Genomic DNA, 288,358 nt, shown 5'->3' with positions numbered 1-288,358 from the left:
ATTGCAGCACATTTAGAAAATCACATCTCAATCAAGCAGAGTCAGCATGGCTTCATGAAAGGGTAATCATGTCGGACTAATTATTAATAGAGCTTCTCAGGGAAGTCTCAAACAGACTGGATGGATGGAAAATTATATATTTATGTATATATGGACTGCCAGAAGGCATTGGACAAAGTACCTCACAAAAGATTAAGTCAAAAGGTAAGAGCCCACGGTGATGGAAGCAGTTTACTGGCAGGGAAAGAGAATTGGCTAATGGGCAGAAACAGCAAATGGGGGATAAGGAGTTCTTTTTCAATTTGGCAGCCTGTCACCAGTGGAGTTCCATTGGGATCAGTGCTGCGTCTGCAACTGCTTACAATATATATTAATGGCTTTGAAGAAGAAAGTGAATGTACTGTAGCCAAATTTACAGACAACACAAAAATAGGTGGAAAGGCAAGTTGCGAGAAGGGAACAAACAGTTTAGGGAGAGATATAGGTTAAGAAAATGGGCCAAAAGTAGGCAAATGGAGTATAATATGTGACAATGCAAAGTCATTCATTTTGAAAGTGAGAACAAATGAACAGAAAATTATTTAAATGAAAAAAACTACAGAAATGCAAAGGGACTTGGAGTACTAGTGCATGAAACACAAAATATTAGCACACAGGTGCAGCAGGTAATCTGGTCGGCTATTAGAAAGTTTTTAGATTAGATTCCCTACAGTGTGGAAACAGGCCCTTCAGCCCAACTAGTCCACACGGACCCTCCGAACAGTAACCCACCCAAACCCATTCCCCCTAACTAATGCACCTAACACTATGGGCAATTTTAGCATGACTAATTCACCTAACCTGCACATCTTTGGATTGTGGGAGGAAACCGGAACACCCGAAGGAAATCCACGTAGACACGGGGAGAATTTACAAACTCCACACAGACAGTCACCCGAGACTGGAATTGAACCCGGGTCCCTGGCGCTGTGAGGCAGCAGTGCTAACCACTGAGCCACTATGCTACCCCTTTTATTTCATGGGGGTTGGAGTATAAAAATAGAGAAGTCTTACTGTTACTGTCCAAGGTTTTGGTGAGATCACATCTAGAGCATTTTGAGCAGTTTTGGTCTCCTTATTTAGAAGATATCCTTTGATTGGAGATAGTTCAGAGAAGGATGACTAGGATGATCCCGAGGATGGAGGGATTGTCTTATAAGCAAAGGCTAAACAGATTGGTGCTCTACTGATTGGTGTTTAGAAGAATGAGAAATGATCTCATTGAAACATCTGGATTCCTACAGGGCTCACAGGGTAAATGTGGAGTGGATGTTTCCCCTCATGAAAGAGTCTAAGACAAGAGGACATTATCTCAGAAAAAAAAGGTGCCAATTTAAAATTAAGATGTGGAATTTCTTCTTTCAGAGGGTTGTGAGTCTTTGGAACTCTGTCTCAGAGATTTGTGGAGACAGAGTCCTTGTGCATATATAAGGCTGAGATAGATAGATTCTTGATCAGTCAGGAAATCAAAGGTTATGGGAAAAATGTATGACAAATATTGAATCAGGTATGATCCTATTGAATGATGGAGCAGGCTTGAGCAACCAAGCATGAGGAACCTCATTCCTGATGAAGGGCTTTTGCCTGAAACACCGATTCTCCTGCTTCCCTGACGCTGCCTGACCTGCTGTGCTTTTCCAGCACCACACTCTCAACTCTAATCTCCAGCATCTGTACTCCACACTTTTACCTTGAGGAATGAAATACCCTACTCCTGTTATTATTTTTATTGTCTTATCTTTTTCAGACAAATGGTAAACTGTCCTACATTGCAAGAGGATTTGAATTTTGAAGTGGGGATGTCTTACTGCATCCATTGGGCCTTGGTGTGACCAGACCTGGTGTATTACATGCAGTTTTGGTTCCCCTGCCTAAAAATGTCTAATTTTGCCACAGAGGAAGTGCACCAGAGTTTCACAAACCTGATACCAGGGGTGCATGACTGTCCATTAGAGGAGATAGCTTTGACTGGGCCTGAGTTTATTATATTAGATTAGATTCCCTACATTATGGAAACAGGTCCTTCAGCCCAACAAGTCCACACTGACCCTCCAAAGAGTAACCCACACCAACCCTATATTTACCCCTGCCTAATGCACCAAACAATTTAGTATGGCCAATTCACCTGATGTGCACATCTTTTGGATTGTGGGGGGAAACCCACACAGACACAGGGAGAATATGCAAACTCCACACAGACAGCTGTCCGAGGCTGGAATCGAACCCGGGTCCCTGATGCTGTGAAGCAGCAGTAGCTAACCACTGAGCCACCATGCCACCCTAAATGATGAGAGAGAGGATTTGATTGAAACATACAAAATCCTAACATAGCTGAACAGCTTAGATACAGGAAGGATGTGTCCCATGGTTGGATTGACTCAAACCAAGGGACACAGTCTAAGGGTACGGTGTAGACTATTTAAGATTTAGATAAGGAAAAATCTCTTCACACAAAGGATAATGAACCGATGTAATTCACAGACTACATAAGGTTGTGGAAACCGAGACATTTAATATATTGAAGAAAGATAGGCAGTTGCTGTGGGTATGTTTGCCAAGCTGGGAAGTTAGTTTGCAGATGTTTTGTCCCCTTTCTAGGTGACATCCTCAGTGCTGTGGAGCCTCCTGTGAAGTGCTGCTATACTGTATCAGTTGGAATTTACTTGGTTTCATTTCCACTGCTTCCCATTGTTTGTTGCAGTGGCTGGTATATTGTGTCTAGGTCAATGTGTTTACCAATGAGAGCCATGTTTCTAGAAATTCTCTGGCTGTTCTCTGTTGGCTTGCTCTGTTATTGCTGTGTTATCTCAGTCAAATTTGTGGCACTTGTGTATAGCTACTAGGGACAGTTGGTCATGGCGTTTAGTGGCTAGTTGATGTTCATGAATGCGGATTGCTAGTTGTCTGCCTGTTTGTCCTAAACATCTCAGAACAGACAGCCAGAATTCTCCAACCACTCAGATTCATGACAGCCCATAAACAGGCAGCCATGCTCAGACAACAACTCACCAGAACCAAAGACCTAATACCCATCATATGCAGGGCAAATATGGTTTACAAGATTCCGTGCCATGAAACACTATATAGGACAAGTAGGCAGACAACTGGTGATCAGCACAACAGGTTAGGCAGCATCCGAAGAGCAGGAAAATCGATCTTTCAGGCAAAAGCCCTTCATCAGGAATAGGGCTTTTGCCCAAAACATCGATTTTCCTGCTCCACGGATGCTGCCTGACCTGCTGTGCCTTTCCAGCACCACTCTGATCTAAACTCTGGTTTCCAGCATCTGCAGTCCTCACTTTTGCCGAACTAGTGATCCGCATTCATGAACACCAACTAGCCAATAAATGTCATGACCAGCTGTCCCTAGTAGCCACACACACAGATAACAAGGACCACAAATTCGACTGAACCAACACAACAACAATAGGACAAGCCAAACAGAGGACAGCCAGAGAATTTCTAGAACAATGCACTCATCCACGAACTCTATCAATAAACACATTGACCTACACCCAACATACTGACCACTGCAACAAGCAACCAGAACCGGCATCTGAAAGCAGGAGGAATGGAACCAAATAAATTCCAACCAACACAGTACACCAGCACTTCACAGGAGACTCCACAGCACTGAGGATGTCACTTAGAAAGGGGATGAAATGTGAAACGTCTGCAAATCAACCTTCCAGTTTGGCAAACAAACCCATAACTGCAACTGGCACCCGAGCTACAAATCTTTAAACAAAGCTTGATCAAGAACAATGTAAATAAACCTTCAGATTTTAAAGGCATCAACGGGGATGGGGAGAAAATTGCCATATGCAATTGAGATGGAGGATCAGCCATGATCATAGAATAAATAGTACAGCAGACTTCATGGGTCAAATGGTCTACTCCTGCTTTCTATGTTTCTATGACTGCATTATGGGGAAATAAGATTTTATAGGACAAGGGAACCTCATTGGGGTTGGTGCAAAAACTGAGTTAACATCATGTTACCATATCGCTTATTTTCTTTTTTCACCAAGAATTTCATTTTGATTGATGTCCTATCCACAGTGGCAGAAACACTGCTTTCTTGATGGCACTTTCCAAGCCCACAGCATCCACCAAGGGCAGCAGAAGTATGGGAATATCACCATCTGCAAGTTCCCCTACAAGCCACACACCATCCTGACTTGGAAGAACATTACTGTTGCAACATCAAAATCCTGGCACTCACTTTGTAACAACATTGTGGGTGCACCCACACCACATGGACTGCAGCAATTCATGAAAGGGCTCACTACCACTTTCTCAGAGTAATTAGAGTCATAGAGTTATAGAGATGTACAGCATGGAAACAGACGTTTTGGTCCAACCTGTTCATGCCGACCAGATATCCCAACTCAAACTAGTCCCACCTGCCAGCACCTGGCCCATATCCCTCTAAACCCTTCCTATTCATATACCCATCCAAATGCCTCTTAAATGTTGCAATTGTATCAGCCTCCACCACATCCTCTGGCAGCTCATTCCATACACATACCACCCTCTGCATGAAAATGTTGCCCCTTAGGTCTCTTTTATATCTTTCCCCTCTCACCCTAAACCTATGCCCTCTAGTTCTGAACTCCCGGACCCCAGGGAAAAGTCTTTGTCTATCTATCCTATCCATGCCCCTCATAATTTTGTAAACCTCTATAAAGTCACCCCTCAGCCTCTGACGCTCCAGGAAAAACAGCCCCAGCCTGTTCAGCCTCTCCCTATGGCTCAAATCCTCCAACCCTGGCAACATCCTTGTAAATCTTTTCTGAACCCTTTCAAGTTTCACAACATCTTTCCGATAGGAAGGAGACCAGAATTGCACGCAATATTCCAACAGTGGCCTAACCAATGTCCTGTACAGCCGCAACATGACCTCCCAACTCCTGTAATCAATTCTCTGACCAATAAACAAAAGCATACCAAATGCCTCTTCACTATCCTATCTACCTGCGATTCCACTTTCAAGGAGCTATGAATCTGTACTCCAAGGTCTCTTTGTTCAGCAACACTCCCTAGGACATTACCATTAAGAGTATAAGTCCTGCTAAGATTTGCTTTCCCAAAATGCAGCACCTCGCATTTATCTAATTAAACTCCATCTGCCACTTCTCAGCCCTTGGCCCATCTGGTCCAGATCCTGTTGTAATCTGAAATAACCCTCTTCACTGTCCACTACACCTCCAATTTTGGTGTCATGTGCAAACTTACTAACTGTACCTCTTATGCTCGCATCCAAATCATTTATGTAAATATCAAAAAGTAGAGGACCCAGCACCAATCCTTGTGGCACTCCACTGGTCACAGGCCTCCAGCCTGAAAAACAACCCTCCACCACCACCCTCTGTCTTCTACCTGTGCAATAAATGCTGGACTAGCCAATGATGCTCATTAAAAGTAAATATAATTCTTCTCCCTCCTGCTCCTCTTTATTCACTAATCATAATGATATGAATGGTAACAGTCATTATAACACCACATTAAATTCTCCAGACAGAATGTTGGGGGAGACAAAAGGATTGACAGTCAGACAGTGCCATAAGGCAACTTGCAGAAATCTCTCTTCATTGCGCACTGAGAATGTTCACAGAATTTGTGAACATTCATGACTGTGAACTTGAGCCACTCCCCTGGAGGGTTAACTGATATCAGGTGATACTCTGATAGAATTTATTTTTATTTATTCGCAGGATGTGAGCTTTACTGGCTAGGCTGGGATTTATTGCCCATCCTGTCAATTTCATTCGCTAAAGGAAGCAACTGGATTTTTCCTGATAATTGACAAGGATCATTAGATTTTTAATTCCAGATTTTTATTCAATTCAAATCCAACATCCTACAATGGCAGGACTCGAACCCAGGTCCCCAGAATATTACCTGGGTCTTCAGATTAATCTAGCGATAATACCACTAAGGTATTGCCTCCCCAAAATGATGGAAACAATGGGACAGCAGCTTTGAGCTTCATTATCCTGAAATATATAAACTGGGAGTGTCACCAGCGAGTTTGACCAGAACTCAGTGCATTGTTTAGAACAGTTGTATCTGGCTGAAGCTCCAATTCTATCCTCTGAAACAGAGTTACCTTGCTTTGCACCCGAACAAACTTGGTTTGACAAAATTTTGAATTTACTCAGTGATCCTATGTATACAGAACACAAGATTAAAAATGCAAAAGCCTCAGGCAAAATTTGATTGGTTTCTCCACAGACTAAAGCAAACGGAATCATTTCCCTTGAAAGTAATGAGTAAGTTTTCCATTAACCCTATTTGAAAAAAGCTCATCGACAGTCCGGTTATGAATGGAAGTGCATGTTGCAGGAATAAGTGTGTGTTGACTACCAGATACTTTACAGACTATGCAGAATACAGATGGTTTCAGTCTTGTTGAGACCGTGAGAATGTCATGCATAAAATATAAACAATTTGAGTTGAATAATTTAATGTTAGATTGAGATTCTGCAGGTTTTATCCAAATGCATTTAGCAAGCAGGGAACACTCCTTCTCTGTCACATGTACAATCTCAAGCATCTACACAAAACGTTATTGTGCTTGAATTCTTTTTCTTGGGTCTTATACATTTCATATCTTAGAAAGTCCTTCACTGTGAACTTTGCTCCTTCAAAAAAATGCCATTTCAAAAGTAGCAAGTGTCTTCTATGCTTCACAATAAGATGACCAATCAATTTGTTGAGTTCACTGCAATTGTCAATGCAGTTTCTCATAATGACATTTAGAATGTGTTAAATATAAATAGTCTCTAAGCTAAATGAAGTGTGTTCTGACAAGTTCTGACACTTCATGACCTGTTAAGCCCATGAAATAATCTTAAACCAGATGAGCCTAAACTTCAAAATTGAGACTGTCAGTCTTATTAAAGTAAACAGGAAACAAAACTTTGTAAATGTTTTCATGCAAGTGGTTTGATGAACCCCTGCTTACCCTTCAACCTTGTTGTATATTCAGAGATGCCATGTCTTTTCAAATAATGTGGAGGAAAGAGCAGACTCAGTGTGTACGTGCATCAAGCAGTAGTTTTCATATTTATATAATGACTGTTCAGTTCATAATGTCAAAAGGCATCTATATTCATTCCATCATGAGTGTTGCTTTCGCACTAAAACTGTATTGACTCCCTAGAGTTGGAGAAAATAATGACTGAAAATGAGAAACAAGTCAAACAATGGAAAAGCAGGAATGCATATAAAATCAAAGAACTGTACAGCACAGAAAGACATCATTCAGACCATTGCATTTGCATGAGCTTTTTGAAAGAACAATCCATTTATAGTTCTATTTATCTGCCCTTTCCCATACCATTTTTTGTATTTTTCAAATATTTATGTCACATTTAAAAGCCATTATGCTTTTCACTTTAACCATTGCTACTGGTAGGGAATCTCATGACCTTACAACTCCCCATGAAAATCATCTTCCAACTTCGTTCTTAAGATTTTAGTGATGACCTTAAACTCTCCAATCAATGGAAATGATGATCTTCACTCAGCTGATCAAAATTCTTCATAATTTGAGTATCTCTAAGGAATCTCTTCTTAGCTTCCTCTGCTATAATGAAAAGCCCAAATTCACTAGCTCATAAGCTATGCATGGTCGCCTCTCACATATTTCCTGCAGAGTAAGACAGTGGACCGACAAGATGTATGATTCATTAGCTTTTATATTTGCTGGGCCCTCTTCTCAGTCCTAGTTACACCTTTCAATTCCCTTCCAAGCTAGTCAGCCTTCAGGGGCTACACCCCTTGTTGACTGTGTATTTCCAGTCAATGTCATCCATTGTCATATCTCAATTACCAGTGTCCTTGCATTGAAAGCAAGTACCTAGAAAAGATCATGACTGGAGGGCCAGTTCACCATATTGAAGGACTTCACGTATCCATTCGATTAATGTGACTAAGCCAACACAGGTGTCACTGACATATCAATGAGTATATGCTAATGGAATTAACAAACTCCAGGATGGTTGATTTAATGACCTTGTCGAGCCAACAGGTGCCAATGAGAAAATCTGAGAATCTGAGAAAACAAAGATGGTTCACTCTTTTGGCTGCCTAACATATATTGTTCATGTCTCACTCCTGCAGAGGAGTGTGCCACAGACACAGGTTTGACAGTTTGGTGTTTTCATTTAGAGTACTGTTGTTCCACGCACCCTTATTCAGCGTGGGCATAACTGCTACAGATCAGGAAATCTGTGTGTTGATTTTAACATCAAGTGAAAGATTGCTGGTGATAGTTTTGCATATAAGGCTTCACAATCAACAATATCCAGCATCACATGGTTAATGCTGATAGATTCTGGTATGGCATTTTTCTTCCTGGTGTTGTTGGTCAAACCAAACTCTTTATAGACATGAGCAAGTCTGTCTATTTTCCATTGAAGGTGTGCTTTGGCATGGAATGAGATTTCAGCATCATCAGTATAGAGCAATGTTTTGATGAGGACTTAGTGCACTGTTTTCTTGGATCTCAGGTTGAATAGCTTTCCACAGCTCTGGCATGTAAGCAGAAATACTCTCTAAATGAACTGAAGACTCGTGATAGTATTCGCTCGAGAAGAATATGTCAAAGGGTGTCAAAGCCAAAATAAAAACCTATTTGACCCTACATCAGATCTTAGAGGGTTCCAGTATTTCCTCTTCAGAGCTGACTTTACCAATCACATGGTTTTGAAAAGGGGAGACCACACTGGAGGGAAGCCAAATTTTTCAATCAATTAAATGGCCTGTCCTTTTTAACAGGATTGTTCCTCTTGATGCAAAATTGACACTGTCAGTCACTTTTCACCACCCTTCTGATTGTCTATCCAATTTCCAAATTCTCTGTTGCTCTGCTTAACTGGCAAGATGCCCATTGGGCTCTGGCTGGTTCCACAGTTAGCCAGTTCAATATCAATGAGGTCATTGAGCAAACTAAATTCTCTCATATCACACTCTCAGGATGAGATGGGTTTTATCAATTTCTGTCCCCTTTCTTTGAATACTGCTCCTCAAGAGTTAAAATCCACTCTACCATTGACTATAACAACCTAAGACAGTTACCCTTTGGTTAACCATTTTTACTTTTGTGTTGGTATAAAATCCTTATTTTTTTCCCCTTTAATCTATTTCATTTTGCTTCCTCTCTGTATGTTCTATATTTCACAGCTGTATATTAATACATTTTTTTCGAAGACTTGCTCAATGGCATAACAGTGGCAGCTTTGTATGATGGTCCAAGATTACTGAGACACAAGGGAGACATTGAAACCTATTAGGTGATGCAGAAAAGGCCTCTAATGTCAGAGGCTAAGTTATGAAGAATGGCTACATGAAATCCTATATTGCACTCGATTTTCTTTTGATTTAACAACATTTTCTGCCTTGAAAGAAAGTGAGTGAGAATCAACTTTTTGAAAGCTAGAGAAACAGTAAGCAGTGTAGAAATGGGAGTGTAAAACAATACTTCAATGAAGCCAGGACAGTGGGACAGGGGCAAAAGCATATGTTGGCCTTGTGTCCATGTGTCCTTTTCAACAAAATAAATGATCAACACGTTGGATAAACTTTAAATGAAACTGAAAACATGGTACAAAATGATTTACTTGACCATTGTCCAAAAGAAAGTGCAATTGATTTTTTTAATATATAAATTACTATAGTAATGTTATTAGCCCAAATAGTAGAGGCTGTTATTCACAATTCTTTCACCATAATTACCACAAAATTATACTTTCTACAGTTGATTTAGCACAGATGGTTTGCATTAGTGGGAAATTACCAAATCATCAATTAAGATAATTTGTAGTTACAGATTAATAAATTTTTGCACAGAATGTCACTTAGCACTGGTATTGAAATTCCCTCTGACATAAGTGCTTATTTGATGGGAATAAGCATATGGGACTGAGAAATTGTAACTTGTGGAAATCCTTTGCTTCCTGCCTGCTAACATATTATGAATGCCTGCTGGTTTTGCATGCTTTGTCAACATACATAGTACTTTCATTAGTAATATGAATTCACTGCCTGATGATAGAGGCAGCAATTCTCCTGTTTTCGCTCATTGTATATTAAGCATGTTAATTTTCCTATTTGGGAGGTAATGAATTGACATTTCAACAAAAAGGACAATAAACAAAAATGTAACAGCCGGTGGAGTAGCAGGGCTGCTTCCAGGCTAGTGCTCAGGGCTCATCCACTCCCATCTGCTTTCTTTTTTATTCTATTTACTTCTGCTCTTCTTCTTTTGTTGTTTTTTAAGTTTTTCTTTTCTTTGCCTGGTTAGTTGGCTTGTCAACGCAGCAGCGAGAGGTGCACCATGCGTAGAGCAGGAGTAGCTTCCATGCAGCCAGAGGTGGCGGTGGCAGAGGATACAGCTCCACCCAGTGATTGGAAGTGGCAGCAGCTGCAACAAGGCCCAGCCTCCTGGTGTTCAGAGCCAGCGGCAGTGGCAGCAAAACTCCTGCAGTGATCGGAGGCGGCAGCAGCGGACTCTCCAATATGGCGGCGCCAGCAATGTGACAACTTGGAGGAAAGCGGCTGGAGTGGGACTCATGTCCCGGTGGCGGCTTGGCCTGGATTGGCAGGACAGTCAGGGACTCTTGTTTGCAGTAGGCCCAGAACGGGACTCCTGGCATCATCGAGGCAGCAGCGGAGCTCGTGATGTCTGGTTGGGACTCCTGGTTATCGGCAGTGATCTGGGTCCAGCGGTGAAGAGATGATGCCCAAAGAGTGGTGACTCCTGCATTGATGAGTCCAGCACAGTTGGCAGTGAAGCGTTGGAGGAGGGGTGATGGTGCTGGTGTTGCTGGTGAGCTGACTCTGGACTCAATGGAGGCAGCGGAAAGAAAATCGACTCTTTTTCAGTTAGATCTTTTTACTCTTTTTATTCTTTAGCTATTCAAAATGGCACCAGATTATGGCAACAGTCGAAGCTTTTCACTGTATTTTATTGTGTTATTAATTCTAAACTGGAAGTGATAATAAATTGTTCAATTCAATATCTTAACACACTCAATATATGAGGGCTGGGCCAAATAGTGGGAAAGATGCTGGAATATATAATTAAATAAAAAGCTTTTAAAGGCTTAACGGAATTAAAATGTGGATTGATTTAAGACTATAACTCCATTTAGTGCAGCCAAAGCAAATGAAATTCCTATTTCCTAACTCCTATCTCTAACTTCTTTATTCAAAAGGAGGGAGATAGAAAGCAGGAAACCAGAGGCCATTTACATTATAAGGAAAAGGTAAGAAGCTACTTTTATAGATGTTACAGAAGGGCATTTTGGCAAGTTCAAGTTAATCAGGCAGAGCCAACTTGATTTTGTGATAGGGAAATCATGTTTAACTAATTTATTAAAAATGTAACATGTGTCGTGGATGAAATGAACTGATGAATGCACCGTACTCAGAGGTCTAAAATGATGAGGGATCTGGGTATCCTGGTGCATGAATGCAGGCAAAACAAGGAAATAGGAAAACTAACAGAATGTTATCATTTATGAAAGTAGAGAATAGAATAGAATAGAATAGAATAGAAATTTATTGCCACATTTAATTTTATACGAAAAATACAGTGAAAAGTCTTATAAGTCACCCTACCACAGTATATTAATGACAGAAATCATATATAATAAAAAAAAGTAAAATTAAGACAAAGTTCATCACAGTTCAGTTCACGACATTTGGGGATAGTTGACTGGGGAACTATGGAGTAACCTGAAGACACAGTCAGGATGGGACTGCCACGCTGAGATGAGACCATCAGTCCGTGACGAGACCACCATTCTGGGATGAGACCGCCATTCTGGGATGAGACCGCCATTCTGGGATGAGACTGCCAAGTTGGGCCACTGAAATACTAAGCTAGAAGCCTCTGCCAAAGAAGACCACCGTGCTGGGCCAAGATCACCATTCCTGGACCCGACCGCCTGCTGGACCACTGGAAGCTGAAGATGAAGGTGAAGGACACCAGGAGAAAAGTCGGGCTGAGAGAAGCCTTCTGTTTGCCGTCCAATCTTTTACCAGACTCTGCCTCTGATCCTTTTGCAGATGCTACCACTCTTTCAGATGCTCGGATCTGGTACCTTGACGCAGGCTGCGAGTTCTGGGCCGAGGGAATCAGCCCAGGACCTGCTCCCCAGGAAATCTCAGGGCTGGGGCAGAGATGTATCCAGCTCAGCCTGCCGTCACTGCCACTGCTGCTGGAGGCCTTCTCCTTTACCTGCCACTCTCCAGATTTTAAAGGAAAGAAAATGAAGAAAAGAAGAAAAAGAGTAAAAGTACAAAGAAGAAAAGAAACAGGAAAAAGAGAGAAAGAAAGCCGATGAGAGTGGAGAAACCCTAGGCTCAGCACCCTCTACTCTGCTACCATTTTGGAGGTTATACAGGGCATTAGTTATACATGCAGTAGCGAGAGCCCATCTGGAATATTTATCTTCTTTAAGGAAGGATATAGTTCAGAGAATGTTTATCAGACTAGTACCTAGAACGGACAGGTTTTCTCATGAGAAAGGTTTGGACAGGCTAGGTTTGTATCCGCTGGAGTTTAAGAGAGTCAGAAGCAATTTGATTGAAACATATAAGATCCTGAAAGATCTTGACAAGTTGAATGTGGAAAGGATGTGAAGGAATCTAAAAACGTCAGTGTCCCCAAGTTAAGAGGATTGGTTTTTAGTCACAGAGGGTTTTGAGTCTTTGGGTATGTCTTCCTCAAAACGCAATTGCAGTACACTCTTTGAAAATGTTTAAGGCCAAAGTGGGTAGGTTTTTGGCAAGCAAAGAACTGAAAAGTTATCAGAGATAGGGGGTGGCAATCTCGAGTTGTGGTTGTAATTAGACCAGTCATGATCTTAATAAATGTCAGAGCAGGCTCAAGGAGTTGAACGGCCTACTTGTGTTCCTACTTGGTGTTTTGGCGTATTTTTCTGCACCAGGTGAGGAATGTTGGAGAAAAGTGTGCATAAGTGCTGACTGGGATGAACCACTTGAGGATATTAGAAGGACAGTTTGAAAAAAGGTCATAATGGAATTGTATAAAGTTAAATTCACTGAATGAAAAAGGGGGACATACACAGAAAATACTTTAATGTATTGCCACCTCCTGGGGGGGCAGCATGGTGGCTCAATCGTTAGCTCTGCTACCTCACAGTGCCAGGGACGTGGGCTCAATTCCACCCTCGGGTGGCTGACCACGTGGAGTTTGCACATTCTCCCTGTATCCATGTGGGTTTCTTCCAAGTGCTCCAGTTTCCTTCCAAAGATGTGCACTTTAGGTGGATTGGCCATGCTAAATTGCCCATAGTGTTCAGGGATGTGTAGACTAAGTGGATTAGCCATGGGAAATGCAGGGTTACAGGGATAGCATGGGGGGGTTGGGAGGGGGGGTGCAGTCTGGGTGCGATGTTGTTTGGAGGGTGGGTATGGACTTGATGGGCCAAATGGCCTGTTTCAACACTTTAGGGATTCTATGATTCCATGAATACACGAGAAATTCAGTAGGTCTGGCAGTATCTGAGGAGAGAGTAAACAGAGGTGAAATGCTGTGTCCATTATTAACCTTCTTCAGAACTGCAACAGGTCGGGAAATGATGGCTTTCATACTTTTGGCAGCAGTGGAGAATACTGGAACATTGCAGCATGACCAGGACAGAAGTGTTAGCATATTGTATCTTAGCAAGGTAGTTTATTGAAATGGCAAGCAGCCGGAAGATAGGGGTTATTCTTGTAGAGAGAAGGGACATGTTCCACAAAGCAGTCACCCAGTCTGCATTTGGTCTCACCAATGTAGAGGAGATGACACCATCAGCAGCAAATCACTTGTACTTCTTTCTTTCTCACTCATGGTACTCATTGCTTACTGTGCAAGGCCTTAAACACACCTTCCAAGTGAAGCAGTGTTCTACTTTTACTTCTTTCGATCTGGTCTATCGTATTCACTGCTCACAGTCAGAGTCAGGACAGAAATGTTAGCCCATGGGAGCAACGCGGTTTATTAAATGGCAAGCAACTGAAAGGTCAAGGTCATTCCTATGGCCTGCATGGAGGTGTACTGGGCCTGCTGCAAGGCTTACATTCCCCCCTCACTATGGCTTTGTCTTGTTTGTGTCTTGTTTATAGAGCCATAGAGTCATACAGCTAGGAAATGGACTCTGGTCCAATCAGTCCATGCCGAACATAATCCCAAACTAAACTCATCCTACCTGTTGCACTTGGCACGTCCAAACCTTTCCTATTCATATATTTATTTACTTTGCTCTCAGCAGTGAGGGCCAATTTCCTCCCTTTCATACCTGTATTGACATCCATTTTACACCTCTATTTCTCTTTCACCATTGTCAGAAACCCCTTTGGCCTATGTACTGGGCTTCTGCACCATCTGTTCTCCTTGTTCCTCCTCCACCTATGTTAAATGTATGAAAATTATTCTTTGCCAACCTTTTCCAATTCTGAAGAAGAGACATAATGTCAAAACACTACTCTGTTTCTCTATTTCCACAGATTCTGCCAGTCCTACTGACTTATTCTAACATTTTCTATGTTTCTTTCAGATTCCCACATCTGTAGCATTTTGCTTTTAATACTGGAGATTAGCAAGTGCAGGGGTAATGAGTGAATTATTTCTAATTCAGGATCATGCTAAAAGTGGAATGTATTGGAGTTTTCACAAAGTGTAATCCCTGAGGCCAGTGGTGGTGGGAATGAAATGAAAATAGAGGTGACATGGAAAGCTTACTAATTTGGTTTAAATAGGAAATTAGGTCAAAAATAGGATGATGAGATGAGTAGTAGAAAGAGAGCCTATTCCTCTTTGCTGTTTCTGACACACAAAGATAGTACTTTTAATGATTCCCAATCACTTTATTGATTGGAAAAGGACAAAGAAGGCTAGAAATATATATTTAGTGTGTACTGCCTGCATCCACCAAGGTACAATTCACCACAATTATGAGCTCAGACATAGCTTTTTAGTAAATAGATAAGAACTTGGCAAGCAAGAGAAAGTGAGGACTGCAGATGCTGGAGATCAGAGTCAAGAGTGGGGTGCTGGAAAAGCACAACAGGTCAGGCAGCATTCTCCTGTTCCTTGGATGCTGCCTGACCTGCAGTGCTATTCGAGCACCCCACTTGGCAAGCTCCAGGTTCTTTCAGCAATGGTTACATCAAGAAAATATTGTTGTCGATATCCTTCCATCTGTGGAAGGTATTGGGCATGTATCAAATGAAACCCATTTGGAATGGGGCAATTTTACATGGTATACTGTTCTGACCAAATCCAGCAAAATGAATACATTCCTCTCTTTCCACTCCTGAGGTTGTATAACAGAGTTTGAATTTCTTTAAGAGATGTGCTTTTCATTTCAGTGTGTACGCAACTGGGTGTAAAACTATTAAGTAAAAATCGAGCCAAGGTGCCTCTTAAACATTGTTTTATATCTGCTTCAAACACTTTGTCTGGCAGTGCATTTCAGGCACTTCCCACATCTGTATAAAAATGTATCTCTCACACATGTTTTAAACTTTCCCCTTTCTACCTTAAGCCTATGTCCCCTAGTAATTGATATTTCTACTCTTGGGAAAAAAAGGCTTCTGACTTTTGATTCTATCCATGCCTCTCATAATTTTGAAAACTTCTATCAGGTGGTTCTTCAGCCACCAAGGTTCAAGTGAAAACAAACTAAATTCGTCCAATCTTTCCTCATAACTCAAACCCTTCAAAACAAGCAACACCATGGTAAACCTTTTCTATGCCCTCCCCAAAGTTTTGACATCATTCTGAACAATACAACACAGTACAGGCCCTTCAGCCCGCAACGTTGTGCAAACCTTTCATCCTACTCTAAGATCACATTAACATACATGCCCTTCATTTTATTATCATCCACGTTCCTTTCCAAGAGTTGCTTAAACGGCCCTAATATATCTGACTCTACTACCACTGCTGGCTGTGCATTCCACGCACCGACCACTCTCTGAATCTACCTCTAATATCTCCCATAAACCTTCCTGCAATTATGCCCCCTCGTGATAGCCGTTTCTGCCCTGTGAAAAAGTCTCTGGCTATCCACTCTATCTGTACCTCTCATCATTTGTACACCTCTATCAAGTCACCTCTCATCCTTCTTTGCTCCAATGAAAAAGCCCTAGCTCACTCAACCTTTCTTCATTACACATGCCCTCCAGTCCAGGCAGCGTCATGGTAAATCTCTTCTGCACCTTCTTTAATGCTTCCACATCCTTCCTATAATGAGGCAACCTGAACTGAACACAATATTCCAAGTGTGGTCTAACCAGGGCTTTATGGAGCTGCAGCATAACCTCACTTCTCTTAAACTCAATCTCCTTGCTAATGAAAGCCAACACACCAAACAACTTCTTAACAACCCTATCAGTTTAGGTGGAAACTTTGAGGAATCTATGGGTGTAGACCCCAAGATGCCTCTGTTCCTCCATACAGTCAAGAATCTTGCCTTTAAGCCTGTAATCTGCATTCAAATTCAACCTTCCAACATGAATCACTTCATACTTTTCCAGGTTGAACTCCACCGCCATTTCTCTGCCCAGCTCTGTCAATGTCCTGTTGCAACCTACAAAGGTCCTCCACACTATCCATAACTCCACCAATCTTCATGTCATTGGCAAATTTACTAACCCAACCTTCCATTTCCTGATCCAAGTCATTTAAAAAAATCATAAAGAGCAGAGGTTCCAGAACAGATCTTGCAGAACACCACCTGTCACAGAGCTCCAGGCTGAATACTTTCCATTTAATACCACTCTCTGACACCTATAGGCCAGCCTATTCTGTATCCAGACAGCCAAATTTCTCCGTATCCCATACCTCCTTACTTTCTGAATGAGCCGATCATGGGGAACCTTATCAATCCATATACGCCACATCCACTGCTCTACCAGGCACAAGTTCCCTCCACTTCCCTGATCAGCCATGCACTGACTCTGGTGGTCATTCTCTTGTTCCTCACATAAGTCTAAAACGCTGTGGGATTTTCCATAATCCTACCCACTAAGGCTTTTTCATTCCCCCTTCTAGCTCTCCTAAGACCGTTCTTCAGTTCCTTCCTGGCTACATTGTTGCCCTCTAGAGCCCTTTCTGATCCTTGCTTCCTCAACCTTAAGTAAGTTTCATTCTTCCTCTTGACTAGATATTTCACATCTCTTGTCATCCAAGGTTCCTTCATAAACCTGTCCAGCACTTAGAGCAAATGCTCCCTAAACAACCTCCACACTTCTGTTGTTCATTTCCCTGAGAATACTGCTCCCAATTTATGCTCATAGTTCCTGTCTAATATCATTGTAATTCCCCTTCCCCCAATTAAATACTTTCCTGTACAGTCTGCTCCTATCCCTCTCCATGACGATAGTGAAAGTCAGCGGATTGTGATCACTATCACCGAAATGCTCTCCACCGAGACATCTGCATCTGACTTGATTTGTTGCCAAGCACCAAATCCAATATGGCCTCCCCTCTAGTCAGCCTAACAACATATTGAGCCAGGCAGCATCAGGAGGTGGAGAAGTCGATGTTTCGGGTGTAACCTGGTTATATCTGCAACATTGACTTCTCCACCTCCTGATGCTGTTTGGCTTGCTGTGTTCTTCCAGCCTCCTGCTTGTCTACCTTGGAATCCAGCTTCTGCAGTTTTTTTTTAGTCTATCTACATATTGAGTCAGGAATCCTTCCTAGACACACCTGACAAAATGTGGTCCATCCAAACTATTTGCACTAAGAAGGTTCAAATCAATATTAGGGAAGTTGAAATCATCCATGACAACATCCTTGTTACTTTTGCACCTTTTCAAAATATGCCTCCCAATCTGCTCCTCTATGTCTTTGTTGCTATTGGGGGTCTATAGAAAACTCTCAATAAGGTGACTGTTCCTTTCTTGTTTCTGACTTACACCATAATGACTCTGTAGACAAACCCTCCTCGATGACCTCCCTTTCTGCTGCTGTGATACAATCCCTGATTAGCAATGCCACTCCCCCACCTCTTTTACCTCCCTCCCCATTCCTTTTGAAATATCTAAACCCCAGAACATCAAACAATCATTCCTGCCCCTGTGATATCCATGTTGTAGTGGCCACAACATTGTAACTCTAAATACTGATCCATGCTGTAAGTTCATCACCCTGAAGAGAGAGCTAAGAGCAGCAAGGAGGGGACATGAAAAGTCCTTAGTTGGTAGGATTAGGAAAAACCCTAAGGCTTTCTATAGGTATGTCAGGAATAAAAGAATGACTAGGGTAGGAATAGGTCCAGTCAAGGACAGTAGTGGGAAGTTGCGTGTGGAGGCTGAAGAGATTGGGGAGACACTGAATGAATACTTTTTGTCAGTATTCACTCAGGAACAGGACATTGTTGCCGATGTGAATATTGAGTCACAATTAATTAGAATGGACGGCTTTGAGGTATGTAAGGAAGAGGTGTTGGAAATTCTGGAAAGGGTGAAAATAGATAAGTCCCCTGGGCCTGATGGCATTTATCCTAGGATTCTCTGGGAAGCAAGGGAGGAGATTGCAGAGCCATTGGCCTTGATTTTTATGTCCTCGTTGTCTACAGGAATAGTGCCAGTAGACTGGAGGATAGCAAATGTGGTTCCCTTGTTCAAGAAAGGGAGTAGGGATAACCCTAGAAACTATAGGCCGGTGAGTCTCACTTCTGTTGTGGGCAAAGTCTTAGAGAGAATTGTAAGGGATAGGATTTATGAACATCTGGATAGGAATAATGTGATCAAGGATAGTCAGCATGGTTTTGTGAAGGGCAGGTCGTGCCTCACAGACCTTATTGAATTCTTTGAGAAAGTGACTAAGGAGGTAGACGAGGGTAAAGCGGTAGATGTGGTGTATATGGATTTTAGGAAGGTGTTTCCTAAGGTTCCCCATGGTAGGCTACTGCAAAAAATACGGAGGTATGGCATTGAGGGTGAGTTGGAGGTTTGGATTAGGAATTGGCTGGCTGGAAGAAGACAGAGGGTAGTAGTTGATGGTAAAGGTTCATCTTGGAGTGCAGTTACTAGCGGTGTTCCGCAAGGATCTGTTTTGAGACCATTGCTGTTTGTCATTTTTATAAATGACCTGGAGGAGGGGCTAGAAGATTGGGTAAGCATGTTTGCGGATGATACGAAAGTCGGTGGAGTTGTTGACAGTGAGGAAGGATGTGTCAGGTTACAACGGGATATAGATAAGTTGCAGAGCTGGGCAAAAAGGTGGCAAATGGAGTTCAATGTAGCTAAGTGTGAGATGATTCACTTTGGTAAGAGTAACAAAAAGACGGGGTACTAGGCTAATGGTCGGATACTTGGTAGTGTGGATGAGCAGAGGGATCTTGGTGTCCATGTACACAGATCTCTGAAAGTTGCCACCCAGGTAGATAGTGCGGTTGGAAGGCATATGACGTACTGGCTTTTATTGATAGAGGAATTGAGTTCCGGAGCCCTGAGGTCATGTTGCAGTTGTATAAGACTCTGGTGCGGCTGCATCTGGAGTATTGTGTGCAGTTTTGGTCGCCATACTATAGGAAGGATGTGGAGGCACTGGAACGGGTGCAGAGGAGGTTTACCAGGATGTTGCCTGGTATGGTAGGAAGATCGTATGAGGAAAGGCTGAGGCACTTGGGGCTGTTTTCATTGGAGAAAAGAAGGTTTAGGGGTGACTTGATAGAGGTGTACAAGATGATTAGGGGTTTAGATAGGGTTGACCGTGAGAACCTTTATCCGCGTATGGAGTCAGCTATTACGAGGGGGCATAGCTTTAAATTAAGGGGTGGTAGGTATAGGACAGATGTTAGGGGTAGATTCTTTATTCAGCGAGTCGTGAGTTCATGGAATGCCTTTCCAGTAGCAGTGGTGGACTCTTCCTCTTTATGGGCATTTAAATGGGCATTGGATAGGCATATGGAGGATAGTGGGCTAGTGTAGGTTAGGTGGGCTTGGATTGGCGCAACATTGAGGGCCAAAGGGCCTGTACTGCGCTGTATTCTTCTATGTTCTATGTTCTATGTTATTCCTGACATTTCTTTGTGTTACAATAGACACACTTCAACCCATCACACTGACTGCAACTTTGCCCTATCAACTGTCAATCCTTCCTCACAGACTCTCTGCATGCTGCACGTGCCCAGTCACCATCCACCCCATCCTCTGATCCATAACTGTGGCTCCCATCACACCGCCAAACTAATTTAAACCATCCTGAAAAGCTCAAGAAAACCTGCCCCCCAGGATATTGGTGCCCCTCCAGTTCAGGTGCAACTCGTCCTCCTTATACAGGTCTCATTTTCCCCAGAAGGTATCCCAATGATCCACATATCTGAATCCCTCCCTCCTACACCAGCTCTGCAGCCATGTGTTCAGCTGCACTTGCTCTCTATTCCTTGCCTCACTAGCCCATGGCACCAGTAGCAATTTTGAGATTACTACTCTGCTTGTCCTGCCTTTTAGCTTCCAACCTAACTCCCTATATTCAATGTTCAGGTTCTCATCTCTTTTCCTGGCTATGTCATTGGTACCGATGTGTACCACAACTTCTGGCTGCTCACACTTCCTCCTTAAGAAGCCCATAGCTTCGATCAGAGACATCCTTGACCCAGGAAACAACATATCATCTGGGAGTCTCGTTCGCGACCACAGAATCTCTTGTCTGTTCCTCTAACTATTGAATCTCCTATCAATATCGCTCTCTTATTCTTCCTGCATTGACTGTTTGTCCCCTTTCCCTCTCCTGACTGTCACCCGGCTATCTTTATCCTGCAACTTAGGTGTGACTTCCACCACATAACTCCACTCTATCAACCCCTCAGCCTCCCAAATGATCCGAAGTTCACATCGCTTCAGCTCCAGCTCCAGTTCCCTAATGTGGTCTGTAAGGAGCTGGAGTTGGGAGCACTTCTCACTAGTGGTGACCCTTACCTCCCACATCCTGCAAGAGGAGCACGCAACTGCCCTAGCTTCCTTCTCCTTTGTTCTAAATTGCCAGAAGAGATTTTAAAAAGCTTACCTTACCCAACCCTCCACACAGACTTTTTCTTGGTTAGAGGAAGATGAGTGGGAGACAGTACTCGTGTAGTGTTTCAGGTTTAGCCACTGCTCAAATATATTAGATTACTTACCCTGCAGTCCCCGTGTCCGCTTCCACTTCCATTCAGCCTTCGCTCTGCTCCGTATAATATTCCAAATGTGACCTAACTAAAGTTCTATACAGCAACATGACTGTCAATTCTCTGGGAAGCAAGGGAGGAGATTGCAGAGCCATTGGCCTTGATTTTTATGTCCTCTTTGTCTACAGGAGTAGTGCCAGAAGACTGGAGGATAGCAAATGTGGTTCCCTTGTTCAAAAAGGGGAGTAGGGATAACCCTAGTAACTATAGGCCGGTGAGTCTCACTTCTGTTGTGGGCAAAGTCTTAGAGAGAATTGTAAGGGATAGGATTTATGCACATCTGGATAGGAATAATGTGATCAAGGATAGTCAGCATGGTTTTGTGAAGGGCAGGTCGTGCCTCACAGACCTTATTGAATTCTTTGAAAAGGTGACAAAGGAGGTTGATGAGGGGAAAGCGGTAGATGTGGTATATATGGATTTTAGTAAGGCATTTGATAAGGTTCCCCATGGTAGGCTACTGCAGAAAATACGGAGATATGGCATTGAGGGTGAGTTGAAGGTTTGGATTAGGAATTGGCTGGATGGAAGAAGACAGAGGGTAGTAGTTGATGGCAAAGTTTCTTCATGGAGTGCCGTCACTAGCGGTGTTCCGCAAGGATCTGTTTTGGGACCATTGCTGTTTGTCATTTTTATAAATGACCTGGAAGAGGGGTTAGAAGGTTGGGTGAGCAAGTTTGCGGATGATACGAAAGTCGGAGGAGTTGTTGACAGTGAGGAAGGATGTGGCAGGTTACAGCAGGATATAGAGAAGCTGCAGAGCTGGGCAGAAAGGTGGCAAATGGAATTCAACGTAGCTAAGTGTGAGGTGATTCACTTTGGGAAGAATAACAAAAAGATGGGGTACTGGGCTAATGGTCGGATACTTGGTAGTGTGGATGAGCAGAGGGATCTTGGTGTCCATGTACACAGATCTCTGAAAGTTGCCACCCAGGTAAATAGTGCGGTGAGGAAGGCATATGGCGTACTGGCTTTTATTGGTAGAGGAATTGAGTTCCGGAGTCCTGAGGTCATGATGCAGTTGTATAAGACTCTGGTGCGGCCGCATCTGGAATATTGTGTGCAGTTTTGGTCGCCATACTATAGGAAGGACGTGGAGGCACTGGAAAGGATGCAGAGGAGGTTTACCAGGATGTTGCCTGGTATGGAAGGAAGATCGTATGAGGAAAGACTGAGACACTTGGGGCTGTTTTCATTAGAGATAAGAAGGTTTAGGGGTGACTTGATTGAGGTGTACAAGATGATTAGGGGGTTAGATAGGGTTGACAGTGTGAACCTTTTCCCGCGTATGGAGTCGGGTATTACAAGGGGGCATAGCTTTAAATTAAGGGGGGGTAGATATAGGACTGAAGTTAGGGGTAGGTTCTTTACTCAGCGAGTCGTAAGTTCATGGAATGCCCTGCCAGTAGCAGTGGTGGACTCTCCCTCTTTATGGGCATTTAAGCGGGCATTGGATAGGTATATGGAGGATAGTGGGTTAGTATAGGTTAGGTGGGCTTGGATCGGCGCAACATCGAGGGCCAAAGGGCCTGTACTGCGCTGTATTCTTCTATGTTCTAATTGTTATACTCTATGCTCCAACTAATGAAGGCAAGCATGCCATATGTCTTCATGGCCATCTTGTCCACCTGTGTTGCCACTTTCAAGGAACTGTGGACCTCTATGCCTGGATCCCTCTGTATGTTGATACTACTGAGGGTTCTGCCATTTACTGTATACTTTCCTCCTACATTAGGCCTTCCAAAATGCATCAGTCCACATTTGTCTGGATTAAATCCCATCTTCCAGTTCTTTGCCCAACTTTCCAGTCTATCTGTATTTGCTGGCAATTCTCCTCACTAAGCACAGATGCCTCAATTTTAGTGTCATCCACAAACTTACTCATCAGACCAACACATTCTTCTCAAAGTCATTTATATATATTACAAGCAACGGGGGACTCAGCACTGATCCCTGCAGAACATCATTGGTCACATATTTCCAGTCAGAAAACACTCTACCAAGATTACTCTCTGTCTTCTATATGAACAAGCTAATTCTGTATCCATCTCAACTGTGTATCCACTTCTGTATCCATCTCTCCTGTTGACATAAGATGAAACAAAGATTTTGTACAAGGTCCTAGCAATTTCTTCACCTGTCTCCTTCATTTTTCTGAGATAGATCCCATCAGGTTCTGGAGACTTGTCTATCTTAGAGCTTCACAAAACACCTAACACCTCTTCCTTTTTCATATCAACATGCCCAAGAATATCAATATAACCCTCTTAGATTCACCATCCGTCATGTCCTTCTCCTTTTTGAATACCAATGTGAAGTATTTGTTAAGGAACTAATGTACTTCCTCTGGCTCCGTGCATAAACTCCCTCCTTTGGCCTTGAGTGGACCTAACCTTTCCTTAACTACCCTGTTACCCCTTAGATATGTATAAAATGGCTTGGGATTTTCCTTAATCCTGTTTGCCAAGGACATTTCATGGCCCTTTTTAACCCCCTTAACTCCTTGTTTAAGTGTTCTTTCCTGCTATCTTTGTATTCTTCAAGTGCTCAGAATACAGAGCAGGGGGTATTGAAATGAAAGACACTGTTTATAACTCAAAGAATGATACATTCCAGTATTGACCTTCACATTCCAATATGGGTTGGGTTGAGCTCCTGGAGATAATCAGTCCATTGCCCAGAGTGTTTGCGATAGCTCTTGAAGTATCTTTGATTTTTAAGTAGGCCTAGCGGCAAAAGACAGAGAGTGGTGGTGGGAGGCTGCTTGGATGTCTGACATCCAGTGTGCAGTGGCATACCAGGAATCAGTGCTGGGACCGTGGTTGTTGGTGATATTGATGAGAATGTGGGGGCGATGATGAGTAAGTTTGTGAATGACACAAAGTTGACAATGGGAAGGAAGGTGCTAGGTTGCAGGAAGATATAGATGAATTGGTCAGATGGGCAGATCAATGAGAGGTGGAATTTAATCCTGATAAATGTGAGATGTTGCACTTTGGATGAAGGAATAAGACAAGAGGATACTCAATGAATGGCAGGATACCAGGAAGCTCAGAGAAACAGAGGGATCTTGAGGTACTTGTCCACAGATCCGTGAAAGTGGCAGGACGGGGGTTAATAGTGTAGTTAAAAAAGGCATGTGGGGAGACTTGCCTTTATCAGTTGTAGCATAGATTATAAGAACAGAGAGCTTTACAGAACATTGGTTAGGTGGAGTACTTGTGCATTTCTGGTCATCACACTATAGGAAGGATGTGATAGCGCTAGAGGAGGTGCAGGGGAGATGCACCAGGTTGTTGCCTGGGATGGAGCATTTTAGTCATGAAGAGATGGTCGATAAGCTTGGGTTGTTTTTCTTAGAGCAGAGAAGCTTGACGTGGTGAATTAAAAAATAGCTGTTCCCCTTCGGTAGAGGGTCAATAACAAGGGGACATAATTTTAAATTAAAAGATAGGAGGATTAGAGGGATTTGAGGAAAACCTTATTCACCCAGTGGATGGAGGCAGGGTGGGATGTCTGGAATGCACTGCCTGGGACTGTAGCTGAGGCATGAACCCTCACAATCTTAAGAAAGTACTTCAATGAGCACTTAAAGTTTCATAACATGAAAGGTTATGGGGCTACTGCAGGTAAACGGAACTCGTGTAGGTAGTTGAGTACCTTTGGTAGGTCAAGGGCCCTCCTCCGTATGCATAATTCTATGAAATTCTCTACTGCTGTGATGTATTCCAACTTGTTTCAGAGATAGGGTTCCAATATAAAAATTGCAGAGTGAGAGAGAGGAGTCATTTCGTTCTGCAAGTTCTTCTACCTGGTGTTACTAGCTGATCTTGTTTTCTATTGTAAAACCACAGGCTTATAATCACAGCTCCACCCAGCTGGCACTTCTGATTTGAGAAAGAGAAACTGAAAGACTAACGGAATAGATTAGTTGTGCTTTTCTGGGAAGCACCCTACCTCCACAGTTCTAACCTCACTTTAACCCTCTCTTCATCCTCTTGCCATTCACACCCTCCATCCTGCATGGACTACAGTGCAACTGCAATCTGTTTGGCTAGCAGCTCTCAAAAGCAGAGGTTTCACCTTAAAGCATATCTCCCAAATCAAACTGCTATAGGTTAGCCATTCGGATGGGGTCCCTGCTAAATTGCCGAGCTGATGTTGTGATGGGGAAACCAGAGCCCTGTAAATTAAGCTCAATGTTGGCAAGTGGTTTCTAATGCTTAGCATATGAGAACCACATGATATGAAAAAAACCCAGAAGTATCACATGACTTATTTATTCTGTTCCAATCCTTACCATCTCAAAATGTTTGAATGAGATGACAGACTGAATAGAATGATCAACAATCTCCTGTGAAACACAGATTCAGTGATCAAAATAATGTTTGGAATGTTTAAAGTACACTTCAGTGCCCTACACTGATCAGGAGGTGCTCTGCATGTCTCATGCCAGATGTTTGTGGTACACTGTCTCCTGCACAGTTTGGCCTATGGAGCACTGGCATTGGTCATTCCTTCATGAAGGAAGAATGCATGCCTTTGAAATAGAGGATGGCACACCACAAAGCTGATCTGGGCAGATAACATCTTTTCACTGGCAAGGAAAGGAAAGGAAAATATTATTCAGTGATTTATTTTACTTTACAAGAACACAAATACCACAGTAAAAACATCATGCCTGATGTTATTGAGTGGGATTTGTTCCTAAAGAAAATGGATATCCTTTTAGCAACTTATTCTCCAAGTTGCATCCCAGTGTTGAATTTGCAATGCAAACAAATTTGATTTTGAAAAGCAAGAATCTCAAGTAAGACAAAAGCAACATACTGCTGGAAACACTCAGCGGGTCAGGAGACAAACAGAGTTCACATTTTAGATCATAAGACCATTAGAAATAGGAACAGGAATGAACAGTTCAGACTCTTGAACCTGCTCCTCTATCTATAAGGATTATGGCAAACATGCGTCATGATTATTTTCCTGCCTTTCCTCATAACCCTTGATTCCCCAACTGATCAAGAAACTACCTATCTTGGCCTTAAGTAGGACTTTGCTCCCACAGCTCTCTGTGGCAAGGAGTTCCAAAGACTCACAAACCTCAGAGAAGAAATGCCTCCTCATCTCAGTCTTAAATGGGCGCTCCTTTTTCTGAGACAATTATCAGTCTCTTTCAATCTGGGCTACATAAACATATAACAGAGTACAAGCTGGCATGGATTCTTGATCAGGCACCATGGTGAATTATATTTGTACTGATTAAAATATTGTTATCTTTTGATGCCACAGAGGCGTGATGTATGTAATATTCAATGCAGTAGGAATTAACATTATAAAGAAAGAAAGATACTTTAGATTATAATGATGAGCAAGTATATAATAAAAAGAGACACAAGGATGGAAAGGCAATATCAGCACTTCTAATTATTACCAATTGTACAAGATGGAGAGATGCCTGTCATTTTCCTCACTTTTCTCCACAATACATCTTGGCTGGCCTGACATTTAGTGTGAACCAAATCATTGTGCTCAGATGAGGAATTTGGTATAATGCAAGACATTAAGACTGAGACCCACTGTGGGATCACTCTCACTTTCTAAGCATTCACCCTCCATAACTCTATTGGTTATGGCACTTGCTCATTTTGGAGAAAAGAACATTGTGTGCATGGATTTTGCTTTGACACATCATGAGCCCAGAGTTAGCAATTTTATGGCCTTCCATGGTGTGATTCCAGGTTGTGATGGATCATATGACACTATTCCCCTTAAATCCAGCATGATGTAATGCCAGGGGAAAATACAACCCTTCTGAAGATGGTACAATGATTTTTTAAAAAATTCATTTATTGCTCATCGCTAATTGCCCAGAGGGCAGTTAAGAGTCAACCACATTGCTGTGGGTTTGGAGTCACATATAGGACAGACCAGGTCAGGATAGCAGTTTCCTTTCCTAAAGGACATTAGGGAACTAGATGGGATTTCCCAACAATCAACAATGGATTCATGATCATCATTAGACAGAATTCACATTTTAGGTCATAAGACCACAAGAAATTGAACAGGAGTGAGCATGTTGACATGCACCCCTAGATCTCTCCTTTAATTAACGCCATTCACTATACACTTTCCTCTTGCATTTGACCTCCCAAAATGTATCACCTTCTTGCTGTCCAGATTAAATTTCATCTGACATTTCTACACCTAACTCTCCAACTGATCTATTTCCTGCAGCATCCTTTGAACCTTCTTCACACTCTGCAACTCCACCAATTTTAATTTTGTCTGAAAACATAATAATCATACCACCTACATTTTTACCCAAATCATTTGTACAAATTATAAACTACCGAAGTCCCAGCACTGATCCATGTAGAACATCACTGGTCACAGACCTCTAGTCAGAAAAATACCCCTCCACAACTACTCTCTATCTTCTATGACCAAGCCAATTTTGTATCCAATTTACCAATTCACTGGGAATCCCATGTGACTGTGTCTACATGAGGGACCTTGTTGAATGCTTTAGTAAAGTCCACGTAGACAACATCCATTGCCCCTACCCTCATCAATCATCTTTGTCACTTTCTCAAAAAAGTCAATCAAATTTGTGAGACAAGACTTCCCCCACACAAACCCATTCTGACAATCCCTGACTATTTGCCTGAACTATGACAATATCTTCTGTGCTTGTAAATTTTCTTAATTATTCCATCATTTCTCCTTTTTGTCTGATGTTACTATCCCTTCAAACCCTTATTCACCTGTTACCACTTCAGAGCTTACTGGCTGACCTGCTATATGTTTCACAGTGGAGCCACCAAAATATTACATCTTGATAAAGCCCACATCTCTCCTAGCTGAGCAGTATTCAGGAATACATGTTCTCAACTAGGATTCTTAGTAAAGGTAAACTCGTCTCCTCAGAGAGAAAGAGGAACTGTGGGATGTGTTGACTAAATATTATAAATTGTTGAGTTTCACATCAAGGTCTTCTCAATAGAAAGCCATTGCTCCGTGAGCATATTCATTTATCCCACACAGAAAGTTCCTCCAGAGGATTTTGAAAATTAGTTACCAGCTGAAAGATCTTTCAGCACTGGGAACACAACTGTGTGATTCTATTGACAAAGGATTAATCTTTATAATGATAATTTAAGGAACAAAAAAATGAATTGTTTTAACGTGGCAGTAACACTATCCCAATAAACTGTAAATAGAATTTTGTTAATCTGAAAATGAAGAATTGCATGAGAGGAAAATAAACTAATTTTTTTGTGAAATCTGACACACAGAACATGCACAGGATGTGACTACATTTTCATTAGTGCTAATTTTACTTATTTTCTGGTTCAACAGTTAAGCGATTTAATCTTGGTTTGCATGTGTTTTCAATGTACCAAAATAATTTGTCATTTATCCTAATGTAAAACATTCCTCTTAACTGTAAAATGCAGAAAATTGGTTCTAGCGAACAAATTACACACTACTAGATTGAGGATAGAGCTTGAAACCTATTCCATCTGCATCACATTTTAATGATTTAAGTTTAATTTCCATACAAATTGTTTACAGCAGTTTCTACATGACTTGCTCTCGATCGGATGTCCCACCTTGTAATCCTTCAGCAAGCTAATCAGGATCATTATTCATGAGGGTTGGAAAGTTGCCCACCACCTACCATAGGGAGACATATGACAAACACAAGTCATGATGTAAACATTAATGTTCAGTGCCATCAACCCGCCCAAAGACAAGGACAGTTTTGCAAACTGATGAAATGATTGATTCACTTGATGCAGTACCACCCACTACTTCTGAGGATCTATGGAGGCCAACAGAAAAGATTCCTACTTGAAAGCATACCACAGCATAGTACTTAGTGCATGCATGGTGTAGAGCTGACAATCTCCTGTGATATCAAACGTGGAGCTAATTTTCTTCTTAGTTGTTGCTAACACATTGCTTAAAATGTATTCAGGTAAACTTCCTTAACCAGAATGTAGCAATCCCAACAAGAGAGACAACAGTCCTGGGTTTAAGTATAAGGATTGAAGCTGTTGGTTATTTGGAAATGCTTTCAGTGGGAAAGCATTTCGGCAAAGTGATTACTATTCAGTTACATTTAGAGTCATAGAGATGTACAGCATGGAAACAGACCCTTCGGTCCAACCCGTCCATGCCAACCAGATATCCCAACCCAATCTAGTCCCACCTGCCAGCACCCGGCTGATATCCCTCCAAACCCTTCCTATTCATATACCATCCAAATGCCTCTTAAATGTTGCAATTATACCAGCCTCCACCACATCCTTTGGCAGCTCATTCAATACACGTACCATATGGATACAAAAGGATAGACCAAGAATAAAAGTTCTCAACTGGTAGATAGATAATCGAAGATGTAATTTTCTTAAAGTGGACCGGATGCAGCTGATTTATGCAAAATCAGACCCAGATCACTGGAATGCATTCAATGAAGTATAAGTGAAGGTTATATTGCATTCCAGAAAAAGAGTGGATCCAACTAATCCAAGCTCAATCAATGTCAAGAGACTTAAGGGAAGGATAATGAGAAAAAGAAAGTTTATGGCAGATTAAAAGGACTCAATAAAAAGTATAAAGGTGGAATCACGATGTTAGGAAAACAGAGGCAGATGACAAGTAAAATCAAAGAAAAGCTGAAGATTTATAATAATAAATACTGAAAGAGCAAGCAAGTGACTAAGGAAGGAATAGGGTGCATAAGGAAAAAGGGGGAGGTGGATTCTGGTATTATTGTGAAACTTTTAGTCCAGAGACCCAGGTAATATGTTATGGAGACTGAGGTGAAAATCCTGCTATAGTAGTTGGCAGAATTTGAATTCAACAAAAATCTGGAATTAAGAGTCTAATGATGTTGATTGTCAGTAAAACCCATCTGGTTCACTAATGTGCTTTCAGGAAGGAAACTGCTGTCCTTACCTGGTCTGGCCTATATGTGACTCCACACCTACAGAAATGTGGTTGGCTCTGAACTGCCCTGTGAGCAATAATTACCAATCTAGTCAGTGATGGCCACATCCCATTAATTAATTTTTAAAAACTGCCCCCACAGAGCAGTGGATACTTGAAAACTGCTGCCTGGCTTAGTGGTGGAGGCAAAAAGGGGACTCTTTAAAAGGGACCTGGAGCCTGAAGCCTATAACTTGTAAAGCAATGGGCCAAGTGCCTAAAATTGGGATTAGAATGGGCAGTCAGTTTATTCAGCCAGTGCAGGCATGATGGATTGAATTACATCTGTCTTTGGTGGAATTTTTCTCTGGTTCTGTAGCTATTAAATACCATGTGGGTTACCTGTCTGAGGAAACAGAGGATGTTAGTACTGCTCTTAATGTGTACAGAATCTTGAGGGGGCTTGGGGGATCTCAGCCACTGATTTAATCATGTAAGTCACAATTTATTTTTCCTTGTATTCTGCTGTCATGGATAAAAAGCAGGATTCCAACCAATTTGTACCCTTTCTCACAAAAGAAAGGGTTGATGCAGACATTGCAATCAGGGATTAAATGCGAAATCAAATCAAAGGCAGTTTGTCAGGGTTTATTGAGGGAACCCTATATCTGAATCATAGAATCCTGCCAATGCGGAAGGAGGCCATTTGGCCCATCAAGTCTGCAAAGACTCTTTGGAAAGCACTCCACCCAGATCTGCTCCCTATCCCTATCTTGTGATTAATCCGTCACACCACGGGTAATTTAGTATGATCCGGAAAGTTATGCTGCAACTGTATAAAAGATGATTCAAGCCACACTTGGTGAATGCAAACTGTTCTAGTCACCACAATATAAGAAAGATGGAATTGCATTGCAAATGGGGATTTCTGAGGATGTTGACTGTGCTGATACGTTTTAGTCATGAGGGAAGTTTGGATAGGCTAGGCTCGTTTTCTTTGTAACAAAACATATATGAGGGGACACCTAACTGAAGTGCATAAAATAATGAGGAGTCTAGATGAAATTAATAGGAAAGTCCTTCTTCCATTGATTGATAAATTGAAAATCCGAGGCAAAGTTTTAGGGTAAGAAGAAGGAGGAATCCAAGGGAAAGTCTTTCCCCTAAAGAGTGGTGCAGATTTGGAACTCACAGCCTGACAGAGTGCAAGAGGCAGAAACCATAATAACATTCGTAAAGCTCTTGGATTTGCTCTTCAATTGCCATAATTTGAAAAGTTACAGACAGTAAGACCATAGAAAATAGGAACAGGATTAGGCAATGGATCCTTCAAAACTGCTCTGCCAATCAACAGGATCATTGCTGATCCGACATTCCTCATGTCCACTTTCCTGTCCTTTCCACACTACCCTTGATTCTCCTTATGATCAAGATCGATATATTTCAGCCTTAAATATACACAAGGGCTCTACCCACATAGAACTCTTTGGCAAGGAGTTCCAAAGATGCACAAACCTCTGAACATAGAACATACAACATAGAACATTACAGCACAGTACAGGCCCTTCGGCACGCAATGTTGAGCCGATCTTTTATCCTACTCTAAGATCAAACTAACCTTCATACCCTTCATTTCACTATCATCCATGTGCCTATCCAAGAGTCACTTAAATGTCTCTAATGTATTTGACTCTACTACCATCGCTGGCAATGTATTTCATGCATCCACGGTCTGTGTAAAGAACCTACCTCTGACATCTCCTCTAAACCTTCCTCCAATCACCTTAAAATTATGCCTCCTCATGATAGCCATTTCTGCCCTGGAATGAAGTCTCTGGCTATCCATTCTATCTATGCCTCTCGTCATCTTGTACATCTCTATCAAGTCATGTCTCATCCTTCTTCGCTCCAATGAGAAAAGCCCTATCTCCCTCAACCTTTCTTCATAAGACATGCCCTCTAGTCCAGGCAGTATCCTGATAAATCTCCTCTGCACCCTTTCTAAAACTTCTGCATCCTTCCGATAATGAGGCAACCAGAACTGAACACAATACTCCAAGTGTGGTCTAACTAGGGCTTAACAGAGCTGCAGCATAACCTTGCAGCTCTTAAACTCAATCCCCCGCTAATGAAATCCAACACACCATACGCCTTCTTAACAATCCGATCAATGTGGATGGCAACTTTGAGGGATCTATGGACGTGTATCCTAAGATCCCTCTGTTCCTCTACACTGCCAAGAATCCTGCTTTTAAGCTTGCTATCTGCATTTAAATTTGGTCTTCCAAAATGAATCACTTCATACTTTTCCAAATTGAACTCTACCTGCCATTCTCTGCCCAGTGCTGTATCCTGTACTGTCTCATTGCAACCTACAAAAGCCCTCCACACTATCCATAATTTTATCAACCTTCGTGTCATCAGCAAACCTACTAACCCACCCTTCCACTTCCTCATCCAAGTCCTTTATAAAAATTACAAAGAGCAGAGGTCCCAGAACAGATCTCTGTGAAACACCACTGGTCACCAAGCTCTGGGCTGAATACTTTCCATCTACTACCATCCTCTGTCTTCTATTAGCCAGCCAATTCTGTATCCAGAGAGTTAAATTTCTCTGTATACTATGCCTCCTTAATTTCTGAAAGAGCCTACCATAGGGAACCTTATCAAATGCCTTGCTAAAATCCATATAAACCACATCCTCTGCTCTACCTTCATCAATGTGTTTTGTCACATGCTCAAAGGTTTCAATAAGGCTTGTGAGACATGACCTGCCCCTCACAAAGCCATGCTGACTATCTCTAATCAAACTATGCTTTTCCAAATAATCATAAATCCCGTCCCTCACTATCCTCTCCAATAATTTGCCCACCACTAACATAAGACTTACAGGTCTGTAATTCCCAGGGTTATCCCTATTCCTTTTCTTAAACAAGGGAATAACATTTGCCACCATCCAATCATCTGGTACTACTACAGTGGACAGTGGAGATGCAAAGATCATCGCCAAAGGTGCAGCAATCTCTTCCCTCACTTCTCATAGTCACCACGGGACTTATCTATCCTCATGTTTTTCAAAATTTCTAGCACATCCTCCTTGTTAACATCAACCTGTTTCAGCGTTTCAGTATGTTTCACACTGCCCTCACAAATGACAAAGTCCCTCTCACTACTGAATACTGAAACAAAGTATTCATTAAGGACCTCCCCATACATCCTCCGACTCCAGGCATATGTTCCATCCAGTATCCCTGACCAGCCCTAACCTCACGACTTCTTCCAAGTCCATTCTTCAGTTCCTTCCTGTGCTACCTTGTAAACCTCTAGAGCCCTGTCTGTTCCTTGCTTCCTCAACCTTAAGCAAGCTTCCTTCTTCCTCTTGACTGGATGTTCCACATCTCTTATCATCCAAGGTTCCTTCACCTTACCATCCCTTCCTTGCCTCTGTGGGACAAATTTATCCAGCACTCACAGCAAGTGCTCCCTAAACAACCTCTACATTTGTGTTGTTCATTTCCCTGAGAATGTCTGTTCCCAATTTATGCGCCACAGTTCCTGCCTTATAGCATTGTAATTCCCCCTCCCCCAATTAAATACTTTCCATATGGTCTGCTCCTATCACTCTCCATGATTATAGTAAGGGTGAGGGAGGTGTGATCACTATAACGAAATGCTCTCCCACCAAGAGATCTGACATCTGACCTGATTCGTTGCCAAGCACCAAATCCAATATGGCCTCCCCTCTAGTCGGCTGATCTACACATTGAGTCAGGAATCCTTCCTGGGCACATCTGACAAAGTCTGCTCCGTCCAAACTATTTGCACTAAGGAGGTTCAAATCAATATTAGGGAAGTTGAAGTCACCCATGACAGCAACCTTCTTAATTCTGCATCTTTCCAAACTCTGCCTCCCAATCTGCTCCTCCATGTCTCTGTTGCTGTTGCGGGGTCTACAGATATCCTCCAAGAATGTGACTGTTCCTTTCCTGTTTCTGACTTCTACCCATAATGACTCTGTAGACAAACCCTCCTCGATGACCTCCCTTTCTGCAGCTGTGATACAATCCCTGATTAGCAATGCCACTCCCCCACCTCTTTTACCCATTCCTTTTGAAATATCTAAACCCCAGAACATCAAACAACCATTCCTGCCCCTGCGATATCCAAGTCTCCATAAAGACCACAACATCATAGCTCCAACTATTGATCCATGCTCTAAGTTCATCACCCTTATTCCTGACACTGCTTGTGTTACAATAGACATACTTCAATCCATCACACTGACTGCAACTTTGCCCTATCAACTGTCCATCCTTCCTCACAGACTCTCTGCATGCTGTATCTGCCTGTTCACCAGTTACCCCATCCGCTGATCCATAACTCAGGTTAAACCATCCTGAAGAGCTCTAGCGACACTTCTGCCCAGGCTATTGCTATCCCTCCAGTTCATGTGCAACCCATCCTTCATCTTCAGGTCACATCTTCCCCAGAAGGTATCCCAATGATCTACATATTTGAAGCCCTCCCTCCTACATCAGCTCTGCAGCCACATGTTCAGCTACATTGGCTTTCTGTTCCTAGCCACACTAACCTATGGCACTGGTAGCAATCCTGAGATTAATACTCTGCTTGTCCTGCCTTTTAGCTTCCAACCTAACTCCCTATATTAACTTTTCAGGTCCTCAACCCTTTTCCTAGCTATGCCATTGGTATTGATGTGTACCACAAATTCCCTGTCATCTTAGTCCCAAATTGATTATACTTTTCCCTAAGACTATGCCCCCTGGTTCTAGTCTCTCCAAGCCCCTTAAGACTCCTATATGATGCGATGATATTACCTCTCATTCTTATAAACCCCAGTGGATAACATCCTAAACTGTTTAGCTTTTGCTCATAAGACAAGTCTTTCCATACCGGGTATCATTCCAATAAAACTTCTCCAAACTGCTTCCAATGAAACAATACCTTTCCTTAAATACTGCTCACAGCACTCCAGATTTAGTCACACCAGCACCTTGTACAGTTGCAGTAAGACGACCCTACACTTATACTCCAACCCCCTTGAAATTGGAACAATATTCCATTAGCCTTTCTGATTGTCTGCCACCTGCATGTTAGCTTTCTGTGTTTCATGGCCAAGTATTCCCAAGCCCCTTTGACACCATTCCTAAGAGGTGAAACATGGGTTTTGGCTGACGGTTACATATTCACCGACAAAGACACAATAGTCTGAATGGTCCCACTCCAGGCTGTAAACATCTATGATTCTATTAAATACATAATTCCCTTGCCCAAATCAGTGTTGTCAGGGAGTGATGTATTATTGCAAGTACCCTCTTTAGGATGCCTAATTTGGGTGCCTTTAAAGGTTTTACAATACTATTTAAAAAAGAAAAGGAGTTCACCTGATATATTGACCACAATGTTCCTTCAGCCAACACTATCAGGTTCTGCTTGTTTGGCCATTCATTTACTTATTGTCTGTTAGGGCATGCTGCCTGCAAACTGGTTGCTGCATTTGCCTGCATGACAAGACTAATTGCACTTTGAAAACAATATATTTGCTGTGAAGGAAGCATTTTAGAGGATGAGTGGATTTTGTACAAATGCTAGTTATTTTCTTCTAGTCTGTACTCCTTGCTTGGACTTTTTTCATGATTTCACATAACAAGGTTGTTGTTTGTTCCTTAGCTTTGAACAAAAAGATATGAGTGCTGGCTTCCTCTCATTCTAATTGTCTCACTAAGTCAAAGGCTAGTTCCCTCGACACCAGGAATATCCATACATATACTTTGTGTTAAATGTATTGTATATAGCTGATAAATAAGAATACAAGACATTATTTTAACTCTACACATTTAACTGGAGGCTTAGGTGATGGGGAGTATGTATATTCATTCAGCGACTGCCTGGTTTATTTCTCCCAAAGCTAAAAACACTACATCACATTATAGATATAGATCATGAATGGTCCTTTTCAGGGTGGCAGGCAGAGAAGATTGGGATGCCGCAGGATTCAGTGCTGGGACCCCAGCTGTTCACAATATACATTAATGATTTGGCCAAAGAAATTGACTGCAACATCTCCAAATTTGCAGATGACACTAAGCTGGGTGGCAGTGTGTGCTGTGAGGAGGATGCTAAAAGGCTGCACGGTGAGTTGGACAGATCGGCTGAGTCAGCAAATACTTGGCAAATGCAATATAATGTGGATAAATGTGAGGTTATCTACTTTGGTCACAAAAACAAGATGGCAGATTGTTGTCTGAATGGAGGCAGTTTAGGAAAAGATGAGTGCAATGAGACCTGGGTGTCATGGTGGAACTGTCATTGAAGGTTGGCATGCAGGTGCAGCAGGCAGTGAGGAAAGCTTATGGCATGCTGGCTCATAGCAAAAGGATTTGAGTATCGGAGTAAGGATGTCTTGCTGCAGTTATACAGGGCTATGATGAGGCCACAGCTTGAGTATTGTGTGCAGGTTTGGTCTCCTAGTGTGAGAAGGGACATTCTTACTATTGAGCAAAGTCCAGCGAAGGTTCACCAACCTGATTCCTGGATAATGGGACTGATATATGAAGAAAGACTAGACTGACTGGGCTTGTCCTCACTGGAATGTAGAAGAATGAGGCGGGATCGCATAGAGACATATAAAATCCTGATGAGACTGGACAGGTAATGTGGGAAGAATGTTCCTGATGTTGAGGAAGTCCAGAACTGAGGATCACAACTGAGGATCTAAAAGTAAGGGGTAAGCTATTCAAGATTCAAAGTTGTGAACCTGTGGAATTATTTGCTACAGAAAGCAGTTAGGGCCAGTTTGTTAGATATACTCAAGAGGGAGTTGGATGTGGCCTAGCAGCTAAAGGGATCAAGGGATATGGGGAGAGGGTGGGAATAGGATACTGAGATTGCATGATCAGCCATGATCATATTGAATGGTGGTGCAGGCTCGAAGGGCCAAATGGCCAACTCTTGCACCTATTTTCTATGTTTCCATCAGTTTCTATCAAAGCGTATTCTCACCTCTCAATTCTAACTGACTGAAGTACAACTTACAGTGAGAAAACGTTCAGGTAATATTATAACAGGTAATAAATATAAACCTAAGATAAAGAATAATATGATGAGCACAATAAAAATGTCCACAGCTCTAGCTAATGGATGTCTGAGAGAAAGAGCAAGTAAGAACAAAGTACTGTACACATAATTATCAGTAACATTGTGGCATGAGTCCTTCAGACACTCCTACTCAATATTACCCTCCATTAAGTAATACTACAGTAACTGCCTCCTGAGATCTTCAACACCTCAGTCTTCATGCAATTTGATTCAATCCAAGTCAGACCAAAAAGTAGCTTGTAGGCACTGGATGTGGAAAAAGTTATGTGTCCAGACAGCATCCTTGCTGCTGAAATGAGGACATGTGATCCAGTACTACCCCATGTCCCCAGCTAAGCCATTTTAGTAGAGTTACTACTTTGCATTTACCCAACATTGTGAGAAGTTACCCAGGTATATCCAATTCATAAAAGCAAAATAATGAAAGCCTAACCCTAACCCTAACTCATTTATCAATTCTCAATCATCAGTTTAGTGGTATGGTATAAAGACACCAATCTCTCCCTCAATGTCAGCAAAGCAAAGGAACTAGTCATCGACTTCAGGAAGCGGAGTGGAGGACACGCCCCTGTCTGTATCAGTGGAGCTGAGGTGGTCAGGAGCCTCAAGTTCCTTGGAGTAAATATCACCAACAATCTATCCTGGCCTATCTATGTCAACACTGCAGTGAAGAAAGCACACCAACACCTCTACTTTCTTAGAAGACTAAGGAAATTCAGCATGTCCGCAATGATTCTTACCAATTTTTATAGATACTTTTATAGAAAATATCCTATACGGATGCATCACAGCTTGGTATGGCAATAGCTCTGCCCAACACCTCAAGAAATTACAGAGAATTGTGAACACAGCCCAGTCCATCACAAAAACCAATCTTCCTTCCATTGACTCCATCTACACTTGCTGCAGCTTTGATTATTTGATTTAGAAGACTGGTTAATGTTGAATTTTCTGCTTGCAATGCAAAGATATAAAATTAGTAAACTTGTGTCAAAAAAATCATGCTCCCATTTTCATTTATAAATCTTCAAAGGGTTCTCCAGAAGTCTTTGATCAGCTTACCTTTACACTTGACATTTCCTTGAACATCCAATTAACTTACATAGTCTCCAGCAGTGGAAAAGGCTATGAAATGTTGCTTAAAACTTATTTCCATTGCTGGTTTTAATACTAAGCTGTTTAAAAAGCTCATTAACAGGTACTGCAGAGGTACTCAGGAAGTATAGTTTAGTTGTGGATTGTACAAACAATTGATCAAAAAAATGACAAAACTTTAATCACTTTTGTCCTTAACCAGTGGATATCATTGAATTACAACCACCCATACTGACATCAGGAAATGTGTGCAATGCTAATTGTGTGCAAAACAGCATTGTATTGATTTAATATACCATGCACAAAATATCAGACACGTATGTATTCTCCATTAGTCTCTTAACACTCCTGTGGTCTTGCATCTGGTTGTATTTCTCAGTGTTCCCTCCTTTTCTGTGTAAGGGTCACATTGTTTTATACTCTAACAGGGGTCATTAGATGGTGATAAAAACCAGGAGCATTTCATTCAAAACTACACAGTCAAGGAGCATTGAAGCTGATCTTGACATTCCTAAATGTCACATGGGTTCAGACCAACTGGCATTGCATCAAGTAGCAATCATCACAGGATTCTTTTCTGAATTCTTAGAGTTCTATTTCACCAAGCAGAACATATAAGAACATATGAAATTAGAGCAGGAGTTGGCAATTAATCCCTTGAGTCTGCTCTACCTTTTAAGAGGACCATAAGAAATAGGAACTTGAGCCTGCTCCATCATTCAATTGGATCATGGTTGATCCGACATTTGTCACACTCACTTGTGTTTTCCCTGTAACTCTCAATTTCCTTGACAAAAGAAAACGTGTGTCTAAGTCAGCCTTGATATAATCAATGATCTAGCCTTCACTGGTCTTTGGGAAGAGAATTCCAAACATTATCATCTTTGAAAGAGCAATTTCTTCCTCACCTCCATCTTATATGGGGAAACATTTATTTTGAAACTGGTCTCCCTAATCCCAGCCTCTACAATGACAAGCAACCCCATAATCTTACATGTTTCAATCAAATCAATTCTTCTTATAAATATCAATGAGTACAGGCCAAGCCTAATTGAACTGTATACGGATGTCAATCCTTCATCCCAAAGATCAGTGCAGTGAGCATTTTCTGAACAGCTTCCAACTTCTGGATAGCTTTCTTTAAGTACAGAGACGCAAATTTCATACATTACTCCAGGTAAGTTCTCATAAATGCCTTGTGGCAATACTTCCCTGATTTTATATTCAATTCCTCTTGAAATAATATTGTAACATTCACTACTTTCCCAACTCCCACACTTAATTTTAATACTGGTTTATGGCTGGTAGGCATGCCTGGTTATATTAGCAAATATTTCTTGGCCCTAATTTCCCTGGATAAGGTGGTTGTGAGCTACTTGAAATGCTACAATCTACGTGGTACCACACCATGTTGTTTGGAAGGGAGTTCTGGATCTTAACCCACCAATAGTGAAAAAATAGGGATATAATTCCAAGTCAGGATGGAACAGAACTTGCACTGGTGGTATTCCCATGTGTCTGCTGAGTGTGTCCTCTGAGGCAGTAGAGTTCATGTCTTTAGAAAATACTGTGCAGAAGCCTTGGTGAACAGCCATTGGTGGCAAGAGTTTAAGATTTACCAAATAATCAGGCTGCTTTGTCTTGGATGGTTTTGAACTTCTTCAGTGTTGTTGGAATGGCACTCCTTTAGGCTAATGGAGAGGATTCAATCGCAATTCCAATTTTTGCCTTGTAGATGTAGGAGGAAAGTTACTCACCACAGAATTCCTAATCTTTGCCTGCCCTTAACTGGCTAAGCAAGTTCAAGTTGTGGTCAATGATAGCCCCTAGGATAGTAGGGGATTCAGTGATGGTAGTGCCATTGAATGCCATAGGAAGATGATTAATAATGTGTTGGCATTCCAGCTTACCAAACTGTAAGGGCAACTGCTCATTATGAAGGTTACTGCTACCATCCTCTTTAAATATAGGAAACTCAGAGGTTGGTAGAGGAAAACCTCAGTGGTTGGTAGAAGAGCCTCTTATAGTATATACAACAGGAGTTCTGAGAAAACCATTAGGGAAGGAAGAGACAATAATTTCTAACCTACAGATTGAGTGATGTAAAAATACATACACACACACACACGTAGAGATTGGCTTTCAGGGGAAAAAAAGTGCAATTCTTGAAGGCAAAAGAATACATCATAGAATATCCCAGAGTCTGTTGCTTTGATATTCTGGCTAGTGTAGTGAAGTCACTATTCATGGTAAGGTTATGTCTGAAAGCTTACAGGCATAAATTGTTCAGGAAGGACAATCTTGAGATATCTCTTCAGTCACACTCTCAAAAGAACACATAAACTTTACTCTGAAATCAACAAAAGGGTTCCTTTTTTCAGACTGGAGGGAGATCAACTGGGCAACTTGTTCTTAGCAGATTTCGCTCCAGGTCATATTTAACAGGCTTTCGTATGATGGAAGCAATAAAACAAATACTTTTCCAAGCTAGTCAATGTTCAAAACAACACCATAGAGTCATATAGCATGGAAACAGACCCTGTGGTCAAACCAGTCCATGCTGACCATAATCCCAAACTAAACTAGTTCCATCTGTCTGCTGCTGGCCCATATCCCTCCAAACATTTCCTATACAGGTACTTATCCAAATGTCTTTTAAAATTTATAATTGTACTCACATCCACCACTTCCTCAGGAAGTTCATTCCATGCGCAAATTACCCCTTATGTAAAAGATTTTCTCCTCATGTCTTTTTTAAAACTTTCTCCTCTCAACTTAAAAATGTGCCTCCTGGTCTTGAAATCACCCCGTTGGGTAAAAACAATTACCACTGATGCTATCTATAACCCTCCTTATTTTAGAAACTTCTATAAGATCATCTCTCAATCTTCTACACTCCAGCGAAAATAGTCGCAGCATATCGAGCCTTTCTTTGTAACTCAAACCTTCCACACCCAGCAACACCCAGCAGGCATTTCCAGCAAAACAAACAGTTAGCACCAGTCACTTCATTCACAAAAACAAACTCTCAAGACCCCCAGTGAACTTTCCATGGCCTTTTATTCAAGAAACCATTCCAGGTATTTCCACAAAATGTGAAATGAAGATATTTTCACAATCCTTCAAAACGTAAGTAGTCCAATCAATATTAAATAAAAATCAGTTTATGACTCCTAATGATAGAGCATTTTAAGATGGTTAGCCGAGGATGCTACTTTGAGGAGCTTCTGCACTGAGATAATTCACCTCAAAAATAACCTCAACCATCTTCCTTTGTGCTAAATACAGCTCCAAACAGTGAAGAGTATTCTCCTGGTTCCTACTGGTTTCAGCTTTGCGGCGAGTTTTATTGCAAATTTAGTCCAAATATTGCTTTGATGTCAAGGGCATTGATGACTACCTTAATCTAAAGCTCAGAAAAATTCAAAGGTGCAGTGGAAAGTTAACATGATCATACATTTCTTGCAGGTAATATAGGGGTACTCTTGCTAATTTGGTGAAATTCTGCAGTGTTTAATAGGTTATTTTAATAAAACAAAGGTTGTACTTATTTAATACTAGAGTGGGATGTTAGAAAAGGACTATTTTCAGCTTGTATTCACTCAATTCTGAGCCAGGCCTGGTCCATTAATCTTTTATTCCCTCAAGTTCTTTCCCTGCTCATCCCCCACCTGTCATTCGGCATTCTATCTTTCACTTCTCCTCTCATGTATTTTGCCCATCAGTCCCTACTCAAAACATCACAGTCATTTGCTGTGATGTAGAGCCATCTAGACACAAAACATTAGCTTGCTCTCTCTCCACGTATGCTGCCTGACCTAAACTTTCTTTGCTCCTATGTCTCCTTTGCTTTCTTACTTTACTGCTAGTATCTAGGTTGAACTTCCCCCTTGGAGAAAACTGTTGTTATCCTCTTTGATTCAAAGTTAAAAAACACACAACAGGTTATAGTCCAACAGGTTTATTTGGAAGCACTAGATTTCAGAGCACTGCTCCTTCATCAGGTGATTGTGGAGTATAACCACAACCGTCTGATGAAGGAGCAGTGCTCCAAAATCTAGTGCTTCCAAATAAACCTGCTCGTCTATAACCTGGTGTTGTCTGATTTTTAACTTTGTAGACCCCAGTCCAACACCAGCACCTCCAAATCTTTGATTCAACTTAACATTAAAAGGAAAGATTTACATTTTAAAAACATATTTTATAATGTTCCAATGCCCTTTATAGCCAATATATACCTGTCTAGATAATGAAGTCACTGTGTAATACAGGAAATGCAGCACCCAAATTTGCACACAACATGATCTCACAAATAGCAAGAACAGATACTCCAATAAGGATAAGGGATAAGTTATGACTAGGCCACTCCCTTGCCCTTCTTCAAAATTGTGCCGTAAGATCTGTCAAATCCATTTGAGACAGTAGACAGGACGTTAGCTTTTAATCTCATCTGCAAGATTTGTCAGCTTTGTAAATGCAGTATTCCTTCAATACTGCACTAGACTGATGGCCTCGATTTTGTGCTCACATGTCTGAAATGAGATTTGAACCCATATCATAAAAGTAAAATCACTTCAGACTGAGCCAAAGTTAATAGCGGAGGGTGTATTGAACAGAAATCCCTGAAATGTTAATCTCTGCCTCCTGGTAAAAAGAATAAGTATCAACTGTGTCTCCATTTTGGTTCTGAACGTCAAATGCTTTGTAAACACATCTTTTGCCATCCCGAACACCATTGTGGGTCATAGTCATAGTCATAGTGTCATAGTCATAGAGATGTACAGCATGGAAACAGACCCTTCAGTCCACTTCATTCATGCCAACCAGATATCCTTAATTAATCTAGTCCTATTCGCCAGCATTTGGCCCATATTCCTGAAAACCCTTCCCATTAATATACCCATCCAGATGTCTTTAAATGTTGTAATTGCACCACCACATCCTCTGGCAGTTCATTCCATACATGTATCACCCTCTGTGTGAAAAATTGCCCTGAGGTGCTTTTTAAATCTTTCTCCTCTCATGTCAAAGCTATACTCTCCAGTTTTGGGTCATTGCATTGACATTCTAGTTTGCTCTGAAACCTAGCAAATGAGTGTTAATACTGTGCACCTTCCAACCCAAACTAGCAGTGGCAAAGGACAATTTTAGTGATGATATGAGCGATGATATTTCTTGCAGTAAATGTTGCCTAAATCTCCTGTGCTCCATCTAGTGACACTGCTCATCCTCCATAATTATGGAATACAGGACTATGACCACAGGAAAAGCATAATAATTCCTAAGAAGTTTTGACTATAACTAATTGAAGGAACATGACTTGAAGGTAAGGTTGGGTTAGGCTTTCTGTAATCTGATCAGAGAAGCACTTAGAAACAAGTATTTGTATCTACAAGCAGAATGGATAAAAGGAAAAGCATTTCTGTATTCACAAATGCTGTGCCCATTTGTTCTTATCCTGTCTGGATCAATCAATCCTTCTGTACCTCATCTGTGGCATGACAATACATCAATTATGTCCTCTGAGTAGTCTGTAAGCTAACAATCTATAGATACTCATTTGTAGTCCTGTTTTAGTTACTGATTGCTTAAATTTTTAAACAAAAAGTAACATAGTTGTATACTTCAGGAATATAAAAAGTGAATTTATTCCACAATTATTGCATGTATTATGTATGCATTCTATGTAACAATGGTGTGTTAATATTATTAGCTAAAAATATGAATGCAAAGATTTAAAGTAAGGAGGAATAAATGTTATGTATCAAGATGAAAATATGATCAGCCTTATTATAGTTTTAGGTTTGGCTTGCTTGTAGTTTCTTCTTGTAAGAGAACAGATTTAAACCTTAAGTCAGTTTCAGCAGCTTCAATGGCTTTTGTAGTCACATAGTTGGTGATCTCTCCCCAGTTGAAATGAGCAGCCTGAACTCGTCCTGGAAATGAGTGAAGGCACCTTTGTTTCACTTACACGGCACTGCAGGCTGGTACTTTTGGTAGCTCAGTTCAGTACAGCAGTTCTGGATGCCTTGCTCTTGTCTCCTTTTGAGAAGCAGTTGTTGCTTCAGGATTTCTTTTTCATGGTATTCAGATGATTTTCCTCAAAATGGGCACTTCCAGTAGCTCAATCACATTCAAACAAATCACTGCAAATTTTAACTTTTGGTGAATTGTTGTTCCATTAACAAAGTTTTTTTTTGGAAACTTTGAGATCCTCTCCTCTTCTTTTCAAAACTACAAAAGCATTTGAATCTTCAAACATTTTATAGGTTCAAGAAACAGTGCTAATTCATGAATTAATTAATGCCCCTTTGTGGTTGGCTTTTAAGATATCACTGACTTGATTGTCTACTTTCATGCGGCTTTCAGGGCCATTTTCTAAGATTTCTTGGGTCCAGTTGGAAGACAGGTTAGCTTCCTTTACAAAAAAACATGTGTGACATGTATGGTATGGTAGCTCAGTGGTTAGCACTGCTACTACACAGCGTCAGGGACCTGGGTTTGATTCCACCTTTGGTCTGTGTGTAATTTGTACGTTCTCCCTGTGTCTGTGTGGATTTCCTCCCACAGTCCAAAGATACTCAGGAAGGGTAGATTGCTGCCTTCCCTTCATCTCTACTTACTTAGAACCAATTTGATCTCTAATTTGGTTTCAGTGCTGAGAATAGATCATTAACTTTATATCGCGCGCACTCTCTCTCTCTCTCACTCTCTCTCCACAACTGCTGCCTAACCTGTTGAACATCATAAGATTTTAACTTGTCTATTTTTATTTCAGCGTTCCAACATCTGCAACATTTTCCTTTTGTATTAGTGAAGAAACTAATCCCTCTCAACTCAGCCAAAGTTGGAGTCCTCCAGACAGGAGCCATAGAAAGGTGCCGGGAGTAGGGTGAAAAGGGAATTACTGGCTTAGTTATTACAATGGTCTGACATTACAAGGTCCCTGGAAGGACCAGTAAGGTCAGTCTCTCTGCATACTGATTGAGCTCAGATCCTGCTTCACTGGAGTTTACTGTGATTGATATTTGGAGTAGTTGTTCTTAAACATTACACTCGCATTGTTCTTGACTAACATACTAATAATCAATGTATCACATAAATCTTTAGAGATGATTACAAAGCTAAGGAAGGAATAAAAGGGAAGTATTCACAATCTGAGAGGGTAACTAATAAAAGAGTATACCAAATGGTATCAGGAACACAGTGGCATAAACTCGGAATCAATGCTGACAGTAAATAGCTTCCCATTTAGAACTAAAAGGTAATAGAATACAGAATGCATTACTACACTTACTGAAGTGAAGGCAATCATGATATTTAAGGAAGCATTAGATAAATAATTGATAAAACTTTTTTTTTAAATATTGAGGAAGTGCAGGATTAAAACAGGTACCTGCAGTATGGAACAATGAACAGAGAGAAGAGAAAAGTTTGTCTCAGTAAGAGAGTGGGAATGGCAATTTGCTTACCACTGTCATTTTTTTTTAGTTCCAAGCAAAAGAAAATAAACAGGAAGTTCAGCTTCATCCCAGGTTAGCTGCTCTGGGATTGAATAACATTTCCACATGCAACTGCATTCCTCCATTCTAGGTACATGATTTTTCCACTTACTTGTTATGCTTGCACAGTCTGGAAATTTCTCAACATTAGACTCAAAGGTTTCCCATGTCAGTGAAATATGATGTAGAAAAGGAGCATGCTTATGTTTGTTTTGATTGCTAGTTTTACCAGCAACAGGTCACAATCTTGTTGCTAGAGGCTAGAGCTTGAGGGATGGCAAACCACATCATGCATACATTAACCAGGAAACTCTACTGCACATGCCATTTGCACTGGAAGAATTCATAGATTGATAATCAATCCATTTGGCCACTATATGCTCAAACCTTCCATGACCATCAAGTCCTGGAGCTTTGGCTCATAGCTAAAGACACTATCCAAGGTGCAACAGGATCTCTTAATATTGTTAAGATAATAGAATTTTTTACCATAAAATTTAGTCAAACAATCTAATTAACGATATTGACAGATGCTGAATAGTTTTATTATTTTCTGATTGTCCTTCAGTGGGAGATATTGATTTTTAGCTTCTGTAATAAGGAATGCTGTGTTTTTGGATTATTTTGCCCATTTTTAAAAATGTCTTTAGTGGGTTACTTTTCTTGTTAAGTGTACTTCCAAACAGTACTATTATCTCTACTGTAATACATTAGCTTCTTTTACCTCAGTTTGTAAACATGTTTTAAAAATTAATTGACAGATTTCAGGTAAGGTTGGTACATTGTTAGAGTATGACCCAAAGAAACTGGTTTTTGGCAAAGATGTAGATCCAGATCGTAGCATTTTCAAAAATATTCTTTAATATTGGGTGATGGGATGTATTGACTTTTTAATTTGTTTCCCTTCTTTCACATGAAGTAGGACTTATGGCTAGACAAACATTTCAAACTACCCTTGAGAAGGTGGTGCTGAGCCCAGTTATTGATACATTGCTGTCCATGTTGTACAGGTACATCCACAGTATGGTTAGGAAGGGAAAGGTTGTGAGTTGTTTGATTTAGAATGTTATGAGTTGTCTCATCTGCCATAGTGACCAAAATGTGAGCAGTCTTTCAGTGCAGCTTGTTGGATGTGAATTGGCCTACAGCCTTGCTCATGAGAATGAGGCTTTTATTAAAATTCTATTTTTTAGGTTTTAGTTATTGAACATCAACCAGACAGGGGAAAGCCTCAACAACGCCGTCATTGCAATATCATTAAGTTAACACACAGCATGGTGGACGTACACATCTTTGCATGTATCTTCAACTTTTTAAGTCTTAAGTTTTCTATAGATATGCAAGCTGTCAACATCTATATTAAATACTGAGTTCTTAAAGTCTAATGGATAAATATAGCTCCGAAATTTTGTCTCGATTTTCAATAGTTAAATTGTACAGGTTAAAATCGGCCAACATACAAGAGGAACTTAGATTTGGCCTACAGGCAAATGTACACTTGGACAGATCACAGTAAAACCTTTCTGCTCACAGCTGTAGAGTTTTAAGATATGTCAAACTTCACAGCATCTTTTGCATTTAGCAGTAAGTCTAGTTTATTGATGTTTAAAAGTGCAGCCTCGAGGATTCCTTTAATCATACTGCTGTGTAATGGGTTTTATTTAATGAAGGCTGCACTGATGGTGAGACTCTCTTTAAAATTTGGCATTTGTTTATTTCTAACGAGCAAAACAGTGAACCCTGTATATATCGTTCCCGACTATGAAGCAGCAAAAGACTTTTTCATATGCAATTCTTTATATTTCCTGCAAGTGTCTGGTGATTGATGAGATGAACTTTTTCCCTTACAGTGTCAAACACTGAAGCAGTCACTCTGGTGGGAACTTAGCATTTACAGACTTTAAATGATTGGAATGCAGACAATGAAGCTTTAAACTTTCCTTTGTTACATACAACATAGGGCATGCTTTTTAATGAAATACAATTGCTGCAATAATTTGTTTTTTGTTACCAACAGGCTTCCCAAATGAACTTTCACATTCCACACCAATGCATGAACATTACTGTTGGAAACACTAGAAATGCAATAACTCAAAGTTGAGAAATCCCCACTGTTTCTATGCAATTTTATCCAGAGGTCAACTGCTTTATGACTCATGCCCTTTGACACCATTAAGGCAGGACCTCTGCCCTTTGACATCAACCAACACAGCTACACACGTACTTAAAACAATTGCCACCATTAGGCCAGATGTGTGTTTCTGACTTCCTTTTCCTTTTTGACATGGGATTTTGCTCAAGGGAGCCATAAAACAAACAGCGCTGGTGTTCTTTTTCTGGGAAAAAGCTTCAAAAAAGCAACATAATATTTCTTCTAAATTGGAAAACGTGACCTCTGGTGTACAATAATTCCTCTGCTTGAGTATTGAGAAACCTAATGGAGAATTCTTACAATCCTTCATCTAGCTCAGGCCCCTGAAAGCAGTGCGCATTAATGTTCTGTAGCACAATAAAATGATTCTCTTACAGTTCTCACATTCTTATATACCCAATACCTTTTTTCTATAGAATAAATGCTGTATTTACTATTGATGAGAAAAATGTGAATTGCATTTTAAATCCTAAATTGCTAATAGGTTGGATGCTCTCCAACTTTCTTTTTTCGTCTTCTTGAAGGCACTGATTTAAAATGGTATTAAAATCCTTGTAGCTATTTGTTTATTGGTTTCTGCTCAGTCGCAAATTTATATGTGCGTGGCAAGATTGTCTCATAATACTGAATCAGTGGATGAGGGAAGAACACAGGCAAGCATTATTCTACCTTCTCCTGAGATCTATATACACTTGCACCAATAGGGTTGTTACTAGAAAGCAATCAGAATATATTTGCTAATGAACTTATGAACTATGAGTAGGGCTAGGCCACTCTGCCCATGATTCAATATGATTATTTCTGATCTGATTACTCCATATTCCCATGCCTCCAATAACCTTTCATCCCCATGCTAATGAAGAGTCTAATTACCTCTGCTTTAAACATACCCAAGGATTCTGCTTCCGCCACCCTTTGAGGAAGAGAGTTCCAAAGATGCATGGTCCTCCACGAGAAAAAAAAATTCTCCTTATCTCTCCCTTAAATGAGTGACCCCTTATTTTCAAACAATGATTCTCAGTTAGAGCATAAGACATAGGAGCCGAAATTAGGCCATTCAGCCCATCAAGTCTGCTCCACCATTCAATCATGGCTGACTCTGGGATATGTTTAAAGCAGATTCAACCCATTCAAGTCATTCAACCTATCAACTCCAAACTGACCCTCCAAAGAGCACCCCACCCAGACCCACTCCATTCCTACAACTCTGCATTTTCCATGACCAATTCATCTAACCTGCACATCTTTGGACTGTGGGAGGAAACTGGAGCACCCGGAGGAAACCCACACAGACAGTCGCGCAAGGCTGGAATTGAACCTCAGTCCTTGGCGCTATGAAGTAACAGTGATAACCACTGAGCCACTGTGCCACCTCAACTACTCATGGTTTTGAGACAGACTTTTAGAACAGAAGGAGAAAGTGTCCATGCCTCCGAGTCTCCACATAGCAAAGTTCTGAGAGTGACACTCATGAGCCTGTGAGGTGGCCCAAGATACTTGAAAATTCCTCAAGTAGTGATGAAGCAAAAAGCTAACAAAATACCACAGCCTGAACCTTTCAATCAGGACACTGCAGCTTCATGCTCCTGCCAGCACCAGGTAAACCTTTAAAAAGCCGATAGAGTAGCAAAGAAGCTTGGGAAAGTGAATTGTTTGATTCAGATCTCAGATTGCGCAATTAAGCAAATCCTTTGAGAATGAATATATCAGTGGTGATGAATTGGAGGGAGACATGAGGGACTTTGAAGCCCCTATTACCTAGATAACCAATAAAAGCATACTGGCAAGCTTAGACTCCTTATTCACTCAATAAGAGGCAGAGCAGTGAGCAGACTTAATGAGACTGCTCAATGCATTAATGGCTATGGTGAGACAAGCCAGGCGGCATCACCCTAGCTCTACATGTTGTGGACATGGGGGAAGCCTATCTTATAAGGCAACATCATTATCAGCTACATCCAAAAAAGCTGGCCAAAGCTCAGCAGGAGATTAATGACATACTAGAGAATAGCAGCAGTAGCTGGAGCTCCCTATTTGTACTTGAAGAATTTTACGTCCTCGAAGAATTTCAGTAGATTTGTCAAGCATATATCCATGCTGACTCTGTCTGATTCTGCCCCTATTTTCCAAATGCTTATCCGTTGCTTCGTTTATACACTCTAGCATTTTCCCCACTACCAATATTAGGATTACTGCTCTATAATTTTCAGTTTTCTCTCTGCCTGCCTTCCGAAATAGAGATGCTATTCTCCAATGTGTGGGGACTGTTCCAGAGTCATGAAGATGGAACAGAACTCAGAAATACTATGTACATTTTTAAAACATATTTCTAAAATTTCCTAAAGAGTGATACAGCCAACAATGACTGCAAATGTAAATTTTATGGCTGCTTGGAGAGAGAGAGAAAGGGAAAGAGACAGACAGACAGACAGAATATCACACCTATGGATGCAAAGTGAACTTGAAAGAACAGTCATTCATAAGAGGAAAGAGGCAAAGCAATACAGACTGGACACTGAGCTCTTGTGATTACAAATGTAATGAAGGGCTAATAATTTACTGTGGATTATGCCCAAAACTTCAGGCACATTTCGTGTTTTTCCTGCGTAGAGTATACAAGGACAAAAGTTAATAAACCAGTTTCAGCTCTACTGTAGGGTGCTAGTGGGATTGAATGTTCCTTTTTTTCAAAAGCCTGAGTTCAAACATTAGCATGCTGTGAAGGTCATAATCAATTAACAATCACTGACATACTCTTGCGTTGTGAACAAAGATGCTCCCTTGCTCACTGAATGTGAGAGGTCAGCTAGCTAGCAGCCAGCCAAAAGGAAAACAGGACAACAAAAAGACTCTCTCTCTCTCTCTCACCCTGAATGCTGGAATTTAATTATGATTGAAAGGAATCAGAACTTCAGAATCTCAAACAATCCGTGAAACTAAGGATCAGGATGCAGACTGCTCAATTATCAATGACAACATTAGCAGCAACTTCCAATTATACACTCAGAATGTCTAACTATCCACTCTTCATGAACAAGTCAGAAATCAGTCTGTTTTTTGTTTTAGCTTTTAATTTTTGGATTCATCTTTTATTTCTAATTTATGTTTATGTGTTGTGTTATGAATTCTTATTGCATTTAACTCACTCTTAACTCAAGAAAACCTGGTAAATTATTTTATTTTGAAACATAAGTCCACTTGGGTCTGGAAGAAAAATATTCACAAGGAAAGGAATGCGGGTGGCTAAATAAAGAAGGGAAACCAGATCATCCCTAATCACCCATACTTTACCTCCCAAATAGAAAATCCTAGTTACTGTTTCTGAAAATTTGCATTAATGATTTAGTTATTAATCAATATAGGCATCAATTCATTCTTCTCACCATCAGCCATTACCCAGTGAGAATATATTCACCTCTAAGTCAAGGGATGAGAATTCATGGCTCAATACAGAGGTTTAAGGACATAATCTAGACAGATACTGCAGCTCACTACTGTGGGCATGCTACATGCTGAGTTATGTAATAATGTGGATCAGGTAGGCGTAAAGAATTCTAATGACACTATCCCAAAGGAAAGCAATAAAGCTCTCCTCTGTGTCTTGTCCAATACCTATTCTTCTACTGACATCATATGAACAAATAATATTCAGTCATTATCACGTTACTGTTTGTATTTGCAAACTGCCATATTTCCTCCATTAAAGCAATGGCTACATTTCGAATCTGTATTAATAAAGCTTATGTAATTTTCTTAAAATATTAACATGCAGAAAATAGACCTTTGAGCTGCATTGCTTAAGCTAGAGTGGTATGTAAAAGACTCAGAGACAGTACAGCTCCTCTAACAATGTTACTGGGAAATATTGAGATGTCAGGAAACCTCCTATATTCTGTATAAAATTTTGATCTGGGAAGAGTTTCTTCAACAAATGGAACTTCAAATAATTTGCACAAGGGCTATCCACTGGAGCAGTACTTGCTACAGAAAAAAAACTTACACAGTATCTTACAGAAGGCTGCATAGCCATGTAACATGCAGTGTAGCAGGAACACTGTCAGACACAGGAAATTCTCCCAATTAGCTATCTTCAATTAATTTCAAAAATCTTTCAGTAATCATCCCTAAGCAACATTGCCAGTATATTTTTACTTCACAAAACTTGTTTTTCCAAAACTCGTGGTGATTTTTAGGAAGGGACTGGAGAAACTCAACAGGTCAGGCCACATCTGTTTTGACAGAAATAGAGTAAATGCTTTGAGTCCCATAACTCTTCTCTAGAATGGGAGTCATGGAACTTGAAACATTAACACTGTTGTCTCTCCACAAATGCTGCCAGATCTGCTGAGTTTCTCCAGAATTTTGCTTTTTTTAAATTTTAGATTCCCAGTATCCAACAGTATATTGCTTTAATTGGCGATTTCATATTTGCCAATAAAACTTAGGATAGACTCCACTTTGCAAACAACGATTATATGAACAGCTTTGGTTATTATACATTGAAGTTATGAAGCTGAAGTGGGATAATTGCTTCTTCTTCATTTGCTTCAGAAAACATAGTGTTTTCAAAATATAAATTTTGGACGATTATCTTGTTTGCTGACCATGACTTAGAATGTCAGCAACCAGTTCCATAGAAGCAAGAATTTGCTTTGAATACAAAAGGAAATTTGACAAGTCTTATCTTTTAAAGGTTAAAAAATCAATGTTCAAAGGGACATCAACTATTGTGGAAGACTTCATAGCTCATATTTAATAATTGTCAAAAATATAATCCTCATAAAACTCTTTATAAATGCCTCAGGTCTCTTGACAAAGTCAAGGATGTCTTTTTCTCTGTGGCTAAATGAAAGCAAACAGGATGAGTTTCTGACTTAGCCAGGGATTACTGCTAAAATGGGATAAAATTATCTTTTGGCAGCAATATGATTAATATCTTAAGGGCTGGAGGCTAATTGCAGGAACACTTTAAAGAATTTGTTTGTATTTGTAACTATTTGCAGCACTTTAACAGCAGAACTCATTCTAATGAATTTGTTGTAAATCTTACAAGATTTCCCTAGAGTCCTGTAACATTCTATGCACTAATTCTGGTGGAACTACAATTAAAGATTGAGAGGTTAGTTTTGGGTGAGGAAGTGGATGCTGCCAAGTCAGAGGGAGATGTATCTCTGTGGAGTACCATGTAGAGAACTACAAAACTGTTGATTATACGAAGCCTACGGTCAGAGTGAGGGTAACTTCGCCAGGGTGACACAGAAACAGCGAGTTGGATTAATATAGGAATTTGGGGCAGAGGTGCTTTAATTAACTTTTATTGCAAGAAATAAAGTTTTCAGAGCAAGAGTCAATATTTTTAATCTTTAGAGGGAAAGATAGCAGTTTGTGTTTAAGAGTCGAGAGTGTGGTGCTGGAAAAGCACAGCAGGTCAGGCAGCATCCAAGTTGTAGGAGAATCGATGTTTCGGGCATAAGCCCTTTATCAGGAATGAGGCTTGAAGCTCCCACAAGTTTCAGTCCTAATGAAGGGCTTATGCCCGAAACATCGATTTTCCTATTTCTCAGATGTTGCCTGACCTGCTGTGCTTTTCCAGCACCACACTTTTGACTCTGATCTTCAGCCTCTGTAGTCCTCACTTTCTCCCAGTTTGTGTTTAAGAGACTATTTTCTTTTTTCTCTTCTGAGAAATTTGTTACATTTAGGAGATTGTTACATTTTCATAGGCGGTTCATAAAGTGCAACAAATAAGTTACAGGATGGCAGGCTGGGAAAATACATTCAAAAGCATAATTGTACACAAGCAATGGATTGTCTTTCAAGAGCTATTTAATGTTTTACGGCAATCAAGGTGCAAAATCTTTAAAACTCTCAGCCTAACCATGGCTTAGGATTGTATAAAATTTCAAGCAAAAGGCCTATAACACTGTCAGAAATAAGAGTAATTCTCAAAATCACAATCCAACAAAGGATGACCAAGATACTGATTAGGAAAGAATATAATGTGCAAACCAGCAAAAATCTGAAAAATGGACTCTAAAGGCTTCCATAGGTATGTGAAAAGGAAATGTTTGACTAAACGAATGAGGGTTCATTACAGGCAGTCAGGAGAATTCTCAATGTGGAATAGAAAAATGGCAATGAGGCTAATTTATTATCTGTGTCTGTTTTTACTGAGAACGATACAAAAAATCTCCCAGAAGTAAAGATCCAAGTTTCTAAGGAGAATGAGGAGTTGAAGGAAATTAGCAGTAGTACGACGATGGTAGTGGAGAGGTTAATAGGGGCTGAAAATTGATAATTCCTCAGGACCAAGATTTACAAGGATGTTGCCAGGATTGGAGGATTTGAGCTATAGGGAGAGGCTGAACAGGCTGGGGCTGTTTTCCCTGGAGCGTGGGAGGCTGAGGGGTGGCCTTATAGAGGTTTACAAAATTATGAGGAGCATAGATAGGGTAAATAAGCAAAATCTTTTCCCTGGGGTCAGGGAGTCCAGAACTAGAGGGCATAGGTTTAGGGTGAGAGGGGAAAGATATAAAAGAGATCTAAGGGGCAACTATTTCACGCAGAGGGTGGTACGTGTATGGAATGAGCTGCCAGAGGAAGTGATGGAGGCTGGTACAATTGCAACATTTAAGAGGTATTTGGATGGGTATATGAATAGGAAGGGTTTGGAGGGATACAGGCCGGGTGCTGGCAGGTGGGACTAGATTGGGTTGGGATATCTGGTCGGCATGGACGGGTTGGACCGAAGGGTCTGTTTCCATGCTGTACATCTCTATGACTCTGTGACTCTATGACCTGATGGTTTACATCTCAGTGTTGAAGGAGGTAGCTATAGAGAGAATCAATGCATTGTTGATTATGTTCCAATATTCTGTAGATTCGGAAAGGCTGTGAAAGCTTTGTCTTTGAATATGTCTAACGGAGATTTATAGATTTCTGATTACAAGCGGTATACCGAGTTAAGAGATGGGATGAGTGAAGATGTGTTTGATCAGTCATGATTGCTTTGAATGGCAGGGCAGGCTCAACAGCCTGAAAGGCCTCCTCATGTTCTATGTTCTTATGATGATTTGGGTGCATGGATCATATAGAAAGGTTGGCAATGGTAAGGTTGATTGGTAGCAAGATAATATACAGATGGTGGAATTAGCTGTTTGGAGAACATTAAAGCATTGAATCTGAGGTGCACACCACAGTTATTTATTTCTGTAGGTTCACCACTTCTGGATAATATCATATACGACTAGAGTAATGACTGGGGAAATATCATGGGCTGCTGTGCAATTTCATGATGTCTCCCTACATACCTTCCTCCAGCTTGTGACTGAATGGCAGGAGGTTCTCCTCCCACTGGGGAAAACCTGGCTTAGAGAGGCAATAGCTATAGGACCTGACTACAGAACCACATAAAGGGGAACAACCTTCTCCATGCTGCAAGGATGATTGGAAAACCAAATCTCAAAATGGGCGCACCCGATGAGAGGGTATGCATACATTGTGAGTGCGAAGTGTTAGTCAGGAGAATGGCTGATTGGAGCCCGCTTGGCCAGATTGCTAACTCAAGGAGCCTTAACATACTGCCTGGCTTTCCAGGGCTGCATCATAGGCTGGGAAGGTAAGGGAGGGTTCCTACGATGCACAGGGGTAGAGTATGTGGGAGGTTATAAATGTAGTTTCTGCAGGTGGGGGAGGGGAAGGGGAACATTACACAAACGGTCACGGAATTCTTGCACCATACTTAAGGCTAAGATTTTAACGAATATAGAGGTTTTTGTTTAAGATATAGTTTTAAACTAAGAAATAACTTTAAAGTGTTGTAGTTGACCACAAAAGAAGCAGTAGGGGCATTTCTCAATAAAACTTATAGTATAATAAGAGAAACTGGATAAAAGAACAAGCTGTAACAAACAAGGAACAAAGAATGCAGACATACAAGGACAGCAGGATGACCAGATAAGAAAATAACTAGAGAAAACAAAAGTGAGGTAATCGGCTTATGATAGGATGGGAAAAGGGAGGTGTGATTCCACAACTTGCAAACTGAATAAGAATGCTTACATGCTTTGTTTTCGCGCGCATTTTTGCTTGATTGCAGAGGCGTCCAGTACTTGCAAGGCCATAATAAATTGTTCTTGTTTCCAAGGCTTTGTCGCAGGCTGATTTGTGAGTGAGTTCTGTTTCTCACAAGTACTGAAGCTTATGGGAAACAACAAAAGAGCTTGATCCTTCTGAAGATGGAACTCCATGCCAATGGAATGTAAGGCTTTATTTGAAAGAAAATTGAGTATAAAAGTATGAAGTTATTGCTAAAACTATGCAAGGCACTAGTCAGACTTCAGCTGGAATACTGTGAACTGTTTTGGTCCCCTTATTTAAGGAAAGATATACAGTACTGGCATTGGAGACAATGCAGGGAATTGACTAGGCTGACACTAGATAGGAGGAACTGTTTTATGGTGAGACGCTGAGTAGGTTAGTCCTGTACTTATTGGGATATAGAAAGGTTACTTTCCCTTGGGGGAGAGACTAGCACCAGATGACATAATCTCAGAATAAGTGGTAGCACATTTAAGACAGAGGTGAGGTGGACTTTTTTTCTCTCAGAGGGAAGAGAATTTGTGGAATACTAATGTATTCAAAGGACTGTTGAGGCTGCTCATTAAGTAGTTAAATAATGTAAAAGATTTTTAATCAATGAGGGAAGCAAAAGTTGTGGGAAAAGTTATGTTAGTGGAGTTGAGGATTATCAGATCAGCTGTGAACTCATTGAATGTTAGAGCAGACTTGATGGGCTGAATGGCCTAGTTCTGCTCCTATGTCTAATGGTCTTATGGAACTCATTGGTATTTTGCGGTCTTTGCCGGAGAAGAGGGCCAACAATGCCCAAGAAGAAAAGGATTGGTAGGTGAGTGACAAACCTGGCAGTGCTGATGAAGAGGGAGGAGGACATCCTGGATCTAGTCAGTGAAGAGGGAAGCAGATCAGTTGGGCAAGAGGCCAGAATTCATGCCAGGATTATTGGGCATCTGAGAAACCTTCTCTCAATATGGTCTGATTTTTGGGATGCATCTGTTAAAGATATGGTGACTTTTCTCAGTGTTCATCAGCAATGTTGAATGCTACACATCTATTTGGTCTCTTCAACAGGTCAGTCATTGTGTCTGGCAGCCACAAACCTGAAGGACTCAGAGGAAGAACAAGGACCTCACAGTGGCCCATCCCATCCATGCGCTGTACCTTATGCAAGCTCAGATACTCGGTGGATTTGAATGCTTCAGTAGATATTGCAGCACAAGCTGGTTCAAGCATCACAAATGCAGTGGGCAAGCTGTTGGAGTCAGTGGCACCGGCCGTCCAGGTCACTCTCATATGGAGTAATGTGGGAGACCAGGCAGGCACTGAACCTCAGGCTGGTAATGAGCTCCAGGGGTTGTATGGAAGGTGCAGGTGTTGAATGTTCAAAGGAAGATGAATAAGGACCTGGAGGAGTTTTCAGAGGGTAAAGCACACCCTACATGGACACTGGAAATGTCCATCCAGACCATGAGAAATGTGGTCTCACATCCACCTTCACATGTAACATTCTCCATGAACAAAGTGATCACTCTTACATCGAAGCAAAATCAAGACTATGTTCAGGGTGGACCTGCATTCTCTCCCACGGGGCTGAATCTCCCCAGTTACTGACACTTTGGCCATTAGTAAGAAAGTAGGGAGAATATTGCTCAATAGCAAATAAGGAATTTCTTGACCTCAAGAGCAAAAACTTCCATTTTCAATCAACTTTCACAAACCAAAAACTACAAAGTCACCAGCACATCCAAACAGATTCCATAATTGGAGCAATAGGTTAGGCAATTTAAAGGCCCTAAATGTAAAGGTATACAGCTCTTGAAAGCTGATAACTTGGGCTGATGTCAGGTTAAACTTGGTGGTCCTTGTAGGTTCATGATTAAAGCAGGTTGTAGGTGTGGAGGAGTGATTTATCTGTTCTCGTGGAGACAGCAGCTGAGTTCAAGTGTTTAAAAGGTGGCTCTCTCTGCAGCATATGGCTAATGAATAGCAACAGACAGGGTTCAAACCTTGCAAATTAACTGTAGAGAGAGAGTTGCTTCTTTAATATCACAGTTGCTGTGCTGGTCTCAAGAAAAAACAGATGCTTAACCACACAAAGATTGAGCTATCTTGTCACAATTTGCCATTGTGGATTCCAGCTGTCTGTCTTACACAATTACAATAAATTATTTTCACAGCCAAAGTCTCATTTCCATCCAAGGAAAAACACTCTCACTGTCCAACCTATCTGACCCTCTGATTGTCTTATATGTCTCAATTAAGTCACCTCTCAAACTTCTTCTCTCAAACGAAAACAGCTTCAAGTCCCTCAGCCTTTCCTCGTAAGACCTTCCCTCCATACCGGGCAACATCCTAGTAAATCTCTGAATCCTTTCAAAAGCTTTCACATCCTTCCTATAATGCGATGACCAGAACTATACGCACCAGAGTTTTGTACAGCTGCAGCATGGTCTCGTGGTTCTGAAACTCAATCCCTCACTACCAAGAATCTTACCATTAGCCCAGTACTCTGCATTCCTGCTACTCCTTCCAAAGTGAATTATCTCACACTTTTCCACATTAAACTCTATTTGCCACCTCTCAGCCCAGCTCTGCAGCTTATTTATGTCTCTCTGTAACCTACAACATCCTTCGTCACTGTCCACAACTCTACCGATCTTAGTTTCATCCACAAATTTACTTACCCATCCTTCTTTGCTCTCATCTACATCATTTATAAAAATGACAAACAACAGTGGACCCAAAACAGATCCTTGCGATACCCCTCTAGTAACTGAACTCCATGATGAATATTTCCTGTCAACTACCACCCTCTCTCTTTGTTCAGCTAGCCAATTTCTGATCCAAAGCACTAAATCACCCTCAATCCCATGCCTCTGTAGTTTGTGCCATAGCCTACCATGGGGAACCTTATCAAATGCCTTACTGAAATCCATATATACTACATGAACTGCTTTACCTATTTGGTAATCCACCTATTTGGTCACCTATTTGGTCACCTCCTCACAGAACTCAGTAAAGTTTGTGAGGCATGATCTACCCTTCACACAACTGTGTTGACCATCCCTAATCAACTTATTTCTTTCTAGATGATTATAAATCCTGTCTCCTATAACCCTTTCCAACACTTTACTCACAACCAAACTAAGGCTCACAGGTCTGTAGATTAGATTACTTACAGTGTGGAAACAGGCCCTTCGGCCCAACAAGGTCCACACCGACCCGCCGAAGCGCAACCCACCCATTCCCCTACATTTACCCCTTTACCTAACACTACGGGCAATTTAGCATGGCCAATTCACCTGACCTGCACATCTTTGGACTGTGGGAGGAAACCCTGTAATTTCCAGGGTTGTCTCTACTCCCCTTCTTGATCAAGGAACAACATTTGCTATCCTCTAGATTTCTAGCACTATTCCTGTAGACAATGACGACCTAAAGATCAAAGCCAAAGCCTGGCTTCCCAGAGAATCCTAGGGTAAATCCCATCCTGCCCAGGGGACTTAACTATTTTTACATTTTCCAGAATTGCTAGCACCTCCTCCTTATGCACCTCAATTCCATCAAGTCTAGTAGCCTGTATCTCAATATTCTCCTCGACAACATTATCTTTTTCTGGTGTGAATATTGACGAAACGTATCCATTTAACACTTCCCCATCTCCTCTGACTCCAAGTACAACTTCCCACTACTGTCCTTGATTGACCCTAATCTTACTCTATTCATTCTTTTATTCCTGATACCTGAGGGTTTTCCTTGATCCTATCTGCCAACGACTTGTCAGGTCCCCTCCTGGCTCTTCTTAGCTCACTCTTTATGTCTTTCTTGGCTAACTTGTAACTCTCAAGCTCCCTAACTGAGCCATCAAGTCTCATTCTAACATAAGCCTTCTTCTTCCTCTTGACAAGAGATTCACTTCCTTAGTAAACCGCGGCTCCCGCGCTCGACAACTTCCTCCCTGCCTGACTGGTACATACTTATCAAGGACCCTCAGTAGCTATTCCTTGAATAAGCTCCACATTTCAATTGTGCCCATCCCCTGTAGTTTCTTCCCCATTCTATGCATCCTAAATCTTGCATAATTACATCGTAATTGCCTTTCCCCCAGCTATAACTCTTGCCCTGCAATATATACCTATCCCTTTCCACCACTAAAGTAAACATAACTGAATTGTAGTCACTATCACCCACCTCCAAATCTAACACCTGGCCAGGTTCATTACCCAGTATCAAATCCAATGTGGCCTTGCCCCTTTTTCCCTTCCATACTGTGTCAGGGAACCCTCCTGCACACATTGGACAAAAACTGACCCATCTAAAGTACTTGAACTATAGTATTCCCAGCCAATATTTGGAAAGTTAAAGTTCCCCATAACAACTACTGTGTCACTCTCACTCCCATCGAGGATCATCTTTGCTATCCTATCCTCTACATCTCTGGAACTATTCGGGGGCCTATAGAAAACCCCCAACAGGATGACCTCTCCTTTCCTGTTTCTAATCTCAGTCATTCAACCTCAATAGATGAATCTTCAAACATCCTTTCTGCCACAGTAATACTGCCCAATGCCGCACCACCCCCCTTTTACCATTTTCTCTGTTCTGACTGAAATATCTAAATCCCAGAACCTGCACGAACCATTCCTGTCCCTGTTCTACCCAGCACGGAAACAGACCCTTCAGTCCAACTCAATCATGCTGACTTTGCATTTTAATGTCTCCATTTTAATTGCTTTGGAATGCAGAAAATACAGTGATGCAGCTGCTTGGATATCTTTAACTGTGATTTCTACTCATTAGAATATGTCATAGAGTCATAGAGATGTACAACACTGAAACAGACCTTCGGTCCAACTTGTCCATGAAGACCAGATATCCTAAATTAATCTAGTCCCATTTGCCAGCACTTCGCCCATATCCTCTAAACCCTTCCTATTCATATACCCATCCAGATGCTTTTTAAATGTTGCAATTGTACCAGCCTCCACCACTACCTCTGACAGTTCACTCCTTACACGCTGCATGGAAAAGCTGCCCCTTAGGTGCCTTTTAAGTCTTTCCCCCTCATCTTAAATCTACTTCCCCACTGTAGGAAAAATACCTTGTCTACTTATACTATCCATGCCCCTCATGATTTTATAAACTTCTGTAAGGTCACCTCTCAGCTTCTGACACTGCAGGGAAAACAGCCCTAGTCTATTACTCAAATCCTCCAACACTTGCAACATCCTTGTAAATCTTTTCTGAACCCTTTTAAGTTTCACAATATCCTTCCTACAGGAGAGAGATCTTTATTAAATTTTAGTTTGTGATTTCCAGCCAGTAAAATCTTGACCACTTGTTGTAAAGTGGAGCTTCCGACTATTGACTCAAGCAGGCAGTGTCAATGAAAGGGGGAGGAGGAGGGGCGGTGTGCAGCTCTGAGTCCTCACCAGATCCTTCTCTCTTTCAGGTAAGCAAGGAAGTAGATTGGCTGGATAGGAAGTGACCTCTGTCATTCATGGAGGGTTCAATGACCAGGGAGCATAGATTTAAGGTAAAGCCTGCAGGATTAAATGGGATGTGAGGAAAAACATTTTTTTTACTCCAAAGAGTGGTGGGAATCTGGAACTCACTGTCTGCAAGGGTTCTAGAGGTAAACCTCCTCATAATATTTAAGAAATATTTAGATGTTGGAAATGTTAGATGTGTACTTGCGATGCCAGGGCATACAAGACTATGGGCCAAAGTGCTGGAAAGTAAGATTGGAATAGTTAGGTTGTTAATTTTGAACAATACAGAATCAGTGGACCAAATGGTCCTTTTTTGCCGTGTAGACCTTGCTGACATTAAGTCAGGAGTGTGTTGGAATATGCTTCATTTTTTTTTGGATGGGTGCAGCTCCAACAGCATTCAAGATGTTTGGTACCATCTTGGACAAAGCAGTGCACTTTATTGGCACCCCATCAACACATTCAACATTCACACCCTTAGACACCAACGTACAATGTCAGCAGTACATATCATTTATAAGATGCATTGCAGCAACTCACCCAAGCTCTGAAGGCAGTGTCTTCCAAATCCATTACCTCTACCATCCTGAAAGACAAGGTCAGCAGATGACCACTACCTGCAAGTTACTGCCAAAGCCACATACTAGCCTGACATGGAACTATATTAATATTGTTAATCAGATGTGTTCAAGTATCGAACACTATCATGATATTTAAGCAGAACAGCACAGATGTGTTTAAAGAAACGCTGGATAAAGACATGTGGGAAAAAAGGAATCAATGAATATTTTGATAGGATGAGATGAAGAAGGATGAAAGGAGGCTCTTGTTAAGCATAAACACTGGACTGGGCAGAGCAGACCAAAACGGCTTGTTTGTTTCTCTCTGCTGTAAATAGAATGTAACAATATGGAAGTTGGTGAGGACAGGGTGTAAAAACAACCAGTAACATGATAAATTGGCTGATTATATAAATATTTCAGACTTTGTTATTGTCAAATAACATGACACTAAACATAAACTTCTCAGCGATATTTGTGTTATCGTTTGTTGGCTGCCCCTCTTCCAGTATCTGCATTGCAATATAAATATTAGAGCACTGATGTCTCTATCAGCAGCTCTACAATGTAAATAATGCAACATCAATACATTCACCACGGCTAACCTGGCATTATTAGCAATGCAGCATTTGTACTGACAGCTTTGCAATATATAAAAACAAATCTGGTATCAGCAGAATTACTACAGAAACAATGTGGTATCTTTCTCATGACCAGTTCTCAATTGCCTCCATGCCTGTATGCCTGACTGCCAGTTTTGGACAAGATAAAATCTCCTTCTATTATCATTATGGCATTAATAAACAGAGATTATTGTTTACAACTTCCATCATCTGATTTTTAATATCTGCGGCCATAAAAGACATGTGATTTTAAAAAAAATAACGGTGAAATATGGACCTAATTTTTTTTTTTAAAGTATTCATTTGTAGGTCATGGGTGTCATTGGCATTTATTGCCTGTCCCTAGCTACTGTTGAGAAGGTGGCAGTGAACTGCCTTCTTGAGCTGCTGCAGTCCATGTGCTGTGAGGGAGGAAGTGCTCCGAAGGAGGGAATTCCAGGATTTTGACCCAGTGACAGTGAAGGAACAGCGATGTGTTTCCAAGACAGGATGGTGAGTGGCTTGGAGGCAAACTTGAAAGCGATGATGTTCCCATGTATCTGCTGTCTTTGTCTTTCTAGATGGAAGTAGTTGTGAGTCTTGAAGGTGTTGTCTAAGGATCTCTGGTGAAGTTTTGCAGTGTATCTTGTAAATTGTACGTACTGCTGCTACTGAGTTTTGGTGGTGGAGCAAGTAGATGATTGTGAATGTAGTCCCAATCAAGTGGGCTGCTTTATCTTGGCTGGTGTCATGCTTGAGTGTTGTTGGAATTGCACACATCCAGTCAAGAGGGTACCCACCTCACTCCTAATTTATGCCTTGTAGATGGTGGACAGGCTTTAGGGAGTCAGGAGATGAATTACTCACTGCAGTATTCCTAGCCCCTAACCTTATAGCCTGAAACGTCGATTCTCCTGCTCCTCGGATGCTGCCTGGCCTGCTGTGTTTTTCCAGCACCACATTTTTCAACACTGTGTTTATGTGGCAAATCTAGTTGAATTTTTGGTCAAAGATAATCCCCAGGATGTTTACAGTGGGGGATTCAGTGATGGCAGTGTCATTGAATGTCAAAGGTTAGATTGTCTCTTCTTGTAGATGGTCACTGCCTGACATTTGGGTGGCATGATTGTTACATGTCAGCCTAAGCCTGGATATTGTCCAGATTCTGTTGCATTTGAACATGAACTTCAGTATCTGAGGAGTTGTGAATGGTATTGAATGTTGTGCAATCATCGACGAACATACCCACTTCACAGTTTGTGAGGGAGGAACGGTTATTGTTAAAGCTGCTGAGGATGGTTTGGCCTAGGACACTACTCTGAGGAACTCCTGCAGAGATATCCTGGCACCTAGATGCCTGACCTTGAACAACTACAACAATCTTCCTATCTGCCAGGTATGACTCCAGCCAACAGAGAGTTTGTCGCCAATGCCCTGTCTTGCAAAGGCTCCTTGATGCTACACCCGGTCAAATGCTAGCTTGATGTCAACGGCTGTCACACTCACCCCACTTCTGGAATTCAGCTTTTTTGTCCATGTTTGAACCAAGGCTATAATGAGGTCAGGAGTTGAGTGGCCATGGCGGAACCCAACTGGGTGTCACTGAGCAGGTTATCGCTGAACAGGTGCTATTTGATAGCACTGTTGATGACACCTTCCATCACTTTCCTGATGATCAAGAGTACACAGATGGGGCTGTTATTGGCCTTTTGGATTTGTTCTGATTTTTGTATCCAGGACAACCCTCAGCAGTTTTCCACCTTGTTGGATAGATGCCAGTGTTGTAACTATTCTAGGGGAACAGCAAGTTCTAGATCACAAGTCTTCAGAAATAATGCCAGAACTCTTTCAGGCCCCATAGACTTTACAGTATCCAATGCCTCCAACCATTTCTTGATAGCACATGGAGTAAATCAAATTGATTGAAGACCGGTATCTGTGATGCTGAGGACCAGTGGAGGTGGCCAAGATGGATCATCCACTCAGAACTTCTGGCTGAAGATTGCTGCAAAAGCTTCAGTCTCATCATTTGCACTGATGTGCTGGGCTCTCCCATCATTGAGGATGGGGATATTTGTGGAGCCTCCTCCTCCAGTGATTGTTTCCTTCTCCATTACCATTCAATCTGGATGTGGCAGGACTGCAGAACTTCGATCTGATCCACTGGTTATGGAATCACTTAGTTGATTATCACCTGCTTGCTGTGCTATTTAACATGCAAGTTGTCCTGTTTAGTAGCTTCACCAGGTTGATATCTCATTTTCAGGTGTGCCTGGTGCTACTCTTGGCATGCCCTCCTGTACTCTCCACTGAACCAGAGTTGATCCCCTGGCTTGATGGTAATGGTTGCATCAGGGATATGCCAAGCCATGATTTTGCAGTTTGAAATTCTGCTGCTGTTGATGGCCCACAGCACCTCATGGATTCCCTTGAGTTGCCTGATCTGTTCAAAGTGTGTCCCATTTCGCACAGTGATAGTGCCACACAGCACAACAGAGGGTATTCTCAATGTGAAGGCAGGGCTTTATCTCTGCAAAGACTGTGCGGTGGTCTCTCTTACCAATACCATCATGGATTGATACATCTGCAGCTGGCAGATTCGTAAGGATGAGGTCAAATGCAATTTCCCTCTTGTTGGTTCCCTCATCACCCACTGCAGACTCAGTCCAGCAGCTATGTCCTTTAGCACCCGACCAGCTCAGTCAATAGTGCTGCTGCTGAGTCACTCTTGGTAGTAGACAATAAAATCCCCATCCAGAGTACATTTTGTGTTCTTGCCATCCTCAGTGCTTCCACTAAGTGTTGTTCAAAATGGAGGAGTACTGATTCATCAGCTGAGGGAGGACAGTCCATGGTAATTACTCAGAGGTTTCCTTGCCTATGCTTACCTGATACAAATAATAACAAAAAAAACTGCAGATGTTGTAAATCAGAGACAAAAATAGAAGTTGCTGGAAAAACTCAACAGGTCTGGCAGCATCTATGGAGAGAATTTATAATCAATGTTTTGGGTCCAGTGACCCTTCCTCAGAACCTGATGCTGCCAGACCTGCTGAGCTTTTCCAGCAATTTCTATTTTTGTTTTTAACTTGAAGCCGTGAGACTTCATTGGGTCCGGAGTCAATATTGGGGACTGCCAAGAGATCTCCCCGTGACTGTATTCCATTGTGCTGCTAGACCAGGTGAGGTGAGATGTATAGAAGCATACAGTCACACAGCACTCTTTGGTCCAATCCATATGCTTACCAGTTTTCTAAACTAAACTAGTCCCACTTGCCTATGTTTGGCCTGTATCCCTCAAACTTTTCCTATTCGTGTGCCTATCCAAATGTCTTTTAAATGTTGTAACTGTACCTGCCTCTAACATTTCCTCTGGCAGTTCATTCCATTCACGTACCACCTTCTATGTGAAAACGTTTTCTTTCGGGTCCCTTTTAAATCTCTCCTCCTCTTACCTTAAACCAACGCACTCTAGTTTTGAATTCCTCTATCCTTGGGAAAATTCCTTTGTTATTCACCTTACCTATACCTCTCATGATTTTATAAACTTCTGTAAAATCACCCTTCAACCTTCTGTGCTTCAGGGAAAAATATCCCAGCCTATTCAGCTTCTCCTTATAACTCAACCTCTCCAGTCCTGGTGATATCCTTGTAAATCTTTTCTGCACCCTTTCCAATTTAATAACATCCTTCCTATGGAAGGTCAACCAGAACTGTACACAGTACTCCAAATCCAGCCTCACCCATGTCCCGTTCAGTGCCACATAATATCTTAACTCCTATACTCAATGCTCTGAGCAATGGTGGCAAGCGTGCTAAACAACTCCTTCACCACCCTGTCTATTTGTGAAGGTACTTTGAAAGAACTATGTATTGTTTTGTTCCTGGGTCCCCAGAACATTTACTAAGCTTCTGGGTTATTGGTTCAGCAATAATACCACTGGGCCATTATCTCCCCTAAAGTGGTTGCTGTGAGCTTATGGCCCCAAATTCAGGCAAGGCCAGGAAACCCCTGTACGGAGTAATCAAAAAAGGGTAAATTATGATTGCCATGTCACCTAAAAACTGAACCAGATAACTGACTCAGTGTCAAGAAAATTTAAATCATTCTGTGTCACTCGTTGCATATCGGGCAAGAAAGGGTTATTTGCAACTGTCAACTTGGAAAGACAATATAGAAGCTTGAGGAATATGCAAATGGACTTATATCAACAACCACTTTGAACAACAAAGCAGAGAGTCAATTAAACTTTAAAGATAAAGGCAAAGACACAGCAAGGCCCGGTCTCTCTCTCTCTCTCCCTCTCTATATCTCTCTTTCTCTCTCTCAACTTTATAATCAGAACCCGATAAAAAGAGGAACTTGAAAAGGCAACATTTAACTGATAGCTCAAAGATGTCTGCACACTTCACCACTTCTGAAGAAACAAGATCACAGCTAAATGGACAGGACTCAGGCCACTTTCACAACTCAAGGACACGATGAACTTTAAACTGCAATTGTCTTTACCTTCCTGTCTGTACTGGACACCCTATCCCACCTAAGTTTTACACTTATTACCTGTATTAAATTTCACATTTTGATTATTTTTCAAGATTCGCGGTTAATAAAATTCTTCTTTCTTCTACTCAAGAGAATTCTTCATTTTGACTTAGTTAACCACATTTTGACCTAGTTAACCACATACTGTATGCATGTGCAAAGAATTGTTTTACGATTGACTAATAGTGGTATCAAAAAGAAGGGAAATTTTTCCTCCTTCCTCATCTGCCCACATAATTATTCATTGAGAAAGCTGAAGCCATAATCTTTGATCTTTCTCTGTGCCCTCAGCAACATTGCCAAGCCTTTACCTAGTTACAATCTCAACTGAAACAAATGATTCAAAGCCAAAATTAAAACTTAATTTTCATATTAACCCATCTTCTTTTTAATAAGAGCTGTTTGCTTGTGAATATCATTATAATTATTAGGACACAAAAATGATCACATGGTATGTCCTCTATCAGTTCAATTTCTAATGTATAAAGGTTAATAACTACATTAATAACCCTTTCTAATTAAATATTAAATTACCTTTCAATAACAACACATCAATGTGGGCGGCACGGTGGCCCAGTGGTTAGCACTGCTGCCTCACAGCGTCTGTAGACCCGGGTTCAATTCCCGACTCAGGCGACTGACTGTGTGGAGTTTGCACATTCTCCCCGTGTCTGCGTGGGTTTCCTCCGGGTGCTCCGGTTTCCTCCCACAGTCCAAAGATGTGCGGGTCAGGTGAATTGGCCATGCTAAATTGCCCGTAGTGATAGGTTAAAGGGGTAAAGGTAGGGGTATGGGTGGGTTGCGCTTCGGCGGGTCGGTGTGGACTTGTTGGGCCGAAGGGCCTGTTTCCACACTGTAAGTAATCTAATGTCTGCAGTGATAAGTGTGCTCATTATATAGACAAAAACATTCAAAATCAGTATTTTTATTTAAGATCAATGGTATACTTATGAAATATAAAATAAATTATAAAATAAAATATATTTTGCAATGAGCTTGAAATGGTAAATCGATCACACGTACTGCTGCTGTATCAGTAAAACAGAAAGAAACAGAACAAATTCTGTCTGACATTTGTCACACATTATGATCAAACTGGCAGAATTACTTTCCTGTTACTGACACTATTGTCTGAAATCTTGAAATATTATTAAATTCTGGAATCATTTGTTTTGCCCATTCTTTAACTAAATAAAGATAATGGTCCTGGACACTCATGATTCCACTCCACCACTACAATTGTGGCAGTGAGGACATCATGTCCAATGGTGAGTATTTAATGAAGAGAAATCTTAATAAGGTATAGATATAATAGGGGTAGTGTGTTAATTAAGTTAACTGTGTAGGACTGTAAATATTCTGAGCCGGAATAAAATCTGATGGTTCTTTCCCTTCTTCCAACATTCTGTTTGCCGCACATTAGCCACTTTAACAAAACAAACAGGAATCAAATGGAAGACTGTTAACCAGTATGTCAAGTCTAACAAAGAGAGGAAACAAAACCTCAGTTTTTCTGAAAGAGCGAACAATTCACTGGAGTATAATTCTTGTGCCTATGAGATACAAAGGATTAGGCAACCTGTGTCTTTAGGCTGTTTTACCATAATCTCAATCCCGTCCCCTCTTGAAATTCATACTGGCATATTTTTCAGTCAGGTTCATTGTAAATCTCCAATAATTCATCTTTCTTCTCATTTCTGGCCTCTTGTGTATCCTTGGCTTCCTTTCCTCCAGTATTGACAGCTGTGCCTTCAGCCATTTTGAACCTAATCTCTGGAAATCCCTTCCTAAGACTCTTTGCCTTTCCATTCCCCTTTCATCTTTTAAGACACTCCTTAAAGCTTACTACTTTAACCAAATTTCGACTCTTTGGTTTTAATCTCTCCTTGTGTCGATTTTGATCTGATCTATGAAGTACCTTGAAAACGTTTGTTTTATAAATGTAAGATGTGGTTTTTGAGAACAAATGTAAAATACATTGAACATATCTGTTACTTTATGTAAAGGGGTATTTGATAGATGTGTTCAAAATCATGAAGAGCTTTGACAAAATAAATAGGAAGAACGAGTTTATAGCAACAGAAGGATTGATAACTAAAGGACAGGAATGTAAAAGCATTTGTGAGCAAAAGAGACAAAATGAAGCAAAATTATTTTACCTTGTGAGTTGAGACAATCTGGAATGCACTTCTTAAATGAGTGATGGAGGCAGATTCAATAGTAACTTTGAAAAGTTATGTTCTTAATGATCCACCTCACTGACACTATTCTATCTGGATTCTGCTCTTGCCAAACACTGCACAGCTAACTCATCCTTGAACATGTCATCTCCTCCCAACCCATTCGGTCGTCTTGTTTATGTCCACCCTAGTCAAGAACTGAGGTGATAGACATTACTGAACTTAGGATAGTCTGTCACAAATAAAATTGGAAATCCAGTAGCCAAGAGCCATTAAGGCAACAAAGACTTAGGCAGAAGCTAATGACATATGCAAAAATGGAATATAAAGACAAATCAGATAAGCCAAATCAAAGTTAACAGCAAAACATTTCATAAAGAGATAAAGGAAAGTCAGAAGCAGAATATTGGCATATTCATGCAAATACATTTGATTTCGATACATACTTACAGAGGAGAAATTTACAGACCAAGAAAGAGGGATAAATTTGTAGCTCGTTCAAAGAGCCAGAATAAGTATGAATGGCTAAATTGTACGTCCCATCACTCTATGATTCTATGATTTCCTTCTTTTTCATCACAGTCCATTTATGTTCAATTTTATTTGCTGTATATACTGCATTTTGACTTCATATAATTAGATTAGATTCCCTACAGTGTGGAAACAGGCTCTTCGGCCCAACCAGTCCCCACTGACTCTCCGAAGAGTCACCCACCTAGACCCATTTCGCTTTGACTAATGCAGCTAACACTGTGGGCAATTAGCATGGCCGATTCACCTGACCTACACATCTTTGAGCTGTGGGAGGAAACCAGAGCACTTGGAGGAAACCCATGCAGACACGGGGAGAATGTGCAAACTCTACACAGACTGTCACCCAAGGCTGGGATCGAACCTGGGCCCCTGGTGCTGTGAGGCTGCAGTGAAAACCATTGAGCCACTGTGCCGCCCCTAATTCTTGATGCAAGAATTGCTGAAGTGGTAAATAGTAGGGAGAATTAACTTAGGTTACTGGAGGATATAAATGAGCTGGTGGAATTCAATGCAGGTAAGTGTGAGGTGATGCACTTGAGCAAAGGAATACCTGATGAACTGTAGGCATCACTGAGGTTCAGGGGGACCTTGGTGTGCATGTCCACTGGTTCCTTATGGTAGCAGGTCAGATAGGTCAATGAGAGATGATGTCCATTTGCACCAAGTGTCCCTGCTGCAGTGTTTCAATGCTGCTCAATGTTGCATCCTGCATTGGAAATCTGTGCTTTGCAACTGGCCAACAAGATTATTGGAGACATGTCATGATTTTTGCAATGGTTTGGCAAATGCAGGATTCCAATATGTGTGGATGAGGAGTCATGTGGCTACTGCCTGTGGGTCATGCCCTGAATTAAATTGATCACAGGATCCAGCTTGTTTGCTGTGATTTGTAAGATAGGAAGCTGAATATTAGTAAGGCTGGTTGTGGCATCAAAAAGGTGTTTAACAAGCAATAATCCCCCTTCATTGATAACTCTCCATTGCCTAGTCTTGCCAACACTTGCCTTGCTGCTTGTGAAAAACATAAAGGATGACACAAGATGCTACCCCGATGTTGAGATTGACTTTGCTTGGCTTATCGTCACATCCCTCCATCGCCACATCACTCAGACCCTTATGAGATTCTAGTCCCAGTTTCCAAAGTACAAAATGTTGGTGAGAGTATCATTTTGGAAATAGTTAAACTTTTTTAAAAATCCATTCATTTCAAAGATTAAAGAGAGCTGGGGCCTAAGGGATAACTAATTAGCATTTCTACTTGGATACAAAGTCCTGTGTTTTGTGAGGAATGGCTTTGAGAGGGGAAGATTGTCTAAGATATTCTTAGAATTCATCAGCACAGGCAATCTACCAGGATCTGGGACAATGGGATCAGCTGGAGATGAGGAAGCTAAGCTTCATTTGGACTGCATGAATCCAACAGAATCAACCAACTATATAAGGGACAGTGCAAAGATGATTTTTCAGTTTTGTTAAAAAGAAATCAGGAAAAATCTGTTCTGTATTTTAAAGTTAAAAATGACAGACCAGGTTATAGTCCAACACGCTTATTTGAAAGTACAAGTTTTTGAAGCACTGCTCCTTCGTCAGGTAGCTAATGGGACTGGATATAGGTTTGTCTAATACATCGTATTAGTTGTATGACACTTTGATCTTTCATTTATAAATTCTGTGTCCTATGTACCTACCCAACTAGCTACCTTACAAAGAAGCAGCACTCTGAAAGCTTGTACTGTCAAATAAACCTGTTGGACTATATCTGTTGTGTCATTTTTAACTTTATTCACCCCAGTGCAACATTGGCTCCTCCTCATCACAGTTTAAAGTGTAAGTTGCTTACAACAACGTTGTTTTGTATAATACAGTCTTAAATTATTAAATCTCAATACTTTATCCTTTCAGCTATGAGGTAAAATTCTTTTGAAAACTGAATAGTTTTTACAGGGATCAGAACAAACCTCAGTGCCACTGATTGTTTTGTAACCAGGAGGAGAATTCCTGGCCTCGAAACAAACCTTACTGCCCGCTGACTACTAACCCGTAATCGAGCCCTTCCACATGGCCTCCAGATTGCTTATTGTTTAATTTCCAGATAAGGTCCATAAGGGAGCTGCTAGACTTCATTGAACATTTGCATTGCATCAAAGGAATTTCAATGAAGCCTATCAATGAACTTGGATGTGGCCTGACATTCATGCCATTGGGCGGGTGGTCCAATCAGTTCTCCCACTGCCCACCCAAAGCGCATGCTGGATGAAAATTAGCCCTATTATTTCATTAAAAACCTCTGACAAATTGGCAATATAAAAACATCATGTTGGAGAGGAGATTGCGGTTACTACTTTAAGGTCAGTAATGACCACAATATTGGAACAAAACATTGTAACTACTAAAATTAAATTGAAGCTTTCAGCACCATAATGGTAGCACTTACTTTTTAAAAGTATTTAGTAGTCAGTTGGGGCTCTTCTGTGGTTTCTCTGAAAACATTTTGCTCTTTCTGAGCTTGCTTCTGGTCCAATAATACTCGTGGGTGGTGAGTCACCAACTCCTTTGCATGTTTTCAGGCCACATATCATTCTGATTGTTTGTCTGCGCCATGTCTTAAATAGCCAATTGATGATTAAATTAAATGCCTATGAAGAACAAAGAGTACAGTGTAGGAACAGGCCCTTCGGCCCACCAAGACTGCTAAATTAAAAACGTTTTGCCTCTAAGCATTCCATATTCATCTGTTCCCTGCCTCTTCATGTTTCTATCAAGATACTCTGAAATATTGTTATTTTATCTGCGTCTACCATCTCCTCAAACAGTAAATTCCAGGCACTTACCACCCTTGTCTAAAAAACTTGCTTCTCTCATCTCCTTTAAACTTTCCCCCTTTTATGTTAGACCTATGTCACCTAATTATTGACACTTCTACCTGGGGAAAAAGACTCCAACTATCCATTTTATGCATGCCTGTTATAATTTTGTAAACATCTATCAAATAGCCCCTCAGCCTCCATGTTCAAAGAAAACCAAGTGAGTTTGTCCAAACTCTCCTCATAGCTAATATTCTCCAAATCAGGCAACACCCGAGTAAATGTAGTTGTCTCTCAACTGTCCCTCAAATGGCTAAGCAAGCCACTCAGTTGGATCAATCGTTATAAAGTCTCAACAAAGAAATTAAACCAGACAGACAGACTAGCATCAACCAGAAAAGACATGGCAGAAACATCCCTTTTGACCCTGTGAAGGCCTCCTTATTAACAGCTAGGGGCCAAACTTAGGAGACCTGTCTCACAGACTAGTCAAACAACAATAATCATACCTCACAGACAATGTCCCAGATACCCCTAGCACCATCCCTGGATATGTTCTGTCCCACTAACAGGGCAGACCAAGGTTGGGTGGCAGCACAGTCAGGAAGGAGTTGTCCTGGGAGTCCTCAACATTGACTTAGGACCTCATGACATAGCTAAAGGGCTAGTTCTCCCTGTAGTCCATGTGATCTAACCTTGCTAACCAGTTCTACCTTGTCGAATGCTTTAATGAAGTCCATAAAGGAGAAAGTGAGGAGTGCAGATGCTGGAGATCAGAGCTGAAAATGTGTTGCTGGAAAAGCGCAGCAGGTCAGGCAGCATCCAAGGAACAGGAGAATCGACGTTTCCTGAAGAAGGGCTTATGCCCGAAACGTCGATTCTCCTGTTCCTTGGATGCTGCCTGACATGCTGCGCTTTTCCAGCAACACATTTTCAGCTCTGAAGTCCATATAGATCATGTCCACCATTCTGTGTTCATTAATCTTCTTCATCACTTCTTCAAAAAATGCAGTCAAGTTAGTGAGACAAGATTTCCTACTCACAAAGCCATGTTGACTATCCCTAAACTGTCCTTGCCTTTCCAAACACAAGTAAATTCTGTTCCCCTGGATTCCCTCCAACAACTTGCCCACCATTAATGTCAACCTCACCGGTCAATAGTTCCCTGGCTTTTCCTTACCACCTTTCTTAAATAGTGTACCACGTTAGCCAACAATAATGACACCACATTAGCCTAAATAGAATACAGGGAGAACTAGCCAATTGGATACAAAATTGGCTCAAAGTTAGGAGACAGAGGGTGGTGATGGAGAGTTGTTTTTTAGACTGGAGGCCTGTGACCAGCAGTGTGCCACAAGGATTGGTGCTGGGTTCACTATTTTTTGTCATTCATATAAATGATTTTGATGGGTATATAGGAAGCATGGTTAGTAAGTTTGCAGATGATACCAAAATTGATGGTGTATTGGACAGCGAAGAAGGTTACTGGGATCTTGATCAGATGGGCCAATGGGATGAGGAATTCCAGATGGAGTTTAATTTAGATAAATATGAGGTGCTGCATTTTGTAGGGTAAATCAGGGCAGGGTTTATACACTTTATGGTAAAGGCCTGGGAGTGTTCTGAACAAAGAGTCCTTGGAGTGCAGGTTCATAGTTCCTTGAAAGTAGAGTGACAGGTAGACAGGGCAGTGAAGAGAGTGTTTGGTACCCTTGCCTTCATAGGTCCGTGCATTGAATATAGGAATTGGGAGGTCATGTTGTGGCTGTACTGGACATTGGTTAGGCCACTTTTGGAATACTGTGTCCAATTCTAGTCTCCCTGCTAAAGGAAAGATGTTGTGAAACTTGAAAGGGTTCAGAAAAGATTTGCAAGGATATTGTCAGGGTTGAAGGGTTTGACCTATATTGAGAGGTTGAATAGACTGAGGTTGTTTTCCCTTGAGCATCAGAAGTTGAGGGGGTGACCTTATAGAGGTTTATAAAATCATGAGGGGCATGGATAGGGGAGTAGTCAAAGTCTTTTCCCAGGGCAGAGGAGTCCTATAATTGATCCATTATATATTAAGATTTTTAAAAATAGTCAGAGTTTAAAAAAAGCAAAAGCACTGGCAGTAAATTTTACAATCCTCTTATTGACATGAAATTGTGTTTTAGGTATTTGATGTCTGCAATGGGTATCATATTATGTTCATCCTCTTATAGTGTAAGTTTCAACAGCATAGCTCGTTAGCTGAAGATGAAGCTTCTTTGAATCATAAGCTGATATGATACTTGTTTAGCTTTTTTTATTATAGATCTGTGAAATACCTTGGAATATTTTAATCTATTAAAACTTAATTATAAGTTTGCTTTTAAAATAATATTGATTATATGCAGCTACTTAAACAATTTAAATATACATGCCAATCTTTATATTTTTGGTATATTTTGTAACAAGTCAAAGTACAGGCTGACCACATTTATGTATATTACCAAACAACCTAATCCATCAATGCACAAAATTCCTTGAATGTTACTGTACTTACTCCCACACAACCAATTTAAAACTATTATCAAATGCAAGTCACATTCCCAAATATCTATTCTTCTGCCAACACACTCTTAGCAATGCAATGCAAAGATATATGCTTCAGAGATAATGGTGCTAAATCTGTGGGATTTCCGCTCTGCCTAACTGACCAGATGTTATGATGTAACCACTGCTCCAAACTCAGAGAGAGGAATCATTAGTTAGGGAAGACTGTCAATGCCCACAAGACCACATCAATCAACATTTCTGAGGCAGTGTTCCATAGGCCCTCTGACGTAGGTCTTTCAGACACCTTCTACATTGAAGAAGAAAGAAGTGTTGCAAGCCTTCTGCTTGTTTAGGAACTATTCTGCCTCTTCAGAAAGGAAAGAAAGGAATTTATTTTGTGTAGTACCTTTTACAACCATGAGATATCTGCTTTACAGCCACTGAAGTACTTCTACTTTTGTAATGCAGGAAAATGCAGCAGCCAATTTACACACAGCAAGCTCCCATATACAGCAACATGATAATGACTGGCAAACTGTTCTTGTTATATTGATTGAAGGATAAATGTTGACAGAACCAATTGTCTGTCCTTTCCAAAGACTTTTACATTAATTGAAATTTCAACAGAACTCTTGACTATTTATGGGTTCCATTAAGTTTTAGCTATGGCATAATGTTTAGATTCCCAGGGCTTTCTGAATACTCCTCTAAATTATTCTCCTAACAGAAGTCTAGATTGCCTCCAAAACAGAATTTCTCATAAAGGATGCACATCAGCAACTTCTGCAATGACAACATTTAAAAGGCATCTGTATGGGTACATGAATAGGAAGGGTTTAGAGGGATATGGGCCAAACGCTGGGAAATTGGACTAAATTAATTTAGAATATCTGGTTGGCATGGACGAATTGGACTGAATTGTCTGTTTCCAGGCTATGCAGCTCTATGACTCTATGAGATGGAATCCTAGGAATTTCTATCTGATTTTCCAGTTTTCTGCTAATAAAACTGTCCAAGTTATGCCTCAGCATTTCAGATCTCCACAACAGGGCACTTGACTCAAATTGATACTTAGAGAAAACAAAAAAATCAGAATCTTTTTTTTTCAATGAAGACATTGGTAAAGAACACCAGGAAAATTTAATCTGATGCTGCAAAAAAATGCTCAGAACAATGAAACAGAATTGCTGTATGATTTATCTGTCTGAATGGAGGCTTTAAATAAGGGCTGATACAGGCTCAATTGCATTTGTACAACATTGTGCTCACTTATGTTGATTTGGCATCAAGCGTGTGACCATTGCCAAATTTTTCAGCAGCGTGAAGCTCAGTAATAAATCTCACGCGCTTTCAAAGGTAATATAGTATTGAAGACAGAGTTGCTGGGGAAACATGACCAACAAGCAGTCTAAAAACATATTGAGAGCAGAGTGTTGACATGAACCTTCCAGTTACGTGCGATCCTCTTTATTAGTAAAGTTCTCATCCCTCCCTGACCTATTCCATGTAAGCAAACTGCTTTTTTCTCTCATTTTTCAGCAGTCCTTTCCTGCCTGAAGGAACTTTCAGCTCCCTGCATGTGAGAAAGAAAACATTCAACCATCAGTCAGCTCTGCCATCACTTAGGGACATGAAAAGAACTTACCTTTGTACAGCCTGAATGATCTTAGTACCTGTGCTGTGTGGAGCAAAGTCGTATGACTGGAGGCACTGCCAATCATCTGCTTCCCTCATAGCTCAACAATATACAATACCAGTATTTACTGCACTTTATACTTTAAATCTGCTTAAGGTTAGCCCAGAGTCAGACAAAAGTAATGTTCTCAACTGCATATTAACCCTCAACAGAGTAGGAAATTATTTTCCAATCCTTATATGACTTATTTTTCCTGAATACCACACACTTTATTTTTTCTTTCTCCCCCTTTGTACCTTGTTCTCCTGAGGCACTGATGCTGGTTGGAGTGTTGTTTGTTCAGAACATTGCTCCAGTCGCCAATCTTCATGCATGAACTTAAAATGTCTCTGCCAACTATGCATCTGTAGTTGCAGCCAAGTCTGCTCCTCTCCTCACCTGACATATAGTATTCAGGAGGAGTGGCTAGATAGCAAAATCAAAGCTGGAACCTGACTGATTCTATCCTGCTTTCCATTCTATTTGTGTCAAGGTCAATTGAATCACATCAATTACTGTCCATCTCCAAATTAGCTTTCGGAATGAAATGGGTTGGAATATCAGTGGAAATTTGTTCTGAACCTGGAGGTGAGGTTTATCATGCTGAGCTCAAATTTCCCTTTCCTATTCGCACTCTGACCATGTCTGATGTATACGGATCCCAGTGGAGGGTAGTGAATGATTTCAGTGGCATGAAGTAGAATTTTACCAGGACCTTTGAGAAAAATCCATTGTTACCACTCAATATCAGATCAAAGCTGATCATCAACATCACTCCATTTTAACAAACTATTCCCATGCACCTTGATGGCATTACTAACTATAAATATATCAATCTCTGTCTTGAACTTACTCAATGATGAAGCATCTACAGCCCTCTGGGAGAGATAATTTAAACTATTCACCATCCTCTGAGTGAACAAGTTCCTCCTTATCTCAACCCTAAATGACTCACCTTTAATTCTGAGCTTGTATGCCTTGGTTCTAGACCCCACAGCCAGAAGAAACATCAAGTGGAATTTTCCCACCATCTGAATGACATGGACAATGGTGAGAAAGTTGAGAGAAAATGGTGAGAATGAAAGAATGAGATTCTCAGCAATGAAAAATAAAGTTTGCTCCTCTCTTTACTGTTTCAATGATTAACTGAGAATCTTGCTAGTGAGTGGGGAAGGCTCTATTTGTATGCATTAACAGCTCACTATTGTCTAACCTCGCCACATTTATATAGAGGTTTCTGAAAAGGTTGCTATCCTCCCAGGTACAGATGAGAAATTAGATGGCACCAATTCCTGACTTGAAAGTGCCTAGTGACTGCAGGTCACTGATGTCTTCCCTGACCTGCAACTTTGGCAAGCATTTACCAACATCTCAGGGCATGGTCCATGAACAGCGACCGCCTAAATCTTCTGTCCATGAAAACTGGCATTGGCAAAGCACCAGACTCACCACAGCAGCATAGCACATCTCGGACTAACTTATAATACTTTACTACTGCCCTTAGAGCTCACCAATAGCTCACACCACAATGCTGCTGGCAGGCTGCTTTGTACACAGGGACTGAGAGCCTTCTCATGCATTAGAATAGGTTGTACCTCAGGGATCTCAGCTTGCTCACTCACCTTGTGCTTACTTGGATACTCACAGCACATCTGGCTTCCTTGTTTTCTTTGCATAGATAGAAAACCAAGTAGCTTGACAAGCTTGCAGGCACTGAAAAGCTAAGGGGGAGGCACCATGCTACATCTGTGTCATACCTAAAGTATATGGCATCAGCTTATACGGCAAACACCTGTACTCTAATTAAATGGCCATGCCTGAAACTCTAAGGGGAGTGGTCCTTGGTCCAGTCAATGGGGAGTATGAGGAAACACAAAGGGTGGGAAAGCTTATTAGTTTTGAGCAGAAGGCATGAGTGAGAGTGATTGAGGGAAGGTGCTGCATGCAATAGTGAAAGTGAACTTTGGTGGGGGTTGGGGGCAGAGGCAGATATAGAATGAGTGGAGAGAAGATGGTAGCCCTTTCTCTTAACAGAGCGCAGAAAGTCATTAACTTTGTTGTGGCATTGCTACATGTTTCTCCAGACCATGGGCACTGCACGGACCTAGGTGGCTACTTCAGACCATGCTGGCCAACCTGCTACCACATTCCCATTTGCCAATCCTAGGGAAAAGGATGCTGACCACCCTGTACACTGGAACATCCAGGATCCTATCAGCACAGTGGGTATCAACTTGCTTCTCTCAGTGATGTTGTTCGGAATTGCACAGCAACACACTCAGGGCGATTCCCGGCCTGCAGCATTTGAACTGCTTGAACTGCGAGACACCTGCTTAAGTATGATACCTGCGCTGTGAATATTGTAAGATCTGGCACTGGTGTACTCATGTGGCTGAAAAGATTGTAGAATAATGGTGCCATGGGCACGTACTTAGTGAGGCAGCATCCAGGGAACAGGAGAATCGACGTTTCGGGCATAAGCCCTTCTTCAGGAAGAAGGGCTTATGCCCGAAACGTCGATTCTCCTGTTCCCTGGATGCTGCCTGACCTGCTGCGCTTTTCCAGCAACACATTTTCAGCTCTGATCTCCGGCATCTCACTTTCTCCACGTACTTAGTGAGGTGAGCAGCAGAGGATTGTGGGAGAAAAATTGCCAGAGTTCATGGAGACGACGCCTCCATATAACTACCTGAAATTAACACTTAACCAAAACATGGGAACATTCAGCCCATTTGTTCTGTAACTCTTTCTATTCCATTAAATCTTTTTACATTTTGATAAGATCTCCTCTCATTTTCTGAACTCTAGATTACATCAGCTCACAGTCCTCAACATCTCCTCACTATTACAGCTCCACTATCCCAGGTTGTAGCCTGATGGACCTCTGCTACATTCATAAATGAAAAGTGCATCCTTCCTTTGGCAAAGAGAAAAGAATGGCTCACAATACACCAAGAACGATCTTACCAGTTTCTAATTATTTAAAGAAAGAAAGTACTGTACCAGCTACAGTTCCATCTACAGGTGCTGCCTGACACGTTGGGTGTTTTTTGAATTTATTTCAGATTTCTGGTGTCCACAGTAGTTTGCATATCTGGGAACCAAACCCATTCCTCTGAAGCTTTAGCTTGCTGCTGTGAGGGACCCAGTTTTCATGTGTCACCATGAGGGGCCACAATAGAAGATGGACAGGCTAAGTACTGACAGGGTGAAGCTTACACATTTGGCTGTCTTTATGACATGTCAGTGGTGTGGACAGGTAATGATAGCACACAAAAGCAGAAAGTATGTCAAACCTCTTCATCCATACACGAGACGCATCACATTCATTTCTCCTACACTCAGGTTACTAGTCTAATGCTATAAACACACAAACTACTGTACCCATTCTCATTAAAAATAAGATCCTTCATAAGACCTTCTGTTTAATGAAACACGCATTACTTTCACTGACTGATATTTTCCAATTATATTCTTTGCAAAAATCAGTCCTAGTAGAATCAGCTTGACATTAAATTGAGTTGTCCAGTGTATTCTTGAGGTTGTGCAATAACATCATAATTTGAGCACTGCAATATTTTTTCTCACAATTCACACTCAATGTCACTGGCTTACAACCATATGTGGCTAAAGGCCACATCCATTCACTTACAAACTTCATTTTTACACTCTTTACGAGTCCCTCGCCTTTCCAAATTGTTTCCAGTCCAGTCATCTGGCTTTTTGCCATCTCAATGAATCTTTCAGTTGCTTGCTACCTTGACCTTTCTCTATGTCGTCTGTTTCAAGCACACAAAATGAGGGCACCTTGTTCTATTTTCTCACCGCCAACTCTAGTTATTGAAGATATTGCTCATTAACTTCACTGATTTTACACTTGTACAATGTGAAGAAGAATTAACCATCTTATCAATACTTTTAGTATTCTTTTATGTTGTTAAAAGACAGTCAATAGAATAAAAGCATATTTAAGTGAAAGGCATAGGATTGAGTGGATAAGAACTGAGAGAAGGAAAACATGCTATGTTTAACTAATGCTTTTTGAAGATGTAAATATTCAGTGTTTACATCTATTTTACCCCTCCCCCACTAAGAAGCGGTGAATATATTGATTTTCTCAATAGACATAAAGGAGCTAACTATGGCTGTGGGAGCACAATAATAAGTTACAGGCAAGAGATAATTAAAGTATATTGCTTACTGTGAACTGTGCACAACTCAAGAGGATATGGCCCAGATAATAGATTGGACAAATAGTTGACAGTTGTAATTTAATGTGAAAAAATATAAGGTGATACATTTTAGGAAGCAGAATATGAAGAAGAAATGCATTTACAATGTACATTAAATAATACTTTGAAAAGAGAAAAACAAGAAAATTACCTGAGTGTTTAGATTTTTTAAAAGTGGTTCAGTATATATCTTATTTATATCTGATTTATTATTGTCATATGTATGAAGATATAGTGAAAAGTACTGTTTGTGTGCTATCCAGACAAATCATACCTTACATAAGTACATCAGGGTAATAGAACATAATGCAGAGTGTAATGTTATAGCTAAAGAGAAAGTATAGAGAAAGATCAACTCTCACATATAAGAGGTCCATTCAAAAGTCTAATAACAACAAGGAAGATGCTGTTCTTGAATCTGTTGGCATGTATTTTCAAAGTTTTGTATCTTCTGCCTAATGGAAGAATGTGGAAGAGAGTACAACTGGGGTGGGAGGAGCCTTTGATTACATTGGCTGTTTTTCCGAGGCAGTGGGAAGTATAGATGGAGTCATTGGAAGGAAGGCTGGTTTGTGTGATGGATTGGGCTGTGTTCACAACTCTTAGTAATTTCATGTGGTCTTGGGCAAATCAGATGTCATATCAAACTCTGATGTATCTGGACAGGATGCTTTCTATGGTGCATTGATAAAAATTGGCAAAAATCATGTGCACTGCGAATTTCCTTAGACTTCTGAGGAAGTAGAAGCGTTGGTATGCTGTCTTGACTGTAGCGGCAACATGGATAGACTAGGACAGGTTGTTAGTGATATGTACTCCTAGGAACATAAAGCTCTAAATCATCTCCACTTCAACTTCATTGATACAGACAGGGGTGTATCCTCCACTCCACTTCCTGATGTTGAGGACCAGCTCCTTCATTTTTTTCACATTGAGGGAGAGATTGTTGTCTTTATATCATGCCACAAAGCTGTCTATCACCTTCCTGTACACTGTCTCATTGTCGTTTAAGACCCAATCCACTAGAGTGATGTCATCAGCAAATTTGTGAATGGAGTTAGAACTGAATTTGGCCACACAGTTGTGAGTGTATAATGAATATAGTAAGGGGCTGAGTATGCAGCCTTGAGGCTCACCAGTGTTGAGGTTTATTGTGGAGGAGGTATTGTCGCCTATTCTTACTGTTTGCAGTCTGAAGATTAGCAAGTTAAGGATCCAGTTGCACAGGGGGATAAGATAGTCCTATATCTTGGAGTTTGGGGTTGATTTTGGCCAAAATTGTTGAATGAAGCTGTTGTCAAAAAGGTTATTCTGTGGCCCTAGCATTTGTAAATCGATATGCAATATAGAAAACGGTTAGATCACACTAAAATTATATGAACCATTGCAGTTAGAATATTGCAGTATGTCAACGATCCACTTTGCAAATAACAATCAGCATTTGGGCACCTGTGCAAACTAGGTCCTTCGCACTCAATGGTATTATCAATACGGAACTTCCCATCGTCAATGTCCTAGGGCTTACCATTGACCCGGAACTGAACAGGACCAGCCATATAAATAGTGTGGCAAAAGAGCAGGTCAATGGCTAGGTACACTGCAATGAGTAACTCATTTTATGACCACTCTATGAAAGCCTGTCCACAATCTACAAGGTACATGTCAGGAGTATGATGGAATACTCCCTACTTGCCTGGATGAGTGCAGCTCCAACAACATTCAAGAAGCTTGACACCACCTGGGATAAGGCTTAATTGGCACTAGATACACAAATATTCACTTCCCCCAGCAGCAATATGTCCCATCTATAAGATGCACTGCAGAAATTGACCAAGACTCTGCAGATTCCCCTTTGAAACCCACAACAGTTTCCATCTGGAAAGAGAAAGTACCATGATGTGGAGGTGCCGGTGTTGGACAACACTTCACCTGATGACGAAGCAGCACTCCGAAAGCTTGTGCCTTCAAATAAACCTATTGGACCAAAACCTGGTGTCATGTGACTCTTGATGTGGAAGCAGGAAGGCAACAGATGCATCAGAACACCACCACCTGTAAATTCATCTCCTAGCCACTCACCATTCTGACTTGGAAATGTATCATCATTCGTGCAGTGTCACTGGATCAAAATTTGAAACTCTCTACCTAACAACATTATTGGTCCACCTACACCAAGCACTGCACTAATTCAAAAGGGCCGTTCACCACCACCTTAGAACATAGAACATAGAACAATACAGCACAGAACAGGCCCTTCGGCCCACGATGTTGTGCCGAACTTCTAACCTAGATTAAGTACCCATCCATGTACCTATCCAAATGCCGCTTAAAGGTCGCCAATGATTCCGACTCTACCACTCCCACGGGCAGCGCATTCCATGCCCCCACCACTCTCTGGGTAAAGAACCCACCCCTGACATCTCCCCTATACCTTCCACCCTTCACCTTAAATTTATGTCCCCTTGTAACACTCTGTTGTACCCGGGGAAAAAGTTTCTGACTGTCTACTCTATCTATTCCTCTGATCATCTTATAAACCTCTATCAAGTCACCCCTCATCCTTCGCCGTTCCAACGAGAAAAGGCCGAGAACTCTCAACCTATCCTCGTACGACTTCCTCTCCATTCCAGGCAACATCCTGGTAAATCTTCTCTGCACCCTCTCCAAAGCTTCCACATCTTTCCTAAAGTGAGGCGACCAGAACTGCACACAGTACTCCAACTGTGGCCTAACCAAATTCCTGTACAGCTGCAACATCACTTCACGACTCTTGAATTCAATCCCTCTGCTAATGAACGCTAATACACCATAGGCCTTCTTACAAACTCTATCCACCTGAGTGGCAACCTTCAAAGATCTATGTACATAGACCCCAAGATCCCTCTGTTCCTCCACCTGACTTAGAACCCTACCATTAACCCTGTATTCCGCATTCTTATTTGTTCTTCCAAAATGGACAACCTCACACTTGGCAGGGTTGAACTCCATCTGCCACTCCTCAGCCCAGCTCTGCATCATATCTAAGTCCCTCTGCAGCCGACTACAGCCCTCCTCACTGTCCACAACTCCACCTATCTTCGTATCATCTGCAAATTTACTGACCCACCCTTCGACTCCCTCATCTAAGTCATTAATAAAAATTATAAACAGCAGAGGACCCAGAACTGATCCCTGCGGAACTCCACTTGTAACCTTCTCTCGGGTAATTAAAGATAGGTACAATATGTTCACCCAACCATTGATACTCATCCTCTGAATGAATAAAACAAATGCTAGAATTCCACTCTGCATGGACAGCGAGTTTCCTGGAATACATGGACAAGCAGATGGACACTCAGATCAAATTTGACATCTCTAACTTGCCCTTATCTGTTCATCTTTCATTTGTTTAACTGATATTTTTTAAAAATTTGCTGACTATTCATGTGTGCACATTTAGGGCTTGTCACTTTCAGCAGTAACATGTTTCCAGACTAGTGAAAAAGCAAAAATTTCAAACGTACCAAGCACAGTGAACAAAGAGTCTATGCCCCACCTCAGGACAAGCCTTTCATTTACCCGTGGGCAACACACACAATTTTTCTCGACTGACATTGCATAAGTCATCGTGAAATTTTCTGCCTATTTCAATTTTTTTCTTATTTAAAGGTACTTCACATTTTGAAAAATGCTTGACAAAGGAAAATGTGTGGAGACATATTTCTTTGAATCTCCTCTTTGTGTGGTGAAATAAGAAACCAACCTGCAGCTACATTAGACCTTTCATACCCCGAGAATAGCCCAAAATTTCTTGTAGACAATTTACTATGTCATGATTTGGAGATGCTGGTGTTGGACTGTGGTGTACGAAGTTAAAAATCACACAACACCAAGTTATAGTCCAACAGGTTTATTTGGAAGCACTACCTTTCGGAGCACTGTTCCTTCATCAGGTGTGTTCGGGGCGAGGGGTGGGGTGGTTGGGGAGGGGAGTAGTGGGGAGGGAGGTTGGGGATAACAACATTTCTAACTCAGAAGCCTGCTACAAAAGACTGAATCAAACTGACAATGAGGATCATTATGTTGAATGAATTCCATACCTGTCTATCAGACTTTTATTTGAATTTTAGAAAATAGCAGACTGAGTACAGAAAGATAATAAATATTGTCTAAATTACCTAAATGAGCCTCTGTTCTTCTGTTCTTGGGGTTACTTAAATCTGACGGATCTGGAGACATATTTAAATATATTTCTATTACTCTTTAGACAGAAGTGAACGATATTCTTTTAATTGCTTGTTGTGTACATTACAATCATCAGCATCTTGCACTCACACCGGCATCTCACGCCTAATATATATTAATGATCCAGACTTTGGATGTCCAGGGAGCAATTACAAAAGCTGCAGATGATTCAAAACTTGGAATCATTGTAAAGTCTGAGGAGGGCACTGTAGAACTTTAAAAGCATGAACAGGCTGTTGGAATGGATGAAAAGGTAGCAGACAGAATTTTCTGCAGAGAAGTGTGAAATGATTCATTTTGGCAGAAAGAACATTGAGAGAAAATATAAAATGAAAGGCAAAATGTTCATTGAGGTATTGAATCAGAGGAATGTGTGTGGTAGATGTAAATAGATTCTTGACTACCAAGGTAGTTAAAGGATATTAGAGTTGATGAGAATGTGGAGTTCAGGCCACAATCAGGTTGTTGGATGGTTGAACAGGCTCATGGGTCTGAATGGCATATTCTCCTGCTCCTAATATTTTCCCTCTCCTTCTCCTTCGCCTGCACTGTGGGGCATCACGGTGGCTCAGTGGTTAGCACTGCTGCCTCACAGCACCAGGGATCCAGGTTCACTTCCAGCCTCAGGCGACTGTCTGTGTGGAGTTTGCACATTCTCCCCATGTCTGAGTAGGTTTCCTCTGGATAATCTGGGTTCCTCTACAATCCAAAGATGTCAGGTAAATTGCCCATAGTGTTCAGAGATGTGTAGGTTATGTGCATTAGCTAGGGGTAAAATATAGGAGAGTGGGTTTGGGTGGGATACTCTTTCGAGGTCGGTGTGGACTTGTTGGGCCAACGGGCCTGTTTCCACACTGTAGGGATTCTAATTCTAATTTATTTGTTCATATATGGATGTCATTGTAAAATGTAAGTATTTGAGGGTCTATTAATAGTCACATAGAATCCAAAAGACAGAAGTTCATTTCAAACATGTACAAAATACTGATTCGACCTCAACAGAAGAATTGTGTCTATATATGAATGCCATACTTGAGGGAGGAGGTAAAGGTCTGAGAGGGGATGCAAAATAGACTCACAAAAATTATTCCAGGGATGAGGAATTTCAGTTACACGGAAAGAATGCTGAATTCAGGATGTTTTTGAAGAAAAGAGGTGAGAGATTTAATAGAGGTATTTAAAATCATGAAAGGCCTGAAACAAAGAAAAATTATTCTTTTTAGTGAAAGGATCAAAAATAAGATGGCGCAGATTGAGGTAATTAGAATCATAGAATCCTTACAGCGTGGAAGCAGGTCATTCAGCTCATCAAGTCCACATCAACCCTCCGAAGACCATCCCAGCCAGACCTACACCCCCCTAACCTATCTATGTGACCTGGCATTTCTCATGGCCAAACCACCAACACATCCTTGGACACTATGGACATTTTATCATGGCCAATCCATCCTAACTTTCACACCTAGGTTCATTGAGGCATTGCAGGAATTGCATTATTATTTGAAAAGGACAAATGAGTGGGGCCGCAGGGGTAAGGGACTTATAGGTAAGATGGATGAACTCAAGGCACATATGGGAACATAGGACTGGGACGCCATAGCTATTACACAGCTGAGGGAGGAACAGGACTGACAGCTCAATGTTCCTGGGTTTAGGTGCTACAGGAAGGATAGAAAGGGAGGCAAGAGAGGAAGGGTAGTGGTGTTTTTGATGAGAGAAAACATTACTGCTGTACTTAGAAGGATATTCCTGGGGAATCATCCAGTGAAGCTTTATGGGTGGAACTCAGAAATAAGAACAGGATGACCACCTTGATGGGATTGAACAACAGGCCCCAGTCAGGAAACTGAGGAGCAAAATGTCAAGAGATCTCAGATATGTGTAAGAAAAATAGGGCTGTATTAATAGGGAAGTTTAACTTTCCAAACATAGACTGAAACTGGCATAGTGTTTAAAGCTTGGATGGAGAGGCATTTGTTGAATGTGTTCAATAAAATTTTCTTTATCAAAATGTAACTACTAGAAAATGAGCAAAATTTCTCTTGGGAAATAAGGCATAGTGAGGAAGCACTTAGAGACCAGTGATCATAATTCTATTTTTTTTTAATAGTTATGGAAAAGGATAGGCCTTGTATAAAAGTTAAGGTTCTAAATTGGAGTAAGGGCAATATTAATGGTACTTTCAAAAGTTGGTTGGTGTAAATCATTCACAGTTAAAGGAGCAACCTGCAAGTTGGAGTTTTCAAAAATGCAATGAGAGCATGCTTCTATTAGATTGAGGGGTAAGGTTGGTGGATGTAGGGAACAATGGATGAATAGAGATATTGAAGCTCTGGTCAAGAATAAGAAGTTGGCATATCTCAGGTATAGACCACTGGAATCAAGTAAATCTCTTGAAACGTATCAGGGGAGTAAGGCCATTCTTAAGAAGGAAAGTTGATGAGATAGCCTTGATAGATAAGGTTAAGAATAATACAAATAAATTCTACAAGTATATTAAGAGCAAAAGAGCAACTAGGGAGAGAATAGGGTTCCTTAAAAATCAATGAGGACTGTGGAACCACAGAAGATGGAAGCAATGCTAAACAAATATTTTGCATCAGTATTTACTGTGGAGGAGGAAATGGAGTCTCAGTAACTTGGGGAAATAAATATTGATGTCTTGAAAATAGTCCACATGACACAACAGAAGGTGCTAAAGATCTTAAAACACATAAAGGTGGATAAATCTCTGGGATCTGATCAGATGTATCCCAGGCATAGGAGAGCAGAGATATTTATATCAGCTACAGCCACATATGAGGTGCCAGAGGACTGGACAATGGCTGATGTTGTGCTTTTATTTAAGAAAGGGTGTAAGGAGAAGGCTAAGAACTATCAACTCGTGAGTCTGACATCAGTGGGTGAGTAAGTTGTTGGAAGGAATTCTAAGAGATAGGATTTACATGTTTTTGGAGAGGTAAGGACTGATTCAGGATCGTCAGCATGGGCTTGTGTGTGGGAAATCATCTCTCACAAACTTAATTGATTTTTTTGAGGAACTAACCAAAACAATTGATGAGGATAGAGTGGTAGACATTATTTACTTGGATTTTAGTAAAGTTGTTGACAAGGTTCCGCTTGGTAGTCTGGTCAGTAAAGTTAGATAACATGGGATTCAGGGAGAGCTCGCTAAATGTATATATAACTGGTTTCACAAAAGGAGACAGAGGGTGGTGGTTTAGATTAGATTAGATTACTTACAGATTAGATTACTTATAGTGTGGAAACAGGCCCTTCAGCCCAACAAGTCCACACTGACCCGGCGCAGCGCAACCCACCCAGACCCATTCCCCTACATTTACCCCTTCATCTAACACTACGGACAATTTAGCATGGCCAATTCACCTGACCTGCACATTTTTGGATTGTGGGAGGAAACCGGAGCACTCGGAGGAAACCCACACAGACACGGGGAGAATGTGCAAACTCCATACAGAGTCACCTGAGGCGGGAATTGAACCCGGGTCTCTGGCGCTGTGAGGCAGCAGTGTTAACCACTGCACCACTGTGCCACCCACAACAGCCCCGTGCCACCCCATGGTGGTTGACGGTTGTTTATTTGGACTGGAGGCCTGTGACCAGCAGTGTTTGGCAGGGAGCAGTGCTGGGTCCGCTGTTGTTTGTCATTTATATAAATGATTTCGATGAGAGTTTAGGAAGCATGGTTAGTAAGTTTGTGGATGACACCAAAATTGGTGGTTTGTTAACAATGAAAAATGATATCTAAGGATACAAAGAGATCTTGATCAATTGGGTCAATGGGCTGAAGAGTGGCAGATGGAGTTTAAGTTGGATAAATGTGCGGTGTTGCATTTTGGTAAGATGGTCAAGGGTAGAACTTATACAGTTAATGGTAGGGCCCTGGAGAGTGTTGTCAAATAGAGATACTTAGTGGTTCAGGTACATTTGAAAGTTCTTTGAAAGTTGTATAACAGGTAGACAGGGTACTAAAGAAGGCATTTGGCATGCTTAAATTTCCAAACTTATACTGGAGAAAGTGCAGAAAAGATTTACAAAGATGTTACCAGGACAGGAGGGTTTGAGTTATAAGGAGAGACTGCATAAGCTAGGATTTTTTCACTTTGAGGGATGACCTGATAGAGGTATATAAAATTAAGAGGGACATAGATAAAGTGAACAGCTAAGTCCTTTTCCCTAGGGTAGGAGAGTTTTGAGGGCATATTTTTAAGGTGAGAGGAAAATGATGTAACAGGAATCTGAGGGGTAACTTTTCACACAGAGAGTAGTTTGTACGTGGAATGTGACAAGGAAAGAATTATCTTCATTTGGCTCCCATGCAAATTGCATCAGGATGTTTCTGTCTCTCTGAGATCACAGACCATTGTAAGGCTGAAGGGAAATCCAATTAAAAATATTTCATCAGTTCTCATAAGGCGTATGATCTAATGCCCCATGCATCCTACCTGAATGATGTTGTGGGAGAATTGGCCCAAATCTTGGGTCTTATCTAACATCACTTACCATTCAAAACTAAATGGGAGACTCACTCAAACTATCACTCTTTAAAACATAATGAAGCAAGGTTGTCCATAATCCCTGAGTCTACTGGATGGTTTCAATAACCAGGACTTTTCTGAAATGTGTTCCTTGTTATACATGATTACTACATTGATGACAGAATTACATGAGGATCGAATGCATTTCACTCATCATCAATTCTGGCTTCAAAAGCAAAATGCTAGAAAGTGGGCCGTACAAAATGTCAAAAATACAAACTTCCTGAGGGGAGGGAGCATGCCCTCCAGGTCCCCTAAATATAAATTCCAACCTCTTTCAGGAATATGCACATTTATCAGTACAAATATTACATTCTTGAAACCTTTGTTTTTCAACTTGAATGCAACTGATGAAATATTGCCTGCAGCCACTTAATAGTTCATGACAACTTTAGGCCTCATTGTCCTCCCATTGCTTTTCTCATATGTTTTCAGTGAGGTTTTTAAGTTTCAGTTTTCAAAAAAAGCAAACCAAATTGTGGAATGTGGTCCCAAGCTAGTACTAAAAACTCTTGATGTGCATGATCATGAAAAGCAGTTTTCAGATCCCATGAAAATGTGAAATAGGCCTTTGCTCAGTGGTTTATCTCTTAGAGTTAGCTACATTTAGAGGGCTGTGGCAGCTTTTCTGAAGTTGCTCATTTTTTTTCAATGGCTTCAACAACTATTGTCATGTGATATTCCATCACATATTTAAAATTAAAATGTTCATTCAGAGCAGCCATCTGTCATAGAAAACAGTAAAATAAAGGTAAATAACAATTAGTAGATTATATAAGGTATAACTGGTTAACAACGCTAATGTTAATGTACAGGTGGTGAGTTGAAAACGTTTCCATTTATTTCCAGATTTTTTTCAGTACGTTAATGTTATATTGGAGACAATACAGAAATGATTCATTGAGACTTCTTACTACTGTCCCTTTACTATGCATTCCTGTATTTCCCAATGACCAATTTTAGTCTGAGGACTGTGGGTCTGTACTCAATGGAACTTTGAAGGATGAAGAGGGATCTCCTTGAAATTTACAGGATTCTGAGAGGTCTGGGCATGGAGTGTGGAGAAGATGTTTCCATTAGTAGAAGAGACTAGGACCCGAAGGCACAGACTCAGAGTGAAGGGACGACCATTTAGCACTGAGGTGAGGAGGAATTTCTTCAGTCAGAGTGTGGTGAATCTATGGAAGTCGTTACCATGAAAGGCTGTAGAGGCCAAATCATTGACTGTATTTAAGACTGAGATAGATAGGTTTTCGATTAGTAAGGGGATCAAGGGTTTTGGGGGGAAGGCAGGGGAATGTAGTTGAGAAACATATCAGCCATGATTGAATTGTGGAGCAGACTCAGTGGACTGTATGGCCTATTTCTGCTTTTTATGGTCTTAATTGGTCTATAACTTCCTGCTTTCTGTAGCTCTTCTTTTCTGGATAAGGGTGTTAGCACTGCTGCCTCACAGCACCAAGGACCTTGTTTCAATCCCTGCCTTGGGTGACTGTCTGTGTGGAGTTTGCACATTCTCCCTATGTCTGCGTGGGTTTCCTTCGGGTGCTCCGTTTTCTTCCCACAGTCCAAAGATGTGCAGTTAGGTAGATTGGCTGTGCTAAATTGCCCATAATATCCAGGGATGTGTGGGTTGGCAATGGGAAATGAAGGGTTACAGGGATAGGATGGGGTGTGGGTCTGGATGGACTGCTCTTTGGAGGGTTGGTGTGGACTTGAAGGATCAAATGGTCTGTTTCCATGCTGTAGGGTTTTATGATTTTTTAAGATCCTAAGATGTAAATCATAGTTCCTAGGAATCTGTCGGCCTTTAGTCTCATTAGTGATGTAAACTGGATGCTTGGTCTGGTCTGGGGAACGGATTCCCTCAGACTTGGAGTGAGATGTCAGCATCAGCAGTGACTTCAATGAAACAGATGCTGAGACTCCAGTTCAGGGGCCAAGGCCAATGCCTGTGTGGTCAGGGCTATCGCCATATCTTTCCATTAATTTGTGGAATGCAATATTAGGGCACCATGATTACTGATAGGATACTGGACAATTACAGGTAATTCTGAAATAGTTAATTTTGGAGATTGCATTAAGTTCCACCCAATCTGATAAGTTAATATAAGTCTTGGGTGAAGAAAGACATATTTTGTTTTTTTATTCTAATAGACTCAGACATGTTATCCCTGACTCCTGATAATCATAATAACTATGTTTAACTTATCAATGTAAATTGTACCTATTGCTTTCATACAATAAACTGCATCTTGTTGTTAAGACAAATGTCTCCTCTTGTTAAGACTTACAAGTGTCTGGATCAGTGGTGCTGGAAGAGCACAGCAATTCAGGCAGCATCCGAGGACAGGCAAAATCGAAGTTTCGGGCAAAAGCCCTTCATCAGGAATAAAGGCAGAGAGCCTGAAGCGTGGAGAGATAAGCTAGAGGACGGTGGGGGTGGGGATAGAGTAGCATAGAGTACAATAGGTGAGTGGGGGAGGAGATGAAGGTGATAGGTCAGGGAGGAGAGGGTGGAGTGGATAGGTGGAAAAGGAGCTGGGCAGGTCGGACAAGTCCGGACAAGTCAGGGGATCGTGTTGCTGGAGGTTAGAAACTTGGATGAGGTGGGGGAGGGGGAAATGAGGAAACTGTTGAAATCCACATTGATGCCCTGGGGTTGAAGTGTTCCGAGGCGGAAGATGAGGCATTCTTCTTCCATGCGTCTGGTGGTGAGGGAGCGGCGGTGAAGGAGGCCCAGGACCTCCATATCCTCGGCAGAGTGGGAGGGGGAGTTGAAATGTTGAGCCACGGGGCGATTTGGTTGATTGGTGCGGGTGTCTCGGAGATGTTCCCTAAAGCGCTCTGCTAGGAGGTGCCCAGTCTCCCCAATGTAGAGGAGACCGCATCGGGAGCAACGGATACAATAAATGATATTAGCGGATGTGCAGGTAAAACTTTGATGGATGTGGAAGGCTCCTTTAGGGCCTTGGATGGAGGTGAGGGAGGAGGTGTGGGCGCAGATTTTACAGTTCCTGCGGTGGCAGGGGAAAGTGCCGGGATTGGAGGGTGGGTTGTAGGGGGGCGTGGACCTGACCAGGTAGTCACGGAGGGAACGGTCTTTGCGGAAGGCAGAGAGGGGTGGGGAGGGAAATATATCCCTGGTGGTGGGGTCTGTTTGGAGGTGGCGGAAATGTCGGCGGATGATTTGGTTTATGCGAAGGTTGGTAGGGTGGAAGGTGAGCACCGGGGCGTTCTGTCCTTGTTGCTGTTGGAGGGGTTGGGTCTGAGGGCGGAGGTGCGGGATGTGGACGAGATGCGTTGGAGGGCATCTTTAACCATGTGGGAAGGGAAATTGCGGTCTCTAAAGAAGGAGGCCATCTGGTGTGTTCTATGGTGGAACTGCTCCTCCTGGGAGCAGATACGGCGGAGGCGGAGGAATTGGGAATACGGGGTGGCATTTTTGCAAGAGGTAGGGAGGGAAGAGGTGTAATCCAGGTAGCTGTGGGAGTCGGTGGGTTTGTAGAAAATGTCAGTGTCAAGTCGGTCGTCACTGATGGAGATGGAGAGGTCCAGGAAGGGGAGGGAGGTGTCAGAGATGGTCCAGGTAAATTTAAGGTCAGGGTGGAATGTGTTGGTGAAGTTGATGAATTGCTCAACCTCCTCGCGGGAGCACGAGGTGGCGCCAATGCAGTCATCAATGTAGCGGAGGAAGAGGTGGGGAGTGGTGCCGGTGTAATTACGGAAGATCAACTGCTCTACTTACAAGTGGTTTATCCTCAACTACTGCTATCTTAGCACGCACAAAAAAACCTTAAAAATGAAGGATTTGAGGCAACACTCCACTGCAACCACAACCAGGTAATGTTCCGTTCCACAAACATATGACAGTGGTCACCTACCTATTGGCCTTAAAGAAACAAGAAACCTTTATTGGATCTTGTAATATGACAGAATTCACATGTGGCACCCTAAAAGCAACACATTTTCAATCCATGACATTCTGCACTCTGGGGAACCTACAATTCTAGGAAAGCCATATGTTCCTACAACCTACTATTCTCTAGAAATATTTCAGCTCTCTGATGATCTCCTGTACTGAACAGTGGACAGCAAACAGAATTGTTCCAAATAATTCCAGATACAGCATGGAAAGAATTAGACACATAAAAGTTCATCGCTACAAATGATCCTCACATTGCTCTGAGGCTGCAGTTGTGCTTGCAACAGATTGTGAATATTCTTTTCCTTTCCTCTTCAAGGCATGTGACAGTTGTTGACACTTATGCTTATTGAAGCTCAAATGTCTCAAATGTGTTATCTCCCTGTGATTGCCATGGGAGAATTGCTCTCCGAACGCCCTCAGTAAATAAGACCTACTGCTCAGAGACTTCTACTGCCACATCCTTACTCTTCCATCATTCTTTTCTGATCTGCATGGCTCAGCTCATTCGCCACAGTATGAACTGTTCAAAGTGATATACCTACTACTGTATCTATGTCTATGTGCAGAAGCCTTGAAGTCAACAAAAAAAACACTTAGCATCTGTCACAGCATGTATTTTCAACTTAGAAAACCAATGGAAACCATTACCATCACCAAACATTGCAACAATATCCAGAAAAAAAAATTAACCTGCAACTAACAGATGTCACAGTGGTTCAGTGGCGAGTACTGCTGCCTCACAGTGCCAGCGACCTGGGTTCAATCCCCATCTCGGGCAAATGACTATGCGGAGCTTGCACTTTCTCTCGGTGACTGCGTGGTTTTGCTCTGGTTGCTCCGGGTGCTGCAGTGTGATATGGCTCATTAAATAAGAGAAGCCAAGGAAAACCACTTATACAATGTATTCAGGAACAATGGATGCCAGATAAGCACAGTCCACCAATTCCTACACAACAGACCTAAACGGCACGGTGGCACAGTGGTTAACACTGCTGCCTCGCAGCGGCAGAGACCCGGGTTCAGTTCCCGCCTCAGGCGACTCTCTGTGTGGAGTTTGCACATTCTCCCCGTGTCTGCGTGGGTTTCCTCCGGGTGCTCTGGTTTCCTCCCACAATCCAAAAAAAAATGTGCAGGTTAGGTGAATTGGCCATGTTAAATTGCCCGTAGTGTTAGGCGAAGGAGTAAATGTAGGAGAATGGGTCTGGGTGGGTTACGCTTCGGCGGGTCGGTGTGGACTTGTTGGGCCGAAGGGCCTGTTTCCACACTGTAGGGAATCTAATCTAAACAAGAAGACACAACACATCCAGAGACTCTAGCCACCCTGCCATTCATGAAAGACATCTGGAACATGACGACCAGACTACTCCGGCCCCTAGGCTTCATGGTAGCCCACAAACGTACCAACACACTGAAACAGCTCCAGATGAATTTAACGGATCCTGTTCCAATGACCAGCAGAATGAATGTCACATACAAAATATCCTGCAAGGACTGCAACAAACATTACATTGGTCAGATGGGCTGGAAACTAGCCACCACGATACATGAGCACCAACTAGTCACTAAAAGACATGACCAACTATCATTGGTATCCTTACACACAGATGAAGAGGGACACCAATTCGACTGGGACAATACATCCATCCTGGGGCAGGCTAAACAAAGATATGCACGGGAATTCCTGGAAGCTTGGCATTCAAACCAGAACTCCATTAAGAAACATATCGATTTGGACACCATTTACCAACCTCTCAGAAAAAGAACTGGAAGTGATATCACCCACCACAACAAACCAAGACAGATAAACAGCAAGTGGGACACAACACCAGCGCTTCACTGGTGGCTCACTGATGATGTTACCTAGCACGGTAACAAAGCCTCTGAGAATTAAACTACCAGCTCAGTGAGCAAACTTACAACCTGAGATGGATACGTTTCTAATATAGAACAACATAAAAGGCATAAGGATAAGTTTATCTTTTGCTGACACAATATTCAATGGAATGTGATGGTTTCTGCACCGTTAGAACAACGGAAATGCTGCCTGTCAGAAACATCTGGCTGAGTTTGAAGAATGAACTTGGAAGTGAAGATAGATAATGTAGAGTTTTATGAAAACCACTTTGGAGAGGGAAGTACTATTTCAGACTCCTGCTTTAGGAGAGTTAATCAAAGAGATTGTATGTGCCTAGTATAAGGATAGGCCAAATGACATGTTCTCATTTTAGAACTGTCTGTGTAATTTCGAGAAAAGTAAATGTATATCTCAGTCAGCAGGGTACTGTCCTGATTTCAATGTTACTTTGGAAATTTGGAGAAGCACAACTTTGATTTGTGTGCCTTCCCTCCAGAAGCACTAACATACACCCCTCTGTTATGGACATGGGAGATCAGTAAATTGAACTCTTTTATTTGTTATTGCCTTCTGTTAATTTTTCTTTTGAAACAGTCTCTGGCATGTTCTCCAAAACCCTCTGTATAAGGAATTCAACATTAAAGTGATCCAATAAAGCTCTTTTCAGATTAAAACAGAGGCTTAGAACAAAGAACAATTCAGCACAGGAACAGATCCTTCAGCCCTCCAAGCCTGCACTGACACATTTTGTTCTTCCATTCTAAAACTGTCTTAATTTACATGAATCCATATCCCTCTATTCTTTTCCTACTCATGTACTCACCCAGGTGCTTTTTGAATGCTGCTATTGTGTCTGCTGTCGTCACCTCGTCTGCCACTCACCACCCTTGTTTTTTATCAATGTGTTAAAACTCAGGAGGTGATTGTCACAACATGTGTGCCCATGGACATGGACACACACACACACAAGGAAGTAAAAGTAGGGACAGAATTACAACTAAGTTTAAGTTTAAGCAAATCCTAAGATATGGGTGTTCATTCATGTGATTTTCAGATTCCAGAAATTGAGTATAAAATGAGGATTCTTTCCTCCAACCAATCAGACTCAGGGTTCAGGTAGCCAAGACAGAAGTGGCAGAATTCCTTTTAAAGTTGATGAATATATAATGATCTGGGATTGTTCCACAAAAATATGAGATTTCTTTTCTAGAAGTTAGATTTTGAGGACATTTGGGCTTAGCGAACAGTTTGGCCTCTGGTTTCTGCTGATAGTACAAAAGAAAATAAGATTTTTTACTGAAAAGAAGAAAGCATAGCTTCTAAGACAATTTTGAAAGACCTTACCATAAAAAAAACAAAAACAAAGGGTCAACCGCTTTGCCCAGCAATATCCTTTTTACAGATACACAACTCAAGTGAGGTATCTCTCTTATGTTCACTTTTTACATTTCTACTCAACTGATGAGATCACAAGCATTTTCTTGCAACGATTCTCTGCACATCCAGCAGGTATGATTCTCTCCATTTCTTCCCAAGATACACAGAACTAGGTGACTCACTGGCATTTCTCGCTGAACTCTAAGGAAACTCTTAGCTTTCTTCCAGTTATTTTGGCTACTTTTAGGCAGCTAAATAGCACTGGATGTAGGTTTGCTCACTGAGCTGGCAGGTTCACTTCCAGACGTTTTGTCACCCTACTAGGTAACATGTTCAGTGGGCCTCAGGGCGAAGCACTGCTGATAATTCCTGCTTTCTATTTATATGTTTGGGTTTCTTTGGGTTGGTGATGTCATTTCCTGTGGTGATGTCATTTCCTCGTCTTTTTTCCAGGGGGCGATAGATGGGGTCTAACTCGATGTGTTTGTTGATAGAGTTCCAGTTGGAATGCCATGCTTCTAGGAATTCTCATGTGTGTCTCTGTTTGGCTTGTCCTAGAATGGATGTGTTGTCCCAGTTGAAGTGGTGTCTTTCCTTATCTGTATATAAGGATGCTAGTATAAATAAGGAAGGACACCACTTCGACTGGGACAACAAAGCCATCCTAGCACAAGCCAAACAGAGACACACACGAGAATTCCTAGAAGCATGGCATTCCAACCGGAACTCTTTCCACAAACACATTGAGTTAGATCCCATCTACCACCACCTGAGAAAAAGAACAGGAAATGACATCACCACAGGACATGACATAAATAGAAAGCAGGAATTATCAGCAACGCTTCACCTGGAGGCCCACTGAAGATGTTACCTGGTAGAGTCAAGAAACGTCTGGAAATGAACCTCCCAGCTCAGCAAGCAAATCTACATCCAGAACCTCAACCTGAGTTACAAATCTTCTCAAAAGTTGCTGCTAAATAGCACATTTGCACATATGGATTTTTTCTGTCCGAATTGAACCTGTTTCTGGCCTGTCTTCCTCCGTGTCATAGAAGGTCAATATAGTAAACACTTTGGCAATTATCTCACCAGGTAGTTTATTTTGTCATTTAGCCTAATTCACATGAGTCAGAGAGTCATGGATATGTACAGCACGGAAACAGACCCTTCGGTTCAATGTGTCCATGCTGACCAGATATCTTAACCTAATCTAGTCCCATTTGCCAGCACTTGGCCCATATCCCTCCAAACCCTTCCTATTCATATACCCATCCAGATGCCTTTTAAATGGCGTAATTGTACCAGTCTCCACCACTTCCTCTGGCAGCTCATTGCATATACGCAGCACCCTCTGCGTGAAAATGATGTCCCTTAGATCTATTTACATTTTTCCCCTCTCACCCTAAACCTCTAGTTCTGGACTTCCCCACCCCAGGAAAAAAACCATGTCTGTTACCCTATCCATGCCCCTCATGATTTTATAAACCTCTATAAGATCACCCCTCAGCCTCCAACGCTCCAGGAAAAACAGTCCCAGGCTATTCAGCCTCTCCCTATAGCTCAAATCCTCCAACCCTGGCAACATCCTTGTAAATCTTTTCTGAACTCTTTCAAGTTTCCCAACATCCTTCCAATGGAGGGAGACCAGAATTGTGCACAATATTCCAAAGTGGCCTAACCAATGTCCTATACAGCTGCAACATGACCACCCAATCCCTATACTGAATGCTCTGACCAATAATGCCTTCTTCATTATCTGATCTACCTGTGACTCTACTTTCAAGGAGCTATGAACCTGCACTCCAAGGTCTCTTTGTTCAACAACACTCCCCATTACCTTACCATTAAGTGTATAAGCCCTGCTAAGATTTGCCTTTCCCAAACGCAACAACTCACATTTACCTAAATTAAACTCCATCTAACACTCCTCAGCCCATTGGCCCATCAGATCAAGATCCCGTTGCACTCTGAGGTAACCTTCTTCGTCACACACTACACCTCAAATTTTGGTGTCATCTGCAAACTTACCAACTCTAATTCCTATGATCAATCCAAATCATTTATACAAATGATGAAAGCAGTGGACCCACTGATCCTCGTGGTCACAGGCCTTCAGTCTGAAAGGCAACCCTCCACCACCATGCTCTGTCTTCCACTTTCAAGCCAGTTCTGCATCCAAATAGCTAGTATTCCATGCGATCTAATCTTGCTAACCAGTCTAACATGAGGAACCTTGTTAAATGCCTTAGTGAAGTCCATTTTGATCATGTCCACTGCTCTTTGTTACTTCTTCAAAAAAACTCAATCAAGTTCATGAGACATGATTTCCCACAAACAAAGCCATGTTGACTATCCCTAATCAGTCCTTGCCTTTCCAAATACATGTGAATCCTGTTCCTCAGGACTCACTCCAATAACTTGCCCTCCAACGATGTCAAACACACTTGACTATAGCTCCTTGGCTTTTCCATTCTACCTTTCTTAGCTAACCTCTAGTCCTCCGACACCTCACCTGTGATTATTGATGATTCAAATATCTCATCATGGGGTCCAGCAATCACTTAGGTGAAAGTGAGGGCTGCAGATGCTGGAGGTCAGGGTCCAGATTAGTGTGGTATTGGAAAAGCACAGCATCCGAGGAGCAGGAAAATCGACATTTTGGGCAAAAGTCTTCATCAGGAATGAGGCAGGGAGCCTCCAGGGTGGAGAGATAAATGGGAGGGATGTGGGGCTGGGGAGAAGGTGGCTAAGAGTGCAATAGGTGCATGGAGGTGGGGATGAAGGTAATAGGTTAGACAGGAGTGTGGAGTGGATAGGTAGGAAGGAAGATTGGCAGGTAGATAGGTCATGTGGATGGTGCTGAGCTGGCAGGTTGGAACTGGGGTAAGGTGGGGGAGGGAAAATGAGGAAACTGGTGAAGTCCGCATTGATGCCTTGGGTTGAAGGGTTCTGAGGCGAAAGATGAGATGTTCTTCCTCCAGGCATCGGGTGGTGAGGAGTGGGGGTGGAGGAAGGCCTAGGACCTACATCTCCTCGGCAGAGTGGGAGGGGGATTTGAAATGTTCGGCCACGGGGTGGTGGGGTTGATTGGTGCAGGTATCCAGGAGATGTTCCCTAAAGCACTCTGCAAGAAGACGTCCAGTCTCCCCATGTAAAGGAGATCGCATCAAGAGCAACGGATACAATAAATGACATTTGTGGATGTGCAGGTGAAACTTTGATGGATGTGGAAGGTGCCTTTGGGGTCTTTGGATGGAGGTGAGGGAAGAGGTGTGGGCGCAGGTTTTGCAATTCCTGCGGTGGTAGGGAAAGGTGTCAGGATGGGAGGGTGGGTTGTTGGGGGGCGTGGGCTTGACCAGGAAGTCACGGAAGGAATGGTCTTTGCGGAAGGCGGAAAGGGGTGGGGAGGGAAATATATCCCTGGTGGTGGGGTCTGTGTGGAGGTGGCAGAAATATCGGCGGATGATGTGGTTTATGCGGAAGGTGGAAGGTGAGGACCAGAGGTGTTCGGCGTTTGTTGCGGTTGGAGGGGTGGTGTTTGAGGGCGGAGGTGTGGGACATGGATTAGATGCGTTGGAGGGCATCTTCAACCATGTAGGAAGGGAAATTACGGTCTTTAAAGAAGGAGGCCATCTGATGTGTTCTGTGGTGGAACTGGTCCTCCTGGGAGCAGATACGGCAGAGGTGGAGGAATTGGGAATATGGGATTGCATTTTTGCAGAAGGTAGAGTGGGAAGACGTGTAATCCAGATAGTTGTGGGAGTCAGTGGGTTTGTAAAATATGTCAGTGTTAAGTCAGTTGTCATTGATGGAGATGGAGAGGTCCAGGAATGGGAGGGAGGTGTCAGAGATGGTCCAGGTGAATTTAAGGTCAGGGTGGAATGTGTTGGTGAAGTTGATGAACTGCTCAACCTCCTCGGGGGAGCATGAGGTGGTGCCAATGCAGTCATCAATGTAGCAGAGGAAGAGCTGAGAGTGGTGCCTACGGGAAGATGGACTGTTCTACATAGCCAACAAAGAGATAGGCAGAGCTGGGGCCCATACGGGTGCCCATGGCTACCCCTTTCATCTGGAGGACGTGGGAGGATTTGAAGGGGAAATCGATTTTCCTGCTCCTTGGATCTGCCTGACCTGCTGTGTTTTTCAGCACCACTCTAATCCAGCAATCACTTCCCTAGCTTCCTACAGAGTTCTAGAGTAGGCCTGATCAGGTCCTGGGGATTTAGCCACTTTTATGCATTATAAGACATCCAGCACCTCCTCCTCTATAATATGGACATTTTTCAAGATGACACCATCTATTTTCCCACATGCTAAATCTTTCATGTCCTTCTCCACAGTAAATACTGGTGCAAGTTCTTGCCTAATACCCTCAAAATTGGCCTTCCTCCAATTTAGAACTTCAATTTTTAGATCCAGTCTATCCTTTTTCATCACCATTTTAAAACAAATAAAATTATGGTCACTGGCCCCAAAGTTCTCCCCCACTGACATCTCAGTCATCTGCCCTGCCTTATTTTCCAAGAATTGGTCAAGTTTTGTACCTTCTCTAGTAAGTACATCTACGTATTGAATCAGAAAATTTTCTTGTACACACTTAACAAACTCCTCTATATATAAACCTTTAACACTATGGCAGTCCCAGTCTAAGTTTGGAAAGTTAAAATTCCCTACCATTACCACCCTATTATTCTTACAGATAACTGAGATCTCCTTACAAATTTGTTTCTCAATTTCTCACTGACTATTAGGAAGTCTGTAATACAAACCCAATAAGGTGATCATCCCTTTCTTATTTCTCAATTCCACCCAAATAACTTCCATGGATGTATTCCCAGGAATATCCTCCCAAAGTACAGCTGTAACGCTATCCCTTATCAAAAACTTTACTCCCCCTCCTCTCTTGTCTCCCTTTCTATCCTTCCTGTAGCATTTATACCTGCCAGCCCTATCCATCCCTGAGCCACATCTTTGTAATCGCTATTATATCCCAGTCCCATTTTCCTAACCACGCCCTGAGGTCCTCTGTCTTCCATGTTAGGCCTCTTGCATTGAAATGAATGCAGTTTCATTTATCAGTCCTACCTTATTCTTTGCTTTGTTCCTGCCTGCCCAGACTCTTTGACTCATTCCTTTTCCCAACTGCATCAATCTCAAATTGTTATCTTTCCTCACTATTTCTCAGGGTTCCATCTCCCTCACTAGTTTAAGTCCTCCCAAGCAGCTCTCAGAAATCTCTCTGCCAGTATATTAGTCCCCTTCCATTTCAGGTACAATCCATCCTTCTTACACAGGTCACTTCCACCCCAGAAGAGATTCCAATGATCCAAAAATGTGAATACTCTCCCCTGCACCAACTCCTCAGCCATGCATTCATCTGTTCTATCCTCCTATTCCCACCCTCACTAGCTCGGAGCACCGGGAGTAATCCAGATAGTACTACCCTCGAAGACCTCCTTTTTAAATTCCTGCCTAATCTTCTATATTCACCCTTCAGAATCTCATCCATTTCCCTTCCTATATTGTTAGTTGCAATGTGTACAATGACCTCTTGCTGGTCCCTCTCCCCCTTGAGAACATTCTGCACCCTCTCCGAGACATCCTTGATCCTGACACCAGGGAGGCAACACACCATTCTGATTTTCTGCTCCCGGCCACAAAAACGTCTGTCTGTACCTCTGACTACAGAGTCCCCTAACACAATTGATCACTTGGAACCTGATATACCTTCTCATTACATTAGAGCCATTCTTAGAGTCAGAAACTTGGCTGTTGTGCTACATTCCCCTGAGAGTCCATCATCCCCTACATTTTCCATCTGGGATATGCAGTTTGACTCTTTGTTTTAAAAAGCAGTTTCTGACTTGAAGGGTCTGTTTCCGTGATGTAATACTGTATGATTCTATAATTCTAGGCCCAACCCATAATGCCTATGTTCTAAAAAAGACGTTTTAAAACTCCATTGTGGAACTATTGCACTTCATTTTCACAATGGAAAACTGATTAGTGAGTGTTGCTTCTGTGGTCTCCTCCACTATCTACCTGTTTCTGTTGAACTGCCCACCCATTCTCTACCTGTCTGGTGGTCACTGATTGCTGTGTGACCTCCTCCCTGAATGTACAATCAATATAGTTCTCTGCCTCACGCTCCCCCACCACCACCCTTCACCGCGCTCCCCCCTCCCCCCCCCCAGAGCGCAAGTGTATGCGGCTACTGACACATCCCGCACATGGGCTTCTCAAGGACATGTGAATTGTCCATGACTCTTCACGTGCCACAGGATGGGTTTGGCCAAGTTGTGCTGCTTACTTTGAACTTACTTGAACCTTACATTTGTACTGTTTATGATAAACTGGAGATTAGTAGAAAGTAGAAATTTCTCACCCTTATCAGAAATTAGCTCTCTCACCTGTGTCTATAAATTCTTAATTTCCCTGTGCTAGTTTAGAAATTTCTGTTCTTCAGAATTACTGGAGTTGAAATATACTCCCTAACAGCAGCTGCTCGACAAGCAAACCACTTGCAATGTTCCTGTATGTCAATGTGAACATTTTTGTTTGTTGTTGTTCTCAAGACTCTGCTCCTGTCTGTCTCTGTCTCCAAAGATAAATGCTGTGGGCCTTGCTCCTCATCCTGTGTTTAGTCCACTTCCAGCTCCGCGTTTCCCTCTTGGGTCCACCTGTCTGTCTCTATTCCCAAATGTAACATTCACCACAAAACCGAGGAATAAAAATCCATTTACTTCTATAATAGAACCCAAGTTCCAAAATAACAATAAATTATATACCCCCATAAAATATATTTTAAATTGACAGTAATACTATATATATATTAAACACACAATGTTTTTTACAGCAGAATAATATTTTTTACACAAAATCATTTTGATCATGATATTTATTTTCTTCCATGTTTGCTCTTGACAAAGTGGCCACTATAATACATCTCTTTCTGACACATGAATGATTTTCAGATTGTGTGGTTGTAGCATTAAACACCAATAAAACTGTCTCAGATTATTGTTATGAAATAATTTATGGAAGGTTGAAGAATCATGGTCCATATAAATAATTTGGTCTGCAAATGTATAGGCTTTTAAAATGGCCCCAAAGCCAGACCCAGAGTTTTTTCCTCCACTTTTGAGTATTTCTGTTGACAAGATTTCAATTTTCTTGAAAATGACTGATCGGGCATTTGACCTCAATCTCCTTCTTCTGTAACAGCACTGCACCCAACACCAATATTGCTGGCATCAAAGCCAGTTTTCCCAATACCATTTCCACACTAATATTGATTTTCTTCAGTTCCTCTCTCACACTAAACCTGGTGTGGTCCAACATTCTTGATGTTATTTGTCTCCTTCTTTGTGAACACAGAATCAAAGATTGTATCTAATTGGTCAACCATCTCTTTGGTCCCCATTGTAAATTCCCCTGATTCTGACTGTAAGGGACTGACATTCATCTTCAACTATCTTTTTCTCTTCACATACCTATAGAAACTTTAATTGTCAGATTTTATGTTACCCACAAGCTTATCCTTGTAGTTTGTTTTCCTTTTCTTATTCAATCCGTTGCCTCCTTTACTGAAACCTGAAGTGCTCCTCCCCCTCAGGTTTATTGCTTTTTCTGACCAATTTGAATACCTCTTCCTAATTTCCCTTGTAAGTCATGGTTTGGCTACCTTTCCCATTTTGCTTTTGTCATCGACAGGAATAAACAATTGTTGCAGCTTGCCCATGTGTTCTTTGAATATTTGCCATTGCCTTTTCTCGGTTATTCCTTTAGGTAATGTTATCTAATCTATCATAGGCAACTCGCACCTCATACCATTGTAGTTCCTTTATTTAGATTCGGGACTCTGGTGTCCGAATCAACAATGTCACTCATCATCCCAATAAAGAATTCTATTCTGCTTGCTCATCCTCAATGGGCCTCACATAACTAGTTTGCCAATTATCCCTTTCTCATTACACAATATCCAATCAGATGGACCATTCTTTAGATGGTTCCTCAGTGTAGTGGTTCAGAAGACTATCTTGTATTTACTCATTGGATTTGCCCAATTTCTACACAGATTAAAGTCACACAAAATTATAAGTATTCTTTTATTACATGTATGTCTAATTTTCTGTTTAACGTATTTCCCAAAACCACCCCTACAGTTTGGGGATCTACATACAATGCTCATGAATATGTTTTGCCTCTTGGTGTTTCTCAGCAGTATCTATACAAATTCCACATTGGTGGAGCTAAATTCTTCCTCACTATTATGTTAATTTCCTCAATAACCAACAATACTATTCCATTGTCTTTTTCTTTTTGTCTGTTCTTTCTAAATGCTGAAAACCCCTGGATGTTCAATTCCCATTCCTGGTCACTCTGTATAGGCTGTTCATCTATAACATGACAGTTATGTTCCTCTGCAACCTTGTGCTATGAAACATCCCTAGATCCATTTAGTAGAAAATTCACATTATCCAAACAACATCCATGATTCATCAATTGTGTTATGGCCTATTCATGCTAATGAAATGTGTGTTACAGCAGAACAACCTGTTTCTGTAATCATCACTATATCATACTATTTGTGCAATTATTTCATCTATTTGTGCAATTATTTCTTTCATTTTATTGCAAATTTTCCACACATTAAGGCACACACCATTAAAATTTGTTTTTGTAATATTACTTGTCCTGTTCCCATTAATTTTCACTGTGGCCCTGTTTGATCCTGTCCGTTGAATTCTCTGCCTGCTTTTTTAATCCTCTTTTTGTCTTTTGTTCTTGCCTTGGGGATTCCCCTTCCTCTGACTCATTGCTTAGGTTCTCCTCCTCTTCCATTTTATTTTAAGGCCTCCTCAATCACTCGAGGAAATATACCCCCAAGAATATTGGTCCCATTCCAGCCCATTTATAACTTATCCAGTTTATACTTGTCTCACCTCTGTCAGAACTGGTCCTAAAGCCTCAGGAATTTGACATCCTCTTCAGCATTATTTCTTCAGACATGTGTCCATCTGATATGTCCTGTTATTTCTATTCTGACTAGCACATGACACTGATGATGTATAGTTCACTGGACCTTATCAAATCAGAAAGAATCTCAATTATGTGATGAGTACTGCACTCAGGAGGAAAAATCAGCAAGTGTGTTATGTTAAGATGTTAAAATTATGCCATGACAAGGAGGATAGTCAAAACAGAAGTGAATTTATTGTGTTGAAAGAAACAGAGAGTGATGTTAAAATAAAGAATAATTGGAGAATGACTCAGTAATTCAAAATTCAGAAATTAACCATCCAATAATCAGATTGGATAATGTGGACAGACTTTAAACAATTGTTGGAACTTTTTGCTAAATCCCATAAAAGCATCAAAGCAAATTACAAATTGATTTACTTCAATCAAAGGCAAGGAGAAATATATATGTAGCTAAATATGACATTAATGTAGGAGATGCCTGACCCATAAAACAACATCCCTTCAGGCTCAACCTGGAGAAATTAGGAAAAAAACCAAATCAGGGAAAAGTTCAAGTTCATGATTGTCAATGACACATTGAGCCAAGTCACAACAGCTGACACTCACCTATAGTGATGGTACCAAAACCAGATAATCACAAAATTTTTGCACTGATTATCACAAAATCAATGCAGTAACAAACATTGGAGAATTGGAGAATTATGTTTACAGATTTGTCATGAAAATTGACTTGTCAAAAGCATATCAGCAAGGTCTACTGAGAGAGCCAAAGAATTGTTTGCTTTTGTAATAACTTTTTGTTGCTTACATTACTCAAAAACTGATAGAATGATTCATTTTTTTGCTAACATTAAAAACTACAGTTGCAATAGGGTGCCTGTGAGTAGAGCTTTGTCAGTAACTGATACTAAGCAGGACAGATTCCATGTAAATGGACCAGTAAAACTTACCACTGTTTGCCTACAGTACTCTAAAACCAGGTAAAAGGGAAATGGAAGTGATTCCAGGATGTGGATACTGGGAACAGCTCTTCAATTTGCTATCAGGGCTCATGCATCTGGTAAGATAGGTGCAATGAGGTGGACATGGTGCCCTAGATGGGACAAATGCTGAAGTATCCAGCACTGCCTGAAGAAGGAAATCTTTACCATTTTCCATTTTAACTAAGAAACACAACTTGTACAAGGTCAATGGAAGGGCAGGGGATGGCCGGGCACCTTCACTCTCTCAAGCCTGATTTTGACCATTATTATTACAAATCATATTGGCCATATTATTGCAAAATATACAACTTTACAATATTGTTGTTTACCTCATTCAATACACTCAATACACTCCATCAAACAACCAACAGGATTGGATTCTGAGAAATATTGAGATGGGTGTGATAATTCTTACTTAACTGCTCAACTCACACAACTGGCCTCAAACTTCAAGAAAAACAGAGTCGGCTCCACCTCCTACGCACAGGTACTCGGATAACACCATTTGGCAAAGAATTTGACTGAACCCAAGTCTGCTGTGGTACAAGTTGGGTTTTATTGTAGGTGATCACTCATTCCTGAGAAAGATCGTTTGGTGCTGCTATTGGTGAGATATGGAGTACATTTTCACTTCAATAGAGGGAGTCCTTAACAGTCAGCAAAGAAAAGCAGACAATGCAATGCTAGTAAGGGAGGATAAAAAGCTGTAACAGCCAAATGGGTAATGGATATACAAAATGTAAAATAAACCAAACCATAACAGCTTAATATAAATCTGTGGTGCAGATGCTTGTAGGAATCATGTAGTTTTATAAGTTTTAGAAAATACATAACCCTTAAGGCATCTATAAATTGTTTTACAGTTTCATTCAGCTCACTGCAGGTTTAGTTTCACTTTTACCTACCAAGTAGAATGGTAGCTATAAAGAAGCCATTACATGTATGGTTGGGAAAAACATATATTACCCGAAAGCCTAAACCCATATCCAGTATCTGGTTAACATCTCTGCTGTTGTAACAGAACACTGTTTTTCCTAAGTCTCACTGCTTTCAATGAAGTTTGCAAACAAAGGCAAGAATGGGGAAAGTAGGACAATTTGGATACACTGTGAACAAATCTGTAATCACTTTATAACCTTGAGGGGTCTGGATTATGTAGGTCACAGAGCCCATGATAACAACACATGGTTTTAATTCTACATACTTTGTTTGAAGTGTCAGATTCTTTTACTTTTCAGGAACAATAATTTGGAAAATTGACACAATGTTTTGGGGATTTAAACCTAGCCTGCACCCACTTACATCTAAGGCAAGCAAAGAGGATGCACCAGTAGAAATTAAGACAAAATAACTCATGTTACATTGTTTTGTCTTTTTTTTCACATTACCCTTGAAATGTGAACTGTTTAAGAAGGGGGTACATTTTTTAATCCCAAGTTTGAGAACAAAATGGTGTGAGGTAAGAGCAAAACTGCTAACAAACACTACGGATTTTTCGCCTCAACCTCAGAAAAGCCCCCTTTGTGTCAAGAAGTAATTTTTCCATTCTAAATCTTTCCAAGCCTCAGAGGTGAGGCTGCCAAGCTGAGGTCAGTCTTGTGATGTAGACTTACCTCGTAAATTGTTGCCAGAGAATGCTGGCTTTAGAACCTGCTGGCTGAAAATGAGAAGTTTGTGCAGCAAAATAAAGAAAACTGCTCAGATGAATAAGCAGAGCTTCAAACATTGAAAGAAGCCCCAGATCAAATCCTGAAAATTACCTCAGAAAAAAGGACTGAAAATAGATTTTTCAACATATCTACGTTGAACGCCCATGATATGGATGCCTCCCAACTGCTGTGGTAAAAACTAAAAGCCAAAATTGGAACACATTTTGGATTGAACCTTAATTGGCATAAATGTCCCTACTTTCTCTTGCTGCTATTTATGCTGAAAGGTGCTGTAAATTGTTTCAGCTAATCATTTAATAAACAAAAAATTGACATACTCTCATAAAATAATATCCATGTATCATATATTCCCTCTGTTTATTATTGCAGCTACTCATACTTAACCAGGTCCTCTTTGCCACATTTGATGCCCCAGTCTCCACTAAAACCAGTACTCTGCTACTGTCTGGACATTCCCTCAGCAAAGTCACAGTGCCATAGAGTCATGCAGCACAGAAACAGACCCTTTAGCCTAACGTGTCCTTACCGATCAGACATCCCAGTCTGATGTAGTCCCATTTGCCAGCATTTGGCCCATATCCTTCTAAACCCTTCCTTTTCATATACCTATCCAGATGCCTTTTAAAAGTCCTAATTGTACCCTCCTTCACCATTTCCTCTAACGTCTCGTTCCATGCATGTACCACCCTCTATGTGAAAATGTTGCCCCTCAGGTCTATTTTCAATCTTTTTCCTCAACCTTAAAACCATGCCCTTCAGTTTTGGACTCCACCACCTGAGGAAAAAGAGCTTGGTTATTCATCCAATCCATGCCCCTCATGATTTTATAAACCTCTGTAAGGTCACCTTTCAGCCACCGACACTCCAGGGATTAAAGCCCCAGCCTGTTCAGTCTCTCCCTATAATTCAAACCCTCCAGTCTCAGCAACATCCTTGTCAATCCTTTTTGCTCCCGCTCAAGTTTAACAACATCCTTCTTATAGAAGAGTGACCAAAAAAGTTTGCAGTATTCTAAAAGTGGCCTCACCAATGCCCTATACAGACAAAAAATGATATCTGAACTCCTTTACTCAATGTTCTGACCAATGAAGACAAGCATGCCAATTGCCTTCTTCACCTCTCTGTCTACCTGCAACTCCACTATCAAGGAACTATGCACCTGTACCCACAGGCCTCTTTGTTCAGCAGCACTCCCCATGGCCCCGCCATTAACTGTATAAGTCCTGCCCTATTTTGCCTTGCCAATATGCAACACTTTGCATTTATCTAAATTAAGCTCCATCTGCCACTCCTTAACCCATTGACCCAGCTGATCAAGGGCCCATTGTACTCTGAGATAATGGTCTTCACTCTCCACTACACCACCTGTTTCTTCAACTTGTTGCTTTCAGTCCAAGGGACAAAAACATGAATAGGCATGGCATGCACTGGTTTCTGCTCCTTTTGATAGATACGCTAATTTCAGTTCAGACTGTTTCTTGTTTTTTGACAGTTTCATGATGGTTGATTCAAGCTGTGATCAATTGATTACTGTGCCAGTCTTATTTGAGTAATTTCTCCTTTTTGGAACCATTTCAATCTAAGAAGGTCTGAGGTGGTAAAATCAGATGATAGAGTTTGAAAATCAATGGTCCATATTTTGTCACTATCATTATAGTTTGCACTGTACTCTCTGCCTGTTGATACTGGATGATAAGTTGCCCAACTGACCAACTTTGATTGCTTTGATTATATGGGATACAGTCCAACTATCCGTGCCAGTAAACTTTGGTTTCACTCCATAGATTCACCAGTTGTGCTGAGTTTTTCCAGCAATTTCTGTTGTTGTAATCCATGCCAGTTTAATGTTCCACTTAAGCTTCCTTTCATACTTTCTCATCTAAATCTGCAAACATAAGCAGCTCATCCCTTCTTCTAGGGCTGGATACTACATTCCTGAGATTGTACTATTGAGTTGGGTAGTGGGAGGGTCATGTAAAAATCGTGTGGGTGCTCAGACCACTATTTTCCCACACACCCCCATTATACACCCTACCCACCAAATGAAAATAAGCAATCAACAATTCAACACTTGTTAAACATCTATTCCCTTCTCCATCATATGCTTTTCTTGTTCCCCTTAAATACATCCACATACAGCAACCATGCTCTATACAGTGAGGTCCACATTCTTACCACTCTTCAGGTGAAAAAGCTTCTTCTGAATCCCCTATTGGATTTCTTTGTAGATATCTCATTTCCTGTCCCAGCACTTGTGCCAGTATTCAATAAAAACAAACTTTGCATTCCCACACCAGTCCTTTGGCCACATGTTAATTCTCCTGATCTGTCTGCTCCTCTGCCAACTTGCATTTGGATTGGGAAGTAATCCAGAAATTCATAATCTTGAGATCCTGATCTTTAACTTAGAATCAGATGTCTCATTCAATATCAGCAAGATTTTCTCCCCGTTCCTACCTACCGCTATAGTTCACAACAACTGAATTTAGCCCCTCCCTTTTCAAGTAACTCTCCAGTTGTCGTAAAGTACTCATAACCCAGGTACTAGATAAGTCAACACAGCTTTTGAGACTCTCAGTCTTGGCTGCAGAGGGCACTTTCTATCCTCCTAATTATAAAGTCTCCTATTACAAAAAAGTTCTATACTTTACTTTGCACCATCCGACCTCAGACAGCAATCTGAGCCATGGTGACTTTCTTCTTACTTACAAGTAGTGAGTACTTGCTACTTGTTACACAGAACCAGTGTCTGAAGGGCTTCCTTTCTGACCTCTCCAAACGTCTCACTGCCCAGTTTCCTGGCAATCAGTCACCTCCTGAATCCTCACTTCCTCTTGGGGTCGGTGTCTATTATGGATAAAACTATCCAGACTCTCCACAAAAGATCCAAAAATTGTTCTGCAGTTAGGTGGCCGGGAATGTTCCTCAAAACTATAATGGCCTGCTAGCACCTTTGGCCATCCCCCATCCAAATTCAATACTCCTCCCAACATTGACTTCCTACCTGGCACAGCATGTGCCACCCGCTAACAATTATCAAGAACCAGCAGTGCTTGTATTTGACAAAATCTGCAGTGTAATGAACTCCAGAGATTTTAAAACAGTCCACAGTTTGTTTATTCATATGCTGGGAGCTTAGGGGTAATGCGGCAATCTTGTGGGGAGCCGCGATTACATGGATCACCAATTGAAATACCTAGGTACAAAGTTGGGTTTCAACTTGCTACCATATTACCTTGAGGTGGGTGGCTTAACCATTAGATGTTACAAGACCACCCAAATAGGCATTATCCTTTAAACCACTTTCAATGGGTGCTTTTCTTATTTATAGTTTCACTAACAACTAAAAAACAACTTTTATTGGCTTCTTTTACATTCAGTCTAAATAGGTCAACAAAAGGATATAATTGTGTAAGATGATAATCCATCATTCAAAAGCCCACAAGTGTTTTAACTTAGTACAGTTAAACTAGTAGGAACTGAAAAATTTCAACTGAAGTCTTTAAGCTTCTCATTTTGTAATGTATATTGCATCATGAGGTTAGATAATTACAACCAGAATAGTTTGGTTCCTTTCATACTGATCTGCTGGGAGAATTCAGTAATTCTATCCTCCAAGTCTGTAGCAGGACATTAAATGGACTTGGTTCCCATTTATTCTTTCTCACTTATCAACTCCGTTATCATGATCGAAGAAACACATGAAAAATGGGGTTTTCTTTTTATATGAAAAATATCAAGGCAATCTGAATTAAAATCCTCCATCCAAAATCAAAACAAACCCTTACTCCAGTGTCTACATATTTTGTTTTAGACTGAGTTGCCAAAGTATTTATTTACTCTTCACTTTGGTTGTTGATCTATAGGGCCCAATATTAGCAGAATATTGGTTTTGCTTCAGCTAGGATTGAAAATGATTGTTTGGACAATTTACCCAGGACTTGATAGTTTCAAACTATTGTGGACCAAAGAAATGATCAGGTTTACAATATTAAGTGTTATTTGCTTTCTGTTATTCAATAACACCAGCAAATTCCATGAATGTTCAAGTCACATTCTTTAATTAATCCAAATTTTAGACAGCAGATAAAGTGAATATTAATTCATAGAAATGCAAGTTGGTTAGATTTCTTTCAGTCGAGAGAATTTTGGGATTAGGTATATGAAACATCACATGCATTATGCTTGAGAGGAAAGATGACTTCGGACGTAGGGTTCCCAAAACTTTCAACCATTAAACTCTTCCTCCTGCCTGTTGTACACTATATGATTGAGATTGATAAGGATTAGTCAATAACTCCATTGTCATTGTATCATGTGAAGACCACAATGGTAGAGGATGAATTGTGGTCTATTTTCATGTGGAAATTCCTGTAGTTTATTTTATCATAAAACTATACAATATTTGAGCTAACCATGGGAACAGACGCAGTGGAGGCGGAGGAATTGGGAATAAGGGATGGTGTTTTTACAGGAGGTAGGGTGGGAGGAGGTGTAGTCTATGTAGCTGTGGGAGTCAGTGGGCTTGTAGTATCTGTGGTTAGTTGGTTGCCAGAGACGGTGATGGAGAGGTCCAAGAAAGGGTGAGAGGTGTCCGAGATGGTCCAGGTGAATTTGAGATCGGGGTGGAAGGTTTTGGTAAAGTTGATGAACTGTAAAGGGAAGTATACAACCTTGTTTCAAATTCTCATAAATTGGGTATATCCAACCTGAGCTTAACTTCTTATTCAAGTTCCTGCATAGTGACCTGTTGCCTTCAGCTGCACTCTCTGTCTCTCTCAAATCCTGGCAGACTGAAATTCACTATTTTTATGAGAACCTAGTAACCTGACTCTTCAATATCTTTTCCAAATTCCATCTCCAGGGTAACAGGAATCACATGGCCTTTGTATCCAGGTCTAAATAATGATCACCTATCCTTTGGATTTCCAAAATCACTGTCTCAAAATTAAATTGGCAGTTAAAGTATAATGGTGTTCAAAACCTGATACTCTTGACACCTTCCTGGGAGACTAACAGTCTGTCTATTGTCAGCTCAGGCACTTTGTCATCAGCTACAAGAACCACTTGCACCTTCTATCCTGTCTTTAACTATCTTTAGATTGTTAAATTATCTTTAACTAATCTTTATGCATTAAGTTATAAATCACACAGCACTATGTTACAGTCCAGCAGGTTTATTTGGAAGTATAGGCTTTTGGAGCACTACCCCTTCACCAGGTAGCTAGTGAGGCAGGATCATAGGACACAGAATTCATAGTAAAAGATCAAATTGTCATACAACTGATGCGATGTATTGAACAAATCTAGGTTGCTGTTAAGTCTTTAATCACTTAGAATGGGGTTACAGGTTTCAATTCATTAACATGTGCATCCAAGAACTTCTTTCAAGTCACATTCCTGAGATAACTTAAGGTTTTTTTTGAAAGAAAAGTGACGTCTCAGCTCAGACAATGCATTAAAGGTGTGAGGTGAGTCTGTCTGTATCCCAACCTGAGTCAGACTGGTTCTATTTCCAAAGTAGGAATTGATAAAATGTCACATGGACTGATTGCCGACAGATTGTGTGCTTTTTGAACAAAATAGAATGTATCTGCGAACACAAATCTTTATGTATCAAGTTGCCATCATAATCTAGAACAAGTCACATAACTTTTTTAGTTCTTCCATTTTAGCCTAAATTAAACAAAGATAGCAATCCTATAAAACTCTGCTTTTGTAGCACTCAATTGTTGTCCCTTTAACAAGACATTAAACTGAAGTCACCTCTAGCCTCTTAGATTGACATAAAAGGCCCTTAGTCACTCGGCTGAAATTTACTAATTTCAATGTACAAAGAACATGATGCCTTTCTAAACTAAAAACTTTTTGCCTCTATGCAGTCCATGTCCCTCTACTCCCTGTCTGTTCATGTATCTGTCAAGAGTCCTTTTAACCACCTCCTCTGGCAGCACATTCCAGGCACTTACCATCCTCTATGTAAAAAACATGCTTCTTACATCTTCTTTAATATTTCCCCCTTTTACTTTAAACTTTATGTGTTTTAGTAATTTACATTTCGACTCTGGGAAAAAGCATCCACTCTGTGAAAACAAACCAAATTTGACCAATCTCTCCTCATGGCTAATACCCTCCAAACCAGGCAACACCCTTTTCTGTACCTTCGTCAAAACTGCCAAATCGTTCTGGTAGTGTGGCAACCAGAACTGCACACAATATTCCAAATGTGGCCTAACTGAAATTCTATATAACATAACTGCCATTGTTTATACTCAATGCTCTGAAAAATGAAGGCAGGCAAACTAGATTCCTTCTTAACCACTTTATTCATTTGTGTTGCCAATTTCAGAGAACTGTGGACCTGTATGCCTGGATCTCCCTATATGTTTATACTACTAAGGGTTCTGCCACTTACTGTATACTTCCCTCTTGCATTAGACCTCTCAAAAAGCATCACCTCATATTTGTCTGGATTAAATTCCATCTGTCAATTCTCCACCTAAGTTTCCAGTTTATCTGCATCCTGCATATCCTCCAGCACTCCTGCTCACCATCTGTAGCTCCCTCAGTCTTTGGGTCATCTGCAAACTTTCTAATCAGGCCACCTACATTCTTTTCCAAATTATTTATATCTATTACAAACAATATGGATTTCAACACTGATTCCTGAGGACTACCACTGGTCACAAAATCTTGTGTTAGAAAAATCCTCTTTCACTGCTACTCTGTGTCTTCTATGACCAAGCCAGGACTGTATACATCTTACCAGCTCACAGTGGATCCCATGTGACTTCATCATTTGTACTAGCCTGCCATGCGGGATCTCATCAAAGATAAGTACATGGACAGATTACTAGACTCTGGGAAAAAGACTACGAGCATCCACTCTGTGAAAACAAACCAAATTTGACCAATCTCTCCTCATGGCTAATACCCTCCAAACCAGGCAACACCCTTTTCTGTACCCTCGTCAAAACTGCCAAATCGTTCTGGTAGTGTGGGCGGCACAGTGGCACAGTGGTTAGCACTGCTGCCTCACAGCGCCAGAGACCCGGGTTCAATTCCCGACTCAGGCGACTGACTGTGTGGAGTTTGCACATTCTCCCCGTGTCTGCGTGGGTTTCCTCCGGGTGCTCCGGTTTCCTCCCACAGTCCAAAGATGTGCGGGTCAGGTGAATTGGCCATGCTAAATTGCCCATAGTGTTAGGGTAAAGGGGTAAATGTAGGGGTATGGGTGGGTTGCGCTTCGGCGGGTCGGTGTGGACTTGTTGGGCCGAAGGGCCTGTTTCCACACTGTAAGTAATCTAATCTAATCTAATTACTTACAGTGTGGAAACAGACCCTTCAGCCCAACAAGTCCACACCGACCCACCGAAGCGCAACCCACCCAGACCCATTCTCCTACATTTACCTCTTCACCTAACACTACGGACAACTTAGCATGGCCAATTCACCTGACCTGCACATTTTTTTTGGACTGTGGGAGGAAATCGGAGCACCCGGAGGCAACCCACGCAGACACGGGGAGAACGTGCAAACTCCACACAGTCAGTCGCCTGAGGCAGGAATTGAACCCGGGTCTCTGGCGCTGTGAGGCAGCAGTGCTAACCACTGTGCCACCGTACCACCCATATAGACAACATTCACTGCCTTACCTTCAATGATCATCTTTGTCACTTCCTCAAAAAACTCAATCAACTTTGTAAAATGTGACCTTTCCCACACAAATCCAAAAACTTTAGATCCCAACGCAGACTAAATAATTTTCGGAGTCTGAGACTTAAAGGGTTCTTCCTCCATTCCTGGGGTCCCTTGGGCCAAAAACCTGTCCTCCAATGACCAAAACAGGGAAAAAGAGCCAAGATCCCAAACAATCTAGGATCCGCACATTCTTCAGAAGTATCATCGATGTCCCCACGTGGACATATTCCTTGCACCGTGGCAGTTGTCAGATCATAATAGTAGAGCGGTGGAGTTCTGTCAGAGGAGCATTTCCTGGGGTAGCTGAAATGACCACAAGTTGCCGTGTAGTGACACGAACTAAAAAGACTTAATAAAAAGTGAAGCATAACAAAAGACAAAGGCAACAAGTAAAACTACACCTATAATAAGACCAATCTTGACAAACCATGCTCCCCAAGACCCTAATATATTATTCAGTCAATCAAAAGCCTGATGACCAAACCCTGCATTGTCTTTTAGCTCCCGTCTTAGATTCTTTAGTTTTTTCCATTGCTTTGGTAAAAGATCCCCCAGGGCTAGTGTTGTTAGGTATAAAGGTACAGCAATGCTCCCCAAACATCACACAAAACCCCACCTTTTTCTGCCAGTATCCAATCTAAAGCCTGTCTGTTTTGCCATGTCATTTTGGTAGTAGGATCCAATTGTTCTCCCAAGGCCACAAGGGCATCTTCAGTATAATTGATAAATCTCTGCTGGTTGTAATAAATTTAATTAATCCACTCAGCATTCTTGCTAACCCCTATCACTGGGATGAGTGCCTCCCAGCCCGCGGCAAATATCATTGCGGGCCTTAAACTCATTAAGAATACCTCTTGGCTATCAATTCGAATCGTTGGATCAGGGACATACCGCTGCTTAGTTTGGCGCAAAGTTGACTGTGACGTAGCGTCAAGCTGTACGTGTGGCAATATAACTACCTCATGTAGGAGCATTGCACAGGCACAGCTGCCACTCCAGTCAGCAGGCAGTGTCGGGCGCAACCCTCCTTTCTTACCACACAGCCACCAAGTATCTGCCAGTGGGACACATTGAGAATTTAAAACAGCCCCAAATGTGGTGTCCAATCGTATTCCCACAAAGACCCTTAAAATAGCCGACTAGTGTGGAGCCATTTCGCTTAAAGCATTCAAAGCTCAACCCTTTCCGTATTCTAAAAGCAGCCACGGGGAATGTGTAATTAGTCTTACTGGTGGACCATGGGGTACTATAGCCACACCACCGTTGGAGTTGCTGTGTACCCATGTCATCCTATTGATAGAACGTAGACGTCTGAAGTAGGAGGCACCAAAAGGGGCAATGGAATTGCCTGTAAGTCGATGAATCATTCGGGTTAAGAGGTCGGCTCGAGTGCTGCAAATGTCATTGAGTACAGGTGGTCGAGTTATAGGGCATAGGGACAACTTAGTATGAGGGATTGCCTTATTACACAAGAAACAGTCCTATTTAGCCATCATTACGGCTGTATAGTTTGCCCATTGATACCATTGTCATTGGCACGTACCCATGTTAGGGCAGCAAGGTCTGCACTTCTAATACATCTTTGCCTCCCAGCCTGACTGACTTTGGCATTACCAGTCCAGATCTACCAAGTTAATGGTCTCCAAGTCTGAATATGCAGGCCTGACATCAGAGAGGGGGATATCAGGGGCATCCCTCATGTCTTCCCCATCCCTGCTGCCAGGAGAACTATGCTCCACATCTCCATCACTATCATTTCTGGAATGATCTGTATCCCCAAGAACTTCATCTGTACCTTGTTCCGAACCCTGCTGAGGGGTACTAGCCTCCTGTGTGCCCTACCCATGTCCAAGTTCCTCAGCCTCAACTCCACTTAAGTCAGTGTTAGAGTTATTTTGTACTGGTGGGAGAGTTTTAGTACAATGATTAAGGTGGTACCATATGTGTCATCCTTCCACTTGGATGGCAGTAGGTGATGCCTTAGTCACTACGAAAGGACCCTCTCTCCTCGGCTCATTCCAGCATCTTTGAAAAACCCGCACGTACACCCAATCCCCAGGTTTAATAGGTCCTTCCTCATTGACAGGTGTCAGTTCCCTTTGCGTTTCCTGCAGGTGGATAGTTCTCATGTATCATAGTTAGCTGCTGCATATATTGCTTAAGCTCTAAGCTTAACTGCTCCAAGCTAGGCCCTTTGTATGAGCCTGTCCACCTTGGCACTACCTGTGAGCATCTCATGCGGTGTTAGATTGGTCATGCGATTATTCTGCATGCAATAACTCATTAGCGCCAGTGGCAGCGCATCAACTCAATTAAGGTTGGTGCTTGCGCAGATCTTGTATAATTTGGCTTTCAATGTACCATTAATTCTTTCCACCATACCCTGTGACTCGGGATGATACACACACCCAAACCTCTGTTTGATTCTCAAAGACTGCAGCATCAACTTCACTACTTTCTGAATGAAGGCAGACCCATTGGCTGAACTAATTTCTGATGGTATACCAAACCTTGGGATAATTTCATTCGTCAGAAATTTCACTACTGTCCCAGTTCCTGGTTTCAACCTTATTTCCACTGAGCATTCTGATTTCATTCTCCCCACATCTGTATCATGCTGTGATCACAAAGTGGCTGGTAATGTATCCAATTGCTCATTACCATATTGATCATCTTCCTCCACCGTCACTGGCATGCTCCAATGGGGTGTTACCTTAACTTCTTTCGGATTCCCTGTCAAGTTGCAGCATGCTAGGATTTTAATATCCCCGGATTCCCAAACCCCCGTCGTGAGCATATGCCATTCCCTAACTGTTTCTACATGCTTGGCCACAAGTCATAAGTCTTTAGATTGATATCTCTTATTTACCAGTAAGGTTATATGTGGTGCGGCGCCTGGTACACTATACCACTTTGCTAGGAAAGCATTTCTCTTTATTTGCAGGATCACTCCCTGCTCCCCTAATACTATTGCTTCACTTCTCAAATGTTGTGGAGTAGTGACTTCCTGCTGCCACTGCCTCTCTAACACCTCATCCTGAAACTCATCAAATATCACTGTACTTAGGTGGTCTTGCTTTAGTAGCATCATCAACACTTCTGCTTCCCACATCTCCCAAATGTCTTGAATATCACTTGCTATATCCCCTATCCAATAAACATGAACATCTTTAACTTCTTGCATCACTAATTGTGTATTGGCCTTTTCTATGATTAAGCCCTGATGTATGCACTCCAATCTTACCTCTAACTGTAATAAAGCATCCCTACCGAATAAGTTAATTGATGTCTCTTTAGACACTAATCTTGGTAGAACTATCTCCCTACCTTCCATTTCTAATCTTACTGGAGCTGTAAATCGAGTTAACTGTGATTTTCCTGAGAACCCTAAAATGTTAACAAATTTACTTAACATGGGAAGGTGAGCGGCATACTGCGGCTGTACACAAGTGTATGTAACTCCAGTATCAATGATCACCGGTGTCTGCCGCCCTTCTCTATTAACTTGTATTACTTATTGATCAGCCTCCCATGCTACTATAGGGTAGTGCCCCTTCCCACCCAGGTTTTCAGGGCATCCCTAGCACATCATTTCTGGCCTCCCTTTAGCCTGATTATTTATCATGTACCTTAATCCCCCATTCCTATGTCCCTGTCCTTGGGGACTCCACTTCTGTTTAGGCTGTTGTTTAAATCTGCCCTGCCCTGGATACGTAACCTGCGGGAAAGTTTCTCTAAAAACCTCCATTGCTGGCATGGGACTTTCTGGCCCCAGTCTGGCTATCTGATCAGGATCCCCCCCTTGCGCCGGTACTTGGTTCACGCCAGTGTTGATTACTATGTCGGTTCTTACTGGCAACACCTTTTTAGCCTTCTCTTTTTCTTTCTTTTTAAGCTCTTCGAGCAGCATTCGCGCCAGCTTCCTTTGCACTTCCTCCTGCTGCTCAGACAGTTTCCCTTTGTCTTCTCGAAACCTTTCAACTGCATGAGCTACATGATCTCTAAATTCCTGGTGGCTCATCGATGATGTCAGACCCCCCACCTCCTCCAGTCTTGACTTGACTTGGGAGGGCATTGCCTCAATGATGAAATTTTGGAACATTGTGGTCAGCAACTGATTAGTCTCTGTGTCTTGCTCTGTTTCCAGCCTCCACTCTATTGTTTCTCCAAGCAGGCAGCCGGGTTTTTACTTTCTCCCAGTGGATTCCCTCTCAGAGCCTGGGGGTCAATTTTGGGTGGATAACTGTCTCTTAAGGCTTGTCATACATTCTGTCTCACTCAATCAAACCCGACCCCATCAATCATTGGATTGTCTGCCGCATTTTTCAACAGGCTCAGACCATTATTTCCTTTAACTTCGTGAGCCCTACCAACCTCACCAGCAGTGCCTTCACGTCTACTATAGCCAGCAATCGTCCTGTGGTTTCATCTTCAAAAGCCCTGATCCACTTTCCCGCTCCCTCATGTAAACTGGGCATCGCATCCTCAGCCCTTCCAGATCCTGAGTTCCCCAAAGCACATATTGGGAGTTCCTCCCCGCTTTTATAAGCAACGGTAGCATCCTTCCCTGTTGACCCATTTTCCCTTTACCAACAATACTTCTCAATAAATCCCCCTCGAGCTCTGAATCCAATGCTATTTCTAATTCCTCCCATTCTTTAGGTACTGGGGCCTTTTTCTTTCCTTGTCTCTCATCAACCCTTTCCGCTTCCTCTGCATCACCTTCACTGCTTTTCTCTTCAACCCTCCTTTCATATCACCATGAGTATTCCTCAATTGCTTTTTGTTCCCTTAGCTCACGCAGCACACTAATGTTTCAGCTTTTCTTGCTCTCATTGTATGGCAAGTGGTCTCGCCAAAAACGGATACCCTCGCAATTTCATCAACAGATGCCTAAGGGAAAGACAATGGAACGAGGACATGCCGCAACCCAAAGGACTAGCCACACTACCATACATCAAGAGCATTTCCGAACTGACAGCCAGACTACTGCGACCACTAGGACTCATAACAGCACACAAACCAACAGCCAATCTCAGACAACAACTCACCAGAACGAAGGACCCGATACCCAGCATGAGCAAAACTAACGTAGTGTACAAAATCCCATGCAAGGACTGCACAAAACACTACATAGGACAAACAGGAAGACAGCTAACGATCCGCATCCATGAACACCAACTAGCCACGAAACGACAGGACCAGCTATCCTTAGTAGCCACACATGCAGATGACAAGCAACATGAGTTTGACTGGGACAACACTACTATCATAGGACAAGCCAAACAGAGAACAGCCAGGGAATTTCCAGAGGCATGGCACTCATCCACAGATTCAATCAATAAGCACATCGACCTGGACCCAATATACCGGCCACTGCAGCGGACAGCTGGAACTGACAACCGGAAGCGGCAGAGACAAACCACTATAAATGCCAGAGGAAACATCACAGAAGTGCTTCACAGGAGGCTCCCAAGCACTGAGGATGTCACCTAGACAGGGGACGAAATGTCTGCAACACAAATTCCCAGCTCAGCGAACAGAACCACAACAACGAGCACCCGAGCTACAAATCTTCTCACAAACTTTGAATAGAAAACTGAATTTTAACAGAACATGTTAGGCTGCGAACAGGCAATAATCCCCCTTAAGTGGCAACACACTGCTTGTCAAAAACATAAAAGATAGAGTGAGTTGCTTCCAATATCAAGTTACACCCCACTGGACATTTTGTCGAATTCTGCCACTAATCTCACCAAGCACATGTCGCTCAGACCTTTATAAGGTTCCAAGAACTGTTTTGAAAAAGAGCACAGTTGTTCAGTGTGCATCTTTCTTGCAATCAACATTTATCAAACAGATTATCTGGTCCTTATCACACTGCTGTTATCAGAATTTGCTGAGTGCAAGTTGGCTGCTTTTGTTTTATTTATTCATTCACAGGATGAGGGCATCACAGAGGGCAGCTAAGAGTCAACCACATTGCTGTGGGTCTGGAGTCACACGAAGGTCAGACCAGGTAAGGAGGGCAGTTTCCTCCCCTACAGGACATTAAGTGAACCAGATGGATTTTTCCTGACGTCATTAAATTCTTAATTCTAGATATTTATTGAATTGAAATACCACCATTTGCCATGGCGGGATTCAAACCTGGATCCCCAGATCTTTATCTGGATCTCTGGATTAACAGTCCAAAAATAATACCACGAGGTCATCACCTCCTACATTGCTGCACTGTGACCACGAATATATTCAAAAATGACATCATTGACTATAAAATGTTTTGAGATGTTTATATAAACCATATAAACATAACCATTATTCATACAATGATTCAGCAGTACAGTGGAACAGGTTTGAGGGGCCGAATGGTCTACTCCTGTTCCTATTTTCCTATTTGTTCATGCATGCTTATGTCACTGCTCAGATTGGATCCAGTCCCCTACACTTTCTTCATAGCCCTGTAATTCACTTTCCAGTTGGGTTTTCTATTTTGGAAGTTACTTTTGAAACTGCTTCCACTTGTCCTTTCAGGCAGTGCATTGCAAATTACTAAAACCTTAGGTGTAAAATATAGTTCTTCGTATTGTTTCTTTATCTTCACTATTTCATATAAACAACCCCACCTTCTCTAGGCTCTCTATATAACCAAACCTCTGGTGTCATTCTTGAAAATCTCTTCTGTGCCTTCTCTCAGCTGCATCATCTGAAAGCATAGTGTTAAACCTTCTGGCTGGAGTATAACCAATATTTTCTGAATGTTATCTTAACTTCCATGCTTTAATGCTCTGTTCCCCTACAGATGGTCTTTAAGGCTGAAATAGACAGATGTTTCAATCAATAGGAGAATTAAGAGTTATGGGGAAAAGGCAGGAAAGTAGAGTTGAGGGTTATCAGATTAGCCATAATCTCACTGATTGGTAGAATAGACTCGATTGGCTGAATGGCCTACTTCATATATAAGATGGGGACAGTCACTTAGGTCTGTAACCATTGTCAAAGGTTAAATAGTTTCTAATCAAGGGAGTAAATTGCTAAAAAATTACTTGACCTGTATCAATATTTTGAATAAATTGATCCTTCAAATAATAGGTCAGGAAGAATCAAATAGCTCATCTTATTAAATGAATGAATATGGTACCCATAACGTGGTAACATAATTGTATCTGACATAGCGTGTCTGTGCCATGAAGTAGAAATGGACAGATTTGATGCCACAATTCACTTCATCTATTTAGTTGAAAGACAAAGATCAGATTGATCCCTAAAGGAACAAAGATACCTTATCAAGTTGTTCCAAGCTATCTTTACACATCTCCTTATAATTACTCACAAAGCAGCACTGTATGAGGCTCAGTTCAACACTACAACATGAAGAAAATTAGTTATAAAGACAAGTCACTAGTGTAATATGGAGGAGAAAAATAACAATGGGAAGATTTGAATATGCAGAAGGCCCAAAGATGATGAAGCAGAGATTCTATTATTCCACTGGCATGGGGTCATTACAAATAGGAAGAGAAATCAAGGATAAACAAGGCACTATATACAATATTAATGTGGAATGAAGCCTGTGGGTTACATTGGAATCCTTGGTCCATCTACCTCCTCTTCCCATCAGCCCAGCTTCCAGCAAAGATGCCTTTTCTTCCAGTGACAGTCCATTCAACTGTTTGAGTTGTCCTCCCTCACAATCACCACTGGCTGCTGGATGTCCTGATGAACTGCTCAGCGTTCTTGCATAGAGCCTTCCATCACCATCATCACCTGCTGCTGGAGGTCCAGTCATATAAGTCTCTGCTTGCAGCTTGCTGTCCTGGCAATGATACACAGCACACAGTGACTGCTTGCTAAGCAGCTGCATGATTAGCAGGCTCAATTGTGCATGATGGCCAGAAAGCTTGAGTCCTCATTTAGTGGTAGTGTTCTCTTCTTGCATCACTGATCTGGGCAAATGGTAAAGGTTGGGTGATATACAACATTTAGTTGAGAAGACACTCTTCTATTACCCACACCTGTACCTTCCAAGGGATTCATGCGCTGTGACAGATCAGCCACGTTGGAGTGTAGGTCAAATCAGGACTACAGGAGTCACATGATCAGCAGCACTTATTGCTTCAGTTTCTACCTCCCGGCATATCTAACTGTAGACCATTTTTCAGTCTGACAGTAGCCTTCCCCACACTGGATGTACCGTCTGGATTCTCACTCAACAAACAGGTCACTCCAGATTTCTGTACCACTGTTTGACTTCACTTTACTCAAGCTACCATGCACAAACATTTCAGGTTCCACTACACCACTGAGCAGGCTGCTTCCCTCCACATCATCCAGGAGAATTCTGGCCTCAAGGCAGTCCCTTCCATGAACCATTTACTGAGGCTGGACCCAGCTATTAATTTCTCAACATGGCTGTGACCTGTGTCCAGCTGCTTAATGGCTCTGTGGGGTTCAGGGTCTCACAAATAGTGTATCCTAATCTGACCCCTGATATTCCAGTTTTGAAGAAATGCCCTTGCACCAATTTGAAGGTCAATCCTGTCAGCCTAGTGATCGATCAATATCTTTCTTCTTAGTCCTTTCAGACGCCATCTCGAATGCCTGGTTTAGCTTCATGTCATGTTTGACTATCCACATATTGACCTGATTATCCCCATTAGACCTGGGCAAGATAGCCCATGGGAAGGACTGGGTCTCGTACAAAGAAGATATGGAGTTAAATCTATGGGGGAGTGTAGGATACCATTGTAAAATATTACAAAAGTATGTAAAAAAAACCCACATAGGATCAGGAATAGGCTATTTGGCCCATCAGGCCTGCTGCCATCATTCAATAAATTGTGGATGATCTGGTTCTGGTTATATCTCCACTTTCCAATCTGCTCCCCATAACTCTTACTCTTGTATCTACCAAAAGTCGATCTAACTTCATCTAAAATAAATTTAAAGCTCCAGTCTCCACAACTTTCTGGGGAAAGGAACTCTAAAAAAAAATTTCCTCATCTCTGTCATAAAAGAGATATTTCTTATTCTTAAACTATGCTACTTATTCTCCCCACCTGTGAAAATGGCCGCCAGGTATCTGTTCTCTTCAGCCTCTCAAAATTATATATGTTTCAATACAATCACTTCCCATTCTTCCAAATTCCAATGGTACAACTTGTACAATATTTCTTCGAAAGACAACCCCTTCATATCAGCTGAGTGAGTCTCCTTTGAACTACTTCTGAAACAATTATGTCTGCAAACCAATCACATAGTTTGTTGGCAAGCAAAAGGTCTTTGTTATCAATAACTGGTCACTAGTCCATAGAACAATTAACTTCATGTCACCACCTAGCTGAATCTCAATCCAGAATCTCTCAGCTCATCTTCATCTGGACTGAAATGTTAATTTTGTTGGTTCTAACAGCTTCTTATGTTGCTTGCCATGGTATCAGGTTCAAGGTTTGTGAGAAGATTTGTAGCTCGGGTGCTCGTTGTTGTGGTTCTGTTCGCCGAGCTGGGAATTTGTGTTGCAGATGTTTTGTCCCCTGTCTAGGTGACATCCTCAGTGCTTGGGAACCTCCTGTGAAGCGCTTCTGTGATGTTTCCTCCGGCATTTGTAGTGGTTTGTTTCTGCTGCTTCCGGTTGTCAGTTCCAGCTGTCCGCTGCAGTGGCCGGTATATTGGGTCCAGGTCGATGTGTTTGTTGATAGAATCTGTGCATGAGTGCCATGCCTCTAGGAATTCCCTGGCTGTTCTTTGGTTGGCTTGTCCTATGATAGTAGTTTTGTCCCAGTCGAACTCATGTTGCTTGTCATCTGCGTGTGTGGCTACTAAGGATAGTTGGTTGTGTCGTTTCGTAGCTAGTTGATGTAGCCAACTAGCCGTGAAATGACACGACCAACTATCCTTAGTAGCCACACATGCAGATGACAAGCAACATGAGTTTGACTGGGACAACACTACTATCATAGGACAAGCCAAACAGAGAACAGCCAGGGAATTCCTAGAGGCATGGCACTCATCTACAGATTCAATCAATAAGCACATCGACCTGAACCCAATATACCGGCCACTGCAGCGGACAGCTGGAACTGACAACCGGAAGCGGCAGAGACAAACCACTATAAATGCCAGAGGAAACATCACAGAAGTGCTTCACAGGAGGCTCCCAAGCACTGAAGATGTCACCTAGACAGGGAACGAAACGTCTGCAACACAAATTCCCAGCTCGGCGAACAGAACCACAACAATGGTATCAGGTTATTTGCTTTTCAAAACATATTGCACATTTAGAAAACACTGGGTTTAAAGCATTTCTTTCTTATTTCATTCCACACTTTTTAAAAAAAGAAAAAGACACAGTTCTTACATATCTGCTATGAACAATGCTTCATGAAAAAGTAAGTTAACTAAACATGATTTCCCTTTCCCAAAGTTGGCTCTGCCTGACTGAGCAATGATTCTGCAAGTATCCTGTAATAATATTATCCTTAATAATGCATTTCAGCAGTTGCACTACGATAACTGTTAGGAAAAGAGGAATGTTAAAAATGTGCATTGGTCTAGAAGGTGAATCTGAGGAATTAATAATGGAAAATAAGGGGATTACAGATGAACTTTGCAGATGTATTGCATCAATCTTCACTGTAACATATTCAAGTAATATCCCTTAAATAATTGTGAATTAAGAATTAAAAAGAGATAAAGTACTGTGAAAACATCTAACATGCTGTTAAGGATGGATGTAACACAAAAACATTGAAGGAACAGTGACATACTACTCAGTTTGGATGATAAGTAACTTGGAGATGAACTTACAAGTAGTGTGTATCCGCTGTCCTTGTCCTTGTAGATGGAAGTGGTTTTGGGTTTGGCAGGTGTATCTAAGGATCATTGGTGAATTTCCGCAGTGCATTTTGTAGATGACACACACTACTGCTATTGAGTATCAGTGGTGGAGGGAGTGACTGTGGTGTCAATCAAGCAAGCTACTATGTTCTGGATGTTGTCAAGCTTTCTTGAGCGCTATTGGAGCTGTTCCTATCCAGGCCAATGGGGATTATTGTAACACTTTTAAATTGTGCCTTGTAGATGGTGGATAGGCTTTGGGTACTCAGGAGGTGAGTTACTCAATGCAGGTTTCCTAGCTCTGACCTCCTCTTGTAGCCACAGTATTTATATGACTAGTCTAGTCCAGTTTCTGATCAATGGCAACCCCTTTGATAGTTGATAATTCAGTGACAGTAATGCCATTGAAAGTCAAGATTCTCTGTAGTTGGAAATGCCATAGACAACAGTTCTGTGGCCCAAATATTATTTGCCACTTGCCAGCCCAAGTTTGGATATTGCCCAGATAGTGTTGCATCTGGACATGGACCGCATTGGTGTCTGAGGAGTCACAGATTCTGCTGCACATTGTGCAATTATCAGTAAATATCCCATTTCTGACTTTATGATGGAGCAGTAGAAGATGATTGGGCCTAGGACACTACCCTGAAGAACTCTAGCAGAAATGTCCTAGAGTTGTGATGACTAACCTCTAACAACCACAACCATCTTCCAATATGCCAGGTATGACAACAATCAGCAGTCTTTTACCCTCTTGATTCCTTTGACGTCAGTTTTGCTCGAGTTTTTTGATGCCACACTCAGTCAAATGTTACCTTGATGTCAGGGATAATTGGGTCATTTCAGGGTGGCAAGAATGTAAGCAATGGATTACTGCAGAAATCAGTGCTGGAGCCTCAAATATTTAAATCTCTACTAACTATTTAAATAAAGGAAATTTTTTTCACTCAGCCATGGCAGGGCTGACACCTATTGCTCATCATCTGTTGTTCTTAACTATATTTAAACTGCAGCTATTGAATGCAGTAAATACAGTGGAGCTGCATGGTAGCTTAGTAGTTAGCACTGTTGTCTCACGGCGCCAGGGACCTGGGTTTGATTCCAGCCTCGGGCAACTGTCTGTGTGGAGTTTGTACATTCTCCCCTTGTCTGCATGGGCTTCCTCCGACAATCACAAAAGATGTTCAGGTTAGGTAAATTGGACATACTAAATTGCCAAGTCAGGGGTAAATATAGGGTAGGGGAATGAGTGTGGGTGGGTTACTCTTTAGAGGGTCGGTGTGGACTTGTTGGGCTGAAAGGCCTGTTTCTATACTGTAGAGAATGTAATCTAAACTGACTGTGCTGGAACCACATTTGAGGACACGAAAATGAGCTGTTTTGCCTTTTCTTATTATTTTTCATGCAACTGGTACACTCGCATAACTTGAAATAACTCCACAGAGGCCGGTTTCCCATCACCACGTCACCTTTTCTTTACACATGAATTGTCTTTGACTTCAGTACTGCCTCATTCAGAGTTAGGTACCAGAGTGTCAGTATCTCTAATATTCTCCTTTTTATCTGTCAGCCAGGTCTCCTTGATTGGACCAGGTTAACAGCCTCAGTCAAAGAATTCATATTCTTTGAGTTCCACATGGTTGACCTTGTTACAATCATTACATAACTGACACCCTTTATTCCCCATGTATGCTTTATAATGGGACGCTTACTGTTGATGGCAAAGCAAACTATCTGGAGGATACAAGAAGTCTGAAGAGGGATACCGATAGAGATGGAGTATAACATGGAAAAATGTGAGGTTTGCAACTTGGGAGTAAATATAGAAAAGCAGCATATTACTTAAGTGGAGAGAGAGAGACTGCAGGACTTGAAACTACAAAAGGATCTGGGTGTCCTGCTACATTAATCACAAAATGGACTATGCAGTTACAAGTGATTCAGAAGGCAAATAGAATACTGTGTTTTACTACCAGAGGAAAATAAATTTAAAAGTAGGGTGTTTTATCACAGCTGTACAGGACATTTGTGAAAGCACATCTAGCCTGTGTACTATTTTGAAAGAAACTAAAACAGAAATTGCTGGAGAAATTCAGCAGGTTTGGTAGCATCTGTGATGAAACAAGAACAAAGAACAAACAAAGAACAATACAGCAGAGGAACAGGCCCCTCAGCCCATCAAGGCAGCACTGACATGCAATGCCTTTCTGAACTGAAAAACTTTTGCCTCCACACAGTCCGTATCCCTCCATTCTCTGACAATTCATATATCTGTCAAGTTGCCTCTTCTATTGTAAAATTGCATTGTATCTGCCTCCAGCACCTCTCTGGCAGTGCATTCCAATAACTTGCCACCTCTTTGTGTAAAAAAACTATCAGGAGGATACAAGAAGTCTGAAAGGGGATACCGATAGAGATGGAGTATAACATGGAAAAGTGTGAGGTTTGCAACTTGGCAGTAAAAATAGAAAAGCAGCATATTACTTAAATGGAGAGAGACGGCGGGGCTTGAAACTACAAAAGGATCTGGGTGTCTTTATATCTTTAAATTTACCCATCTACCATCCTGCCCGCACTCATCAACTTGGTCACTTTCTCAAAATACTCACTTAAGTTTGTGAGACACGCCTTCCCCATGAAAACCCAGGCTGTCTATTGCTAATAAGTCCATCTTTTTCCAGGTGTGAGTAATCTAATCTCTAAGAATGTTCTCCAATAATTTCTCTATGAATAACATAAGGTTCAGAGACCTATAGTTCCTGGGTTATCTCTGTTGCCCTTCTTAAACAAATGGAAAATGTTATCTATCTAAAGTTTCTAGACCAGTGAATTCAAAATTACAATTGTGTCTAAGAGCTTACAATTTTGGTCTTCTGATGTAAAAAAGAATACCAGTGCATCAAAATAGGAAGTACATTTGACTAATTCCTTGGATGAATGGGTTATCTTTTTATAAAGTATGGACAGGTTGAACCTGTATCCAGCAGACCTTAGAAGAAAAAGAGGTGATCTTACTGAAACATTCAAGTTCCTGAGGTGACTTGACAAGGTGGAAACTGAAACGCTGCTCCCACTTGTTGAGACTAGAACGAGAGTAAATAGTTTAAAGATATGATGGAGATGAGGACAATTGTTTTCTGTCAGAAGGTTATTAGTCTGTAAATTCATAGAATCCCTACAGTGTGGAAGCAGGCTATTCCTTGGGACTCTCTTACGAACAGAGTGGTAGAGGCAGAGTCATTGATTATTTTCAAGGCTGAGTTAGAGAGATTCTTGACTAACCAGGGAGTCAAAGGATATGAGTGTTGTGAAGGAGTGTAAGCAGGAAAGTGGAGCTCAGGCCACAATCAGATCAGGCATGATTTTATCAAATGGTGAAGCAGATTTAAAGGTTCAGATTGTCAGAGCCAAGGTTTGGACACTTCACAACACAAATGCATTGAAGGTTAATGTCATACAGCTTTCCAGATGCTTTCTGCTTCCTATTGATCTACAATTGACATACCTATACACATCTACACAAACCCGGAGCCAAGACATTTACTCCTTCAGAAAACATGAACAAATCAGACTGGGTGGCTTGTGTTGGACAATACCCTGTAGTAATATGGACCCTATGATTCAGACACCCAAACAGCTGCACAGGGAGTGCAGGGAGCCCAAACATTTTAAGTAACTTCCTGAATGTCAGGATAGAGAATAGAGTTAGGGTGGGAGCAGACTGTAAATTGCAAAGTGCCTGTTAGAAAGCTAATCTTGAGAAAATCTCAAAAGGTAAATAATTTATAAACGACATGAATTTTGACTTAATATTCAGGTTAAACCTTTGTTATATGAAGCAAATTCTATGTCAATAAAAATGCAGACCTTTATTCCAGCATAATTAAATGTAGCTAACTCCAGCTGTGACACAGAATGGTTTCTAACAGGAAGAAAAAGTCTCTAATGTATAGGTTATGGGTTAACTGATTTCAGATTCATGGAATTGATAGTAATGAATAGATGTATAGTCAAACTGGCTTTGACATTGTCAAATGCTATTCAGAAGAGGTTATTCATCAAATAGCCATGTTCACTCTGCTGAATAGGTGAAATGAGCAATTGATAGACTTCCACTGAAATTACAAAGGCTTCTAAATGGCTCTCAATTTTTGTTAAAAAGTAAGAATTATGTGTAGGATTCCACTCCCTATCAATCCTGTGTTCAACCACATCCAGCATCCTCTCACACAACCCACACTGACTATTACCAAATGGGACTAAATTCCTCATTCCTTCCTGGTAACTTTATAGTATTGAAAGATTAAATCCTGTATTATCTTGTCCTGTTCTGGAATGTAGAAGGTAGCATTAGTATGATTTCCATTCCCCATGTAGATAATGTATAGTATAATTCTGCATAAGCACAATGGCTTCTCTTTTCCTTCCAAAGAAATGTTGCCTCCATTACTCCTTGAACACTTGAGAATATTTATATGTGGAAATATTATCCAAAGGGAATAAGGTTTCTCATTCAACTTGAACTACACATGGTAAGGATAAAAAATTGTCTGCAAATCCAGCTTTTATTCATTAATATTGCACTGTTTCCAGGGAACTAAGGAAAAGGATTTTAAAGTTATCAGCACAGGAATAACAGAAATGAAGAGATGGCTAAAAGTTTACTTTAGAAGGCACATGTTTGAATATGTTTTTAAAGGAGGAAATAGAAATGCAGAGATGAAGCATTGTTGGGAAAAAATTCCAGAGAGTAGGCCAATGACAGTCCAAATGTTTTGTCTTCAACAGTAAGGAAAGTGCAATAAATTTAGATCTGGCATAGATATTTTCTCAGATTCAGATGATCAAATTACTGAGCAGACCATCTTTCTTAATGAAAGTTGATTCATATTGGCTTGTCGAAGATGACAAGAACGTTTTGTGGTTATATACTTGGATTTTCAATAATCCAAATTTTGGAGGTGCCAGTATTGGACTGGAGTGTACAAAGTTAAAAATCCCACCACACCAGGTTATAGTCCAAAAGGTTTATTTAGAAGCACTAGCTTTCAGAGCACCGCTCCGTCATCAGGTGGCTGTGGAGTATAAGATTGTAGGACACAGAATTTATAGCAAAATTTTACAGTGTGATGCAACTGAAATTATATATTGAAAAAGATCTGGATTGTTTGTTAAGTCTGTCATCTTTTAGAATGGACATGGTTTCAGTTCTTTCATACGTAAATTCCAGAACTTTCTTAAAATTACATTCTCAAGTGAACTTTGACAATAGGTGCCATATTGGCCCAGATAATGCATCAAAGACATATGGTGTTTTGGCACTTATTGGTAGGGGGATTGAGTTTTTGAGCCACAAGGTCATGCTTCAGCTGTACAAGACACTGGTAAGGCCACACCTGGAGTGTTGCGTGCAGTTCTGGTCACCGCATTATAGGGAAGGATGTGGAAGCTTTGGAATGGGTTCAGAGGAGATTTACTTGGATGTTGCCTGGTATGGAAGGGAAGTCTTATGAGGGAAGGCTGAGAGTACTGAGATTGTTTTCGTTGGAGAGAAGAAGTTTGAGAGGTGACTTAATCGAGATGAATAAGATAATCAGAGGGTTAGAGGGTGGACAGAGAGAGCCTTTTTCCTCAGATGGTGAAGGCTAACACGAGGGGATATTGCTTTAAATTGAGGGGTGATTTTAGGAGTAGTTTCTTCATTCAGAGAGTAGTAGGGGCGTGGAATTACCTGCCTGCAACAGTAGTCAACTCGTCGATGTTAAAAGCATTTAAATGGACATTGGACTTACATATGAATAATATTGGAACGGTGTAGGTTAGATGGTTAGTTGTTTCAGAGACTCCTCACCACAGGTCCCTTCGGAAGGCACACCTGTGAACTAAACACATTGTTCAGAACTTTTGTTCCAGTTCTTCAGAGTTTCCTATGTGACCTCATCCCACGTACTTCTCACATAGGCAACTTCTACTGCTTTCCGAAGATACACAAAGCCAACACACCAGACATCCCATCATATCAGTCACTGAAACAACTACACAGTGATATCAATGAGTTTCATCCCACCATCAAACTCACCATGGGCTACTCTTTAGTATCTGACTCATTCTTGGACACATGCATCTCCACCAAGGATGGGCACCTCCACACCTCACTCTACCACAAATCCACGGATAACTACACGATGCTACACTTCTCCAGCTTCCACCTGAAACATATTAAAACAGCCATCCCCTATGGACAAGCCCAACGCATACACAAGATCTGTTCAGACGAGGAGGAATGTGACGGGTACTTGAAAATACTCAAGGATGCCCTCATAAGAACGGGGAATAATGCTCAACTCATCCACCGCCAGTTCTGACATGCCACAGTGAGAAACCATAATGACCTCCTCAGGCAACAGACACGAGCTGCAACCGATAGGGTACCCTTCATTGTCTAGTACTTCCCAGGAGCTGAGAAACTACTCCATGTTCTTCGCGACCCGCAACACATTATCAATGAGAATAAGCAGCTCACCAAGACCTTCCCAACACCTGCACTTCCCACCTTTAAACAATCACCAAACGAAACCACAGATCATTGCACCAGTAAACTGCCCGGCATTCAGGACAACACCACACAACCTTGTCATGGTAGATGCTGTAAAACGTGTCAGAGTGTCGACACGGATACCACCATTATACGTGGGGACACCTCCCACCATGTACGTGGCAGATATTCATGTGACTCAGCCAACGTTGTTTATCTCGTACGTTGCAGGCAAGGATGCCCTGAGGCATGGTATTTTGGTGAGACTGAGCAGAAGCTACGGCAATGGATGAATGGATACCGCACAACAATCAACAGACAGGAGTGTTCCCTCCCAGTCAGAGAACACTTCAGCAGTCTGGGGCATTCCACCTTGGACCTTTGGGTGACCATCCTCCAAAGCGGACTTCAGGACAGGCAACAACACAAAGTGGCCGAGCAGAGGCTGATAGCCAGGTTTGGTACCCACGAGGATAGCCTCAACTGGGACCTTGGGTTCATGTCACACTACAGGTGACACCACTGCATTACACACACAGATGCACACACAGACAGACACACACTCACAGACAGACAGACACTCACAGACAGACACACACACTCCTACAGGCCCATTCATTCACACAGACCCTCTCTCATACACTCATATATACACTCCCACACTCACACAAGCACCCTCTCACAGACTTATACCCCCTCACACACACACACACACTCTCTCTCTCTCTCTCTGTGGGCGAATTTGAATTTGCTCCAAAACTGCTTAAATCCATATAAGATTCTGTAAATGTCTTTTTTAGATAAGAATCAGTCTGAACACTGGGGCACAGACAGCATCACACAGGGAACCTGACACCTTCAATGCATTATCTCGGCCAACATGGCACCTATTGTTAAAGTTCACTTGAGAATGTAACTTTAAGAAAGTTCTGGAATTTACATATGTAAACAACTGAAACCGACATGCCCTTTCTAAAAGTTGAGAGACTTAACAAACAATCCTGGTCTTTTTCAATATTTAATTTCAGTTACATCGCACTGTACTTTGCTATAGATTCTGTGTCCTACAATCGTATACTCCACGACCACCTAATGATGGAGCAGATCTCCAAAAGCAGGTGCTTCTAATAAACCCATCAGACTATAACCTGGTGTTGTGTGATTTTTAACAATAATCCAAAGAATGTGAGGTCAATAGTATCAGGATGCTTTGAAAATTTGATTTAAATTTTAAAAATATTGAAATGAAAAGATTGTAGAATTTTGTTTATAAGTGAGGAAGATGTACAACTCATTTCTGGACAAATCTTCTTGACCATTTGCCCTTGTCTCCATATCTCCTCACGTGAACATAGGCCCCATAGAAATTTAATCTTGTACAGCTTGTACTGGAGCCTACCAGGGAGAAGCTGCTGAAAATGTGTTGCTGGAAAAGCGCAGCAGGTCAGGCAGCATCCAGGGAACAGGAGAATCGACGTTTCGGGCATAAGCCCTTCTTCAGGAATCCAGGGAGAAGGCAATTCTGGATCTGGTGTTGTGCAACAAACCGGATTTGATCAGGGACCTCGAAGTAAATGAGCCATTAGGAGGTAGCGACCATAATATGATAAGTTTTAACCTGCAATTTGAGAGGGAGAAGGGAGATTTGGAAGAGTCAGTATTGCAGTTGGACAAAGGACACTATGCAGCTATGAGGGAGGAGCTGGCCGAAGTTCAATGGTTCAAAACCCTAGCAGGAATGGCTGTGGAACAGCAATGGCAGGTATTTCTGGCTATAATGCAGAAGGTGCAGGATCAGTTCATTCCAAAGAGGAAGAAAGATCCTAAGGGGAGGCAGGGGCGGCAGTGGCTGATGAGGGAAGTTAAGGACTGTATAAAGATAAAAGAGAAGTATAACATAGCAAAGATGAACGGGAAACTTTTAAAGAGCAACAGGGCATAACTAAAAGGGCAATATGTGGAAAAAAATTGAGGTGCGAAGGCAAACTGGCCAAAAATATAAAGGAGGATAGTAAAAGCTTTTTTAGATATGTGAAAAGAAAAAAAAGGTTAAGACTAAAATTGGGCCCTTGAAGACAGAAATGGGTGAATTTATTATGGGGAACAAGAAAATGGCAGAAGAGTTGAAATGGTACTTTGGATCTATCTTCACTGGGGAAGACAGAAGCAATCTCCCAGATGTAATAGTGGCTGAAAGACCTAGGGTAATGGATGAACTGAAGGGAATTTATATTAGGCAGGAAAAGGTGTTGGATAGACTTTAAGGTCTGAAGGCTGATAAGTCCCCAGGACCTGATGGTCTGCATCCCAGGGCACTGAAGGAGGTGGCTCTAGAAATCATGGATGCATTGGTGATTATTTTCCAATGCTCTATCGATTCAGGATCAGTTCCTGCGGATTGGAGGGTGGCTAATGTTGTCCCACTTTTCAAGAAAGGATGGAGAGAGAAAATAGGGAATTATAGACCAGTTAGCCTGATGTCAGTGGTGGGAAAGATGCTGGACTCAATTATAAAACATGAACCTACGACTCATTTGGATAGCAGTAACAGGATAGGTCAGAGCATAGATTTACGAAAGGATGTAACTATGAAGATAGACAAGGGACAGCCAGTGGATGTAGTGTACCTGGTCTTTCAGAAAGCCTTTGATAAGGAGATTAGTGAGAAAAATTAGGGCACATAGTATTGGGGCAAGGTTTTGACTTGGATTGAAAATTGGTTGACTGACAGGAAGCAAAGAGTAGTGATAAACAGGTCCCTTTTGGAATGGCAGGCAGTGACCAGTGGGGTACCACAAGGTTCGGCGCTGGGACCGCAGCTGTTCACAATATACATTAATGATATAGATGAAGGTATTGAAAGTAGTATTAGCAAATTTGCTGATGACACAAAGCTGGGTGGCAGGGTGAAATGTGAGGAGGATGTTATGAGAATGCAGGGTGACTTGGACAGGCTATGTGAGTGGATGGATGGATGGCAGATGCAGTTTAATGTGAATAAGTATGTGGTTATCCACTTTGGTGGCAAGACCAGGAAGGCAGATTACTATCTAAATGAAGTCAAGTTAGGTAAAGGGGAAGTACAGTGAGATCTAGGCACAGTGGCTCAGTGGTTATCACTGCTACCTAATAGCACCAGGGTCCCAGGTTCAATTCCAGCCTCAGATGACTGTCTATGTGGAGGCTGCACATTCTCCCTGCGTCTGTGTGGGTTTCCTCCAGGTGCCCTGGTTTCCTCCCACAGTCCAAAGATGTGCAGGTCAGGTAAATTGGCCATGCTAAATTGCCCATAATGTTAGATGCATTATGGGCAATATATTATAACATAATGTTAGATGCATTAGTCAGAGGGAAATGTGTCTGGATGGGTTACTCTTCAGAGTGTTGGTGTGGACTTGTTGGGCCAAAGGGCTTGTTTCCAATCTAATCTAATCTAGGTGTTCTTGTACATCAGTCAATGAAAGCAAACATGCAAGTAGAGCAGGCAGTGAAGAAAGCTAATGGCATGCTGGCCTTCATAACAAGAGGAATTGAGTATAGGAGCAAAGAGGTCCTTCTGCAGCTGTACAGGGCCCTGGTGAGATCGCACCGGGAGTATGTGTGCAATTTTGGTCTCCAAATTTGAGGAAGGACATTCTAGCTATTGAGGGAGTGCAGTGTAGGTTCACGAGGTCAATTCCTGGAATGGTTGGACTATCATATGTTGAAAGATTGGAGTGACTGGGCTTGTAATCACTTGAGTTTAGAAGGATGAGAGGGGATCTGTTTGAGACGTATAAAATTATTAATGGATTGGACACTCTGGAGGCAGGAAGCGTGCTTCCCTGAACCAGAAAACACAATTTAAAAATAAAGGGTAGGCCATTTAGAACAGAGTTGAGGAGAAACTTCTTCACCCAGAGAGTGGTTAATATATGCAATGCTTTGCCCCAGAAAGAAGTGGAGGCCAAATCTCTGGATACTTTCAAGAAAGAGATGGATAGGACTCTTAGAAATAATAGAATCAAGGATTATGGAGATAAGACAGGAACAGGATAGTGATTGTGCATGATCAGCCATGATCATAATGAATGGTGGTGCTGTACTTATTGTGTATTGTCTATTGTAATCTGGGAAAATCATTTCGGGAACAAGAACATGGCAGAAGATTTAAACAGATAATTTGCATCAATTTTAAGGTTGAAGATACTTCAAACAGCCAATTAGTACTGAAGAATATGGCAGAGGCAGTAAGTACTATCACCGTTCCTTGGGAGTATTAGTAGATAAACGAATGGGGCTAAAGGCAGGCTATGTCCCTTGGCCCTGATGGCTTACATCCAAAGGTCCTCAAAGAAATAGCTATCAAGATACTGGGGTGCATTGATTGCAATTTTCCAAAACGTTCTTGGAGTCTGGAGAAGTACTGGAGGATTGGAAAACTGCCAATGTGACACCTCTATTCAAAAGGGAGGGAGGCCTTACAACAATTTTTGGAAAAGTACTAGAATCAATCATTAAGGAAGTAATAGCACCGCATGTGGAAAATCATCAATTCATCAACCAGCGTCAGCATGGCTTCATGAAAGAGAAATCATGTCTGACTAATTTGTTAGAGCTTTTGGAGGAAATTTCAACCAACGTGGACAGGGTGGAACCAGTAGAAGTGTTGTATATGGACTTCAGAAGACACTCAACAAGATTCCTCACAAATGGTTAAGACCCCATGGTTTTGCAGGTAGTACATTAGCATTGATAGAGAATTGGCTAATGGGCAGGAAACAATAAATGGGAATAAGGGATTCTTTCTTTGAGTTGGCAATATTTAACCAATGACATTCCAAAAGGGATCAGAGCTGAGACTGCAACTGTTTACAAAATATAATGATGACTTGGAGGAAGGAAGAAAATGTGCCTCAGCCAAATTTGCAGGCAACAAAAAAATAGTTGGAAAGGCAAGTTGCGAGTGGGATACAAACAGAGAGTTATTGATTGAATCTAAGTGGGAAATATGTTGGTAAATGAGGTATAATGTGGGAAAATGTGAAATTGTTCATTCTGAAAGGGAGAACAAAAGAACAGAGTATTATTTAAATGGAGAAAAGCTGCAACACAAAGAGACTTGGGGGCACTTGTGTACTAAACACAGAAAATTAGCAACACAAGTGCCACAAGTAATCTGAAAAGTTAATGGAATGTTGGCCTTTATTTCACGGGGGTTGGAGTATAAGAGTAGGGACATCTTACTGCAACTGTACAAAGTGCTGCTGAGACCATACCTGGAGTACTGTGAGCAGTTTTTGGTCCCTTTATTTAAAGAAGGACATAATTTAATTGCAGACAGATAAGAGGAGGTTCACTAGGACGATCCCTGGTTCATTTGATTTTTTTGGCACTGGGATGACAGTGTATGAAAGGATTGTCTTATGAGCAAAGGCTAGACAGGTTGGGACTCTAATCATTGAAGTTTAGAAGAATGAGAGGTGATCTCCTTTAAACATTTAAGATTCTTAAGATGCTTGACAGATTAATAAATGCTGAGAGGATGTTTCTCCTCATGAGAGAGTCTAGGACCTGAGGGCATAGTCTGAGAATTAAAGGGCACCAATTTTAGGGATAAGAGATAATGAGGAAATTTTTCTTAGAATCATAGAATCCCTACAGTGCAGAAAGAGGCCATTCAGCCCATTGAGTCTGCACCGACATTTATAACCAAACCCAGCCTCTCACCTTATCCCCACAATTACCACGCTAACCCACTTTAGCCTAAATATCCCTAGACACTACTGGGAAATTTTGCATGACCAATCCACCTGACCTGCATACTTTTGGACTGTCGGAGGTAACCAGAGCACCTGGTGAAAATGCACACAGATACAGAGAGAACATGCAAACTCCACACAGTCACCCATGCTTGGAATGGAACATGGGTCCCTGGCATTGTGATCTCTCTCTCTCTCTCTGTCTCTCTTCAAAACTTGCACCCACACCTCCCCCCTACTTCCCTCCAAGGCCCCAAGGGATACTTCCATATCCGCCACAAATTCACCTGCACCTCCACACACATCATTTACTGTATCCGCTGCACCTGATGTGGCCTCCTCTATATTGGGGAGACAGGCCGCCTACTTGCGGAACGTTTCAGAGAACACCTCTGGGACACCCGGACCAACCAACCCAACCACCCCGTGGCTCAACACTTCAACTCCCCCTCCCACTCCACCAAGGACATGCAGGTCCTTGGACTCCTCCATCGCCAGACCATAGCAACACGACGGCTGGAGGAAGAGTGCCTCATCTTCTGCCTAGGAACCCTCCAACCACAAGGGATGAGCTCAGATTTTTCCAGTTTCCTCATTTCCCCTCCCCCCACCTTGTCTCAGTCCCAACCCTCGAACTCAGCATCACCTTCCTAACCTGCAATCTTCTTTCTGACCTCTCCGCCCCCACCCCCACTCCGGCCTATCACCCTCACTTTGACCTCCTTCCACCATATCGCACTTCCAACGCCCCTCCCCCAAAGTCCCTCCTCCCTATCTTTTACCTTAGCCTGCTGGACACACTTTCCTCATTCCTGAAGAAGGGCTCATGCCCGAAACATCGATTCTCCTGCTCCTTGGATGCTGCCTGACCTGCTGCGCTTTTCCAGCAACACATTTTCAGCTCTTACTCAGAGAGTAGTAGAGGCATGGAACACACTGCCCACAACAGTTGTAGACTCGCCAACTTTATGGGCATTTGAATGATCATTGGATAGGCTTATGGACAAGAATGGAACAGTGTAGGTTATATGGGCTTCAAATTGGTTTCACAGGGTGGCGCAACATCGAGGGCTGAAGGGCCTGTACTGCACTGTAATGTTCTATGTTCTACGTCTATGTATCTCTATGACTCCATGAGGGTGTGTTTCTGAGTCTATATTAGAACAGCTAATCAGTAATTTATTATTGTTAAGTATTTCAATATAGGTAGAGTAAAACCAATATTTTGTCGGTATTTTAACTATGGTGTATGAATAAAGTGTGTTTTGCCTCATGCTGATGGTTTACGCAATCAAATTGTATCCGGAATGTTATGCCTGGTAGTTTACTTTAAAAATAAGAAAAGGTTAAGGTCTAAGCTATTTCCTTGACATGTTTTGAGGAGATTTGGTCTGGTCCATAACAATGACCTAGTGATATTATCAATGGACTGTTAATCTAGAGATTCAGGTAATATTCTGGGGACCTGGTTTGAATCCCACCTCGGCAGATGGTGGAGTTTGAATTCAATCAAAAATGTGGAATTAAGAATCTAATAATGACCATGAACTATTGTCGATTGTTAGAAAAACCCATCTGGTTCACTAATGTCCTTTAGGGACGGAAACTGTCATCCTTATCCGGTCTGGCCTACATGTAACTCCAGACCCACAGCAAGGTGATTGACTTTGAACTGCCTTCTGTGCAATTAGGAATGGGTAAGGAATGCTAGCCGAGTCAGTGACAGCCTCATCCCATGAATGAATAAAATAAACTTGTCAGCCTCAACCTGGATATTGTGCAGCTCTTGTTGCATTTGAGCTTGAACTGCTTCAATATCTGAGATGTCATGAATGGTGATGAACATTGTGTGATCAGCAGCAAACATCCCCACTTCTGACCTTATGATGAAGGGAAGATCATTGATGAAGCAGCTGAAGATGGTTGGGCCTCGACCCTACTATGAGGAATTCCTGCAGAGATCCTGCAACTGAGAAGACTGACCTCCAACAACCACAACCATCTTCCTATGTGCCAGTTATGGCTCCAACCAATGGTGATTGTTCCCTTGATTTCAATTTACTCCAGTTTTGCTAGAACTCCTTGATGACACATTCTCACTTGTCACATTTCATTTCGTTGACTGATTTAATGTCTCAAACTACTCAGTTAAGCAAACCATATTTTACTTTTACACTATAGTTAAAATACAGGCAAAATAAAACTAAAATAAAAGAATTGGCTTAATTGTGACTGTATTCAAATGCTTAGCAAACTAATATATATATAACTGTTCCTACATCATAATATCCCAAAAATACAGCCTTGGCAAAGGCAAATTCAATAAAATAGATTGCCTCACATGCAATTTTAGCAGCTGGAAGAGAGCGCCAGCTTTTATCTGTAATAGCGAGAGGAATAAGAGTTTCCACATCCAGCTTCAAGATCACAACAACTGTTGAAAGCTAAAATTAAAAATCCTGGTTCTGCAGGAGCTTCACCCCATCCTTTCAGGCTGCTTCTATTTTTCCAATTTAAAACAAAACCAAGGTCTCACCAGTTGTTTACTTCATTGGCTTTGAGGTAGATTGCTTGTGACCTCTGTCTCAACTTTTCTTCATTAAAAATAAGGACAAAATGCACCTCTTAAAGCCATAGCCATATCTCCCCTCTTAAAAAAGTACCATCAATATGCAAAGATGGTTTCATTTTTAAAAATCTTTACCTTTTCTCCATTAGTACACTACAATATATATACATTACAATGACTCCAAGTATGCAAACATTCACTATTACAGTCCATTTCAATCTATTCTTTCCCATTACCCCTGGTATACCCATCATTTCAGTCTGTTCCTGCTCCACTGAACTTATTTCTTCCTACCTTGTCTCTATTTTGGCCACTTATTTACATCCAACAGTCTTCTGTTGTTTTACGTCCATTTCACAGTTTCCAGTTTTCTGGCCTGAGCTGCCTCCTCATCAGCACGGATATGTAATCTCCCTAAATGCCAACGGTCAGCATGGTCCGAAGGGTCGCCACTTCCTTCTTGAAAAGAAGCCTGAACAATCTCCAACTACTACCACTCTCCTCCACCTGGGGGTGAGCTTGTTCTCACTTTTAACAATTTTTCTTTAACAAAATGAAACAATTTAAGAAGACTCAAACCTCTTCCTCTCATAGATGCTACCTAACCTGCTGAATTTCACCAGCGTTTTCTGTTTTTATTTATTAAAGAGGTTTGTCTGGCAATTATCACATTGGGAGTTTGCTGTTGGCAAGGTGACTACTGCCCTTCCGTCATTGCAGTGACAAAACTTCAAAAGGACTTCATTGGCTGTAAAGCATCTTGCAATGGCCAGTGGTTATGGAAAATGCTGTATAAATGCAACTCTTTCTTTTATCAAATCTCTTCTAGTCACAGGGACAAACTATACTGGGAGAAATGTAATTATGCTTAATGTACTGGCTGACTTACCATAACCATATAACTTTTATTTCAGCTGTAAGTCCCTTTGCATATCACCATTAAGACACATCCACAAAGGCATGATCATAACATTCTGCAGTTTATTCTGCAGTGAATGGCAGGGTGGCTCAGTGATTAGCACTGCTGCCTCACAGTGCCAGGGACCCATGTTCAATTCGACTCTTGGGAGGCTGCCTGTGTGGGGTTTACACGCTATCCCCGTGTCTGTATGGGTTCCCTCCTGGTGCTGGTACCCACAATCCAAAATGTATAGGTTAGGTGGATTGGCCATGGGAATACAGGGTTACTGGGATAAGGTAGAGGAATGGATCTGGGTGGGATGCTCTTGGGAGGGTCAGTGCCGACTTAATGGGCTGTTTGGCCTGCTTCCAGGCAATAGGGATTCTATGATCATTTAAAAACGTAAGTTCAAAGGTTTGAGTCTCCCTGAAGGTGGATGCATGACTGGCACCTCACTGTCTCTTGCTGAGGTATCTATTACATATTCTAATAAAGTAATCATCCTCTCTCGTGATTCTAGCAATGGTTAAACTCCATGTGCAATTTTACTCTTGAGGATCATAAAATGCTCAAACAATAAATCACTTAGAAGCTTAATGCCCCAACAGATTCCACTGTCTTCAGAATACTTCTTTGGTCCACTTCTGTTGCTTGTTCTCAAAACAATTCACAATCATGCCCTTCTTGAAAAACAAAACTATTGATTGCAAGAAGACAAAACATGCGAAAATCTGCCATTCAGGAAGTGAACTCTATTTTAATATTTGTTAGAGAACCTTAAATTCAGTTCAAAACCACCTGCAAGAAAGATAATCTAGACTGAACGCAAATCCCAGTAGTATGTTATTTCATATTGCTTTTTATCTATTAATAGAGATTCAATATTTTTGTAAATTCTGATGGAAAGTCATTGACCTCAAACATTTATATTTTTGCCAGAGTACTTGCTGAGTAATTTGAGCATCTTCTTATTTTATTGCAGATTTCCAGAATTTACATTGTCTTCTTTTTGTAATAGAGGTTATTAGTTGCTCTTGTCTATAAGTGTCTGTTCTATGATTTCTTTCCACCACAACAGGAGACATTTAAATCCAGAAGTTCCTGTATATACTCAAATTAATCACCCTTTGCCTGTAAAAGACCAAGCTTGTCACATTCTCCTTTTGCAGTATTGAATGAATGCTCATAATTTTCAACAAGCATGTGTGTTTTAGATTAGATTTCTTAAGGTGCTGTATTTCAAGCATTTAGTACTTCTGTTTTAGAATTCTAGCATTTCTCCTTTATTTTTCTGTCCTTTATGTAAATTAGCTAACGTATTCCACTTTTGAAAAAATGGTATTTACATGATAAACTTGTCTGTGTCATAGTGTGGGGATTCTGTAGAAATTGAAAAAAATGTGATAGCACTACTTTTAATATTCTGGTGATTCAGTTTCATGTCACAGGGCGTCACACAGGTAACTTCAATGGTACAATAATCACTATTGTCAAGATCTCTGGTTGACTGAGTAAATAATTTATTGGCTCTCAACTTCTATTTTGCATGCTGATTCACATTGCTGACTGGTCCACATAAAGTCAACTACACTAAAATTACTGATTATTTTAAATGCAAGATGAAACAAGAATGCTGGCCATCTCTTTTTTAGTTAATGACTAAATGTAAAAAAAATTAACTTTGAAACTTTGACTTTTTTTAAAAGGCTCAACAAGTATCAGAGAAAAACACAAATTGCCTCCCCTTAAGGAAAGCCAGACTAATGAGGAAAACAATACAAACTACTTAATCCCAGTCAGCTGCTTTATCATCAAAGCATTAATTTGTCGTGGATAAATTAATTTCCTTTCTCTACATTGTATAAACATGCTCTGCACTGTAGAAGAATCAGTCCATCTGCAGCCTCGGGACTTACTGTTATGGTGCAGTACAGATAATCTAATGACTGTAAAGTTATATTTTGGCAAAGAGACCTTCACAGACACATAGAATCCTGAGAAAACCATTACAAATGTCTGCAATGACAGGCAGCAGGAAATTGAGCGATGCAATATGGATTGAACATATACTTTATACTTAAATGTTTGTTAAATATATTGCATATATGTGTGCATCATGTGTGTTTGTGTATAAGAATTGCTGCCTGCAGGTTGACAAAACCTGGATTCTAATAAATTCAGCATTTGATGCAACATAAGATGGAGGTCACTTACGGGAAAAAAAGGACTTTCCAATTAAGACATGGTTTGGCATTCATTAAAGGAGAAGTTCAAGTTAATATTGCTGTTAAAAGCAGCTCCGAAACCCAGCACAAATGTACGACACAATTAAGTGAAAAAAATGCAAAGTTCAAGAAGGTGACTCTTAAATATTTGAGTTTGCTTAAGTTAAATTCTTATAAAATCATTTAATAGGTGCCAGTAGATCAGATTCTGCTGAATTGCCAGAGCCTGCCAAACAGCATAATACATGGGGTGTCAGAAAGGAGTGTTTGTTTTGTTTTTGTTTTTTCACTAAAAGGAGTGCATCTGGAAGCAGATATTGGACGTCACCCATCAAATTGTTTCCTGTTAGTGACCTGGAAAGATTAACATTTATAATGGTTTCTGCCTCACACCTCTCTGGCTCTGGATTCTACTTCCTGCTAAACACATGTCCTGAATGCACCCATATGCGTAATAATTCTGTCAAGTCACTGGTGGCGTTCATTGGTGTAATGAATTTGTCAGCTTCCAGGTGCAGGATAATGGAGACGTTTGTTGCATTATCAAAGTGACCCACTATACTTTAGGCTGAAGTACAGATAAATCACTGTGGAGGAGGAGGTGAGGAAAAGAGTAAAAAGGCAATAACAGTCCTGAATATCCTAAAAGCTGTTCTGTCAGGAGATGTGCAGCGAATGTGTGATAGAACAGAATAGGTGACTGTGACTGTCATTTTTAACCAGCCTCTATCCCGCATTCTCCCCCACAACCCACATATGCAGGGTCCAGGGGACGTCACATGATTTAAATGACAGTGACCAGCATTCAAGTTACTGGGGAGCATTTTAGTCTCCTGCCCGAGTGAGAAAAATCTCTTTGCACCGTCAGCATCACTGACCATTTGCCTGGCACCTTGTGTCCCATTTCAAAGACTAGGAGAGCAAATTACTGTCAAGAAATCTAGCAAAGTTCCCTAAATGGGCCCCACTTTCACTGCTGAAGCATCCTGTGCACTGGGCTCATCCATCTACATCAAAGAGGTCAGGGATAAGGAACATTTGGAGGCCCTAATGGAAACTTGTAGCTTGGCCTGGGATCTAGCATTTTTCTGGACTCTTCACTGTTCACAACTAGCTGATTTAATGTGCAGTTGGCCCCTCACACGTTGGGAAGCAATGTTGCATACACATATGTACATTCCGAGAGAAAATAATATACATAGCTGAAAACAGTCTATAGGTCAGTCATTTTTCTTTCAGCTTAAGGAGGACAAGTTTTCCAACTGCTTGCTCAAATTTACCCACCACAAGCAGGTATCAAAAATTCAGATGCAATCCGCCCATGATGTTTCAAGCAATTAAATCATGGTTAGAAAATCAAGACTCAGCACGAGTGAGAACCTTCGCTGTGTGATTTCAGTTAATGAAGAGTTTTACTGTGAGCATGCAATGGAAAATGAGCCCTCTGGTGTAGACATTGCTAATTACAATCTTGTGATTGCAAGCAACATAGTGCAGCCAGCAGACACCATACCTACAATGTGAATACTGTTCCCTGGAAAGACATTTCTAACATGTTTCTTGAATCTTTGACTTTTAATCTTCAATTTTTAAATATTGTCATTTGTCCCTGTTTCTCCATTTTTTTCTAAAATTACTGTATTAACTTTTTTTTGAGCTTTGAAATGGAAACAGAAATACTGTACGGGTCCTTTTCAGGCCTGGCAGCATCTGCGAAGAGAAACAGAATTAATTTTCAAGGTCTTTCTTCAGAGAATAGAAACAAAAGGTCTGAAATTTATGAAGAAAGGTCGTCGTACTGAAACATTCCCTTTGGAAAGGATTTTTCAAATGGTGGGGATTGCCATCCATTGCAAAAAGAGTTGCTATAGAATGATTGTCCACTGATACCAAATCCTCCATTGCCATTTCACACTCAGTGGGGCTGTTAATTGGCTACAGTGAGATGGCCAGCCCCTCTGTAAACCGAACAGCACCCAGCATGAATCACAGAAAATTGGTTTGCTTGTGCAGCAGGTACATAGAACACTGCAGTGCAGTACAGGCCCTCTGGCCCTCGATGTTGCGCCGACCTGTGAATCTAAAGCCTGTCTATCCGACACTATTCCATTATCATCCATATGTTTATCCAATGACCATTTAAATGCTCATAAGGTTGGTGAGTCTACTACTGTTGCAAGCAAGGTATTCCACGCCCCTATGGTCTCTGAGTAAAGAAACTACCTCTGACATCTGTCCTATCTCTATCACCCCTCAATTTAAGGCTATGTCCCCTCGTGCTAGCTATCATTATCCAAGGAAAAAGACTCTCACTGACCTCCCTGTATAACCCTCTGATTATCTTCTATGTCTCAATTAAGTTACCTCTCAACCTTCTTCTCTCTAACTAAAACAACATCAAGTCCCTCAGTCTTCCACATAAGACCTTCCCTCCATACCTGGCAACATCCTAGTAAATCTCTTCTGAAGTCTTTCCAAAGCTTCCACATCCTTCCTATAATGCTTGGTTTTTGAACAGGAAAGCAATGAAAGGGTTATAGTGAGCGGGCAGGTAAGTAGAGCTGAGTACATAAAAAGATCAGCCATGATCTTATTGAATGGTGAAACAGATTCAACAGGGCAGATGGCATACTCCTACTTCTATTTCTTATGTTCTTGTGTTACATTCTTATCTTTAGAGTGATGGCCAAAGAAGAGGAGTTTATGCAGGCCAGGACAAAGGTGACTCTGATGTATCAGTGGGATCTGGCAGTAACAGTAGTGAGGGGCTGTGTTAGTTAGGCTAGGGTATGAGTGTTAAAGTGTGTATGACATTCGGAGTGTGCTTCTGATAGGGACAATGGATCCTTAAAGCATGTACACCATCCCCAGCTTGCTGATCACTAGTCTATAGAACTAAAGTTGCCACATATGCACTTGGAATGGTCTTCCCCTGCCACTAGTAAATAAGGTGAAATGAGGCACTTAAATAGCATCAGGATAGGGGCCACTAAATTTGCAGGACAGGGGCCACTAGACAACTCCATCTCCCACAGCAAAATGGGGGCAGGTCAAGGAGAGTGAGATTTGGGCAGACCATATGCTGTATTGTATGAGCCCCTTGTCTTTGAATTCACTGGTAAGTTAACCAGAAAATTTCACTCTCTGTTTCTCTCTCCACAGATGCTGCCAGACATGCTCTGTCATTCCAGCATTTTCTGCTTTTATTTTTGATTTCTAACATATGCCGTGTTTCGCTTTGGTTTTAGTCTCCTTCCAACTTTCCGCTATTATTCCTTCCCGAGCCGAAGTTATACCATTTTCCACAGGCTTTTGTTGTCTACATCCTAATTATGCTGAAGGCACCAGAACTGGGATTCTTAAAATTAGCCATGCAGTGTCACTTTTCAAACACACTAATGGGACTCCTAAGCCCCAAATATTCTGTTAGGAACGCATGTACCTAATTCCATCCTCTGGTTCTTTCCCTCTAAAATTACTCGAGGGCTAGGCAATAGCATTGGCACATTAACATTTAGTGATGGCTCTTCCCAGCAGGCTTGATGACAGGGTGGCTCAAACCCCATTACTGTTGACATTTTGGACCCCAAAAGTCAGGCATAAGGCCAAGTTCCTGTGCCCAAATTCCTCCCCATGCCTTTTCTGCTTCTTTATTTACCAGCTTATGACTTTCCCTCTATTAAAACAAAATGGCAAGAGATCTTTGACTGAGGAGCAAAAACATGGGAAAATGCAGCGATCACATCACACTTTGTTCAGGCTCAGGTTCCTGTTTTCCATCGAAAGCTTTTAAAGTTCAAGGTGGAGGCAGCCTCTGCTCATGCATTTCTGATTTACCTGCTTTTTTATCAGACTTTTCAACAAAGTTTGTTTCTCAGTTCTGAGGAGAAAAAAGTATTCTTTGCAACGATTATTGCCACCCTTTGGGAATACTGAGACAGAGATTACTTCCTGCAGTTGGCAGCAACTGGCTACCGTGATAATTATTTAGTACGCACACCAAAGTTTCTGCTTCAGGGCAATCCTTTGCAAGTCAGTTTTCTTACATCTCATGTTTTTTTTGTGGTGTGTGTGGGAGGTCAGGATGTTTCATGCTGGCTGTCTGGAATGTACCAGCCAAAGTGCTTTCCCAGAAGACAATTCAGTGGGTCAACATTTTCATACTTCTTGCTGAACATTGCTAAGGTATGTAGATGCCAAACCTGCAAATTATTTTCCTTATTTAGAATCGCAATCTGCAATTAACCCATGTTTGTTCAACATAATACAGGCACTACATTCAGTTAATGCTATCCGCTGATATGACTGATGGTGTGAAGCCAATGCTAATCACACTGTTCATTTGCTGCATGCATCAGAAGAGGGTCCAATGTCATAACTTCCAAACACCTACTTAAAGCTGGCTTGTACTTTTTAAAGGAGAGGTCTCCATTAAAGGCCATTGTTGCTGGAGTTGTTGAGCAGGGACTGAAATGAACTTGTGAACAGTGAAATATGCCAAAGGTTGGGACAGTGTGAGGTCCAAGGTTTTTGGATGCTGTACTGGAAGTCTTCAACATAAAACATTAACTGTTTCTCCCTCCACAGATGCTGACAAACCAGCCAATGATTTTCAGCATCCTGCGTTTTGTTCATATATTTCATCTCACCCTCAGATTTAATCCTACGATAAGCAGCACACTCACTTCTCTCAGCTTGCCCATGACACCAGCTAATTAACCGCAGCAGCCTCATCAGTCAAACAGATTTCACAACACGCATGTCCATCACTCTAGCTGGACAATGTAGTGCAACATCAGGGGCAGCAGGGGTGATCCAGCATGCCTTTGTGTCCCAATTACTATAGCAGAGAAGGTGATGGCAATGTTTGGGAAATCTTTTGCTGAGGCCTTGGTTAGTGGCAAGGTTGAAACCATTAAAGATGATGACTTCTCATTCAGTTCTGATTTACTAGTTGCAGCTGCTTTATACGTACCAATTATTTTCACTGCTTCCCCTCCACAGCCTTAGCTTGTATCATTTTCTTTCAGATACTGCAAATTGGGGTGACACTACTGCCTCACAGCATCAGGAACCCGGTTTCGATTCCACCCTCAGGTTACCATCTGTATGGAGTATGCACATTCTCCCCATGTCTGCATGGGTTTCCTCCGGTGCTCCAGTTTCCTCCCACTGTCCAAAGATGTGCAGATTATGTGGACTGGCTGCACTAAATTGCGTATCGTGTCCAAGGTGGTGCAGGATAGATGCATAAGCCATGGGAAAGATAGAGTTACAGAGATAGGTGGGGTTCAGTTTGGGTGGGATACTCTTTGGAGTGTCAGTGTGGACTCAATGGACCTCATTACAGCCTTGGTTCAAACCTTGCCAAAAGAGATGAGTTCTCTAGAGGAAAGGTAAATGTGGCTGTCATTGACATCAAGACTGGATGTGATAGAATGTAGTGCCGAAGATTACCAACAAAGCTTGAATCACTGGGAATCAGGGGAAACCTCTTCTGGTTGACTCCTGGTTGGAGTCATAACAAGCCTAATGGAAGATGGTTCTGGTGATAGAAATTCAATCATCTCAGCTTCAGGACATCTCTGTAGGAGTTCCTCAGGGTAGTGTCCTGGAGCCAACCATCTTCAGTAGCTTCATCAATAACCTTCATATCAACTACTAGACCAGGGATATGGATGTATTATTTTAATTGTACATTATTCAGCACAACTCCTCAGATACTGAAGCAGTCAGTGTCCAAATTCAGCAGAACCTGGACAATATTGGGTTGACTAATGACAAGTAGCAATAATACCACATAGTGGCAATAATGACCATCTTCACCTGAGGAGGAATCTGATTGTTGTGTACAAAGCTCTGAGGGGCAGAGACAGAGATATAGAGAATTGTTTCCCCTTAGTGGAGAGGTCAGTAACCCGGGAACACAGTTTTAAGGTAAGGAACAGGAAGTTTGGAGGCTATTTGATCAAAACCCAGGAGGTTACGAGTATTGGGAACTCACTGCTGAAAAGGGTGGTAGACGCAGGAAGCCTCAAGATATTTATATACACGGCGACAGTCTAAGTGTTGGAAAATGAGGTTAGAATAGAAACATTGCAAGGACACAATGGCTGAAGTGCCTCTTTCGAATCTTTAAAAACTCTGTGATTTGAACAAGAGAGAATCCATCCATTGCCTCTTGATATTCAATGGTATTACCATCACTGAATTCTCCACCATCAGCATATTGGAGTTGTCTTGACCAGAAATTGAACTGGACAAGCCACATAAATATTGTGGCTGCAAGATCAGGTCAGATCTTGCAGCAAGTAACTCACCTCCTGACATCCAAAAGCCTGTCCATCAACTAGATGACACGAATCAGGAGTGTGATATAATGACCCTACTTGCCTAGATGCCTGCAGCTCCAACAACACCTGAGATGCTTAATACTATTCAGGACAAAGCAGTGCACTTGATTAGCACCACATCCAGGGTAGATGATGGCTCAGTGGTTAGCAATGTTACCTCACAGTGCCAGAGACCCAGGTTTGATTCGAGTCTCGGGCAACTGTTTGTGTGGAGTTTGCACATTTGTCTTGTGTCTGTGTGGGTTTCCTCTCACAATCCAAGATGTGCAGGTTAGGTGAATTGTCATGCTAGATTGCCCATAGCATTCAGGGATGTACAGGTTAAATGCATTAGTCAGGAGTAAATGTAGAGTAATAGCATAGGGGAATGGGTCTGGGTGGGTTACTCTTTGGAGGGTCAGTGTGGACTTGTTGGGCCAAATGGCCTTTTTCCACACTGTAGGGATTCTATGAAAAAACAATAATATTCATGAGCAGCCACTCCATCCACCACCAACACAGCGTAGCAGCAGTTTGTACAAGCTACAAGATGCACTATCAAAATTCACCAAAACTCCTTTGATAGAACTTTTCAAACCCTTGATCACTATCATGCAGAGTAAAAAAGCAGAATGTGCAAACTCCACCCAGTCAATCGCCCAAAGGTGGAATCAAACCCAGGTCTCTGGTGCTGTGAGGCACTGTGCCACTGTGCCACCCTGATGCCATCTGGATTGAGAGACCAAGAGACATATCAAGGATATTGTTGTTCAAGGGAATTGATTCCCAGGCTTTTCTGTTCTTCACTGCTATAGTGCCTTGCATGGAGTTGCATCATGATCAACACATTAGTGGGATTGCATAACCCTATTTCACCTGAGAAGCTTTGGATAGTACTGAGATAACCCCTTTCAGGCTGATCTTAACAAAACATGTAGGTTTATTTTAAATCTGCTCAACCAACATTCGCCAAAGCCAATTTGCCATATCAAGTGATCTGTCTGGGCTCAGCGCTGGAGAAGTTATTTTGGTGAGTTATTGGAGGGTTGCCAACACATATGGAATCACAACGCAGCAAGAATCAGTGTCCTCAGGTCATGAGGTGAAAATAGGGGGGTGGGGGAAGGATGATGGAAGAGGGAAGAAAATAATGACACCTTATTGCCGCTGACACCTCCCACCAGATGTCTTGGCTGAGCTATATCAGGGGAAATCCCACAACATACATTCTGTGCCATGAAGCCTACTGACTTTAAACACTCATATTTTACTAATTAGAACATTAATGCAATCTCAGAAAAAAGGGAGGCTCCTTGGGGAATATAATCACACAGAGCAGGTGGTAAAGGTTAACATCAAGGATATTAAAATATGTCACATTTCTGCCATTTCCGGAAAAAGTTTATACAAATAATGGTAATGTTCGCCTAAAGTTACCACATCTGCTACTTATGCTGCAGTTCAATCATTTCTACTGTGGTACTGGTACTTACTGTGTTGCCTCTTCCCCAGACCAGCCAGCAGTATTGAAACAAACATTAATTTAAACAAAAATACAGAATCTGCTCAGCTACTTCAGCAAAAACTAAAATCTCCTCTCTCTCCACATCCTTCAGCCATCACTTCAGTTTTGCAATAAAGAAGTGTGATTTATCCACTCAAAACCAAACAGAAATGTGTGCCCTAAAATTTATTCTGTGGATGTGAAATTGTTTTTCAGAAAATTAATAAGTTAATCATATGATGACACAGGCATGTGAATTAAGGGTGTTGCAGATTCTCAAAATTTTACTCTGCAATTATGTTTGCTGAACAAAATCGCCAGCTTCAATGATACAAGTATTACCATGCATTTAGCATGTTCACTTATTTTTTCAAGTTTCTGTTTTTTTTAAGAGTCACGCTCCTCCTAACTTCACTGAAATGAAAGTATTAAATATGCTTTCTTCTTCATCTGTTGGATCTTCTAGAAATATATTGAAGGAGCAGGGAGCAAATAGAGTCCCTGAAAGAGCAATGAGGCTATCTCTGAAAGGAACCACGGGAGATGGGTGAGATACCTCACAAATATTCTGCATCAGAAATTACTGTGGAGAAGGACATGAAAGCTAGGGAACTTGGGGATAAAAATAGTGGTATCTTGAAAAGACATATTACCAATGTAATATTAGAGAAAAGGAGTTGCTAGAAGTCTTAAAATGCATAAAGGTAGCTAAATCCCCAGGACTTGATCAGATCAGACAGTCATAGAGCTGCACAACATGAAAACAGATCTTTTAGTTCAAGTCATCCATGCTGACCAGACATCCTAAATTAACCTAATCCCATTTGCCAGCATTTGGTCCATATGCCTCCAAACCCTTACTATTTGTATACCTATTCAGATGCCTTTTAAATGTTGCAATTGTACGAGCCTCCACCACTACCTCTGGCAGCTCATTCCATACATGCACCAGCCTCTGTATGAAAGATTTACCCCTTAGATCCCATTTAAATCTTTCCTTTCTCACGTTAAACCTATGCCCTCTAGATTTGGACTTTGCTTCCTTTAGGAAAAGACCATGGCTCTTCAACCTATCCAAGCCCCTAATGATTTTATAAACTTCTATAAGGTCACCCATCAGCCTCTGATAGTCCAGCAGAAGTAGTCTCAGTCTTTTCAGCATCTCCCTTTGGCTCAAACCCTAGCAACATCTTTGTAAATCTTTTCGTTTCAAGTTTCACAACATCTTCCCTATAGCAGGGAGACCAGAACTGAACATAGTATTAGAAAATTAGCTTAAACAATGTCTTGTACAGCCATGTCATGACCTGCCAACTTTTATACTCAATGCACTGACCAATAAAGGTAAGCATACCAAACAGCTTCTTCACTATCCAATCTATGTGCGACTCCACTTTCAAGAAATTATGAACCTGCACTCCAAGATCTCTTTGTTCACCAACACTCCCTAGGACCTTACCATTAAGTGTATAAGTCCTGCCCAGATTTGCCTTTCCAAAATGCAGCACCTCACATTTATCTAAATTAGACTCCATCTGCCACACCTCGACCCATCGGCCTATCTGTTCAAGGTCCCATTGTGCTCTGAGGTAACCTTCTTCACAGTCCAATTTTGCTGTCATACTAACCATACCTCAGATGTTCAACTCCAAATCATTATGTAAATGACAAAAAGCAGTGGACCCTGCACTGATCCTTGTGGCCACAGGTCTCTGGTCTGAAAGACAACGTTCCACCACCACCACCATTTGTCTCCTACCTTCGAGCCAGTTCTGTATCTAACTGGCTAATTCTCCCAGTGTTCCATGTAATCCAGACTTGCTAACCAGTCTACCATACAAAACCTTGTTGAACACCTCACTAAAGTCGAGATAGACCACATCCACCACTCTGCTTTCATCTATTTCTTTAAAAAACTCAATGAAGTTTGTGAGACATGATTTCTCATGCACAAAGCCATGTTGACTATTCCTAATCCATCCTTACATTTTCAAATACATGTAAATCTTGTCCCTCAGTATCCCTTCCAACAACTTGTCCACCACTGATGTCGGACTCAACGGTCTATAGTTCCCTGGTTTTTCCTTACCACCTTTCTTAAATAATGGTTCCACATTAGCCAACTTCCAGTCTTCCAGCATCTCACCTGTGGCTATTGATGATACAAATATCTCAGCAAGGGACCCAATATTTCCCAGAACTTTGTAGGGAGCTAGGGAAGAGTTTGCTAGTTACCTTGCTTAGATATTTGTATCATTGATAGCCATGGGTGAGGTGCCAGAAGACTGGAAGATGGATAAAATGGTGTCATTTTTTAAGAAAGGTGGTAGGGAAATGCCAGGGAAATATAGACCTGTGAGCCTTATGTCTCTGTAAATTGTTGGAGGGATTTCTGAGGGACAGGATTTATTTGCATTTTGGAAGGCAAAGGCTGATTAGGGATTGTCAATATAACTTTGTGCATGGCAAATCATGTCTCTGTAAATTGATTTGAGTCTTATGAAGAAGTGACAAAGATGATTGATGAAGGCAGAGCAGTAAATGTTGACTACATGGACTTCAAAAGCATTCAACAAAATTCCATATTGGGTAGCAATTCCACAGGTTAGCAAGATTAGATCACATGTAAGATCATAGGGAACTAGCTAATTAAATTCAAAATTGGCTTGAAGGACGGAGACAGAGAGAGACTGTAGACAGTTGCATTTTGGACTGGAGGCTTGTGACCAGTGATATGCCACAAGGCTTGGTGCTGAGTCCACTGCTTTTTGTCATTTATATAAATGATTTGGATGTGAACATAGGACGAAGTTTGCAGATGACACCAGTGTAGAGCAGTGGTTACTTTTATCGTGTGTGGTGAATGTGAATAACTAGATATATTTTTCACAAGCACAGACACCTCCTTATACCTAAAGAATCTGTGTCACCACTATAGGCAGCTAATGAGAAAGATGTGGGGCATGGATAGGGTGAACAGCCAAGGTATTTTTCCTAGGATCGGGGAGTTCAAAGCTAGAGGGCATAGATTTAAGGTCAGGGATAAAGATTTGAAAAGGACCTGAGGAGTAACTTTTCCACACTGAGAGTGGTGTCTGTATGAAATAAGCTACCAGAGAAAATGGTGGAGGCCAGTATTCATTTTAAAAAGCATCTGCATGGATATATGAATAGAAAGGGTTTAAAGGGATATGGACCAAATGCTAGCAGAAGGGACTAGGTCAGATTGGGATACCTGGTCAGTGCAGACAAATTGGATAGAATGGTTTGTTTCCATGCTGTATGACTGTATGGTTGCTGGAATAACTGGGTGAAGCAAGCTTATTGATGATCATTTTCATTACGGATCCTACAAGCAGAGTCAGGAAATTGATTTGTACAGACAACTCGATTGTTCTGTGATATCCAGAAGATTCCACGTCCCAAGTTGACAGCTGGCACTTCCAGGGCAGCTTGGGATCCAAAAATGTGACATGAAACTTATCCAACCAATGATGTTTTAACATGAAAAAACATACTGGGATTGATTGTTTTCTCCTTCCATCAGGTAAATTCATTTATGTGAGGAGACTAAACTTGGGGATTAATTTCCTTTTGGTACAGAGGCTAAGGGGAAATTTTCTAGAATTGTTCCATGTTATGAAAAGTGTTGACAGAGAAGAAGAAGAAAACTGTTTCAGGTGGCAAGAAAGTCAATAACCAGAGGACACATATTAATATAATTACCAGAAGATTGAGGAGGCAAGTGAGAATGACTTTTAATGCAGTACATTACTATGACACTATTAGAAAGCGTGGTGGAAACAAATTCAAAGTATTAACAAAAAAGGAATTGAGCATATAAAAAAATGGTTTCAACATTAATGTAGCGAGAAAGAAATGTGTTTTGCAGCCAATGAAGCATTTTTTGAAATGTAGTCACTGTTTGTTGGTATGCACAAAGCCATCTTACACAAGCATCATTGTGATAAAAAGTAAATGTTTTCCATTTTATGAAGTGGATGGAAGGATAAGGAAAGGAGAAAATTGCAAGGCGATAGGGAAACAATATAGCAATGGACTAAATGTATTGCACTTCCAATGAGCTAGCGTGGATATTATGGGATGAATGGCTTTCATCTGTGTTCTATCATTTTATCATTCAATGATCCTATGAAATTCAACAATCCAGCAAGCGTACAGCCATGCCTAATTGTTTTTGAGGGTTGTTGCCCAGTTTTTGAGTCATTTTCTTTAGCTTCATAAATTAGTGAACCATAAGAAAGAAGAGCTAATTAATAATGGGTTAATATTTAGCAGGTTACATTTTGAGTTCAAGAAAATCAGACAATTTGTGAAAGGTAATGCAATAGCAGAACTATCAAATCCTATCCCAAATAGGAAATTCTATCCACAAGGGCCCAGTGAATAAAATTAATCTAATCAAATGGAACAAGCATAAGAGACAACTGAATCTTACCTCAGCACTAAGGCAAGAAATTTAACCTCATAGAACCTAGTCACTAAACACTGTATTGCCTCCTAAACCTGCAATAGTGTGGACAGGGATTATGCATTTATTTCAGGCTACACGTTCACCAACTGCTATGTTAGCAAAAATCATAAAATAAGCATACAGTGCCCATAACTAAAACAGGTATTCATGTTGCATATTCAAATTGATGGCTCAAAATCTGTGTGCAGTACCCTCTACAAGGTTAGTTTGTCCTGTAACAGGTGATGCTAGGACAGTCAGGCTCACATTTAAACTTAACTAGACACTTGTGAGGCTGCAATCTATGATAAATGTTTTCAATAATGAATGTGAAGCCAGGAGCATACTCCATACAATCCCATCTTATATCGGTTACAGGTTCCTCTACTCCAGTTACAGATACCTCCTTCTCGTCTAATATATTCCATTCCATCCTTTATTGACTGATCTCACTACAACCACCAATCATGCCCCATGGTTACAAATGTTACCCCTTGTTTCCTTCTTGTCTAATGATTCTCACCAGGTACTGAACTTCCCAGCCTCCAAGTGTCAACAACTTCCACCTCTCTAGTCATTCACCTTCCTCAATTAGAGCAATAGTTGTAATTTTTTTTAATATAGAACAGACAGAGGCCATTCAGTCCATTGTGCAACCAGTCCTCAAGCATCCATTGAATCTAATTCTATTTTCAAACACTTGGGTTCACAATCTTGTCTAACACAGCATTTCACATTTTCATCTAAATAGTTCTTAAATATCTTGAGTGTTCTCGCCTCTATAACTTTTTGAACAGTAGGTTCTGGATACCCACAATCCTCTTGATGAAAAGGATTTTCCTCAAACCCCTTCTAAACCTCCTGCTCTTTACCTTAAAACTGTGTTCTCTAGTTATTGGCCCTTCTCTTAAGAGGAAAATGTTCTCCCTATCTCCTTTGTCTATGCCCCTTAGACCTATGTACATCTCAATCAAAACACCTCCCAGCCTTCTCTGCCCCAAGGCAAACAACCCAGCCCATCTAATCTCTCTTCATAGCTGTACTACTCCAGCCCACACAACATCTTAATGAATCTCCTCTTCATCCTCTCTGGTGCAATCACTTCCAGCTGTGGACTAACATTATGCAATGTTCCATCATAATTTCCTTGCTTTTGTATTCAATGCCTTGACAATTACAAGCAAGTGTCCCATATGCCTTCTTAATCACCTTATCTTCTTGTCCTGTTTCCTTCAAGGATATATGGACATAGACACGAAGGTCTCTCTGATCTTCTGCACTTCCAAAGATCTTACCATTCATTGTGTATTCCCCTGCCTTGTTAGTCCACTCATAATGCATCACTTTACCTTTTTAGGATTAAGTTCCATTTTCCACCATTCAGCCCATCTGGACAACATTGCCCAGTAGCCTAAGTCTTTCCTCCTGGCTATCACATCACCATTACTTACTTGAGCACTGCTGGCAGTTGACTTAAGAACTGTGTATCAAACAGGATAAGCCATCTCATTGATCATCATTCCTGCTACTGAACTGAACAGCCACTTTATCTTCCACCAGTAAAACTTGGCTACCTAATCTAATTGCATCAAGATACATTGTGGAAATTTACCAACCATACTTCAATAACATCTCCCAATTCTGACCTGGGCTGAATGTGTCAGATCAGGGTCTGAGGCTTTAAGGGCTCTGGGAGGTTTTGTGCGCTAAGTATGAGGTCTGTTTAATAGTTGCTGGGGAGTCAGGCAGAAGCCAAGAATATTGGAGATAGACAAGGGGCAAATTATTTAGGACTCAGATCAGGAGAAATTTCTTCATTCAGACAGTTGTGAAGAATTGGGATTCTCTACCTTGCAGTAGTTCCTCCAAAACTGATAATATGAAGGCTGGGAATTTGGAGCAGGGGGAAAGGTGGAGTCAAGGTAAAAGTTCATCCATGAACATACTGATGTAGAGGAACAGCTCTAGGGATGTTATGGTCTGTTCCTGCTCCTAATTCTTATGTACTTATGTGATGAGAACTATTTTTACACTGTTTGTGGTTATGATGCAGAATGCACTGCCGCAAACTGTTGAATATTCTTAAAAGATAAATAAATTACATGACTACAGGAAAAGACGAGGGGAGTGGGATTAATTGGATAGATTTTTCAAAGAGATGAGTACTAGAGGCTGGATGGCCTCTTTCTGTGCTATATGGTTCTACGCTTAGAGCTTCAGTAAAGGACTAAACAGAACACTTTTGCGGTTAGGTATATTTTGGAAAATTCACAAGAACTATTGCTGAATTCATCTGGGTTAAGACCTTTGCTGCAGCATTTCTAGGATGAAAGTTCAGTTATATTTCTCATACCTTTAATGTATTGCTGTTGGCTGTCTCAAAGTGTTCCAGACTTCAATAAGAACAGTTCTCCAGGAGTGTGATAACAGCTGGAAGTCTAACAATTCTTACATTTATTTTTTTATTGAAAATCACATAAAACAGCAAGTTTCATATGAGTGATGACCTTTCCTCAGAAAACTGTGAGCTCCTGGGGCTTGATTCCAGTTTTCAGTTATAATGTGGTGGGGGTTTGTGTTCCCTGTGAAATGTGAGCTGTCTGATCCAGTCAGGCGTCATTCAGCTAGGTGATTGTAAATCTACCTGATTTGTAGCACATGGATTCAATTCAAATCAGTTAGATGCAAATTGAAATAGTCACGTTCATGTAAAGAAAGAAGCTGACTCACTCATTTTTGGAACTGAATAAATCAATATGTTCCTCTGTGTAACACTTTCAATGCAAACATGACCCAAAGTTTAAAAGGTTCCCCATCCAGCCATCCCCTTACTCTTGAATTTTCTACCACAACCAGCAATTGGTGAAAATGTCAGCAAGGCTTAGAAGACTCTCTGCACTCAGGGCACACTGTCCAAAATCTGTCAAATCTTTGAGGTTCACTTCATCAGCACCTCAGGATTTGCCAAGCATTGTTTTTTTTTTGCCAGAATTAACAAGTTGCTACAGCTGCACTTCAACATTCCATATCAATCCAAAAGTGAATTTCAACGGAATGTCAGCATTTCCAAATGCCACTCTCCCAGATAATGTTATCGCCTCAGAGTTTATTGTCTGTAGATGAAAGTACAAAGTGAATTGTTATTTGTCAGAACATATGTTAGATCACCAAAAGACATTTACCTTGCTCACACAAACACAAAAATTAAGGAATAACAGTAGACTATTCAGCCCCTCAGCTTTGCCCTCATGTTTTATCCTTTTAACTGACCCTCCGTCAGATTACCGCTCAAATTTCTCTACACAATCGTGTATTGGCATCCTTGTACAAATTCTCTGCATCTTTCCATTCTTTCAGAATGCCAGTTAATGTTAGTGAATTAAACACATCTGGAATCAAAAACTGGGACCAGTTTTGGTGACCACAAAGCTACTAGATTGTCAAACAACCACCAATCAAGTCGCAGAATTCGAAGGATGCCGAGATTGGAAATAAAAACAGAAAATGCTGGAAACACTTAGCAACTCTAGCAGCATCTGTGCAGAAAGAAACTGTTAATGTTTCAAGCCTGTGATCTTTCATCAGCAGAAACAAAGGTCTCTCTCAGGTCAATGACCTTTCACCCTTCTTTCAGTCTATCACTGTCCTTCCTTTTGATTTTGTCCCAATGACCCTTTCCCAGTTCTGATTAAAAGTCTAAGACATAAATGTTAATTCTGTTTCTCTCTCCCTAGATATTACCTGACTTGCTAAGTGCTGATTTATGCAAACAGAAAAAGACCATTTGGTCACTACTGTCCTTTAGGGAAGGAAATCTGCTATTCCTCACTCAGCTAGTCTATAGGAGACCCCAGATTCTCACTAATGTCATTGGCTCTTAACCCATCTCTTGAAAAGGCCTTGGTTGTAACAAACAGCTATGAAAATGTCTCATAAAGGTAAAATTGGACCAACCAGCTCGCATCAACCCAGGTATTTAAACGACAAAAGCACATCAGACCAGTAAACCCTGCAAACCCTGCAAAACTAACTAAACCTCTGGAGAATTATGAGAAAGTGAGGACTGCAGATGCTGGAGATCAGAGCTTAAAAATGTGTTACTGGAAAAGCGCAGCAGGTCAGGCAGCGGCAAAGGAGCAGGAGAATCGACATTTCGGGCATAAGCCCTTCTTCAGGATATCTTAGCCTGCTTGGCACACCATCCTCATTCCTGAAGAAGGGCTTATGCCCAAAACGTCGATTCTCCTGTTCCTTTGATGCTGCCTGACCTGCTGCGCTTTTCCAGCAACACATTTTTAAGCTCTGGAGAATTATGCCAAGATTAGGAGAGCTGTCCCATAGATTGATTAAAGAACAGCCTGCCAGCCATATTCCCATATAATGTTCCAGATTCCTCCACCATCATCCCTGGGTAGGTCCTGTTCCACCACAGATAGAGGCAGCAGTACAGTCAGCAGGGAATGGACCTGGGAATCCTCAGCATTTTGGACCCCATAAAGTGTCATGGTATCAAGTCAAGCATGGACAAGAAAATCACCTCCTGATACGAACTACTGCCCTCCCTCAACTGATGGATCAGTATTTCTCCATATTGAACATTATTGAGAGAAGACATTGAGGTTAGAAAGGGTACATAACACACACTGACTTAAAAATTTCAATGCTCAAAACCAAAGGTGACTCATCGGCACCCTGCCTGATCATGAAGGACATATCTACTAGACTCAGCTTGCAGCAGCTCAGGGAAAAAAAAAATAGGGAAAAAATCTACTTAAATTTATCTTCCATAATTTTCTGTCACAGATGCATCTATCCAAGACAGAATTGATTGCATAGCATCCTGCTGACTACTAGATCCCATCTTCAAACTGCAAACACCCTTGTTGTGTTGTGTAGCACTACCACCATGCTAACTGGGATAGATTCCTAACAGAGCCGGCAGCTCAAAGCTTTGGGAGCCGGATGGCATTCTTCCCATTTGCCTGGATGAGTGCAGCTCTAACAACACTCAACAAGTTCAAGACCATCCAACAAAAGGCAGCCTACATGATTAATACTCCATCTGCCACATTTAAACATTAAATCCGTCCAGCATCAATACACAGTGGCAACAATAGCTACCAACTTTCTGCACTCTGCAACGTCTTGCCAAGACTACTTTGACAGTACCTTTCAAGCCTGTGAAATTTACCAAGAAGGAGAAGCCGCTTGGCAGATGGAAAAGAAAACACTTTTGTAAGCTCCCGTCCAAGTCACACAGCATCCTGACTTGGAACCTCCACTATCGCTGGGTCAATATCCTAGAACCCCCTTCTTAAAAGCTCCAGAGGTGTGCCTACACCCCAAGGACTGCAGCAGTTCAAGAATGTGCCTCATTTCCACCTGCTCAAGAGTAATTCGAGCTGTACAATAAATATTGATCTTGTTTCTGTCACTCATATTACAGTTGTTTATTGCTGTACCCCAATTTTATGTCACATAGGATTAAAGTAACAAAAAAATGAACCCTTCACAGATTAAATTCTGCAAACAACTCAGTTTGGGTTACTGGTAATCATCACCATCTGGTTTACATTGGGACAAGCATTCAGGAAATGTCGGATATATATGATTGCGAAGTATGTGAAAGTTTAATTTATAAATACACATCCTACCTGTTTTCAACTTGAAAGACTTCAGAAAAATGCTGAACAACTAAAGGGAAAAAGGACCAGTATTAGGCCAGTATTGTGGGCAGCACGGTGGCACAGTGGTTAGCACTGCTGCCTCACAGAGCCAGAGACCCGGGTTCAATTCCCGCCTCAGGCGACTGACTGTGTGGAGTTTGCACGTTCTCCCTGTGTCTGCGTGGGTTTCCTCCGGGTGCTCCGGTTTCCTCCCACAGTCCAAAGATGTGCAGGTCAGGTGAATTGGCCATGCTAAATTGCCCGTAGTGTTAGGTAAGGGGTATGGGTGGGTTGCGCTTCGGCGGGGCGGTGTGGACTTGTTGGGCTGAAGGGCCTGTTTCCACACTGTAAGTAATCTAATCTAATCTAATCTAGGCCATTCAGTCCTTTGAGTTTGTTCTAGCTTTCAGTTGAACAGAGGACTTAGTGTCAACATTAGAAAATAATAGAATCTAGCAGCTCCGAAGTTCTTGCGGCCAGTCATAACTCCTCATTTTTTTTAAGAAACCTGTCTAATTTTATCCTGCATTACAGTTTCATTCTGACAATCCTGCAAATCAGTCCTTTCTTGTGGAACTGTCTTTGAAAAGTTCCTTTTGAATCTCATTTTGGGCAAGTAGCGAGAGAACTAACAAGAGAGAAAAATCTACTTTAATTCTCCATTACGAGCTATCTCTAAGGTAGTGAAGTTTTTCTCAGTCATTGCTCAACCAGAATTGTGTCGTCATTGTTGACGCCCCCTTTAAGAGATTGCATTTCTGACAGACGCCTCAATGGGAGAAGCCTGTGTGAAGGGGGGATGCGGGGAAGGTGACAGGAGTGGACTGGCCAGAATTGTAGCAAATATTAATAGGGTGGTCCACTCAGACTGGCAATGTCCAGGGGAAAGGGCATCATTCATTCTGGAGGAGGTCTGTCAAGTGGGAGAAGAAGCTATGGTTCAAGGGTTGGTTATAGACATGAGTCTTTGGTGGATGGTTGCTGGATGTACAGAATGTTTCAATAAGGGCTCTGACACTGGTGTCCTGTTAAACATGCTACTAGGACATCCTTCTGCATTCAATGATGCCTCAGTTCCCACCTCTGGGTGCTGATTGGCTGGCCAACCTGCCTACCAGCCATTAATTGGCCAAGTAACATGAAATCATGGTACATAAAAAAATCAAAGCTGGTGGGACTTTTCCACTTCTTCCTTACCCATTGTGTTCAGTCAAATTCCTGCCATTGGTTTTCATTGCCTTCTTTATAATCACTTCAAAGACGATTATGACAATTTTACCCAATTTATATTATCTTTCACTGAAAGAAGCTCACTTTCCTCAGCTAATTTCCCAGAACTAGATTCAGATTTGCTTCCTTCCATTTTGAACTAAAAATATATTGATTAAGAAAACATTGTTGTGCACCTGTCAGGAGCTTTTCTCCTTCCTTGTCCATCGCTCTATTTTGTTTTGATTTTGCTGTTAATTTTTCTATTTGACTGTTGATCCTAACATTAATAAACAAACATTAAGGGAGGAAAGCAAACTAGAAATGAACAATTGTTGATTCAGGCTGGCTGGGATTCAGTAACAGATATATAGACAGTAGTCACTCTTCATTATCTCCAGTATCTCAACCAAATATCTACACTTCATGTGGAAACACAAATGAGTATTATCTATATGATTAGGAAGCATCACAATGATATTACATCCAGTGTGCTGCCTCACAGTGGGTTCACTCAGGTTCAATTTCATCCTTGGCTAACAGTCTGTGTGGAGTTTGCACTTTCGCCTGGTGTCTGTGTGGGTTTCCTCCCACAATCCAAAGATGCACCGATTAGGTAAATTGGTTATGCTAAATTACCTATAGGTAATGTCCAGGGTTGTGCAGACTAGGTAGGTTAGGCATGGAAAATGCAAAATTAACAGGATGGATCTGGGTGGGATGCTCTTCAGAGGATTGAGGTGGACTTGATAGGCTGAATGACCTGCTTCCACACTGTAAGAATTCTGTGATTCCAGTCTACCTGAGAAAGAGGTGCTTTATATGAAACCACCATTATTGTTTTATCCATGAAGCTATTTATCAGTTACCTAATTCAGAAATCATGAGCTCAATCACCACCCCAATGAAGGCAAATTAACTCATCACAAAATAGGGACTGAAATTAGGGAGTTTCCCAGTTGGTTCAGTTTCACTTTGGCCAGTACATTTGTCTGCTGAACCATTTAGTGAGCATGAACAAAAACAAATAAAATACAAAATGACATTTTGGGCACTCAGTCAGATTCCTACATTCTGAATATTATTTTTGCAATAACGCTTCACAAATGAGAAATTCCTGGATCCATCAAAACACGGTGGAAGAACTTTTTTTTTCCCTGGAATGTAGTCAAATGTACAACTGATTCTGGGTAATGTTCCACTTCATCATTAGAATACAATTGAATCATTTCATTTGAAATGTACAACAAATTATTTGCCAGAGGATGTTAAGATGATGGTAACTTTCTCTCTCCATGGTATGAGAGTCTCTGACAATGTCTAGTACAAGAAAAGATGCAAAATGTTTTACAAATTGTGGGAAAATTTTGGGAGTGCCTGTCAAATTGTCCAAAATGTTCTATTTGGCAGGTAAGATCCAGACCAAAAGCAACAGTTTGTAAAATTACCCCCAAGGGTGAAATTTCAGTTACTTTTGTAAGAGAATATTCTCCAGTGCACAAAAGATTAAACTAGCTATTTACTATACTTTGTACAGACCTTCAGTGTTACTTTTTCTGGAATTTGTTTCTAAAGAATGAGCCATTGCCAAGTTCTAATTGTTACAAAAACATTTAGCGTTCTCTTAGCTGAGATGACAGGGAAGAATTGTATATGATGATCCCACATTTGGTATTGTTTTATCTTGTAGCATGTGCGGATAATACTCACAGGTTTACCTTGAAGAAAAATATTCAATTTGAAAGCACAGGACCTAACTGCTTGCTCTATGGATACAAGTTCAGTGACATAATGACATTGTCAACGATTCTGATATCAGTTAGAAAGTAGACACCAGCCAGGAATGAATATGTGAAGAATGAGGTCATAGACACTGCTTGAGAGACTTATATTTGATAACCTACTACCAACAGAGGCAAGTTAGAGATAATAGGATTTAAAAAGGTAAGAAAGAAGCAGACAAGGACAGTATGTATATGGATAGTTGTGGCACAGAGGTACGCCACACTGGTATCTCAATGTGCAGGTAGCAGTATTAGTTTAAAGCACAAGCTAAAGCATGGAAGTAATGAGGGAAATATCCTCCAGAACCAGGGTCTGAAGACAAAAAAGAGTCCAAGGGAGAGAGTCGAAAAGCGAACACTTCAAAGGCAGAATAGGGCTTTAAAAACTGTGAAGGAATTTCTGAATAAAAAATAAGGAGACTCCAAAGTATGGTTAAGAACATGGAAGAAAAAACTGATGGGAACACAGAAGACTCTGAAAGCATGAAGGAAGACCTCAATTAAAGGGCTACACTGAAGGCTGGGGGGAAGAACCTTGGAAGATGTCAAAGCCTAGCCTCAAAAAGGCAATATTCTGGAGGGGAGACATAGAGCAATGGAACATATCAACAGTAAACAGGATACATCCAAATATTCAGCCAACTCCATCAGGCAGGATAGTCTATAGGATGGCAGCTCTAGTGGACACTTCAAACATTTTGATGTAGATAGGGAGAAAGGTATTTTGAATGCTTTTTCTGTAAACATCTGAATTGAAAAATAATTCAGTCAAAGAGTTATACAGCCACACAGCACCTTTTGACCCAACTCATCCAAGCGAACTAGGTTTCCTAAACTGAACTAGGCCCATTTGCCTGCATTTGGTCTGTATCTCTCTAAATGTTTCTGATTCACGTACCTGCCCAAATGTTGCAATTGCACTCACCTTTACCACTTCCTCTGTTAGCTTGTTCCATATATGCACCACCCTCTGTGTGAAAAAATTGCCCTTCAAGTCCCCTTTGTATCTTTACCCTCTCACCGTAAACCTATGCCCAATAGTCTTGGACTCCCCTATTCTGGGGAAAAGACCTCAGCTATTTATCATGCCCTCATGATTTTATAAATCTCTATAAAGTCACCCCTCAGCCTCTGATGCTCTAGGGCAAAACATCCAGCCAATGCAGCCTCTCCTAATAACTCAAACATTCTAGTCTCAGTAACCTGTCTGTCAACCTCTTTCCAATTTAACAATATCCTTCCTATATAAGGGGGACAAGAATTGTATGCAGTACTCCAAATATGGCCTTACCAATGTCTTGTAATATGGCATTCAATTCCGGTACTCAATGTCTTATTAATGAAGGCAAGCATGCTAAATGCCTTCTTCACCATCCTATCTACCTGAGACACCACTTTCAAGGAACCGTAACTCTCTCTTTTCAACCAAACTCCCCAGGGCCCTACCATTAACTGGGTAGTTCTACCTAAGTTTTTCTTACCAAAATGCAACATCTAGCAATTATATGAATTAAACTCCATCTGTCATTGTTTGGCCCACTAGCCCAGTTAATCAAGATCCTGTTCTAATCTGAGATAACTCTCTTCACTGTACACTATACCACCAACTTTGGTGTGATCTGCAAACAAACTAACATGCTTCCTATATTCTTATCCAAATCGCTTCTATAAATGATGAACAACAATGGACCCAGCACCAATCTTTGCTGCATGTTACTGGTCAAAGGCTGCCATTCTGAACAACAATCCTCTACCACCATCTTTTGTCTCCTACCGTCAAGCCAATTTTGTATCCAACTGGCTAGCTCTCCCTGAATCCCAGGTGATCTAACCTTACTAACCAACCTACCATGCAGAATCTTGTTGAAGGCCTTGCTAAAGTCCATGTAGACAATGGGGAGAAAGTGAGGACTGCAGATGCTGGAGATCAGAGCTGAAAATGTGTTGCTGGAAAAGCGCAGCAGGTCAGGCAGCATGTAGACAATGTCTACCACTCTGCCTTCATCTATCTTCTTGGTCAACTCTTCAAAAAACTAAATCATATTAGTAAGACAAAATTTCCCACACACAATGACATACTGACTATTTCTAATTAGTCTTTGCCTTTCCAAATGCAGGTAAATCCTGTCTTTCAGAATTCCTTCCAATAGCTTTCCCATTACAGATGTCAGGCTCACCAGTCTTAGTTCCCTAGCTTTTCTTTGCAGCCTTTCTTAAAAGATTTCACCACATTAGCCACCCTTCAGTCTTCCAGCACCTCAGCCATGGCTGTAGATGATACAAATATCTCTATAACAGGCCCCACAATTTTACCAAGTCCCTGGGATTTATCTATCTTTATGCTTTTTAACACCTTCAGCATCTCGTCTTCTGCAATGTGGATTCTTTTCAAGACATTTATTTCCCCATGTTCCCTAGTTTCCATATTTTCCTCCACAGTAAGTACTGACACAAAATATTCATTTGGGATCTGACCCATCTCCTGTGGTTTCACACACTGATGGCCCTATTCTCTCTCCAGTTGATCTGTTGCCCTTAATGTATTTATAGAATCTCTTTGGATTCTCCTTTACCCTGGATTCTCCTTTACCTATCTGCCAAAGCTATTGCATATCACATTTTTGCCCTCCTGATTTCTGTCTTAAGTGTACTCCCACAAGGTCCTGAACTCTTGTTAACTCAGTTTTGAAAGCCTCCCAGCTGTCAGACAAACCTTTACCCACAAATAGTCTCCCTCAATCACCTTTTAAAAGTTCCTGACTAAGATGATCAAAATTGGCAATTAACTTGTAAACTAGGCCTATCTTTTTCCATAACTGTTTTAAAACTGATAGAATTATGGTCACTAGTCCCAAAGTGCTCCCCCACTACCGTCTCAGTCACTTGCCCTGCCTTATTTCTGAAAAGGAGGTCAAGTTTTACACTTCTCCACCAAATCCCTCCCCATTTAAGCCCTTTTTATTCATTCTTGGGATGAGGGTAGTGCTGGCTAGGCCAGCATTTATTAACCATCCCTCATTGCCCAGAGGGCAGTTAACTGTCAACTAGATTGCTTTGGCTCTGAAATCACATGTAGGCCGGTTCAAGTAAGGATGGCAGTTTCCTTCCTGAAAGGACATTAGTGAATCAGATGGGTTTTTCCAACAATTGGCAATGGTTTCATGGTCATTGTTAGACTCTTAATTCCAGGAATTTATAGATTTCAAATTCCACTTCCAGGGCTTGGATGGGGAGGTATTTGGTAATTTGTTCAAGAAAAAATCCTCAATCAACATGTAGATAGCCTGACTAGAAAAGGGCATAACTTGACCACCTCTTGGGAAATATGGCAGGGAAAGTGACTGAGGTGTTAGTGGGGGAACACTTTGGCAGTCACTATGGCTGTCCCAATCGATATTTGGAATGTTAAAATCTCTTTGATTATAATCCTATTTTTCTTACAGCTGAGATCTTCCCACATATTTGCTCCTCAATTTCCTGTCTACAGTATAGTCCAGCAAAGTAATCACTCTCTTATTTCTCAGTTCTGCTCATATTGCTTCACTGGACAATCCCTCAGGAATACCCTAAGTGCTGCTATGACATTTTCTCCAATCAATAATGCACGCCACCCTCCTGTCTTGCCTCCCCTTCTACCCTGGAACATTGAGCTGCCAGTCCTGTTCCTCCCTCAGCCATGTTTCTGTAATTGCATTTAATCATTTGAGCCTGCTCTTTAAATCAATAAGCTAATGGTTTCTCTGTCTATGTTCCAAAGTCTACATGCCTGTGTAGCCTAGTAACCTTTCATCTCCCTTCCTCACAATAATCTATCTATCTTTTATTTTTCTCCCCTTTTATCTGTGGGCAGAGGGCTATTTGTTTTCTTTTATTTCCATTAATCAGAAGTGAGTATGGGTGAATATTTGTTGACCATCCCTAGTTGCCCTTGAGAAGGTGATGATGAGCTGCCTTTTGAACTAGTGCAGTCTATTTGGTGTTGGGGCACCCGCAACAGTGTAAAAGTTCCAGGAGTTTGACCCAGCAACACTGAATGAACAGTGATATATTTCCAAGTCAGGATGGTGAGTTGTTTGGAGGGAAAATTGCAAGTGATGGTGTTTCCATGTACCTACTGCCCTTGTCCTTTGAGATGGTAGTAGTCATAGATTTGGAAGGTGCTCTCTAAGGATCCATGGTATGTTTCTACAGTGCATCTTGTACATGGTACACATTCCAGTGACTAAGCATCAAATAGTTGAGTGAGTAAACGTTTGTCGATGTGGTGCTAATCAAGAGGGCTATTGCGTCCTGAATGATGTTAAGTTTCTTACTGAGAAAGCTTTTTAGATTAGAAAGGCTTGGTGGGCTGAATGGCCTGTTCAGAGGCTGTGCTATTCTGTGTTCTTGAGTGTTGTTGGAACTGCACTCATTTAGGCAAATGGAGAATATCCCATCACACTCCGAACTTGTAACGTATAGATGATGGATAGGGTTTGGGGAGTCAGGATTTACGTTAGTGGCTGCTGGATTTACCTCTGACCTTCTCTTATAACCACAATATTTATATAACTGACTAGTTCAGTTTCTGGTCAATGGTAATCGCCAGAATTTTGGTATTGGGGGATTCAATGATGGCAATGCCAGTGAATGCCAAATTGATGATTAGTTAGATTCTCTCTGGTTGGATATAGTCATTCCCTGATGCATATGCAGCATGAGTGATGCTTGCCCAAACCTTGATATTGTCCAGATTTTACTGCATCTGTGTTAGTATTCGAGGAGTCACAAATAGTGCTCAACATTTTGCAATGATTAGCAAACATTCCTATTTCTTATCTTGTGATGAGGAAAAGTAATTGATGAACTAACTAAAGATGTTTGGGTCTAGCTTACTACCTGAAGGGAGTTCTGGCAGCATCTTTCATTATGACACCAACCATCAACAGCTTTCCTTCGGGTTAGCATTGATTCTAGCTTTGCTCAGGCCCCATGGTGCCAAGTTTGGTCAAAAGTGGCCTTGATGTCAAGGGTAATCACTCTCACCTCACCAGTTGAATTCAGTTTTTCTTTTTGCAGATGCAGCCAATAATTAAGAAGGCAAATGGAATATTGTCCTTCATCGCTAGAAGGGTGGACTTTAAAAATAGGGAGGTTATGCTGCAACTGTATAGGGTGCTGGTGAATCCACCCTTGAGTACAGTGTACAGTTGTGGTCTCCTTACTTGAGAAAGGATATATGGGGGGGGGGGGGGGGGGGGGGGGGCTGCGGTAAGAATGCAGAGCATGTTTATTAGGTTGATTCCAGAATTAACCTAATGAAGCTTATGAGATTTAGTAGATTGAGACTACATCCTTTGGAATTCAGAAGAATGAGGGGCAATTTTAGAGAACTATATAAAATTATGAAGTGAATAGATAAGACAGGAGCAGGGAGGTTGTTTTCACTGGTGGGTAAAACTAGAACTGGGGGGCATCACCTCAAAGTAAGAGGAGCTGATTAGGACTGAGTTGAGGAGGAACATCTTCACCCAAAGGGTTGTGAATCTGTAGTTTTTTTCCAATGAAGTAGTTGAGGCTGCCTTATTGAATGGTTTTAAGGCAAAGATAGATAGATTTTTGAACAGTAAAGGAATTATGGTGAGTGGGTGGGTAAGTGAAGCTGAATACACAAAAAGATCACCCCATGATCTTATTAAATGGTGGAGCAGGATCAATGGGCCAGATGGCCTACAGAGTCATAGAGATGTACAACACAGAAACAGATCCTTTGGTCGAACCCATCCATGCTGACCAGATATCCCAAACCAAACTAGTCCCAGCTGCCAGCACGTCGCCCATATCCTTCTGAACCCTTCCTATTCCCATCCAAATGTGTTTTAAATGTTGTAGCTGTACTGGAATAGCTTTGCCAGGGGTTTGGCAGGTATTGAACTCCAAGTCTTCAGTGCTATTGCTGGAATGATGTTAGCGTCCATGGCCTTTGCAGTATCCAGTGCCTTCAGATACCACATGGACTGAATTGAATTGACTGAAGCTGAGCATCTGTGATGCTGGGGACCAATGGAAGAGGTTCAGATGGATCATCCACTTGGCAGTACTGGCAGAAGGTTGGTGCAAACACTTCCACTTTATCTTTTAAACTGATATGCTAAACATCCTCATCACTGAGGATGGGGATATTTGTGGAGTGTCTTACTCCAGTGAGTTAATTAACTGTACACTGCAATTCATGACAGAGAGTGATAGGACTTCAGGGCTTAGATCTGATTTGTTGGCGATGGAATGGCTGAACCCTGTCTGTCACTTACTGCCAACGCTGTCTGGCATGCAAGTAATGAGGTTTTGTTACTTCACCAGGTGAACTCCTCATTTTGATGTTTGCCTGATGCTGCTCCTACCATGATTTGCTGCACACTTCATTGAACTAGGCTTGATAGTTCAGTAGAATGAGAGATACGACAGACCATAGGTTGAAGATTATCTTTGAGGACATACTGTTATTGCTGTTGTTGCACAATGCCTCATGGATACCTAGTCTTGAATTGCCAGATTCTGTTTGAAATCTATCATATTTAGCACATAGCATGGTGGGTGCCCTCAGTGCAAATTGAGACTTTATCCCCAAAAGAATTAGGGTTCAGACAATGGGCAACACCGTGGTCATTCTTGCCAATACTGTAATAGACAAGTGCATCTGCGGTAGGCATATAGGTTGGTGAGGATGAGATGAAGTATGTTTTCCATCTTATTGGTTCCTTCATCACCTGCCGAAGACCTAGTTGAGCAGATATGTCCTTTAGGACTTGACCAGCTTGGTCAGTAATGATGCATCTGAGCCATTATTGAAGCTACATTGAAGTTTTCCATCCAGAACACATTCTAAGCCCATGCTGCTCAGTGTTTCTTCCATTGAGGAGTAATGACCCATAAGCCAAGGTGGTCTTGGTGATGGTGGAAGATTATCACCAGGAGGTTTCCTTACCCATGGTTTGACCTGATCTCATGAAACATCAATGTTGAAGACTCATCACGGTGCCAGTGTAACATGGCAAATCCAGGGATTATACATTGGAACATTATAGTGACATTTTCAGGCTGTTGCTTGACTACTCTATGGGCCACTCACAATGCCAATGCTCATAACAAGGACTTTGCAGTGTTGATAGAGCTAAGGTTGCCCTTGTCATTTCTAGTATTTTGGTTGATGTCAAGATGGTCTGTCCAGTTTTATTCTCTTTTAAGGCATTTTAGTGGTTGAATCAACTGAATGACTTGTTAGGCCATTTTGGATAAGATTCATCTACACTGTTATGGGTCAGGGGTCACTTGAAGGCCAGACCAGGTAAGGATGGTAGATTTCCTTCTCTGAAGGGCATTAATAAACCAATGAGTTTTTTTAAAAATGACAATTGACAATGGTTTTACAGTCACTATCAGACTTTTAATTCCAGATTTTATTGAATTCAAATTCTACCGTTCGCCTTTTTCACACTATTTCTCTCTGCAATAGAGAGAGATATTCATCTATGAACATTCTAGTATAGCAATTGTGCCAAACTGCAAAACGAATTGACAATCTTAAATTGGTTTTCAGTGTAATGTTCAGCACAGTTGTATTATTTAGCAAATGTTGTGCCATTTATGTATCAAACTGAATGTTGGACAATGTAATTAGAATTTTGCAAGCAGTACCTTACCTCTTGTGAATAGTCAATAGAACATCCTATTTGATACGATCCAGATAACTAGCATTACTCTGGCACTAAACTCATCTGCAGTACTACATTGCTAGTGGCAAACATAGCTATGTTGCTATTACACAATAATTCAGTTTGGCATCCAACGCATTTCTGCTTGAGATGCTGAAAGGAGGTGAGAAAATGGGATGAAAGCCAGTTCCACTGGAATTCCACCTTCTGCAAAAGGGAATGTTGCTGGGGTCAGGGCTGTCAGAAGCAGCATGAATCTTCTACCTGCTTTCTCCACATCAAGTTGTTGTAGTACAGAGGAATCCTGGTGCTCCCTTAAAAAGGTTTGCTTAATTCACCTCCTGATAATTCCAAACCAAAAACAAAAGGAAATTTTAAAGTTGCAGTATTGGACTGGTTTGAATCCACAAATCTCCTCCCAGCCCTTCTACTAGAATAGAAACGTATGACATGATGTCACTATAATTTTCTAGGCCATTATTAGGGTAACATTAAAATATCTTTAAAGTTTTCACGACAACTGCATATATTGTAACATCCTGAGTATTGCATGATACTAGCCTCTCTATTGAGGAAGTGTAAGTAAGCTTTTCCATAATGGCCGCTTGGAGTTGAGTATGCGATAAGCTTAGTCAGAGCAGCAACAACAGCTCTGTACTCAATATTTGGGTTGGGTCTATAATTAGATTTATGGTGTCCACTCATTACGCCTGCTTCCTTAAATTGTAGCCCTTATGAATCTGACTGAAATTAGTTAATGCTTACCACTGTAGAAAACAGAAAATATTGGAAATCAAAGAAAGACAAGTCAGTATTTTTGAGGAGAAGCCAACTTAAGGTTTGGGTGTCTGAATTTTATTTATATTCATGTTCACATTGATATCTTCTAGGAGACTTATTTACACAGAAGTGGAAATAAAGGGGTTGAATTTCCACATTTCAAAACTATCTAGCTTAACTTTCCTAGGCCCTTACTGTACAGCGGGGAGCAAGTGAGGACTGCAGATACTGGAGATCAGAGTCAAAGAGTGTGATGCTGGAAAAGCACAGCCAGTCAGGCAGAATCAGAGGAACAGGAGAATCGATGTTCCGGGCATCAGCCTTTCATCAGAAAATCATAAGCCCTTCCTGATGAAAGACTTATGCCCAAAACGTCAGTTCCCCTATTCCTCTGATGCTGCCTGACTGGCTGTGCTTTTATAGCACTACACTCTTCAACCATTACACTACAGCATCTAATTATGGTCATTGAACTTTAGGCAGAATGTAATGGCCCTTGGTAGAGTGCAGCAGAGATTTATAATAGCAGTTTCAGGATGTTGAGGGTTTTTGATTGTAAGGTTAGTTTATAAAGCTGAGCTTGTTCTCCTGGAACAATCAGAGATTGGGTGAGATTTGACGGTGATGTACAGGATTACTTCAAATTGGATAAGGTGGTCAAGAAAGAAAACCTGCTTCTCTTAACTACTGGTAAAAGGGCAAGGGAAATGGATTTAAGGTTTTATGCAAGTGATGCAGAACTTCTTTTTCACATCGAGTGGTGATGACTTGGACCTTCCCAAGGCGGTGGTGGAAGCAGAGACCATGAATCATTCCAAAAGGACATTGGGTACAAACGGCTCCCTTTTATGCAATCAATTATTCTATGAGTGCAAACTTTGGTGGTCAATTGACACAACCTACAGGTTGTAATCAATTGCTTCCGAACATCTAAGATGGACTGGTCATGTACTCCTACCTACCAAAAAACTTGAACAGATGCCATTTTGCAAATTACATACAGAGGTATCAATTCCTGACTGGAATGGTCTCTTACAGCCAGATGTCACGGACTTGGAAATGAACAATCGTCAATTTCTGCCTCAATTTTTCTGTTGAGAAAGGCGGAATGACTAGAATCATGGGTCACTTCCAGCTGATTATTTAAATAAAACTCCTAATACTGCTGGCAAGGACACTTGGTCAATTGCCAGCTGAATAACAGGGAAATTCTTTAATTTGGCAGCACATAATACTTGTGAATGAACATGCTGTTCCTGCCCAATGAACATAAATCAGACATTTTATCTTTTCATTTAAAAAAAAACCTTCTCAACCTTTTGCAAACAACCATAATTTAACTGAATGGAAAATGAGCTTTTTAAACCAGTCATAAAGTAACCACAAGTAAACATCAAAAAGCCAGTGACTGTAGAAAGTCTCCCTAGTTCATAGCTGTATTTCTGTGATTCCAGAAAATGCCTCTTCAAGATTGGCCACTGCTTCTTTCACTCCTCTGCTATAAACTTTACCCCCACACGTTATGGTCAATGAAAAAGGAACTGCCCCACTAAGTGCTGCAGAAAATAAATCAACAGGAAGAGACATTTCTACTCGGAATGTTTTTTCAGCATTAAAAACAGTCCAGCTGGAATAGGCATAATACATGGCTTATTTCTAAGCTTGCTTGTTAAATATTTGCTACGTTATAAAAATGAGAAAACGTATGGTCGTTCTGATGGTCAGTCTTTTTTTTTTTAAAATGCTAACCACCAAAATGTATCCCCACCATCCTCATAAGCACATCAGGCCAGCACTCCATTTGTCTACCTAATTACTTGCTACACTCACATGCTAATTATTTGTGTTTCAAGTTCAAGGACCCAAGATCTCTCTGTATCATTATTTCGGAATCCTTCTCCATTTAAATAATATTCTGCATTTCTATTCTTCTCACCAAAATAGACAATCACACATTTTTCCACATCATACTCCATCTGCCATTTTTTGCCCATCCATGTAACTTATTTAAATTTGATTCTTAGACTTTTGTGCCCTCTTCCAAACTTTTCTACCTTCAGGTTGTTCTGCTATAACACGTGTTTCATCAGCATGAATTGGCTATCACGCGATTGATGAGTTGTGGATATTGTTTGGATAATGCAAACTTTCTACTGAATGGGCATAGCAATTTTCTATTAGCAACCTTGTAGAGCGCAATTTTGTACAATGGTTTTCCATAGCGTGACTTTGTATAGCACGAGATTTGTCTATAGCAAAAAAAAAACAATATGACCCCCTCTCACTAGTATCATTACATACAAATGAGGAAGGACATCACTTCGACTGGGACAACACATCCATCCTAGGACAAACCAAACAGAGACAGGCACAAGGATTCCTAGAAGCACCGCATTCCAACCGGAACTCTATCGAAAAACACATTGACTTACCCCTAAGAAAAAGAACACAAAATGACATCACTACAGAAAATGACATCATCAACCCAAAGAAACCCAAACATATAAATAGAAAGCAGGAATCATCAGCAGTGCTTCATCCGGAGGCTCACTGAAGATGTTACCCAGTATGGTGACGAAATGTCTGAAAATGAACCTTCCAGCTCAGCGAGCAAACCCACATCCAGAACCTCAACCTGAGCTATAAATCTTCTCAGAAGCACGAGATTTCAGAGGAACACGATTGTTGCTTACAGCAGAACGACGTGTATCTTTGCATCATCAGCAAATTTAGCTACACTGTCCCCTTTCATCCATGTCATTAATACAGTTCATAAATAGTTAACGCTCTAGAACTGAGCCTTTTGATCTTCCACCGGCTACAATTTCTGTTAGTTCACCAATTCACAGTATGTCCCTGTTAGGGTGAATGGCAAGGGAATGCTGGATGACCAGAGAAATTCAGGTTCTGGTAAAGAAAAAGAAAGTAGCATATATCAGATACAGACAGCAGGGTTCAAATGAATCTCTAGAGGAATATTAGGAGTAGAAGGAGTATATTTGGGAAAACGTTTAACTCAGTTGGCTGGATTGTAGGTTTATAGAGCAGTGTGATGCCAACACCATGGATTCAATTCCCATCAGCAGTTTGAGGTGACCATGAAGGACACTTCTTCTCAACATCTTCCCTTGTCTGAGGTCTGGTGGCACCCAGGTTAAATCATCACCAGTCGCTTCTCTCTAATGAGGGAGCAGGCGCTATGGTCTAGTCTGGTAAGACAATGTTACATAACAACTGAGGATACTTAAGAGGAAATTCAGGAGGGCAAAAAAAGGGACATGAGATGGCTATGGAAAATCGGGTAAAGGGTTTCTACAAATACATTAAGCACAAAAGAATAACTGGGGAGAGAATAGGGCCCCTTGAAGATCAGCAAGGCCACCTATGCGTGGAACTGGAGGAGATATTAAATAAGTATTTTGCGTCAGTGTTTACAGTGGAGAAGGACATGGAAGCTCGAGAGCTTGGAGAAGTGTCCATATTACAAAGGAGGTGGTGCTGGATATCTTAAAATGCATAAAGGTGGATAAATTCCTAGGACCTGATCAAGTGTACCCTAGAACTCTATGGGGAGCTAGGGAAGTGACTGCTGGGCCCTTACTGAGATTTTTTTTATCATTGATACCCACGGATGAGATGCCAGAAGTCTGGAAGTTGACTAATGTGATGCCATTATTTCCGAAAGTTAGTAAGAAAAAGCCACGGAACTAAAGACCTGACAGTCTGGTTGGCAAATTGTTGGAGGGGTTCTAAGGGACAGGATTTACATATATTTGAAAAGGCAAGGACTGATTAGGGATGGTCAACATGGCTTTGAGCATGAGAAATCGTATCTCACTAGCTTGATGAGTTTTTTGAAGAAGTGACGAAGAGGAATGAAGGTGGCCTGATTGATGGACATTCTCTACACAGCCTTCAGTAAGGCATTCGACAAAGTTCTGCACGGTAGACTTAGCTAATAAGATTGGATCACATGGAATACAGGGAGAACTAACCATTGGTACAAAATTGGCTAGAAGATGGTGGTGGAGGGATGCTTTTTGGACTGGAGGCCTGTGACCAGTGGTGTGCCACTGCTTTATGTCATCTGTATAAATGATTTGGATGTGAATATAGGAGATATGGTTAGTAAATTTGCAAATGACACCAAAATTGATGGTGTAGCGAAAAGAAGGTTACCTCAGAATACAATGGGACCTTGTTCAAATGGGCCTATGGGCTGAGGAATGGCAGATGGACTTTAATCTAGATAAATGTGAGGTGCTACATTTTGGTAGGGTGGGAGTTATACACTTAATGATAAGGTCCCGAGGAGTTCTGCTGAACAAAGGGACCATGAATTGCAGGTTCATAGATCCTTGAAAGTGCAACTGCAGATAGACAGGATGGTGGTACAATTACATTTAAAAGGCATCTAGATTAGTATATGAACAGGAAGAGTTTGGAGGGATACGGGCCAAATGCTGGCAGATGGGACTAGATTAATTTAGGATATCTGGTTGGCATGGATGAGTAGCACCGAAGGGTTTATTTCTGTGCAGCACATCTCACTGACTCTAATTATCCAACATTTTATTATGTATTACCTAAAACCATGAGCTCTTACCTTGTGCAGTAACCTTTCTGAGGGCACTTCATCGTTTGGAAATTCTGACTCCCCTTTACCCCTCAATTCATCCACATAAGAGTCAAATAAATTTGTACATTTGCACATTCTGCTTACCATCCCAAAAGAAAAATGTTCAAAACCATGCCATTGCTTCTTCGCAATTTCTGATTAATACAAATTTACATGATAGACCGAGAGTGGCGTTTAATAATTTTATAGTAAATATCATTATTGCTATATTTCTCAGTCAATAGTTTTCTGAGTATGTGGTCAGGAAATCTTGGAAGATCTGTCTTTTCCCTATTTTAGCCTTAATTTACAATACTTGTATGTCCTTTACAGATAGAAGTTATGTACACTGTTCCTTCCTATGAAAGCACTGGGTCATGCTTGCATAGGTTTCACTGAGTGCAAGCAGGTTTCCTGAATATCTCCAGAGTGTGTATATCTCTTGCTCAAGTCTCAACTTTTAAGGTATTAATAACCAAAGGTTGAAAACCTACAAAGGCTAACTTAATATTCCCATGGGGAGCTATTTAGGTTGAAGAATCAGGGTTCCAATTTTGTAATTTCATCTGTTAAGTCTCAGTCCCTTCAAATGCAACTTTGCACCCAAAGCTTGCAATCACAGATTTAAATACAATATCAAACTAACACATAATGACTAAACTGTTGCACATAAAAATTGGACATGAATGCTTTACAAAACAGGCAGTCGAGAGCAGGTTCAATACCAAAATAAAACTGACTTTATTTCCCCTGAGTGAAATATATCACGAAGGTCAAAGACTTCAGTTTTTCAGATAGGGCCTCTAATGATCTGTAACATTACTCACGTCTATCAGATAAAAGGTGTCGCTATGGGAATCCACATAGGTTCCAACTATTTCTGTCTTTTTTTAGGTTATGTGGAATGCTATTCTGACTTTCCCAGGCCCTGACATGACCCCCTTCCTCGATTACATTTGATGATTGCATTGGTGCTGCTTCCTGTGTTTAATCCAATTTGAAAAATCATCCAAGCTTTCCTTTTCCACTCATATCTCATCTTTACATCTCTGGCTCTTTAGTCCCTTTTCTAAACTTACCTTTCTCCATTTCTGGAAATGGGCTTTTGACAGTTAATTAATAAAAGCTCATTTATCTTCCCAGTACCCAAACAAAATTGTTCTGACAATGCCATTTCCTGCACCTGAGATTCTCAAATGGCCTTTTATAACCTCAACAAAATTCAGTCAACTGTAGTCATATTTTGACATGTATGTTCTACTTTCTACTGCTACATCTTTTCTACAATTTCTGTTTGGAGTCTCCACATCACATCATATGCACAATCCCAGGACATTTTGCATCTGGTTCTTAAGAGACTGAGATATCCTTAGTTATTCTTCCATTGCTCTGACTTTTATCCACTCTTTTTTATATAATTAACCTGTTCAAAGATATTATTACACACCTCTGGAGCAGGGTGGAATTGAACCAAGGCTTCCCGGTCCAAGAGTAGGGACACTACCGATGTGCCTCAATAGGCCCCTTTCACTTTCCACAAAACTTTCTTCTACACATAAACCAGATATTAAACCTGTCTTATTACGTGTGTTATTTCCCAGGCTAAAAACCCAAGTATTTCTCCCAGTAGACACAACAATTCAAATTCAAAATGATAAAATCCATTAGTGATCTGGACAGAGTAGATAAGCGTGAACTATTCCCATAAGGGTTAGAGTTGAACATCAGTTGAGATGGCTAGGGCAGCTGGTGGTTTGCCCAACATTTGACTGCTTACCCCTACAAGGAGAGGGTCTGGACGATGACTGCCCTGAACAATTGACTGACCGTGCCCACACTCCGAGACAGATATTAGATGAAACCCTTGTCTGACTGTATGGGTACACTAACTGACCGCAGCATATCATGACTTGACAGAGGTCCACTCCCTGTTGAATTTGAGACATAGTCATTTGGTTGTCAATGTGACATTGAGATATGATGGTGAAATACAGCAATCATTTCATGCCTTTGACTGATGGCTTTGAACAACCATGAGAAACTGCCTGGCTTTCTGTCTGTGAACAACAAGCTAAGACAGAAATACTGAGAGCCCTTAAGGTCTGGTTCAAGGGGCTAGGTCCAAAAGGGCAGGGCAAGACAAGGCAGGGATACTGTGAGTTCCAAGTAGGTGTAAAGTGAGGATGCATTAAGAGAGTGAACCTGAGGTTGCAGTCTGATCAAGTTTATGAACTCTGTGCCTGTTCTTGTGTGAAAAATGTCCTTGCAGCACCATGGCAATGAAATATTTTGTTAGAGATGTGCCAGTGAGATAGTGAGAGATTCATGTTGGATACGAACATTCATGGATGTGGGTCATGTAGGACTGCTGCCCATGGAGTGTAACCCGAGATGTTGGTGCCAGATGCCCAAGATGGATATTCAAAGAAAAATGCAACAAGCTAGAGATGCCAAGTTCACATCCAACCTTTCATGTTCAAATTATTGGCACGAGTTTCTAACCAGCAGGTCAGGGAATGAGACCCTGCATATAATGAAGTGAGATTAGGTCATAATGAGGATGTTATTGCATGATAATTGCCAATAAAAGGTCACTTGCCACTCACGAGCAAGAATCATATCTCCACACCTGGACCTGGTTAGAAAATGTGGCTTTTTGGTTTTGCCATCAAGATGGAACACATTGTTCATCTCATTTAATTTTCCCAAAATTTCTCATTATAGCCCACAACATTCAGGGGTTGGGAAGATTCAGCCCACCTGTGGATGCAAGTCTCCATCCTACAAAGATCCAGACATGTTCTGCCTTTCTCTAACCAAGTTATGATATCATCGCATGGAGTGGAGTTTAATACAATCTCCAACATTAACTCTTTCAGAACTATTACTTCATATGACAAGGGACACAGTTTACATTTAAGGCGTTATCCATTTAAGATATGATGAGGAGAATATTTTTCTAAGAGAGTTATGAATCTTTGGAACTACTCTTCGGAGGCAGGGTCATTGAATATACTTAAGACAGATAAAATTGTTGACTGACAGGAGTCAAAGGGGATCAAAAAATCTCATCTTAATTTTTTTTTAAAGTGACTTCTCGTTCCATGTTGTCTATTACGAGAAAACATCCCCTCCACATCTACCCTGTCAAGAGTCTTTCGGATCTTACACATTTCAAAAAAAGATACAAAATAGGAGCAGAAGTTCACCATTTGGCCTTTTAAACCAGTTTTGCCTTTTCATAAAATCACAGCTGATCAATCTGTGTTTCAAATTCCACATTCCCATCCAGCACCAACAGCCTTCCCAAACGAGAATCCAACTAACTCTCCCTTAAAAAATCCAATGACTTTCCTCCACCATCTTCTGAGGCGGAGAGACTCAATGTCACATAACACTGAGAAAAACCTCATTGCAATCCTGAAAGGGTAACCTCAAAATTTACAACAGTGACCCCTAGTTGTGGACTGACTCTCAACAGAAAATATACTTTCCACATCTACCTTGTCAAGACTGTTTTGGTCTCCATATTTAAAGAACATACACTTGCATTGGAATCCACACAGCAAACATTCACTAGTTTGGTTTCTAAGAGGAGAGGGCTGTTCTAGATAAGAAGCTGAATTAATTAAGCCTATATTGTCTAGAATTGAGAACAATAAGATAGGATATGATTGAAACATACAAAATTCTACGGGGGAAATTAAGTAATTGCATTGCAGGCCGTTCAGAGAAGACTCACGCGGTTAATTCAGGAAATGAATGGTTTATCTTATGAAAAGACATTCATCACTTTAGGCTTATAGTGTTTATCAGAATGAGTGGAAATCTAAATGAGATATATAAGACACAAAGGGGATTGACGAAGTAGACATGATGCGAATATTTCCCTTTGTGGGCAATCTGGAACAAGAGATCACAGTTTTAGGCTAAGGGGTGGCAGATTTACTGCTCTCAAAGGATCATGAATCTGTGAAAGTGAGGTGTACACCGAGATACTGAATAAATTTAAGGAAGAGGTAAATATATGTTTCATTAGTAATGGGTTAAACGGTTATGGAGAGCAAGCATGAGATCAGCCTTGAATGTATTAAGTGGCGGAGCAGGCTTGAGGAATTGAATTGTCTACTCCTCCTCCTAATTCTTCCGGGTACAAGTGTCGGGCAACATGGAACCATTTCTGTTCAGGCTAAAGTGTCATTTAGTGAGACGTGCATGTTTGAAAACAACGTTTAATAGTAAACAGTTTACACCAGTAAAATAGACATCAATGTTTTTGAATTCTGTGCTTTTCGTTAAAAAAAAGCATCTCTAAAAGCAAAAGACACATTAACAGAAGCAAAAAATAAACTGATGATGCATGCCTTTTGCAGCTGATTCAATTCCATTCATTTTTCTGGCTGATTCTGCCTCAGCTTGTAGTGAACTTCTGGTAGATTTCTCAAGCGTTCAGCAGCCTGCAGGTTAAAACATGATCTCATTACAAGTAATAATTGAACTAACACAACAGATTAATTAAAATCCAATGTAGGGATGGATAGGAGATTATGAACATAATGATCCTGTAAAATCTTTCTGCCACCGCCAGTAACCTATGTAAGGTTGTGTTCAGATAAGTAACTAATGAATCTAATGTGGTAATGTTTGCTCGTCTATGCCTGAACTGCTTAGCCTTGCATCCATTGATTTTATAAGAATGAGTGGAAATCTAAATCAGAGATACCCAGGTGGATACTATATAGCTCCGGATGTATGGCAGAAGCTGAAGTCTGCACACTGTGGTTTCTCCTCTATTATGGTATCTGGTTTAACACTTCCTCACTGTAGCAGTGGAAATGGACAGCAGTATGACCCACAATGTGTCTTTTCTAAGCTGGTTCTTCTGATTCCATTGCCCATCTTAGTTTGATACTCCCTATAAATTTGACTGCTAACATGAGTTTTGAGTCCATATCTGATGAATATTTGAAACAGGAATGGACCCAGCACTATTTTTTGATTGCACTTTAATTTGCCCATTCATTACAACTCCTGCAACATGTATTTGTAGTTTTTGCCTCTCTGTCAATTTGTTATCAGTGCCCAAGGTTTACCTGGATCAATATATGGTTAATGGGCCTGTGCTTGTCCATGTATATGTTTCCAAACAGCTGGTACTGTCACAAAATATTTCTCTGAGCAATGCAATTCTCTGAGCATTCTGGGATAAAGACATATCCTAGATTATATTTGTTTTGATTCCTTTAAATTTGTCTAAGTTCTTCATCTAATTTATGTCAACTCAGTTGTTCTCATATTAATTTATGGGATGTGGATGTTGCTATCAAGGTCAAGTTTATCCCAGTACCTTTGATAAGATGCTGGAGAGTCACCAGCTTCAGGTCATGTGTTGTAGGTACTCCCACAGTGTCACTACCTAGGGAGTTCGTGCATACTGGGTCCAAATGCAGGAAGAGAGGAAAATACATTTCCAAGCAAGTCATCTTCTTCAAATTGCTACAATCCATGTGGTATGCCCATAGTGCTGCTGGGAAGGAGTTTCCAGGATTTTGACCCAATAACAATGAAAGAACAGTGATTCATTTCTAAGTCAGTTCTAAGAACTTACAGGTGGACATGTTCTCATGCACGTTGTTGCTCTCATCCTTTAAAGTGGTCGAGATTAGTTTTGGAAGGTGTCGTTGAAGGAGCCTTGGAAAGTTTTTGCAGTGCCTCTTAGTAGATGGTACACACTGCTGCCACTGTGTGCCAGTAGGAGAGTGACTCCTTAAGGTGGTGGATGCTTTTGATAAAAGTCCATTCTGTTCTGGATAGTGTCAAGCTTTTTCAATGTTTCAGGAGTTGCACTCCTTCAGGAAAGTAGCAAGCATTTAGTCACATTTCTGCCTTGTGTCTTGTAGGTCTCAAAAGGTCAGGAGGTATACACTGGGAGAGTGCCAGTAGTTTGGAAACATGGACATGGACAGCACAGATACATTAATCCTACTTCAATCCAAATGTAAAATAATGGAATTGATTTTCAGGAATAAAGATGAATGTGGATTTGAAAGAGGAAGATCCTAACCACCTTACTTCCTTGACTTTTCTGAGGAATTGACAGTATGCACGCAGTTCTCAAGTCTTCCCTTGTAAACACTTACAGAAAGCAAACATTCAAAATGTTTGCTCATAGTTCAACCAGTCAATTTGTATCTTTAATGCCTCAAGCATTTTCGCTGCTCTTTGTGCTCATTCTCACCTGTTCAGGTGTCAGATCTCTTTGGGCCTGAGCTAAAAGCTCATACCCCACCATAAATTTCCTGATTGTGGCAGACCGTAATAATGGTGGATAGTAGTGAGCATGAAGCTGCCAATGACTGTTGTCATCAAGTAAGGACTGTCCAGTGGGGGCACCTGTTGACATATAATTATATTATTAATACAAGAGTATCAATTGGGATGTTTCTTTTAAAAAATATCCAGTGATATTTAGGCTTTGCTGGCTAGGCCCGCATTGATTGCCCATCCTCAATTGTCCTGCATAATGTGGTGTTGAACTGCCTATTTGAATTGCTAATCCCGGAGGTGTAGAAACACCCATAAGTGTTGTTAGGAAGACAGTTTCAGAATCTTGACAGTGACAGTGAAGGAATAGGGATATAGTTCCAAGTCAGGATGGTTTTCAATTTATGACTACTCCCCTTATCCTTCTAGGTGATAGACAACATGGGTTTGGAAGATTTTGTCAGAGGAGCCTTGTTGAATGACAGTAATGAATCCTGTATATGATGTTCAGTGCTGCCAATTTGCATTAATGTTGAAGATGGTGATTGAGCTGCCTATCAGACTACTTTCTCTGGATGGTGTCGGAGCTGCACTCATTCAGGCAAATGGGAATATTTCATCACACTCCTGGTATATGCCTTATAGATGGTGAGCAGGCTTTGGGGACTTAGGAGAAAGTGAATACAGCAGATGCTGGAGATTAGAGAAGAGATTGTGGTGCTGGAAAAGCACAGCAGGTCAAGCAGCATCCGAGAAGCAGGAACATTGACGTTTCAGGCAAAAGCCCTTCATCAGGAGTTATTTGGGGATTAAGAGTTGAGTTCCGCACTGCAAGATTCCGAGCATTTGACCTGTTCTTGAAGCCACAGTATTTATATGATTAGTCCGTTTCAGTTTCTGGCCAATGGCAACCTTCAGGATGTTAATAGTGGGGGTGTCAGCAATGCTAATGCCATTGAACATCAGCAAGATGGTTACATTCTTTCTTGTTAAAGATTATCATTGCCTGGCATTTTTGCAGCATGAATGTCACTTGCCACTTGTCAGCACAAGCTTGGGCATTGTCTAGATTTTGCTATATAAGGCTATGGTCAGTTTCATTATCTGAGGAGTTGCAAATTATGCCAAGCATTATGCAATCATCAGCAAACATCCCCACTTTTAACCTCATGACAGAGGCAAAATCACTGATGAATCAGCTACAGATGATTGTGTTCAGGACACTATCCAGAGGAGCTGCTGCAGAGATGGCCTAGGGCTAAGATGATTATCTTCCAACAACACAACAAACTTCCTTTCTGCTAGGCGTGAAACTAAATAGCACAGACTCTCCCCCCACTCCTCCCTTCTCCCTCCTCCCCCCCCCCCTCCCCCTCTCCCCCTCCCCCCCCACCCCACCCGGTGCCATTAACTCCAATTTTGCTCATACTCCTTGATGCCATACTCAGTCAAAAGCTGTCTTATTATTGAGGGCAGTCATTCTCGGATCACCTGCAACAGATTACTAAATTAATAATGAGTTTATGCAATGGACCAGTTCAGGATTGCACTGAACTACATTTAATGATTTCATATTGGAGTATACCAACCACTGACTCTTTTTTTTAGCATCAGTAAGTACTAACTCTCAGTGGTGGAACAGTTATTTATAAATATTAACATTAATTCCATCGTGACTGTTCCTTCACGGTCGCTAGGTCAAAATCCTAGTATTCCCTCCCTGATGAATTGTGGGCCAACCCACAGCAGGTGGAGTGCAGCGGTTCAAGAAGCCAGCTCTTCAAGAAGCCAGTTCAAGGGCAATAAATGCTGGCCAATCAGCAATGTCATCATCCCACAAATGAATAGAAAAAATAGTTTGTCTCAAATCTAAGGAACTTAGCTTTTCTGTTCCATGCTGAAGTCAAAATTTCAAATTAGGGCAAATAGAGCAGAAGGATTAAAGCAACAAACACATATGGAACCATTGGGTAGCTTTTAACCATCTACCTTTCCTTACACCTATAAAACCTGACTACCATCTGGGGGGACTCACAAATGGTAGTAGAAGTGGAATTTTGTCTGCTGCCGAGGACAATTAGTCACGGTCCCTAGTATTAATTTATAGGGAAGTCTGTGGCAGGAGAGATCCTACCTTTGCAGGACCTCTCTGGCTCTGGATCCATTTGGTTGTGGTAGGCCACAATGAATTTAGCACTGAGAGTGAATCATGCAACCTGAAGCTAAAATCATGGCAGAATCTGAATTAAGTCAGCAGATTCCCCAATGGTCTGTTGTCAGTGCTTTGCTCTCTTGTCAAAACCCAAGAGTCAAGGTGACATTGAGCAAGTATGGCTGAAAACCTACCCACTCTCATTGGCCAAGGGGTTGGGGGCACAGGTGAAGAATCAAAACTTTCAGTTTTTTTCTAAAAGACTTTCAGACAATACTACGCTAGCCTCCGCGGAACAATATAATCATAGGCCAAATCACTTGATGAACATTATAACAAATCAAGTAAATAAATAGTTTAAATACTTACATACCTCCTCTGCAAATCAGCCTAGTTTAACTAAAGTAGCTACGATATTATTTTGCCCAAAATGATTGCTATATCCATTTCCAATTGATAGTAGAACCACATTTATTAAACTGAACTATGCCACAGCTCTCCCCAGTATTCTGCTTCTGGGAAAAACACTTCATGCAGCCTCAGAAATGGCATCTATACCAAGCATTCTTACTCTCTCAATATATTTAAAACAACCAGAAATCAAATCAAATATGTAACTAAAATAAGTTTTAGCTTCACTTTGAGTACTTCAACCATTTTTTCTGTTCATTACTTAAGCAGCAGTGTATTCCTCGAACAGAACATTGAATCCCATTTTACCCAATGATTATCTAACTTATCAATTTCCTTCTGAAACATCTCAAGATGGTCTGCCTTACATTTTAAATTTTTCACGTTTTAAACATGATCTTAGTTAACATAGTGTTTGATGCATCTGTTTCATTGTGAATAGTAACGTAGGGCTGAATCTTGCATATGGCCAAAGAAATGTGACTTGCATCGAGTTTTTGCCATGAAGTTTATAACGTTCTCTCACTGTATCTTACCAAATTCATTATATTAATAATCTACCGACCCATGGCACCTCTCATATCTGATTCCAGCCCCCTGTTACCATACACCTTTCCCAAAAGACTTGCCACTCAGGATATCTCAGAATTGATTGGCATCCCTTGCGCCCACTGTGCACCAGGACAAGCACTGAATGGTTCCTGACATTTGCCCCTGCTATGACAGACAGGAGGAAATCAATGACCCGTGGTATGGGCAGGGACCTGGAAGTATTGTTGGCTGGTGTGCTGGATATGTGGTCTCCTCTATCCCCAAGTCCAAGTCCATTAGAGGAGGCCACGATATCAGACCATGCCAGCCTAGTACAACCTTAGCACATATGTCAGTGAATCTCAAGCATATCCTACACTGTAGGAGTAAGGTCAATGACTTTCTCAATTCTGCCACCACAGCGCTACCTCCCTCTCTGTTATCTCACGTTCACTCCATCTCTGCTACTGTATCTGCCTTCCATTAAGGCTCATGACTCTACCACTCAGTACCGCCTGCAATATCTTCCCTTATTCTCTCTCTCTCTCACCCACCCCAATATCTGACACCACTAACCCTGAATGTTCTCAGCGCTGCCTAATCACTCACTCAGGACTCTTCCCCCCGATGCAAAAATAATAATTGTGCCAATTACTGTCAACCCCATAATACCTGTCTCTCTCTCTCTCTCTGAGGAAAACAGCCCCCTGTAGATTTAAACTACCCCTATAGTTGGGTATATTAACCAACTTCCAGCTCCTCAGCCCTTATGTGGAAAGCAACCTGACTTTGACCATCCTGAGTGGTTTACTGGCTATATCCAAGCCCCTGGACTGGTACTGAAGACTTGCCTTGACTTACTGTAATCTTTCAGCAAATGTTTGCCCTCTTGACTTGACTACAACCTGCGACAACTATGACAAGACCCTTGCCTTTGTATCTGTACTAAATGGCAAGGCAAGGAAGTAGTAATATGAATCAGGTATTTCTGGTTGACAGACAAACTGCAAAAAGACAAGGCAAAGCAAAGCAAAGCAATGCAAGGCAGGGGTGCTGTTAGCATTCAGGTAGGCTCGAGCCAGAAGCTGGATCCTAATCATTTAGTGCGCTTGCTTCAGCAGTACAATGGCAGTTCTGGTGCAGACCAAGGTACATTTTTGAAGTCCAGAGCAAATGTACATAGATCAGACAAAGGTCAGGAGGGTTCTTACAGTTTGACACATACCGGTTGTCAATGTTCATGGGGCGCATGTGGTCAGTGCCCCATAGAGAACACCTGTAGTGTTTGTGCCTGGTGACCAACTTGAACAACCTTCTGATCAAGCGAACTGAATCTGCCAAGTACCTAGTCTGGGGTTTCGATGTTGAATTTTCTCAACTTATAGATTCTTTGGTGAGTTTGGTATGATAGAAGTCTGAATATTAATTAGAAAAGTTAAGCTGTAACAAGCAATTATCCTCCGTAAATGGCAACTTGTTGCTGCCGAGTGAGAAACTTGTCATGCTGATGTGAAAAGCAGAGCTGAAAATGTGTTGCTGGAAAAGCGCAGCAGGTCAGGCAGCATCCAAGGAACAGGAGAATCGACGTTTCGGGCATAAGCCCTTCTTCAGGAATCATGAAGAAGGGCTTATGCCCGAAACGTCGATTCTCCTGTTCCTTGGATGCTGCCTGACCTGCTGCGCTTTTCCAGCAACACATTTTCAGCTCTGATCTCCAGCATCTGCAGCCCTCACTTTCTCCTCCCTGATGTGAAAAGCAGGAAAGATAACATGAGTTGCTGTCATTGTTTGAGATAGGCCTCACTTGACTTCTCATCTGATTCTGCCACACATCTCACTAAAGCCTATAAAATGCTCAGACCCCCAGAAGATTCCACGCAGCAAGTTCACTGTATGATTTCTTCAACCTTACCGTGCCATCCCATTGAGTAGGGAAAAGAGACCTCAAACAGGTTGTCATATTTCGTCAAGAGTCTTTTCATTATAGAAGCAAGGCCTAAAAAATGACAAATGTAAGTAATTAGTTTAAATAAATAAAAGCTCCACCTGCAGCATTTTAATATGAAAAAGCAAGTAACATCCTGACTGAATATTGTGCAGTAACACCCTACCACAATTCAAATAATTTCATTCGCAATCCCTAATTTTACCTGAATATCAATTATTTTCATTGAATCACTGAATACAAAGTATTAAATTGTGCCCAGTTAAAAATGATGAGAATCACTGCATCTTAACAGACTACGAAGATGAACACGAACTCTTTGCACGTGTGCATATCTGTCATACAATAGGATATGGGTTGTTTAAGTCTGCATAAAGGCATCAGCCATATTAAAATTAGTTCTGCTAACTGGAGAGCCCAGGAATAGACAGCATTGTTGAAATACTACAGCAAGACTTATCAATCGTGACATTGCAATTATCAAAAATCAATGAATTGTTGAGTTGAATTGTTTAGTAATGCATTAACTGAAAATGTGTTGCTGGAAATGCGCAGCAGGTCAGGCAACATCCAAGGAGCAGGAGAATCGATGTTTCGGGCATAAGCCCTTCTTCAGGAATGAGGAAAGTGTGCCCAGCAGGCTAAGATAAAAGGTAGAGAGGTGGGACTTGGGGGAGGGGTGTTGGAAACGCGATAGGTGGAAGGAGGTCAAGGTGAGGGTGATAGGCCGGAGTTGGGTGGGGGTGGATAGGTCAGGAAGAAGATTGCAGGTTAAGAAGGCGGTGCTGAGTTCAAGGGATTTGACTGAGACAAGGTGGGGGGAGGGGAAATGAGGAAACTGGAGAAATCTGAGTTCATCCCTTGTGGTTGGAGGGTTCCTAGGCGGAAGATGAGATGCTCTTCCTCCAACCGTCGTGTTGCTATGGTCTGGCGATGGAGGAGTCCAAGGACCTGCATGTCCTTGGTGGAGTGGGAGGGGGAGTTGAAGTGTTGAGCCACGGGGTGGTTGGGTTGGTTGGTTGGTCCGGGTGTCCCAGAGGTGTTCTCTGAACCGTTCCGCAAGTGGGCGGCCTGTCTCCCCAATATAGAGGAGACCACATCGGGTGCAGCGGATGCAATAGATGATGTGTGTGGAGGTGCAGGTGAATTTGTGGCGGATATGGAAGTATCCCTTGGGGCCTTGGAGGCAAGTAAGGGGGGAGGTGTGCGCGCAAGTTTTGCATTTCTTGCTGTTGCAGGGGAAGGTGCCGGGAGTGGAGGTTGGGTTGGTGGGGGGTGTGGACCTGACGAGGGAATCACAGAGAGAGTGGTCTTTTCGGAACGCTGATAGGGGAAGGGAGGGAAATATATCCCTGGTGGTGGGGTCCGTTTGGAGGTGGCGGAAATGATGGCGGATGATCCGCTGTACATGGAGGTTGGTGGGGTGGTAAGGTGAGGACCAGTGGGGTTCTGTCCTGGTGGCAGTTGGAGGGGCGGGGCTCAAGGGAGGAGGAGCGGGAAGTGGAAGAGATACGATGGAGGGCATCGTCGACCACGTCTGGGGGGAAATTGCGGTCCTTGTAGAAGGAGGCAATCTGGGTTGTACGGATTTGGAACTCTTCCAAACCCGTACAACCCAGATGGCCACCTTCTTCAAGGACCGCAATTTCCCCCCAGACGTGGTCGACAATGCCCTCCACCGCATCCCTTCCACTTCCCGCTCCTCCGCCCTTGAGCCCCGCCCCTCCAACCGCCACCAGGACAGAACCCCACTGGTCCTCACCTTACCACCCCACCAACCTCCATGTACAGCGGATCATCCGCCGTCATTTCCGCCACCTCCAAACGGACCCCACCACCAGGGATATATTTCCCTCCCCTCCCCTATCAGCGTTCCAAAAAGACCACTCCCTCCGTGATTCCCTCATCAGGTCCACACCCCCCACCAACCCAACCTCCACTCCCAGCACCTTCCCCTGCAACCGCAAGAAATGTAAAACTTGAGCCCACACCTCTCCCCTTACTTCCCTCCAAGGCCCCAAGGGATACTTCCATATCCGCCACAAATTCACCTGCACCTCCACACACACCATCTATTGCATCTGCTGCACCCGATGTGGCCTCCTCTATATTGGGGAGACAGGTCGCCTACTTGCGGAATGGTTCAGAGAACACCTCTGGGACACCCGGACCAACCAACCAACCCAACCACCCAGTGGCTCAACACTTCAACTCCCCCTCCCACTCCACCAAGGACATGCAGGTCCTTGGACTCCTCCACTGCCAGACCATAGCAACACGACGGTTGGAGGAAGAGCGCCTCATCTTCCGCCCAGGAACCCTCCAACCACAAGGGATGAACTCAGATTTCTCCAGTTTCCTCATTCCCCCTCCCCCCACCTTGTCTCAGTCAAATCCCTCAAACTCAGCACCGCCTTCCTAACCTGCAATCTTCTTCCTGACCTCTCCGCCCCCACCCCACTCCAGCCTATCACCCTCACCTTGACCTCCTTCCACCTATCGCATTTCCAACGCCCCTCCCCAAAGTCCCTCCTCCCTACCTTTTATCTTAGCCTGCTGGGCACACTTTCCTCATTCCTGAAGAAGGGCTTATGCCTGAAACGTCGATTCTCCTGTTCCTTGGATGCTGCCTGACCTGCTGCGCTTTTCCAGCAACACATTTTCAGCTCTGATCTCCAGCATCTGCAGTTCTCACTTTCTCCTTAGTAATGCATTAGTTTACTTTACCTCCCCCTTATCCCAATCCATGAGATAACATTGTGCACGGTGGCTCAGTGGCTAGCACTGCTGCCTCACAGCACCAGGGTCCCAGGTTCAATTCCAGCCTCGAGCGACTGTCTGTGTGGAGTTTGCACATTCTCCCCGTGTCTACGTGGGCTTCCTCCGGATGCTCCGGTTTCCGCCCACAGTCCAAAGACGTGCAGGTCAGGTGAACTGGCCATGCTAAATTGCCCATAGTGTTAGGTACATTAGTCAGAGGGAAATGGGTCTGGATGGGTTACTCTTCAGAGGGTCGGTGTGGACTAGTTGGGCCGAAGGGCCTGTTCCCATACTGTAGGGAATCTAATCTAAAATCTTATTATGAGGCTGGAGGCAACACGGGCATAGCAGTAGATTATTCAGGCTATCAAGCCTACTGCACCAATTATTATGCTCATGGCTGCTCAACACTTTAATAGCCTTTTATCCACACTATCCCATCACTCTTTACACCATTGGTTATCAGAAATCCATCAAACTCTCCTTTAAATACATCAAGCATTTAACATTGCTCTCCATGGTGATACAATGTTCTGAGTCAAGATGAACAAAGAATTTTGACTGAAAGCATCATCATTACACAGTAATTTTACGATTAACTGTTTCAACCCTCTCCTTTGTCATTTGAAAAATTCTTAAAAGTGATGTTTCATGTATACAAGAAATGATAATTTTCTTACTGTCTCTCTCATTATCAGATAAATCTTGTAAACGAAGCACATGTCTTCTTGGAATAAGTAAAGTTTGAAAAGGCCACATAGCCCAGTATGGGACTACGACCAACCAGTCTTCATTTTCAACCACAATACGTTCCTTCAAAACCAAAAACAAATGACAATAAGGGTTGTTTACTGTATTTCAACAACAGAATTACACTTGGGCAGATATAAGCCCATCATAGCTTATTTTCAAGTGTTTAAGTTGAAAGAAATTTAGCTTTAATTGTCATATCATTATGAACATAATTTTTTCTTAATGACGGAGTATAAAACAATGAGAAATAAACAGGAGAGGTCATTGGATCTGCTTTTAGGTTTGTGGCATCCTCTGCATCACATCCAGGCAAAATCAAGTTTGGTCTAAGATTTCTTTGAAACAAGTGTATTAACCACTGGCCTTCAAATTTGGTCAAAAGACAATGGGCTTGAATAATGCATTCAGGAGTCTGCAAAATTGTATGGTAAGCTTATGACCTTTGCTCTTTTGTATACTTGCAAACATTAACTAGTCCCTCACAATTTCCACTATTTTAACATCTCATCTACCCCATTTAGTTTACTTTCTATCACTTACACTCGAGCCAGAGTCACAATTCCTTACAGATTATGAAATTCAAGCAAGGGCCACTTTGGTTCACTTTTTGAAATTGCTACTACGCATGCGATGATTAAGAATACCCACATGTTTGCAAATTGTCAGATGAATTTCACAAATTATTGCTCACCACACCTAACCAGCAATGCCTACATTTCGTGAAATAATTTTTAATAGATTTGCTGCCAAGGTACATCGGAACAGAGGGAAGTTGAAAGTGTCTTTAAAAGGGAGGAGGGGTGGAAAAGATATTTGCAGGAGGGATTTCATAATTTAGAGAATTTTAAACAATTTCAAGTTAATACATTTATCCATGTCATGAATCATCAGCAGGAATTTCAGTTTTCATTCAACAGGATTTGATTTTGCCTTTAATGTTTCTACATGTTAATATTTATAAAATATACAAGACAGTCAATTCTCCTTATAATCACAAATTTATCTTTTTGTAATATGTCATTTCTATTTCAAAATGTTTCTAAAAGCAGATGTTGTGTCATTTAACTGTAAATACCAATACTATACCAGCCTCACTTCTATTATTATTATTATAGTATTATTTTAGGTTGTCCTGTTCTACCACACTTTATATACTTCCTGCTCTATAAAAATAAATAATTACTGCAGCTTTTACCACTCATGTGACTAAGTTTACACAACACAGATTTCAGGCATTCAGGGCTGATACATGAAATAGATGTGACATGCATTCATTTTGCTACAAAGAATAACAAAACTTTTTTGAAAAAATGAATTGGAAATATTAGATGTTTGCATGTAAAACAATTTTGGTGTCCTTGTACTTTTTAATATTTATTTGTAGCATATGGACATCACTAGCAATGTTCACACTTCTTGTCCATCCTTAATGTTCCTGAGGTGGTGATGGTGAGCTGACTGCTTGAATCACTAAAGTTTGTATGGTGTTCATACACCCATTGCGCGTTAGGAAAGCATTTTCAGGATCCTGACCCATAAAACACAGAGATGCCATACAGGCACACTAAACAATCAGCAAACAAATAATATATTGGTTGTTATGCAAGGAGAACTTTAATAAGAACTCCATGGTTCTTATTACCTGTTCTACTACCTCCATGGTTTTGGAGGTAGTAGAACAGTGTGGATAGCAAATGGATAAATAATAGAAGACAGAGAGTGGGGAGGAGGGGGTATTTTCAGAATGGCAACCTGTAACTAGTGGAATGTCACAGGGATCAGTGCTGGGACGACAATTATTTATAATATATATTAATGACTTGGATGACATAAAACTAGGTGGGAAGGCAAGTGGTACAGATGACACAAAGAATCTACAAAGGGTTACAGGCAGGTTAAGTGAATGTGCAAATTCAAATTTGACAGATGGCAAAAATGCAGAAAAATGAACATTTCTGCATTTTGGCAGGAAGAGGAGCAGCTAAATTTTATTTAAATAGAGAACAACTGCAGAAAACTACAGATATTTGGGAATCCCTGTGCATTAATCACAAAGAAACGTGCATACATAATCAGCAGGTAATGAGGAAGGTAAATAGTTGGTCTGCATTTAAAGGGAATCGAATATAAAAATAAGTAGGTTTTGTTAAAGCTATACAAATAACCACTTAGATCACACCAAGAGTATTGCAAACAGCTTCAGTCCTCTAGAAGTAGAAAAGAAAAAATAAAATGGCACAAAGCTGGATGGAAGGGTGATCTGGGAGGAGGAAGAAGTCAGGCCTCCATGTGATTTGCACAAGCTGAGTAAACGGGCAAATGTATACATGACAGATGCAATACATGTGGACAAATGGGAGGTTATCCACTTTGTAACAAAAACATGAAGGCAGATTATTATCTGAATAGCTATAAATTGAGAGATGGGAATGTACAGTGAGACCTAGGTGACCTTGCTAACTAGTCATTAAAAACAAGCATGCAGATACTGTATAGCAGGCAGTCAAGAAGGCAAATGGTATGTGGGCCTTCATAATGAAAGGATTTGAGAACATGAAGAATACCTTCCTGCAATTATACAGGGCCTTGGTGAAATCACACCAAGAACATTGTGCGCAATTTTGGTCTCCTTATCTGAGGAAGCATGTTCTTGCTATAGAGAGAATGCAGCGAAGCTTTACTAGAATGATCCCGGGGACAGCAGAATTGACATAGGAGGGGAGATTGAATCAGGATTACATCCGCTGGAGTTAAGAAGAATAAGGGAGGGCATCTCACACAAATCTATAAAATTCTAACAGGACTAAATAGGCAGATACAGGAAGGATATTCCTGATAGCAAAGGAGACCAGAACAGGGTCATAGTCTAAGGATACAGTGTAAACTATTTACAACTGTGATAGAATTTTTTTCACCCAGAGCATGGTGAGCCTGTGGAAACCACGACTACAGAAAGCTGAGGATAAAACGAAAAAAAAAATTCAAGAAGGAGCTGAATATAGCATTAAAGGGATCAAAGGATATGGAGGAAAAGCAGAAACAATCTTTTGAGTTGAATGATCAGTCATAATTAGAAACAAACAGTGGAGCAGGCTTGAAGGGTTAAATGGTCTGCTCTTGAATTGAATCATTTATTGACAGATGTATTCAATATAAAATACAGAGAAGTTTATACTGTCGTCATGAATCGGCACCATTCTCATTAACTTAAAGTAAAAAATAAAGATAGATAATTTAATGAAAGCCCAACTTTTCCTTCTCCGCCACTACTGTCTCGGTCCGGCCTATGCCGTGCTGCTGCCAGAGTCTTACTCTGGGCTTCAACAGTGTATGCCATGCCACCCCAGAGTGCTGCTCTCAAACCCACGATCTTTGAGAATGCCACATCCCTTCAATCGTGACCTCTTGGACCTCTTCACAGCTCCAATGGTGTATAAATATTCGACCATCTAGGCTCTATGCTTTGGAATTCCCCTCTCAACTTCTCCTATTCTTACCTTTTTTCATGAGTTTTTTTGTAAAACTTACCTTTTTGTCACCAGTCGTAAATCACCTTGTGTGGCTTACTATCAAATTTTGACTGACTACACTCTTGGGACATTTCACTACATTAAATGTAAGCTGTTGTTGTTGATACAAAAACTATATTTTCTCTTCTGCACTCAGAAGAGAAATAAATGGACCATTCTGCAAACAGCAGATTTGGTCAACACATCAACAATACATAATGAATGGCATTCAATCTCACTCCTCTTCTAGTACATGAAGAACATTAGAAAACAAATCACAACATTCCTCTGTGTGGGTAAAAATAAACAAACAGCTTAAGGTAGTTTTAATATTGTAAATGTAAGGGAGAGAACATCTTGGAACATGCTTGAGTGCTACAAAAAAAGCTCTCAGGAACATTACCTCTCAAATAAGAGCAAAATACTGTGGATACTGGTAATCTGAAACAAACCCAGAGAATGCTGGAGAAATTCAGCAGGTTTGGTAGCACCTAGAGAGAGTTAATGTTTCAAGAGCAGTATTACACTTCTTCAATTAACTGGTTTCCTATGCAGCAGGTTGAACTTTTCACATTTGTGCACAAAGGCAGGACATTTTTCAGTTGTTCATATCAAAGAAGAAATCTGTTTCTACCATGTAATACACAGAGCAATACGTACATCAAAAGAAATTGCTGGAAAACCTCGTCAGGTCTGGCAGAATCTGTGAAGGGAAATCAGAATTAACATTGCTGGTCTGGTGACCTGAGTAAAGCCAAAATGTTAACTCTGATTTCTCTTCACAGATGTTGTCAGACCTTGCTGAGCTTTTCCAGCAATTTCTGCTTTTGTTTCTGATTTACAGCACCTGCATTTCTTTCAGTTTTTATTCAGTACATACGTCAAAACTGACTCCTAGGTCCCACTGCAATGCATTTTTAAAATAACTGACTACAGCACAAATACTTGAAACTTAAAAAGTGACATAAAAGTCAAGAATCAAATTAATAATTATTAAAAATAATGATTTTTACAAAGCTGTGTTGGAAGTTCACAAGTATGCATAACTTGTCCTCTGTGCTCTCAATGAAAACATTAAAGATATGGTATAAAAGAATATATGAACTTAAACCAAGTGGTCCTTACAATAGGGTTCACAAGACTGGAGTTAATTCTTTTCTTGCTGGAAATTCCTTTTCATAATGTACTAAGATCATATTGCCAGAGTTTAAGTGTCCTTTGGGCTTTAAAATTATATTCATTCAGAAAAAGTTAAACCATACTTATATTTCAAAAGAGTTTCAATATCCATAGTTATGGAAATGTATAGAATTATGAAAGTACACCAAACTTTCTAAATACACAGTATCAATATATGGGTGTGGAGGGGGTGGTTAAGGCATACTGTAAATATATCAATTTAGCACAGAAATATGGGCACTTTCAGTAAGCAAAATAATGAAAATCCATTTTAAATCATTTGAAAAACAAAATAATTGCACTGTAGCCCGTCTAGAAGAACTATTAAAATATATATATGCCTGGACTCAAACTGTTTAGTCATATCCCTAAACATACACTATGGAGATGTCACAAGAATTTTTCACCTTATGACAAATAGTAAATCAAAACATGTTTGCTTTGAAGTTTTATCAATTAACTAAATAGCGGCAAGTTGTGAGAGGAAAATTGGCAATTATCCTTAAAAAGGACAAGAAAGAGAAAAGAAAGATGCAAACAGTATGTTATGTTTCTGCTGGTAAGAAATTTGCCAACATCCTTGAAGTGTTGGAAAGAGGGCATCAGCTGTACTATTTCAAACAGAATCATTGATAATGGTTCCCAGTTTAAAATCAAGAGCTTAATACAATCCAGTAAGATAACAGATCAAAAGTAGAAAGCAGTCTGCATGCATTTGCTGTCAGCAGAGTTGGTATTTTCCAGTATCTTAGGGTCAAGCAGGTGACATGTACTGATTTGCAATGGGGTTTGTTTCTCATCTCAATGTACATTATTTGGTAGTTTCTGACAACTTAAAGACCATTACACATTTTATAGATTGGGGTAAAAATTAAATTATTCTGTACAAAAAATTACGTGTACTTTTCCCAATGCGTATTGCTGGAAGTCAGAATATTTCTTGACTCAGATATCCTGCTTCAACCATCTCTAGATGTGGAAGCTACTAAGAATAAGGGCTTAACCTTCATTTTTTGGCAGTGTCAGTTTTGGTGCATTTCCTGACTGAAAGCCACAGCTTACAGTAACTGATAAAGGGAAAATAGAGGTCAGAATCCCAGTGTTGGTGTAGAAACAGACCATTTAGCCCATCAAGTCCACACCAACGAATGGAAGAGCATCCCACCCAGACTCACCTAATCTTTCCTTGGGCAAATCTAGCTAGCCTACACATCTCTGGACACTATGGGTAATTTACCACAGCCAATCCCACCCGACCTGCACATCTTTGGACTTTAGAAGAAAACCAGAGCACCTGGAGCAAACCCACAAAGACATGGGGAGAATGTGCAAACTCTACACAGACAGTCACCCAAAGCTGGGTGCCTGGGCCGTGGGTCAGCAATGCTAACCACTGAGCCATCATACCACCGTCGGAGCCAATCAAATAGCTTTTGGCAGGTAGAAAGCCTTCATTATCAACAGCTGGTCACCGCTCTACAGAACAATCAGCAACTTGCAACCTATCAAAATCTCCCCCCGCCCCTGGTTCCAGCTCATCTATAATAACTTCTCCCACTGCTTGAACTAAAAGCAGTGTAAATACCACTTACAATAATCGTCAGTTAACTTTTGAAAAGTACATAATCTATTCCATAGACCTTAGTTTTCAAAATAGGTTTTTCCTCTTGTCAGTCCACAATCAAAAATATAGAAAAGGGAGAAGGTATAATCTCTTACACCTTACCCCAGCAGGAATCTCACCCCAACTCAGAAAGATGCAGCACATTGCTCCCAACATCAAGGCAGGTTGTACCATACCTCTCACATGATACTGCCAAGATTTCTCCCCATTATTTACATCTTTCAAGTTCCCGATAAGACTCCACCCTAAATCTAAGACCATAAGGCAGAGGACCGTAAGTAGGCCATTCAGCCATTGAGTCTGATCTAATAATCCTCAAGTCCATTTTCCTGCCTTTTCCCCTAACTATTGTTAACTTTACCTGATTAAAAGTCGGTCTGTTTCAACCTGGAATATACTTAATGACACTCCCTCGACAACCCTCTTTTTTTCCTTAATTCAGGGGATGAGGGTATCACTGACTAGGCCAGCATTTAATGCACATTCCTAATTGCCCAGATTGCAGTTAAGAATTGACATATGTGGGTCTGGAGTTGCATGAAGGCCAGACCCGATAAGGAGGGCAGTTTCCTTCCCTAAAGGTCATTAGTGAAACAGATGGGATTTTTCAACAATCTACAATGGGTCATCATTAGAGTCTTAAATCAAGATTTTTATTGAATTCAAATTTCACCATCACCAGGGTGGGATTCGAACCCAGGTCCCCAGAATATCACCGGGACCTCTGAATTAACAGTCCACTGATAATCGCTATCGCGGTCTGTAGAAATGTACAGCATGGAAACAGACCTTTCGGTCCAACCTGTCCACCCCGACCAGATATCCCAACCAAATCTAGTCCCACCTGCCAGCACCTGGCGCATATCTCTCCAAACCCTTCCTATTCATATACCCATCCAAATGCCTCTTAAAATGTTGCAATTGTACCAGCCTCCACCACTTCCTCTGGCAACTCATTCCATACACTTATTACCCTCTGCATGAAAAAGTTGCCCCTTAGGTCTCTTTTATATCTTTCCCCTCTCACCTGAAATCTATGCCCTCTAGTTCTGGACTCCCCGATTCCAGGGAAAAGATTTTGTCTATTTATCCTCTCCATGCCCCTCATAATTTTGTAAACCTCTATAAAGGTCACACCCCAGCCTCCGCCGCTCCGGGGAAAACAGCCCCAACCTGTTCAGTTTCTCCCCATAGCTCAAATCCTCCAACCCTGGCAAAATCCTTGTAAATCTTTTCTGAACCCTTTTAAGTTTCACAACCTTTTTCCGATAGGAAGGAGACCAGAACTGCACACAATATTCCAACAGTGGCCTAACCAATGACCAGTACAGCCGCAACATGACCTCCCAACTCCTGTACTCAATACTCTGACCAATAAAGGAAAGCATACCAAATGCCTTCTTCACTATTCTATCTACCTGCAACTCCACTTTCAAGGAGCTATGAACCTGCACTCCAAGGTCTCTTTGTTCAGCAACACTCTCTTGGACCTGACCATTAAGCGTATAAGTACTGCTAAGATTTGCTTTCCCAAAATGCAGCACCTCACATTTATCTGAATTAAACTCCACCTGCCACTTCTCAGCCCATTGGCCCATCTGGTCCAGATCCTGTTGTAATCTGAGGTAACCCTCTTCACTGTCCACTACACCTCCAATTTTGGTGTCATGTGCAAACTTACTAACTGTACCTCTTATGCTCGCATTCAAATCATTTATGTAAATGACAAAAAGTGGAGGACCCAACACCGATCCTTGTGGCACTCCACTGGTCACAGGACTCCAGTCTGAAAAACAAAATATGTAGTCTCACATTTCCCCAAATTGTATTCCATCTGCCAAGGATTTTCCTACACATTTAATCTGTTCATATCTCTCTACAGACATTCTGTGTTGTCCTCCCTATATGCATTCCTACCTATTTTTGTGTCATCCGCAAACTTAATCATTGTACATTTTTCATTCAAGTCTTTTGTATAAATTGTGAATAACTGTGGCCCCAGGACTACTTACAGATTGCCATCCTGAAAATGCTGCCGAACTCCAACTCTCAGTCTTCTAATTAGCCAATCCTCTATGTGAAATATTACTGTTTCCAACACTATTGGCCCTTATTAAGTAGTTTAAGCATCACACAAGGTAATCTTAAATTACAAATATCATGGATGCACTTCCTGCCAAACATTTTAAACTAGTTAGTATTCTTGATCAATATTTGAAAAAGACAGAAGAGATTTTCTTGACACTTGCCTTCCTAAACAACATAACTTTAGCATTCACTGTAAAAGTTAATTTAGCGTTTGAAGTAATTTTCATTCTCTAAGAACAATCTGTAAAGAAATATTAATGTATAGAATAAAGGCAGAAAATGTTAGAAACCTTGGGCTGAATCTTACCAGAAATTAGCAAAGGGTTATTTTGTGAGTTCCATGGAGGGGTTTTCTCCACAGGCTGAGGATGTTTGTTCATGATTTTACCCCAACTTCACCTCACTAGTCAGGTATCACTCCCTTATGGAGCCCCACCCATCTGACACTAGCCTGGTTTTTCCATTTGCCATATGAGGAAGCACTCACCAGCACTGGTTCAAGTAATCACAGGATATCCCAGTGCTGTATTTAAAAAGCCATTATGCATCTGGTCAAGCATCGGCACTCTGGAGCAGCCCTTCATGGTTCATTTATTTTGCCCCTGGCATGGCAGACCGTGAGAAATTAGCACTTTGCAGTTAGAGACCTGGTGGTTCTGGGGGACCGATTAGTGCTGAAAACGGCCATCCTCTTTCCCAGCAGCAGGATTAGGAGACCACATCACCAAACGCTACCAGGCAGGTCAATGCCATCACAACGATTCGGAAAGCTTTCTGTGGCATAAGTGCCACACCTTTTCTCTGCTACCTGACATTGTATCTCTGCTAGTGCACTGAAAACCCACCAAGGATCAGGTCTAACATACTGTTCAATTCAATATCTCTACTCACTCATTCTCACCTGTACAATCCCTCACAACTATTAACACATGCGGCTCTACTCACTCACTCAGGACACCTCACAATCTGCCCCAGCTGTAATAAATGTCCCAGCTACTTGCATCTCACTCACTTCGTCTCATTCCAGGAAAAGATGACGTACAATAAAACAGAAAGGAAATATTTTGGAAATTTGAGCATAACTTACAAATCAGATTCTGTTCATTAGTACCAGAATTTCCTCCGTCCTTTGTGCTTTCACTTACTCTCCACCGTTTCAACGTCTTAAGATTTCAGGAATTCCAGGTTTTTGTCTGTCTAAATTTAAATAACATGGTTTCCAGATACTTGGCTGATTCCAAACTTTCTTCAACAGATGTAGGGGATTTGATGGCCAAACGTTATTTTCGCTCGACTATTAATCCTGAATCTCAGCTAGTGTTCTGGGCACCTGGGTTCAATTCCTGCCATAGCAGATGGTGCAAAATGAATTAAATAAAACAGATCTGGAATTAAGAACCTACTGATGACCATGAAACCATTGTCAGAAAACCCATTCAGATCATGAATGTCCCTCAGGATGTGTTAACTCTCAACTACCTTCTGGAATGACCAAACAAGCCCCTCAGTTGCATCAATCACTACAAAGTTTTCACAAAAGAAATGAAATTGGACAGATCACATGGCATTGATCTAGCCAGCGGAAAAGGCAACAGCAGAAACAGCCCCATCAACCCTGCAAAGTCTTTCTCACTGCGGCTAGTGCTGCAATTGGAAGAACTTTCTCACAGTCTAATCAAGCGACAGCCTGAAATGGTCATAATTACAGAAAGATACCTAATAAACAATATCCCAGATATCATCATCACCAACCCTGCATCTGTCCTGTATAACCGGCAAGACAGACCTAAGAGAGATTGGCAGCACAGTGTCACACAGTCAGCAGGGAGTTATCCTGGCAGTTCTCCACATTGATTTTGGACCCCAAGAAGTCTCATGTGGCTTCAAGTTAAACATGGGCAAGGAAACCTCCGACTGATTACCAAGTAATGTCCTCACTGAATGGTGAATCAGAACTCCTCCATCTTGACCAACTCTTGAAGAAAGCACCGAGAGTGTCAAGGGTGCAAAATGTACCCTGGGTGGGGGATTTCAATCTCCACCACCAAGAGTGGCTTGGAAGCAGTACTACTGATCAGATTGGTCCTAAAAGTTACAGCTGCTAGACTGGGCCTGTGGCAAGCGGTGAGGAAAAACCATACTTGATCTCATCTTTACCGACCTGCTGACTGCAGATGATCTGTCCTCAACAATAAAGCTAAGTGTGACCACAGCACAGTCCTTATGAGACCAAGTCCCACGTCCCACCTTCATTGTGTTGTGTGGCACAATCACCGTGTTAAATGGGACAGATTTTGAACAAATCTAGCAAACCAAGCCTGGGCTTCCATGAGGTGCTGTGGGCCATCAATAGCAGCAGAACTGTACTCCAGCACAATCTGCAACCACATGGCCTGGCATATCCCTCACTCAAACATTACCAACAAGCCAGTGTATCAACCATGGTTCAATGGAGAGTGCAGGAGGGAACACCTGGAGCAGCACCAGACACACCTAAAAATGAGGTATCAACCTGGTGAATCTACCAAACAGGACTACTTGCATGACAAACAGCATAAGCAGCAAGTTATTAACAGAGCTTAGTAATCCAAATATGAATGGATCAGATCTAAGCTCAGCAATTCTACCACATGCAATTGAGAATGGTGGTGGATAATTAAACAACTCACAGGAGGAGGCAACTTCACAAATATCCCCATTGTCAATGGAAAAGCCCAATACATCATGCAAAAAAAAAAAGGCTTCAGCTGAATTCACAGCAAGTTTCAGCCAAAAGTGTCAAGTGGATGATCCATCTTGATCTTCTCCAGTGCTTCCCAGCAACACAGATACCAGTCTTCAGCCAATTTGAATCACCCCACTTGATATCAAGACCTGGTTGCAGACACTGAACACTGTAAAAGCTATGGGCCCTGACAACTTTCTGGCAATAGTACTTAAGTTTAGTCTCTCGAAGTTGCCACACTCTTAGCCAAGCTCTTCCAATACAGTTAGAACACTGGCATCTGATGATGTGGAAAACTGCCCAGGAATGCCTGTAAACAAAAAGCAGGACAAAACCAACGAGCCAATTACCGCCCCAACAGTGTACTGTTGATCATCAGTAAAGTTATGGAAGGTGTCATCAACAGTGCTATCAAGCAGCATCTGCTCAGCAATAACCTGCTCAATGACACCAAGTTTGGGTTCCATCAGGGCCACTCAGCTCCCGACTTCATTACAGCCTTGGTTCAAACATGGACAAAAGAGCTAAATTCCAGAGGTGAGGTGTGAGTGACAGCCCTTGACATCATGGCTGCATTTGATTAAGTGTGGCATTAAGGAGTCCTGGCAAAACTTGAATCAATGTATATCAGGAGCAAAGTGTCTTCTGGTTGGAGTTACATCTGGCATGTACGAAGATGGCTATGGTTGTTGGAGGTCAATTATCTCAGCTCCAGAATATCTCTGTAGGAGTTCCTCAGGCTCATGTTCTAGGCTCAAACATCTTCAGCTGCTTCATTAATGATCTTCGCTCTATCATAAGGTAAGAAGTGGGGATGTTTGCCAATGATTGCACAATGTTCAGCACCATTCGTGACTCCTTAGATACCAAAGCAGTCCATGTTCAAATACAACAGACCTGGACAACATCCAGTTTTGAGCTGACAGGAGGCAGGTGACATTCCCGCCACACGTGCCAGGCAATGACCATCTCCAATAAAAGACAATCTAACACCCACTCCTTAACATTCAATGGTGTTACCTTCACTGAATCCTTCACTATCAACATCCTTGGGGATACTGTTGACCAGAAATTCAACTGGACTCACCACATAAACACAGTGGCTACAAGAGCAGGTCAGAGGATGGTAACTCTGTGACAAGTAACTCACTCCTGACTTCCTAAAATCTATCCATCATCTATGAGGCACAGGTCGGGAGTGTGACGGATTCTTCCCCATATACTTGGGTCCAGCTCCGACAATTCTCACAAAGTTAGACACCCTGTGGGACAAAGCAATCCACTTGATTGGCCCCAAATCCATAAGCATTCACTCCCTCCACCACTGATGCTCAATAACAGAAATGTGTATTATCCACAAGGCAAGATGCAAAATTCACAAAAAAATCCCTCAAGAAGGACAAGCCAAGGAACTATAGACCAGTGAGCCTGACATCGGTGGTGGGCAAGTTGTTGGAGGGAATCCTGAGGGACAGGATGTACATGTATATGGAAAGGCAAGGACTGATTAGGGATAGTTAACATGGCTGTGTGTGTGTGTGTGGGAAATCATGTCTCAAGCTTGATAGAGATTTTTGAAGAAGTAACAAAAAGGATTGACAAGGTCAGAGTGGTAGATGTGATCTATATGGATCTCAGTAAGGCGTTTGACAAGGTTCCCCATGGGAGACTGGTTAGCAAGGTTAGATCTGACAGAATACAGGGAGAACTAACCAATTGGATACAGAACTGGCTCAAAGATAGAAGACAGAGGGTGGTGGTGGAGGGTTGTTTTTCAGACTGGAGGCCTGTGACCAGTGGAGTGCCACAAGGATCGGTGCTGGGTCCTCTACGTTTTGTCATTTATATAAATAATTTGAATGCGAGCATAAAAGGTATAGAGTCATAGAGATGTACAGCATGGAAACAGACCCTTTGGTCCAACCCGTCCATGCTGACCAGCTATCCCAACCCAATCTCGTCCACCTGCCAGCACCTGGCCCATATCCCTCCAAACCCTTCCTATTCACATACCCATCCAAATGCCTTTTAAATGTTGCAATTTTACCAGCCTCCACCATATCCTCTGGCAGCTCATTCCATACACATACCACCTGCTGTGTGGAAAAAGTTGCCCCGTAGGTCTCTTTTTATATCTTTTCCCTCTCACCCTAAACCTATGCCCTCTCGTTCTGGACTCCCCAACACCAGGGAAAAGACTTTGCCTATTTATCCCAGCCATGCCCCTCATAATTTTGTAAACCTCGAAAAGGTCACCCCTTTCTTTATCAGTTCTTCACATGATGTCTATTAACTGATCTCTGCCATGAACAACATGCACATTTCAATATTTATCATAATTATGCAATTTCTTTGTAGAAAAGAATCTCAATGAATGGATCAGATGAATGCATTACATCCATGTTAACTGGTTCAATGAGAAGACCATGATACAATTACACAAGTAACATGTCCATTTCAATTAGTAATTATTTCTGATTGAGCACAGGTCTGTAATAAAGTAGCACCTTGGGTACAAGATCTGGACTTACATCAGTTAGTCACTAATTTATGATGAAGGAAGCTAGAGTCAAATCAATGTCAAGTAATTTATCAATGTGGCAACGATATAGAAGCAGTTTCTCTCTTGTTTTTAGAAGGAAGGAATTACACATGAATGACCTAATCATCAGAAAATTTCTTAAATCTTCAACCATTATCCCGATTAAACATCAGCATATTTCAGAAAATGAAGGAAATACAGGGCAGAGTCCCCTCATAGCAAGCTCTGTGTCTCAGAGAAATATTAATTGTGAAAAGCTGTACAGGTTAGCTTTCACAGGACTGTCGAAACAAAAGACCCACTCAATCTGGGTGCAAGTCTTCTCCTGTGTACTGTTTCATAACCAGTTATGTAGTGAAGCTGATGTAAGACATAAGACCCATGACCAAGTCATGAGGGCAGCTTGAGGAAAATCAATGTATTCACATACAATGGGGAGATAAATATACAGGATTTTTTCAGCATGGATATTTGAAATCTTTTTGAAATAGTGGAAATGAAATGCAATATAAACAAAAGCCTTGAAACAAATGACTACAACATTTCACATTCAGCTTAAACGAACACATGCAGAGAGGGAACATTTGAATCAAAACATGACAGAAGCCTACAAACACTAAAGGTCCAGTGAATAGAACAGTTTACAAGCACAGTTAAATTACTGAGCATGATGCCTATTTTCCTGTGATGAAAGGCATGACTTTATTAAACTCCATTCATTTTCACTGCCTCATTACACAATTTAATTACATATATAGAGTGAAGTAAACGTGCATGTAAAATCACATCTCACAAAATAAAAGAAAATGCTATGGAATTGCAGAACATATTAAAAACCTTATTTTGAGACTCTAACTTGGCATACTCCACCAGCATTGGCATTTTATGGCTTTTGTAATGGTCCCGTTGTGTCTGATCAGCTATTCTTGGCTCATTGGGAAGAAAACTACTGGCCCACACCTGAAAGATAGAAAAAATAATTCTGGTGAAAATGACCAAACATAGATAAAACTGTAAATGTGAGCTTGTGAACATATCTGAAGACCAAATGTAACTGGCCAATGACCAACAATATTTGATCCTTCATAAAAGTACACAACTGTTGAAAAGCTAAATTTTTCTCATGCATGTACCAAGACAGGTATTGAGCATTCAGAAGAGAAATAAGAGCTGATTGGCAATCATGGTATCACAGACCGATGATTTACAAGCATCAGAAATCCAGCTATGGTGTTCAGTTCCCATTTTGTAAATTTACAATCAGATTTGCATATAAGAGAGACTAACAAGACCCTGACATCTCGTGAAACATTAACTGCAAGCAACTGACACCAAATAGACTACTTAGCTATTTGTCTATGTAAAGTTGCGCTATCTGTATAAAGTAAGTTAAAACAGCAGTAAGAGGGGTGAAATAATACATCTTAAGAAAGATCAGAACATCCCTTTAAGGAAATAACTTATTTCAAAACAAATCTTCCACTTTTTTTTGCTATGTATTTTCTTTCAACATCCTGTTCTATTTACTTTGATTGATTAAGTTTCTGTTCCACAGTTTCTATCTGCAGTAACTTAACACTAACCCCAAAAAGTTACACGTGGATCTGTTAAATTAAACCAGAGACTTTGAAGTAAGTAATTTTCTACATATGACAATATCCAGGTTGCACTATGGGTCTGCACTAACATGAAGATATCCAGGTGCATCTCTCTCACACACACACACACACACACTGTAAAGATCTGCATTTGATTTCAGAAGCCAAGAGTACAGGTTTCCTCGCATTCCTGTAACAGAGTTGCCCAACATCTTCTGCAGCAACAGATATAGTTGAAATACCATTCGCTGTTTCGCATGGAGGGAAATACAATAGGGAAGAATTGCAACTTTTGAGGTGGGGAGCTTGACTAACTTTCTTAACAAGTGCATTAGAATGTAATACATTTCTATTTGTTAATACCTGCAGGGTAATCTTTGCTCCTTTACTAATCTTAATGGAAGCTGGCATTTCAGACTTATCCTAGAGCAAAAATGAAGCCACCTAAACCCATCTGGGTACCATTCAATGTGCAGAGGGAGATGCAATAGCCAGTGGTATTATCACTGGACTCTTAATCCAGGAACTCAGCTAATGTTCTGGGAACTTGGGTTCAAATCCTGCCATAGCTGATGGTGGAATTTGAATCCAATAAAAATCTGGAATTAATAGTTTAATGATGACCATGAAACCATTGGTGATTGTCAGGAAAATATCCTTCTGGTTCACTATTGGATTCATTGGTTTACGGAAGGAATCTGTCAGGCTTATATGTGACTCCAGACCCACAGCAATGTAATTGACTCTCAACTGTCCTCTGTGCAATTAGAGATGGGCAATAAATGCTGGCCCAGCCAGTGATGCCCTCATCCCATGAACAAATAAAAAAAATGGTAAATACCTTGTTGACTGTGTTGGAGTAGCTGAAAAACATGAAGACTCAACTTTTTACAAGTGTGGTTAGGGTAGTGACCAGCTTTCAGAACTGGTAACTAAACCATGCCCAAAGTCAGAGAAGAATACTTTGAAGGGGCCACGCAGCTGTAAAACCTCAGTTCCAAAACCTAAGGGCATTGGAGCTCATGGCCCCAATAGGATATAATGAACTTATCCAAGTCACTGACCCCGTAGAAATTAAAGCAGCCACAGCAGGGTGGATGAAGTTCTCTCAGTTCTGTGTCATTGGAGATCCATGTGGAATTCAGAAGCTGCACACCAATGAAAAAACTTTCCAGGCCTCTCTGATCACAGGATTAATCCTGGGGACTGGAGGATTGCAAATGTGACATGATACTTTCAGAAAGGGGCAAAGGATAACCCAGGAAACTACAGACCTGTCAGCTTGACATCAATAGTAAGAAAACTGATGAAGGCCATAAAACGGGATGACATAAATATGTATACTTAGAGAAAAATACGTTAATACACGATAGTCAACATGGCTTTGTCAAGAACAGGTCATGTCTGGCAAATTTGACTGAATTCTTTGATGAGGTAACATAGGCAGTGAATGGGACCAGTGCTGTGAATGTTGTATACTTGGACTTTCAGAAAAGATTTGGTACGGTGCCACATGTCAATTTGGTTAGCAAATTAGAAGTGTTTGGGATTTATAGGACCTTGACAGCACGGGTTAGAAGTTGGCTCAAAGATAGGAAACAGAGAGTATGTATAGATAAGCATTTAGAATCATAAAATCCCTACAGTGTGGAAACAGGGCATTCAGCCCATCAATTCCATACCAACTCTCCGAAGAACAGCACACCCAGACTTTCCCTCGCTACCCTATCCCTATAAGCCTGCATTTCCCATGCCTAATTCACCAAGCCTGCACATCCCTGGACACAATGAGCAATTTAGTACAGTCAGTGCAACTAACCTGCACATCTTCGGACTGTGGGAGGAAATCAATGCAAACACAGTAAGAGTATGCAAACTCGACAGACAGTCACGTGACAGCAGAATTGAATCCGGGCCCCGGCCCTCTGAGGCAGCAATGTTAACCGCTGACCAACTGGACTGGAGGCCCCAGGACTGGAGACAAACTGAAAGTGGTGTTCCCCAGGGATTGGTGTTGGGACCTTTCTTCTGATTTGTATAAAGATTTGGAGATGGATATGGAGGACAAAACCTCTAAATTTGCAGATGACACTAAACTAGGGAGAATAGAGAATTATGAATGATGCTGACCAACTTCAGAGGGACATTGACAGGTTGGCCAAATGGGCAGATATCTGACATATGAATCTCAATGCAGATAAATGTGAGGTAATATATTTTGGTTAAAGAAACATGGGAGAAAAACAAGCTCAACTTTGAGAGGAGTTCAGAAGGTGATTGGCCTTCGGGTTCATAAGTATAATTCTCTGAAGGTGGCCAGGCAAGTTGAAACAGTTATGAAGGCAGCTTATAGGTTCCTTGGGTTTATAAATAGAAGCATAGCGTATAAAAGCAGTGAAATGAATGCTACACCTCAACAAATCATTGGTCAGACCACATCTGGAGTATTGTCTTCAATTCTGGGCGCCTTATTTAAGGAAGGATTTTAAAGCCCTGGAGAGGAGATTTATTTGAAAGATACCAGGATTTGGAATAAAAGAAATAATGAGAAAAATTAGGCTTATTCTCCTTGGAGCAAAGAAGATTAAGATGTGGTCTTATTGACGTTTTCAAAATTATGAACAATTTTGACAGGGTCAAGAATATTCTGTTTCCACTAGTTGGTGTGTCAGTAACAAGAGGTCACAATTTCAAGATCATCAGCAAGAGAGCTAGGAGTGAGATGAGGAGAAACCCTTTACTCAGTTTTTAGGATTTAGAATGTACTGTCTCGGAAAATGGTCGTGGCAGATTCCATAGGAGGACTCAAAAGAGAGCTGGATATATATTTGAAAGTGGTGCAATTGCAGAGCTACTGAGATAGTGGTGGAGGAATGGATCAAATTGGGTTGCTCTTTTGAGAGCTGGGACAGATGTGATAGGTTGAATGGCCTCCTTCTGTACTGTAAATTCTATGATTCTAAAGGTCCATAAGGCAGGTATCTGAGGCATCAACAACAAAACTATAACAAAGGTTAATTACAGCCAAATGGACACTGAGGTAATATTTTGAAGAGAAAGTACACTTGCAAAATTAAGTTTAGAGATTCAATAAGTAGTTCATGAACAAATTCCTTCTTTGGGAATATTTAATAACCATGTTTTTTGAAGAGCAGACTAAACAGCACACCAATTGATTCTGTATTGTGTTTGATATTTCATTTACATATTTCATTTCTCCAAGTATTCTTCAGCTCCCGTGTATCTCCACGGTCTCGTTCCTCTCAATCTTCATGACAACCTCCAGTCCAACACTAAATAACCCAAATCTTTGATGCAAGTTTCTTGTGCTTCTCCTTCCTCTCTTTAGTAAATATATAGCCGATAGACACCATGCTCTAGAAATTCCAGTCTAAAGCCACCCACCTTCCTTCTCTTCTTCACAATCTCCTTAACTTCTGACACATCTTCAGTTGCCCCCATCTAACTTTGTATTCCCGGGCTTGAGGTCTATTTTCTCCACATTTCTGAAGTGCCTATGAGCTTCGTCTATGTTCCATGTGCAATATGAATGCAGATGACTACACTGTAAGGGCATTGTATCCCTTTTTACCCACATCCAAATGATTCTGCATCTTTGGTTTCTAATAGGACATTCCACACTCTCAGAACCTTTTATGCTAAGTTAATTATTTTGGTATTTGCTCTTATTCCACTTGTTTCTAATTTTAACATTTGAGTTTCCACGATCTGGGTTCCCTTGCCAGGAGGATGCATCATTCTCATTACCTGGTCTGCCCACAGGATCTCCTTTTTGTAGTTGTAAATGGCTACAGATAATGGGAATTCCAACAGAAGTTTGAGTGTAGACATTTTCAGTCAACAATTACTAACAGATATATCACACAGGCTCCCTCTGGTGTGTGAATAAAATCACCTATCATTCCTCTTTAAAATATAAAAGACATCCATATTTTTAAATTTATTTTTATTTATTTATGGGATATGGACATCATTAGCAAGATCAAAATTTATTGTCTGTCCCTTGTGGCCTCTGTAAAGGTGCTTATTATTAATTACCCCAACCCTGCTCACCAAGGATTATAAAACTCTACCCAAGATGTAGCAAAAATACATTTATTGTCAAATTCAAATTGTTTGGAACTGATGGTCTGAGACTTTGTCTTTGAACTACTGTATTTCTTGCGCAGATAATAAACATACATGAACTTATAAACAAGGATGAAATAAATTAAGTAGAATACAGACTATTTTGTTCATTTATTGTTTTGAATTGCAGAAACCCATTTCTGGTAAGTAATTAGAACATAGAACTGTACAGCACATGAACAGGTCCTTTAGCCCACAACGTCATGATGCCCATGACGCCAAATTAAACTAATCCCTTCTGCCTGTCATTCTCTCATATCTCTCCATTCCTTGCATATTCATGTGCTTACCTAAAAGTCCCTGAAATGCCCCTACCAGCACCTTCCAGAGTCCTACCACTCTGTCCGTAAAAACTTGCCCCTCACATCTCCTTGAACTTGCCCCTCAACTTAAATGCAATTCTCCTAGTATTAGAAACAGTTAAATGATTTCCCACAATCAAGTTTACCTTACAGCTTGCTCACTTTTAATGGAGATATTTGCATGATATGGCAGATACTATGTTGCAGTAGTAGCATTCCCACTTCTGGGTACCACCTCAAAGACTTAATGAATTTGGACATTGACAATTAATCTGCGAGGTGACAATCCTTCTCACATGCCTATAGCAGGCAGTAAAATCACAAATATCTCCTGGTTATCTAGAACCATCTGATAGCTGCAACACAGCAGCTTTAACACATTAAAAATTCCATGTGCAAGTTCTTCCCACAAGCAAGCATGCTCCAAGGGATTACCAAATACACATAAACTTACACAATATTTCTGTTCAGAAATTCTACATTCGCTACATTTGTTTATCCTGTTCTACACCTTTATGTTGCACTTATGTTTCTCCAAGATGCTTTTGGAATACAATAAATTTTAGTGCAGCACAGGAACAGGCCCTTTCGCTTACCATGTGAATACCGACTGTAATGCGATTTTAAGCTAATCCCACTGTCTGCACCGGATCCATATCACTATCTACTGCTTGTTCATGTGCCTGTCTAAATGTTTCTATTGTATGGTTACTATTCTATTGTTGTTTTTCTCACCATCTCTAAAGTAAACAGTCAATATGCAGTGCACAATATTTACAGAGAACAGTAATTTCTTAAATGGAAAATCACTCTTCCCTTTCCAGTATGCCTGCAAGCAATGGGATCATACTGCCACCTGGTGTTTAAAACTACAAACTGTACATAAAGGAAGATCAAACAAAAATGGAAATTGCTGGTGAAACTCAGCAGGTCTGGTAGCATTCATGGGAAGACTGCAGAGGTAACATTGAGTCCAGTGACCCTTCATCAGAACTGTCAGGAACTAGGGAAAAAGTGATATATACTGATGAGAAATTTGGAAGGGGAGGGAGAGAACATGTGGACAGTTAGGTAGAGGTAGACAGATAGAGAGAGAAGAAAGAGATAGGTAAACAAGGAGATCATGGATAGCAAGCCAAGACAGAAGAAAACAGCTGAATAAGTGATAACAAGAGCTAAGAGTAGAAGATATTTTGTCAACTGTAGTGAAAGCAATCCATACAATTTGATTATAGGTCCAGGAGTAGATGACTGTGCTAAAGCAAACCATATAATGACAGAATTGAGTGACCAGGTGGTCAACTAAGGTTCACTAGACTAATTCTGGAGACGGCAGTACTTTCCTTTGAGGAGGGATTGAAGAGACTGGGCCAGAATGCTCGGGAATTTAGAAAAATGAGAGGTGATCTCATAGAAACTAATTAAAAAGGAACAAACATGATGGAGCAGAAAGGATGTTTCCCTGACTGTGGGAATTAGAACCAGTGGAAACAGGAATAAGGAGCAAGTTACCAAGGATGAAAAGAAGAGGAATATTTTCACAGATAGACCAGGTTTCCCATTCTAAATTAGTCCCATTTGCCTGTATTTGGCCCAGATCCCATTAAGCCTTCCTGCTCATGTACCTGTTCAAGTGTCTTTGAATGTTATAACTGTACCTGCATCTACAACTTCCTCTGGCAGCTCATTCCACATACAAACCACTACCTGTGTGTAAAAGCTGCCCCTCACTTAGCAAGTGGTGAATCTTTGGAATTCTCTACCTCGGAGGGCTGTCGAAACTCAATCATTAAAATGTTTTGAGACAGAGGTCAATACATTTCTAGACATCAAGCCACAATTTGGGGTGGGGGTGGGGGGGAATGGGTTGTAGAATGGCACTGAGGTCCCTGATTTACAATGATCAAGGTGGTGAGTGGCCCCACCCATGATCCTATGTTCCTGAGCATTCAAGAATTGAGGCTGCAATTAAAAAAGTTGACCAACATTTTGGCAGGAATAAGCAGGGGCAGGGTACAGTTTGGCATTACTGTAATCAAAAATAAAATCTATCATTGCAACTGAAGTAGGTTACCCATCCCAGGTAACTCAGTACATTAAGGGGCTGCATCTCCTAACAACTTAAGGTGAAATCTGGAGATTGTACTGAAGTTATAATCAGACAGCCAGAGATATTAACAGGATGAGCTTTGTATCTTACATATTGCCATACGTAATATTCAAATCCTCTAGTATCACTCACAGAAAATGAACATGGAGAAAATTCACGCACAATATGAAAGTTTATAAAAACACGAGCAACACAGATAAGGCAAATAGCAAATGTCTTTTCCCCTAGAGTGGGGAAGTTCAAAATTAGGGGGCATATTTTTAAGGTGAGAGAAGAAAGACTGAAAAGGGACCTGAGGAGCAGCTTTTTTCACGCACAAGTGGATTTGTATGTGGAATGAACTGCCAGAGGAAGTGGTAGATACAGGTACAATTAGAACATTTAAAAGACATTTAGAAGATAGGTACATGAATAGGAAAGGTTTAAGAGGGTAACAGGCCAAATGCATGCAAGTGGGTCTAATTCAGTTTGGGAAACTTCATTAACAATGGACAAGTTGGATTGAAGGGTCTGTTTCCATGATTCTCTGACTGTATAAAGTTATGGGATTTTATTTGATCCTGAGCAGATAATTTATACTTTTGCTCTTCACAGCGCATCTGCAGCTCATACATATACTTATAACTTTTAAATTCAATTATTCCAAAGCTCTCCAAACCAATCTCTCAGCATCCACACTCCAAACATTTCATCTCATTCAAAGTGTGTCTGCTGTTACACAACTGTCAGCAAGTCCCATTAGCTATCATTCATATGCTCATTACCTGCCAGTCCTTACCCCGGTGGTGTTTACGTATCTACAAGATTCTCCACCCGATCTTTAATATTCTCGAATCCTGTAACCCTCCATAAATTCAGAATTCCTTTAATTCTGGTCTCCCCTGCATCCTTAAACATCCTTTGTTCTTCTGTTGATGTCCATATCTCAACCGTAAGCTCTTGATCTCGCTCCCTAAATCTTTCTAATTAGCGACAACTCTCCTATCATTTTGGACAAGGATTTGATCACTGGCCCTAATGTTTCCTTATGATACTTATAAGGAAATTCATGACACTTTCGTGAAGTGCACAGAACATTTTAAATCATAAATACAAGTTGGCTGAATGCCTTGTTTACATTGCAGTGATGAACAGCATTGATGAACACCACGGTGGCACAGTGATTAGCATTACTGCCTCACAGCACCAGAGACCCAGGTTCAATTCCTGCCTCAGGCGAATGACTGTGTGGAGTTTGCACGTTCTCCCCGTGTCTGCATGGGTTTCCTCTGGGTGCTCTGGTTTCCTCCCACAGTCCAAAGATGTGCAGGTTAGGTGAATTGGCCAAGCTAAATTGCCCGCAGTGTTAAGTGAAGGGGTAAACGCAGGGGTCTGGGTGGGTTGCTCTTCGGAGGGTCGGTGTGAACTTGTTGGGCCGAAGGGCCTATTTCTACACTGTGAGTAATCTAATGTAGGACACATTTTAAATTTTAAAAATTGGTTCAATTCCCACGCCTGCTGAGTTTACCATGAAGGGCTCTCCTTCTAAACCTTACCTCTCACTTGAGGCATGGTGACCCTCTGGTAAAACCATCACCAGTCATCACTCTCTCTCTAATGAGAGAGAAGTCCAATGGCCCAGTAGGACTATGGCGACCTTACGTTTACTAGTATTTATAAATAAAACTTGTTGCTAAAAAATTCATTGAGATAGAATGAAAAAGAGAGAGACGTGGATCCATTAAGAATGGATGAAGGTAAGGCTGCTGTGAATAATAAAGAAATGGTAGACTTATTAAGTACTCATCAGATCACAGTTGTAGAAAACTGAACTTGCACCTATTTACTGTTTCATTCAGAAATGTTACAGTCAAATGCTGTGTTCATGTAATAGTGTTGGCAGCAAGGCTACACAGGCTACATCAATCAGCCCTGCAGGCTATAAACAGTGTGGCTGAAGCAGCTTTCTTCATTGACAGCTTTAACTAATGTCATGCAGGTACTGGCCCCACAGCTAATTCTGCTTAGATACTACATGAACAAATGTCTCTCCAAAATCTATGCACCTAGATTTTCCTTAAAATATGCTTACAATTATTCTCTTGCAAAAAATTAACTAACATCTGGTAAACACTCAAAGATGTCAACATATTATATTCGTTCTCAACGTCAAGCACTCTTGGGTCAGGCACCAATTAAAAACAGGGTCATGTTTTCTACAACTTCACCAATGGCAAGTGATTAAAGATGCTGCCTGGTTTAGATTAGCAAGTCCCCAATCTAATTCCCAAGCTCTGCTGGAACATTAATCACCCCCAGTGACTAGATAGGCAGGAATAAGAAAGAGCTCTAAACATTGGTCTTAAGATGCACTATAAATGTATTTTAAAAAGCTAAACAGAGAGCAGGTGCTCTTTAATTTCCAGCACCGTGATTTTTGCTGCCTTTGCAAGACACACAGTTTTGGATTGTAGGCCAAAACCGACTTGTTAAAGCCACCAAGGCAATTTCAGGTAGGATTGCTACTCCTGCAAAGGGGATTTCTTATCAGTGTAAGACGGATTCCTGAAATGAAAGTACATCATGCTGACCCATAGTACCCTCTTGTCCTACTGAGGAGTTCATACTGAAGTTTAGCAATTTACATTCATTTGAAATGTCTTAATATAATTAGGACAAATGATTTTTCACTCTGCAATGTCCCTTGATACATCCTAAAAATAACTATAATTACAACAGGGGCTCTCAGGCATTAAACAATAAGCACAAATCGTGGTTCCTGAAAACGATGGACAATAAGAAATCACTTGAAATTTATAGTACAAGAATGAAAGTAGAAAGAGCAGTTTTTAAAATAAATTTATTAACGGGATGTGGATGTCACTGGTTGGAACAGAACTTATTGCCTGTTCCTAGTTTCCCTTGAGAAAGTGGCAGTGAACTCCCTTTTTAAACCTCTACAGTCCATTTGGTCTAGGTACACCAACAGTGCTGTTAAAGACAGAGTTCCAGGATTTTGACTTAGTGGCACTGAAGGTACAGCGATATATTTCCAGGTCAGGATGGGGAATGGGTCGGGGGAAATTTGCAAGTGGTGGTATTCTGCTGCCCTGTTCTTCTAGAAGATGTGGACGGCACGGTGGCTAGCACTGTTGCCTCACAGTGCCAAAGACCCGGGTTCAATTCCCGCCTCAGGCGACTGACTGTGCAAACTCCACACATTCTCCCAGTGTCTGCGTGGGTTTCCTCCGGGTGCTCCGGTTTCCTCCCACAGTCCAAAATGTGCAGGTGAGGTGAATTGGCCATGCAAAATTGCCTGTAGTGTTAGGTGAAGGGGTAAAATGTGGAGGAGTGGGTCTGGGTGGGTTGCGCTTCGGCGAGTCGGTGTGGACTTGTTGGGCCGAAGGGCCTGTTTCCACACTAAGTAATCTAATCTAATCTAAAGAAGGTAGTGGTTGCAGGTTTGGAGGGAGCTGTCTAAAGAGCTTTGGGGAATTTCTGCAGTGTATCTTGGAGAAGTACACACTGCTGCTACTGTGTGCCAGTAGTGAGGAGGTTGAATTTTTGTGGATGTGGCACTAATCAAGTGGACTACTTTGTCCTAGATGTTGTCAAGCTTCTTATATATTGTTGTAGGTACACTAATCAGTTAACTGGGGATTCTATTAAACTCATGACATGCATCTTGTTGATGGTGAACAGGTTTTGGAGAGATAGGTGGTGAGTTAATCATGCAGAATTTCCAGCTTTTAATCTGCTGCAGTAGTCACATGCCATTCCAGTTTCATTTCTGGTTAACAGAATCTGCAGAATATTCATTGCAGATGACTCAGTGATACTAATGCCATTTTGTGTCAAGGGTTGGTGGCTAGATTCTCTCTTGTTGGAGACAGTCATTGCCTGGCACTTGTGCAACATGAGTATTACTTGCGATTTGTCAGCCTAAGCCTGGATATTGCCCAGGCCTCCTCAGATTCTGAACTGTACAATCAATCTGCCTTCCTACCCTAAGAAGGGAAGGTCATTGATGAGGCAGCTCATGATTAAAGCAAGATCTTCTTTAAAGATTATCTATCACCTACGTACATATCTTTTAAAGTTTTATCATGATCCAGCTCAGCCATTTGTGCGACGTTTTCATAATTTACATAATTCAAATTAAACACCAGCGAGTTTTGAGAAGATTTGTCACTCAGGTTGAGATTCTGGATGTAAGTTTGCTCGCAGATCTGGAAGGTTCGCTTTCAGACATTTTGTCACCATGCGAGGTAACATCATCAGTGAGCCTCCGGTGAAGCACTGGTGGTATGGCCTTATTTGTATGTGGACCTAAACACAAATAAAAAGCCGGCCATAACACCAGCGCTTCACCAGAGGCTCACTGATGATGTCACCTGGCATGGTGACAAAATGTCTGAAAACGAACCTTCCAGCTCAGCGAGCAAATGTACATCCATAAATTAAAAACTCTTGCTTCAAACTTAACTACAACACTTTCAAGCATAATGTATTCTAAACTACTGAAGTCACACAATTCTAAACGAAACTCCTAAATCTGAAATAACCAGACCTCCAGTTGGTTCTTCAATATGCTGCTGTAGAAAACTTTTCCGAAGTCACCCCAGATACTGATCCTCAATAGTGTTAGTGTTCAATAGTTTCCTGAGTCGATATCCAGAACCAACAGGAACAGAAGTAGCCCATTCGGCCTCTCGAGCCTGCTTCGCCATTCAATAGGAACATGGCGAATCCAACATTCTTTATGTCCACTTTCCTGCCCTTTCCCATAATCCTTGATTCCATTACTGATCCAACTATCTACTTCAGCCAAAAGGACACTGTCACTACAGCTCGTGGTGGCAAGGATTCCAAAGACTCAACACTCAGAAGAAATTCCTCCTCATCTTAGTCTTATATTAACACCACTTCATCCTGAGAGTACGCCCTCTGGTCACAGACTCTCCCATGAGGGGAAGCATCTTTTCAGCATTTACCTCTCAAGCCCCCTTAAGAATCCTATATGTTTCAATGAGATGACCTTTCATTCTTCTAAACTCCAAGTGAGAAAAGAGTCCCAACCTGTTTAGCCTTTGGTCATAAGAAAATCTCTCCATACCAGAGATCATCCTAGTTGACTATATCTGAACTGCCTCTAATGAAATGCTATTTTACCCTAAACCGCTCACAGATGTGGTCTCAGCAGCAGTTGCAGTAAGACTTCCCTACTCTTATACTCCAACCCCTTTGAAATAAAGGCCAACATTCCATTAGCCTTGCGGATTACCAGCTGCACCTATGTGCTACCTTTCTGTATTTTGTGCACAAGTACCACCTAGCCTCTTTCTGTTGCAGCTTTCTGCAGTTTTTCTCCATTTAAATAATATGTTCTTCTGTTCTCCCAAAATGAACAACTTTGCATTTTCCCACATTATACTTGATCCGTGAACTATTTTGCCCACTTCCTTACCCTATCAATAGCTCTCCGCAAACTGTATGTATCCATCTCATAACCTGCCTTTCCATTTAGTTTAATGCAGATGCTGATTTAAGTTATCCATGATTACTGAGTTGCACACACTACAAGCGTCTCTCATCTCCTGATTTATATCATGTACCACACCACCACTACTGTTTGGTGTCTGATAAATAACTCCAACTAAGAGCTCCTGTCCCTCACTGTTTTTAGCCCACACAGACAACTACCACACATTGCTCCTCTGATCTGAGATTCTGAGGTCAGTGTTTGACCTGTAATGAGTTTTGAAACTGACTGGCCTTGGCAGATCCCAAACAAATGCAATTGAGCAGATTATTGTTAAGCAGGTGCTACCTTCTATCACATTACTGTTGATCAAGAGCAGACTGATGGAGAGATAATTGTCAGATTGATTTTGTTCTGCTCTTTTGTTGTGGCATGGTGGCTCAGTGGTTAACACTGCTACCTCACAGCGCCAGGGATCCAGGTTCAATTCCCACCTCAGACAACTGTGTGGAGTTTGTACATTCTCCTCGTGTCTGCATGGGTTTCCTCCGGGTGCTCCAGTTTCCTCCCACAGTCAAAGGTGTGCAGGTTAGGTGAATTGGCCATGCTAAATTGCCCGGAGTGTTAGGGGAATAGGTCTGGGTGGGTTGCTTTTCAGAGGATTGGTGTGGACCTGTTGGGCGGAAGAGCCTGTTTCCACGCTAGGGAATCTGATCTGAATCAGATCTGACATTGTCGGGTAGATGATAGTGTTGTAGCTGCAGTGGAACAGCTTGGCTACAGGCAGGGCAAATTCCAGTGAATAGGTCTTCAGTGCTGTTGTTAGAATATTTTAGATTAGATTAGATTACTTACAGTAGTAGAAACAGGAACTTCGGCCCAACAAGTCCACACCGACCCGCCAAAGCGCAACCCCACCCAGACCCCATTCCCCTACATTTATCCCTTCACCTAACACTACGGGCAATTTAGCTTGGCCAATTCACCTAACCTGCACATTTTGTGGACTGTGGGAGGAAACCAGAGCTCCCGGAGGAAACCCACTCAGACATGGGGAGAATGTGCAAACTCCACACAGTTAGTCGCCTGAGGCGGGAATTGAACCCGGGTCTCTGGCGCTGTGAGGCCACTGTGCCACCGTGCCGCCTAATGTTATCCAAGGCCGACAGCCTTTGCAGTAGCCAGCATACTTAGCCATTTCTTCATAGCACATGGAGCCGAACTGAATTGACTAAAGACTGCCTGAGATGCCGGGGACTTCCAAAGGAGGTCACTTGGCACTCCTGGTTGAAAATTGTTGCAATCTCTCACACATGGTCTATTACTCAAGATATAAGGTTCCCCATGGGAGACTGCTTAGCAAGGTTAGATCTCATGGACTACAGGGAGAACTTGCCATTTGGATACAGAACAGGCTCAAAAGGTAGAAGATAGAGGGTGGTGATGAAGGATTGTTTTTCAGACTGGAGGCCTGTGACCAGTGGTGTGCCACGAGGATCGGTGCTGGGTCCACGACTTTTCATCATTTATATAAATGATTTGGATGCGAACATAGGCGGGCTAATTAGTAAGTTTGCAGATGACACCAAAATTGGAAGTGTACTGGACAGCGAAGAAGGTTACCTCAGAGTGCAATTGGATCTTGATCAAATGGGACAATGGGCTAAGGAGTAGCTGATGGGAGTTTAATTTAGATAAATGTGAGGTGTTGCATTTTGTGAAAGCAAATCTTAGCAGGACTTATACACTTAATGGTAACATCCTCGGGAGTGGTAATGAATGCATCTATTTCTTCTAAATAGTGCCATGGGTTCTTTTATATCCACCTGAGCAGAGAAGTGAGTCTTGATGTAAATGTATGAGACGGGGTGACAACCTTTGCCCATCAACAGTGCTGGGAACACTATCACCTCCATGTTCCTCTTCGAGTAAGGCAACAAATGACTTGGATGCCGATCATTATTCCTCCACTGTTTTCTTTTCTATATTCATTCACAGGATGAGAGCAACACTGGCTAGGCAGCATTTATTGCCCATCCCTGATTGCTTAGAGGGCATTTAAAGAGTCAACCACATTGCTGGAGTCACATGTAGGCCAGACCAGGTAAGGAGGCCAGTTGCGTTCCCTAAAGGACTTTAGTGAACCAGATTGTCAATTGTCAGCGCAACCAATAGATTCATGGTCATCATTAGACTCTTAATTCAGATTTTTTTTTTTAAATTGAACTCAAATTTCACCTTCTGCTGTGGCGGGATTTGAACCTGCGTTCCAAGAAAATTATCTGGGTCACTGGATTAACAGTCCAGTAATAAGACCATTAAGCCATCTAAATGTCAGTGAATAAGAATCACAGAACTCTCAATGGAACACCATTGTGGGAGAATGGACTGTGGTGGTTCATGGAGATTTTTCACCATCAAAACCGCCTTCTCAACATAACCAGACATCTCAATAATTCCAGCCTTTCTGGGATTGCCTGTGTCTCAAGATCAAAAATAAATCCAAAGGGGTACAGGTTTACACACTACAGACAGCACAATAAATTAGAGCTAAAAAGTGAGGACTGCAGGTACTGGAGATCAGAGTCAACAGTGTCATTCCTGATGAAAGGCTTTTGCCCGAAACGTTGATTCTTCTGCGCCTCGGATGCTGCCTGACCTTGTTGTGCTTTTCCAGCACCACACTCTCAACAATAAATTAGAGCACTGAACTCCCTCAGAAATACCCCTACATTGAAAAGAAAAACTGGTTTAAATCTATATTTCTTTACACAAAATAGAATATGCAATATTCTTCTAACAACTTGTGGAATGGAATAGGTTTAACTCATTTCATAATCCTAATAAATGAAGTATAAAACAGAAGATAACTGCGCACCTTGCAAGATGCCAAAGTGTAACAAGCTCACCTGACAGTGTGGGTGTGGGTTTGAACATCCCATCATAGCACCTTTATTTTCAAAAATCTGAAATCAAAAAGAAAATCAATTCTATGAAGAACAGTAACAATGCTATAATTACTCAAGTTATAACTGCAAGCATTCTTTTCATGTTAATAAATCAGATCATAAAATTTTCAACCATACAAAATCTTTGGAGTTGCGAAATCCTCATGTGGTTTCTGACGATTACTATGTAAGCTAAATACAGTTCTTGCATCTCTGTATTGATGAATATTTTTTGAAAGTCAAAGCACTGCAACCAAACTGTTAAAAAATATACATTAAGCACCTGAATGAAAGAGAAATACGCTTCATACATGCAATTAAATGAATCCACCAAGTAAGTGGCAACTTCTTTGCTCTTGCCTCACCAATATCTCTTCCTGAATGGTTACACAGTGGTACGGATACTGGACTAATAAACCATACAGCAAAACTAAGACTCCAGAGAACTGAGTTCAAATGCACTAAATTTGGGATTTAAGCATGTGATTTAATAAATAAATAAATCTGGAATAAAATACCATAATGGAGTCATAGAGATGTACAGCATGGAAACAGACCCTTCGGTCCAACCTGTCCATACCAACCAGATATCCCAACCCAATCTAGTCCCACCTGACAGCACCCGGCCCATATCCCTCAAAAACCCTTCCTATTCATATACCCATCTAGATGCCTTTTAAAATGTTGCAATGGTACTAGCCTCCACCACTTCCTCTGGCAGCTCATTCCATATATGTGCCACCCTCTGCTTGAAAACGTTGCCCCTTAGGTCTCTTTTATAGCTTTCCCCTCTCACCCTACACCTATGCCCTCTAGTTCTGGACTCCCTGACCCCAGGGAAAAGACCTAGTCTATTTACCCTATCCACGCCCTCATGATTTCATAAACCTCTATAAGGTCACCCCTCAGCCTCTAACACTCCAGGGAAAAACACCCCAGCCTGTTAGAGACCTAAGGGGCAATGTTTTCATGCAGAGGGTAGTGCATGTATGGAATGGGCTGCCAGAGGAAATGGTGGAGGCTGGTACAATTGCAACATTTAAAAGGCATCTGGATGGGTATATAAATAGGAAGGGTTTGGAGGGATATGGGCCGGATGCTGGCAGGTGGGACTAGATTATGTTGAGATATCTGGTCAGCATGGACAAGTTGGACCGAAGGGTCTGTTTCCATGCTGTACATCTGATTTCCTCTGGCAGCCCATTCCATACACGTACCATCCTCTGCGTGAAAAGGTTGCGCCTTAGGTCACACCTAAAGTTTTCCCCTCTCACCTTAAACCTATGCCCTCGAGTTTTGGATTCCCCTACATTGGGAAAGAGATCTTGGCTATTTGCTCTATCCATGCCCCTCATAAACCGCTATAAGGTCACCCCCTCAACCTCAGATGCTGAAAATAGCCCCAGTCTACTCAGCCTTTCCCTTTACTTCAAACCCACCAACCCTAGCAACATCTTTGTAAATCTTTTCTGAACCCTTTCAAGTATAACAACATGTTTCCTGTAGCAGGGAGACCATAGTTGAATGCAGGATTCTAAAAGTAGTTTAACCAATGTCCTGTACAGCCACAACATGACCTCCCAACTCCTATACTCAATGCACTGACCAATAAAGGCAAGCATACCAAATGCTTTCTTCACCACCCTGTCTACCTACGAGCCAACCTTCAAAGAACTTTGAATCTACAACCAAGGTCTCTTTGTTCAGCAAGACACTCCACCATCAAGTATATAAGCCCTGCCCTGATTTGCCTTAGCAAAATGTAACACCTCTCATTTCCAAAATAAGTTCCATCTGCCATATCTCAGCCCACTGGCTCAGCTGATCAAAGTCCTGTTGTACTCAAGAGATAACCTTCTTCGCAGTCCACCACACCTCCAACTTACTAACAATTCCTTCTTTTTCACATCCAAATCATTTCTATAAATGACAAAAAGCAGTACATCCAGCACCGGTCTTTGTGGCTATCAAAATGGCTAGTTCTCCTTGGAATCCACGTGATATACCTTTGCTAACCAGTCATATAGACAACATCAATGACTCTGCCTTCATCAATTTTCTTTGTCACCACTTAAGAAAAACTCAGTCAAGTTAGTGTCATACAATTTCCCACACACAAAGCCATGTTCACTATCCCTAATCAGTTTAAATCCATGTAAATCCTGTCCCTCAGAATCTCCTCCTACAACTTACCCATTACTGACGTCAGGCTCACAGGTCTAGTTCCCTGGCTTTTTCTTACCACCTTTCTTAAACAGTGGCACCACATTAGCCACCCTCCAGATGGTGAGAACAGAAGGGAAAGTTAGACCATGCTGCAAAACTGCAAACCAATGGAGTGGACAAACTATTGCAAACCCCTTTCAGCATGGAATAGCAGATTTTCCTTTCAGGATTTTACATTTTTTGTGTGGTTGTGTTATTTTCAATTATGTAAACTAACCTGACTGAAGATGCAAACTGATAATCAAGAATGGTACAACCAAATTGATGAAACAATTTCATTAGTTGATTTTTCATAGAATCCCAACAGTGCAGAAACAGGCCACCCAGCCCAATAAGTGCACACCGACCCTCCGAAAAATAGTCCAACCAGACCTATTCTCCTACCTTAGTTCTATACAATTACCCTAACTAATCCACCTAACCTACACAACTCTGAACACTGTTGGCAATTTAGCATGTCAATTCACCTAACTTCTGCATCTTTGGATTGTGGGAGGAAACCGGAGCACCCAGAGGAAACCCATGCAGACACAGGGAGAATGCGCAAACTCCACAGTCACCTGAGGCTGGAATGGAACCTCGGTCCCTTGTGCTGTGAGGCAGCAGTGCTAACCACTAAGCCACCATGCTGCCACAAAGTTATCTGATTTACACCATTTTGCTTAATATTTACTCCCCATTGACATATTAGGTTAGATTGCCTACAGTGTGGAAACAGGCCTTTCAGCCCAACAAGTCCACACCGACCCTCCAAAGGACAACACACCCAGACCCATTCCCCTACACCTAACACTACGGGCAATTTAGCATGGCCAGTTCACCTAACCTGCACATCTTTGGACTGTGGGAGGAAACCGGAGCACCCGGAGGATTCCCACGCAGACACGGGGAGAATGTGAAAATTCCACACAGATAATTGCCTGAGATGGGAATCGAACCTGGATCCCTGGCACTGTGAGGCAGCAGTGGTAACTGCTGAGCCACTGTGCCGCCCTTACATACCTACTGATTTTTTGCAACATTTTACAACATTCCTGTGCCCATATGTTGTAAACTATTAAGATTTTAAAGCACAGCCAATTTATATAATAAATAAATTTACCAACCCGTACAATTTCCAACCAAGACTTCTTTGGCATATTTTCTACTTCTTACACCTGAATCCCATTTAGAGAATCAAACAGGTCCCTTTTAAAACCAGTTTTTTCCTTCATTAACTTTGAGGGTACTATGTACTTTCCAACTGAAGAGAGTCAGATTTTGCATTGGTCACTTTCTTTGTACTCTCAGATCTGATATTTTCAACAGGATGGAGACACTTTGGCCACCATCATCGACAACTTCAATATAGTATATTTTGCATAGAAAATATCATGGCCGCTTTACAAGAATGCTACCAAAATAGAATTGACACCAAGCTATATAAAAAGACTTGGTCTCATAGGTAAGCTTTAAGGAGTTCTTAAAAGAAGGAAAAGGTAGAGAAGTTTCAGAAGAAATTTCTGAACCTCTGGAACAAGAATTCTGCCAGGAGAAAACAGCAATGAAACAAAGATGGAGAAATAATTTAAAATAGATGCATATAATTCTGGAATGCTAAGAATACAGAATGAAATTGCCGCATCCACGTTAAAGGTAAAATTAATGGCTCTCAGTCTCTAGTTACCTGCACCCATTGATATTTGGATCCAAGTTCTACCATCAGTTCCACCCATTTGTCAATCACAGCTCTGATTTCTGGAATGGACATCAATGGCAGGGTGACATCGGAATGAGGATGGAAGCACATGACCTTACTGAAACAGAATATGCAACTGAGTACAATATACAAAGTTAGAAATGAAGAACTGTATCATGCCTGTAACATTGAATAAGTAATTACCACAAAGAAATATTCCATTACAAGGCCTGAAACTGCTTTCTGTAGTATAATGGGATAACTTTGTTAATTAAGGAGGAGTTAAATTTCTGCAAGAGTTAACATTCATGTTACAGTGATCATGTTACAGTGATCTGGCCACAGTCTGGTGATGTTACACAGTCTGTGGGTGGATACAATTAATTCTACACCAGCTTTCATATGGAACAGATAAATTCTGTACAACTCCCATGAGTCCTGGTAATTAGGCCTATTATATATTATATACTTGTATTTATTTCTCTCGAGAAATGATGGTTCATAACATGTGATTTTTGCTTGAAAACTTGAGTTCTAAAGTGAACAGAAACATGTACAGCTTTAAGTTTGATTTGTAGTTCTAAGAGAGTTAAGAAAGGAGACAACACAACCATATAAAAAACCTGGATGTTTCTTGCACTTAGAGCTGAATTTTATGTTTTTTGGCTGTTTGCCATGAGGCATTGTGAGAGTTATCACTGTGTCTTACCAAATTTGCATCATTTACTATCCACCCTGCGACAAAGGCATTCCTCTCAGAGCGAAGTACCATCTTATCACTTGCCATTCCTGGAACAACTCAGTATTTACTGGAGATCCCGAGCTAGCATCATCTTTAAAAAGGTTCTGTGCGCTCGGACAAGCACTGTCAGTCCACTGTAACCCTGCATTATTCTTAATATCTTTCTGAATATGGCAAACAATGGGAAATTGTGCCAGCCTGGTCCAAGGTTGCTGTCATGCAGTCTCAGCCACTTGGAGGAATGCACAGCATTGCAGGAAGGAAGTCAAAGACTTTCACCACTCCAACAGCATAAATGTCACCACCTTGTCTTTGAAACCTCACATTAACTCTATCTCTGCTACTTTATCCACCTCCCACTAAGGATCGTGTGCTAGCACTCTCACCATTGCCCGAAACATCTTCCCTACTCACTCTCACCCATCCCAACACAAAATGTCACAAACCTTGCATACCTTTGCACCTACTCACTCATTTGGGACACCTTCCCACCTGTACCACCAGTAATACTGGTCTTGCCTACTTGTCTCTCTCTCTCACTTCAGTTGGAACGTAGTCCAGAATAGGCGTAAAGAGTAAAGACAGGTGGTCAGCTCCAAAATATTAGATGGAGAACATCCTGTTTTTGACAGTCCAGAGTGGCTGGCTGACCATATCCAAGCTCCTGGTATCAGAACTTGCCCTGGTCTTACTGCGCTGGTACCTTCTGAGTGAAGGTTATCTTCCTGACTTGACTGAGGCCCCTTGACAACTATGACAAGCTTCCTGGCTTTCTGTCAGCAGAAAACAATACAGCAAGATAGCTGGTAGCTCTGGCTGAGGACAAAAAGCTCAAAAAGGCAAAGTAATTCAAGGCAGGGATGCTCTAAGTATGCAGGTAGTGAATGAGCACTATGACAGAAAGTAAACAGGCCAGAAATGCAGCCTGGTCCAGTTCATGAGCTGGTTGTGTAAACCTGAACAGGAGTATTATAGTGATAGTTTCTGGTGCAATCAAGCTGAGCTGGCCCTGGGATGCTGCTACTTGGGGCCCAATATGGAGATCCTTTGGAGTAAACAGCAAGCTGAAGTCACAAGGTACATGTTCTGACTTCCACCTCAAGAATTTTCAGTGTCTAGCATGATCGTCATGTTCATTAAAAAACTATATATTAAATGAGGTAATTACATTGTTATTCAAGAACTAGCTATTATCATCCTTGATTGTAAACTCACTATTACTCAGCAAGAGACTCACTAATTGCTTGGCAAAAGTATAAAAGATGTGGTGACATGCTCCCGATGTTGCAAAATGTCTTCTGATTCAAATACAAATTTCACCGGAGCCCATATCGTTCATACTCTTATAAGATTCGGTTGATAATTTCAGTTTCATTTTAGAGTTTTGCCTTGTAACTGCTACAGATTTGAATGAAACTTGTGCATACATTTAAATGAAGCCTTTTTAAAAACCATTTGAAAACAAAAATAGTGCCAAGATTTAAAAGTAAGAATGCAAGAGAAAAAAAATCACTGCTGTTGCCCTATGACACAGAGAGACAGGTGGGAACAAATGTTATTTTAGAAAGAGAGAACTATTCAGAAAGTCAGTGAGTGTGCAGGTTTCTTTCAAGAGAGGAGGGTCATTCAAAAAGAAAAGGCCTGTAGGATCTGCAGTGCAATTCAGCAACCTTCAAAACAGTCCGAGCAGAAGAAAAGTAGCTTTGAAGTTAATAAGGGAAAACTCCAGAAGCAAAAGGCCTTAGGTGGCAGAGAAGGCGGCTTTTAAATGGATGAGTTTAAGGGACATATTCTAAGGAGTGAGTGAGTGGTGTTGATGGTTTGTTTAAGGGTCTCTGGAAGAGACAGGAAGTAAATGAATGTTCAGACACTATCACCATTCCTACATATGTCCTGGCACATACAAAGCAGTGATGATGGATCAGAGGGTTTTAGTCAGCCTTAGGAGTTCTTACCATTGACTTGAACCCCAGAAAGTCTTATAGAATCAGGTCAAATATGGGCAAGAATTCTGCTAAAAACTACAGACCATCCTCCCTCCCCTGATGAATCAGTACTCCTCCATGTTGAACAGCATTGAAGAATATACTGGAAGTAAAACCTGCAAATGGAAACTACACAATAAGGAAGTAGAGGCAGAAACAGCACAATTTGAGATACCAAGCGTAGAAGATAAAGATTACATTGGGTGGGGGTGGGGGGGGGTGCTGTACAGACGCAAAAAAGGCATAAGTCATTCAAAGCCCAAGTTGCAATTGGAGCAAATCAATAATTAATTTTTATTTCCCAGAATACTTAGTTATGGGAATAGCTGAATCATGCTAACCATGACAGTGACATGTGGTGAGGATACTACTTTCCACATACCTACTGAGGAGCTTTCAACAAATAGATGGATACATGTACAATGGAACTGCTCACTGCTTGAACCAAGGACAACTTAATCTAACAGTGAACCATTAATCCATTGATTTGTGATGCTTTCCTCAGCAATACACAAGTGGTACAAGAAGGAATGAGCATCTAATTTATTGTGTCATGTTTCTAGTTACAATATTCACATGGATTTATGTGCAGCTTGTCATATTGCTATCATGCTTGACTACAACTGGACAGACACATTTCAACATTGACACGGAGGGTGGTCGCATGCCAAAGTGTCCTACTGGTAATGTCAGCAACACCAGGAATGTTAACAGGACAGTGTTGGAATATGCTCACAGAGTAACAAACATACCACAATTGTGACAATAACAATGGTACACAATGTCTTCCACTGTACAGCTGGACTAAGGAACCATAGTGTCCTTCCTGTGCTGTGAACCAAGTAGATATACAACCTATACTTTCAGGGCAATATCAAACATGGAAGATGATCCTAGTCCACCTACACACATATTTGAATTCCAGTTTGTTAGGTTCTAACACCTAGTGGTTGTATCTATTTATGCAAGCATACTGTGTAACTAGTTAAAGGAAAGAATCAATTGTCCCCATGCCTAGACTACTTTTGTGACATAATGATACACTGTCTCCCTGTACCTAAATATGCTACGTAGGTTGATTCCATTACAGCCTTCCCAACTTCCATCATACAGTCAATGATGTGTTAAATTCACTTCTTCTGTCTCATATATCAAACATTTACATTACTAAAGAGGCTACATCTATCTAAATTAGTACTTAAACTATTTCCTCATAGGAAGTATGGATGATGTGTGTAGAAGCCCATGTGCATGAGGAAGCTGCTGCCATGGTTTCAAAAATTATGGCCAATGGGTGCATACAGTCGAAGCTGAACACCAAACCAATTCTAGAGACAGAGACATTCTCACCACTACCAGGTAAGATGGTCATTTGATAGTAAAAGGTAAACTCACTATAGACCAGGAGGATCATAGGGTAGCTCTGTCAGTAGAGAGCAAGTGAGTCAGCTGGTGGTGGTTTAACCTTAAGGTCATTACATCTTAGGCAAAGAGCAAGTTCAAGAAGGTAGGACATTCATGCTAACATTAGCTGGCATGGGAATGGAACTCATGCTGTTGGCATCACAAACCAGTCATCCAGTCAACTGAGCTATCTGACTCTTACTTAGTTTATTTGGTGGTTTAGTACTTGCACCTATCAGAACAATTCAAAAGAATAACAATTCAGGCGGAAAGCCAACATAATATACTGTATGAGAGGAGTACTGATAGATTGGCTAGAGGACTCTAATTGGTAGAAGTATTGCCATGGTAAACCTACTAATGCTAATTGACAGTAAACAGCAAGGCTGTGTTCCGGTTTTTCCTAGTGTGTTAGACTTGCATGTACTGCAAGATCTAACATTCACAGGGCGGTGTTCTCTGCAGATAAAATACGTTTTCCGGTTTCACTTTTACAAAATAAAAGATGTTTTTTTATTTGTCACGGTAATCACTGACCAGAGTCAGCCTGTCTGATTTAAAACAAAGTCTGAGGAGCTCTTGTGATGCAGCGATAGTGTCTCTACCGGTGGCTCTGGTGGCACCTGTTCAAGCCTTAACAACTCTAGTTGATTAGAAAATATCTATAAACAAAGCCTGGCTATTAACTGTCTATGTGTAATCACCATCATACTGCCTTGGCCAATAAAAGACCATATGGCAATCAATCAGTATTCTTCTCTCATGCAGCATACATGTTAGTGGTCCCCTGAGTTGGTACACTTGCAAAATTCCTGATGACTACAAGATGAAAATGACAAAATATGCCTTTTTTCAGCCATATCAGGTAAGAGTAGAATAAGTAAAAGTTGTCTGAGGAATTTAGGCTTAGAGGAAGGTAATGGGGTCAAACTGTGAGAAAGTATGTAACAGTTCCATCAAATATTACTTGTGACTTTAGTTAGGCCTGTTACAAAATTGTCAAAAGGGAATAAGCTTTGTAAAAAAGAAACAGGAAGTTACCAGAAACATTGGGCAACATATATAGAACAAAGGGAAAAGACTAGTCAAATTTGGGTTGAAGGAAGAGTATTTTAAAGATGGAGCAATTATGGCATTTTTGAAGATATAAACATACACAGCGAACAACATGTTGATCCATCAATCCTGTTCCACACCATGACGTCCAGACAATTCTTCCTTCAACTGACCTCCCCACAATACCATGTCACACCCACCTGGTGTAAGGCAGGAGGAGGTATAATACTGGAGGAGAGTGAACCATTTATTGTAAGCTAGTGTGAAGACAGACAGAGAGACAGACAGAGAGACAGACAGAGAGACAGACAGAGAGACAGACAAACTAAACTGGGGAGAAAACAGGACAAAGTATAAGCAGGATTTACAAGCATAATACCAAAGCAAAGAGAGTACAAGTATCAGGACAAAGATGCTCTCTTATCAAAACAAAAGCTGAGAGATGACCTAATAGATGTTTTCAAAATTACAGGCATTTGATCGGGTAGACATAAAAACATTTTGCTATTTTTTTTTTAGGGGCTTGTGGGAGTGGTAATCAAAAGGTTTCTTCAAGGTGGTAATTCAGCAAGCATTTCTAACAGCACCTTCGAAATCCATGACTGCTAACAACTAGAGGTTCCAACAAGAAGAACGAGGGCAGCAGATGCTTGGAAATACCAGCACTTGCAAGTTCCCATCAAAGCCATGCATCATCCAGATTTGAAATGATGTTACCGTTCCTTCACAGCCATTGAACCCAAACAATGGAGCTTCCTTTCTAACTACACTACAGGCGCATTCCACTTGAATATCTGCAGCATTTCAAGGAGGCAACTCACCATCATGTTCTCCAGGGATATTAAGGATGGTCAATAAATGTTGGCCAAGCCAGAAGCATCTACATTTAACAAACAAATAAAAATAAAAAAAATCTGATAGTCTTTAAAAAAAATCCAACAAGGAATTCAGAAGAAATGCTCTCAAAGTAGTGAGAATCCTCACAGCGCCGGAGACCCGGGTTCAATTCCCGCCTCAGGCGACTGACTGTGTGGAGTTTGCACGTTCTCCCTGTGTCTGCATGGGTTTCCTCCGGGTGCTCCGGTTTCCTCCCACAGTCCAAAGATGTGCAGGTCAGGTGAATTGGCCATGCTAAATTGCCCGTAGTGTTAGGTAAGGTGTAAATGTAGGGGTATGGGTGGGTTGCACTTCGGCAGGTCGGTGTGGACTTGTTGGGCCGAAGGGCCTGTTTCCACACTGTAATGTAATCTAATCTAATCTAATCACATCAAGTGATCAAGGCAAAGAACATAGATGCACTTAAGGGGAAAACTAGAAAAATATATAAGTCAGAAAAGAATAGAAGATATTATGGTGAGATAAAAATAATACACTGGGTGAGATTATATGTAGCTTAAACACTGACAAATATCTTGTTGGGCCAAATTGGTTCTTTCGATGCTGTAAGTTCTATTTAATCTACAAGATCGGAAGGAATTAAGTTAGATAGAAATGGTTTTCCCTTAAACTCACGGTTTGAAAATGTTAATCTGCATTACTGAGTGATTATGGGTGTTTTACAATTCAGTAATTACAACTAGGTCGTGCTGTGCCAAACTTATTGCAGTGTTATGAACTAGGCTAGACCACTCAAAACATTAGGAGAAAGCGAGGTCTGCAGATGCGGGAGATCAGAGCTGAAAATGTGTTGCTGGAAAAGCGCAGCAGGTCAGGCAGCATCCAGGGAACAGGAGAATCGACGTTTCGGGCATAAGCCCTTCTTCAGGAGAAGGGCTTATGCCCGAAACGTCGATTCTCCTGTTCCCTGGATGCTGCCTGACCTGCTGTGCTTTTCCAGCAACACATTTTCACCACTCAAAACATTAAGCAGGCCGCCTCAGACCATAACTTTAGACACATTCTAAGTATACAGTGAAAATGACCTGCAGTAAGATAGCTAGGTTCTGGATTAGTGGTGCTGGAAGAGCACAGCGGTTCAGGCAGCATCCAAGGAGCTCCAGCACCACTAATCCAGAATCTGGTTTCCAGCATCTGCAGTCATTGTTTTTACCTAGTAATTACTGGATTTTAAAAACAGACAAAAATGGATTCACAAAGCTACACAATGAAACACAAAGAACAGAATAAAGAACTCCTACAGAACTCAACCTATTAAACTAGACTTAATTATGCTTTTCCGAATATACATAACAGTCCCAATAAGCAAAGTTCCTTTAAAAACCAGTATAAATGGAACTGGTTGACGGGCAGAGAGCGAGAGCGAGAGCGACACAGAAGAGCACGAGCGAGACACAGAGCGAGCGAGCGAGACACAGAGCGAGCGAGCGAGACACAGAGCGAGCGAGCGAGACACAGAGCGAGCGAGCGAGACACAGAGCGAGCGAGCGAGACACAGAGCGAGCGAGCGAGACACAGAGATTCTACACACCTCCCTGAAAACTGCTCAGCTCAGGTAACTAGAGCACTGACCACTCCCCTCTCTTTATACAGGTCACTCCTAAAGCACTTTGGCCTGAAGTCTCATCTGTTTACATATACACAAAAGGCTTCTAAAAATCCTTTTCATCTCTGCACCAAACCAGACTGATCGGAGCCTGGCCAGGTTTCTTGCCCCTCTGAGAAAAAAAAAATCAAGGACAGAGTCTTCTTGAGCCAAAGAACAGCTTTTAGACAAAAAGGGACTAGGTTTGTGACAGCAGTCAAGTTGGTTGTCACCTGTATTACAGACAGATGTTTCTGGACAATTCATTGTCATGCTCTTCCTCTAGTACATGAAAACATAATCACATGCTTTAAAAGGAACTAAACCAGCACTCACAATAAAAGCATAAATTTTACATTGATTCAAACATTAGTTTTATATATTCACAACATTTCCACTATATAGATCCTCACAATAAGATAATTACCAATCTCCTCTAGCAGCTTTGCTCTGAAATAACGGGTGTTTACTGGGACCTATGGAGTTAAAAGAAAGATCATTAAAAAAAAGGTAGAATGCAAGGAAAGCATTTTATTCAGTATTGTGTTTTGGGTTCTTTTATATCATTATGATTAAAAAAAAGTATGTTGTACATTGTTTACTGTTGACTTAAAACATTTTTTTCAAAAAAATAGAACTTTTATTGTAACATTGTCAGCATATTTAACTCAGGAATGAAGGCAACTGCAGAATTAATTGAAGAAAAAGAAACATTCACAACAACATGTATCATATAGTTGTGAATAGTTTTGGGCGGCACGGTGGTACAGTGATTAGCATTGCTGCCTCACAGTGCCAGAGACCCGGGTTCAATTCCCGACTCAGGCGACTGACTGTGTGGAGTTTGCACATTCTCCCCGTGTCTGCGTGGGTTTCCTCCGGGTGCTCCGGTTTCCTCCCACAGTCCAAAGATGTGCAGGTTAGGTGAATTGGCCATGCTAAATTGCCCGTAGTGTTAGGTAAGGGGTAAATGTAGGGGTATGGGTTGGTTGCGCTTCGGCAGGTCGGTGTGGACTTGTTGGGCCGAAGGGCCTGTTTCCACACTGTAAGTAATCTAATAGTGAAACCATGCGCTTGGATGGATATAAAAGATCCTATTTCAAGGAAGAGTAAGAACCAACATTGCTAAAACTAATCAAATGTTCATTATCATAATGCTTTCTGACCTTGCTACATGCAATCTATATTATCATAGTAACTATACTTCAAAAAGGTAGTTAAATTAGTTGTCAAGTACATTTGGCCAAATGAGATCAGGAAAAATGTGATATAAATACAAGTTCTCCCTTTCTCTCTCAAACTCTTTTAGATTACCTACAGTGTGGAAACAGGCCCTTCGGCCCAACAAGTCCACATTGACCCGCTGAAGCACAACCCACCCATACCCCTACACTTACACCTTCACCTAACGCTACAGGCAATTTAGCATGGCCAATTCACCTGACCTACACATCTTTGGACTGTGGGAGGAAACCGAAGCACCCGGAGGAAACCCACGCAGACACGGGGAGAATGTGCAAACTCCACACAGTCAGTTGCCTGAGGCGGGAATTGAACCCGGGTCTCTGGCGCTGTGAGGCAGCAGTGCTAACCACTATGCCACCGTGCCGCCCTCTTTTCCAATTACCTCTTAAAGACATTCAACCAGAATCAGAGCTCTCAAGCAATTATAACTTCAATCATTTTTAGAAAGGATGTTAGCAATGAGAATCTGAGGTTTTAAAAGGAGACTTTGATAGGAGGACCTCAGAGAGAGTTTAGATTTAAGACCCAATGCGTAGTGTAGGAATATAGAACAGTACAACCCAGAAACAGGTCCTTCGGCCCACTACGTCGGTGTGAACCATGATGCCATCCTAAACTAATCCCACCTGCCTGTACATGGTCCATATCCCTTTACTCCCTGCCTGTTCATTTGTCTGTCTAAATGCCTTTTAAACTTTGCTGAAGTAGCTGCTTCTACCACCTCCCTTGGCAGCATGTTCCAGACACCTATGTGTAGAAACATTTCCTCACACAACTCCTTCAAAAAACTTTTCCTTCTCACTTTAAACCCCCAAATATTTGACATTTCAATCCGGGGGAGAAGGCTCCAACCACCCACTCTATCCATTCCCCTCAAATTTATATATTTCTATCACATCGTCCCTCAGCCTCCGATGAAAACAATCCAAGTTTATTCTCCTTATAGCTAATATATTCCAATCATGGCATGCCATATGCCTTCTTTACCACTTTATCCACTTGGGTTGTCCAGGGAGCCATGGACTTCCGCCTGATGATCCCTGTGTATATCAATACTCTTAAGGGTCCAACCATTTACTATATACTTTCCTTTTGCATTTGACCTCATAAAATGCATCATTTTTCCAAAATAAACTCTATTTGCCATTTCTCCACCCAACTTTCCAACTGATCTATTTCCTGCAGCATCCTTTGATAACCTTTCACACTATTCACAACTCCACCAATTTTCAGTCATCTGCAAACTTACTAATCAGCTGACTGACATTTTCATCCAAATTATTTACCATATATACTCATGTAAAGTCAACTTTTTTAGATTATTTTAAAAGGTTCAATTTATAGGGTTGACGATTACACAGGCACCAGTGTTGAGGGGCTAAAATCCATGCTGCAGTTCGAAATACTGTATTATTAGTAGAAGTCAATTTGATCACTCAACTTAACTCGCGTAAAGAAGAAAAACACAATGAATGAGGGTAAAAGGTAAATATCAGATGGAAGCAAGAGAAACAAGAATGAATTACTGGTAATACATTTTCTTTATACATACTGGCACAAAAATTTAACATGTCAAAGATTCGTTGAAATCCTGCAAAATGACACTGTTCAACATCATGGCCTGGTATAATGGCACATTTTCTTATATTCTTAAAATGTAAGCGTCTTGACCTTTCCTGCCAAATTCTTCGGTTTCCCTCCCATTTACTCTCGTATGTAATGAGCCTCAGCAACATTAACAAATTTTTCAAAGAATTAAAGATACATGCAGCTAATATATCTCACTTTTATTCAGATATAATGACACAATTAAAATAATTAACTTTTGTATGTACAGTGAACAAAGTGTGATAAGTAGTAAGTGAGTGAGTGAGTGAGCGAATGAATGAATGAATCAATCAATCAAAATGTGCTCTTGTAAACCAAGTGGGCTTAGTAGAGTTATGAATGAATGAATGAACAGAAATGAAATATAGTAAACAAAGAGTGATGAGTAGAGTTACCAGTGTGAATGAATGATTGCAAATTCGCTTTTAAGTGGGTTAACGTAAACATGCAGTTTCCTTTGTAAGAGGTTTATAATGCGATATCATAGGGTCGACATTTACACAAGATCGACTTTTACACAAGTATATACAGTATATATGTTACAAATAACAGAGGTCCCAGCACTAGCCAGTGTGGAATATAACTGGTCACAGACCTCTAGTCAGAAAAATACCCCTGCACAACTACCCTCTGTCTTCTAAGACCAAACCAATTCTGTATTCAACTTGTCAACTCATCGTGGAGCCCAAGTGACTTAATCTTCTGGACCAGCCTATCATGAAGGGCATTGACTAATGCTTTAGTAAAATCCATTTTGACATCCACTGCCCTACCTTCAGTCACCTTTATCACATCCTCAAAAGACTCAATCAAGTTTGAGAGAGAACACCTCCCCTGCCTAAAACCATAATTACTATCCCTAATAAGTCAATTTTGCTCTATATAGGAGTAAATCCTATCCCTTAGAATCTTCAATAACTTCCCCACCAATAGCTTACCAACCTCTTATGGAATAGTGGATTGATTGATTAAAAGGTTGATTTACTGTCATGTGTACCAAAGATTGAGGGCTTGACTCAGTGCTTCCTGTAACTTTGAAACTAGATATTGAGTATTAGCCACCAAGATTGGTACATCAGAGAACTGCTGCAAAAAGCCTGACAACTGGGGCTGAAAGAGAGTGACTGAGGTTAGGAAGAAGAATGGCACCAAAACTTGGGTTCCTCAGCTGCAAATATGAAATGCCTGGTCTTGGCAGAGCATGGTTTTCCTCAGCTAGCACCATGATGAACATGAACACCATGGTTCGGTCTGAAACTGAATCAAGATTCCTGATTATTATTGAAAAAAGGTTGTGATTACTATAATAACAATAGGAAGATTTTTTGAAAACATAATTTATGTTGTAGGTGAGAAGTGTTGTTTCGGATTAATTGGTCAACATGAAGTTTGAAGTACCTGGGTCTGGAGCATCAGGTTGCAGGCTTGGAAAATCATTATCAAACACGTACGTACTTTCATACTCTGGGTTCACCTGCAAAATGTAAAATAAAACAAAAGAACATTTTCTGACAAAACTATGACAAGAACCATTCAAATAGTCAACTTTATAATAAATATTTCCTTTAGCAGATCAAATACAAAAAAAAACCCAATGTGATCTAAAGTAGCAATGACACCAAACATCATGAAATATCTACCTGTAGGATCAAGAATGGTAGCAGTTACTGGAATTAAAATAATTTTCATTTTTGAGTTCTAAGGAAGGTTCACTGGACCCGAAACGTTAACTCTGATTTCTCTCCACACAGATACAGTCAGAGTCATGGAGCTGCACAGCATGGAAACAGATCCTTTAGTCCAACTCATCCATGCCAACCAGATATCCCAAATTACTTTAGTTCCATTTGGCCCATATCCCTTTAAACCTTTCCTATTCATATACCCATCCAGATGCCTTTTAAATGCCGTAATTGTACGAAAAACAGAAATTGCTGGAAAAGCTCAGCAGTCTGGCAGCATCTGTGAACAGAAATCAGAGTTGATGCTTTGGGTCCAATGACCCTTCCTCAGACCTGATAGCAGCTAGGAAAATGTCAGTTTATATGCAAACGATAGGCTGGGGGCGAGGAGGTAAGGAGTAAACAGAAGGTGGTGATACAGCCTAAAGCGAGAGAGAACATTCGCTGCTCACTATGTGGTCTCCTCTACACTGGGGAAACGAAGTGGAGACATCTACGTTCTGCCTGCAAAAAAGACCTTGTGCTTCCAGGTGCCTGCCACTTTAACACACCATCCTGTTCGCTGGCCAACATCTCTGGCTCAGGCCTACTGCAGTTTACCAGTGAATCTCAGCAGAAGTTGTGAGAACACCACCTCATTTTCCACTTCAGGATCCTGGAGCCCTGCAGACTCAATGTCAAATTCAATTATTTTAGGCCCTGAACTCTCATGTCCTAGCCCTACACCAGGCTTTGTTATCACATAATCTGCCATTACACACTACCTACTGTCAGCCACAAATAGTCTCCATTAATAGCTAATCACTCTCCTCTCCAGATTATTATCCACCCCTTTGCCTGTCCAACTGTTCTTCTCTGTTTTTGGACTCTATCCCCACCTACTAGTTATTCCTTACCCTGACCCTACACTATCTTCTGCATCTAAACCAATATTGTTCTAGCAACCATCATTTCTGAGGAAAGGTCACCGGATCTGAAACATTAACTGATTGCTCTTCACAGATGCTGCCAGACTTGCTGGGCTTTTCCAGCAACTTCTGTATTTATTTCTGATTTACAACATCTACAGTTCTTTCGGTTTTTAGTTTGTAATTGTACCAGCCTCCACCACTTCCTCTTGCAGCTAGTTCCATACACACACCATCCTCTTCTTGCAGCTAGTTCCATACACACACCATCCTCTTCTTGCAGCTAGTTCCATACACACACCCCATCCTCTGCGTGAAAACTTTGCCCCATACGGCCCTTTTAATTTTCCCATCCCACTCAGGGCAGCATGGTGGCTCAATGGTTAGCACTGCTGCCTCACAACACCAGGGACCCAGGTTCGATTCCGGCCCCAGGCGACTGTCTGTGTGGAGTATGCACATTCTCCCCCTATCTGTGCTCCGGTTTCCTACCACAGTTCAAAGATATGCAGGTTATATGAATTAGATAAAAACAATGACTGCAGATGCTGGAAACCAGATTTTGGATTAGTGGTGCTGGAAGAGCACAACAGTTCAGGCAGCATCCGAGGAGCAGCAAAATTGACGTTTCGGGCAAAAGCCCTTCATCAGGAATAAAGGCAGAGAGCCTGAAGCGTGGAGAGATAAGCTAGAGGAGGGTGGGGGTGGGGAGAAAGTACCCTAGAGTACAATAGGTGTGTGGGGGAGGGGATGAAGGTAATAGGTCAGGGAGGAGAGGGTGGAGTGGATAGGTGGAAAAAGAGATAGGCAGGTAGGACAAGTCCGGACAAGTCATGGGGACAGTGCTGAGCTGGAAGTTTGGAACTAGGGTGAGGTGGGGTAAAGGGAAATGAGGAAACTGTTGAAGTCCACATTGATGCCCTGGGGTTGAAGTGTTCCGAGGCGGAAGATGAGGCGTTCTTCCTCCAGGCGTCTGGTGGTGAGGGAACGGTGGTGAAGGAGGCCCAGGACCTCCATGTCCTCGGCAGAGTAGGAGGGGGAGTTGAAATGCTGGGCCACAGGGCAGTGTGGTTGATTGGTGCGGGTGTCCCGGAGATGTTCCCTAAAGCGCTCTGCTAGGAGGTGGCCATTCTAAATTTCCCAGTGTTCAGGGTTATCAAGGTTAGGTGCATTAGTCAGGGGAAATGTAGAGTAATAGGTCTGGCTGGAATACTCTTCGGAGGGTCAGTGTGGGCATGTTGGGCCAAAGGGCCTGCTTCCACACTGTAGGAATTCTCATTCTAATTCACTCCCCTCTACTTTTGGACTCTGCTATACTAGGGAAAAGACCTGGGCTATTGATCCTATTTATACCAATCATGATTTTATAAACTTCTACCTCAGCTTCTGATGCTCCAATGGAGACAGCACAGCCTATTCAGCCTCTCCCTTTAGCTCAAATCCTGGCAACATCTTTCTAAATCTTTTCTGAACCATTTCAAGTTTTACACCATTTTCCCTATTCTAGGGAGACCAAAATTGAAGGCAGTATTCCAAAAGTGGCCTAATTAATGTCCTGTACAGCTACAACATGTCCAACCTTCTCTTACACTTGATGCACTGACGAATAAAAGCAAGCATACTAAACGTCTTCTTCACTATCCTGTCTAATTGTGACTCCACTTTCAAGAAATTATGAACCTGCACTCCAAAGTTTCTTTGTTCAGCAACATTTCCCAGGACCTTAATCATTATGTGCATGAGTCCTTCCCTGAAATGCTTTCCGAAAATGCAGCCCCTCATATTTGTCTAAGTGAGCTCCATCTGCCAATCCTCAGCCTATTTGCTCATCTGATCGAGGTCCTGTTGTACTCTGAGGTAACCTTCTTCGCTGTCCACTACACCTCCAGCTTTGGTGTCATCTGCAAGCTTACTAGCTAGGACTTCCTATATTCACACCCAAATCATTTAAATGATGAAAAGCAGTGGACCCACCACTAATCCATGTGGCACACCACTTGGTCACAGCCCTCCAGTCTGAAAAGCAACTCTCCACCACCACCCTCTGTCTTCAACCTTTGAGCCAGTTCTGTATCCAAGCAGCTGTATTCCATGAGATCTAACCTTGCTAACCAGTCCACCATGGAGAACCTTGTCAAACACATTACTGAAGTCTATATAGATTGCATCCATCACTTTGCCTTCATCACTCCTCTTCATTACTTCTTCAAAAATTTCAATTAAGTTTGTGAGACATGATTTCCCATGCACAAAGCCAAGTTAATTATCCCTAATCAATCCTTCCTTTCCTAATACATGTAAATCCTACCCCTCAGTAACCTCTCCAACAACTTGATGCTGCAAGACTTGCTGAACTTTTCCAGCAATTTTTTTTTTTGTATCTGATTTCCAGCACACTCAGTTTTTTGTTTTTTAATTTTCAATTCTGAATCAGGTTTGCACCTGTGAAACAAATACTTAGTGCTAATACATTTGCATGGTTTTACAATCATGGTGGTGTGTACTTTTTATTATTTTACTCAACTGGATAGAAACACTCAGCATCCTTATGTCAACTTTCTTATTCTTAACTTGTATGTCAATGGAGACAACTTTTATTCATTCAGAAACCATTTGTCTAGACAGAAAGATCTGAGCCTATAGCTTTGTCAGAAGGATACCACGAAGCAGCTTTTCCATTAGGCTTGGAACTAAAGCTAAATGTGAGGCAGAGAATAGAAACACCTTTCTTTGGCATCAGCAATAATAGCTCTGCTGATTGTAATTCAAAATATTGAACAGCAGATGTAGAGCTGCAGGGCACACAGAGATAATTCAACATTATAACGAGAACCCCAACTTGGCAAACATTAAAAAATATGTTGAGTGCCATGGTTTGATTGAACTAAAACAAAGAACTGTGGATGCTGGAGATCAGAAACATAATCAGAAATTGCTGGCAAAACTCTGGCAGAGTCTGTGAGAAAAAAGCAGATTTAAAGTTTGGAATCCGATGAAGACAATATGGTGATGATGAGTCACTGGATTCGGTTGCAGGTTCATAGCTGTTGAAAGTGGAGTCGCAGGTAGATAGGATAGTGAAGAAAGAGTTTGGCGTGCTTTCCTTTATTGGTCAGAGTAATGATTACAGGTGTTGGGAGGTCAAGTTGCGGCTGTACAGGACATTGGTTAGGCCACTGTTGGAATATGGCATGCAAATCTGGTCTCCTTCCTATCGGATAGGTGTTGTGAAACTTGAAAGGGCTCAGAAAAGATTTACAAGGATGTTGCCAGTTGGAGGATTTGAGCTATAGGGAGAGGCTGAACAGGCTGGGACTGTTTTCCCTGGAATGTCAGAGGCTGAGGGGTGACCTTACAGAGGTTTACAAAATTATGAGGGGCATGGATATGGTAAATAGGCAAAATCTTTTCCCTGGTGTTGGGGAGTCCAGAACTAGAGGGCATAGGTTTAGGGTGAGAGGGGAAAGATATAAAAGAGACCTAAGGGGCAACTTTTTCACACAAAGGGTGGTACGTGTATGGAATGAGCTGCCAGAGGACATGGTGGAGGCTGGTACAATTGCAACATTTATGAGGCATTTGGATGGGTCTATGAATAGGAAGGATTTGGAAGGATATGGGCCGGGTGCTGGCAGGTGGGACTAGATTGGGTTGGGATATCTGGTCAGCATGGACAGGTTGGACCGAAGGGTCTGTTTCCATGCTGTACATCTCTATGACTCTATGAATAGTTAACTTTGTTTTCTCTCCACAGGCACTGCCAGACCTGAGTTTCAGCAGCAATATGTTTTTGTTTTGGTTAAATTAAGTTTGTTAACTATGAACACAGATTCCAATATTGTAACCTTGTTATGAAAGGCAGTCCAAACATTACCTCTCCATTCGCCCTCGTTGCTCCAGGACAGAGAGGGTTAGTTGGATCATGTCGTGCAATGTTCACCTCTGTTGGTTTCTCAAGCTGTCCTTTCCAAGGACGTTTCATCCGATGAGCAGAGACCAGAATCCACTCATTGCGGAGAGGGTTATAGCGGATATGCTGGTGTTCTAGATTTAGAAATAAATTGAAAACAACGGTGAGAATTAACTTTCTCCTTATTGACTATTCATTATTGCATGATCAGTGCTTCTTTAGTTAGGCAATAATTTTATTTTTAATACCAGCTCCATTTTTACAATTTCACTAGTAGTCATTATGGAAAATTTAGTCTGGGTAGTATATTCCCCAAATTACAGTTTATTAAAATATTACCAATTTACTAATTATTACTCAGGCAGATTTCACAAGGTCAACACTGGAAAGGATGACTAGGATAGAGAGAAGTTAGTATGATTAAAGCCCAGTGAGTCTGTTGGGTGGAATGTCACTGAGAAAGTAGGATGAGCCAGTTGACATTGTTGCTCAAAAGATGACAGTGAAAAAATCCCACAAAAGGACCTTTGAAAGTGAGACAAACAAAGAGCATATGGGCTTATGCAAGAGGAAGGAAAGACTAGGAAAATGTTGGGGGTAAAGTTCCCAAGAAAGGAGAGAAAGGAGGCATAAGAAGTAGAGAGGCCGAGGAGGGGTTAAGAGAAAAGTGGAGATAACAGAAGTGATGGACTCAGGCTAGAGTGACAGCCAAAACACACAGCAAGTAGACACAGGAAAATGCCAGTAAAACAGGTTAGGTTGCAAATTATATCCTGGTAAATAAATGAATGAAAACAGACACTTGTAAAAAGCCCAGTAGTTAAAGTCAGGATGGTTGGGTTTAGTCAGTTTACAGCATTGATACAAACAGAATTTTTCATATTTGGGTGTCACTGGCTAGGCTTGCACTTAATTGCCCAACCCTAAATGCCCTTAATGTTCAAGAGGGAGTTATAGAATTTGACCCAGCCACAGTGAAGGAAAAGAGATATACTTAGGTAGGGGGGTAAATGTAGGGGAATGGGTGGGTTGCGCTTCGGCGGGTCGGTGTGGACTTGTTGGGCCAAAGGGCCTGTTTCCACACTAAGTAATCTAATCTAATACTTGCAAGTTATGATGGTGTGTGGCTTGGATTGGAAAGGAACCTGCAGGTTGTGCTAAAACAAACAAATTAGCAATGATCTTACTGAATGGCACAGCAGGTTTGAAGGATCAAATGGCATATTTCCGCTCATGATTCATTCATTTGTATATTGTTCCATGCATCTGCTGTCCTTTTCCTTATGAGTGGTAAAGGTTGTTGGTTTGGAAATCACAATATGGAGCCTTGGTGAGTTGCAGAAAGCACCTTGTAGAGGAAGTGAATGTTGAAGGTGGTTGATGGTGCATCAATCAAGGCAATGTTGTGTCCTGAATGGTGTCAAGCTTCTTAAATTTTATTGGAGCTGCACCCATCCAAGCAAATGGGGAGTATTTCAACATATTCTGACTAGCAGATAAGTACTGAGTAGATCAGACAGGAGTTACTTGCTAAAGGAGCCCTAGCCTCTGAACCTGCTTTTATAGAGACCGTATTTATGTGACTCACACAATTAAGCTTTTGACCAATCGTTATAGGGTCATAGAGAGGCACAGCACAGAAACAAGACCCTTCTGTCCAACACATCCATGCTGACCAGATATCCTAAATTAATTTTGTCCCAGTTGCTTGTACTTGGCTCAGATCCCTCTAAACCTTTATATACCCATCCAAATGCCTTTTAAATGCTGTAATTGTACTATCCCCCACCACTTCCTCTGGCAGCTTATTTCTTTAATGCACCACCCACTGTGTGAAAAAGTTGCCCTGTAGTTCCTTTTGAATCTTTCCTTTTCACATTCAATCTATGCCTTCTAGTTTGGACATGCCCACCCCGGGGGGAAAAGACCTTGTCTATTTACCTATCCATGCCCCTCATGATTTTATAAAACCGCTGTAAGATCATCCCCCTCAGCTTTCGACACTCCAGGGAAAATAGCCCCAACCTATTCAGCCTCCCCCTATAGCTCAAACCCTCCAACCCTAGCAAACATCCTTGTAAATCTTTTCTGAACCCTTTCAAGTTTCACAACATCCTTTCTACAGCAGGGAGACCAGAACTGCATACAGTATTCTAAAACTGGCCAAACCAATGCCATGTACAGCCGCAATATGCCCTCCCAACTCCTATACTCAATGCACTGACCAGTAAAGGAGAGCATACCGAACACCATCTTCACTATCCTACCTACTTCGACTCCACTTTCAAGTAACTATGAACCTGCACTCCCAGGTCTCTTTGTTCAGCAACACTCCCCATGAACTTACCATGAACTAAGTCCTGCCCTGATTTGCCTTTTCAAAATGCAACACTGCACATTTATCTAATCCAAACCGCATCTGCCACTCCTCGGCCCATTGACCAATCTGATCAAGAACCTGTTGTACTCGGAGGTAACCTTCTTCTCTGTCCACTACACCACTAACCATATCTCCTATGTTCATATCCAAATAGTTTATATAAATGAAAAAAAAAAGCAGTAGACCCAGCACCAATCCTTGTTGCACACCATTGGTCACAGGCCTCCAGTCTAAAAATTAAACCTGCAGCACCACCGTCTGTCTTCTACCTTTGAGCCAGTTCTGTATCCAAATGGTTAATTCTCCCTGTACTCCTTGCTAACCAGTCTGCCATGCGGATCCTTGTTGAACACCCTTCTGAAGTCCATATAGATCACATCCACTACTCTGCTCTCATCAACCCTCTTTGTTAGTTCTTCAAAACACTCAATCAAGTTAGTGAGACACAATTTCCCATGCACAAAATCATGCTGAGTATTCCTAATCAGTCCTTGCCTTTCCAAATACATGTAAATCCTGCCTCTCAGAATCTGCTTCAACCACTTACCACCACTGACATCAATTCTGTAGATTCCTAGCTTTTCCTTACTACCTTTCATAAATAATGGCACCACATTAGCCAACCTTGAGTATTCCAGCACTTCACCTGTGGTTATTGATGATACAAATACCTCAGCAAAGGGTCCAGCAATCACTTCCCCAGCTTCCCACAAAGTTCTAGGGTAGACCTGATCAAGTTCTGCGGATTTATTCACCATTTTGCATTTTAAAGACGTCCAGCGTCATCCCCTCTGTAATATGGACATTTTTCAAAATGTGAACTGAAAAGCGCAGCAGGTCAGGCAGCATCGAAGGAGCAGGGGAATCGACGTTTCGAGCATGAGCCCTTCTTCCGGATGTAACTATTTATTTCCCCATGTTCTGTATCTTCCATATCCTTCTCCACAGTAAACACCAATGCAAACACTTGTTTGGTTTCTTCCCCGTCTCCTGCAGTTCCACACATAGGGCACCTTGAAGATGAGCAAGGCTGCCTATTCTGTCCCTAGTTCCTTTTTTGTCTTAACGTATTTATAAAATCCCTTTGAATTCTCCTTTACCATATTTGCCAAAGCTATCTCATGTCTCCTTTTTGCCTTCCTGATTTCCCTCTTAAGTATACTCCTACTGCCTTTATACTCTAAGGATTCACTTGATCTCTGCTGTGTATACATGACATATGGTTCATTTTTTTTTCTTAACCAAAGCCTCAATTTTTATAGTCATCCAGCGTTCCCTACACCTACCAGCTTTGCCCTTCACATTAACAAGAGCATACGGTCTCTGGACTCTCGTTCTCATTTTTGAAGGCTTCTCATTTTCCAGCCGTCCTTTTACCTGCAAACAACTACAATATGCTGATAGTTGGGGATTGTTACCCACATTCAGACAAGAATAAGAAGAGGGAGCGATTCCAGGTATCTTTCTGGTGGCATTTTCATCAAAATAAGACAGATGATGCAGAGAGTTGAATAAGAGGGAGAATCATGATGGCAGGCTTGGAAATTTACTATAAAATCTAAGTAACAGAGAAATTAACCTTGTTTCAGGAGAATGGAATTTACCCTGTGACGTGGAGAATTAGGATGAAAACCTCATGGGATAGACATAAATTCAACTGGGCCAAGTTACTCTTAGTCATACAGAATGTGTGTGAGAGAAGTAAATTATAAAAAGGTAAAGTATGTAGCATGTCACATTTCAAATGTATTAACAGACTGACACAAATGAACTAGGATATGGTGGAAGGGACACATGGCATGGGGGATGGGACATGGATACATTCTTGCCATTCCTGAGCCCCATTGTGTAATACAATCACATAGAAAGCACTTACTAAATGTTTCTTCCAGCATATTCATTACTATATGAGTAAAACAGTGGAAGTATTTGATGTTACATATTGATGGGTTTCTTTTGATACTCCACATTACAAACAACAGTATTTTTGGATTTCCCCCCAGTTCACCATCTCTTAAAAACTATGAGATGGTATAGAGAGGGAGGGAAAACAAAGAAAACATGTCAGTATATTTCTAATTCTTAGAATCTAAGCAAATGTAAAACATCTCATCTCACTGACAAAGCTAATTCAAAGCTCAGTTAAATATTTATACAGGAGTCAGTCACATGTATCGAGGAATAAAATAAATAAATTCATTAGATCAATCAATAAATAAATGGATGGATCATTCAGTGATCCACAGCAAGGTCAGAACCACACATGTCGACATTAATAGCCCTTAAAAAGTATTAAATCTTTCCTTCAGGAATCAAGATCTTTGTGAAATAGCAACTTTGCCGGTATGTACTTTTGGGAGTGTACTGGGGAGATTGAATGTGAGAATAAAAGATACAATATATCGCAGTTTGTTACTATCGCCCATGATTAAACATCAGAAAGTTACAAATTATACAATGTCTACAAATTGCTATCAAAGTAATAGTAAAGCTAATGACACTCATTGTTATGCTCAAATGCCAGAATAATTTCAAGTGACGACAGTAGTCTGATTCATAGAGAAACTCGAAATCTGCTATCCAATACTCGGTAAACAAGGCATCTACCTGACTATTAAGCATGTACGTTCACAAAGACAAACTCGCTGTAAAAATTCAGTGATATCTATTTCAGTCCACAACCCCTTTGAATGAAGTGATACTACCAAATAAGGTTTTAAGCGTTGAAAATTAACTTTAAAATGTGGAGTATCGTTCTCTCAGGTTTCGAATACATCTTTATCAGTTATCTCTCCTTCCCAGTCCATTCTTTTTGATCCTAATTTGAGATCGAGTTCAACCTTATGCTGCCTGAACAGCTGTGCTCTTCCAGCACCACTAATCCAGAATCTGGTTTCCAGCATCTGCAGTCATTGTTTTTACCTTTTTCTCATCCTTTCTGAATTGACACACTTTTCACTTTTTATTTAATCATCCTTTCACTGATTAAGGAGATACTTTCTTCAACCTAAGTCCCAGGCTGCCAACTTCCAGAAACTTGCCAACACAAAAATATTAAAAACCTAGGCGTGTCCGGGGTAAGTACATACACTTTGTTGCAGCAACGTGCGTTCCGGAAAATAGAAGTTCCAAGTTAGTATATTGAATAGGATTCAGCACACGCAAAGCAACCAAACCCTCCCCCGCAAAAAAAATCACAGTAGAAATAATGTCCTTCTGTAACATCAACAAGGACAACATCCGTTTTCGAGTAAAATTCGTAATTTTTTGTGCAAATTACCATTGGGTTCGAAGGTCTGCTTGCTGGTGACCTGCGGTTCCATCCTGAGTCCTATGCTCTCTATCACTGACCCCTCCCCTGCAAATTATCTGGAAGTCAGTTCCTGGGAAGATCATTATCGTCTGCTATCTCAAACGCCTGTTCCATTGCAAACAATAGTAACAATTGCCTATAAAACTATGCAAAAGAACTCGTCTGCGTTGAATTATAAACTATTTAAACTCACTTTCCAGGATGATTTATTTTCCCCAACCTAATAATCAGGCCAACCATAACTAAACCCTATAACGTTCATATTCCTTCACTTCGCCCCGCCTTTTCCCCAGTCCTCTTCAAGTACGCAGATCACTAAAATTTAAATGTCGCAAATTTATATTTTTCAAAAAGCTAATGGGGTATTAGTGTCCACAAATTGAGAACTGAAAAACAAAAGATTGAAAGTGTTTTTTCTCCATGCACTACAGCTGAACAAAGGCTCGGTTGACCACACCAGGAGACTCACATCTTAGTTTTTATGTACCTCGGAAGCATGCCGTGCAGATTCACCAGAGCTCCAAAGATTTGGATTACAATGAAAGATAAGGTTACTTGATTGTGGTTTTCTAAGAATATAAAAGAATATAGTGGGATAAATAGGACACTTTTCAGGTAACAACGGAGCGTTCAGGAGATAAATTAAATGGGTGAAATCACAAAATAGCTACCACGGGGTCGATATTGTTCCCCTCCCTAGCCTGGGGGAAGCAAATTGTATCACTACATCATGTAAATCAAAAAAATGTACAGTATTTCATTTATGTTCCACAGCCCCAAGATCCCTCAAACTATTTTACAGTCAATTAAATGTTTTTGAAATGTTGTTACTGTTGTAATGTAAGAAACATTCCAACATGTCGCCAAACCTACCTTTGTCTGACTTTGATCTGAAATTGATAACGCTAGAGAATTAGAGACATTATTAGAAACATTAAGTTTACTTTGTCCACACAAAGCTTTACATATAATCTAGCAGAATATTTACATGGTGAAGTTAATTGTCAAAACATTTTGTATATTGGGAACATCCAGTAGTGAATGGTGGTCAATCAAACAACTCACTGGAGGAGGGGGAGCAGCACAGTAGCTCAATGGTTAGCACTACTACCTCAGCACAAGGGACCCAGGTTTGATTCTACCCTTGGACACCTGTCTGTGTGGAATTTGCACATTCTCCCTGTTTTTGCGTGGGTTTCCTGCAAATGTTCTGGTTTCCTCCCACAGACCAAAGATGTACAGGTTAGTTGGAATGGCCATGTTAAATTGCCCATAGTGTGCAGGGATGTGTAAGCCATGTGGATTAGCCATGAGATATCCAGAGTTACAGGGATTGGGTGGGTCTGGTTGGGATAATCTTTGGAGAGTTGGTGTGGACCAAGTGGCATGAATGGCCCCTGCTCCACACTGTTGAAATTTTATAATTCTGCACAAGCATCCCCATCCTCAATGATGGAAGAGCCCAGAACATCAATCCAAAAGGTAAGGCTGAAGCATTCGTAGCAAACTTCAGCCAGAAGCAGATGATCCATTTTGGCCACTTCCAGTGGTCCCCAGCATTACAGACGCCAGTCTTCAACCAACTTGATTCACTCCAAGTGATAGCAAGAAACAGTTGGAAGCACTGAATACTATAAAGACTGTGTGACCTGACAGCATTCCAGCAATAGTATTGAAGACTTGTGCTCCAGAATTTGCTGCTCCCTTAGCCAAGCTGTTCCAATACAGTTACAACACTGGCATTTACCCAACAGTATGGAAAATTGCCCAGGTATACTCTGTACATAAAAAGCACGACAAATCCAACCCAGCCAATTACTGCCCCATCAGTCTACTCTCGATCATCAGTAAAATGAAGGAAGTTGTCATCAACAGTGTGATCAAGCAGTACCTGCTCAGTGATGCCCAGTTTGGGTTTTGCCACAGCCACACAACACCCGACCTCATGACAGTCTTGGTTCAAACATGGACAAAAGAACTTAATTCCAGAGATGAAGTGAGAGTGACAGCCCTTGATATCAAGATTGCACTCAACTGAGTTTGGCATCAAGGAGCCCTAGCAAAATTGGAATCAGTTGGTATCAGAGGGCACTTTCTGCCAGTTAGTCATACCTGGCACATCGGAGGATGGTTGTAGTTGTTGGAGGTCAGTCATCTCAGCTCCAGAACATTTCTGCAGGAGTTCCTCAGTACAGTGTCCTATGGCTAACCATCTTCAATTATTTCATCAGTGCCCTTCCCTCCATCCTAAGGTCAGAAGTGGGTAATCTTTGCCAATGATTGCACAATGTTCAGCACCATTTGCAACATCTCAGATACTGAAGCAGTCCTTGTTCAAATGCATCAAGATCTGGACAATATCCAGATTTGGGCTGACATGAGGCAAAAACATTCGGGCCACACAAATGCCAGGCAATGACCATCACCAGTAAGAGACAATCTAACCACTGCCCCCTGACACTCAATTGTCATACAATCACTGAATTCCCCCACAATCTACATCCTAGGAGTTACCATTGATCAAAGACTCAACTAGACCTGCTGCATAAACTCACTAAACATATTGGCTACAGGAGTAGGTCAGAGACTAGGAATAGTGTAGCGAGTAACTCACCACATGACTCCCCAATGTCTGTTCATCATCTACAAGGCACAAGTCAGGAACGTGTTGGAATACTTCCCACTTTCCTGGATGATTGCAGCTCCAACAACACTAGAACCATGACAGCATTCGGGACAAAGCAGCTTGCTTGATTGGCACCATGTCCACTCCCTCCACCACCAATGCTCAGTAGCAGCAGTGTGTACTATCTACAAGATAGTAGAAATTCACCAAAGATCCTCAGACAGCACCTTCCAAACCCATGACCATTTCTATCTAGAAGGACAAGGTGAGCAGATAAAATGGGAACACCACCACCTGCAGGTTCCCTTCCAAGCTACTCACCATTCTGACTTAGAAATATATTGCTGTTCCTTCACTGTCACTGAGCCAAAATCCTGGAATTCCTTCCCCAATGGCATTATGAGTCAACCCACAGCAGATGGACTGCAGTGGTTCAAGAAGGAAGTTCACCACCAACTTTTCAAGGGCAACTAGTAATGGGCAATAAATGTTGGCCCACACCTCACAAAACAATTTTTAAAAAATCAGTTTTAGACAGTTTTTGTTCACTCCAAGAATTCTGTTTTTCTCCATATTTTTCATTCTCTTGAATGCATTGCAAACTATAAATAGAAAAGTCCAAGAATCACTTCAAACGAAACACTTAAGAATGAATTTCCTTTTTAAAGCATTACCATTGAATATAATACCTCTAATAACATACTCTGGGTCCTGAACAAGTTCTCCCAGATTCTTGCACGTCAGACCCACATTGACATATGTGGGATAGTGTGTGGGTAGTGAAGTACAGTGAAAAGTGTTGTCTTGCGTGCTTTATAGGCAGATCGTACTATACAAGCCCATCAAGGTAACAACCAAGCGCAGGATACAAAGTTACAGCTGCCATGATGCAGAGAGAGATCAGCATTAACATGAAAGAGTGTCATTTACATAAATGATTTGGATGCGAGCATAAGAGGTACAATTAGTAAGTTTGCAGATGACACCAAAATTGGAGGTGTAGTGGACAGCGAAGATTACAACAGGATCTTGACCAGATGGGCCAATGGGCTGAGAAGTGGCAGATGGAGTTTAATTCAGATAAATGTGAGGTGCTGCATTTTGGGAAAGCAAACTTAGCAGGACTTATACACTTAACGGTAAGGTCCTAGAGAGTGTTGCTGAATAAAGAGACCTTGGAATGCAGGTTCTTAGCTCCTTGAAAGTGGAGTCACAGGTAGATATATATAGTGAAGAAGGCATTTGGTATGCTTTCCTTTATTGGTCAGAGTATTGAGTACAGGAGCTGGGGAGGTCATGTTGCAGCTGTACAGGACATTGGTTAGGCCACTTGGAATATTGCATGCAATTCTGGTCTCCTTCCTATCGGAAAGATGTTGTGAAACTTAAAAGGGTTCAGAAAAGATTTACAAGGATGTTGCTAGGGTTGGAGGATTTGAGCTATAGGAAGAGGTTGAACAGGCTGGGGCTGTTTTCCCTGGAACGTCGGAGGCTGAGGGGTGACCTTATAGAGGTTTACAAAATTATGAGGGGCATGGATTGGATAAATAGACAAAGTCTTTTCCCTGGGGTGGGGGAGTCCAGAACTAGAGGGCATAGATTTAGGGTGAGAGGGGAAAGATATAAAAGAGACCCAAGGGGCAACCTTTTCACGCAGAGGGTGGTACGTATCTGGAATGAGCTGCCAGAGGATGTAGTAGAGGCTGGTACAATTGCAACATTTAAAAGGCAGTTGGATGGGTATATGAATAGGAAGCTGAAAATGTGTTGCTGGAAAAGCGCAGCAGGTCAGGCAGCATCCAAGGAACAGGAGAATCGACGTTTCGGGCATAAGCCCTTCATCTGCAGTCCTCACTTTCTCCTCATATGAATAGGAAGGGTTTGTAAGGATATGGGCTGGGTGCTGGCAGGTGGGACTAGATTGGGTTGGGATAATTGGTCGGCATGAACGAGTTGGACGGAAGGGTCTGTTTCCATGCTGTGCATCTCTATGACTCTAGGACTATTCATAAGTCTGATAAAAGCGGGGAATAAGATGTTTTTTGAATCTGTTCATACCTGTACACAAACGTGTACCTTATGATGAAAATTCAGCTTCACTAACTTTACTTCATGCCTTCTGTAATGAAAGACGCGGGGTGGGGGGAACAAAGTTTTAACGGTGTACTGGAGAAAGTTGACATGTTTGCAAGGACCATTCTAACATCAATGGTTATGAATGGTACATATTAATAGACTACAATAAACTATATACAGTCAGCAGAACAAGTGTATTCCTGAGGTATTTTACATTCACTTGAGAAGTTTTGGCTTTTTATGTTTCTAATCAATCTTTGTTTGTACTATGACGCACATTTCATAATAGGTGGGATCTAAACTCGGTGCTCTTGTCCTCTAGCTTATCTCTCCACGCTTCAGGCTCTCTGCCTTTATTCCTGATGAAGGGCTTTTGCCCGAAACGTCAATTTTCCTGCTCCTCGGATGCTGCCCGAACTGCTGTGCTCTTCCAGCACCACTTCTCCAAGCTCTTGTCCCAGACACGACCACAGCATCACAAGAGTCTAATAAAGAGTGCGTATGCTTGTAAAGGAGTTTGAAACAAGGTTGAGGTTTTTCAAGGAAGACAAACAGATGTTGCCAATACTCAGCACGCTTAATAGCGTGTATGGAAAGAGAGCAAGAGAGATAACGCCTCGGCTCCATGACCTTTCATCACAAACTTAACCTTGTTTCTCTCTCCATCGATGCTGCCTGACCTGAACAGTCGCTCACCAACACCTGTTTCAGGTTTCCAGCATCTGCAGAATTTTGTTTCTGTGTTGAGGTAAGGGGGCTCATGGGATAGGATGCAGACTACAAGCTAATAAATTAAAATTTAGTCGTTCACTTAGCAGTTTGTCAGAAGTCGATGCATGTTTTGAAGCGGACGATCAACAAGCGTTCCGGAAACTTCGGAACAGCTTTCAGTCGGCCATTTCTGCTCCGCCCCCTGCGACACTGAGCCGCGCCGATTGGTCAGGAGGGCGGGGCATCCTGGGAAATCCCTGGCTCTGATCGGCAGATCGCGCTGTCAGTCATGACGTGGGCGTGGTGAGGAGGTGGGGTCGCAAACGGCGCCCTGGGGAGAACCGGCGTTTTCTGTCGGTGCCAGAAGTGGGGGCCGGAAGCAGACAGTCTGTGCAGGGAGTCTGCACGGTTTGCCGTGTGTCCCTCCTCCTTCCCCTCCGAGACGGTTTGTCCTATCACCCCCCTGTAGCCCCCAGGGACGGTTTGTCGCGCTCCTTCCCCAGGGGCTCGAGCCGCTGACATGAAGCTCACTCTGGGCCGTGCCGTTGTCCTGGTGACTGTGGCCGGGCTCGGCTTCTGGATGTTCCGCGCGTGGCTAAGTAGTAAGGAGCACGTGTTCAACCGGGAAGACCTGAGCAAGCTGGCCCGGCAGTACTCAGGTATGTTCTCAGAGAGAGGTGCTGGCCACGTCCAGAGCTCTGTCTATGTGTATCAGAGTCATACAGCACGGAAACAGACTCTTCTGTCTAACTCTCTATACCGGCCAAGATTTTTTTCTACTAGTCCTATTTGCGTGCGTTTGGCCCATGTCCCTCTAAAATATTTCTTATTCACGTACCAGTCCAACTGACTTTTAAATGTTGCAACCGTATCTGCCTCTGGCAGCTCATTCCATGAGTGAGAGACTTGCCTGCGCCAAATCCCTGATCTTCAATTTGCATTTACTCTTCAGGGCCATCCCCATCACCTACCACTATTAGTCAACTGACTTTCCATGTCAACCAAGCAGAAAAAGAGGTACTATTGGTAGTGCTACTGTAAGAACTTGAGAAGTTGCTGCAGCAGCTGAAAATGTGTTGCTGGAAAAGCGCAGCAGGTCAGGCAGCATCCAAGGAGCAGAAGAATCGACGTTTCGGGCATGAGCCCTTCTTCAGGAATGTCAAAAGATTTCTGAAGAAGGGCTTATGCCCGAAATATCAATTCTCCTGCTCCTTGGATGCTGCCTGACCTGCTGTGCTTTTCCAGCAACACATTTTCAGCTCTGATCTCTCGCATCTGCAGTCCCCACTTTCTCCTAGAAGTTGCTGCAGCAAACCTGCACACCCATTCTATAAGCTCATTGCTGGTATACACCAAGCCTCCTCTTTCTTGCCATCTTTTCATAGCCCTCCACTCTGATAGCTGAAGTCTATCTACCTGCTTTAAATACCTGTGATTTAACCTCCTCAACTTGCTGGTCTAGAGAATTCCTATCATCAAGTAATAACCTGCTGAGATTGGATTCTACACAAGGCCACTGAATTCTGGTCCTAACTACATTTATCTGGAGTAGGGTTATGCCATCGTGTGACTCCAGACATACAGCAATGTGGCTGACTCTTAACTGCCCTTGGATAATGTTTGCCTAGCCAGCAATCCCCTTATCACATGAACAAATAAAACCCAAGTTTTGGTCAAAATGTGGATAGCAAAACTGATTTGCATCGGTAAGAGGAGCTGCCCTTGAGTATCTCTACTTCAGTTTGTAGCACTGTTGTTCCCTGAGGTGGTGAATCAAAGTCCCACTCCAGATAGCTATGCACACAAATCTAGACTGATTCTATATGGTGTTATTTGAGAAAAGCTGCCTTGTCTGTTGGATAAGATGTTAAATGGAGACCCTGTTCGTCCCCTCGATGACATTGTCTAAAAACATCAGATTACACGTGTGCATTGATGATAATCTACCTCCCCATCACTAGTTTTAATTCTTGTCTGACATCCAGCCTTGGATTAATGTTGTCTTTGGTCTCTACTGCAAGCTCTACGTTTGAGCCTCCAGTGTTTCCCTGGTCAGTGTCTAAGGTCAAAATGACCTTGAGATGAGCTTCCAGTACACATGTGTTCCATCATAAGTACCCCATTTCAATTCTGTAAAATGACTCTCTTCCATTCCTGTCTCAGTTCATCTCTGTTGAACCCTTGACTGATGCCTCTGGAGTTCAACTTGCATTCTAGAAACTCTTCCAGTGTATTTTTGACTGGTCTCACCTACCCTCTATTCCCAAACTCAACTGTCTTGATTCTGACTGTCCTATATTGTGTGCTGTTCTGATAGACTTCAATTTTAAGAGATATTGTGCTTGTTTTCACATACATCCATGATCTTCATCCCCACCCCATCAGCACCACCGAAAAGAACTGTGACAACCTCCAACCTTGCAATTCTGAGATTAATACACACTTTCAACTTCTTTAGTTATGTTTGATTTGATTTGATTTTATTTGTTCCACAGTTCAAGTGCCTGGCATATACTTTCTAAATTCCTTACCCAATTTTTCTGGTCCTCATTCCTTTTTAAGATACTCTTTCAAAACTATTGACTGATATTTTGATCACTTGACTTGATTTGAAAATTTGTTAATGCATCTTTGAAATTCCTTGTTGGTTTAATAAGGTAAAGATGCTTCATAAATGTAAGTTGTTTTTGGTGTTAAATGTGTTTGGCTCGATGCTGTCTGATCTGCTTTCAAGTATTTATTTGGCATTTGTCCTGTGCACTTCACAAGGACAACACAAGAAGATTGATAATTCACTGAAGCACCAGCATTCCAATTTTCTTAAAACACCACTTGATGCTGTGCCATCATGTCTATCAATCTTGCAATTTTTATATTTCTAATTCATTTATATTCCTTGCATTTTCCAAAGGTGCAAAGTAGACAGCAGTTCCAATTATGTTATGGGATAGGGCCAGTATTAAAGCTATTTTATTTGCTGTGTCTTAGAGCTTTTATATATGGCTGATGCAATTTCTTTATTGAGAACAATGTCAAGTTATGAGAAACTGGAATCATACTTGGAAATACAATCGACAATATTGCGTTCAACAAAGTAAAAGTAATGTTGAAGCTAGTATTCATACTAAATACTTGAGCAAACTATCGAAACATACATTAGTATCCAATGTTTTCTACTTGTTAGTTTATTTAAACATCAATGGTTTGAAGGTTTCATTAGTTTGAAGCTTGTTTTTTTATATACTGGAAATCTGATATCAAAGAAAGTCTATTCTGTCTTTAGCTGTGTATCTCTGCAAATCATAATTTACTCAATGCGGTCTGGATTTGTAAATGCTTTTAGGGACCTGGGATTGCGATAATAAACCAACTTAAACTGACTTAGCTGTGAGCAAAAATATGCGCACATACTTCCTTAATAATCCATGAATTTAATCTCTCAGATGTGTAAAATGTTTTTGAACTGTTAGTCTGCAGTTAAATTGACTGTTCATATGTTCTTTGAGTTGCCAGTTTTCTTGAGTGCATAATGTCGAGCAATGCTTTTTCTGTATTTGAACTGCAGACATAAACCATTGCTGCCTTTAGAAGGTGCTCATGATTGCTGCACTGTACACATCTAACTTTTTCATCAAGGTTTAAATTGTAATTAATGCCAAGAATTGTGGTTGCTGGAGATCTGAAATAGTGTTTTGGAGGAAGGCATGCCCACTGACTTTATATAAAAATTGTAATGACGGTTTATGTAATTATTTGTGATGTAGTCAGTCGCGCAATTGGTAAATACAGTGTCCAAAGTGGAATTCACTCATTTTCCCTAGGGTAGGGGAGTTCAAAACCAGAAGGTTTATTTTCTAAAGTGAAAGGAGAAAGGTTTAGAAGGGACGCGAGGGGTTTGATTTGATTTATTATTGTCACATGTATCTGGGTACAGTGAAAAGTGTTTTATTTTGTGTGCAGCACAGGCAGACCATACCATACAAAGTGCATGAGAACTGAGTGAACAATATATTGTTACGGCTGTAGGGAGAAGTTGCACAGAGAATGAGATCAACATTAAATTTATAATTTAACAGGTCAATTCAGAAGGTAAAAACAATGACTGGAGATACTGGAAACCAGATTCTAGATTAGAGTGGTGCTGGAAAAGCACAGCAGTTTGGGCAGCATCCGAAGAGCAGAAAAATCAATGTTTCAGCCAAAAGCCCTTCTTCAGGAATAGAGGCAGAGTGCCTGCAAGGTGGAGAGATAAATGAGAGGAGGGTGGGAGAGGGGAGAAAGTAGCAAAGAGTACAATAGGTGAATGGGGGTGGGGATGAAGGTGATAGGTCAGAGAGGAGGGCGGAGTGGATAGGTGGAAAGGAAGATAGGCAGGTAGGACAGGTCATGGGGTCATTGCTGAGCTGGAAGTTTGGAACTGGGGTGAGGTGGGGGAAGGGGAAATGAGGAAACTGGTGAAGTCCACATTGATGCCCTGGGGTTGAAGTGTTCTGAGGCGGAAGATGAGGCGTCGTTCCTCCAGGTGTCTGGTGGTGAGGGAGCGGCGGTGAAGGAGGCCCAGGACCTCCATGTCCTCGGCTGAGTGGGAGGGGGAGTTGAAATGTGGTGTGGTTGATTGGTGCGGGTGTTCCAGAGATGTTCCCTACAGCGCTCTGCTAAGAGGCGTCCAGTCTCCCAAATGTAGAGGAGACCGCATTGGGAGCAACGGATACAATAAATGATATTGGTGGATGTGCAGGTAAAACTTTGGATGTAGAAGGCTCCTTTGGGGCCTTGGATGGAGATGAGGGAGGAGGTGTGGGCGCAGGTTTTGCAATTCCTGCGGTGGCAGGGGAAGTGCCAGGACGGGAGGGAGCGTTGTAGGGGGGGCCGTGGACCTGACCAGGTCGTCACGGAGGGAATGGTCTTTGCGGAAGACGGAAAGGGGTGGGGAGGGAAATATATCCCTGGTGGTGGAGTCCATTTGGAGGTGGCGGAAATGTCGTCAGATGATTTGGTTTATGCGAAGGTTGGCAGGGTGGAAGGTGAGCACCGAGGGGGGGGGTTCTGTCCTTGTTATGGTTGGAGGGGTGGGGTTTGAGGGTGGAGGGGCGGGATGTCGACGAGATGCGTTGGAGGGCATCTTTAACCATGTGGGAAGGGAAATTGCGGTCTATAAAGAAGGAGGCCATCTGGTGTGTTCTGTGGTGGAACTGGTCCTCCTGGGAGCAGATACCGCGGAGGGGGAGGAATTGGGAATACAGGATGACATTTTTGCAAGAGGTAGGGTGGGAAGAGGTGTAATCCAGGTAGCTGTGGGAGTCGGTGGGTTTGTAAAAAATGTCGGCGTCAAGTCGGTCGTCATTAATAGAGATGGAGAGGCCCAGGAAGGGGAGTGAGGTGTCAGAGATGGTCCAGGTAAATTTAAGGTCAGGGTGGAATGTGTTGGTGAAGTTGATGAATTGCTCAACCTCCTCGCGGGAGCACGAGGTGGCGCCAATGCAGTCATCAATTTAGCGGAGGAAGAGGTGGGGAGTGGTGCTGGTCTAACTACGGAAGATGGACTGTTCTACGTAGCCAACAAAGAGACAGGCATAGCTGGGGTCCATACAGGTGCCCATGGCTACCCCTTTGGTCTGGAGGAAGTGGGAGGATTCGAAGGAGAAATTGTTAAGTGTGAGGACCAGTTCGGCCAAACGAATGAGAGTGTCGGTGGAAGAGTACTGTTGGAGACGTTGGGAGAGGAAGTAACGGAGAGAATGCAGGCCCTGGTCATGGCAGATGGAGGTGTAGAGGGATTGGATATCCATGGTGAAGATGAGGGGTTGGGGGCTGGGGAAATGGGAGTCTTGGAGGAGGTGGAGGGCATGGGTGGTGTCTCGAACATATGTGGGGAGTTCCTGGACTAGGGGGGAATAGGACAGTATCGAGGTAGGTAGAAATGAGTTCAGTGGGGTAGGCGCATGCTGAGACAATGGGTCGGCCAGGGTGGTCAGGCTTGTGGATCTTGGGAAGGAGGTAGAACCGGGCAGTGCGGGGTTCCCAGACTACAGCTCAGCACTGTCCCCATGACTTGTCCTACCTGCCTATCTTCCTTTTCACCTATCCACTCCAACCTCCTCTCTGACCTATCACCTTCATCCCCACCCCCATTCACCCATTGTACTCTTGGTCAATTCAGAAGTCGAACAACAGCGGAGAAGAAGCTGTTCTTGAATCTATTTGTACGTGTATACAAACCTTTGTATCTTCTGCTCAATGGAATGGGTGGAAGAGAGCATGACTGTGGTTGGTGGGGGGGGGGGAGAATCTTTGATTATGCTGGTTGCTTTCCCAAGGCAGCAGGAAGTACAAATGGAGTTAATGGATGGAATGCTGGTTGCGTAATGGACCGGTACTTTTGGTCTTGGAAAGTGCAGTTGCCAAACCATGTTGTATGTGACCAGATATAATGCTTTCTATGATCTATTTGTAACAATTGGTGAGAGTTCTTGTGGACATGATGAATTTCCTTAGCCTCTTGAGGAAGTAGAGAGTTGATCATTGCATCGACATGGTTGGACTAGGGCAGATTGTTGATAATCGTCACTCCCAGGGCTTTGACGCTCTTGACCATTTCCACCTCAGCATCATTGATGCAGATGGGTATGCCCTCCACTCTGCTCCCTGAAGTCAGTGACCAACTGCTTTGTTTTGCTGATAGATGGATGGATTGTTGCTAAGCACTCCATCTCCTTCCTGTACTTTGTCTTGTTGTTTGAGATCCACACTACAATAGTGGTGTTATCAGAAAATTTGTAAATGAACTTGGGGTGGAATGTGGCCACACAGTCGAGAGTGTAGATGGAATATAATAGGGGGCTGAGTATTCAGTCTTGCAGGGCACCAGTGTTGAGGGTTATGGTGGAGATGGTGTTGTCGCCTATTCTTACTAATTGTGGTCTATGGGTCAGGAAGTCAAGGATCTACTTAGAGTTGGGAGCCAAGACCTAGGTCTTGGAGTTTAGGGATGAGTTTGTTTGGAGTTATGGTATTGAAAGCATAACTGTAGTCGATAAGTAGGTGTCCTTGTTATCCAGAGAAGAGTGTAGGGCCAGGCAGATGGCTGTTGATCCGTTGCATCAGGAGGCCGATTGTCAAGTATCAAGACAGTTTCGTTGGCTGGATGTAAGCCATTATTATGGAGGTCAGAGCCCCCAGGCAGTAGTTATTTGAGGCATTTGAGGTATTGGGATCATGATGGTCTTCTTGAAGCAAGTGGGATCTTCATAGGAAAGAGAGGTTAAAGATGCCTGCAAATGCTCCTGCCAGCTGGTCCACACAGGATCTAAGTGGCCAGGGACTCCATCCAGGCTGGTCGCTTTCTGTGGGTTTGTTAGATGGATCTAACGTCTGCGACATTGTATGTGGGTGCAGACACATCCGAGGCTGATGGGGGAGGTGACATTGTTTCATTGATCTTCTGTTCAAAGCGAGTGTCGAATGCATTGTGCTTGTTGGTACGGATATACGATTCTGTTTGAGAGTTTGTCATGAGTTCCTTGGTTGTAATCATTATCCATTGTCATTGGAGGAATGTGTGAATTTTAGAATCCGATTTGACTGTATCTTGTTGCCAGTTTCAGTAGCATCCAAATTACAGTGATCCATGTAATGATTCTACAGGAATAGCTGTGAAAAAAGTATGACAAGAAGGGATGTATATTCAGTAAATTGTACTAAATATTGCATAATATTGTACTAACTGCTAACCTTAATTTCTCTTGAAATAGAGATCTATCAAATCTCCACTGTTAATAAATAGTGTAATTCAGATTTCATCATGACAACTTACAATCCCAAATTTAAGAATTCTGGACCTTGAGATGTAAACTGAAATTTATGTGAATGATTTTTATGATGTTTGGGTCTGATTTGGTTACCTGTGGGTTTTTCTTTGCGTCTAAAGTTAATAGTCATAGAGATGTACAGCATGGAAACAGATGGGACGATATGGTGGCTCAGTAGTTAGCACTGCTGCCTCACAGTGCCAGGGACCTGGGTTCGATTCCCACCTCCGGCAACTGTCTGTGTGGAGTTTGCACATTCTCCACATGTCTGCGTGGTGCACCGGTTTCCTACTACAGTCCAAAGATGTGCAGGTTAGGTGAATTGGCCATGCTAAATTGTCTGTGGCGCTAGGTGGATTAGTCAGGGGTAATTATAGGGGGTGTGGGGGTTCTCTTTGGAAGTTCGGTGTGGACTTGTTAGGCCAAAGGGCCATGTTTCCACACTAGGTAATCTAAGATCTGAGAAAAAGACCCTTTGGTCTAACTCGTCCATGCCGAGCAGATATCCAAACCTAACCTAGTCCCGGATGTAGGTTTGCTCGCTGAGCTGGGAAGTTCATTTCCAGACGTTTCGTCACCCCACTAGGTAACATCTTCAGTGGGCCTCCAGGCGAAGCCCTGTTCATGATTCCTCCTTTCTATTTATATGTTTTAGCAGCTAATGAACCTGAAAGACCCTATACAGACAAGAAGCAAAACTAATGTCATTTACAAAATATCGTGCAAGAACTGAAACAAACACTACATTGGACTAACATGCAGAAAAGTAGCCACCAGGATACATGAACACTAACGAGCCACAAAACGACATGACCCTCTCACTAGTATCCTTACATACAGATAAGGAAAGACACCACTTTGCCTGGGACAACACATCGATCCTAGGTCAAGCCAAACAGAGATACCCACAAGAATTCCTAGAAGCATGGCATTCCAACCGGAACTCTATCAACAAACTCATCGAGTTAGACCCCATCTACCACCCCCTGTGAAAAAGAACAGGTAATGACATCACCACCCCAAAGAAACCCAAACATATAAATAGAAAGCAGAAATCATGAACAGTGCTTCGCCTGGAGGCCCACTGAAAATGTTACCCAGTATGGTGATGAAACGTCTGGAAATGAACCTTCCAGCTCAACGAGCAAACCTACATCCAGAACCTCTACCTGAGCTACAAATCTTCTCAAAACTTGTTAATCTAGTCCCATTTGCCACAATTTGGTCCATATTCCTCTTAAACCCTTCCTATTCATAAAGCCATCCAGATGCCTTTTAAATGCTGTAATTGTACCAGCCTCTACCCCTTCCTCTGGCAACCATTCCATACATGCACCACTCTCTGCCCCTTAGGTCCCTTTTAAATTTTTCCCCCTCATCCTAAACCCGTCGTTTTGGACTCTTTCCCCCTCAAACCCAGGGAAAAGACCTTGTCTACTTACCCTATCCATGACCCTCATAATTTTATAAACCTTTATAAGGCCACCCCGCAGCCTCCACAATCCAGGGAAAAACAGCCCCAGCCTATTCAGCCTCTCTCTATCGCTCAAATCCTCCAACCTGGACAAGATTCTTGTAAATCTTTTCTGAACTTTTCAAATGTCAAAATATCCTTCTGATCGGAGGGAGACCAGAACTGCACATACTATTCCAAAAGTGACCCAAATAATTGTTCTGTACAGCCACAACATGACCTCCCAACGCCTATTCTCAGTGGTCTGACCAATTTTTTTAAAAAGCATACCAAATGCCACCTTCACTATCCTATCTACCTGCGACTCCACTTTCAAGGAACGATGAACCTGCACTCCAAGGTCTCTTTATTCAGCAGCACTGCCAAGGACCTTACCATTAAGTCCTGCCCTGATTTGCCTTTCCAAAATGCACCTCACATTTATCTAAACTAAACTCCATAACAGGACCTGATCAGGTGTACCCGAGAACTCTGGGAAACTAGAGAAGTGATTGCTGGGCCTCTTGCTGAGATATTTGTATCATCGATAGTCATAGGTGAGGTGCTGGAAGCCTGGAGGTTGGCAAACATGGTGCCACTGTTTAAGAAGGGCGGTAAAGACAAGCCAGGGAATTATAGACCGGTGAGCCTGACCTCAATGGTGGGCAAGTTGTTGGAGGGAATCCTGATGGACAGGATGTACATGTATTTGGAAAGGCAAGGACTGATTCAGGATAGTCAACGTGGCTTTGTGCGTGGGAAATCATGTCTCACAAACTTGATTGAGTTTTTTGAAGAAATAACAAGGAAGATTGATGAGGGCAGAGCAGTAGATGTGATCTATATGGACTTCAGTAAGGCGTTCGACAATGTCCCCATGGGAGACTGATTAGCAAGGTTAGATCTCGTGGAATACGGGGAGAACTAGCCATTTGGATACAGAACTGGCTCAAAGGTAGAAGACAGAGGGTGGTGGTGGAGCGTTGTTTTTCAGACTGGAGGTCTGTGACCAGTGGAGTGCCACAAGGATCAGTGCTGGGTCCTCTACTTTTTGACATTTACATAAATGATTTGGATGCGAGCATGAGAGGTACAGTTAGTAAGTTTGCAGATGACACCAAAATTGGAGGTGTAGTGGACAGTGAAAAGGGTTACCTCAGATTACAACAGGATCTGGATCCGATGGGCCAATGGGCCGAGAGTGGAGATGGAGTTTAATTCAGATAAATGCGAGGTGCTGCATTTTGGGAAAGCAAATCTCAGCAGGACGTAGACACTTAATGGTAAGGTCCTAGGGAGTGTTTCTGAACAAACAGACCTTGGAGTGCAGGTTCATAGCTCCTTGCAAGTGGAGTCGCAGGTAAATAGGATAGTGATGAAGGCGTTTGGTATGCTTTCCTTTATTGGTCAGAGTATTGAGTACAGGAGTTGGGAGGTCATGTTTTAGCTGTACAGGACATTGGTTAGGCCACTGTTGGAATATTACGTTCAATTTTGGTCTCCTTCCTATCGGAAAGATGTTGTGAAACATGAAAGGGTTCAGAAAAGATTTACAAGGATGTGGCCAGGGTTGGAGGATTTGAGCTATAGGGAGAGGTTGAACAGGCTGGGGCTGTTTTCCCTGGAGCGTCGGATGCTGAGGGGTGACCTTATAGAGGTTTACAAAATTATGAGGGGCATGGATTGGGTAAATAGGCAAAGTCTTTTTCCTGGGGTTAGGAAGTCCAGAACTAGAGGGCAAAGATTTAGGATGAGTGGGGAAAGATATAAAAGAGACATAAGGGGCAACCTTTTCACGCAGAGGGTGGTACGTGTATGTAATGAGCTGCCAGAGGACGTGGTGGAGGCTGGTACAATTGCAACATTTAAGAGGCATTTGGATGGGTATATGAATAGGAAGGGTTTGGAGGGATATGGGCCGGGTGCTGGCAGATGGGATTAGATTGGGTTGGGACATCTGGTTGGCATGGACACGTTGGACTAAAGGGTCTGTTTCCATGCTGTACATCTCTATGACTCTATCTGCCACTCTTCAACCCCTTGGCTCATCTGATCAAGATCCCATTGTACTCAAAATTGACCTTCTTTGCTGTCCACCACACCGCCAATTTTGGTGTCATTTGCAAACTTATAAACTGTACGTCTTACATTCACATCCAAACTGTTTCTAAAGATGATGAAAAGCAGTAGACCAAGACCGATCCTTGTGGCACTCCACTGGTTACAGGCCTCCAGTCTGAAAGGCAACCCTCCACCACCACTCTCTGTCTTCTACCTTTGAGCCAGTTCTATATCCAAATAGCTAGTTCTCCCTGTATTCCATGAGATCTAACCTTGCTAACCAGTCTACCATGAAGAATCTTGCCAACCACCTTACTGGAGTCCATATAAATCGCGTCCACCGCTCTGGCTTCATTAACCCTCTTCATTACTTCAAAGAAACTCAATCAAGTTTGTGAGACATGATTTCCCACTCTCAAAATCATGTTGACTATCCCTAATAAGTCCTTGCCTTTCCAAGTGCTTGTAAATCCAGTCCCTCAGAATTCCCTCCAGCCACTTGCCCACCGCCAATGTCAGGCTCATCGGTAGTCCGTTTTTAAGTATTTCCGTAATCATGGTGATTTAATTTCGAAAGCAGTTTTGAAGCCTGACTGTGATATGAATGGGTTTGTATGCTAATGTTTTATTTTAGAGTATTTGAGACCCAGAGTGGTAAATAATTGTGTTTCAGCGGTTTTTAGAAGTTACGGAATCTTGTTCTCTGAAGTTTAAGGAGTTTGCCCATAACGGTGGCTTATTGTTTCGTATTTAATTTTGGATAGTATTTTGATCCTTTAGAACAGGATGGCTGTTTAAAGCAAATCTCCTGAGAAGGGGATGGTAGATTTAGTGAATTAGATTTCTGTTAGAATGAAAAGTTAATGTTAGTCTGAGATTAGAAGTCTGAGAAAACCCCAAAAGTAGTTACTTACCAGAGTAAGTTGATGCCCACGTGTGTGGTAGCTCAAGGGAAAACTATTGAACATGGGAACAGGAGGAGGTCATGTTGCCTGTTGAGCCTGTTCCACCATTCAATGAGATCATGGCTGATTTATGACCTATATCTGCCTTTGGTCCATGTTCCTTAATACTTACTGCTTAACAAAACATTCTCAGATTTAAAATTAACAACTAATCTAACTGGTGTGAATATAGGAGGTATGCTTCATAAGTTTGCAGATGACCCCAAAATTGGTGGTACAGTGGACAGCAAAGAAGGTTATCTCAGAGTACAGTGGAACCTTGATCAGATGGGCTGAGAAGTGGCAGATGGAGTTTAATTGAGAGAAAAATGTGAGGTGCTGCATTTTGGTTGGACAAATCAGGGCAGGACTTACACACTTAATGTAAAGTCCTCGGACGTGTTGCTGAACAAAGAGACCTTGGAGTGAAGGCTCATAGTTCCTCGAAAGTGGAGTCACAAGTAGACAAGGTAGTGAAGAAGGCACTGTAAGAGATGGGAGGTCATGTTGCAGCTGTACTAGACATTGGTGAGGCCATGTTTGGAATACTGCACTCAATTCTATTCTCCCTACTATAGGAAAGATGTTGCAAAAATTGAACGGTTCAGAAAAGATTGACAATAATGTTGCCAGGGTTTGAGCTGTCGGGAGAAGCTGAACAGGCTGGGGCTGTTTTTCCCTGGAGTGTCAGAAGCTGTGGGGTGACCTTTATAGAGGTTTATTAAATATTGAGGGGCACGGATTGGTTGACTAGCCAAGGTCTTTTCCCTGGTGTAAGGGAGTCCAAAGCTAGAGGACATATGTTTAAGGTGAGAGAGAAAAGATATGAAAGGGACCTATAGGGCAACTTTTTCACACGGGGTGGTGAGTGTATGGAATTGCACCAGGTGAAGGCTGGTGCAATTAATATTTAAAAGGCATCTGAATGGGTATATAAATAGGAAGTGTTTCGAGGGATCTGGGCCAACTGCTAGCAAATGCGACTAAATTAGTTTAGAATATCTGGTCAGCATGAATGAATTGGATCGAAGGGTCTGTTTTCATACTATGCATCTGTGATTCTAGCATCAATTACCATTTGTGGAAGAGTTCCAGACCTCTGTGTGTAGAAGAGCTTCCTAACATCTCTCCTGAACAGCCTGGCCCAAATTTGTAGATTGTGCTCCCTGGTTTTAAATCTCCAACCAGTAGGTAAACCTCATTTTTATCTACCCTGCTGCCTTCTGTTAATATCTTGAAGGCTTCAATCACCTCACCCCTTAACCTTTTCAGTTTGGACAAAAACAAGTCTAATTTCAGGTATAATTCATGTAAACCTTTATTGTACTCCTTCCAAGATCAATACAGGTGTATCCTTTGTAAAGTGTGGTGCCCAGATTTGCACTCAATGCTCAAGTAGTGTCTAACCAGGGTTTTGTATAACCGTGGCATAACTTATGTATCCTTCTACACCAGTCCTTTAACTAGCATTCTATTAACTTCTTTGTTTATTTTGGTGCACCTGTTCATGGCATTTTAAAGATCTGAACACTTCCATATTAAAAGCTGCAAGTGACATAAAAACCTACTAAGCTATTTGATTCGGGGATTTTGGTGTGAGCATTATGAGTGGTGTTTTTAGGAACTGTGTCAGGAATGGTGTTTTGACCATTTCACAAAAGCTGATTTTTTTTTTTTCCCCAGTTTATAAAGGACTGTTTGTGAACAAACTTTTACTGTGTGTTTAAAACTTTTAAATGTATTATAAATAGTTTAGATTATTCTATTTTAATGTTTCTTGTGTAATAAGCTTCTTTTTGTTTTTTAGAAGAATATCTGCAGAATTACAGGCTTATGTTTCAACAAGAGATCACTCTATTAAAACCAAACAAATAAAATTATAATCTATAAAGCTGGGTTCCTGTCTGGGATTTGACTTGTCCAGTACTAACATAAGCTGAAAACAAACACAAATTAAATTACCATGTTGAATTGTCTTATCCATATTGTGTCATTCACTCAAAGATGTCATCCATCACAACCCTATCTGGTCTGCAAGCAGTTGCAGTCTCTCGCCACTTTCATCACTTAAGAGAGCTTTGAGAGCTTTAGTTTGGAAGTCGTTGCAACTGAGATTGATAATGAGAAAGATGTGCCTGCCCTTTTAGAAGAATGCAAAACATTATACCAGCAACAAATTTAGGAGAATCCTATTCTGTCATCTCTGCGAAGTCAGGAAATGGAAATATAGATCCCACTAAAACAGTTTTGAGAATTTCAATTATGTTTGTATTAAATGAAATTAATCTTGAATTTGTCAACTGTTGTGAACTGCTTGGCATTTACTATCTCTTTTTAAGAAAGGGAGATTCTAGTTCCAATAGTATCATTGACCATTAACTGCCACTAACATGCTCTAGCAAGTCACTAGATTATATATCCCATTCTTAGGGCCCTAGTGCAGGAGCTGTGTCCCTATCTCTGGGCCAGTATGCCCAGGTTCAAGTTCCATCTGCTTTAGAGATGTGTAACAATATCTTTGAACAGGTTGAATAGAAAATATCTATCAGTCCAGTCATTGGCTGAACACCACTCCTCTTAGCAGTATAATGAATCTGCTTTGTACTTTTACAAACCTCAGTAGCCTTCTTAAAATACAGGAGGACATGCAGGCAGTGTCGATATTACGTCTTGGTTTATTCGCAAACGTGGAATTTAAAAACCAAAATTTGCGAGCAGGTTTAATTGCTTTTTCATCCTTAGCTGTTAACTTTAATGTAGTATGCATCTGTCGTCCAAATCCCTCTGCTCATTTAAAGGATTGTTTAGACGATTTTTTTCAACTAAACTACATTGTCTTCCACTTTAGTGATTACTTAACTCTATCTTTGCTATTTCATTTCTTCTGAAAAATTAAATGTACCTTCTGTCTTGGAATCATACAAATTCTAACGCTCCCATTCGGTCCTAGACCCATATTACTCATTATACCTGTGATCACTAAACCATGAGACGTGGGAGCTGAAGTATGCCATTCGGCCTATCAAGTCTGCTGTGCTATTCAAAGAACAAATGTTTGATCTGGCAACCTTCAACTTCACTTTCCTGCCTTTTTTCCCCATAACCCTTGATTCTGTTACTGATTTAAAAATCTGGCAGTCTCAGCCTTAAATGTACTTAATGACCCAGCCTCAACAGCCCTCTGTGGTTAAAAGAAATCTGCAGGTTCACAATCCTCTGAGAGGAAGAAATTCCTCCTTATCTCTGTCTTAAATGTTCAACCCCTTATTCTGTAATTATGCCCTCTAGTCCTAAACTCTCCGACAAGGGGAAATGACATTTCTGCTTTTACCCTGTCAAGTCCACTAAGAATACTATACGTTTTAGTAAGGTTGTTCCCCTCCTTCATCGAAATGCCAGTGTATTTGTATCCAACTCAAACTCTCCTCATAAGACAGTCCCTTCATACTCTGTCTTATCCTAATAAACCTTCACTAGAGCTGAGTGAATGCCAGTATCAGTATACTGTTCAGGCTACCATCTCCATCTGTCTCTCATTGCCATTTCAATCTGTCATCACTGCCAACGTCCATATTGAATAAATTATTTTTTAAAAAGACAAGCGTGAATCCAGAGTTTAATAATCACCATCACTTTTCATATGTTTTCACAGCAGATAATCAGAAAGGCTAATGAAATTTTGGTCCTTATTTCAAGGGGGCTGAAGGCAGGAAGACTGACTGCAACTGTGTAAGATGCTGCTAAGACTAGGTTTGGAGTGCTTTGCGCAATTTTGGTACCCATGTTTAAGAAAAGATAATTTCATTGGGGTCAGTTCAGAGATGATTCACCCAGGATGATCCCTGGTACGGAGGGATTGTCTTCTGAGTAAAGGCTAAACAGATTGGGATTCAACCCTCTGGATTTTAGAAAGATGAGAGGTGATCTCATCGAAACATATCTGATTCTTAAGGGGTGTGACTGGTCAAATACTGAGAGGATGGGAGAGTTCAAGACCAGAGGGCATAGCCTTAGAATAAAGGAGTGCTAATTTAAGACTGAGATGAGGAGTAATTTCTTCTGTCAGAGGGTTGTCTCTATTTGGAAGTCCTTGCCACAGAGACCTGTGGGGTCAGTGTGCTTTGCATATTTTAAGCTTTGAAGTGTCTTTTGATAATTAAGAGAATCAAACGTTTGGGGAAAAATGGACATGAGCCATCGGCCGTGATCCGAGTGAATACCAGGACAGGCTTGTTCCTATTACTTATGGTCTCATGGCCTTTTTCTTTTTGTCTTCATGAATTCTTGTGCCTTCTGTACCCAAATTATCTACTTTTTTTTTATCTTGTAATTTGTATATTATTTCACTACCAAGCCACGTTGGCAGCTAATCATTGCTATTTAACAACTGTTGACCACATGACGCAATGAAAATGTAAAGTTATGCTACTAATCCGACTGCAATTCCAGTAGTTACTTCATTCACCTGTTGTCAATCGGGATGTGTGCCTAGAACAAGAAATAAAAATCTAAATAATGAAGGGGATGAATATTTAAAGCACATATCATGCTTTTTCATGATATGGGGCATCACCTGCAGATATCCATGTTGAATGAGCCATATTTACTGAATATAGTCATGTAATTATTGTGCATCACTGACAGAAATTAACAAAATCCAACATCATTTCTGCAGTAGATCAATGGAAGGGAGAATTGCTTTACTAAAAGACAGTAATTGAAAGCAATTGTTATTGTGAATTTCTGTAACATAAAATGTTGCTGTATTTCAGGTCTTAATCATGACCAAGCATTCACAAAGGTTGTGGTTGAGTTAAGGAAAAGGTATCCTGGTCACATTCTTCCAGATGAGGACCTGCAGTGGATCTTCGTAAATGCTGGTGGCTGGATGGGTTCTATGTGCCTTCTGCATGCATCGCTAACTGAATATGTGCTACTTTTTGGAACAGCAGTGGACACGGGGGGACACTCGGGTACAATATAATTGTTAATTTAGTGACATTACAATACGAAAGTTTCAGAAAATTAAGAAGAGATAACTGTATTAGGTTTGAGAAGGTTATTATACACTAAGGTAAACCTGTAACAAAAATAGTGTTTAACATCTTGCTATCTGAGAGATAATAGGAATGTAGCCTCTGAACTTTCAGGTCAGATGAGATTATTTGCATTTCTTTTGATACTGAACAAGTTGATTGTGGACAGGTGAAGTTTCCCACAAGTGCTAAGCTGGAATGCTCTCTGCTGCTACTGCCTTGTTGCGTGGCTGGTATCTGTTTTGATCTTCTGCAATCACGTGTTGCTTTTGTGTCCATTTCAGCTGGAGTTTTCCACTTGGCTTGATTTGATGTTGAGGGCTTTTGTGTCTCTTTTGACAGCATCCTTTTACCAGAGTGTGTCACTCTGGTGATCTCTCAGCACGGGCTAGCTCCCTGCATAACATATTTTTGGGTATGCAGTCATCTTTCCTCTTCTGTAAATGAGCAAACCAGCAAAACTTCCCTTGCTTGATTTAGTGGTAGGCTGCTGCTTGGTGTGCTTGCTAAGAAAGGCCTGCATCATTGGTGACTTTGTCTTTCCATCTATACTAAGAATCTGTCATGGACATTGGCAAAGAAATTATTTAGTCAGTTTTTTTTTCTTAGGCTGCATTTTTTTCATGCTATTTTTGTTGGTCATAGTTTTATGTTGCTTTTTAAATGTGTGTACTGAACTGAGCTCAACTGGCAGAGTCCCAAGAGCTGTGTAAAAATTGTATATAAAAAAAAAAGTCCAACAGGTTTATTTGGAAGTACTAGCTTTCGGAGCACTGCTTCTTCTTCACGTACGTGTGGAGCAGGATCAACAGACATTATGATCCTTATTCACAGCTACCTGATGAAGGAGTAGCGCTCTGAAAGCTAGTACTTCCAAATAAACCAGTTGGACGACAACCTGCTGTTGTGATTTTTTTTTTGTTTAAACTTTGTCCACCCCAGTCCAACACTGGCACCTCCACATCATTGAAAGGATGTTTCCTCTCCTAGCAGAATCTCGAACTTGGAGTCATAGTTTTTTTTAAAAAAAAAAAGAGTATTCCATTTAAGACAGATGAAAAAATGGTTTTGTTTTATGTTTCGAGGTTGTTTGTCTATGGAATTCCCTTCCTCAAAAGACAATTGATGCAGAATTTTCAAACATCTTTCAGGTAGAAGTAAATCCTTGATTACAAAGGAAATGAAAGATTATTGGGTGCATAAACAAGAATGTAGAGTTCAGGTTAAAATTAGATCAGTGTCATATTATTGCATGGAGGTGCAGGCTTAAAGGGGCAAGTGATTGATTGTTGTTCCTTGTTTGCATATGTGTATTGTTTTCTTGAGAACTGTCTCTCCTCCTCTGAACCACCATTATAACTCATCAAAAGTATCCTGCTAACAGACTATCTATGCCCGCATCTTAAATCCCTTCTTCTAAATTCGGGTATGTGTTTTACGCTTTCAAATCTATGATCCTCTCAATAACATTAAGGTTCTGTATAAAGACAAATTAATGTCGAAGCACCAGTGTTGGACTGGGTTGGACAAAGTCAAAAATCGCACAATGTCACGATGTAGTCCAATGGATTTATTTGAAAGCACTAGCTTTTGGTGCTCTGATCCTTAGCACTCCAAAAGCTAGTGTTTTCAAATAAACCCATTGGATCATAACCTAGTGTCATGTGATTTTTAACCGTACCGAACGTTAGGCATAGTAAAATGGGCCAGATTACATCACCCGCAACATGGCCTAAATGAACTGTCTTAAGTCTGGTTTTAACTTATTTTTATGATGCTGTGTTCGAAGAAGGACTTTAGTATTTTAGTCTTCTAATACAAGAATGTTTTTAAATGTTGCATTTTGTGAGGTTTTCACAATTGAAATAGAGATTAGATTACTGTAAAACTACAGCTTGTTTGGAGAATTTGTATTGGCCACAAACAATAAGTGCTAATGCCTTATTTTTACATGATATTCCAGGTCGGTATTGGGCTGAAGTGACTGACACTATTATCTCAGGAACTTTTCAACAGTGGAAAGAAGGGACAACTAAAAGTGAAATATTTTACCCAGGTTAGTTTTTATATTTGTGTTTCAAGATGAGAACATTCCTGCCACATTTCTAATTTGTGCCCTGCTGATCGTTTTTTAACAGGAGGTGTATTTTGTCAATGCTTGAAACCAAGGTTTCTTCCAGTATATGAATGGCTTTTTTCTGGAATCAAAACTTGGGTACAGCAGGAAAGGAAGCTATTCATACATTATATATGTGCTAATTTTCAGAAAATGCTATCCGATTAGTGGCACTCCTTGCTGTTTCTCCATACTAGTGCAACTTCTTTTTTACCTTTTCATAAACTTGTTTTTTTCTTGGTTGACAGTGATATTTACATAGCAGAAGTGACTCCAGGTGCTTTACATGGATGATGAAACAATGCAAACCAGGAGAGCACCAAAGTCCAGAATTGGAGGAATGTGGAGATCTTGGTGGATTGTAGTGCTTGTGCAGAGAATACTTGCAAATGTCATAAATTAATAATTTCAAAAGGAAATTAGATATTAATTTGAATAAAATAAACTTGTAGGGCTAAAGGGATTGAATGGATTGTTCTATAGGGAGATGGGATGGACTCAATGGCCCAGTTGCCTCTTACAGTATCATATGGCCTCTATTAGGAAGGCAAGATACATGGTGTTGTCACAATGCTAGTTCATCACTCCTTTGCTCAACCATCATTTATAGATTTGATGGATGGTTGTATGGCCATATAAATGCTTCCCATTGCTGAGTATTGGAGCCGAGGCATACTTCCTTGCCTGCAGCAGTGTGGAGTTCTTCCATAGCCAATATGTATCGGAATGGGGCTAGGACCTTTGGCCTTTTAGCTGAGAGGTAAGTGTAAGCTACCTGTTGCAGTGCTCCAGCTACTAATGTATCTTTAAAGGAAAGATAGGACTGCAGTTTTAAGTGATAAGTTGCACTCAACACAGTCTGCTGCAGTAAACTAGTTTATTCATAAAGGGACTTCCTGAAAATTTGATAATGGATAGGAAATTTCTTCTATATAATCCATAAAGACAGAAAGCTTAGGCGCTCTGAATCTTCAGCATGATCTATCTCACTAACAGTAGCCACTCAAATCTCTTGATTTCCTGTTTCAAATGAAGAGGGACACCAGATTCCCAATGGGTTGTGTTCATTTTGGATACTAATTACATTTTTAAAAATGCTCACGTACTCTAACATGTGACTTTTTATTTTATATTCCTATAGGTGACACTATCGTCCATTCCATAGGTGAAGCCACATCTGTGCGCTGGAGTGCTGGAACATGGATGGTTGAATATGGTAGAGGTTTCATTCCTTCCATGTTGGGGTTTGCATTGTCTGATACAATCTTTAGCACACAAGATTTTCTTACCCTTTATTATACAATATCCGTCTACACAAAAGCACTTGTTTTGGAAGCCCATACTTACCTCACAACAGCTGGATTCTTTTGATGCTGGGTAGAGACCATTTTGTAAGGTATACATTTTATTGGTCTCTTTTTGACATTGGTTTATTTCACCTACTGTTTGAAAATTTACTTGTGTTCATCAATTCTAGAAAATTTGCTTGTTCTTTGTATGCTACATTTTTTCTGATAAAATTCCAATCTTTTTATGTCTCTACATTGAGCAACACAAAGTATTGTGTAAAAGATCAAATCAGAAGTATAGATCTGTTTGCATAATCTCACATATGTCAATTTAGATATCAATGTTTTGCTGTATCTTTTAGAACTAATTTGGATGGTAAATTGAGAAGTCCAGGACTAGGAACATGTTGTTATTTTTAACCACTGAAGTGAATCTTTAGCATGTTTCCATATCTAAACTACTAAACCTGATGGTAAAAGATGTTTCTTAGATTTGGTTGGTTACCTAGATATTAAGTTCTGTAAAGCCATTGAATCAAGCAGATTTATACATTTGAGATTAAATTGTTAATGGGGTTTAATTAATAATTTTGTCATAAATTGTACACGTTCATTCATGGTGTAAATTTTTTATGTCATTTGAATATTTCAATATTCTGAACCAATATGACAGATGGAATTGTGATAAGTTGCAGTGTAGATGTGTTAAAATACAAAGAAACCTCTTGTTGGTCTGATCAACACCAGTTAATATTGTATTAGAGGCATTTTGAGATTTCAGAATTCCAAACAGGTTCAGTTGCAGTCTTCATGTTGGACCGAGCTGTCAATAACTTCCCACCTTTTCATCTAATATGTACTTTCCCCCTCCACTTGGAGCACTACCCAGCACATAGGCAATAAGAATGCCTATGTGCCTGTGCAACCTCCAAATTGCCTAATATGTTAATGGCAAGACAGTCACTTCAGAACAACTTCCCAAACGTTTTAATCACCAAATAGCAAGCAATGTGTAATTCAGTTTGAATTAAACAGACCTCCATGACACTAGCCCACACAAGCTGACCATTCACTAGATCTTTGCTCTGAACCAAATACAAAGGTAGATTCTTTTCCCCACCCCCCACTTCTTGGTATCAGTAAGAAAATTAATATTTTCATTGCAGGTTGGTGATGGTGCTGAGTCCTCACTTGCTCTTTGGTGGGTAGAATTACCACTAATATAGTAGCATTTTTCTCCCTCTCACTAGTTTATATATGAAAAAAATTGATGGAGATAATTCATTTGATGGATGTTTTACATCTGATCATTTAATTAAGTAAACTTTATTAATGGCATTTTCTACCAGAAATGGTGTTTCTTTGTGGAAAGCCCGTAATGACCATGTTCACCTGGGTGGTTGTCTGAAGGTTTTGCAGATGTTCTGCTTGTTTTTGAAAACTTGATTTTTTTTTCTTTGCATTTTAACATGTATGTTTCAAATGCAACTGAGTTATCCTTTTGAGGGGAATACTGCAGTCCTGAAAACCTGCTCACAACTAATTTCTTAGATTTAAAGCAATATCTCCAAATTCCATGCAACCACCACAAACTTACACCATTAATTAAAATACAAGGTAATCTTGATCCAATTAAGGCCAGTTTGAGGGCCGAAGTGTGATTGGGAAGGTAACTACTTATAAGTTTGAATATAAAATGTAAGTATTTCAAATTCTATGCAAAGTAATACTGTACCAAACAATTCCGCTTTTAAAATTCTTGCATATGCAGTGATCCTATACACCCTTTTTCCTTTCCACACAGATTTGTTCATATTTGATGTATGCACTTAGCTTTATTTTTCATGTAAATTCCATGTCAGATATGAATTTTATTTACACGTTTCTCCAGCACACTCTAATTTGGTTCAGGTTTCTAGCATCTGTAGCCCTTTCTGTTTATTTCAGCATCTTTGGATGTTGTTGATGTAGCTTCTTTACTCATAAAATGTCAAGTATTTTAAAAATTTCTATAGCTAATTAAATGCTAGCAGAATTTATTGTTTCTTGTTCATGTTTGTAGCGTGACCACCGTTCTTGACATATTAGTTCAAATAGTAAATAGGAGATTGTGTCCAAATCTATCTTTGAACCAAGAAAAAAAATGGTCCAATATATGCTGCTTCCTGTTTTGGATCAATTTAATATCAAACTTAAATCTTAACTCTGCAATCCTCATACTGCATGCATGATGTTGGAATAAATCTGCGATAATTCAAATAAGATTTTTTTTGGATTGGGATATTTCTGTTAAAGCATGGGTCAAAAACGTTTAGACAGACATTGCATGGAGTGTGACAGTATGAACATTTTTAGATGTTGGCTTTTCATTGATAAAATCACGTGACCTAAACTGCTCAGTGTAAAAGTTTAACTGTGCTTTCACATGAAATTTGCAGTGGATCGTTGCAGTGTTCTGAGCCAACTTTAATTGAGTTCTTGACCTGCCAGCAGTCAGTCCTGATTTTTTTTTTGTTGGGTGTGGCAAGCCACAAGGTGGAGACCTCCTGCCTCTCTTCATTCAATAAGTTTTAGTCCTCACTTGGTGTCTTTTACATTTCCTTTTGTTTTTGTTTTTAAATTTACATTAATGTTGAATGTTCTTCTTGAGGCTATAGCTTTGATTTTTTACGCTGGTTTTGGATGGACACATCGAGGTATTCTGGCAAGTGTCCAATCTTGCATGCTGAGACTCAAAGGTATTTGACTTCCTGCGCTCACTTGTATGTTCAAATTCAGGCATGTTCTTGACATTGCCTAGCCAGCAGACAAGTGGAATAAAAGTTCAGGCTACAGGATATCATTGTTGTGATCTACAGCAATGTTCCCCAGCAGTTGATTGAATGGTGAGTGGGAAGATGCTGTGGTTATATGCTAGAGGGGTGGGGTGGAAGCTGAGAGTGAGAGAAATCCAAGATTTACTGGATCCTGGTTCACAGGCAGTTTTTAAACTATAACTTGTCTGTTCTGATCCTTGACTTAGTTGCAAAAGATTTTGCCTGGTGATAAACTTATTGCTCAGTCGCAAGGTGTCAGGTTGGACCATGATGATCTTCTTGGAGCCCGACATGTATCTTTTTTATTCTTCAAAGAAAATCCCACCACATAAATTTACGATATTTCGGATCATGGTAAAAAAATGACTAGGTATGTCCCTGCTCCATTTTGACTATATTCCACTTGGTAAGGAGTTACAGTCTGTATTTTGTATTTTATCTGTTAGTATTCAACTTCTTAAAATTTCTGTAGCTAGTACTGCTATTGGAAGCAAACGTAGAAATTGTATTACATGTGGAATAAAGCTAAAGTCCCAAAGTTATGGAATATAATTATTGCACTAATTAGTAAATTAAAAATAAAGTTGAGGAATTCTAAGTCAGCTAAATGTCTTGAGTTATTTTTCTTTTTGAGGAGTGTGGTGGGAGGTTGGGGTTAAGTGGAACTTATTCTCTGTTTTGCTTTGTTTTATTTGATGTAAAATAGTGAAAGGTAGAAAACATAATTGCTGAAAAGAGAGTATGCACAAACATTCGTCTTGCACTCATTAGGAGAAAACATAATGCCACATTTCAAATATTCATAACAGTTTGTATCACAGGAGAATAGACTGCTGAACAGTTCACCAGTTGACTCTGGCCAAGACATCACCATGACATGTAGGGAGCATCTAGTCTGCTTTGGTTTCTCCATGGCAACCCCTTAGTCAGAATCAACCTTACCATTGTTGTGATCATTTTGAAATTTGGCGTTCTTGTCTTTTGTGCAAGAGACAAAACTCAAGAATGTCTTTTTTTTCAGCAATATTGAAGATCTGTATTGCCAGGCAATTGTTTGAAAAATAATGTATGTATATTCAAATGTGGCATTTGCTTTTTAATCAAAAGTTTTATTTTTTGTTTTGGAAATATTGCTCAAATATTTAAAAGAGCTTCTGTTCCAGTCTACTGCCCTACTTGTATTTGTAAATAAACACTGATCGATATATAACTGTCAAGCATAAATAACCATGTATTATGTAAGTGGCCTTTGTCGAATTGATTTTTGCCTTGTATTATTTTTTGATGACTAATGGTACTGTTGTTTTAGCAAGAGGTACCAGATTGCCATTATGATTCTTTCTCCCACCCTTGCCCAGATGTTTATGGGAAGTACTGAATATTAGAAATTGTAAATTTTGTATTCTTGCAGTACAATCAATATTTAAACTGTACCATGTAAATTGTTTGATAGCAAACAAGCAATATTCTGAATCTTGTGTGTTTTGGAGATATTTATTTCAGGCAGAATCATTGTACTAGTTGTATCAATAAGATTTGAAAGAATATCTTTTTACCTTCCCCCCCCCACACACACACACACATTTAATCCTATCTTGGAACAGTAACTCTGGGAACTGGAGCTATATGTTTGGATCTACTGTATTCTCATCATTTTTCTGTCTCTTCCAAGGACATTGAAAGATTGGCATGTTTGGCCTTAAGATATGTGAAGTTTGCATTTTGAAGCTTTGTAGCAAAGCATGTGTTACTTAGGTACCAGACTTTGGTATACTATAGCTGCAGTACCTGTACAGTGAAATGATCTTTTGTTTAGCATTCATTTGATTGTCTTTGAAAGATCTTTATTTGTGCCCCAGTTACATCTGTGAACTGCAAATATGTTTACATCCTCTGCACTATAATTTGTAAATTTTATCCACCGCTAAAATTATTTATTCTGAAGTCTGTGTATTGGAGGCTTGGTGATGCCTTAAACCAAAAACATTAGTGAGTCTTGAACCTTGCCTTTGTAACTTGGAAGGATGTTTTCAATATGATGTCCTTCTGAATAGTTAGAATACAGTAAAATGTATTCAAATCATTGACTTGAAGCTTTTAATGTATTATCTGAAACTTAGTTGAAAATTGTTTTAAGGTTACAACATCTTGTTATTGTATAAAGTGCCACAAAGAGCCTTGTGCTTATTCATTATTACAATTTAGCTTACTGTAAATCAGTTCCATAAATATATGGTCTTAAATAGGAATTAAAAATATTTATGTATTTGACATGCAAGCATAGAAAATAAATATAATCTGCTTTAATGTTTTATTGATGATATTCCAGATACTTTTTTTTTAAGATTACATTACAGTGTGGAAACAGGCCCTTCGGCCCACAAAGTCCACACCGACCCGCCGAAGCGTAACCCACCCATTCCCGTACATTTACCCCTTTACCTAACACTACGGGTAATTTAGCATGGCCAATTCACCTGACATGCACATCTTTGGACTGTGGGAGGAAACCGGAGCACCCGGAGGAAACCCACGCAGACACTGGGAGAATGTGCAAACTCCACACAGTCAGTCGCCTGAGTCGGGAATTGAACCCGGGTCTCTGGCGCTGTGAGGCAGCAGTGCTAACTGCTGTGCCACCGTGCCCCCCTACTTGATGACTAATCAGCTAAAAATATAAGTTAAGACTATTTTTGGTGAATGAAAAATTGTGTTGCCTCCTCCAAGGTTGAGTTAGATAATTGGTGTAACTATTGACCTGAAACTTGCTAAGACCAATTCCGTCAATACTGGCTGAAGCAGTCGAAACTAAATACTCTATAACAAATACATTGTGTCCTGAACCCTAAAAAAATTAGTCACTATTGAAAATGTTAGGAATACAATGGAACATGCTGCTATGTCTACGAGACTGCAACAGCAACTTCATGAACAGCCACACTAGCCAAGGTAGAGCATTATAGTTAATTAGTGCTTCTACTGTACTCGATGCTGACCTCCTCCAGATTGATTCATTGCGGCTGTAATAGAACACACTGCACCAACTCACAAAGTGATTTTAACAGTCTTCCTTTGTTACTTTTATCATTGAGAAGATGAACAGCAGCAATGTGTGAAAACTATCAATTTCAAGTAATGTTTATCCAGACTTGAACAGGAACAGATTCTCGCTCATCCTTGTTCAGTCATTATCTTAGAATTTCCTGCTTAACAACATTTCTTGATGAGTAGGGAGTGTGATCAGACACCATACTCCAAAGATCTCAAAAAAACCTACCCCCTTTTCAGGGTAACTGGGGATGGACCAAAAGAAAGGCCATAGCAACATCCTACACAATTAACATTGGAACTTCTGGTTTCGAGTGGTTATATGCAGTTCACGTGTAGTTAGAGATCTGTGAATTGTGGGTTATTTATCAGTAATACATCTGATTTATTAAGTAACCCAAACTAGTCCAGCAGACTGTATTGATTCTGACTTTTATATTTCACACTACCTAAAATTTGACAATATGAGCTCTGCCTTAGCTAGAGACAAGTTCAGTGCTCCCTTGAAGGCATAAAAAACAGGCTCACTGCAAGTCTGTTCACTGGATTAAAAAGAACTGAAAACTGGCAACTTGAGTTCAATTTAGGTAAGTGTGAAGTCATCCATTTCATGGAATCCTTACAGTGTGAAAGCAGACCGTTTGGCCTATTGAGTCTACACTGACCCTCTGGGCATCACACCCAGACATACCCCATCCCCGTCACCCTCCGTAGCCCATGGCTAATCCACCCAACCTATATAACCTTGGACACCATGGGTAATTTCGCATAGCCAGTCCCCCTGCCATGGACATCTCTGGACTGAGAGTAAACCAGAGCATCCAGAGGAAACCCACACAGACATGGGAAGAATGTACAGACTGCATACAGACAGTGGTCCTGAGGGTTGAATCAAACCTGGTTCCCTGGCACTGTGAGGCAGCAGTGCGAACCACTGAGCCAAAGTGCTGCCCTTTTGTGTATAAGAGATCACGAAGGAGAAACTTACAGATTTAGGAGCATGTACAGTAATTGGAATCTCTGAAAGCTAATGGACAAGAGTGAAAAAATGAAACTGTTAGAAATTTGAATCAGTATGAAATAAAAGAAGGCTGTTTGGCCCATTATGTCGGTGCTAGCTGAAGATGAGCCGTTCAACCTGATCTGTTTTATTATTAGCAGCACGGGTCAGAACACATCCAAGTACATACCCAAGTTTTTGTTTAAATGCTATAAAAGTTTCTGCTTCCAAGACTCTTTTCAGCTAATGGGTTCTGACTCCTTTTTAATCCTCGAAGTTACTTTTAATCTGTTTCCTAGTTTTTGACCCCTCTACTAAAGGAAGTGGATTAAATCTGCTTGATTTTGGCCCTTGTTTATACACCCTTCTCAGCATCCTGTACTCTAAAGGAAACAAACCTGATCTATCCAGTTCTTCTAGATTAAAATTTGCTGTTCTTTTGTAAGTCTCCTTTTGTATTCTGTTTTGGAGATGCCAGTGTTGGACTGAAGTACAAAATTAAAAATCTCAACACCAGATTATAGTCCAACAGGTTATTTGGAAGCACTAGATTTCGGAGCGCAGCTCGTTCACCAGGTGGTTGTGGAGTATAAGATCGTAGGACGCAGAATTTATAGCAAAGGTTTGCAGTGTGATGCAACTGAAATTATATATTGAAAAAGACCCTGGATTGTTTGCTAAGTCTTTCCTCTTTTAGAATGACCGTGTTGGTTTCAGTTCTTTCATATGTAAATCCCAGAACTTTAAGTTCACTTCAGAATATAACTTTTTAAAAATTAAACAATAGGTGTCATATTGGCCCAGATAATGCATTGTAGATGAGGTGCCCTGTATGAGGCTGTCTGGGCCCCAAGGACCAGACTGATTCTATTTCTAAAACAGGGATTTACAGAACCTTACATGGATTCATGCAGTTATGAGCAAAATAAAATGTAATTCTGCAAGTACAAATTTGCACTACAATCACCTGATGAAGGAGCAGTGCTCTGAAAGCTAGTGTGCTTCCAATTAAACCTGTTAGACTATAACCTGGTGTTGTGTGATTTTTTAACTTTGTTCCCCCAGTCCAACATCGGCATCTCCAAATCAACACTGCAAACTTGTGTGTGTGTGTTTGGGGTGGGGGTGTGGCCGGTGCGGAAAGATGCAAGTGTGTGTGTGTGAAGTATAAGTCTGAGAGAGGGTGCATGTATGGGTGTGTATGAGAGGGTCTGCGCAGCCTTTGCTCAGTCTCGCCAATGTTCCATGCATCAGGGCATCCATGCCTGCTCTATATGAGATAGACATTGTCGGCTGAATCACATGATTACCTGCCATGCACAGGGTGGGTGGTGTCTCCATGAGTACTGGTGGTATCTGTGTTGACACTGACACGTTTTGCGGCGTCTGCCATGATTGGATTGTATGGTGTTGTCCTGAAAGCCGGGTAGTTCGCTTGTCGCCTTTAAACAACCACCAAACCTCAAACAGATCATTGTAGGAAACTGCCTGGCTTTCAGGACAACACCATACAACCCTGTTGTGGCAGATGCTGCAAGACACATCAGTGTCGACATGGATCCCACCATTACCCATGGGGACACCACACACTATGTGCATGGCAGGTACTCATGTGACTGCCAATGTTGGTAATCTCAATCGCTGCAGGCAAGGATGCCCTGAGGCATGGTACATTGGCGAGCCTTGTAGAGGCTACGGCAATGGATGAATGGGCACCGCACAACAATCACCAGCCAGGAGTGTTCTCTCCCAGTTGGGGAACAGTTCAGCAGTCCGGGACATTCGTCTACCTCTGACCATCCTCCCAGGTGGACTTTGGGGCAGACAACAACACAAAGTGGCCAAGCAGAGGCTGTTAGTTAAGTTTAGTACCCATGAGGGATGGTCTCAACTGGGACCTTGGGTTCATGTCACAGTACAGGTGTCCCCATTGCATTACACACGCACACATTCACGCAGATCCTCTCTCATGCACAAGCTCCCTCTCAAATGCTCACATATACACACCCACATATACACCCTATCACAGACTTTACCCCTTTGCACACACATACATGCACACTCACAGACACTCAGACGCCCCACACAGGCACCCACGTACATTCATACATACACACACAAGTTTGTGGGGTGAATTTGTACTTGCAGAGCAACATTTTATTTTACTCAAAAACTGCACATTTTTATGTAAGATTTTGTAAAACCTTTCCTTTAGAGATACAATCAGTCTGACCATTGGGGCACAGATAGCCTCACATCTTCAATGCATTATCTGAGCTGACATGGTACCTACTGTTAAAGTTCACTTCAGAATGTAACTTTTTTTTAATTAACATTCTGGGGTTTACATGTGAGAGAACTGAAACCAGCATGGTCATTCTAAAAGAGGAAAGACTTAACAAACAATCCAGGTCTTTATCAATGTATAATTTCAGTTGCATCACACTAAACTTTTGCTATAAATTCTGTGTCCTACAATCTTATACTCCACAACCACCTGTTGAAGGAACCGCGTTGCGAAAGCTAGTGCTTCGAAATAAACGAGTTGGACTGCAACCAGTGTTGTGATTTTTAACTTTTGTATTCTGTTCAATGTGATCATATACTTCCTGAAAGGTAATGATCAGGATTTACACGAGCTATGGTCTAACTAGTGTTTTTATGCAATTCTGCATAAGCTACTTGCTCTTAAGCTGACTGTGTCTTAACTAATAAAGAAATGTATCCCAAGTGCTTTCTTACTCATCCACACGTTTTCCTTCTTGAGGGATTTGTGGAATGCACTCGAAGGTCCAGTATTTCAGTATTTCCCTGAGATAGTGAGGTATTGTTTGATTTCTTCCTTTCCCTTTTAATGCCCCTCCCTTAATAAGGTAGGCCAAAGAGTGTTCCAAAACCCTGGTTTTTGGATTCCAATTTCTGAAATTATAACATGGAACATTACAGCACAGTACAGGCCCTTAAGCCCTCAATGTTGCACCGACCTGTGGAACCAATCTGAATCCCATCTAACCTCTACTATTCCATTCTCGTCCATATGCTTATCCAATGACCATTTAAATGTCCTTAAAGTTGGTGAGTCTACTACTGTTGCAGGCAGTGGGTTCCACGTCCCTACTACTCTGAGTAAAGAAACTACTTCTGACATCTGTCCTATATCTATCACCTATCAATTTAAAGCGATGTTCCCCTTGTGCTAGCCATGGTCATCCGAGGAAAAAGGCTCTCACTGTCCAGCCTATCTAACCTCTGAATATATGTCTCAATTAAGTCCCCTCTCAACCTTTTTCTCTCTAATGGAAACAGCCTCAAGTCCCTCAGCCTTTCCTCGTAAGACCTTCCATCCACACTAGGCAACATTCTAGTAAATCTCCTCTGAACCCTTTCCAAAGCTTCCACATCCTTCCTATAATGTGGTAACCAGAACTGTACACAATACTCCAAATGTGGCCACACCAGAGTTTTTTACAGCTGCAGCATGATATCATGATTCTGAAACTCAATCCCTCTACCGATAAGAGCTCACACACCATATGCATTCTTAACAACCCTATCAAACTGGTTGGCAGCTTTCAAGGATCTATGTACCTGGACACAAATCTCTCTGCTCATCAATACGACCCAGAATATTACCATTAGCCCAGTACTCTGTGTTCCTGTTACTCCTTCCAAAGTGAAACACCTCAACACTTTCCACATTAAATTCCGTTTGCCACCTCTCAGCCCAGCTCTGCAGCTTATCGATGTCTCTTTGTAACCTGCAACGTCCTTCAGCATTATCCACAACTCTACCGACCTCTGTGTCATCCATAAATTTACTAACCCATCCTTCTATGCCCTCGTCCAGGTCAATTATAAAAATGACAACAGTGGACCTAAAATAGATCTGTGCAGTACCCCTCTAGTAACTGAACTCCAGGATGAATATTTCCCATCAAGCACCATCTTTCAGCTTCTTTCAGCTAACCAATTTCTGATCCAAACCACTAAATCACCCTCAATCCCACGCCTCTGTTTTTTGTGCAATAGCCTACCGTGGAGAACCTTATCAACCGCCTTACTGAAATCCATACACATTACGTAAACTGCTTTACCCAAATCCAACTGATTAGTTACCTTCTCGAAATATTCAATAAGCATAACAAACCCTTCACAAAATCACATTGACTATCCCTAATCAACTTATTGCTTTCTTGATGATTATAAATCCTGTCTCTTATAATCCTTTCCAATACTTTACAGGAGACAGAAGTAAAACTCACTGGTTTATAATTTCCAGGGTTGTTTCT

At 41.3% G+C, this 288,358-nt stretch overlaps 2 protein-coding genes and 1 long non-coding RNA gene across 6 annotated transcripts; 2 read left to right on the top strand and 1 right to left on the bottom strand.

Moving 5' to 3' along the window:
* The first annotated feature begins 45,917 nt into the window (after positions 1-45,917).
* Positions 45,918-232,406, top strand: LOC148152201 (uncharacterized). The gene is made up of 3 exons (XR_015758004.1): positions 45,918-45,986; positions 223,517-223,622; positions 232,315-232,406. It is a non-coding gene; the product is annotated as an uncharacterized LOC148152201 (long non-coding RNA).
* On the bottom strand, positions 183,634-256,614 carry galt (galactose-1-phosphate uridylyltransferase). 4 transcript variants are annotated; one of them, XM_043682609.2, is made up of 11 exons: positions 256,468-256,614; positions 245,357-245,526; positions 240,291-240,366; positions 236,467-236,515; positions 228,359-228,488; positions 224,428-224,484; positions 208,736-208,858; positions 194,159-194,291; positions 190,686-190,769; positions 185,654-185,808; positions 183,634-183,872 (listed from the first exon to the last, which is right to left on the bottom strand). In XM_043682609.2, exons 1-11 carry the CDS (start codon positions 256,547-256,549, stop codon positions 183,804-183,806), a joined length of 1,128 nt encoding a protein of 375 aa, XP_043538544.2. In that variant the 5' UTR covers positions 256,550-256,614; the 3' UTR covers positions 183,634-183,803. The 4 variants fall into 4 exon arrangements, with proteins under 4 accessions (XP_043538544.2, XP_087846334.1, XP_043538629.2 ...); XM_087990208.1 differs by lacking the exon at positions 256,468-256,614 and adding an exon at positions 251,573-251,698; XM_043682694.2 differs by lacking the exon at positions 256,468-256,614 and adding an exon at positions 251,053-251,291.
* A 206-nt stretch (positions 256,615-256,820) lies between these two features.
* Positions 256,821-282,333, top strand: sigmar1 (sigma non-opioid intracellular receptor 1). The gene is made up of 4 exons (XM_043682802.2): positions 256,821-257,157; positions 273,537-273,737; positions 275,764-275,856; positions 277,058-282,333. The coding sequence occupies exons 1-4, from the start codon at positions 257,019-257,021 to the stop codon at positions 277,285-277,287; spliced, it is 663 nt and encodes a 220-aa protein (XP_043538737.2). The 5' UTR covers positions 256,821-257,018; the 3' UTR covers positions 277,288-282,333.
* Positions 282,334-288,358: the final 6,025 nt, after the last annotated feature.

This window comes from Chiloscyllium plagiosum, unplaced genomic scaffold (genome assembly GCF_037043375.1).
Source record: "Chiloscyllium plagiosum isolate Xiang-an unplaced genomic scaffold, Cpla_swu_hap1 HiC_scaffold_1, whole genome shotgun sequence".
Lineage (NCBI taxonomy): Eukaryota > Metazoa > Chordata > Chondrichthyes > Orectolobiformes > Hemiscylliidae > Chiloscyllium > Chiloscyllium plagiosum.
Note: the sequence above shows the minus strand (reverse complement) of the source record. Positions and strands in the feature narration are given on the sequence as shown.

Excerpts from the sequence above, each read along its gene's own strand:
- sigmar1 (XM_043682802.2), top strand. The coding sequence starts at position 257,019 with ATGAAGCTCACTCTGGGCCGTGCCGTTGTCCTGGTGACTGTGGCCGGG. Across the intron at positions 257,158-273,536 it reads GCTGGCCCGGCAGTACTCAG|GTCTTAATCATGACCAAGCA; the intron begins GTATGTTCTCAG and ends GCTGTATTTCAG. Across the intron at positions 275,857-277,057 it reads AAGTGAAATATTTTACCCAG|GTGACACTATCGTCCATTCC; the intron begins GTTAGTTTTTAT and ends ATATTCCTATAG.
- galt (XM_043682609.2), bottom strand. The coding sequence starts at position 256,549 with ATGAGCCCCCTTACCTCAACACAGAAACAAAATTCTGCAGATGCTGGA. Across the intron at positions 194,292-208,735 it reads AGTTAGAGTCTCAAAATAAG|GAACGTATTGTGGTTGAAAA; the intron begins GTTTTTAATATG and ends TTGGTTTTGAAG. Across the intron at positions 190,770-194,158 it reads ATCTGATAATGAGAGAGACA|GCCTTGCTTCTATAATGAAA; the intron begins GTAAGAAAATTA and ends GTCATTTTTTAG.